Source organism: Acanthaster planci, linkage group LG03, assembly GCF_054643075.1.
Source record: "Acanthaster planci isolate LZ-2023a linkage group LG03, COTS_SCS, whole genome shotgun sequence".
Taxonomy (NCBI): Eukaryota; Metazoa; Echinodermata; class Asteroidea; order Valvatida; family Acanthasteridae; genus Acanthaster; species Acanthaster planci.
Window position 1 is genome coordinate 20,365,009 of NC_141779.1, and position 205,450 is coordinate 20,570,458.

The 205,450-nt window shown below is 41.5% G+C and overlaps 9 protein-coding genes across 36 annotated transcripts; 2 read left to right on the top strand and 7 right to left on the bottom strand.

Annotated features, from left to right (window-relative positions):
- The first annotated feature begins 5,999 nt into the window (after positions 1-5,999).
- LOC110991067 (guanine nucleotide exchange factor for Rab-3A-like) lies at positions 6,000-29,371 on the top strand. The gene is made up of 9 exons (XM_022256178.2): positions 6,000-6,275; positions 13,676-14,342; positions 17,555-17,678; positions 18,118-18,213; positions 18,668-18,745; positions 19,979-20,239; positions 21,027-21,235; positions 23,809-23,975; positions 24,231-29,371. The coding sequence occupies exons 2-9, from the start codon at positions 14,143-14,145 to the stop codon at positions 24,299-24,301; spliced, it is 1,206 nt and encodes a 401-aa protein (XP_022111870.2). The 5' UTR covers positions 6,000-6,275; positions 13,676-14,142; the 3' UTR covers positions 24,302-29,371.
- Positions 29,372-30,287: 916 nt separating this feature from the next.
- LOC110990965 (uncharacterized) lies at positions 30,288-64,171 on the top strand. 6 transcript variants are annotated; one of them, XM_022256049.2, is made up of 12 exons: positions 30,288-30,489; positions 30,653-30,716; positions 33,189-33,397; positions 47,356-47,486; positions 49,312-49,430; positions 50,159-50,204; positions 51,476-51,594; positions 52,246-52,312; positions 54,097-54,216; positions 54,872-54,960; positions 56,311-57,085; positions 57,512-64,171. In XM_022256049.2, exons 3-12 carry the CDS (start codon positions 33,256-33,258, stop codon positions 57,608-57,610), a joined length of 1,707 nt encoding a protein of 568 aa, XP_022111741.1. In that variant the 5' UTR covers positions 30,288-30,489; positions 30,653-30,716; positions 33,189-33,255; the 3' UTR covers positions 57,611-64,171. The 6 variants fall into 6 exon arrangements, with proteins under 6 accessions (XP_022111741.1, XP_022111746.1, XP_022111751.1 ...); XM_022256033.2 differs by having other exon boundaries at positions 30,289-30,489; positions 33,169-33,397; XM_022256054.2 differs by lacking the exon at positions 30,653-30,716 and having other exon boundaries at positions 30,288-30,556.
- On the bottom strand, positions 63,910-73,211 carry LOC110989636 (uncharacterized). 5 transcript variants are annotated; one of them, XM_087134925.1, is made up of 7 exons: positions 73,097-73,211; positions 71,717-71,907; positions 70,154-70,270; positions 68,816-69,050; positions 67,527-67,844; positions 66,451-66,652; positions 63,910-65,854 (listed from the first exon to the last, which is right to left on the bottom strand). In XM_087134925.1, exons 4-7 carry the CDS (start codon positions 68,954-68,956, stop codon positions 65,604-65,606), a joined length of 912 nt encoding a protein of 303 aa, XP_086991051.1. In that variant the 5' UTR covers positions 68,957-69,050; positions 70,154-70,270; positions 71,717-71,907; positions 73,097-73,211; the 3' UTR covers positions 63,910-65,603. The 5 variants fall into 5 exon arrangements, with proteins under 5 accessions (XP_086991051.1, XP_022109866.2, XP_086991055.1 ...); XM_022254174.2 differs by having other exon boundaries at positions 70,120-70,270; XM_087134929.1 differs by having other exon boundaries at positions 68,816-69,091; positions 70,120-70,270.
- Positions 73,212-73,313: 102 nt separating this feature from the next.
- LOC110989640 (bcl-2-like protein 1) lies at positions 73,314-119,768 on the bottom strand. Of its 9 annotated transcripts, XR_002599664.2 has the most exons (6): positions 109,173-109,309; positions 99,688-99,826; positions 87,951-88,094; positions 87,269-87,432; positions 83,710-83,904; positions 81,226-81,365 (listed from the first exon to the last, which is right to left on the bottom strand). XR_002599664.2 is itself a non-coding variant. In XM_022254203.2 (5 exons), exons 1-5 carry the CDS (start codon positions 119,614-119,616, stop codon positions 81,222-81,224), a joined length of 600 nt encoding a protein of 199 aa, XP_022109895.1. In that variant the 5' UTR covers positions 119,617-119,768; the 3' UTR covers positions 73,314-81,221. The 9 variants fall into 9 exon arrangements, 8 of the variants coding, with proteins under 8 accessions (XP_022109895.1, XP_022109888.1, XP_086991056.1 ...); XM_022254203.2 differs by lacking the exons at positions 83,710-83,904; positions 109,173-109,309 and adding an exon at positions 119,608-119,768 and having other exon boundaries at positions 73,314-81,365; XM_022254196.2 differs by lacking the exons at positions 83,710-83,904; positions 109,173-109,309 and adding an exon at positions 111,503-111,664 and having other exon boundaries at positions 73,314-81,365.
- A 2,280-nt stretch (positions 119,769-122,048) lies between these two features.
- Positions 122,049-135,818, bottom strand: LOC110989143 (uncharacterized). Its single transcript, XM_087134536.1, has 7 exons — positions 135,680-135,818; positions 130,851-130,942; positions 129,628-129,981; positions 128,729-129,049; positions 127,541-127,615; positions 126,310-126,511; positions 122,049-126,033 (listed from the first exon to the last, which is right to left on the bottom strand). The coding sequence occupies exons 1-7, from the start codon at positions 135,757-135,759 to the stop codon at positions 125,988-125,990; spliced, it is 1,170 nt and encodes a 389-aa protein (XP_086990662.1). The 5' UTR covers positions 135,760-135,818; the 3' UTR covers positions 122,049-125,987.
- Positions 135,819-137,303: 1,485 nt separating this feature from the next.
- On the bottom strand, positions 137,304-154,060 carry LOC110973079 (uncharacterized). Of its 6 annotated transcripts, none has more exons than XM_087134538.1 (8): positions 151,123-151,391; positions 144,933-145,078; positions 143,561-143,630; positions 142,711-143,049; positions 141,731-142,036; positions 141,258-141,317; positions 140,508-140,688; positions 137,304-139,508 (listed from the first exon to the last, which is right to left on the bottom strand). In XM_087134538.1, exons 3-8 carry the CDS (start codon positions 143,628-143,630, stop codon positions 139,460-139,462), a joined length of 1,005 nt encoding a protein of 334 aa, XP_086990664.1. In that variant the 5' UTR covers positions 144,933-145,078; positions 151,123-151,391; the 3' UTR covers positions 137,304-139,459. The 6 variants fall into 6 exon arrangements, with proteins under 6 accessions (XP_086990664.1, XP_086990663.1, XP_022079244.2 ...); XM_087134537.1 differs by lacking the exon at positions 151,123-151,391 and adding an exon at positions 146,427-146,555; XM_022223552.2 differs by lacking the exons at positions 144,933-145,078; positions 151,123-151,391 and adding an exon at positions 153,881-154,060.
- Positions 154,061-156,718: 2,658 nt separating this feature from the next.
- On the bottom strand, positions 156,719-172,148 carry LOC110991026 (uncharacterized). 5 transcript variants are annotated; one of them, XM_022256101.2, is made up of 7 exons: positions 171,618-172,148; positions 171,064-171,144; positions 168,093-168,452; positions 167,074-167,376; positions 166,137-166,205; positions 160,208-160,385; positions 156,719-158,895 (listed from the first exon to the last, which is right to left on the bottom strand). In XM_022256101.2, the coding sequence occupies exons 1-7, from the start codon at positions 171,694-171,696 to the stop codon at positions 158,850-158,852; spliced, it is 1,116 nt and encodes a 371-aa protein (XP_022111793.2). In that variant the 5' UTR covers positions 171,697-172,148; the 3' UTR covers positions 156,719-158,849. The 5 variants fall into 5 exon arrangements, 4 of the variants coding, with proteins under 4 accessions (XP_022111793.2, XP_022111796.2, XP_022111794.2 ...); XM_022256104.2 differs by lacking the exon at positions 171,064-171,144 and having other exon boundaries at positions 171,618-172,138; XM_022256102.2 differs by lacking the exons at positions 156,719-158,895; positions 160,208-160,385 and adding an exon at positions 162,659-164,099 and having other exon boundaries at positions 171,618-172,132.
- A 5,962-nt stretch (positions 172,149-178,110) lies between these two features.
- Positions 178,111-185,357, bottom strand: LOC110991027 (uncharacterized). The gene is made up of 5 exons (XM_087134935.1): positions 184,965-185,357; positions 183,562-183,933; positions 182,376-182,687; positions 181,379-181,447; positions 178,111-180,634 (listed from the first exon to the last, which is right to left on the bottom strand). Exons 1-5 carry the CDS (start codon positions 185,044-185,046, stop codon positions 180,444-180,446), a joined length of 1,026 nt encoding a protein of 341 aa, XP_086991061.1. The 5' UTR covers positions 185,047-185,357; the 3' UTR covers positions 178,111-180,443.
- A 7,386-nt stretch (positions 185,358-192,743) lies between these two features.
- On the bottom strand, positions 192,744-203,428 carry LOC110991149 (neural cell adhesion molecule 1-like). Of its 2 annotated transcripts, none has more exons than XM_087135065.1 (8): positions 203,171-203,428; positions 200,120-200,257; positions 199,406-199,547; positions 198,619-198,773; positions 197,741-197,880; positions 196,864-197,032; positions 195,761-196,069; positions 192,744-194,958 (listed from the first exon to the last, which is right to left on the bottom strand). In XM_087135065.1, exons 2-8 carry the CDS (start codon positions 200,205-200,207, stop codon positions 194,852-194,854), a joined length of 1,110 nt encoding a protein of 369 aa, XP_086991191.1. In that variant the 5' UTR covers positions 200,208-200,257; positions 203,171-203,428; the 3' UTR covers positions 192,744-194,851. The 2 variants fall into 2 exon arrangements, with proteins under 2 accessions (XP_086991191.1, XP_022112052.1); XM_022256360.2 differs by having other exon boundaries at positions 202,972-203,425.
- Positions 203,429-205,450: the final 2,022 nt, after the last annotated feature.

A 205,450-nucleotide genomic window follows, 5' to 3' on the forward strand; every position in this document is an offset into this window, starting at 1 on the left:
CACGAGGGCGAGTTTCTGTCTTTAAGCAAGATCGAACATGGCCAAATAATGAATATCAAAGTCGTTTATTGACAAATCATGTTCATTTTACAACACATCGTGACTGGTGCCCTTACAAACATGGCATTAACAGGGCAGTTTTCTTCTTTCGATATGAGCTTAAAGGGTAACTGAAATGAAGTTTCTTAAGCCCAGTTTTTCTTTAACTGTATAATCCTTTTCACTATTTGGAAAGTTTTTTAGACTCCCTGTTGGGAAAATGCATTGAAAACTGCACTGTTTAACATTTTTGAAATTACCCATGCTTTCCTGGACTACTGAGGGCGCTGTTGCTATTATGTCATCTTGGGAACACATACTTCAGTGCACAGGTTTTCTGTTCAAATTGTGAACACAAAATTTACTTACTAAAACTTTTCTGAGAAAGGGTTTAATACTTGCTAATTCCTATGCATGTAAACAACAATAAAAAGCGAAGAAGAGAAAAATGTAGTCCAGTAAAATCTGCTAAAAGGCAGTAATTTTTGTGTACAGTACAATGTAAAATGGGATATTTTTTCCTGAGATGACATAAAAGTTTTACTCGTGACCCTTTGAAATTCTGAAACAAACGTTGAAAAAAGGGTTAACTGAAACACAAAGGTGTATTCTAAAGGTTTATATTTAAATAAGTTGATTGTTTGGTTTGTTTGTCATCCAACCCCACAATAAAATGCGATAAGAATGTCAGACAGCTTTATGAAAAGTCCGCTGGCGCATAATATACCCTTTAGATCCGAAACATCGAACGCCTTGGCTATAAATTTCCGTTGCTGTCGGGAACTGAAGGTAAACTAGTAGCCCGTTTCCAGTGGCCCAAGCTGACAAAACCCCGAGACTCAACCTTTCTGACCTTCCGTCTTCGGATGTCGGTCTACAAGTCGAGTGGGCCTCGACGGCAGACGAGGACCGGTGACTGTCCCGCCCCTCGGGCGTCAACAACACGCCTGCTGACGAGAGAAAATTCACGTCCATTCATAAATATTTCGTCCGTTGGATGACGAAAGTGTTATTAGCGCCACACGATTTATGAGCATAAGATGCATGCCGGCTTACGAAGGAAAAGGTTAAGCCTATATAATGTCACACGATAACGAATGGAAATACAGTTTCCAAAAAGAGGAAATCACAGTTTGATTTTATTTTTGGGTTTTTTGTGAATGAATTCCTAATTCACCGTGCATGTTAGAGATGCTGATGTATTTAGGTGACACCATTCCACAGCCGCAGCCCCCTTGACCCATTGTATAAATTTTTATTTTCATTTTAGACAATAGAGTGTGTCACCAACAGTATGCGGGGGTGCCTCTGTAGCTCTGGCACGTTTGATCATATTATGATTCTGTTCAGTTTTGTACATATACAGCTACTGCAGTGAATTTAAACGGGGTGCACGGTTCCTTCCCTAGCAGCTTCGTCAGTGGTTGGGCTCTGTGTTCACGCCTCATGCTTTGTTTAACCGTGGCCCAGAAAGAGCCGGACGCATCCTCCGTCCTATACAGCTCATGGCCCGCCCCGCCCCGCGAGACTACACCGCCACGATTGTTGTTTTCTTACCGAGCCAGTTTGTCGGATGACATTGCTAAGAGCGACCACATTCCCCAAACGCTATAATAAATGTACATGTACATGTAATGACAAACATGTATAGAGATCCCCTGTTTGGATCGTTGCCCATCTTACTGCCGGGGTACGGTCGGAACCCCCCCTCGTAAATTCGGCTGTTATAATATCTGGGGTGTTTTTTACAAACTTGGCACTGTTCAATATTTAAAAACTTGGCAGGCATGTATAGACAATCATTATGGGTACATCTGTGAAGTTTTCCATCCAATATATTGATACCGTCATTTGGAGTTAATGACCTCCGTCATGCGTGTCGGCCCGTGAGCTCATCAAGGCGCAAAGTATCGGACAAATGGGCATTTTACATGAACAGTAGGTCTGATTTTCCCAAAATTGGTGTCAAAATGACCGCACGATACCACTGGGAGAACTCCTTGAGGCTCGGCGCCGAAAAATAAATGCACTTTACGATACTGGAGAGAAAATTGAGAGGGGTGGGGGAATCCGCGTCGGCTCTCAATACTACAAATCGTGAGCCACCATCAGCACTTCATCAGTACGTCAGCATAATCTAATCCGAGGTATGGGAACTCCGTTCTCTCGTCAAGATAATTTCTCCGAAATGTTCCATCCCTGAAGAGGTGTAATACCAAGAATACGCCTCCATGATCGCAATAAGGACACTGGTGACTTGCTTTCGTCATCGAAGGAGAAGTGGCGGGATATTCACTCCGTCTAAAGTGGCAAGTATTGTGAAGTATAAACCCGACAGTGATAATGTATGCGTATATATATATACGTCTATGCTCAAGTATGATAATTTGAAGAAACGTCTCTGGAGAATGTAACGTATAGATGTTAAATTTGACGTCATAGGAAAGGAACGCGGAGCTGCTTGACGTCCAAGGCTCGTTAAATGCTGACGCGACAATCGGCTTGTAATTTAGCAGCACAGACTTGAATGAAAACTTTGATTGAATCTGATATAATGAAATCAGAGATATTGTATATTGATGAGTGGAATAACTGAGCCGGGTCAAACTTTAAACAGTTGAATGGGTCTGCGACTAGGTCTTCATAAATTGTGTAATATTGATTTGTGAGTGTAACAAAATTAAGGCATTCGCGACGGAGGATATTGTCGGTGCAGTAATACAATTCCATGTTCGTTTTTGATAAGGCTGTGGTGTGTGATCTTTATAAAGACACGAGAGCTGGAGAAGATTGAAGACAATGTCTTTTGGGCAGAAATGGACGAACGATAATCTGCCATTCGTCCCCACTCCTTAAATGTGGCGGACAGGCTGAAACTCCAAAGAATTCATCTTCCGTCAGTCCCTTAAATTTCTCAGACGAGAAAATCTAAAAGTTTAAGCTAGACTGGTGCGAAACGCTTCCTTAAAATCCCATTTTGCAAAACAGTAAGGATTTAGAAGTAACTTGAAGCGAATCGAAGTATGGTCACCCCAGGCCTCTATATGGTGCTCCCAGAAATTTGCCGTTTTTATTTCAGCCACTGAGTGTGTGGCCTGCTAGGGTAACATTGAATTTAGGTCGCTTTTTTGTAACGATGGTCACTGACAGTCCAGTAGTCATGTCATGTTGCGGGAGGTGATTAGGCCATGCACAATGGTCTCTAGATTAGCATTGATACTAGCTCTGAAAAAAAATAGACTGAAGAATATCTTTATATTGCAGACCTATAGCTAGCTGCCAAAAGAGCATTCCTGCTCGCAATTTTTTGACTACATAGTAGGGGTAACCAGACTTTAAAGAAAGCTTTAGTCGTGGCCCTGGTGCATGTTTTCCAAGGGGACGCTAAAGTACTACGAAGCTTCCATCCATGATGAGGCGTATAGATCAGTCTCCTCTCAAGAGTGGCAATAAAACCATTTTCTGCTGTACATCCAAAAATGGTTGTACATTGAAAAAAATTTGCTCCCTGCCTGATGTTGGCATTGTTGACACGTGGTTGCAAGAGGGTTCTTATTAATTCCCGCCAGCGATAAATCGTGTATGCCTGGGCGATTAGCAATACCGGAGGGCAAGTTCGAGCTACGAGTATGTTAACTATAGTTCGACTAAACACCACCCGAACGATGGATGGTTTGAACTATCTAGTTGACCATTTTGGACCAGGCCCAGGGGTGTGGTCGCACCCAGCTATCAATCATAGCCAATTTCATTAATCATTACAAAGGGAACCATGAAAATAACTGTTTCATAACTGAGATTTCATTGACCATGTACGCTGCTCGAATCTCAGCCAAAGGTGAAATGTAAGTAACGATGGGACTTCAAGTTTAAAAATTGACCGACTAGGGTCGTTCGAGTGTAACAGAATTGCGCATGCGCATTGTTCTGTCGACCTAGCCCGGAGTTTCTAGTTGTTCAGGGTGCAGACCACTAATTCAAGTGAGAATTTCTGACCAGTTCATTAGCATTAAAAGTGCCCCCCACAGTATCTTTTGAAAAAAGGAGATTGTTTGGCCCCCAAAATGGTGAGATTGTGTAAATCGTTGCCAGGATCAACTCCCTGGGTCTTTGAGCTTTCATATGAGAGCAGAAGGGCTCAAAACTACAGTTGAAAAATGGTCCTAAGTGCCCGAGAAAGTTGAGGGTTGCCACTTGAAAAATGGCTGCAATCAGACTTCGGAAAAATCACCTTTTGGGGGGTGATTTTGTTTTGTGGGAATAATTAAAAATGTAATTGGTTAACCCACAAAAAATTGAAAAGAAATTGAAAGATACGTGACCAGACAAGAATTTCATTTGTGTTTCAGAAATCTCAGGGATGTTGGCGTGCATGCTACTGGGCCCCGAACGGTGCTGATTTTACACTGTTTTCAATGGGGCTTGAATTAGTGGACTGGACCCTATATTTCAAAATGGCCGCGGCGGCGTCCATGCAGTAGTGGCGGCTGGGTTTAAAATTTATCCCTCTTGTTTACGTTGGTCCTGGCAGTGGTGGAGAGACCACAACAAGCCACGAATAACAGTTTTATTATGAGACATCAGAAATACTGGATTGTCGGATACAATAAATATCCAGGTAATCACATGAGAATTATATATGTACATGTGGAACATGTCACTTTGTAATTGTTTGTCGGATTCAAGAAATTCTTTGATTAGGATGGACTGAATGAAACCTAGAAAAGCTGGATTCCAACCCTAACAGAGCGTAACCCTAGCGGATGCCAACCCTAATGAAGGCTAACCCTAACAGAGGCCAACCCTAACTGTGGGGGGGGGTCCAATTCAATTTTAGATGGTCAAGTACAGCCTGGGCACCGACTGACCAAGCCGTGGATATGCACCGTGACAGGTGACTCAAATTTATCGAGACACTCTCCTTGGTGATTTGTTCCACTCTTGTGTTGGAAGTGCCCTATTTTGGGCTCAGGTTTTCAACTCTTTGGCTGGAGCCTGTCAACTGGAGTAATATCTAGGGTGAGCTTTCATGTCAAAGCATGGCCAAAGTTTTACGTCTTTCGTGCACTTGGCCGCTACAGTTGGCAGTGTCTAGCCTGAATAACCCTCCCCATTATCTGTAGCAACAGGTAGTTGAAGTTGCTTATATGAAAAGTGTAATTTTCAGCTGCTTACTGCACATTGTATTTGCACTAGTTAGCAGTAGGCAGTCTGCAGTAGTTTGTGCACATTTGCTATAGGCTGACCTTGAGCATTTTCTCTCCATATGCAGCCATTAGACAATTTTTTTTCATTTTTTCTCTGGAATTGAGGTTTTGGATGCATTCTCAACCATTCAGTGTTTGGTGTGAAAAACTGAAAAATGGGTGTATATAAATGTCGGTTACCCTAGGTTGTGATACGCCCTCTCGCGATGGCGAATTCGTTAACCAATAGCAACGTCTTCAAGTTGGAAACGACTACTGGGAGGAAGAAACTCAACTCACAAGGAACTGTGGCGACGTCCGGGACGTTCTTCAGGAGTTAATGGTTGGATAACTGGGCTGATTTTTTCTCTTAGAAAAGAAACATTCATTTATGTATTATGGAAACTTACTAATGTTAATTTTACAAAAAAAAATTAAAACGTCCCATCGTCTCCGACTATGTAAGCCATCGCACTATTTTTGCAGCTGTACAAAAATCAAAATCATACTAGTTTTTACGTGTGTTCCTATAAACTCATGTATGGAGGTGGTGTGTGATCCTGTACCGAGAACAGTTCCTCCCACTCGAACGTGATCACAAGAAACCAGTGTCAAGAACACTCGCCCGAAGTCGACCAGCCGCAGCTCTAAAAAACAGCTGCGTTGACGTACGTCGCGCGTGCGAAACGAAGAAGTGCGCCCTCGTGTTGAGTTCTGTTAGGTTGAATCCCGGACGTTACTCCAACAAGTACAACACTAACTTCCAAAGAGTATCTGACTAACGAGCTGACCAGCTGGTTTGTTTTGCTACTGGTACTTGATAATACAACCAATGAGCACATGCATAAACGCCCACAGTCTGACACTGACAGTGTGCATGGTAGCTGATACAACGTTTACTGCGTACGTCTTAATTGGTTATGCAAACTACATTTCCTTGTCGCTTGTCGTTTCCGTGATCGTACCACCAGCGCTGACAAGCTCTGCACTCATGACTGTACTGATGGTTCGACTTACCGGTCGGCGTAACGTTACATGGTGGTAAAGGGGGTAAGGCTGATCTACTCGTGTCTGCTGTCAAGTGTCACTGTTAAGCCTATAACGTTTAACCATGTTTATTGTGCTGATATGATCAGGATTGTGCTGTAGTAGAATTATCATTTTCATTATTATTATTAGGCCCTGTAATCAAAAATGTATTTACTTATTTATTTATTATTTACAAAAAAACATGGTAGTGGGCAGGTAGGTGGGGAACCCATTCAGTTTATAAAAACTGTTCTCCCAGCCATAGGTCCTACTCCTAGGCCTAGTTAATAATACTATTTAAAGAGTGTGATAAAATATTTCTTTTTATATTAGGAAAAATAAAATTAAGTAGGGCTAGGGGCCACATATTCAAAAGGACTACCAATAAACAGTGCAAAGAAGTACATGTAGTTAGCAGTTAAGTTGAACATGTTGAAACTCCCTGTTCGTGCCATTCTCAGTGGTGCACCCATGTAACGATCTGATGATCGATCCACCTGTCATGCCTGTCATGGCATAGATAGGAGGTAAGAAAAGTAAACTGCTTTTTGTGTACTCCGTCTGGGCCCTTACTTGGACATGTTGGAATGTTTAAAAACAGGTGACTTTCTAAGTTCTGACATTGATTGATGTCCACAGACTTTCGCTGTGTTTTTTGTGAACTTAAATTTGACTGCCATGGCTGCAGTATGCTCACTGCTCATGCTACATGCACGACATACATAATGTACTTCAGGCTACATGCATGTACCGAGCGGCAGACTGCCTTGGTCAGTTGGTGATTGCCATGATTGTTATTTCACTTTTCAGGGAGCTTACCTTTCCCTAGACATGCCAGAATTTATTGGAAGAAATTTATTGCCACCTTGGCACAAGACTACGAACACTAATTTTCACAACGGACAAATTTTGACTTGCATTTGATCCCAACTCCAAGCACTGGGAGCGCAGAGAAAGCACCTGTCTGGTCGATCCGATCATATGCAAACACGATCACGACCCTAACTCCTTTAATTAGAAGTTAACAAATGCAGTTTTAAACATTTGTTATTTAACGGGTGACATTGTCAAATACCGACAGCTCAGTGTGTGTAACTTTTTTCACACAGTCCATGTACATACCGCTACAGTACAGGAACAGTAAAGGTTTTTTACATGTATAGCTTGAGTTTACAGCTTCAGCCTTCATAATTAGGGCTTGAACCAAGTGGTCAAGTGCAATCCATGCAAGCAAGGTTTGTACGATACAATCCACCCTGATATCAGACCTCAATTTTAGGTCTTGGCTTTTTTCTTTCCGGGATTACAGTGTATTGCAATAGAACTTCACCGAATACAATGCAGCAGGCTGCTTTCTGATGCACAGTCGAAGAAGCAAACCCATGCACCATCTATCATACAAAGAGCAAAATGAAATTTATGTAGAGTGTACTTAGGTTTTACCTTGACCCTTCATTTCCGGTTCACCGGTCTGTGGATGGCATGAGGGCATTGACAGTTGGACCGACGATACTACAAAGTAATGTTGTATGGGCTTCATTTGTAAGGCTCGCATTATCTGTCAGTACATGTATCTGTCATTCAAAGCACTATCCCTCCACATTGGGCTCACAACATCTGAGCATGTATCCTGAAAGTGAAACATGCTCGAGATACAGGTACATGTATCTTACAAAAGTGCCATCGTGTGAAAGGACATACATGCTTGAGAGTGACCAGCCTTCCTGGAGATTTCTGCTCAATCCTTGAGATATCTTGGAGGAGGTCTAGACTAGAGTTTCTAGACCTGCACCGGTACATATACCGGTACAAGAAAATCTTCTACTGTTGAGCTAACAACTCTAAAGTCAGGGGGTTACATGAATATGAATGAGGCACAGCCGAAGGTGGAGGTAACCTGATTGTGGAGCTGAGTCTCGGGAAAACTCTCACATGTGTCTCCATGTGAACCCTTGATCTTGGCTACTGTAAGTCGCTGGTATTACCCCGGGAGCAGAATTTACGTGCACAAATCGTAGTGCACTAGCTACAATGTACGTGTACTTGCACAGGTCTGCGAGATGTTTGTGTCCATGCCAGTGACATGTTACACCCATAGTGTATGAAAGAAAACAAAATTGGCCTGTGGATAGGCCAAGACAATTCCCACTTTGAAGATTTGTTGAAAGGGCTGACTACATGTTAAATGTTGTGGTACACAGAGATGCGTAATCCTGTGCGTACATACATGTAAATGCAATAGAATGCCATAGAAATGCCATAGAAATGCCATAGAATATGGCCAACTTCTCCTCCCACCACTTTTCCACTTTTCAAGGTCAGGTCTCTCCCCTGTCCATATTGTGATATTGTGTACATGGTGCATAGTGCCTGTACTTGTGGCATTCCAGCATTGTAATTTGTACTCAAGGACAAGGCACACATGCATGACATGTTCAGCCTTGGAAGATCGCCCACACAGTACTGAGACCCACTGTCTTTTGATAGGTACAATAGGATTAGGTGTTTCATAACATAAGGGACAAGGTGCTTCTCTGGCCTCAGCAATCTCACTGGGGTTAAGAGTGGGTCAAGAATCACACAACCTCAGCCTAAATGCTGTCATGCAATGTACATGTATGTCCTTAGACTACAGTATACATGTAAACAACAAGCTGTATGTACAATGTACATGTATTCATCCTGACATTCCTGACCCAGCTGATGGGATTTATTTTTTATGGGAAATATGGAACTCTTAGGGGCAAGTTGGATTAAGGACCATATTTAGCCATACTTCGACCATACATGTACATGTAGTTCGACTAACTCTGATCGAATGCACGCAAGTCGATGATGAAGGACCAACCACTAGTTAACTAGTGGTCCTTGATTGAACCTGCCTCTGATTGAGAGTTGACCTTGGTGACTGCACATGTGGTACCTTGACCTTTATGGCCCCATGACCTGCATGTCCATGTGCATGTGTGTGCTTTGGGTATTCTTGTCCAGGTGCTCACTTCTCACAGTTGTTAGGCCCATGCACCTGTATTTGTACAGGTGCATGTACATGAATTTATAACAATTGCCATGGAGACGCTGCATGACAATTCAGCTTGCATTTTCCCCCATAGAAGAAACATTTCCTAGAAAAAGAAAATCGCCTGGCCCTACATCTGTATGTACACTGTACATGCACATGTGCACTGTACATGTTGGTTTCCAGTACCAAAATACATGTATGCACACGTGTACCATTCATGTGTATCCATGGACATCTTCAGGCTTAAAACATACCCAACACGCACTATACATGTACCGGGACCTGTGCTCAAGAACTGAAAAATGATACACTACATGTTCACATTAACTACTGTACTGGTCATGAGCAAGTGTTATTCCTCCATGGTCTAGTACAGCATACTGGTACGTGTACACACCGAGCACATGGCTGTGCATGAATGTGTACATTTACTTGGTATTTGTTGACCTTGACAGAACTAAATTTACTAACGGATGTGGATAACGGCATTTCCCTGCACATTGACCTTTCCACAAAGTTCAGACTGAAATAACAACTGAGTTGTATAACTTCCTTTTTTGGCATTTAATTTCCTCCCTTCGTGCTCAGATGCTGTAGTCTTGGTTCAAGACGCCATTACGATACTACATGTACAATTACCCCATTAATTTACCTGTGCAAGAAATTTGAATTTAATCAACATGTGGGTACAACATGTGTCTTCTTGTTGGTAGTCAAGAAAACCATATAGTTGTCCCAGGTAATCGACACCCTGCAGAGAGTACTCCCATTACACTTTACAGAATTGACCTGCCCGTATCGTCTTTTGAGAATTAGCCCCGCCCCTTAGACAGACTTGGGATTCGTGCACTTATACCAGTATGTGGTATGCGCGATATGTACATGTACAGTACATGTATGAGTGGTTCGGTTGCAGTAGCACACAGTGGCGCATTACACTCTCGCTCTCAAAGTGTTTGCCCCAAGAGCGCACAATCCGAGTTTGTCCTTTGTTGAAGTTGAAGAAGTTGATTTTTGAGAAAATTTTTGTCACTGTGTACAAAATGTATGGATAGTATGGTTGTATGTTGGTTGAATCACACATGTTGGAGTTATGATACTTGGCTGTGATGCATGGAATGCATCTTGTGGATTTGCCTTTTGGGAATTACGGATCACTGAACAAGCTGGACATATGTACATCCTGGTGGATCACATATGTTTGAAATTTTTTTTCTCCAAGGTTTGAAGTTTCACGTAATATTCAACCACAGAGGTGAAATGCTTGGAAGTTGGATACATTAATGCTTGTGAACAGCGATGAGTCCATTAAATGCAGTGTGGAATGAATTCAAATTAATATTTACAAAGATTGTAGACATAACAATTCACCATGAAAAAAAAATGACATCAACATAAAGAGAAACTCTGCAAAAACAACCAACTACCTCCTCCCCCCCCAAAAAAATCATGAAGGTCGTGAGAAGGATGTGTGAAGTTTCTTCTGTTGCAAACTGTATACATGAGGTACCCCTACATGTAATAAGGGGGTACATATGCTTGCATGCCCAGTGATGTGGACTCACTCATAGGATATCCACTTGTTACCCTGGGGGCTGTTTATACACTTCCATTGTGCAGTGAGCTGTCAGGATAACAGCTGTAGCTTTTATTCAAACACAGGTCAACAGATTGGGGTTGTGTGGCAGTTTGCACCATGGACATGCTGGTACATGTATGCACTTATGGTATTGCTTGTGCATACATGTACATGTACAGTAACATCCATGTGCATGTACATGTACAGTGTGGTCATACATGTGCATGTACCATGCATAGTCACACCTTGTTCCTTGCTCTTTGCGTACATGTACATATAAGTCTCATGTATACTGTGATTAACTACATGTACACTGTGCATATTGTGCCTGTTCAAGAATTTGTTTTTCAGAATAACTTTCATCAATTGTTACAATAACAGACAGACACGTACCGGTACATGTACATTTACGGTATGTGGACAGTATATGAACCAAAGATCGTACGGTGCTGCGTACTTGCGCAAGATGTAGAACTTCGCCTTGAATACACATAAAACGTTGTAGTCGCACGGGTGCCGTTTGGGTTAGACTACGCCTGCACAGTGCATGTTAATGCACCGGCACAGGCGCTGCGACAGGCACGCACACCTGGTATGCCAGTGCCAAGCATTAACGTTCACACTCGAAAGGCGCCTATGGTGGTAACACCTTTTTGGCAGAGTTTTCCATCTTACGCTGCATAGGGGGGCTATACTATCTTTGGTGTGAAATGGGAGCTTCGATACATGTACCGGTACATGTTCATCATACATGTAAGTCCGATCCCTTATACGCTTAATCTGCCTTCGGAATAGGATTCAATGTGAGAAAAGTTAGCATCGTTGGAGTTGGTGAAGGATTGAGGACAGTTAGGGTAATGGCTGTAAGACAAACAAGGTGTCAGACTTATGAGATGGCAGACATACAGTTCATGTATCCACGCATGGACAGAAATCAAAGTAAATTTAAGTGTTGGACCTACATGTACATGTACCGGTACATGTATGTATGAGGCATCAAACCTCAATGTAACGTACATGTGTGGGGCCTTTATTTGGTTGAAGATGTGATTTTGTCCAACTTAATGGTACATACATGTACATGTATGTGGTGTTGGACTTACTGTTGGACTTGCACGTAAATGTATGTGCGACCTGACATGTTTTAACATAGGGGGCGCTGTAATTCAGCTGTCAGGTGATCAGTGAACATCTGGTGGCCGGCGCACTGCCGGTGGTGGTTGTGAGCTTTAATACACGGATCTGTTTCAACTCTTTCATCATTCTAAATGAGACTTGTGCTTGGTGATTATGTACCGGTAATGTACAGACATTTTTTTCTTGTTATAGCCCTAATATTCACAGACTCCTCTAATTTTCAATCTCTCTTTTCCTTCACCTTGGACGCTAGAGTCAGTGGCAATACATGTACCGGTACAAGCTGGCGGAAACTTCTGGGTGGGGGGGGAACCCGGGAGTGCACACATGTACCACTTTTTAGCAAGTTTAGTGTCAACATTTCAAAGAAGTGGCAGGGGGTGAGGTGATGTGCGGACATCCCATAGACTTCATGCCCGTGGTTAGAGTTACCGGTAGCATGACTTGACGGCATCCCTCCTTACTTATCAAAGTACATGTACATGGTCATACATATTCTCATACATGTACATGTACAGGAGTATGTACAGTACATGTACACGTATAGCCCACTTTTTGTTCAGATGCAGTGTGTGACTACACATATACGGTACATGTATGAATGCGTCGTCATGACGTCTCTGCCCAATTTCCTTTCTTGCTTAAGTTTTTTTTTTTTCATTCGAGGTGAAACAGCTAGTATTGGTACACACTTTGTGTGACTTTTGGCTTGCCGGACAGCATACATGAAGAGGTTAAAGTACAACCGAGTCACTCAAAAATGGAAAGATTACTCAGCGATTACCAGCGTTTAAACAACTGAACACCGTGGGAACCTGAGCCCAGTTTTGCACCACACCCAGTGTTTCTCACGACAACCGAATTCTGGTACCGGTACATGTACTCTGATACATGTATGTTGCCATTGCTTGCACTGCTGTGGCTGCAAAGCAGTCTTTGCAGTTTGAACTGTAACGGTCATAGTGGTAGAGTGATTCACTGGGTGGTATACCAGTACCTGACTCCACAGGTAGTTCCTCAAAAGCAAACAGACCTTTGCTTTCAGTCTGCATCACTCCCTACCTGCTTATTTCTAGAACAAACACAGTTATCAAGACACCCAGGGAGCTCAAAGTGGAGTAGTGCACAGAGTTGGGTAAATTAACGAGCTGAATTTTGTCCCAAAATAAAAAAAAACTAGTGTAGTATGCAGAATTGCTTGCCCACAGATACATGTACATATGTACGTACAGGTCTCAGGTCAATAGTAGGTCTTCCCATCAGGGGTGAGGTATGTCAGGATTTTTCCAGATTTGAGGATTATTTTTATCATGATCTGACTTTACCTTCCTGGTGTCTTTATGCATACGTTTTTATGGTAGGGATGCCCTTAAGCAAACTTTGACCCAGCACTGCTGGGCAGCCATGATCAAACCCTTTGGTGATTATTTTGTGGCTATTTCATTTCCCCCCAATCTCACCGGTGTCCCATATGTACTGGTATGTGTTTTTAATTGATGAAATGAAATGTCAAGGAGTTATTGCCTCTGAGAGACAGATCCCTATGTACACGTACCGGTATCATAGGTACACACAGTACCTATTTAACCCTAACCCCTCAAGGGTGTATGTAAAACCATATTGAAAGTGGAGGATGGAGGACCGTTAGGTTTAATTTCCTTACAAAATTTTATATTTTTACAGGTCGTATACCGGTACACTGTTGGTCTGCATCGCTGATCGAAAAAATGACGACCCTTCAGTACAGTATTATTGTGATGCTGTGCAAACCCCAAACATGCAGCCAACCTTTTTAGCTGCTCGTGGAACACCCCGGCTAGCCTGAATACCTTCGGACCCACTTCCAGGCCTGTGCACATGCTGGACAGAGACGAGGAGAGTTCTTAGAGTTGAACCTCGAAATTTTCAGCTTGATATGTAATTACTGCCCTTAGTGATCCTACTGTGTGGCCCATCCTTTTTGTGTGATACTCTCAACTTTCTATCACAGTCGCATCTCTTTGTCGTTTGTTTCGCCGCCTTCATCATTTCATCCAGATTGGGATACTTTGTGGTTTACCCTCTTTCATCTCTCTCGTGTGTGAAACTTCCCCCTTGCCTTCTGCACACCGCGCCCACGAATCCCTTCCCCACACACTCACACGCCCACCATGACAACATTTGCCGTGCCCAAAGTGACACTAGACTTGCCCCAGTCTTTTGGGCACATCCGTTCCAGCAGTGACTCCAACCTCCTTGAGAGGCGGAACTGTTTTGAGGACAAAGACTATGGGGACGACTTACCCGATGAACTGTATGGACACCGACCCGATACCGAGGGAGGGGTGCTGGAGCCGGAGAAGACAGAGAGGTAATGGTTGCTTGGAATGAAATGATTTGAACAAAAATTAAAAAGCAAGGCCACATAAAAGTAATTCCCGGCTTCTCATCAGATCTTGTCAATAGGTTCAATGAGACATGTATTTGTTTCACCCTGAAGTAGTTACGGTAACTTTGCCTCCAATACTAAAATTTCAAATTGAATGAAAATTAACCTTCAGTTTCTGCCAGCAAGTATTGGCCTGGGAATGTTTTAGTTTGGACAATCAAGAGAGTTTGAAGAAATCAAATCGCTGGTTTAACGTCTTTGGAGTAAACTTTTGATCAGGCTGCGCGTCATCCTACTACCATCCAGGCTACTGAGTGAGATCCCGTCTGCTTGCAGTACTATTATAATGGAAAAACTTAACGAATAAAATTTTGCTTTGACATTCAGTGGATGGGGGTATTTTATTTGTACCATATTAAATTTTTTGATAAATAAAGAAAAAGAAAATGGATCCTGTACAGATTTTCAAATGTGGGCTGTGATGAAAATCCTAGAATTATTTTTATGTAGCCCATGGCTGAGTGAAAAGGTTTGTTGTTCAGGAGTTCCTTTTAGTCAAGAGGAGGCACATGTATAAAGTGAATTGCATTGCTTACCTGTACCATATGGAGCTATTAAACACAAGGAGTCAGCACATGCAGAGATCAAAAGGGTCAATGATGGCCACCGTGCTGCAAGGACAAAACAAACTCTGCGCCGCTTGCGGGCTACAAGGAATGCTCGGAGTTGCATTTGCAAAGGGTCGTGGGTACCACGCATGTCTGTAACACTTCCGAATGTTCAACATGGCCGCCTTGAGACGGAAACCATCATTATGAGAGACTTAAATTTTGATAATTTTAGTGACTGTTCCGATATTCCAGTGACAATGAAAGTATGGTTATGTCTTTATATCCCAAAAACGTCTCTCTTAACAATAAACAGAATTACTACCTGTCACTAATACAAGCTCTCCAAACAATACACACAAGAAAACTGAGCGAATGTACATGTAGCTGGTCCAGAGGAAAATAAAAAAACACCAAAAACATGGGAAGACTCATTGCCCTTTCTGTCATTGTCCACAACTGTCTCGGCATGAAACCTCACCACGTTGTCAAATGCATTCCTGCGGCATGTTTCCACCCTCTTTTAACTGTAGGAACCACTTGGATTGCGACTTACATTTATGATATAAATATTGCAGTTCATTTTTTGGGTTTTCTCTACCGCCGGAAACGCAAAATGCCATAACTGACTTTAAAATCTCTGACTTTTGCTATATAACCACCGCTGATTTGGATTTTTCGAGCGCATGTGCGGAGATCACTCGCTGACTCCTGAGGACTACTGAAGAGAACTGTGCATCCTCTCCGTGGATCTTTGCCACCATTTATTTACTCCAGTATGCCGCAGCGAAACATGGCGAGTGTGTGGGTTACCAGCTACCTGGCAGTGGCGATCACTGTGTACAAAGAATGTCTAGGGTCTTCAACACTGGGGCCGGTAACCGCACCTTGCCTGTGGAGCTGACCGGAGCAGTTAATCGGATTGTGGTCTGTGGGGACTTCGTTCTTACTCCTTGTGTTTAATAGCTCCATGCCTGTGCAATGTACATGTATACATGTACCATTATTTTCGGAATATAAGTCGCCCCCGTGTATAAGCCACAGCATGTAAAATTTAGCAAATTGAGATTTAAAGCCAGTGTACTGTATAAGCCGCACCGGCGTATAAGCCACGCCGCAGTGCTGACGATCCAACTACGAAGGTCATCGTGCTGCGTGCTGAAGCACCAGTACAGTGTTTACAGTACTTCAACTACATGTGCAATATGAAAGTATAAAGCAAAATAGGAATGAGTGTCACCATAAAAAGTTAATTTTAAGTCCTCAAATGTAATATTTTTTGCTGGCTGGATGGTGGTCCCCCATGGGCCCAGCGTCAGCTCTTGCCTTTTTTTTCCAGTGGCCAGCAAAAGTGATGCGGTCGGGGACGTACAATAAAATCTTTGTAACTCAAAGTCAGTTAGGTCAAAAGATCATTTTTATCTCGTTGGTGGACTATCTCTCACTACAAGAGCAGGCTTTTAGAAAAAAAAAACCTCTGTAATTGTCCACAGCACTACATGTACCTGTACATCTGATTATCTCGAGTTTTTTGTGATGCCAATCAAACAAACACCGCCAAATCGTTTCAAAAATGAAAAATCCATTGTACATGTATATAAGCCACAGAGATATTTTTCAGCATGAGAATCAACGTACAGTATAAGCTGTGGCTTACATTTATGTTCCAAAAATAACAGTATACTCATGTTGAGCTAATTCATGTGCTAAGGCCACATCTGAATCACTCCACTGTGACTTGAAACGACAAATGACTGTAGGAACTGGCTATGGCCACTAACCATGGACTCGGTGCAATTCCTAGCCACAGTCAAGTAATTTGGACATGGCTTTAGCAGAGATCAGCCGAGGGGAATTAGTCACAAGACATACATGTACAGTACATAAACATGTATACATGGGTATGCGCTGCAGGACTTTTGGGTGGTAATCTCATTTGGCTCCATGAGTATTTTCTCTGTGTGGTCTACTCCTGTTCTCAGCACAGTTGTAGATCCAAATAATTGGCCCCCATGGGAGCCAACTTTGTCATGTGCTTTCAATTTTCATTGAATACTGCTGCAGGGAACTGTTTTTATGTTTTTTAATGCGTACAATAAGCACTCACTGTACATGTACATGCACAAACTACTAAGATGTACAGTAACGGAAGTCTGAAAAGTAAAATTTGTATGAAAGTGGAGTCTCGTGTGGTGGCCCAAAAATGTACAGTTAAGGCCAGTGTTTACCGGTATGTAAGGCAAATGTGAAAACGAAGCGAACTTTGAGGTCACAAAATATTTGCAGCAAAGTTTGCGTTGAGTTGGCATGCGAATTCCCTGCGCCAGTGTTTGATCAGCCGTCACAAACTTGTGTTCACATTTGCCGGAGTGGCAACTATGAACCAACCTTTAGATGCAATTTGCAAAATTCTTGTGATATATGTGTAGGTAAAATGAAGATAACCTGTTCTTGGTCAGTGTGTGGTCAGTATTTGGATTAATGCTTTACGCGTGTCTGCAGATGTGCCAACTTTATACAGGAGGCAAAGGATTGCTTCTCCTCATCTGTTTATACCAGATTTTTTTCTCTTAATTACATCTGCAGCGACCAAGACACAGACTCAGATTTGCAAGACCTTGCCGGAGAGTTCCGATCACGGCTTAACAGCAAAGGCCACCATGCATCCATCACTGACAGACTACATGAAGAACTCACTAAGGCAAAAGAGGTACAAACCAATCTCACATGCATGACGTGTAATGACGAGCTAGGAGACTTCATTTATCTTCATTGTTTCTGCAAGTAAAAGACAACGCTTCTCACTCTTCTCCAAAAATGCTAGTTGGTTCCTCTAGGTGGTGACAAAGACTGGTTACGACTGACACAAATGACATTGACACTATCTGAATGATCCTGATCAGTGTAAGTCCCAGCCTGCACCACATTGAGGGGACAGTTTCTTACGGCAGGCAATTTCGGACCAGATTGTGGTATCTTCCGTGCTTCTCCACCAAGATTTGGCTTTATGCCACAACCCAGTGACTCCAATGGGCGCTCGTGTCACTTCTAGCTTGAAAACACAGCTGTTGAATGCAGTTTGTGCTCAGACATCCACGTATGTGTAGCTTTATTTTTGAATGTTGTCATGTGCCCGCATTTGCTTGCAGGCCTTGGAACTGAAGGATGAGCAGGTCTCCCAGCTGACTAGGGTACGAGAGGAGATGGACCAGGAGATCACCGAACTCACTGCCAGACTGTTTGAGGTAAGCGACTATCTCTATTTTTTCAAGCTTTTCACAAACCATACTCTTTCCTTTCCTTCTGATCCCTCTTTCTCCTGCCCAAAGGGTACAGCAGACAGCGATGAGGGCCTAGGGGACATTTCAACAAATTAGCCCTCGTACTAGGTGCCATTTTTGCAAGTCGTATCTGCATTAAGTGTGTGGCTAAGGCTTGCCCTCTGATTCTGAATTTTACATTTTCATTTACAGTACCATGCATTTTTGTTGATAAGGAAATGCAAATTAAGGGTGCTCAAACAAGTTTTCAAAACAAGGATATTCACGCATGAATTCTGTGAAAATAGGAAATTTTGAAGTGCTTTGTTTTGTGTCTCTTGATTGGTTTTGCCTGAAAACACCTGCATGTTGCAGGAACCCACCTGCTTTAAACTTGCGTCTACGTAAAGTACATGTATGTTTATTTTCCTTTTTACAGGAGGCACACATAATGGTAAATGAGTCCAATGTGAAGAGGGCTAAAGCCGAGAAGAAACTGAAAGAGGCAACAGGGAAGGTAGGGGAGTGGTTCCGTTGTGGTAACATTGGCCCCGGTACTTGGCCATGCAAACAACTTCAGAATACACAATGAGAACCAGTGCTTTTCAACCGTACAACGCACAATGTAGGGTCATGGACATATGGTTGTCTGACTTTTGGGGTCTGCCAATATATCAACATTGCCTGATTATTTGATCTTACCTATGTCACTGATACCAAACTTTGAATCATATCAAAATATCAGAAATCAAGATAGTGGGAGTGATGGCAAAAATGTGGAAAGCAAGTCAGATCGTTGACAGAATCTCCAGTCTGAATCAACAGTTGTTACATTAGTTTTGCTTTGCAAAGCGCGTGCAAGTGCTACATATTGTGCTCCTGAGTGGAAATCAAAATATCACAAAATCATAAGCACTGATCTGCCCTGCACAAATGACATCTGGGCCAATGACAGCGATCGGGCCAATTTGAAAGCCAAATCGCCAGTGCAATCACATGGCCTGACTGTCAGTGGGCGGGTAACATCTGGGTGAGTGTTACCGGTCAGGCGGCTTGTGTGCATAACGTAGCCCATTGAGAAAGGAAGAAGTGTGTTGGTGAGTAATGACTCGGTAAAACTTTCACGATCTGTTTGAACACTTGTTTGTGACTTTTGCGGCAGCAGTCTCATTCATATTGGGTGAACAAAACAGAAGTACCAGTATCATGTGGGCATTTTGAATTACGGAAGTTTGCATGTACATAATATACTGTTTTTTTAACAGTATGAAATTGTGACTTTGCATTAAGGGGAGTTCAGAGTTATCTGTTTTGAGTTAACAAGAGTTTACTGGACTGGAGGGATTATTCAATATATTGACTATACTTGGTATTTGATTTCTGATATATCAATTATTGAAAGATCTGGTATTTATGGACCCTGCTGATTTTTCAACGTTTGTTTTAATCTGTCCCAAATCATGCAAAATAGAAAACACAAAGGGTGCTGCAAACCTGTCAGTGACTAAAGTGACCAAGGTGACCTATTATTGGCTTTCAAAAGAGTGTCCCATACACATGTAAAACAATGACCACTTTGGTTGATTACAATATTGAAAATTACCGCTTTGAGACATATGCTTAGAGGTGTGCTAAATGAAATATCTCTGTTATCTTATGACTTTTTTTTGTCACTGTCTGACCGTTTGTGTCATAAAGTTGTGGAAGTGTCAATGATATCTTTTCTTGCCGCGGTTGTGGACTTGCCCAGATCGATGTTCTCCAGGCCGAGGTCCAAGCCCTCAAGATGCTGGTCTTGACGTCCACGCCCAGTAAGCCCAGCCCTCAGACGACCAGTCCCAAGAAGCGGGGCCTTCTTCCCAAGCGCTCCAAGAGCTCCCTCTCACCCAACGTCCTCAGTCACCACCGGAACCACAGCCTTCAAGGACCCATCTCCATGGAGCTCGCAGCTCCGACAACCGGGAGGGGACAAGCCGCATCCCCAGAGCCAGAGAGCCCAAAGAGAGGAGAGGTAGAGTTGTGAAAAGTCCAAGTTTTTCTGGCAAGCCAAGAACACATGTGTTTGAGAAGACTAAAGGGCAACTTTAGGCAAATCTGAAACTTTGTCAGTCTATTTAATACTGAGCTCATATTTGTAATTCTATTTTCCAAAAGTGAATAAGAAATGAAAAACTGTATTTGAAAGCTGAGAGCAGAATTTGCATTATTTGCATTATCTTTTGTGTCTATATTTTTGGAAAACTGCTTCTCATTTCTGAATTATGAGTAATAATGAAGTCAGTTATGGAATGACAAATTTTGACTTCTGCAAGGAAAAGTTTCACTGAATGTTTGAAATGGCCGACAAACTTTTTCTCCCAGAGGGAAGAATATTCCGCAGAGATGATGGAAAACTAAGTCAGTCACAGCTTCGAATGTCCCAGTGTGCAAAACAGAAGTGGCAGACTGTTTCTGCCTTGTTAAACATTTTATTATAAATGTAAAATATTTTAACAACAGTTTTAATTAAAAAGTAAGACCAAGGGGCTTTCATCAATTGAATGAAATACATACAAAGACCAGCAAGTGAGTCTTTGTATCGTATCTCTTGATGACGTCAACTAAAGGGTCAAGTTCATTCAGTCCTTGAAGAGTGGAAAATCACCAACTTGAATTAGCTCCAGCTGGGAAACTTTTAAAACGAAAATGAGAAAATGTTTTTGTTTTTTTTTCAAGAGGGATCCGACAGGGAAGTGCTGTGTCCATTAATGGTTGATTAAAAGTTTTTCCCAAGTATGAATGTTTCCTTGTCTCATCAGGCGGACCCTGTTCTCCTACGTGAGTTCCAGGCCTGGAAGGAGCATCCCACCTTCCAGCGGGAGGATCCGTTCATGGCCCGCATCGTCACCGAGGACGTCTTCCCTTGCCTCAACTTCCCCAACCGGCAGTTGTCCGAGACACTGCAGGCGTGCGTGGAGAGCTTCAGCCTCTGCATAGAGCCCCTGCCGGACAAGGGCTCACTGCCCAGGTAGGATGGGTCTGAGAATATACATTGAAATGTGGCAGCGTTGACCACTTGTGGACAGTATTGTTTTGGTCCAAAATTACAACTTTTGAAACGGCAAGATACAGGAGCAAATTTTTGATACACAGCCAAACACTGCCAATACTGACTTGTTAGAGTCATCTGAACAATATTTATACGACTTACGGCTTCTTACCACAACCTTATGTCTTGCTACACACCAGGGTGCTGACATAGAACAGTAGTTGCTGTACCAGCTGGCCTGTACAGTGACCAAGTTGAATTTCAACACACGATCCGCCTCTACAGACTTAGAGACTTGTGTTCAAAACAAATGGGGGGATTGGCATACATGTGCATGTATACATGTCCACAGGCAGTGACTTGGGGCATGCATCCATCAATGGTGCCGTTGTATGCAGACGGCCAGATTGTGTCGATACGTCCACTGATGCGAACTGTTTAATGCTTGGGGTAGGGAACATTAACCCTAATCCCCTTAGGCTCTTGCACTAGAGAGCATACTGAACCCATCATGTACTTGTCTGTGTACTTGTACATGCAGGTCACCAAATCTGATAAACTCCGACAAAGTGACTCCATTGGAGTTTGACTGATGTGGTATAGATGGGGTCTATGCAGTATAGGATGACTTGAACTTCTGCAGTACCAAACCTGACAAAATCAAGCATAGTCCAACACTTGGTTACAGCAAGCCAGACACTGCACACAATGAACCCTCTGTATCCCAACTCACACAAAATCCAACACCCTCACCCTGGGCCTTTGATACCAAGTCCAACAGAATTCAACAATAAGTTAATTGGGTATTGTACCAAACCTGCCCAAACCTAGCAAAACCTGTTGTAGGAGTTTGATGGATACTGGGCAGTTAGGGTGAAGTTACATGTATTTCAGTGCCAGTTGCCGTGCTTAATGCATTCAGAAGAGATCATCTGTGTATTTCAGTGCCAGTTGCCGTGCTGAATGCATTCAGAAGAGATCAGCTGTGTATTTCAATGCCAGTTGCTACGCTGAATGCATTCAGAGGAGATCAGCTGTGTATTTCAGTGCCAGTTGCTGTGCTGAATGCATTCAGAAGAGATCAGCTATGTATTTCAATGCCAGTTGCTACGCCGAATGCATTCAGAGGAGATCAGCTGTGTATTTCAGTGCCAGTTGCCGTGCTGAATGCATTCAGAAGAGATCAGCTGTGTATTTCAATGCCAGTTGCTACGCTGAATGCATTCAGAAGAGATCAGCTGTGTATTTCAGTGCCAGTTGCCGTGCTGAATGCATTCAGAGGAGATCAGCTGTGTCTTTATGAGGCACACTTGATCTCTGAATGTTTCACTGTGTGAAATATGTCCTCAAATTGTGCAGAAAGAAAGAAAACTGTCAGTGAGGGTGTGTAGTGGTCTGCTTTGATCTTACAGCTGTGCTGAAGCCCAGTCAGTTGCTTTTGTAATGTTGTTCTTTTTTGTATCTCATACGTGCTATTACAAATTAAAAAACACTACAAAATCTTGTAAAAAAGGCTTTTTTTCTGAATTTCTAATTGCTGGCCTGATGATAGATCTTCTCTAAAATTTCATAATATAAACATTTGATGTGTTCAACTTTTGTAAATTTTCAGCGCTAGTGCTGTTGTCACAGATTTCCCTGGAGTGGAAACTAACCTGAACGCCTAGTAATGGCATTATTAAGTACAGTAAACTCCGGTTAAGTCGGCACTCCCAGAATTCAAGAAATTATGACGACTTACGCGAATGCCGGCTTGTATTGTAAGTCGTCATTTTGCTGACTTACACGTACACATGTATTGCCTATGTACATTATAATTCCTTGCACTAATTCAATGGCTTTGATTTACCCTGGCTTATTTCTACCTCCATGGTCGATCCCAGCAAATTTGTTCTCGATTATTATCCTGCAAATTCAATAATTGATCATGTGCCCATACGAACGAAGCAAGGACGGCAAGCCACTTGCGTATCACATCACAACTCGACAGTGCAGTACATGTATGTGATACACTTACAGTACAGAAATTAGTTAAGTTCCTTCCATATAGTCTGGATACCAGACCCGATGATTCTGACTACCAGACGAATCATTATGAAGGGTTGTCCAGGAATCTTTGGGCAGGGAACCAGACTATGTTCAATAAGGCGACCCCCCTCCCCCAAATGGACAGAGCGCATGTGTGTAGCACTAGAGGGGTTACTGGTATTGATGTACTCATGCTGGCCGCGTGCGCACGATACTTGTCACTTGACACTTCTTGGCAACTGCTGCGAAGGAAACCGATACCGAAGCACGTTTTTTTTTCAGTGCCGACTTACACAAAGGAATTTTTGTGGTTTTGTGGAAAAGGGAACATGCTGACGTATACGAAATGATGACTTATAAATGCCAACTTAGCAATGAAATTTTCAATGGAAATGCATTACAGACAATTGGGACTTTTGTCAAACGGCCGACTTGGACAATATGACGGGTTATGCGATATCGACTTAGTCGGAGTTTACTGTATTTCAAGAATGAGAAATGTTGTTGACATTTCCAAACCTCAGGCGATGTGCCTTGACAGACCAGCAGCGTGCCTGTCACTATCGCATCAAGTTGGGCGATACTGATGACTGGACCAACATCTGTACCGCAGCCAGGAACAGGATCACGGCCGTGTGTGATTTCTACACATACCTGGGCTACATCAAGCAGGGACTAGTGAAAAGTGACTGTAAGTAGCATGGTTAGAGCTGTCCACATTTGTAACACGTGGCAGACCCGTTAGCCATTGCTGTATCGCATCCCTCGATTGGAAACAGTTCAACATTCGCTTGCAAATTAATTGGCCTTTTAGACAGAAATGGCCGCAGCAGTTTCATTTGACATGTACTTGCAGCTATCGTTTGTTTCTACTGGGATGGAAGTGCCAAGGTTTCTCTGTATTTCTGCTATGTTGGAATTTCTCGTTTCTTGTTTCTCTTTACAGTGCAAGAGATCTATTGGGAGATGATCAGACTACGCACACAGATGTCTCTGACCAAGTTGGGATTGCAGTAATGCACCAGTTCAACTCGGTAGTGTATTGTGAGTAGGCTGCTAGGATCAGTTGAAAGTAATCCTAAATGCAGCTAATGAGCTGGACAGATAATATGTTCATATGAGCGGGTCCAGCTGAAGCCAGTGTGAAATTCCAATACTACTGCCTTTCAATAAGTGCAGCATTTTTATCCATTCCAGTAACCTCAAAGCTCACTCGTGGGTGAGCGTCTAAACTTCAAGTGAAGCCACTCCTCAGGTCTTCGCCTTGGTTGCCAGTGTTTTTGTAGAGTCTCTAAAGTGAAAGTTACTGTGCTCAAAGTGCAGTGCCCTTAAAAAGCATGATAGAGACGACCAAAAGGTGTGTATAAGCTTGCAAAGTGAATATGTTTGAATTAAACCGTGCTCAGTCCCTCTCTGCAACGTTGACAACTTTTCGGCGTTGTTGCCTCTTGTCAAAATTTTGCCATCAGTACATTCAGATTTACATGTAGTAGATGTCAGGAGTTTCTCGTCAACAAAGCACTTACGTCAGAGTAGTGACTTTCTCAAGCTTTCGAGTTCTGGTCATGTATTTTATACAAAACATTTGCAATAACATTCATGTACAATGAAGGGCTGCTTTGGGAGAAAGGGTTGCCTTATATCCAGTATTTTGTCATGTTTAAGCATCTCAGCATTTATTTTATAAAGAAGATATTACTTGAAATTGCTGGATTTAAAATGTATACGAAAAGATTTATATGCCTCTGTATACCTATTTTGATTTGTGACATACATTGCATTTTTTATGAAATTCTTGTAATATATTTAAACAAGTATTTTGTCTTTATAGTGAGGCAATTGTGCACTGCTAGCTTTGTCATAAACAGCCAGTTTAATCTCTGTAACTTAATTTCAAATCACAATCGTCATCAACTCACAAATGAAAAAAGAGCTCACTTTGCTCAGATTTTGAGTCACCAGATTTCTTCTTTAACCACTCCGTGCCGGGATTCCTGGTACCAGAGACAAAGCAGCTGCACCTTGTAAGACCGTACTTTGAACAAAAGACCAAGCTGCTGGGAATTGCCAAATCTTCAGTACGGATTGCTGGCAGTTTCGGAGGTAATCTGTCATTATTTTGGAATAGTATGCCACTGTTAACGGTATCCCGCACCCGCGGATCATCAGCGGGGACAAAAGTGCTCCAGCACTCCAGCGATGAGCGATACAGTACCGCTCCACACTAATATGGCCACACTGGAAAAGACACGACTTCAATTAAGCAACACAATGGGCCAGTTTCGGGAATAAAGGAAATTACGCAACACTGCGCAATCTGGGCTCTCTATACTGGGCGGCAGGCCTGGCTGCAATACTCGGGTGGCAATGGAGATGGCCAGTTAGATTAGAGTAGCCACCAAACAGTCATTTGTGTGGGTGTAAACGTCCAGTAAATGAAGTAATGAATTTTTGAAGAATTTTGAAAATGGAAAATCTTCAAAATCACCCGGGAACTCATCCTGGGTATGCAAATTCCAACCCCTGCAGGAAGTGGTTAATGTGTTGTCACAGTATCAGGTATCAAACACAATCTAAATGGCTTTATCAAAACTTACCAAACACATTTTGGATAACAGTAACTAAACCTATTTTTCCCTAAGATGTTCTCTAAGCAATGAATTTATATTTATGGTTGGCATAGCTATGATAAAACACAGTACATTTTACTTATGCATGAATTGTTTATACATTGCGTAGACACTAGACAGAAAGTATTTACTATTAAAATATCTTGATATTTAGATACACATGTAGTTCATGTAGATTTTGTATTCTCTTTGAGACAAGAAAGCTGCCAAGTTTCAATCATTTCCTTCTGTGTCATTCAAGGTACCAATGTATTGTTTTTGTTAAGCCTATAAACACAGATTTTCAGAAAATTTTGAAGGGTTAAGGAAGAGCAAGGCACTGCCATGAATGCTTCACTTGAGACTTGACCTGTTTGAAAGTTGAAGGAATGTGTCAACTTGGCATGAATGCAAATTTGTGACGTCAGGTCAAACATTTTCGTGCTGTAAATTTGCAAAGGTTAAACACAATTCAACTCCAGCGAATTCTGGGGCAAATGTTTCATGACAACAAATTGGCTTTGCTTTGGCAGTTGCCTGAAGTATGAAGTGACCTTTACAGTTGAGGATTTTTGAGAATGCAGGACTTTTGAGTGCCGTAGCAGTTATGGTTAACAAGTGACTTGGCCAGCAATGCCATTTGGCTACTGCGTATGCTGTAATGTGTAGGCTTCATTTTCAAGCTGGGGTAGATGGCTCCACTGTGGTGAGTTTGAACTGTACCAAAGTGTAATGATTAATGCTCGAAGGAAAATTTGCCCTGTTTCATTGAAACTGCTGCTGTTGGACACCTCAAAACCTATTTTCCCCACTGCTCCAGGCATGGAATGCTGATTTGTATCAAACCTTTCAGCTTGTCAGTGTCACAGCCCTGAAAATTTCCGAAGCACCCACACCAAGAGGAGGGATAAATACCTGCGTTTTCTTACTGAGTTACCTCAGGGTAAACATATGGGACCATTGAATTCACCTCAACCGTCAGATTCCCTGGGTGTTTCTTGTATGAAATATTTAAGTAGTGTGAGATTTACAGGCATAACTTAGTACAGCACAGTGATTGACAAAATGTGTTCCTGTGTCTGCTGGACACCATAAGAGCTTTGTGGACAGTGTCATTGTTGGGGATCTGTGATTACAGACGGAAAGAAATGTACTAGGGAGTGAAAATGCAGCATGCTTTTGGAGAAGTCTGGCGTCAACAACGGTGCATTCTGTGAAAGTGAATGGGTAGAGTACTGCTTGACAAACTTGCTAGAGACCAAACTTAAATGTCAAGTTGTTAGTGTTTCTTCCTTTCCCTACCCCCGTTTGAGTATTGTTTATTCGCTTCCTTGCTCTGAGACCTTTTTACATGCAGTTAAATGCCTTTGACGGGCACAAAGATGTTGTTTATAAATTTGTTTACAACTGTTGTTCAATAGTTACTGCAATTTTTAAGAATTTAATGCAAGCATTATTTGCCACATTGGCAAGTTTAAGATTGCCTATGCCCAATCAGATGCCAAGCTCTTGTGACTGAGAAGTAATTGATTGTTGATTGTCATGTTGAAAGTCAGCATTAATTTGTATTTTAATTTAGAAATTTTAGTGAATTTTTTCATCGTAAGTGTACAGGAGAGGCTTTGGAAGAAATGTGTACACGTACACGAATTTTTAAGGGAAACTCATCTTCAATTTGCATCAGAGGTCAACTTTGCACCTAGATGATAAAGATAGTGCCTCCCTTTCAGCACTTGAGTTGGTCAACTGCAAATTTCTTGTTCATTCAACCACTATTTGATATTCAATAAATTGAAGTAGCTTTTACAGTATTGCCAGTTTTATAAAATTCACTTTGTACTCAGTAAAGAATGGATATTTTGTAATATTGTTTAAAAGGCGATACAGTTATCTTTTTCTGGTTCTGAACTTGCGTGAGCATGAAAAACCACACCAGGACTTCTGGCTCCCAAGTATTACATGAAAATAGTGTTGTCTTCAGTCTTTATGTTGTAAGTCCAGCACTAGGTTACTTGAGATAGTTGATATTATAATTTTTAGGTGCGTCAGACATTTTACTCTGACACAGTAATGGTTTGTGAGCAGAGGAACAGATTCTGTCTGAAAGTGTCATCTGAAAAAGAGTGTAATGTGAATGAATAGCAAACTGAATAATCTATCCTCATGCTGTAAGTCTACAGTTGCTTTTAATATCTTGGCGAGCAAACTTAGTGTTTAATACACAGCTACTCACACTTCAAAACGCAAAGCCCCATGGCACTCCCAGTACTAATGAAGATGCCAGGGCATCTCCAGATTTAAGACTTGCAAAACTAGTTTTATACAAAATAGTGTTACCAAATTATCTATGTTATTTGCTGATGAAATATATTTTAGAGCTAGAGTACATGTAAAGAACAGAACAGAGTTACTATTATGTGAAGTATTTGGACCTCTTATACAGTACGCTATATTTTGATAGTTTGTAAGTATTTTAATTATGTTTTAACTGAAGAGTTCGGAGTACAAAAAAATGAAATGTGTATCAAATTTATGCAGTGGAGAAGAGAAAGAAGAAAACATTGGCTGGTTGGGACTCTATTTTTAAATCAAAGGTCGCATTGGGTGCGTACAAATGTTATGTTTCCTTACCCAGGTATTGCATGTCACTGTTCTGATAGAAATGAGAGACCTGCTGTAACTTGTTCGTTATAAGTGTCATTCTTTCGGTTGCTACATGGTGGCCCTATCGCCCCTCTTTCCAAAAAAAAAAACCCTGTCTTTACTTTCATTAATGAAATGAAGTTTTAATGGTTTTGCAAACTTAAGCTGAGAGAAAAGATGGGGGAAAAAGCTTTAAATTGATGTGTGTTATCAACGCCTTAGAAACGTGTGAGTATTTTTCCTGTTTTTCTCAAGTGGCATTAGTTATCATTGTAGTCCACATGACAGCTTATTCATTGCCGTCTGCAGCCAAAGGCATCTTCCTCCGTGACCCAACGAGCCTAATAATACATGTAGTGGGTTTGAAAGTTAGGCGCCTGTCAAAAGAGGGCGCTGTTCATGTCTTATTGAAGAGTCTTTTCTGGTGCAGCAATTTACATGTATTTCATACCTCGTGGTTTTGAAAGAGTACTGGTATTTGTATGGAATTAGATGTGAAGCGCTGTTGAGTAAAGCAGCCTTCAAGATTTTAATTGAATATCTTTTCATTGTTTTTAATTCTTAGTCGGTTACTTTTTAATCTGTGATTTGAGTTTTTAGTGTTTTTTCTTTCTACCACCTGTAACGTTAATGCTTCGCTGTTACTTTGAAAATCAGTTTTCAAGAAAGCATTGCAAGAAAAACATGATGTCATGATTGTAACAATTTGATGCACTTCAATCTTAGTTTTATTCCCAGTTATTTCCTCACGCTTTTTATTCAACAACTCCGATGTATTGACAGACGCGGGATTTATTTATGCATTTGTGGATATTAAACCAAACACTAAAAAGGATGGATCTCTCTTGCTATGTCATTATTTTGTGTCATTTTCCATCATTAATACATTAATCTGAACCTGGAGTGTTGGTTAAAGTAACATTGAAAAATACGACAACCCCCCCTTAAAAATTGTTGCTTGATAAATTTATGTTACTCATTTGCGAATGGAATGGACGGCATCCTCCTATTTGCATGGATGGCCCAACTTTGGAGACGTACCACCTTTGGTTTGTGTCCGCAGACCTTACCTCATGGTAGCATTTGGTATTCTGTTGTTTTCAATTTGTAGGTTATACCTGTGTGAGATTTAAAAAAAAATACTGAATTATTCCTTTGAACTGACGGCCAGCCATAGTTCGCATGTCCCCTAGCGTCACTCGTAAACCAAATGACTTTTTTTCACATGGGGGGGGGTTGACTAGAATAAAGATTATAATCTTGGCTCCGGAGGATTTTTTTCTCAAACAGAAATAAAGTCAACTGTTTCAATTCAACGAGAAGCTTCCACACGAGGCGTGCGAAATGAAATCTCCTCTGATGACAGGTGGTGTATCCCCTAGTTGTCGGTTGTTTAATTCTTAAAACAAAACAAAAAACACGCACCCCCGCCAGTAAAAAGTCGGGTAACTACTATACTTGGATCAAAGTGAAACAGGGTTGGTTAAACCCACTCAATTCATTTTTGTGTCTCAAAAATATGCTGTTAGATAAAAAATTATGTTCTTCTGCAGAAGTTACACTTACAGCTGCTTCTCTGCAACCTGCGCCGTACATCCTAAGTAGTGGCACCCCCGATAAAGCGGCGGCCTGAAAGGCAGTGTGTGAGTTAACTGGCATGGCTTTGGTATGCGTACTTGTACGCGTGCTAAAAGCCGCAGCCACAACTTTCCGACGCGGCCGTCTGTGCATCGATGACAACTAGCAATGCTATGCTGGTTCGTACCATAGGGACTATACTTAGGCGCATAAACAGCTGATGATCTGCTGCCCAAGTTTGCTGGACGTTAAACGTTCGTGAAGCGAGGCCCAGTCGCACGGGCCTTTTTATTTCTCTTTATTAGTTAATCATGGGAACTTCAAACGCAGTTTCCCAAATACCAGCTCCAGTGTTCACTGTAAAATAAGCAAGTGGTAAGTTGGCACATGGAGGAAGGAATAGGCACGTACTGGACTTTTTAATTACAAGTTGGAAGAAAACGTACGTACGGAAGTGATGTGTAAAATCTGTAGCTGAGTGCTTATATTTCCGACAGTTATTTGTTCATTATGCTCGACGTTGTTGTTCCACTTTCAGGTTGGCGTAGGCCGCCTAGGCCTGTATATTTCACAAAGCTTCATGTACATGCATAGGCATGTAGGTAAGCACTTCAACACTTGTTCAACCAGTATAACAGAGTGGTAGGCCTCCATCCCACATTGTCCTGGTTTGGATGTCTTCATTTCAACTGACGTCCAGAGTATAAACATGATAAAGTCCTCCTGCCGTAGCGAAATTTTTTTCAACGGTTTTTTCTCACATTTTACTTTGCGGAGGCAGCTCAAATGTCATTCACAAGTGCCTTGTACTTGTAGGCCTATCCCAAATTCCTGTGTTGAAATTACAAAATTTGCACCGGACAACGTTTTGCAGGAATTTTGCAAAACTCCACACTTTCAGTCGCGATTCATGAACGATCTACGTTCGTCTAGTACTAGTCCGCATTTGTGCATGTGCAAAATGACCTCCAAGCTCAGCCCACATTCTGTCAGTTATGTTGTCTAGAGCTACATGTACATGTAGGGCTAGGTCTTTGCTCCATTGGAAATGCTTGGAGACGTGCAGACAACAGACCCAGCCATGCATAGCTTTTGGAAGCCTGTTTCGGACACGGTTTATCTGTGAATTCTTCATGCCCACAGCTCCTCCGCGCATGTATGAGAGGCAGTTGGTTACTATGCATTTCATGCATGTGCAAATCATGGCAAGTACGCATACAGGTACTAGACGAATGTAGATCGTTCATGACGAAAAGCGTCGAGTTACGCTAAATTTCCTGCAAAATACGTTGTCCGTGGGCGTATTCAGTAATTTCAACACAGCATTTATGGAATTCAGGAAACAAGACACTTGTGAACAACATTTGAGCTGTCTTCACCAGGTACACATGTGACAAAAACCATTGTAAAAAATGTTGCATTGTAGGAGAACTTTTATACCCCGGACGTTAGTCGCAATGCAATGTAGTCGACGTCCAACCTGGGCTAGCCTACATGTGTCTGTGTCACGTGTTATGTGATAAGCCTTACTGCATGATGAGTGATTTTGAATGGTAGACAGGCACTGTGGGAAGGAAAAAAGGGCACTGTTAAAGCCTCTCTGGGCCTACATGTTCTACCGTTGTGCAAAACCAGCAATTTGGGATTTGCAATCCGCCCAGAGCTGAAGTGCACCCTCACCAGGCTAGCAATGGCAAAAGATAGACTACTAGGCTATTTTTCCAACTGGGTTCTTGCACGCGTACATGGCATTCGGCATGCACGTGAAAATCATTCATTCCAGGCTAAATTCATGGCCTGTACTCAGCGTGCTCTGTGTCAAACGTGCATAAACGTGCACACCTATGCTGTGAGTTCATACCAAAGGACTGTCAATTTCATTTCAAAACGCGCCCTCTTTTGTTCCTGCTTGGAGCTGATAAGGCTTGTCAGTAAATCTACACAGTTATGAAATACCGGTACTAGTCCATTTACATCACCCAACGGGCGAGAGGTCCTTACTTTTTTACAGTAAGGGTTTCATACACAGACATTGCTCATTTTTCCTGTCGGTGACATATCAGCCATCTTTTGTCCGTTATTCTTACATGTACAAAGCACTGACCCAATCATTCTGAACCTGTCATTTGTTATGGTTGGTTTTATGTGCTGGCATTATGTAAATATTTGATTCATACTTTGAATTCGTGTAAGCCAATAGGCCTAACCCTTTTTCCCCTTTTAACCCTGTATACTTGTGCTCCCTGGTGCATGATATTTATTTGTTTACACAAAGGAAGTCGGCCTAGATGTAGTACCGGTAGATGACTTCCTCAATATTTGTTTCGTCGTTTTCTGACTTGTACATGTATTTGTGCATCTTTGTTTGATTTATGCTGATTCATGAAGCACCTCTGGCAAGACAGGGAAAAGAAGACTTTATAAAATATTATTTTCATCTCTGAGCATTTAGCCTCAATGGTATCAAGTCTGGCGCTGTACTGCAAGTGCTGTTTTTGGGCATGATCAGTGAATCCCCTGTGCATGTGCCTGTACATGTACTCGTATGTGTACATGATGCACACAGTCAATAGCACCTATTGATCAAGCCTGTGGGAAATCCGGAACTTTACATGTACTGTACCACACACTTACCGGTATTTCCCGTTCTGAAAAGATTCTTCCTCAAATTCTGTGAATTACTCTGTGCCTACATGTAAAGAATGGTGTTCAGCTTATATACCGATAGTGCAAGTAATCACACAACAGTACCATTTGCTTTTGTCACAGATGTACATGTATGTGTAAGATGAGAATCAATGTCATTTAGATGACAGTCATATACTGGTACATTACATGTACATGTATACCTGTACATGTATGTGTGAAAGTTGTCAGCTACATGTACAGGGTACCAGTACGTGTACCTGTGCCAGTGACATGCCATTTTGTTTTGAGAACTGAAAAATTACAAAAAGTACAAAAATGCTTTGAAATTCCTGGCAGATGGTCAAGGCTGTGCCCTCAGAAAACTTCTCAAGTCCTTTGTTCTTTTATTTCGACTTAACTTTTCAGATGTTGTGTCTACCTTCTAGACCTCACACACAAGTGACATCACTCCTGGGTATATAGCCTGCTAGCTGAAGGTTGGCAGTCACAGCCATGGGATCGAATAAATGTCCGTCCTCGGATGTTCAGAAGCTGCTGCAGAGCCAGTCCTCAGTCCTGGACCGACTCATCCAGGGAGGCGGACCATTTGACCTGCTGCTCCAGAAGATTCTCCTGAGACGGGATGGCCCCGGAGGTAGGTGCAGTTTACTAACACAACGTAGGGGTGAATTTCGTCTGGAGTTTTTGGAAATTGTACATTCATGTACTGCAAAGATTTTCTATTTGGCGGGGCTTATTTTCTAGTGCAAGTTGAGGTGTGGGATGCATTCTAGTGTTGTTACTCCCGCTGGAATGCAATAAAATGCTGCTGAACTGCAGGGGCTGTAGGGGGATATGGTGATAAACGGTAAGGACCCAACACAGTTCCTAGCAGTGAACATGTGCCATGCACTTACATGTACATGTACCAGCACTGTCGCCGTGTTCAAAAGTGAATGTTTTCATGGCTCAAAAGTAAGGTCGAAAAAGAGGCAGTGTAAGAGGGAAAACATCAATGTTGTGATTTCATTTTTTTAAAATCGGTAAGCGAGGATACTGCAGGTGCTCTTGGTGTGATAAATCAATGAAATGTGCTGACAAAGTATTGGAAATCATTATGAGGCACGTTCTCACAAAGAAACACCTGAGCCACTCCCCCACTCCCCCTCACCCCTGTTTGTCAGTTTCCTTAGATCTCGCCTCAAATAATGTGATTTGAGAGTTCATGTGCATATACCGTAGATAATCAATAATATTGGCTTCCCAATGCATGGGAAGTTGACAAACCGTCTGTGTCGTGCTTCTTTTGATACAGGTGCAGGATCACCTGAACAGTCAGTGTTGACATACTGTACATGTACCGCTCTGCCATCATGAAATTGAGAGCAAAGTGTCAAATAAATAGCGTACATGTATGTAACTTCTAAGAGTCAATATTGGCAGTGTTTAAGAAGTTTGAAAGTTTCATTCTTAAAAATTTGGCCAGTAACATGTTTCTTGTCTCGTTCACAAGTGGTATTTTTCCAGTGAAAATGAAAAAGAATAATGCTGATGGGGTGGGTTGGTCACAGTGTTGTTGACGGAAAATGGATTGTCTCTTCAACAACTACGAATACATGTACAAAATAAACACAAATATACATATAGCACCGTGGAACATGGCAGATACTAGTAGTTTGTTAGTAATATTATGCAGTGCTCAGTAGGGAAAGAGGTAAAATGGTACCAAACATTAGAGACTGTCTGGAGAATAAAGGTAAATCCAGAAATTAGGGGTCCAAAAGTGGGACATTTGTGTGTCCCTGTTACACCTGAACTTTGTTATTTGACAATCACCGGAATTGATTTCAAACTATGTTACTATTTAATTGGCAGGTAATTTGCATTAATTCATTACTTTTGGAAATTAGAAAATGTGCTCTGAACTTACAAAATCTTATGTCAGATGTGACAGGGACACAAAAAATGGACTCCTAATTTCTGGAATACCCATACATGTAAGTTATGTACATGTACACATTTATATGTTCACATACATACATGTATCGCTACCAGTATTACAAAAATGTGCATCATTAATAAGGCTGATTGTATACATGTACATGTGTAGGCGAATGTATGATTATTGACAGTTTGACAAGGCCAAATTAATGGCATATACTCTACATGTACATGTATGTATCCGGTACATGAACATGTTCGCAAACTCGTTCATGTTTTTGTCAGAATCTGAGGCACGTGAAAGACAATTTAATGAATAGGAATGGAATATTACACATGTACAAGTACCGGCGCATGTACATGTACATTTGTATACATGTACATGTACTGTACATGTATGCATGAAATCATTGCAATTGGAGCTTGGTTCAGCCATACACTGTACATGTACGGAAGTGACTAGATACTAACCCGTGAAACCTGGTCTGCTATTTTTCTCAAGACTCTTAGAGGGTTCATGCTTGGACTCTGTTTCTGCATCAATTGAAAAAGGAAATCCCAAACACAATGATAAAATTGGAAAATAAATAGCGCAAATGGGTCGGATTCGAACCAGAGACTATGGATCTGTAGTTCAAATCACTACTAACTAAGCTATCGAAGCGACGTAATGGATTCCGTTTTTGAAATGTCTCAAATGGTGTATTGCATTGTGCCCTCTTCATGAATCATTGGTCACCCCAGCTACTGAAAAAAAGTAGCGCACCAGGTTTCACGGGCTAGTATTAAGTCGCTTCCTACATGTACACTCCCCATGATGTACCTCTTATGGTTCAGCTCATTTCCTCATTGCTCTTCTCCTTGTAACTCAATTCTGTTGAAAACTTTAAAGTGCTGCCCAGTTTCCCATGGGACAGTAAGTGTTTTAAGGGCCAAATATTTCTATCCTTGCAGAATGTACATGTTGTTTCTGTGTCAGGATCAAAACTGCAGGCAAGCCTTGGTTTTTGCGAGGTCATTCCAGTTACGAGTTTGGGGTATTTTTATTACAGCAGTTTTGGGTCTCCCTCACTGGAGCTCCATCATAAACTATGTGTGTCAGGGTGTAAGCTGCCAAAGGTACGGTAATAGTCTAAATGTCCCCCAGTCCAAACTTTCAGTCTGTAAGAAGGTCAGGTTTTTTCCAATATATAAAAAATGGAAATGCCCACCATGTACATGTACCACCAAAATTTTGTTGCACTTTCACTGGGTCCGAGGCCTCCAAGGTCACAAATGGTTTACAGTAATCCGTGATTGTTTATTTGGCCCTGGTTTTTATGACTGGCTCAAAGTTTCCATTGCAAGTCTACATTTTCATGCATGTACCGTACATGTACATACCGGTATGTGTAAATGTACATGCTGGATCATGAAACCAGGATGCATTCTTCATCTGTTTTTCCCATCCGGCTTGGCTCGGTATTCGCATAGAGCCAAGGAAGATATCGCGCACATCACTGACTCTTTCCTTCAGGGTGAGCCGGGGCAGCATTGCAGCAATGTGCACAGTTCAGCAGTCCAAACACCAGGGTTGCCCTATCCAGATTGCTAGCGCACACACCCCCTCCCCTGGTGATTGAAGTGCAGGGGGTTCACTTACAGTGGGAAGTGAAAGAGAAAAATGTGCCAGTGTGCTGCCATTTGCCATCACCTGGCACAGCTTTCACTGCCAACCATTTAATCATTGAAATGAAGACTGAGGACGATAAGGTTATCTGGAAAATAACGTAAATGAGCATGCACTGTACTAGTACTACTGGTACATGTCAGTCAAAAAAGTGATCAATAATACGGGCAATTCACAATAGTGCGCCCCCAAGAGTTTGCAACGTGTTGGCCAAGCACAATCTGTGGACCCCATGGTCGACCCTTGTCAAACGTGCATTGGGTCGACAGATTTCCTGCATCGTGATTGGCCAACACGTTGCAAACTCTTCAAGTCTTGGAGGCACACTTTTGTGAATCCCCCGTGTTCAGGTGTTCAGGTATTGAAAACAGAAAACAGGTACACTGTACATGTACACTGTACATGTACAGTGTACATGTACGGTATGTACCGTACCCAGTACCAGTACAGACTGTGCATTGTAAATGGAAAGCAATATTAAACTACACATATTCATGTACGTGTACCTACGAGTACGTATGTACAGTGTACAGTACTAGTATTGCTGAAAGCTGCAGAGTATATTACTGACACACATCAGTAAGCGCCTTGAAAAAATAAACCAAAACACAATGTGAATACTTGAATAGATCATGTACAAGTACATGTATGGTGTACATGTAGTGTTTGCACAATAAACTGTATGGGTCAGGGGTCACAAAATGTCCGGTACATGTACATCTTGAGTAGCGTACGGTGTGTTGCTCAGAATCATGGGACTCTGCTATAATATCAATACATTTGCAAGTAGTGCAAAATGGTAAACAGGTGCATTGATGTACATGTACAGTTTGCACATCTACCGGTAGTTGATTTTTGGGGGAGGGGGATTAATTTTTCGATGCCTACAACTTCTTGTAATATTTGGCTTAGCCTTCTCCACAGTGGGAGCAACAGCAATGGACTCGTACAACATTTCTACAGTCCAAGTCCATGTTCTGGAGTTTTAAGAAGGTGCATAAATGCATCTGCGTCACTTACTGGCAGTGTTGTAGTCGAGTACTTTTTTCCGAGTACCAAGTACTGTCGAGTACTTTGACTGCCGAGTACAAGTACTGGTTTTCGAGTACAAGTACACTTCCGAGTACCAGTACAAGTACTTCTAATTCAAAAGTAGTTTTGTCTTCATTTACATGTAGAGACTCTAAGACCTGCCACTGTGTAAAAGAAACACTGAATGCAGATGGCATGGCTACAAGAACAAGTGATCTGGCTAGCAATGTCATGGTTACTACACGTGCGTTGCAGCAGTTGACACAACGTGCACGGCGCGGCGAAGTCTATTTTCCAGACTCAATTATTCACATGCCTGTGATTTTCTGTATGCTAGGTGCGTTGTTAGAATTTTCGGGTCCAGGAACTAGACTACCAATGCCCAAGTAAATCGCGGGACCATTCTGGAGTACCACAATATAATTTGCGTACATTGGTTAAGTACACACACAGACGGCGAATGGGTCATATACGTTAATGGTCCCACGTTCGGCCTTCTCTTTGTCAGAACCGTATTGAATATCGGGTCATTGGAGTCGATATTTTTGTACCTTATTTTAACGGCCGTGGTAAGTTAACTTAAAGGATTTTGTTATCGAGTACTGTTAATCGAGTACGAGTACTTTGATGCTCGAGTACAATTTTTGGATGTCGAGTTCTGAGTATTTTGTAGCCCGAGTACAAGAACTGTACATGTGTAGTTCGAGTACAAGTACTTAGATGTCCGAGTTCAAGTACTTGGACGTCCAAGTACAAGTACGAGTACTCTGAAAACGGTACTGGAGTAGTACTCGAGTATGAGTTCTGAGTACGAGTACAACACTGCTTACCGGTACATGATACATGTACTGCTACATGTACATTACTCTCACCAGTACTGTACGTGGTACAATAACATACCAGTATACATGTACATGTACATTTTACATGTGTCTACCATTTATGGAAATGTACACACACTCCACCAAAATGTGATTGTTTAAGTCGGGAAAGGATGATGGTTTGTGGCCTTTCTTGTACTCTTTTGTTAAGCTCATGTTGAGCATCATTTTGATTTTCTTTGCTGGTTTTTACCAGTAAGTGTTGACATCTTTGATGGGATGGCATGATATTCACAGTTGCCGACTTCTGAACTTGATAATCTGAGAGAAGCATGTTGTAAATTTGTGGTTATGTTTCAAAATACATAAACATCTGTTACTGCTTACAAATCTATTCAAAGATTTCATTAGGAATGACTAGAGTATTACTTCCTGTTAATTTTTAGGTGGCTAAGATGTATAGGTTGTTTGTGTCAGTCAAAATGCTGACATTCAAGGCTTAAATTTTTCAGCTCCAATCAAGAAGGATGAGCACCAACATCAGTGTTCCAGAATGAGATATATCAGTCATGACTCCTCTCATTTCATCAGACATTGTCAATTAATTTTGGGAATAAGTACACCCCAATTTCATTATTATCTAATGACTCATATTTCGTAGAACCTGCCATATGAAATTGCCTTCAACGATGGTTGATGGTTTTTAAACTACACTGTACATGTACATACACGTTAACATTTTTTGTAGTAATTTTTCTTTTCCTACTAAAGAACAACCAGTACAGAAATCTTTCTTGGTGTCATTTCTAAAACTGATATCCTTTGCAGGATTTCAGTGTACATGTACATGTATCTTTTAGCAATGTGTTCCATAATCAGTGATGTCATGATTTTGAAATGTTGTAATTCTTTGTCAGTTTTAATTTAATTTACAAGTATCAGTACATCATGTACAGTACATGTAGTGTGAACATTTTCTCCTGGTTTGTGTGTACAACGAACAAATGCACTTTTTCCCCTCAAAGCCTGAAGATGTGGAAAAACCCTACAGTGTGTTCTGCATGTAGCAAATCTGACATCACAAATTACATGTACTTGTACAAGTTTTAAACTTTGAAAAGGCAACTGTAACTTTTGTGCCATTTTGGAATCATTTTGGAATCCATGATTCTTTGAGGGAGGATCAGAATTGTCACTACATGTACATGTACGTACATGATCTGTATAAATTTGTTCTACATACCCACAGCACATTTCCGGTCTCAGTCATTTTCCTTGTACAAGTACGTGTACATGTACACACCGGTACAGTGTACATACATGTATGTACATGTACATAACCCTTTATTTACATGTACCGTACTTCTCCTCTAAAGAGTTCAGCATGATTATTATCAAAATATTTTGCCAGCAACAGAGCAGCATGTAGATGTACATAACACATGTACATAACGCTGTATAACTATCCATGTACATGTACATGTATATGGATGGTTATACAGGGTGCGTACCCCGTGTAATTGTTAGCAAACAAGTATTGCAGGCTATGGCCCCCAAAATAGTTTTTCTTCTGGTTTCCTGATGACTGACCCTCATTTTTCAGCAGGACCCTAAAATACATGTGCATGTATTTATCGGCAAGTGAAAAAAGAAATGAAATGAAAAAAAATCCTTTGTCTTTTTTTCTTCGTGAAACACCTCAACAACTTTGTGAACGTTGGACAGGTATTTTCATGTATGCGTTTGCCTACTGTACTTTCATTCACAACTTTTGAGGAGGAACTTCCGTTGTTTTTACAAGGTCCCTTCACGGTTTGCTAGTACACTGTACATGTATCAGGATGATGAAAACATGCGCAATAATGCTCAACGCAATGCCCACTGGTTCCTGCCGTGCTGCAACATTACTGGTATCTGCATCCCTGTCATGTATCAGTAAGGCATCATTACACCTGTTACACGTGCTGCTCTGTAGTTTTGCATCGATGGAACAAGATAGTACATGTACCAGCACGAAGCAAGATATGAGACAGAGAACCCCCCCCTTTGTGTTGGTCATTATTTCAATGGAATCCCAAGAATTCTTTTCAGACATGTCAGACATCCACATGCAGGGGGATGTGTTACCAGTAGTCGTAGGTAACAGTAGTCTAAAGTGTATACATACATAGGGATTGGACATGTACCGGAGTAGGGGGTACCACTCTGTCTCATTTCTTGCTGGGTTTAGAGCAAGAAGATTTCTGTGAGTTACCGTAATTCACAGAACTTGATCTCTAGTCTACATGTACATGAACATGGTGTTTATGAGTACAGGTACTAGTAGCTATTTTTCATGCTCATGCACACATGCGGTACACGTATCGTACTTGTACCAGTAATTTAAGGTTGTCACCCCTGGAAACAAGCCTGTTTCCACAAAATTTCTCGCTGCAACACAAGGCTTATGTACATGTACATGTACCAGTACCATGTACAGGATGTAGTGCCTGTACTGTACATGTATACAAACATTGTTGGATGTTTCTCGTTGTTTACTAGCAATAAAACATGAATGGTGGCATGCATTGTACATGTACATGCAGTTGTGTGTCCATTACTGTTACTATATAATCGACTAAATAATTTTGTAATTTTATGTTAATTGAGGTAACTTTAGATCAGTTTTTGTGGCAAATGGAGATAGTCCAAGCGGAAATTCACATTTTCCAAAATGCAGCCTACGGACCTCATTTTTGATAGGCATGTACATGTAATAAGATTTATTTTGGGCAGGGTGGGAGCCTGTAATTTATGTACATGTACATACCCGGTACCCTGGATAAATGGAGCATGTACCAGTACATGTACGTGTACATGGACAGGTACCGTACCAGTGTGTACATGTACATGTGCTTGGGCTATTCTCCAAGCAAGCCAAACAACAGCAAGTTTACACAATTTACAAAAGGACCTTTAAATAGTCTTTCTTACAAAAATGCCTTGCAACCCTTTTGAAAAAAAAAATTGTTCATGTTTACAGCATGGTCAAGTACATGTACAATGGTATGGTACATGTACACAGGTAGAAGTACATGTACATATGGCACTATGCATGTTATGCAGGGGTTACATTGTTGGCCAAATACATACAGTGTACATGTACACGTACAGTACATTTCATTTACATAAAGTGCTATATACGTGTAGACATGTACATGTACGGTAGAAGCATGTTTTGATAACGAGGATGAAACATTTACATGTATTTCAGTGTTGTCATTCTTTACTATGTGACCAAACATGTTCACATTAATTACTTAATACACTGAATACACTGGTATCTGGTCATTAAATTGAGTAACGTATTACATAAAATAGGATTATATTAGATGACAACATTTAGGTTTAAGGTGAAGCAGGAATGTTTTTGTACCCAAGCTGACAACCATACAGTATAATCTAACATACATGTAGGACAGACAAATGAGGAACAAGACAGAACAAACACGTGTGAAACAACACCGCATTAATAGAGCACAAATAAATAGGATTTAGGAATATATGAGTCCAGCAGCTAAGTTCTCAGTTTTCTAACAAACACAGATAAAGAAGGTAATGATTTGAGAGAATGTTTAATGTTTACTGGTAACTTGCGTGTAATTTCGTACAAGTTTGCCACTTTAAAAAAATGAAAGATAAAAAAGAAACTTTGGTGCCACTTTTGTGCCACCTCAAAGGTTTTCTCTTTTCTCTTTTGAATTCCCAGTGGCAGTTGCTATTCGTGCATCTAAAGATGTGCAGATACACTGCACAATGCACAGGTCAACTTAACCGGTTGCTCCCAAGTCATCATACTGCTCAACATTCAGCCTGGCCCCGTTGCCCATGTTATTAGTATTACCGGTAAATGTGAGGTGGACTACCTCACTGATTCAAGGTACCCGGTACAACGTCGGTCATTTTTGGCCGTTATTGGCCTTTTAGATGTTTAACCTTTGCATTGATCTATACATGTATAGGTGTATGTATGTATGTACCGGAACTGTTGAAAGAAGACCACAAAATACACAATGTGGCTTGAGATTACACATAAGTGTACACGAGTGTACATGTACATTGATCAGGCCTCATAAGTGGTCGAACTACTGTAGTACAAAAATTTGTTTGGGTTTTTTTTTCAGGGGGGGGAGAACTTGATACAAGTTTCTCCAAATACCTCACCCTTCAAGTACTGATAGCAAACATGCTCGTACATGTACCTTATCGATGTACATGTATGGTATGTAGTGTGAATTAAATCCTGAACAAAGCTACATGTATGTTACCAGTGCCTGGTAGGCCTTTTGGCGCAGTCAGCAATGCTTGTGAACTGTACATGTACGGTACATGTACCACACCTGTATGGTACATTTACATGTAGTTGTGCAATATGAGTTTTCTTCGCTGCTTAATCTTCATCAGCTCCCTGGGGAACCCTTCCTTCAGCAAAATTTTCTTCTGTCCCCACAACCGACCATGCATTCCTGTCTCTTAAAGCTACGGTCTCCCCCCCGGTACATACATGTACAGTATCGACACCATCCCAAAGCGCATTAGGCCATGCTGTATCTCATCATTTCTCATGATTTAGATATCCCCTACAGAACATCTGTCGGTAACGACACGTTGCCATATTCATGAACACATGGCTGTACATGTACAGTACACACATACCTGCACATAAAGTACATGTATATGTACATGTACGTCGCATTTGAAGGTTAAAATCTGTGAAAATATTTTCCCGCCTGTGTGAAAAGGTGTGAAAATATTTTCCCACTTTTGGCACACTTTTTCACAATTTGTGAAATGAAAAGGAATTCCCTGGGAAGAGAAAAAAATGTGAAATTTTTTTTCCCATTTTGGTGTTAACTTTCAATCGCAATGTACATGGACATGTACTGGTATACACGCACATACATTGTACATTGTACAATGAGCCAGTCTGAGTGAGCATGCTCACTTGCCAAAGGAAGACTGCCCCATCAACATGATCAAAAGCCGCTCAGCAATCTTTGTGACCCGAGCAGGACCTCTAGCACCCTGGATTTGAAGAATCACACAAGGACCCGAATACAAGGATAAGAGGAGAGCAGCTGAACTCTTCCCAGGGCTTTGCCCTGGGGATGCCAGCAGATTATTACCGTAGTATTGTACACGTATGGCTGTTGTCAGTGCTCCAACTTCCATTCTGTCCAGTTTCCCTCGCCAGGGGACAAACCAGTGGACACCTGATACCTGCACTGTTGCTCTCTGTGGATGGTTTTCCACCATAATCAGATTTATGCATTCTTTGGTTGTATGAAAAAAATTCCATTTATGTAAAATTTTCTCGTACTGTACAGTACTGTAGTACATGTAGGCCGACATACATGTACGTACATGTACATAATGTACATGTACATTACATGTACTTGTACATGTACCCGTAGTTTGCCTGTTTTGATTGAAATACCAGTACGTGTATGTGATGTGATCTGGGACAACCTTTCACAAGGTGAAATTTGTCAGTTTGTGTTATAATATTAATATACTGTACCTCAGCCTATGCCGCTACCGGTGCTGTAAATAATGGTAGAGTTAATGGAGACCCCCTGCTGTTGTCAAAATTGTTTTATATTCCCGATTCTAGGATGTTTGTAGATTTAGTTACTACTACACAACCATGATCAATGTTTACAATGAAATGTGTATAAAATGTACATGTACCGTATTTCAAGAATGACAATTAAGAAAATTGAAAAAAATGGCAGTAAAACATCAAATTACATGTATCCAAAAAAAAAAATAACCCTCAGACCAGTACCGGCACTACATGTAGTTTTCCATTATCAAATTTATTGAGGAAAAATGACAACACATACATGTACATGTACCGGTACCAACCTTGTTCTACATGTATGAGCATGAACAGATTTTTTCAAGTGACTGCCATTCCGGTACATGTACATGACATGTAGCAGGGTACATGGGCAATTCCAGAAATTAGGGGTGCAACAGTGTGACATTTTCGTGTCCCTGTTACATCTGACCTTTGTTATTTGGCATGGAAATATCACTGGGATTGATTTCAAACAATTACTATTCGTTTGGCAGGTACATGTACAGTACATGTAATTTGCATTCATCCGTCACTCTTAGAAATTAGAAAATGTGTTGTGAACTTACAAAATCATATGTCAGATGTGACGGGGACAAAAAATGGACCCCTAATTTCTGGAATTACCCACATTCTGTACTACCATGACTACTGGTCATCAAAACAGCAAATTAGCAAAACAGGCACAAAACACATTTTGTGCCTTACAAACACACATGTACATATGTTACCGGTACATGTACTGTACATGTAGTTGCAACACTACCGGTGTGTATGGGTACATGTACCGTACCGTTATTTACATGTACTGATACCCAAATCCATCGTTACTATAATTTGTCGTAATTTTCCCACAGGAAAATTCTCAGCGACCTTTGAACATATTGGAACGTGTAGCACCTGAATACAATCATTGTTCCTCAAAAATGGCATCAGCACTTTGACAAAATGCAAGTGCAGTGTACATGTACACCTGTACAACTTCAAAACACTTTGGTCCACACACTGACCAGGTGCTGTACCAGTACATGTAGCTCTATTGTGTAACACATGAACCTGTCCCCACAAGAGACGCCATGCATGTACATGTATACTCATTTCTTGTTCACACTTGGAACTCATTGTTTGTAGTTTTACAATGTACTGCCTGTTGTATGCATGTACCTGTACATTAGAACTACAGTACTTGTGCCGGTAAGCACAGTCTGTGCACTGTTACTGACCTCAATTCTTTGCTCTCTGCTTATTAATATCAGCAACATGTAATGAGATTTCTGCATTTTGTTCTCATTTTTTAATGAGAGACTCACAATGTACTGGTACATGTATGTTCTCACTGTGGAAAAGAATGTGTTTGTGTACATGTGCACATGTACTGGTACATGTACATGTGCACATGTACATCAGGGGTGTGATTTGTCCGGATTGTCAGAATTTCTGTGAGACTTTCCGGATTTCCGTATTTGTCAATGCTTTCAATATGTAACACCAAGACTACAATATTTGGTGTGAAACTAAGCAAAAGACTTGAACAAGTTTACATGTAGGTATATAGCACACGCTTTAGCGTTGTGACTCCCCCTGGAAATGCGCCAGATACATGTACATAGGTAATAGTACATTGAACGGAGGGGTATCATTGTTAAAACATAGGGGCCCGGCCAGCGGTATGATCGTTGTGTGTACAATGTACATGTACATGTATGTACCGGTACATGTACATGTACCGTACTCTGCGTATTGTCCATTCGCGGTGTGTGTATGTACTGTACACATGTTGTCGTTGCTTGAACTGTGTATAACTTGTGTCCGTCTGCCATTGTGCTTCGTTCTCGTGGTGGTCTGATGTCATTGACGTCCATCAAAAATGTCTTACAAGGTACATGTAGTGGGTACATGTAGGGACGGGGAGCGGAATGTGGACAAAGGATTAAAGAATTCTTGGAAATTTTCCTGGCTGGAAACCGAGGTGGACAGAGAATTAACCAAGGGGAAATTGATAGATTATCGTGACTTTCTTGTGAAAATCGACAAACCTGGGTACTGCAAGTGCACATGGTGTCACAAGTAATGCAGTACTCGTCTGTATGAGACAGTTTTCAGTTTTAATAAATTATGATAGAATTTTGTGGATCACTGATAACTGCGTTTGCGTGTGTATTACACTTCTGGGCCTTTGATTGTCACCAATTATAGCTTACATGTACATGTATAATGGCAATTGAAGTGAATGAGGACAAGGGTTTTGTTGCAGTAAATGTTATAAATAATTGCATCCCTCAAAGTAAGAGCAGTTCTTGTGGTGGCTTACATGTAATCTCCTCCTATAATCAAATACCTGTAGATATGCCGCCAATTGTAGGGAAGCTGTGGCCGGCACAACTTGCAAAACCCTCCGACGAATGTTTCGTAGATTTTTCATTTTCCCCAAATCACACCCCTGGTACATGTACATGTGAACATGAACATGTGTACCGGTACATGCACTGGTACATGTACATGTATGGATTGTTGTGTATCAATTCAGGTTTTTTACAAGCTCTCATAAGACCAGCTAGGATGCCAGTCCAATGCAGGTTGCTTCCCCAGATAATGCTAGTACCCATTTATACCCGAGTGGAGAGAGGCAAACAGAGGTGAAGTGGCTTGCCAAGGGCCACAACATACATGTACCGTACTGCCAGCAGTTGGATTCGAACCTCCAACCCTATGATCGGAGGCCACAGACCCTAACCACTTGGTCACATGTCCCCAAATGCATATAGCCACTGCAATACTGTGAAGACAAAATGTACATTGTGTAGAAACTTCTGAGCCAGAACCATACTTCAGGACAAATCCGTGATGTCACTAGTTGATTTCTGATAATTAAAGCACTGTACAGTACATGTACCCGTACAGTAACTTGTCAGGAATTTCTGCTTGGCAGCTGGTAGACTGACAGTTTGCCAAATGCACTTGACTGACTGGCATGTACATGTACATACCGGTACATATACATGTACTAGTGTACATGTACACTAGTACTGTATTTCTACCCACTCTACATGTGCTTGATGTACATGATGTACATGTACCGGTACATGCCGGTATACAAGGATTACTCAACATCTTCATTAATAGAAAACATGCATTGACCTTTTGCTGTAGCAGACACTGACTGCACATGTACAATGTTCATGTACATGTGATTAAATGAAAACTAATCTTCTTAACTAGTTGCTAAAGAAAGGCATTTTCTGAAAGTTTTTCTGGGTAAGCCTATACTAATAATCCGTACGAATGATTTTTCCTGAAACAATCAATCCGACCCTGTTAGGCCAACCTGTTCTCCTTCCCCCCCTCCTTTTTTTGTGAATTTCTTCTCACCCGTACAGGAGACTGTTTAAAGTAAAACCCTTCCTTTTCAACAAGATGTTGTTTGTCCCATTCTTCCACTCCTGCATTAGGTTTCACTCAAAGGGATATCTGATTTCGGTGGAGTTTGTTTTATTTCGTGTTCTTTCTCTTGCTTCTTTCCACCAATGCAGAGCAACACGCAGACGTTGTCAAGGAATCGCTGAAGGCTTCTGATGCCATTGTCTGCGACGTTATCAAGAGGGTGGCAGCGGAGCTGGAAGGGGGCTCGGCGCACTGCTGCCTTCAGGAGACAGAACTTGAGGTATATTTAAGAAGGTTCCCTGTAGAGTGAGACCTTAACGTCAGGACATGCAGCAGAGAAATGTTAGAGCATTTTTGCCCTGTAAACCTCCAATCAGTGGTGCGGGGATTCGAATCCAGCAGGTGGCCATTTATTGTGACCGTGGGTAAGCCACAATAGGGAGTGCTCACTCGCTGACCCACGTGATACCGTACATCAGCCATCGTCCTAAGGCACAGACTGTTGGACACATTTCACATAATGATACTGGTAGTAGGCAAGCCTTCAAAGCTTGAATAATAAATGACAAAAAGTACGAGAAATAGGCAAAGCTGGCATCCCGTACTGAGCTGGCATGATATAAATGACAGTTATAGGAAGCACAGGTGGTAACCATTTTAATATTTGATTAAAAACTTCATTTCAGAAGAAAAGTTAAGCTTCACTGTCTATATAACAGGTTTTGCCCTTACCCAATGTGTCTAGTTAATTGTGGTACATGTATGTACAATGTACGATGTTCGGTTGCTAACCGAATGCTTGCCCACTGCAGTGGTGGCAGATTTCTCAAACATGGTTTAGCCCTATACCTCGGCTGCTTTTCTCTCTTTAATCCTGAGATAGCTAGGAAATGACAGGCAATGAATTACCATCCTATCCATGGGGAAAACAACCTTCTAGGTCATATGGTATCCTGCCCCAGAAATCAGGGATGACTGAGTTCTTGCCTGATTGTTACTGTACATGTACTTGCTCAAGGCCAATGGTACGGTATTTTTACTTTTTACCCGTGAGCCAGCAAAATTCTTTGGAAACTTCCACAAGGCAATGTTGAAGTCTTCACCAGCCAATTTCTGAGTGTCAGTGTTACATGTACGGTAAATTTATATGGGTATTTTTATCTTTTTGCATTGGCGAGCAGAGTCAAAGTTCTGATTTAAATTTATATTACTTCTACTACGCTAAATGTACCAGTAGAATTGGTAGCATTTTTCTAACTTTGAGGCCCCAAAGTGGGCAATATGGTAACCTTGTTGTGTAATTTGTGCAGGATTACAAAGAAGATCTTTCCCATGACACACCTGAATCAGCTACATTTACCAGCAGCTGAATCACGGGGCAGTTTGCCCGACATACATGACATATGTTCTTTCCGTTTGGTTGCATGACTTTAGTTTTCATAAATAAAGATGAATTTCCATTTCCCTGTTGAAGGAAAGCAATATTTTCTTATCATTGCCTATACCACAGAAGAAAAGTATGGAATTTTGTGTACATACATGTACATGTACATTGTATGCATACATGTACCAGTATGTACATTTCTCAAGCGTTCATGGCAAGATAGGAAATACCAGTAGTGCTTAATAAGCCTTTTTGCGAATTAACTTTGACCCCAATCTGGTACACTGAGTGCTTTAAATTGACGTGACCATAACAACTTGAATTCTCCTTACTAAAACCACTGTTGCTATACCTCGTGATTTGGGGCAAGCTTTTGCTTAGTTACATAAGAGACACCTTGCAACAATACACTGTTCTCAACGGATAAGAAGGGCAAAAAGGAACCAGTCCATTCCAGAGATGGTGGTCGCTATGCGAGAGCTTGCTCCGAATCACGAGGTATAGCAACAGTGTCTTTAGTCTGGGGAATTTAAATCGTAATGTTTTGTACAGTCAGATAACTCAGTGCACCAGATTTTATTCAAATTTAACTCGCAAATGGCTTATAGGCCCTCATGACATACATGTACACTATAGCACCTGCATGGAAGCCACATTGATTCTCTCCTTGTTATCTGTCGTTTTTTTTTTTTCTTTTTGTTTCTATTCCATAACCCTATAGGTTTGTCTGATCTCCAGACTGGAACAGATCCTGGAGTTGTGCATTTTGAGGCTAAGAACCAAAGTCTCCTCCCTGGAGGCTCTGACTGCTCTGTCCGTGATCTTCAATCCGAGCACCAGGTAAAAAAAAAAAAAAAATGGCCTGAACGTTCTGAATTGTCTGAAGTCTATGTCGTCAGGCATCTTCTCAGTGGATGAAAAGCTCAGGGCCCAAGTCGGTACATGTACTGCGTCCTGTCATCTGTCCAACAACGTCAATGCTTATCACTGGGGGACAACGAACATCTCACTGCACAGTCCTGGAAGAAGTTGGCTTCCACACACCAGACCTTGCTGTTGGCTTCCACACACCAGACTTTGCTGTCCTGGTCACATGCCTGATTGCAAAAATATTGTGTTTGTTTACAAGCTTTCCAAGTGCTTTTGCAATTGTGTAGTACAGAGTACCACACAAGCAGTGAACAATGGATACTTTATGAAAGTGCAGAGTAGCGTGTATGCTAAATGTCAACTGTAATGTCGCAAAGTAGCCTTTTCAAGTTAATGGCTTTGTGGTTCCCTCGCTCATGTGCTGTACATATTTACAGACTTATCCTGGCTTTTTAAGAAGAAAACAACGCCCATCATTCAACTTGGAACTTTAGGAATGTGCATAGGAAGATGTGGGACCAAACCTATGAGAAGTACTTGTACCTGTAGGGGTCATCAAATCCATTCCACTTGGTGTTATTGCAGGAATGCGATTCAAACCTTGGTCCTCAGACATTGTGATTTATTACAATCTGTTAAGCAAAATTCTGCAATTTTGAAACAAACTCTTGTTCATGTATGTTCCCTTTTTTTTTCAGCTTCAACCAAACAGAAGCATGGTCTTCCCGGTCCGGCTACTCCAAGGTTTGCATAAACAGCTGATTTATGGCAATAAAAAAGTACAATTGTCTAATAGCTTTTCGTCAAGTCCGGGGCTTGGGATAGATGTGTGCTCTGATAGTGGGTTTACTATCCAGAGAAGGCAGAGTGGATAACATGATAGTGGTCAGTGCTGTTCATAACGGCCACTAGTGATGCCATTTTGCCAAATGGAGACTCTGCCGACAAATCCGGCCCTCTGTCTTGCCACAGTCCCCGTATTGACACCCTTAAATCTGAGATTCATTCTGCTAACTTTTTCTTTAAGAATCATCCCGCTGGAGAACTTATAAAATTTGTACAGTTTAACTAGATGCACGTTCTTCGCACCACACCTTGAACAGCATTGAATTGGTACATGTACATGCTGCAAGTCTCGGTTACCAGCAGCTAGAATCTTATTCCTAAGGGCATTCAGCCGTGAGCAGTAACTGTATGCAGTGATAGCAAATACCGGTAGCATCTTGCACTGTGTTTTACATTAACACAGTAGGCGGAAACCACTCAATACCCCAATTAACGACACCCCATGGTAACAGAGGAAGTATCAAAGGCTCAGGAACATTCGTGTTCATATAAATCATCTGATCGTGCCTGCAACAAGTGCTTTTACATACCTCGTGAAATGAGTCATGTACATACAGCGTTGTCCGCATTTGACTACTTGTGAAGGCTGGGGACTCACAAACTTGCTTTACAACTGACTATAAAAGTTGTTTACAAAATTGGTCACAGGCAGCGTGTAAAAGGTTATGTAAAAAAAATGCAATAAACCTTTTCTTAAAAAAGAGATATTTGATACAGTTGAGTTAACCTGAATGGAAATGCATGTACACTCATGTGAAAAGAAATCATTGTTCCTTGCACTGTCATGGCTCCCCTGCCTTGACTGTGCGGCACAGTTAAATGCTACTGCATAAAAGGTAATTCCATTTGACTTTAAACACCACCACCTATTCAATTCTTTCATGGTGTATGATACCGGTAAGTGCCACCTTTGGGAACGTAGGAGAGCTTGTTTGTGTCGGCAACTCATTTGAAGAGTATTTGTTACATGAACCCTAAAACTGAAATGGGGACGCTTCAGGTCAGTCAGTACAGCCATTCCCACATCTAGGGAAACAATTTTTTCAAATTAGATTATCGCAGTCAGTTGTACAAGTTGTGGAGTCGTTCATAATTGTAGGGGAATTGGTGGTTTTCCTGTCAGGAAGTACATACATTACATGTCATTGTTGTTTTTTAAAATTTGATAGACGTCAGTTCTAGCACAGACCATTAACTACTTTGGTAGTTGCGACGGTTTTGAGTTAGTGCGACGGCAGCTCAGGAATGCCAGAGATCTTTCCATTGGCCACATTGCTGCACTGCTCAGGTTGGTAATAAGACTTGGAGAAGGTTTCAACCAAATACTGTACACTGTTAAAACCTGTCCTCTGGTGAAAATTGTTTGATTAATGTCTCTCAGATTTGGCATTTTTATATTCAAGCTGTTTCAAAATCTTCTTTGGAGTTTTTAAATCAGCTTTTAAGTTTTGATACCAAGGTTGTTGAAACATATTGATATCTGTTCTGGAATGAGGACAATCTCATCTAAGCTGCATAAAGCCCTCTAGTGTACTGTAATTTGCTATAATCCAGTAGGAAATCATTCAGTTGCAAGTCAAGTCAAACGGTTTTGTAACAAACAATGACTAGGCTGACTAGTTAATATATATTAAAATTACACTCCACACTTCAAGACTTGTGATCCAACTTGTGATGCAATTTATGACTGACTAGTTTACAACTTTCCAACTATGAATATGTGCACGACTTGAATGGTTTTTTGCAGATTGTAGCACACACAGGCTCTGCCTGAGACTCAATGAAGCTACTGAGTAACCTAAGAAGAATAATCGTGGGCTCCTTGTTGGAACCGGGGCATTGATTTTTTTGGGGGGGGTTGTACTAATGGCAGTCTGGCATAAAGAAACATGAAAACAAATCCTGCTCTGAAATTTGATCTGAATGTTTTGATTTGTAGACCATTTGGTCAGTGTTACCCGCAGCTGTCAGCAGACACGGTGAAGAGTTATTTCCTACCCACAGTGGTGAGTCAATGATGTGCTTGTTGATGATGTGGGTGACCTACCCCTCTGAAGACGTACATGTATTGATCGTAGCAAGCCAATCACTGGTCACTCGCTATAATCATCGAGTTACAAGACAAGTCGCAAGCTGTTTTAATGCAATTAAGGCATTTCTTTCCTTGCTGTTGTTTTTTTCATTGGGAAAAATGACAGTGGTTTCTCTATAAAAAGGGACTGAAGGCAGAATTACATGTCTGATTTTGCTTACATGTTTGCCCGTATGGGATACACGTATGTGCACTACATGGGGTATGTTACATGTATCATTGTTTTTGAGGGGTTTTCATTTAAATGCTAGATAGATAGGGCGATTTTCTTGCCAAAATAACAATATTACAATAAATATAGAGAATGCTGGCCATTGACATGTCAGATTAAAGATTTGATTTGGTCTAAACTAAATATACGCATGGTTTTGCATGCAAATTCAAGGAAGGAATTGGCAGTTTTCTTTGAAATTTGCTCTGGAAAGTGCAAAATGCCAGAAGATTTGACAGAAAAGTGCTTTTACACGGTATGTGCGTCTTGTACAGGTTACTTTGATGGTTCATTCAATTTGTACTACGGCAGCTGTCAGTAGAGTCGGGGGAAAAAATATACGCGCTGGTGGGAATGACCGTTAACATGCCCTGATAGCTCTTGTGAGGCCCTCTTGCCGCATCAAAATTGCTCCTTCAATTAGATTAACCCCCCACACTCTGGAACCCTGTCTATACATTAAGCAGTGCCTCGGGGCATGTCAGGTTGTTTGCCCCTTTTTTTTTTTTTACATCCAAGTTTTGTTTGTGTGATGCCGATCCTGAAACTGTCCACACTGTGGCCTGGAACCTGATGCTCCCCTGCAGCCGAGAGGCTATCGACTTTTGGAAGGAAAACAGTTTTCAATTGGACTGTGAATTGGAGTGTTTATGAATCATAGGGGTTATGAATATTTAGCACAGATTTGTTATTCCTCACACCGGTATACTGACTCGAGCTTATTCTAAAAAGCAAAGGTTAATAAGCTGGTACCATGTACAGGCACAAGCATGTGGTGGTGTAGTGTTTTGTGGTTTTGGGTCATTATTTTTTTTCCCCAGTTTTAAGTTGGTGTTCACATCAGTAAATTTTCTGAATGATATTTTGAAAAACGTTTGTTACACATTAGCTCTGAAAGGGAGCGGCTACTTGGATGAGATCGTTGAGATATTATAAGCGATCCTCGTCTGTGAAAGTGTCACAAAGAAACATACAATTTTTGGCTTTGCACATTTGGTGCTGTAAAGAAACATTCCTCAGATAGTACAGAAACTGTGAATAATGCATTGATGAACGTGCATCAGTACCTGGACATCACACACTGTCTGTGTGGACCTTTCAAAGCGCTTCAACCTGGGTTAATAAATTAGATTTCACATCTGTTTACAAAAACCTCATACATTAACCATCTCATTTTCCTCTGAAGTACCGCTAATTGAATCCAACAGATGGTTGTTAACAGAAATGAAAGTTTACGTGTAATTTCTTTATGCATGACAGTAACATGCCTGGTCTGCATTGTCTGCTCTCGAGGGGTGTCATTGCTGGCTTTGGTTGTTTGTCAACAGGACAATCCAGATGTAGATTCTAAAACTTGGGTAGTTTTCTAAATGTTGTATTAACTCTTAAGCTAGTGCATGGATGCATGCCACTATGGGCCTCAGTGTTTATTATGCCATATGCATGCATGCAGATCTTTATTTATTGAATGCTCTTTTCGATGATAGGATCTGGTGTGTTCCCACCTGCTTTCATGCTCAGACCGTCAACTCTTCCAGCAGGACATACCCACTGGTGAGCTACCGTCTTGCCTGATTGGGCCCCGTGCTGCCTATGTCATAGTCGAGGTAAACATCAGTTCTTTCATTGACAACTTTTGTGAACAAGTTTTATCCTCAAATGTGTCAGAATTCCTTGATTATTGCTCACTTGTACGTCTACCCTTAGAGCAGTCCTGCTCCATTTCAGTTTGAGAAAGGACGTGAACTCTGAAAGTCTTAAACCTTTTTTTTTCTGTATTACCTTGGTTTTACGTTTGCCTTTTCTGAAAAGTCTCAGTTCCATTTGGCAAAATCCTGCAATCTCTTTTAGCCGTGCTAACTGAACCACATCTGTGGAGAGTTTCCTGGTGTGCAAAATTTGCCACCAAACGCAGTCAAAACCACCAAAAGCTGTGCAGGTATTCACAGCATCACATTCGGAACTGAACAGTTTTGCATGCAAGTAGTTCAGTTCTAGTCGCGTTGTCTGAAAAACTGAATTCCCTTTCAAAAGAAAAAGCCCTGAATTCTATTGCCCTGTGCACCACTGTTTATGTCCCCCCACATCACTGTGAGTCTTTTCCACTGAGCATTCTACCCAGTTCCTCTTCCCCCAAATTTTATTCATTTACATTCAGTCTTGTTTACCTCTGCCATTCTCAGGCATTTGACAGATACCTGAAATGATCAGTTTGTTGGGTCTTCATGCATGTTTTTTTGTTTCCTCTTCATTTTGAATTAGTCTGTGATGAATCTGCTGTCTGTGGTCAAATCAGAGGAGGTGGATGCAGAGGTCAAGGTGCAATATTGGCAGGAAACTATCCTCACCAGGTAAAAATTCCTGTGCTTCAAAGTCCCAACATGTCCCACTTATCCAGAAGAAAAGATAACATGCGAAATACTTGAGTTGTGTGGGATGAAGTCACCTTGCTTTGCACGATATTCATGTTCCAAGTCTGATGTGCCAAGTCCAGTGTTGGAGGAAGTTTGGAGAAATTGCTTTTGGCATGTCTGGCTCTGAATACCAGTAGTTGTTCTCGTGTGAAGTGATGCTTGTACTATTGATGAGTTTCAGTCATTTATATGAGTCTTGCAAATTAGTTGTGTGATGAAATTTCAAATGTCGGCCTGTCGGGCCTGGTACCATTTTGTATCATATACACCATGCTGCACCACATTCAGTAATCAGAGCCATGGTGCTTTGTAACACTACATTACATGTGTGTTAAATGTACAATCACATGACTCATTGCATCACTTTCCCTAAGTGGTCCGGTTGTCACTGGACATTTCCTTTGGATGACACCTGCGGTGACTCAACGTTGAATATCCCATGTGGCCCGAAATGTGGATCAGGTTTGACAAACATAAATTCTGTATTTTCTTCCACTCAATGGGACTCCATCTCCATGATTTTCCCTCTTTCTGGAACATTTGACAGTGATAAAATTTCTTTCCAAGAGTCCTTGGGCTGTCACCAACCAAACGTAAAAATGCCAAAAGCCGTTGATTTGTTTTGTTTGCTGAGCAAATTGAATGGCTCAGCATTGTGTTCGCATGTTCACAAATGAAATCACATCCTGCAACGGAAGTTGTTCATGCATTTGGGTTACCACAGGGACCTGCCCAAAGCCTCCCAAAGCCTTTGCTATTTCAGGAATACATTCTTAATGCTTCAGCACCAAACGGGCATAAGCTCTGCATAAAGTTGGCCAGGGGCTATGAAGTCAATGAGTACCTCCCGCAATCCCACAGAATTCTTTAAAGATCTTGGATTGTTAGGGTTAGTGATTGCTATTGAAAGATTAGCAAGCACAATTGTGTCAGAGCCAAAAGTGTATATTGCGGCTGGATGGTGTGGTGTCGTCTCCTGTCTTATTAAACATTTCTTGCTCCAGGGCCTATTTCTTTTACACATCTATGGGCCATACTAAAAAACCTGGCAATTAATTGTGCCAATATCTGTTGCGTATTTTTGGGTCTTTTGTAATACAAGTGTGCCGTGTCATATTCTTGCATGTTTATAAATGTATCAGATCAATAGCTGAGAATGTTCAAGCATGTTTTTGTCTAATTTCACCTCAGCCAGGTACCACCTTGTGTTGAACCCCTAGACAGTTGTGCAGGAAAGTTGTGCTTGCACTGTTCGTCATTTTGTCGTAATTTTAATTCCCGTTGCAGGCTGAAACGTGCTATGGAAGACGACACGAAATCAGCCTCTGCCGCAGCCAAGAAGGATTCTGCAGTGTCTGACTTACAGCAGGACAAATTGCTTCATGCTTGTGTACCAAAGAGTAGCAACAATGGAACGGAAATGGATGAGAAAGACAGTGCCTCACACCCTGAAAACAAAACTGGCAGTAGTGTTGAGGGTAAACCGTCCACGTCAGGACACGGTGGTCCGAGTGAAGTAGCTCAGGAGGCCTTGGAGGTCAACATTTTACCCTATGGCCCATTGGCATATGCCCACAGCGACTCTTCCTCCAGCGATCACGATGCCCAGCCACACACCCCACCCTCTGCTAGTGTCATCCCCCAGGAGGTGATCATCCGTGGGCAGGGACCCTATCGCGAGGTCATCCCGGTTGGGACCATGGCCTACCAGAGCGACACACCGGCAGGCCCCTCAGCAATTGTGGGCATCCCTGGAGCCGGGACCTTGCCTCGGCGCAATGACTCCAGCGACAGCTCCTCCCTGGTGTCCTCCGTGCCCCGCTCGGCCAGCGAGCTAGGCAACACCTGCCGGGTCTGCTTCGAGGCCGAGACCTCGCCCAAGAACCGGCTGATCCGGCCCTGCCGCTGCGCGGGGTCAGCGGCCAGCATTCACCGCCAGTGCTTGGTCAAGTGGATCCACATCTCGGGCAATCGGCGCTGTGAGGTTTGTAATGCACGCTTCAGCTATGTGCCCTTCTCCGAGAGGATGCGTGGGTTCATGGAGAAGTTCCGGCAGAACAGGGTAAGTCACAGAAGTCCGTCTTTCGCAAATATTGTCCAGTACACAGAAATTCTAACCCGAAGTTTGAATACTTTGGACCGCCTCATACCCGGTAGTCTGCATACAAAGGGATGGTAGCAAGCTGAATAGAGTGCCATGTATGCCCCGAGTCACTGACTGCGGATGTGTACACTCGTTAATTCCCATTTGATTTGGACACATATAGTCAGAGAAGTTTTTGAAGAAGGACCACGCAATAGAGTTGACCTTGAACACCTGTTGAAACAAAACTTGCTACCGTACTTGGTGGGCCAGGAGTTTCGCAAACTATGAGGTTGAATTCAAGGAAGGCGTACTGTGATTGCATTCTTATTTTCCCTTTGGTAATCAAATTATCCCTATTTTTAAGATTGTTGTCTTTCTTTTCTGCACTTTTTTTTCTCACAGAGATGGCGCAATGCTGCCTTTGCTGTTTTGGTCGGTCTGGTGGTGATTCTGTACCTCATCATCTTTGCAGTGTTCCCCGGCGGCATCATGAATGTATAATGGCACCACAGTAAGAGTCCAGGAACCATACCTGGGATCAGGCATGCTAACTTTCAGATGCAGTTTACCTGTAGTGGAATTTCATACATGTACATGTAGACAGCAGGGTGCTGGTTGCTTCATGATAGTGTACTGGAACAAGTGGAAAGGAACTCCTTGGGCCGCGTGTTTGCACAAATGCTCACTGTACTTGAACAGGCTTGGTTAAATTTCTCCTCGTCCCAAGAGTCAAGTTTTTACTTCCATGTTTCCCCCTTTCAGTCCCTCTTTCTGGTATGCCTAAAGCTAAGAAATTAAGTTATGGAAAGGCTCCAAATAGTTGCCAGTAATGAAACATTTCTCAGCAAGAGGACTGTTCCTGGCTACAGCCATTACCAGTCGTGAAGCTCAGCTGTTGACAGGCTGTCCTAATAAATTGCTAACAAGGCCATTGATAAAAGTAATTTACCGTAGGGTGAGACGAATCGTTTGTAGATAACGATAACGGGATGTACATAGAACATGCATTTAGCCAGCGTATCGGGACTTTAGCTTCTGCGTAAGAGTTTTCTGAAGTTCAGCCCAGCATACACCGGAAGACGCCGATAGAAATACCTGACTATGTTTCCCGCTTCCTGCTCAAACTACATGTATGAGTACCTACAGGTGATACTGTATAGCGTACAGTAGGAATTACGTGTATTTGTTGAACAGGTTAAAGGGTTTACTTTCCATCTGGGAATTCTGTACATACTGGTAGCTAGCCCGTCACAGAGAACAGAGATTTAAGGTGTGACCAGCTTGCATGTAAATGTACTTGGCTTAGGCTGAAATTGACATCTGCCCCTATGGAAGCCATGGCGCAATTGGTTAGTGGCTATGGCCAGTTCTCATTGGTAAACATTGCCAGTGCATGGCATGTGAATGATACATGCGCGCTTGTAGCATGTCACATGATTAGTTCGCAACCAATAAAAATTGACTACTGTATCTATGACCATGGTATTTAGCAATCAAGATTGTAACATTTTGAAAGAAACTCTGTACATTGACACCCAATTTGTACATGTGACCGAGTCTACCACAAGCTCATCATAAGTGAAATTACTAGCATAATTCAGTCACTAGTAACTGGTGATGAACAATGTTAATTAATAACCACTTCACACTGGATGACCTGTAAATGCACAGGGATTTCCTGTGTCATAACATGAACAATCTTTAAACACGCTCTGGCCAATCCATATTTAGTACTGCCTGACATCTCTCCGATGTCTTAATGGTTTCATCATACTCGTGCATGCCCACTGATTAGAAGCTCCCTTTGCATGAGGGCTCAAGTTGCACATTAAGATTCCAGTTCCATGGTTCCATGTGCAGTGGGCGTGGTTGAAACTGAAGTGCCGTTAGACTTACAATCTTGATACTCATCCCGATGCTTGAATACTTGAACACACACAAAGGCTCACACGAGTCCATGGAGGTTTAACGTGTGGAGTCCTCGAGCAGCCGTGGGCTACAGTTGGGCATTGTACTGAAGTAAATACCGCTTAACAAAGTGATCCTGAAGTTTCAAAAAAGCAACGATGCAGTAAAAGCGTCGCAGAAATCTCAAACGAATGACCTTAGAGAGGCAGGACGTGTAAAGACCAACTTTGTAAAGGACGTTGGTTGGGGTATTTTGTTTTAAAAAGCCGGTATTTTCGGCAGAAAATTACATCCTGTCAGAGACACCAAATTCTTAGTGGAATAAACCCATCAGCAAGTGGTTAAGGGAATGCCTTGACACTTCATTTAGAGAAGCTTAGTACTCTTGTTATGATGGCTTGTGTTGGACTTAAGTGTATACAGGTTGAAAGTGTACATGCTTTTTTAAAAATATTTTTGTACCAAAAGTGAAATACATACATGTATGTACATGTACATTTAGTACAAGGGTTGTATCCGAATGTATGTTCATGCATGTGCTTAGATGTTAATGACAGCCACCTGTATTATACACAATTAACCATGTTTGCAATGTGTTTGCATTGGCCCATAGTACCATGTATATCTCATGTATAATAGTCAGGACACCAGATGATGGCAGCTGCCCGAATGTGGAAGGAATGTGTACATGTACCTGGTGCTTTACAGTTCACTGCTAAATAAGGCTGCGTCTGATATCAACTGGCTGTGGCTATAGGAGTACCGGTAGCACACATGTCTATAAGGAATGGCTAGATTTACTAGCCACTTCCATAGATGAGCATGATATTGCCGGTTGTTATAGCCAGGTAATTTGGGCTTGGCTTCTTATCTGTTGATGAAGAAGGTCATATGGTGCGCATGGACAGGCGTACAGGTACGGTACCCGTACATGTACCTTCTAGATATTCCAACTCTTCTTTGTATGCTTGTCTTTTTAAAGAGTTCATGTACCACATTATTGTAAGTATACCAAAAAAAACGAAGTTGGAATAAGTGTGGTTCACGGGATTGTCACACTTTTTCGCTTGAGGAATTACCGGGGACTGAGGGAACTTAGCTTCTTGTTTTATGTTCCATCGGTGTGCTGTATGTTTCCAATGATACAAGAAGACTGGAGTTGCCATGTCACAAGAGGGCGCTGATGCATGTGTATGGAGACTCACAAATCTAGAGTTAGTGGGAATTGGCCAATTTTTACACTAATTCAGCATGCAATACAGTCTTGTCTGCATGGATGCATGCACTGTCAAAGAGTCCACGATTAGTCCCTTTTAGTGCAGTTAGTTGAGGTGGTTTGGATAAAATTGTGTACACCCTTGTCAACTGTGTATTTCCCTACATGCAGAGTTAATTTGTTGTCGTGCATCTACATGTGTTATGTGAAAATCAGCACTCATGTATACATTGCCTGTTTTACAAACTGTCCACTAAGTTCCATGTAATATTTTCCACTGAAACATGTACACGTGCTTTGCAGAAAAAGGTCGTGGACTGTCTTCCCTAATGCTGCAACTTCTTTCAGTACTGCAGCCAACTGTGGGAGAAACTTGAGTTGGTTTGACCCCCTTAAAGTGACATCTCTTGTCTGTTGAAAGTTACAAAAAGGAAAGTATGAATTTTAACACTGGCACCACCCTCATCCCTCTTTGGTCTTGGATGAACTCTGGTATCACTGACAACAGGAGAAGAAATGAATTTGGTCGCTTTCTCTAATAGCACTGCAGAGATGACACCTGTTGACTGCAGTGTTGTGGCCGTAGACTTTTTTGACTGGCAATCTTGACAGCCGAGTATTGATTGAACTGATCAGGCATGTCAGGGGTGAGAAGTGTTGGAGAACATGGCCATGGGATGGTACATGTGAATGCAGGTGCAGGTAAACGCACAGCAGCAAGAGAGTATCAGCGTCAATTTGGTACATGTCTGGTCTAATATTCCCTTTGACGCCTTGTACAGTATATACACCTGTAATTACTGCCAACACGAATGTACATACACAGGTAGCTGTAACTATTTTCGTAGTTTGGAAATGATGGCTGTAAATAAGGGATCACTAATTGCAATTAATGATGTTTGATTTGAGCTTGCTTTGCCCTGTGTGGCTCCCAAACTGGACATTGAGAGCTTCTCTGTCAAAGGTATAAAGAAGAAATGTGGATTTGGGGTTAGATGTGAATCTGATTTGGATAACGGAGGCGAGTGTTTGCCACCCCTCTTGAAGTGTCATTTCAGATTTGTGTGTACACTACGAGTAGTGAAAGGGTCGAATCAATTTTTTCGTCTTTCTAATGTGTGTAACTTATGAATTCATTTCTTATTCAATATTTATGTGGTACTGATGGCAGTGATTTCTGTAGAACAGGTTTTCCTTTTTTTATAATGAGATGAATTTGTATGAAAGTATGTGTAATTCTTTAGCTTTCTCCATTTAGCTGGAAAATGGTGGGTAGATAAAAGACTGGTAAAATGTGTTTGTTTGGGGGAATCTTCTGTCAAAGTAAACCGACAAAAAAAAATTGGAAGGTAAAGTTTCCATCCTTGCAGTTTCAACTTGGTTGTTTTGTAATGCCTTTTCAGTTGTTCCTCAGTTTGCCCCAACAATACCAGCAAAACCCACACCAATTCAGAATCTGTGGATGGCAGTTGGGTTGGAGTGAGAGTCCCTGCAAAAAGTGTCAAGTTTTCCCCATGATTGACATGTACAATGTGTATACATTTCCAGTGTATTTCTGAACTGACCCAAGCTACACGTAGACACAAGGGAACATTTTATTGTACTAAACTACACATACAGGTTCTTGGGCTGGGTCCCTAATGGAGCCTGGATGCTTGACATCAAAATTCAACTTCAAAATCTGACATTTAACGAGCAGTGACAGGAACTTGTAGGGCAATTTTGTTGCTACATGTAGTGAGGTAAAATGAAAGAGGGTTTGAAAAAGCAATGAAACAGCAAAGAAAATGATGTTATTCAGATTGGTACGACTTTAATATCGCAGTCATGCACAATTTGGATGTACAGTATACATGTGATACATTCATTTACTTTTAATCTGCTGGTGATCTGAGAGGATGTTTCCTGTGTTAAGCAAATCCATGTGCATCTTGAAATGGGTATTGGTATCTTCCTCTCCGACTGCAGCAGGTGGCGAGATTGTATGAACAGCTTAAAACAGTACATGTATGTAATTCAACATGAGTTCAGAGTCTTGTAACGGTAAGTTGACGGTAGTGAATGCTGTCTGATGTAGCCTTACGGTTTTTCAAAACTAGATTTTGTTTCTCTTTTGGGGGCAAAGTCTGTGAGTGGAGATGTCTTGTTTTCCAGTTTGAGATTTCATTTTGGCTGGCATTGACAACATTTTCCAAGATGAAAGTCTTCCCTCATCTTTTAAACATAGCCATGACCAGAAGCAATCCATTTCATATTTCTGTTTGGCTTCTTGCAAGTTCTTATCTTGTCTCAACCTAGTCCATCAATCTACAGGTACATGCCGCCTAATTTACATGGACTTCAAGCTCTGTGTACATGTATAACCAAGCATTCACCTATTTACTGTACACGCACATGTGCGTTCCGTGGATACTATCAAGATCTCTTGGATGATAATACAAAGTCACACTTCCTCTATACCTACGCTTTATCTTTGTGTATCAGCTAAGTTTTGCATGAGAAAAAGTACTTGTTTACACGCAGGGAGGGTTAATTGTATAAGTGTAGTTAGGACAGCTCTGAAATGTGTCTTGTATATCAAGATGGCTGAATTTTTTATTCTGTAAATGGTATGATCATTTGCCCAGTGTGTAAATCATTGGTAAGCTTACATGTAAGCCAGCTGTTTAGGCAGTCACTGTACTGAATTTCATTTTGTGGAATTTGAAGGTCTGCCACAAATTGGCATGAGTGTCTGAGATGGGGCCACCTGTTGCCAGGGCTGAGGTGGTTGTGGGAGTGTTCTGTTAAAATTGGAGAGCTTGGAAAATCAAGGAGCTTTAGTGAAGCTACTCACACCTGATTGGCCGTCATAGTTCATCGTGTGCCTGACAGAAGGGCGTAAGCGCTTAGGCCCTTTTGCTGGGAAGCATGATCACTGCAAAAGAACTTTTCCCGGCAAAAGGACGCAGGTATGCAACTATTGTATTTTAATGAGATATGAAGATTTCTTGGCAAAAAATTTAAAAAATGCCCAAGTCCTTTAATAAGTTGTTCAAAGGTTGCTTTTTGTACAGCCCAGGTTTTGTAGTAAATTATATCCGTTTTTATTAAATAAAGAGGGTGTGTTTCTTATGCCCTTTTGCTGGGAACATTTTTTTCTGCTGTGATCATGCTTCCCGGCGAAAGGGCGTAAGTGCGCTTATGCCCTTCTGCTGGGCACCCGACGAGTTGAGAGTCGTGACTGGGTTCGAGTCGGCCAAATGTAATGTGGAAATTAACCAAACACAAGTAGATGAGTGAGCAAACTCCAAGGAACTGTGATCTGGTGACAAACAGACACACAGTTTTTATGATGCAAGACAGCTGTCCTGGATTTTCTAGAATGTTTTATCCATTAAGCCGACATTGCAGGGTGTTTAGTTCCATGTACATGTCTTTCAGATGAATGTTTTTACACTTGGGATCTAAGACAAGACACACGCAATGCCACCAGTCCAGTGGCCCATCAATTCTTGGTCTTACAGTTCTTGGCAGGTCTCCAGTCTAATTCCAACTTGGGTTGTCTTACAATCTCTGCCAATTAATTGGAAGTTAGCTTTCAGTTTCTCATAACCTGAAGTATGGAATTATGCCACTTGCTGAGTTAATTAAACTTAATTGATCTATTCTACAAATACATAATTTCACAAATACATAAATTTCAGTTTCTTTAATACATGTTCATGTTCAAATTCATGTTTATAATTTCAGTGTTGTCATTTTTGTTTTTTATACATTACAACTTGCTAGTAACACAGTATACCAATAATAGTGTACATGTATTAAAGGTTCTTTTGTATTTATAGGTGAGGCATGTACATTTGAAGTGGCAGGTTACCCCGTCACCATTTTGAGTTGTATTATTCCTTGAGTGTTTCTGTACGCAGAAAATAAAACATCAAGACAGTTCTATGGAATGGAAGTGTACATGGCTGGTTTTTGACTGGTAATCTATATGTACATGCAGATTATCTGATAGAGTAAATCTGACAGGGGACCATTGTGGATTGAACCCTGTCCAGCACCATGTGCTTAAAAATTGGAAGTTAGGTTGGAGCCCTGGAAGAGTATACAGATATAAAATACTTTTGAGGGTGGATTGTCAGGGTTTTATTTTTAGCTCCCTGAGGTATTGGAAGCTGACAAACTTGTCCCCAAGATGAAGCCAAGGAACTATAGTTGGTCAACTTCTAACACCAAGGGTGTACGTTGTAACTCTAAAGAGAGACAAGGGAAGAAGGCTTTGCCAATGAGGAGATTGACTTCAAAGGTCCAAAATGCCACAGTATTTAGATTAAGCCACCATAGTTTTCTTAGCGTTGAATTGTGGGATACTTTCCCAAAATAACCTGACTCTGTGGATTACTTACTCAGGCCAGGCTTGAGTAAGCATAAATATTCAAATCTTCAAATGAGACTCAAATCAAACATAATCACATTTTTATAAGAAATGTGACAAGTTGTTAAGTGTGTTGTAGATAAATGTGCTGTACAACTAGTCGATATTTCATGCATTCAAAAGGAAGTTTTAAAAAGTTTTCAGATTAAATTCCAGAGTAAATAAGCTGTGAAAAGAAGCAGTGTCTTTTCGGTCTTAAGCTACCTGTATGATCAGTAAAGAAAGTGTACATAATACAAGTGAGATACTGACTGTGAAGTCCCAAGTTACCCTATGGAGGCAAGACGCCTAGCGTCATTGACGATACAGTCCACAAATCCCTTTTTTCACCACTTACTGTTAATATCATCAGACTTGACAAAAGGTGGTGAAATCAGGGACCTGGTGACTATACTGTCATCGACGTTAGTCCCCTTCCAGTCGAGAGTTACATGTATTCATGTGTACCTGACAGGTCATGTTGCATTCACTGTCGGAGAAGTTTCAGGCCTGAACCAAACTCTTTAGATTGCGGTATAAATGACAACCAATGAACGCAAGGGCATGAATCAATACAGGGGAAAAAACACAAACAAGGGCGGCAAAGCTGTGGCTTTCCTCTTCAAACAAATTTTGCACATATCAATAAGAAATTGAAAACATTGGTGGTGGCAAATGCACTCTTGAGTTTGAACAAGTCCAGATGTGTATGCACCTGCTCTTAATTTTGGTCCAAGCTCAGAAATATTCTAGGGTAAGTCCTTGCAAAGGTTCTCTTTTGTCCGGTACGTAACGTTTTCCTCGAGAATACCGTTACGTCAAAGGCTAGTCGCATCAAACTGTCTTGTGGATATTCTCCATCCAGATGCCTGATAGCAGAATTAAACAACACCGACACCGTGGATATTTGAAGGTAAGGCTTCCATTGCGTATGGGACACAGCGCATGCCAAATCGCAGACTTGCCCCCCTTTACATCAACAGAGCTGCGTCCATGTAACAAACTTCCCGCTCGCCAAGCCTTCTGTGCCAAATGTAGCGATGATTGCGGCCAGTGAACGGCATCAGCGTGGGATTAATGCTCCGGGTGCGGACCTGACGCCGCCTTCGCTCACTTTGCTGGTCAGAGTTCATCCAGCTGAGGAGACAGGAACGTTTGAAGATGCAGCAGTACAGGAGAGGGATGTACACCCCAATTACAAGAAGAGACAGGAGGACCCGGCCTGCCATCAAGATGGGATTTAAAACAAAAGACAGTCAATCAAGAAGATAATATTGATGTTCAAATAGTTATTATTATTGCCGTTGGAACAACTCATTCATATTGTTAAGAAGTAATTCTCATGAATAAAGTACACCAATCTTGTAAAGAAACTAAAATAAAATGTGCCTGGACAAAAGCTACATCCTAACAGTTGGCTTTTAATAGTTTGAAGAACTTACTTGAAGAACTCCAAGTCTTTACTCTGTAGTAACTCTGAGTTCAAGTACTTTTTCCTTAATTCTCAAGTAGCCAACGAGATGTGACAATTAGGTGAGGGAGAGTATTCAGTTTTGAAAACATTCTCCCATCCTGCTATTTTCTTTGACAAATGCCATTCTTGTCATGTGACCATTGACAAAAGTAGTGCCATTCATTGGCTGTCAGTGCCAAATTCCCTATGCCCCGAACAGTGCTTTCTGATGTCAGATGCTATCCCTATGAGATCACACCAATGATTCCAGGCAAAAGATAAAACCTGAACCCAAGAAAATGATTCAACAAAAACCAAACAAATAAAAGGAACTTCTTGCGACAAAAAGCCAACTGTCAATTTACCCAGCATATTCCAACTGGTTCCCAATCCTGTCTCGTCTCCCTCCCACGCCTCACCCAGGGGGAAGCTCATGATAGCTACCATGACTGACAGCGGAATGAGCAACAACACGGTGTACACTAGCATCACACCCAGCTTCTGTAAGTACCGTATGGTAGAGGCTTGGCGACGGCCGGTGGAAGACTGATCCGTATCCTCAGAGGCCTGTTTTTGGGGGATGTGGAAGAGAGTTAAGTCAGGGGGGGAAAAAAGGACTCTTGCGAGAATGCTGCGACCAACTTCTTTCAGTGCATGTGTACACACCTCCTTTCACCTATATATGTGCCTACTTAATTCTGAGCCACTTAATTCTTCTGGTAGGTAAGATTCTATACACTGCAAAGTTACCAAGTTGAGTCATAAGGTCTGCTGTGTGCTAGCCGTCCTTGGTTGTGGCTCTGCTCAGTATTTGTTTGGAACATCAGGGGATCCCTGGGCTTGTGAGACACTTGGGAAGACATTTCACTTCATAGAATGCTTTCTCCTTTTAGTAAGCAGACTCGTATCAAATTGATAACGGAACAGAGATCCAACATGTATGATTTTCTGTGCCTAAACAATAGACATCCTTTCCTGGACAAAAGTGGCTTGAATCTGATGGTTTGCTAATGGACAAGTGGCCATTTTTTTATTATCTGAATTTGGAAGCAGGCATGGCGTACGAAAGCCAGAGGATAAGAAATTTGGTAAGTCAAGTTGGCATCGTGGATCTTTCCTTGTCTTTCACCACATCGGCCCGGGTCCAAACTTCAGTCCCAATCTCATTCCTTGGGTTTTACCCAAACTATTCTTCTGCGGTTTTCCTCCCACCTCTAAAACTGTAAATGTTTTTCATCGTTTCCTCACTACAGGTTTCTTCAGGCTTACGAGCTATAGTGCCCAGGGTATTTTTGAGCAATCCGTGCATTTCATGACAAGACATGCTTATAATAACAAATTACAAACTGTTATCGCATATTTGTCATTGCATATTTAAGGAAAAGTTTCAGGAGTCAGAATGCTGATCTCTTAAGTTCTTTAAGAGCCATAAAACTCTTACCGCTAGCATTCTCAGCTCATTTGGAATCTCGAACGGTGAGAGGCAGAGCTCACAGACGGCCGACCCAGAACACGCCTGCCACCTTCGCAGGCACATCAGATGCACCCAGGCTGCTGTACCAGAGCATAAGCAGGGTCTGATGAGGGGATCGTGGGGGGCTTCAGGCCCCAAAGAGCAGCAGCGGGAAATTAGGGGTACAGCCGATGGCAGGGATGTGTGCTGCTGCTGTTGGTCGCTCTCGAAGCAAATGCGGCAGAGTGGAAGGGTAGACATCCTTCTTGGAGCCATGCCTTTCTTTGGCATCACAACTGTACATGTCTGTACACAGAGAGAGGGTAAACGTATGGTAAACGAGTATTCATTAAAAACTCCATTGCCACGGGTATTGCCAGGGTTTTTTTTCCATGCGTTTACAGTAGAAGTCAGTTACAAAATATTTTCAAACAAACTGGTGACTTCAATCCCTTTCCCTTTTTCTTTTCATTTTTTGGGTGGTAGAGGAAGGCAATATGCCCCCGGTTCCCCCTCGTGACACCCATGACTATTACTCAACTCGGCCTGACTCATCAATGCTTGCATTAATTAAGGCACTCAATCTCCCCAATTACTGCCAGGAAATGCATGCACAAATTTTGGACAAGTCCAAATGTCAAAAACCCATCACTTGGTGCACTGGGGGATACGTCTTCCTGTGAAGTGGTTAAATCATACATACATATCCTGTGCAGGAATAAATTTATGACCTGTTTCCTCCATGAACGTTAATCAACATGAAAAAAGAACAAAGGACCAAAACCCACAACTGCGTGCCTCTCTACAATTTTGGATTAATGAAGTGGTGTTTCCATGACACAAATCGTTACTTTATCAATCCTGCTAGGGTATGTGATTTCCTCCAGTTTTACAAGGATATTGAGAGCAATATCGATGACTCCTGTCTGGTCATAATTACCATGAAAATATGAGGTAAAAAGTACTCAAAGGCATCAGCAGACTACTATCTAGTGGGGTACATTTGCAAGGTGTGACTTTACCACACTGCCAATATTCCCCACAAAAGCCCTTTTTTACCCCAATGGTTTGTAACAAATACTTTCCCCCTATAAGTGCATGGGGGCATTTAAAAGATGAAAATTACAAGATGCTCTCAAAAACTCCCCCCTTCCAATTTTATAGAGGTCAGCTAGGCGACCAGTGAGAAAACCTTGTCTATACCCGCAAAGTGTGGCCCTTTCTCACCTTCCCACCAACGCAAATCAAAAAGACTTCGCTATGCCATTGCCACCAACCTTTCCAGTGCTAGCATCCATGATCCTGACTTCAGACTCCATCTCCAGGGCAACTCTTTCATCGTTGACCTCTGGCCTAGGCTCCTCGCACACCTGAGCACTAAACTGCTCGCCAATTGGGCTCAACTTAGCAGTCATCATGTTGTAACTGCCCTCCAGTTATTTAACATATGCAATTCCAAAAATATGGATGACTCTCGATGACTGGCTCAGTATACAAGTTGAAATCTGTTGCCTGGATCATTGAAAAAATCAAAGATATGCATTTCTCAGCTCCTGCATTTATTTGAATAAAAAAAAAACAGACAAAATAGAACAATATGCGATCAAATGTTCAAAATGGTATCTCAGAATACCAAACCAATCTAGCAGAAATCTGCACCCTATATGCAATGAAAAATTAGGAGCCAATTCTAAGTGCAAATTAACTTCACAAGGAAATTGAAGGATTCCTGTTCCCTGAGATGACTGTTTTCAAGAATCCATTGTAAGTTGTTGCTTTTAACGACAGTGAGCTAAGTTGGATATCAGGTAACACTTCCCATCACACTCTTATTAAGGTACATGTACATTTCAAAGCCAAGTTGTACTCAACATCTCTCTTTGAATTTCATGTACTGAAACAGTAACAGAATGCTCCCAATATTTCAAATACCTTTTTTTTCTGGCATTTGAGAGTTTTGACAGTAATTGAGACCATCTCTACCCAGGCATGTCGAATGATGAACAGTGCACTCTAGTTTCAACACGGTTGCAGTTACAGCGATCAAGCAAATTAACTTGTTCTGACAAAAAAGGCTAGATAAATAGAGAGACGTGAATTCAGAGGCCCAAGACTCGAGCATTTGCTCTTTATATTCGTCAGTTAAAAGATCATTACGGCAATAATGTCCTTTGGGAAAATACTCAAGGGCCTTACTCTGAGCATGAAAGAAATATTTTATTAACAGACACTATTTGTTTGACGAATATTCATAAAAGTAGTTTTTAGGGGCTAACATAATCAAACTTCAACAAGTTTTTCTCACTCCAATTAATGTTCAAAACAATATTTTTCAATAAACGCCTTTCAGTGCAGTTTTTCGATAAGGGTATTTGAACACCGACACTGTATTGGTATTTTGTCAGAATACGTTGTCCACTGCAATTTTAACTGTAACTGCATGCATGCTGTATAGACAAAATGCCAACAAGCGTATAACATTCACCGTAAGATATGATAAACAGGAAAGTGATCAGCTGCAACAAATGCAAAATAAATGCTAAATACATTCAAACAAAAGCTATCCATGTCATATACTTACATGTATTCTGCATGGCTGCTATGCTTGTACTCACCTCCAATCTAGAAAACCGATGGAAAATTGAGAGCAGTTTGTCGTTGACCAGCTGTCAACTTCCCATCTGGCAGAGTTATTTCTCTCTTTCAGAGATGTTTCCAATTTAAGCACAAACCTGACAATCAACATCAGTGATAACCTTTCAAAGTCAATTGCAGGACTGCAAATGGATACAAGCTAATTATCTACATCCTAGTGACTTTTGCTCAAATGAATGTCTCTTCCAAATGAGTACACATTGACTGCATTTCCTTACTGTGAACTCTAAGCTCAACTGTCTGCTGCATATATGCCTGCCCGAGTGGAACAGATACGCATTTGATAACAAAACACATAAGGTATATTTATGGTCTTCAGTAGTGGTAAAAGAACAACTGACATTTTGTCTTGCAACAGTAAAGAACAAGGAAATGGCAGACATTTTTATCAATCAATCAAAAAATAAACAGACCAGAAGATATCAACTTTGATGGCTCCTATAACATGGAATCATTCTTTTTACCAGCAATGATACTATAATGAAGGAGAGCTCAAAGGAAAAAGTCCAACCCTAAAGCAAATAAATTACCTATCTCACAGTGAGCTGCGACAACGACTCTAAACAGGAATTTTTAATTGGATCTAGGATCAATATTTGTTTGATGTGTGATCCATTTGTTAAAATCAGCCTAAATTTGTCAGGTCATTACCATTTTCTCTGGCTCTGAATAAAACCAAGAAAGATATATGAGGGGTGCAAATTACAAAATAGAAGAGCATAATAGCATTGCATTGTACCCAGTAGTAGGCCAACAGTACTGTGAATAAATGGAATTCAAACAGTTACATAAAATTGAATCAAAATGGTACGGAAACATCCCTGAAACTGACATGATGACACGAAACATATACCATTCAGAACTTTTCGTTTTTTGTCATACTGAAATATTTGCATTAATGCAACCTTTTGGGGGACCTGGAACCATTCGCTACATACCAGCAATCAAAGCTTACCCTTTCATAACCCAAAAATATCCATTGCCAACCCACAAATGCCATCTGTGATGATTGTCACAGCTAGAGCGAACAAGAATAAGTGAAAATGAAGTTGTAATATCAATGGTTGGTTATTCCTTGAATCAGGGGTCCAAAGCGTGACATTTTCATGTCCTTGTTACATCTGCCCTTTATTATTTGACACGGAAATATCACCACAATTGATTTCAAACTATCACTATTTGTTTGGCAGGTAATTTGCATCAATTCATCACCTCTTGGAAATTAGAAAAGGTGTTCTGAACTTACAAAATCATATGTCAGATGTGACAGGGACACAAAAAAGATGGACCCCTGATTTATGGAATTACCCAGTTACGTCTGTGGATCTGTCATCGGAAGTGGAATTGATACTAGTTGCTTAAGTTAACTTTGCCTACAAACATTGTTGCGGTTGACACTGACATGAAATCAACAGTGCAAACACCAACACAAAATCATCTGTATGCTTTGTTCTACAAGTCAATATCCTAACCAAAATATGCAAAAGCACATGAGAAGTTGGCAAGAATCCAAATACACTTACCAATTTCTGAGGCAACTTCAACTTCCAGAGGTATTGTTATTCCCATTCCCCCCTCCAATAGAGTAGAACTTCAGTGGGAAACTTCAAACTATTCAATTTTCCAACTTCCATTTTGTGGATAAGTTTTAAAGCTCCTTCACATGGGAGTTCCTTCACGCACTACCCTGAAGTTGTTTTCCAGGCTCAAAATCCTTTGGGAGAGAACACAATAGGCTTTGCAAACCGTGTCATGTTTCCACAAGTCGTGTTGACATTTCCGAGGTTATCAGTCTCTTTTCTCTTCCAAGTCAAGTAACAAGTAGTTTTCTCCATGCACGTTGTCCCAATTTTTTTTTCAAGTCTATTTGAAATTCTCAACCTTTATTAATGGTGAGACCTATGGACGCTTTGCAAAGTAAGTCCGACCTCAGTGACTTATCTTTCTCAAGTTTGTCCACAATAGGCATGAGTAAACTGAATCCAATTTTGCTTTTTACACTCTGCAAAGAATACAGAATAATTTTCCCTTGTATTTATTTCAATACTTGTACTTGGTAATGTCAACGAGCTAAATTTGTGACCTGTTCTTAGAAAATAAGTCACCAGAGCCCCTTTTGAGTTACAGGAATTTTAAACCCCTAATTGGGTGTATGGTACGTACAGCCATGTTCAAATCAGAGGATTGAGGACAACTGGGGTTCTTAAAGAGTCTTGTACTGTGGAAATCGGTAGGAATCTTCAATATTTTCAACCACGATAATGTCAAATTTCATTGAGATGCCGAAAAGAGTAACACATTCAACCAAAGAGCTTAATTTGCTCCCTCTTTCTAATGCAACTGAAGCAGATTTTCTGGGGAAAAAATGGCTACTTTTCACAGAATGGATCCCATTTGTACAAGTCTCCAGTTATTTTCTTCCAAATACCGTCATTTTGTTTCCAAGCCAAGTCTTCAGTAGGCTTAAGACTGGCTGCTTCTGCCTAATAAATGACAAATTATTTCAACACTTTGTACAATGTAGCCTAGTCCCTCACAAAACTATTGCTCACCCTGTCACTTATGAAAGGTCTTGCGAAAGAATTTGTGAAAGGATTTGTGATGCACTGAACATTCACTCTTAAAACTTTGAATGTATGCAGTGACATCTTTGTTCTGTAGAGAAGCCTGATAATTTATATCTTCTCTGAACTAGCTCCATGATCAGCCATCAATGTTAGCAGAGAAAGACCATGCAAGCCCCATCTCCAGCTGATCGACATACAAATTTGTCAGTTTTTGGCCGGTCAGTCCTTTTTTTTCCATCAGGCAATTTTCCGGCCACCAAATTGACGCTGACCAAAAAAAACCCTTACAAGTCAGACATTTTGCTAGAATTTCTGTTTTTTCCTGCTGTGCCTTACCAGAGCATAGTTACATCTGATGGGCTGTACATTCAGTAGACAAACAACACCGTCAGTATCACAGTCTTTCAACATGAGATTTTCTGTATTTCCGTCTACTGCCAGATGGTGCTCCATGACCAACTATTTAAAGATGTCACCTTACTAGTTTAATTGAAACAAGGAGGTGACAAAGAAAAGACATGCATTTACAAATAATGACAGGTGTACCAGTATGTTCCTGTTTTTCTCTCTCTTGTTGTTTTAATCAGACAGCACACTAATTTATGCTTATCAACCGACATACGAAGTACCGGGGAATCCTTGCTTTTCCACACTACGCCATTGGACAGAGCGTGGCCCAGACAGCGACACTGTAAGCCCAACCACATAAATTTACATATCATTTACATAGAGTGCGGCCTTGCTATTGGACAACACTGAAATAGGGCACATCAGTTTTGGTCGTGTCAGCACGCACCATGGGGTTTAATGGTAAGCTAAGCTATCAAACAGAAAATCTGAAACCAAAAATCACCACTGTTTTCACAGAAACAGCCTTCTAGAAATAAATTAAACTAGATGCATGAAAGTACAGTATCTTTATATACATGTACAAGGCCCTGGTGTAAACGCACTATTAACTACAGAGGTAATTTGACTTTTCAAAACTATTTCATAACGTTTTCTTTATTAGTACACGTAGAAAATATTCCTCTTTTGGCCCAAAACTGGTAACAGTAAAATGAAGTTGTTCCACTGTTTCTGCTGTCTGGGAAGCAATAACTAGCACATATGCAAGATTGTGCAAATTTAAGAGGGCCAACTTATGAGGCAGAACAGCTTTTAACGAGAAACTGCCTTTATCTTAAATTGCTTCATGGTGCTACATAATATTTATAATGGAATAATAGACCATTTAACAAAAACATGCTTGATTGCTTGTACAATGAAAGTTATTAATTAGGCAATTTTACACGTTAACAGGTGTTACATGTACGGTATATGCATATAATACAGTAAAATGACTGTCAATGGATGAATTACAAAGTGCGTTGAAACATAAATCTGGACTCTATATTCACTTGTTCATCACCAACCCTGGAATTATTGCCCGACCCCCCTTCCCTGTCCAGCTTTGCTCCACCCACGCTCAAGTCAAATCAAGGTTTAAATTGTACTGCAAACAGATGACTGGAACTTCCACAACGCTGCAAACAAACACTTAGAACGGGCATAACAACAAAACACAGCAACTCACAAGGACTCATGAATAATGCATGACAGCACGTAATGCAGCTCACAAAATCATAAATGCAAAGACTACACATTTTTATACACTTATAAAACGTAGTATTGTTCACTTAAGAAAACCACAGCGCACCTTGACTCTATCTTACTGTTTGAGATGTCCAACTGCACAGTTGCACTGAAACCACAATTGAAGTTGTGCAGTCGGACTGGATTAAGGTGGGCTGAGCCACGCCCGCCCATTTTTCTGGCAATGCCTATCCGCTTTTCAAGACAGTGAGGTGTGCCCCCAAACATGTCTGTAATGGCATGCCGTAACATGGTAATCAAAATACAAACACAGCATTTCCGATGACAGGCATCGGAAAGTTGGAAATCTCTTTGCCAGTTTCCAAGCCTGAAAGTTCCCCACTGACCAAGACAAATGCAAACCACTCCATTTTTTTTTAAATGTTTCTCTTTACACATTGAAATAACAGATGAACTCACTCCATGAGGACTATTTACACTCTTTTCACTCCTCTTGAGTTGAAGTACGGTACTCACAATGGAATGCCAGCTCATCCACTTCTCCGCTCATCAAAGTAAACTACAACAGAATGGTTTCTTTGACAGAAACCCATTTCAGTGAAATTGGGAACTCATTTTACAGATATAATTTTATTTGAGAAACAAACTGGCAGTGTTGCATTCCATTATGCTTTTTCATGGCTACAAACTAAGTGCAAAGATGCCTATACTTGGTTCAAGCAACAAACGTCTTTATGGCTTTATTCAAAATCACTTTTCTCTTTGCCTGAAACTACGCTGCAAGTTGAGTAAAGCCAGACGTACGGGAAACTACAAGAAAACATTCTCTCCTACCTAAACCTGTGAAAGCATACCTCATATTCAAGCACTGCTCAAGCAGGAAGATTTTCTTTTTTGGGGGGGTGGGAGTACAACAATGACGCATGGAAAGTGAAATGACTTTCTTTTTTTAGACTGGTCACCTATTTTTGCTAGGCTTTTTCCCTCCTGCTTTAACATGCAGCTAAATCCAACCTGGCTCCACGTTCCATATGGGCCAAATGGAAATACACAGCTGCTAATTACTAATTGGGTATTCCAGTCTGGAAGTTACGTTCCCCTCTTGAAGGCTAATGACACTTAGATCTCCATTCAATGCCTCCCAACCTAGGCCAATGTCAAGAGGCTGCTGAGTAGACAATGCTACTTGGGCAAACCAACACGCTGAACCGTAGTCAGCGGAGAACCAGTAACGTGCAATATGCATGGCATTTTGGCGGTCACCCGTCTCGGCCAGGCAAGTATTTTTAGCACTTAGCAACTGTCTGCACCAAGCAGCTCCATGATTTTAATGGGCCAATGCACCGGTGGTGACATCACACTGTTTACACGTACACTTTCCTGCAGAGGCAGTGGGGTCCCATGGTCACGGACCCACAATGGCCGTAATCGGCACACAGTACTCACTGAAGCCACCTGTGGCCATCCCTACCATGCCAAATACAAAGCTTTTACACAAGCTGGCTTGCCATTGTTAACTCCTAATTTGTTCTTCATATCAATAGTAACAGTGGCAAGCGAGGCAACCATCACCTTTGCATTCGGCACAGTAAAATGGCTGCTGGTGGCTTCATTTGGCACAAAAGTATTGTGGGTCCAGATTTTTTTTACATATGTCCATGCCCAAGGTCCTCTGAGCACCATAGGAGAGCATACACATGAACAAAGTGTGACATCATCAGTACAGTAGAGAATAAGACAAAGAAAACCTTGGAATATAAGTTGTCGGGACAAGCTGATGGTTCACGTGGGCTGTTAACCAGTTCAATAATCTCTCAGTGCCAGTGTGCACAAGGGAGCATTCCGTTCGTAAGCTTTTTTTCCTCATTTTACCCAATGGCTTTAGTACATACAATCCACAGCTCATGTATCCCAATGGTACCGTAGAACCACGCATGATGCAATAACTGAGTCTAGGAACTAGACTTTAACTTAAATAACCCTTGGCCACAATAACTACCAGTGATATATTTCCCAGGCCATTTCTGAAAACGTGGCTTTGTCCCTGGTCCTGGCTTCATCTCAAACTCTCTAACAATTCTGAAGCCTATTACAGGCAAGTCAAATAAAGCATATAGGCTGTAACCTTTGAGCTCCTATTGTAAACGCTGAACCTAGATGTGTCTGACATCTCCTGTTGATAATACATTGTGAGGTCAGATCCTGAAGCCAACACAATGCCATGACTTCAAAATGGCCCAAAATCTTGGGTAGATGCATGTACCTGAAAGTGATATAACAAATTGCTTCCATCCATGTTAGTTCAATTTTAAGCGACAAAAACGACTTCATAAATTTCTCAGAAACTACGACTTTTTCATAAGGAAGAGCTTACAAATTATTTCCATTTTTCTGTCAACACATTCCCTTGAAAGTTCTTTGAAAAATCTTCCTGGCAACTTACTGGGGACAAAGTTTTCCAACTAATGATTAAAAACAAACCTGAACAAAGCAAAACATGAATGAATCACAGCTTGGAGTGAATTAATGGTGTAACGCCCCTCAAGTACTTTTGTTTCACAACTAGATTGCCAAAAATTTCAAGCGACAGTTCAAAAACTGAGGTCTGCAAGTCTGACCACAAAAATAGCAAGCGATTTACTAGATCAGAAATAAACAACTTTTTAAAAATACTGAAGGTTCACAGTAAAAAGGGTAACTCATAAAAGCTATATATTATATACTTTTTTTATATATACAAAATAATTGGCTGCTGCTATCGGCAAAATATTTTACACACTGGGCCAACGAGCAAAAGGTAGCATGGCTTGAAAGTCTGCCACAACCTTTCTTTCTACATAAAGTGCATGGTATTGATTCACAGCAAAGTTGTACTGTGCAACAGGTTTTGTTTGTTTGTTTGTTTGTTTGTTTTGTTTTGTCCATGTACCTTATGAGAGAGTATGAGGCAATCTTCTGTCGCAATGCGTAACAAGAAGTGAAGTCAGGGTGCCAGTCACAATGTGCATCTAATTTCAAATATATCCCCAGCAAGAAATGAGACCGAGGGGTACCCCCCCCAACATGTCCAATCCCTATACACATTCAAGACTATTGTTACTTAACACATCCCCCCAAGATGTCTGAAAGGAATTCCCCAGATTCCTGCGAGACAATGACCAGCACAAAGCAGGGGGGTTCTCTCCGTCTCATACCTTGCTGCATATGTTCAAATAAGTGAAGTATAAGGGACTGGAGCTTTGACCATCCTGTCTGTACTGGAATACACTGACAAGACTGGGCACCAGCCGCAACTCCATGATTCACAGGTTTGTGCAAATGTAAACTGCATCCAAACTGAGTATTTATGGCTATGGATTCATACTTAGCCACCGACACACTGTGGTGAATAGCCAGAGCCAAAACCACCAATGTTGGTTTTGGTCACAGCCTGATGGCGACCCTTCCTTGGAATGGATTTACAATATCATAGGCTGCATCCAAATCTGTTGTCTAGAGCTAAGTCTAGGTCTTCACTCCATTGGAAACAAGCATGCGCAGACAGACCTAGCCGTAGCAGTGAAAGCTCATTTCCGAAAGGGCCATAGACTGCAACCAGGTACCACAGTCAGATCCTTTTATGAGCCCAGCAAATACATACTGAAATAAGGGATAAGACAGTAGGAACTAAGACTTTCTACAGACCACTTGCTCCGAGTACTCCAATAACAATTCCAGGTTGTGCATCAACAAATACAAATTTGACTGTAGTTAAATCAGAAACACTACCGACACAGCCTTGGTGCATCTAGTGGTGTCCATAATCAGTCCATGCAAGTCCATCACAAACCAGCCAGTCTCAAAGCCAAGTCCTACATGTACAATGTATTCCAATGAACTGGAGCAGTGTTTTCTTGTTGCTGTTCAAAGAACTTGTGAAAGAACTTGTGATGGACTGACTGAAACACTGCTTAAATTTGCACCAAAATTACTCCTTGAACTCAGAAAAGGACTTGATTCCCACACTGACATGGATTGATTTAACAATCCGCCTTGAGCAGAAGCACCCCCTCATCGGTTGACAACAGCCATGTTGGTGGGGAATGTCATTTGTCAGTAGCAACACGACAGTAATGCATGCATTATATAGTCCTTTGTGAACCAGCGAAGTACAGTTCCTACCAAAGGAGCCTGTGTTTCTAGGAAAATTGCGCCCTCTCTTGGCCCAGCTAAGGGCAGATACCACAGACTGGGTTAACACTAACAAAGACCTGGACAAGAATGTCATGGGTTGGGCCCAGCATCACCACAAAACCGGGACAACAATACCGGTATCATGGGCTGGAACAAGAATGCCATAGCCTTGATAGGTACCACCATAACTTGGAATAACCATACCATAGACAGGATTAACACTACCACAGTCTATACCAATGGGAACAGACTTCAGGCCATGCTCATCAGATCAGATATGGAAACCTTGCTCTGCAAAGTGTAGTAGGCACAGTCTGAGAGGAAAATATGTACATGTAAATGCAATCCTCACAGATAAGAGGGAAAAGAATGCCTTCAGTGGATTCATTCGTCTTTTAAGTTGTTTCTTGTTTCTCTTTCTCTCTCATTAAACTCTGAGAATTAACTTCACCCATGATTGCAACATTGCACGAGTGTTTCCAGCGTGAAGTTGAAGCATATGAGGTAATTTATCTGACTTCAAAAACAACATATTCCTGTAATGTTTGCAAGCCACAACCTGCTAACCACTTACTTTACAAGAAGTAACAGATTCTGCTGAGAAGTTTAATCAATCTTAGAATGATGTTGCTCACTCTTGAAGATGACCAGTGCTTTGTACATTCCTATCAATAACTGTGGCAATGTAGTTTTTGTCGCCTAATTAAGTTAGAGAAAGAAGTTTTTATGAACAATGAACATGCCCCTCATGATGGAAAACATGGCAACACTTTTCTGGAATGCACAGGTGACTAGCTGTGAACAAATGCAACCATACCACTGCACAGATGAGCTGCAAAGGCATTTAGACCTTGCCTGCCAAAAGCCTGTACCCATTTTTAAAATTCGTTTCCCTTGTATCTAAGCAACTGCAATTGTAAGACGCCTGGATACTTTAACCCTAACCATCCTGAATCAAACAAGTACATGCATGATTTCAATGGTCCCCTCCGGGGTTTGATGTAACAGTATCGAGTGACTGATGGCACCATGAAATGAAATAAAACCGACGCTTTGACTAAAATTTAACTTCAATTTTTTTTTTAACTTAAAATTATGAAGTGTTCATAGACAAAGCTCTCACCAGGGCCCAATTCATGGCGCTGCTTACCACAGAATTCGGCACTTACGATCTCCATTCTGTGCTAACAAGGCTAGCAGAAAAATTCTGTGCTATCCCTTTGAGCACAGAATCCTTACTTACGGGATGTGCGCAGGCAAACAAGCTGAAATTCCTCACTAACCCATGAAACATGTTCGCTGTAAGCACAGAAGTTGAGAACTTTCTGCTGCGCTAAGCGCCAATATTTCGCTAGCGGTAAGCAGTGCCATGAAATTGGGCCCAGAATTGATGCTCAGCAGAAAAATGTAACGCTAAACGTCAAGAGGAAAAAAAAACAAACGGGTTCCCCGTTTCTGGCACCTACAATTTAGTTACAATACAGTCCAATGTTGTTTTTATATCAACCTGTTTATATATGAGACTTTCTTTTGAAATGTTGATTTTCTTTCAATGTTTCTTCAGGTTTCAGACTTCCCAAAGCGGCACATTCAAGCAAAAAAAAGCCGGCACAAGGGATATTTGATGTGAGGGGAGGAGCTTTTTGTGCAAAACAATAGCACTGTGTTCATACAACACCTGAAAATTGTAACATAAATATCTAAGTATTAGAAAAAGTGGTTCAATGATAGTAATTCAACACCTATTGGACTTTGCCTAACTCCCACAACATGCAAGAGAAGGTGAAGACAAGGTGATGTCTGAAAGTGAAATACGAAACTTCCCGAACTTCCTGCACAATTATTCTCCCCGACGCAGAAATTGGTCGGACACCAGAAAGAACACTGTCTCTCCAATGAGATGAAAGCGATATCAATCTGTGCAGACATGCACATGATTCTCTGGACAGAGTGTGTGGGTGTGGTGAATTGACAAAAGAACCACTTTTTTTTTTGCCCCGCACAGCTGTAACGAACAGACCTACCATTCAGCCTTCATGGGGGGAACCTGAAATCAGATCCTTGTCAACATGTCATGTTTCCAAAGGAATTGGGAAATGCTATTGAAGGGGAGGCTTGAATAGTGGCCCGGATTTCACAAAAGGCTTGACAGCAGACTGGACATACACGGCATATTTTTACACTCAATTCAGCTGCAGGGTGGCAATAAACAATTTAAACTTTTTTTTCCTACATTGTTGATCTGTCCTCTTGACAGATATTCAAAGTCACTCCATGATACCCCCTGAATGACTGAATGAGAGTCCTATCTTTTCCGCTTGCAATTTTGAAATCTTTTTTTTAATTTCCTTCCTCAACTTTTTGATGAAACTCAATGTTGATGAATGTGATCTTCCCAGCTCTAACAAACCCTACATAATGACATAAAGTACCGTATTTACACTCTTTACAATGTGCTGGGGGAGGGAGAAAGGTATAAGAATACAGCTTTCTTCTGCACTCTGTCCCGTTTGCGGCAAGACGCATTCGGATGACGATTCTTCCAGTTTGGCAACGGAACACTAGGCTGAGGGTATCCCCACCCGGAAGTGGAGGTATCAACAGCCGCCCACGACAACTTTTCTTCAGTTCCTCTTGTCCATCAGCGTGAGGCAATCGGGCAAAGTGTCTTTAAATTTGTGGCCAGCCAGTCTCACCGCCGAAAAAACATGGCAAGTCCTGCCACAAGCCCGACGCCTACAGCACCGTACGTTAACGCTGTGCCGATGACATTGCTCAAGAGTTCGTCTTCCATTGCCCTTACTCGATTCTTGTCAAAGAACTCCAGAAAGCCGTTCTGAAAAAACATGCAGACAAAAATAGCTTTTAGTTTACCAGCACATATTTCTGGCAACCTCTTTCCTCTTCAAGTTCCTCTTAAGTTGATGTCATTATTACACATTAACAGGATTGAAGCAAATTTACCTTCAAGCAAACTTGAATCCTCAATCCTGATTGGTCAATCCATAGCAACAAACAGTGTGGGACATAACTGTTTTGCAGTCCGTACTGCACCCTGTGTGTTGTTCAGACACAGCCTATTGCACTATTTTGCTTAAGCAAAACTCACAGCTACAAAATCTACCGTACTTCAAAAGTGGTGCGTTTACATTGCATACTGCTCATCACAATGACTTATGAGCAGAATTGTGGTGCACGTGGAATCCTTGTCTATGTTACTTTTTTTTATGTGCGCACATTTAGTACATTTGATTTTATTATTTAATATCTTTTTTGTGTACAGCATATATATGCATCAAATTTGCTTGACGATATATTCCTTATCATGCTCGCCCTAACGCGACAACTGAAATAAAAATGTAAATTTATGTAACCTTCAAGAAAAGTCCATGTACTGGTACAAGCTGGATGGAATTCCGTAAGGGTATCAAATTTGAAAATTCATATCTTTTCTGAAGACAATGGCTCCCAGAGCCATGTTTCGAAGACGGAACCCTATTTTTTCTGACGTTGGTTGCAATGATCTGCCAACCTTTCTTTTAAATCTCCATTTGCATGGACCTCCAACAACGTGTTTCCATACAAATTTTGCCTGTAGCAATGACCAGTTTTATCAGAGTGACAGCACTGAGAAAGCAGCTATTGTTGAAGATTCCAACTACAACTTGCCGACTACTGGTATCAAACAGTTGGACACCAACAAAAAACACCAGACAACAGAGGTTACCCATGTATGGCTTTGGAACATGAATCTTCAGCGACATTCTGAAAGGATGTATGCAGTATGAATGCAGACAGCAGCATGCGGACCACCGCATCACACAGCTTAAATTCAAACCAAAAATGTGTCTACTGCTACTTCCAACACTATTAAATAAAATTTGTAAGAGAAAAGACCACTTCACAACTGAAATGTACATGTACCTCCTCTGTTCATGCAGCATCCTCACAAAAGAATGACAGTTCATACAACTTCACTGTCTTCAAACATAATCCCTTGCCAAAACAAGCGAACAACATTAACAAAATATAGCTCAAAGCATAACCAAAGAGGGACCAGCACACCAGCAAGTTGGACATTCAACATGCTGCGGTATTCAGCTTTGAATACTGCTGCGCTTCCGACGATCAGTAGGAGATATGTACCAGTCTACAGGCACATGTGCTCCAGGTACGCTGCCTGCACATACGCTACCTGTGACTACTTGAATGCTACAAGCATTGGTACCAGTATCGTTATTGCTCCACAGCTGGGAGGACCCAAAACATTGTGTGGACGCACCACTGGTCACCACAGTTCAGTTTTCCAAAACAAAAGAAAACTCAAACAATGCGGTGCCAACTACGACAAGTGTGTAGAGTGAGGTGTGTAAAGGGTACAAGTACAGGAGATCAGCTACGTGTAATTTCATTGGCTGAATGCCTGAGCCAATGACGGCAAAGTGAGGCGTCACAAAAACCCAAAGATTGGCTAGTTCCCCGTCTCTTCACTGTATTCGAGACACAAAACCCCAAAATTGATCTCCAGTTCAATAAGATTTTGAACCCTCAAAATAGGAAAGAGCAGGATGCGACTTTACTCTCATTTTGTCGTGACGGATCACATTTGTTCACTGAATCTGTACATGTACACGTTAACAGATACTGCAAACTCAGGCTTCAGTCTTTGGTGACAGCAAGTTTTCACATTTTTGGCTGCTGAATACAGCATTATTAATGGGATATGCCCACATGAATTTCAGCCTCTCTTTCAATTTCATCTTATTCAACACCTGGTTTTAGCAAGAAAGACATGAACAACAATCTGGCACCTGACAGTTTTACCAACGGTGCATCGTTAGTTCCAAGGTTTGCCCACTGCGGTCACAGGCAACTTAAAAGTAAACATCTTCAGTCAATACTGTACGTTCATCACTTGGAATTATTAGAATTTGAAAGAGTGTTGACATTTTAATGCACAGTGAACAGTGTAAACAAAATGAGCTGTGCTGGTCGACAGTTGTTTTGTTGGGCAGTACATCTGATCATGCCACTGGGCAACGCATTTCTAACTGCATTCAAATTCTGCAGACAAACGTTGAAAACTGGTCTCATTCCCACTGCGACACATCAAGCACATCACAAGTCTGTGAAAGCTGCGAGTACAAGACAAGTGCCAAATGTCAAGACTAGTACTATACCCTTGACCTTTGGCCCCCCTCCCTACACGCCAGGGGGCCTGGCCTCGTGCCCTATCTCTTCAGCAAGCAAGCGAGTGCGGCCAGTCCGGCACCAACCACTGCAAATTGGCACACGGACGTCACAATATCGGTGACCGTGTCGCTTAACGCCTTCTCCCTTGCTTTGTCGTCGTCAAAGAATTTGGCAAATCCATCCTGAGGCATCAAGCAGGCAGTAAAAGGAAGAGTGAAGAAGAAAAAAATCATGGAGGAATTGATAAGTTTACTTTCTGGAATTTTTTTTTTAAGAAAGAGACATACACATGAGAGGGTTGGCTTACAAGCAGAAGCAATGACTGGCAACCAAAAACCCATAAACATGTGCACTCAGAGTTCAAGTAAGCCATTTCTCAAGGCCAATGACCAATGATGACATCTATTAAGAGAAATTCAACATGTACATGTACAGGTGCCCGTACATTTCAATTCTTTTAAATTCCCTGGTTATTCACCTAAGTCAACATTACGACGAAACACTATACCGTTACTTTCATTTAAGACAGACATGCAAGGTTTCGGTTATGTTTGTGGATGCTGGTTCACCAATCATGTATGCACCAAACCACTCTGAAACCAGCAAACGTGTCAGCACGTGTCATGCATTTTTTGTTGACAATCCAGGTAAATCAAAAGAAAAAAAAACATCATACTTCAATAATTTTTGTTTTAAGTCAGCAAGTGTTTACATTTTCATGTAGTTTGTCAACACCAATTACAGCGCATATTACTTTCATTTTAGCAGAAGTATTTTGTGCATTGTCATAAAATAGGCTGAAATGTGATGTGAACTCAAAGTAAAGTTTTGCGCTTACTCGGGGTGGAGGGAAAAAGCTGAGGCTAAAGTGCAACCAGGAAAGACGGGGGGGGCAAGTAAGAAAACAAAACCACATAAACATGTAGGTCTTGAGGGCAGCACGTGACAAGGCACTTTCTTAGCACACAAAGCACATACGTGTACATGTAAAGACACGATATCCAGACAACTCTTGAAATGCTTGCTATGCATACCAAACAGAACCGGCTGCATTCAGGGAGCAACTAAATATGCAGGTACACTTCTGTTATAAAAACATGCACTTGAATAAACATTCTCCATGCTACGCAAACGGCACATCATCAGTACATGTAACTATGATAACAGAAGCTTGATTTACCGTTATATAAAATCATGTTCAACAGCCCTAACATATAAACTACTTTGCCAGTCATCCATGCATTCCTGGGCTTAACACGACGATTCCCTCATGGTTTTGATCAGGGAAGGGGGGGAAGTCTAAAATTGTTTGCAGTAACAGTATTTGGAAAGAATTTTGATGAAACATCGTCATTGTTGGCTGCAGTAAGGAGTGGCCTGGTATATCTGGATTTATGCCATGAGTGACATTGGCAGAATGGCCACAGCTTAATCCAAATGATTTATGTGAAGACCCTCTACCTATCCCTGGGCAGTGTAAACATTCAATTCCCCAAACGGATCCAACAAAGCATTCTTGAGCCCAACATTCAAACTACGGAGTAGTGAATCGATCATTTTGCTTGAGGAATTATAGTCTTCTTTCAACCAGACAAGTCCATCTACAAATTTCTGTCATTCCTTGTGGTTTTATTACACTGTACATTTATATACCGATACCAGAGCCAAAGTGAGTGCGGAAGAGACGTGTTGGGAACATTCCCACAGCCACCATTAATGACAATGAATGTTGTAATAATGATCATCCAAAGTGATTTGCTCGCTTGAGGGACATTCAGATCTTGCAAATGATGTCTTTTGACTTGGTAAATGTAAGTGCCTCAATTCTCTTGATGGGAAGGGCTTTTTTTAAAAAGTGACTGGATAGAAGTTAGCGGGAGAAAGTGCATCAACTCATCATCAAACCCTATCAAGCACTTAAGAAAAAAACAAACAAACCAAAGATGTAGCTTTGGACGCTGGGTCACTGGCCGCCAGTATGAAGACATGCATCTTCCAATGAAAGCAGACTAAAAACAGCCAACAGCGACTCAATTTGTTTGCAAAGTTCACATTTCTTCTTTGTCCATCATGTGCCATTCGGTTTGTCTTTGTTTTGGGTTGCAACAAGACTGAACTCTTTTGTCTCCACTGGGCAAAAGTCTTGAACTTGAATCACTTGATCAACTGGAATCAACTTGAATCATCCCTACTGGTATTGCATGCGTAACAGTTCACAAAATCTGCATGTTTCTCTGTCAAAGACAAAACAGACAATGGAAATCAAGCAGCAAAGACTGTGCAGTGTCCTACTTGCGTCTTATGTGAGAATTCCATTACCCACTTTAGGATGGATTAGTGACTTCTGTTTGGCTTAAGAATGCCTGCAGAACTGGCTCAGTGGCTGCAAAGGGATCGTATTTTGTGCAGTCAGTGCCGACCGACCTACAAAGCCCAGCCCTGCTCGGGGATAAATTCTTACAATTTTTGTCTCAAATTGTTCTTCCCCATAGTTTCTCATCAAAAGTGCCTGCTGCTAAAGCTATTGGCTGTGTGCAAATCGCTTGAGGGCGCAACATGCTGGTCAGAGTCAGGGAACTTACAAGTCATGCAGGGGAAAGCTGGGCTGGGCTGGGCTGGGCTGGGCTAAGCCGCAAACAGCAGGAGCAAAAGTGTGCTGGTTCCCAGACTCTCCCATTTAAGATAATCTAGATTTCGAAAGGAAGGGGCTGCAGCACCAGACTACACACGAGGATGCCTTTGCTAGATTGAGTCCTAATTGTCTGCAATTTGAAATTACACAAGAGTCTATGGTTGTGGCTGTAGCCGCTTCCCATAGAGTGGTGCCTAATTCAAGCAGCTGCTAAGTATGTATGTAACTTGGACACAGCCGGCAATGCCACAAGCATCAATGGAAGTGGCTGAATCCCCTTCTCAAGTGACACTGGCAGCTGTAGGCAAGCATTCACAAACCAGTCTCCCCTTACTGCTCTGTGCCAAGGACCGCTCTATGGCTAGTTGCAGAATCCTTCCATTGCACAGAAGAGTCGTACACTAACAGAGATGGCTTAGACCCTCCCTCCCTCCTTCCCCGGATACATGCACTGCATGTGTGAACTATAAGCCTGAAGCAGAAAGAGAGCACTTTCACGAGATGCCTCATCCTGAGTGAAAGTGAAATCTCCTCACTTATCTATGCCACACTGACCACAACGTAACGAGAGAATCACAAACACAGAGCGCCAGATAATAAAAGAGACCAAAATATCCAGCCAGTGAACACAACTTCAAAGCACTGACCGCACAGGTTGATCCATCAAAGGCCTTTCTCCAAACCTAAGTGTCATCTTCATTTCAATCTCTCTGTCTGCAATTCCATTATCAGTTTAACACATTTGATATTTCTGTGGTGGCAAATAATGATGCACTGTGGTCGGCACTCCAGAGACTTAAATGTCTCAAAGCTGAAGCCCGAAGATACGTCTACAGAAAGGGACAAAGCCAGGGTTTGGAGAACCACCAACAGATCAGCAACTCTGATAGAGTCATTCCCTCGGCCATCCTTACCCAGCCTTGGTGGTCGTTTATCCACGCAACCAACTTGGTGTCAATATATCTGGACGTCCAACCGATGACACTAGGGACTAACGTCTCCATGTTATTGGATGCACAGTGCAAGGCCAGTCGGCCACTGAATGTGATAAAGGCTGCTATTCTGCCCCAGGACATACCTGCAGATGAGATGACCAAAGACAAACAAACAAACAAAACAAGATACATGTAAAACGCAGAGTTCATTACAAGTATTCACTTGCAAGTTAATGCTAACTTCCTAAGCATTCTTACCAAAGCGTCCCCTAAAAACCCTCTGGGAAACCTCCAACATCTACCACCGTACAAGGAAACAATTGAGGGAACAATCTGTGTACATTGTAACTTTCCAGAGACTTCAAGCTGAATGTCAAGTACTAGCCCAATACTATAAGGGCAGGGCTTCACCATCCCCACTCTTACAGAAATTCTCCAAAACCTGCTAGTGGATTTCGTTGGAGATTGCAGGATTTATGTACATGTGTAAGGATTACAGAAGGCACTGAAAATTATAACACATCAAAGGATTACCTTACTTCTGCATTACAGTCCACAGTGACTGATGTATTAGCTTGTAAAAGAATAGACACTGCAAAAAAAAATCATCCAGCAAAACGAGGCATTACATCGTTTTTTTTCTCCTCAATTGTTGACTCACATGTCCCCCTCTGCCCATTTTCTTGGTCCTTAAAGAGTTCATCTGCGAGATCCTTGAACTTTGCATACGCTGTTGTTTCGCTGATTTGAAGCTGCTCGCAGCATCCTGCAAAGAATTCGGGATTCTTGCTTTCTATTTCTTCACCTGCCAAAAACAAAAACAAAACCAAAAAACCTTTATCACTGTGCATGCAAATGCACACCTTGGAAATTAAATGTAATGGTAAACATGTTGCAAGGGAAAAAGTTCAACTTTCTGACTGATAAATGGGGACTTTTGGAGACACATTTGAAGAGCATGTACCAAAGTGACTTCTGCAACAAGATCTAACGTATGTAGTCTATACCCCTGTGCAAAAATGCACCCCATCAACAAAATGACAACAAACCTTGAAGGAATCATCATCTACAAAAAAATACCAGCAATCAGACCTTCACTGGTTTTGAAAAAAAAACATTTGTATCCAGATGCTTATTTCAACAGTAACATTTGCCAAGTGACAACGACTTTTTTTCCCTGCAACACACAGCCGATTTTTCATAATGGATGGTTTGCCGTACGATAAACAGTACCTGTCCGTGTACACGAGCACTCTATGAATACTAGTAGGTTCAGTTTGCCAATGTAGAATTTTTCAAATTGTACACTTGTCCCATACATGTACACGTACATTTCCTCTCTTGGTCTCCTTCTTCAAAAGCTTTCTTTTGACTTTGTTTTTGTCTGTTTTGGACTTCTGCCCTGCTTTAAAATCCTTCCCAGAGGCAATACTTTTCCCCCTCACCTCAATTTACCGTAATTTCAAAACTCCCAGCTGGTAAAGACATGTCCATGTACAGGTCCCTCATGCCCAGAAATTTGTTGACAAGTCCTAACTGATGACGGTTCTAGTTTTTCAGCTGTTTACAGACACAAAAACTTTGACCAGTAATCCAGTAGATGAAATGAAAATAATTCCTGGCTGCCATTCAAATCTTCAACACCCCCTCCCGCAAAGAAATGGTCTCCCTCTCTCCTTCCCCCTCAGGAACTTCCTGTGTTGAAAGCACACAGCCATTCAATCTCTTTCAGACAGTGCACCATTAAGAGCCAATCATCCTTCCATTTGGGGATTTTTTTTCCTTTTACCGCGAATGGACTGGGCCTGTGCTCAATTCTCCTATTCTTATTTTCCTTCAAAGCAAGGGTGTCCTGTGACACATATCATGTTTTTCCTGAAACTGAACTCCCTTTTGTATCGAAAATTCACTTCGTTTGGATCCTGTTTGTCCAGAGTCTTCTAGCTGGCCAGTGTCCATTATTGCAATTAGAGCTTCCAAGTTTAGCAAAACATGGTAATAATCAGTTTCCAAAAGTAGTTCTAAATTGAGCACAAATTGATATCAATGACACTGAGCAGACTATAAGGAGACAAGAAATGAGAGAGATAAAATATCGTGAGTTCAGTCAACTTTCCCTTGAAGTCACTCTGAGCATGCCTGTGTTACCATAAATTAATATTCAGCCGTTCAAACAGTACACTTTCCAAAACCCTTTATCCTTTTGGTAGGATAAAAGTGCATGTAAATCCTACCTCTTGTATTTCCCCCATTCAATGCCAAAGACTCACATCTATATATGGTTGTTTTGAATTTCAATTATTTACCCTCGTACAGGTAGCTTCTTAATACTTTTAATGATAAGCACACAATCGGTGGCCACTGTTTTTCTGAGAAAAAGAAAAATGAGACAAGCATGAATATTACCGGTACAAAGTATATGTACCTGTTTGTTGAATCATATTCACACACTGTACATGTACTGACACGTGTCCAAGACCACAGTACACATGTACATGTACATGTGGGCATGTTTACAAGTACAGTGTATTCAAATTACACATTTATATTCATACTTGTATTCAGATCGACTCTGATGTGTTTATGGCTCCTGGGTTTTCTTTTGAAAGTCTGATGCATCATTGGTATTCCCCTTCACTTCTGTTGGCACCCTCTTTCCTAAAATTAGGAATTACCTCATTGTCAGGCACACACAGGATAAACTTCTGACTAATACAATTGGACCCCCAAATGCAACGATAAAAAAAAACCACGGCCCCAGCTTTCCGAGAAAAGAATAAAATGCTTCAGCCAGATTTGCTGAGCTTCAGCTTGTGGTTTTGGCCAATCTCCAAGTGTCCCCTTTTCCCAATCTCTGCTGAGTAGTGGTGGTGCAATACCTGTTTTGGGTGTGCAATACCAGTTTTGGGTGTGCAAGACTGAATGGAAAAAACAAGGGGAAGCACAAACTCTGATTAAATGCATTCATATTACATGTCTGTGAGCAATCATCACATGTCAACTGATTCAAAGTCCGAGGTCAATGAACTAAAGTTTGTTGGGAAAAACAAACTCAACACCACATGGTCATCATTGTTCTTACTAATTGATTTGCACCAAAAAAGCCCTGTATCGCACAGTGTTGCGAACGTGAAGTTGACGAGTCTTCTGTCATTAATTTATTACTCGTACACGTACCGGTACATTGCATTCTGTAAACACAAATGAACAGCAGTGCATGTTTTTGTTTTCTGTGTTCCAAAGGTACATGTAATTTCTTTTAAAAACAAAACTATCAAATTCTTCATTATTGTTATTATTCTGATTCCTGTTATTATTATTTATTTCTGGTAATGACACCAAGGATTCCTCCAAAGCGCCCTAGGCACTGCAGCTCGCAGGCCTGAAGGAACCTGTAAAGAGGACACAATGAGATGCAGTTACAGTTTTAGTGGTGGGCGGAAAACCCAGAGGAATATTCTGGGTAAATCCACGAAATCAGGTACATGTACATGTACATGTGGGGACTGAAAACCCAATTCCCATGTGGACTGAGCCAGGAATTGACCCGGACTGCAGAGGTGGAAGGCAGGAAAGAACCACAAGGCCCACCTGACTCCCCATTAATTTCATTATGTGTTCTAGTACCACATATCAGCCTCTGTGAAAAGAAAAATGAAGGCAGCATAAATGCAGACAACTTAAGGGTCCAAAAACCACTCATCACTGTAGCATTAGGGTCTACATGTACATGTACACATCAAAATTGCTTTTAGCAAGTCCTGGAGTAAAAATTGAAACACTGCCAATATACATGAGCAACACATGTCTAGACAATTTGGACATGACAATGCATCAAATTATAGCAGTGTTTCTAGAATTTCACCTCAGTTCACATCTGTGCACCTTAACAATGTACAATGTACATCCAGGCCGTGTACTGCAATTTGCTTCCAATGGACTGGTCCATGGTGTATTGGTATTTATGCTTGTGTAATTTAACTGTATCCTGTCTGCACAGGGCAAGGTTAAGTTTGTTATTGATCAGTTATGACAAAAAGTACATGTAAGTGATCGTGTACCAAATTTAATTTCTTTTAGGTAAAATGGAAACTGCATACAGGTATACAGAACAAAAGCAAGAATACCACTTGACAAGGCCAAAAAAAGTCTCTGGTGACATAGCTGTTTTTTTTTTTTTTACCCTCACTTTTTTCCCCTGGAAATGAGTGTAAATAACACCAGATGTCCAACGCAACTGCATGTGCAGGTAATGCTGGCAGCTACCAACACTAAAAAAAATAGCCCGGCAGCCCGAACTCCCACCTCCCCTGTATAAAAGCATTTTCAGCGTGTACCAGTACATGTACACAGGATATCAGACCACCTCATTTGTCTTGTTCCCAGGTGTAAATGTACATGTATAATACAGAAATGATGTCATCTGAAAAAGAGGGACCGACTAAATGTCCATGTACCTATACCCAGCAAGAAATGAGACCGAGGGGTACCCCCCCCAACATGTCCAATCCCTATACACATTCCAGACTATTGTTACTTAACACATCCCCCCAAGATGTCAGAAAGGAATTCCTCAGATTCCTGCAAGACAATGACCAACACAAAGCAGGGGGGGTTCTCTCCGTCTCATACCTTGCTGAATATGTATGTACATGTACCAGTACCCGTAGGGGAAACTAGAGGGCCTCCTTTCATATTAATTAACCGTACCCTATCAAAAACATGTTAAATTACACAGTAGCAGAATTCCAGTCGATGAAGCAAGTGTGGCAGCTTTTGGACATCGTTTTACACTAAATCAATTTTGTTTTATTTTGCCAACACGCAGGTCTACAGCGACGCGTGCGCTGACCAGAAACCAGAGAATTTTTCTTTTGGGCCTAACAAAAAGAAGTTAAAGAAGAACGCAAGCCTGTACATGTACATGTATGTGACTGGTCAAATGTTTAAATACCAATATACATGTACCGGTATGTACATGTACTTCAAATAAAAATCAGTTTTTGGGTCAATTGTTCAGCTTTTTGGTACAGAGCACTGTACGTGTGTACTCACTTAACAACTATCCAAAACACTAGGCACTACTGGTATATGTACATGTACCTCAGGCAAGATTTTGCAGAATTGCTCCTGGCGTGGGCCAATGAAATCATATTACCCCTAAAAGCAGGTCAAAATTTTCAGAAAATGTCCTTCACTCCCCCCCCAAAAAAAACACAGATGAAAAAAAGAACCTGTCTTTTAAGGAGAAGTCTTAAACCTGAAAGTGATGGTTATATTTCAGTGTGCCAGAAGCAAGGGTGGACCTCAATCACCTTGCACATGTGAAGTACATTTATGTACATGCACAGGTACGGTTTGTGTCACAATATCCCAAGCATAGCCTGACACGCAAGAAAAAACTCTTGCTTAAAGCACATACTAGTACGAGTGGAGACAGCTCCTTCAATAACAATATCGATTTCACACCTGCAGTCAAATACAGAAAGCCCATAAAATGAAGACCGTAACTTGTGCGTTTAAAATTTGCAGGCAAAACATGTTTTTTCCAGATAGTGACAAACACCATGCCCTCTCTGGAGGGCATGTTTCTGTGTCTCGGTATTCTCTGGATGTCTACTTGTAAAAGTACACGTAGCTCAGAATGCATTTGAAGTCTCCCAGGCACACCACATGCAAGAAAACAATTCCTTTTTTTCACAACCTGCCATCAGCTGTGACTGTGAGGTGGGGATTCCGACAACAGATAATGAATGTACATGTACATGTACGGTGTAGTCTTCTGTCAGCCAGGCATAACTTGCAGGTATATGTACATGTATACTGGTATTGTACGATCATGCGATAAAAATAAGTTCATTTACCTACTGTGAGTGTACATGTACACGTACATGCACATGAACACTTCAGTACATGTACATGCAGTACATGTACATGTACATGTACATGAGCAGCATCATCAATGATATCATAATGCCTGTCTGACCTGCCAATGCTTACATGTAAGTGCACCTAAACAAACTACTCAGTGTCCACATACATACACTGTACATGTACATGTAAGTACATGTACATGTACATGTGCAGGATTGTACATGTACAGGTATGTTTATTTTCTCTAGCGCTATGCAAGGCATGTACATGTACCATACCCGTAAACTGTACATGTACAGGACACATGTAATACATTTATGCAAAAGTCCCGGTATACACAGCAGGTGGGTCTGTCCACACTAAAAGACACATTTGCATGACAGAAGTTTATTCTTGAAGATAATGTTTATCACATGGGCAGCCACTTTATTTCTTAAATGTGAAAATTAAATTCAAAACACAAATCGAAAATTACCTGCAATGTATGATACAAATACTCTTTTTAGTTTACTTTTAGAAACTTTCATTAACTCATAAAAACAATTCCAGTGTAGATGACACTGAAATTTATTTCAAGAAAATTATGTTACATTTGTCACTGGACAGACATCACGTTTGTCACATGGATAAGGTTTGTAACATGGACAGACATTTTTCTGGTGTTTGAACGAGAGCATGAGAGCAGAATTGTTCTTAAACCAAACTTATTTGTTTTCAGTTTTCAAAATCATTTTTGTTAAAAAGACTATTAAACTTCAGTGAGAATGAACACTACGCAAGTTTTTCTCAATGAGTAACGTTTGTCACATGGACAGCAAAAACATAACGTTTGTCACTTCGTACAATGGGGACAGACAGTCTTCTCACTTTCATTTCAGCAAAATGAACCGACTTTTTCTGAAGAATTGTTCATTATTTTATTTTATTTGTTTTTTTAATAAATGTACAAGGTGTTTCAAAAAAAGATAATCCAACTTTATGGGGTTAATATAGCTACATGTACATGTATATGGCATCTCACATAGCATTTTGAGGGCCACAGCAATCAAATTGAAGATACGTGTAAGAGCTTTCAAATGACACCTTTCTTGCCTAATCAAGTTATTGCATAAGTGAATACCAATTGATTGAAATCACGGCACCAAAACTGCACTGATTCACTTATTGAGCCTAGTCCATTTCACTTGACCAATTGCCACACCTTGATTGTGAATAATGTCTTGCCTAGTTATGCAATGGGGTTAATTCAAAAGGCCTGACAATCCCATGTTCATTATGGCCATCAAACAAGCTTGGTATCACGTGTAAGTGAACCAACCACATTTTTGCACCCTAAATTCTGGGTGATGGTGCTCAATCATGCATGGCCCTGGACAAGAAACCTCTGTGTCATTTTAACGCTCATAATCTGATGACATGATCCTTGCTGAAAGGTACATGTAGATAGTACATGTACTGTATGGTCGTATTGACCCCTTGAAGTTGGATTTCCTTTTTTTTTAAACACCCTGTATATGTACTCATACATGTAAGATAAGTCTTCTAGGATTATTAAGAGGGAAAATGTGGTTGTGACAAACGTTACAAAATAGTGGATAGACATTTGCAATTCCTAAAATCAAATCTTAGTTTTGTCATCTGATAGAAAAAACAACAACTAATATGATGTAAAGTATTATTGTAAAAACTTTTCTCAGGAAGAAATATGTTTTTGTTGAAGTTATCTGCTCAAGGAATGGCAAAATCAGCCTGTTTCATGTTTGTCATGGTGGGCAGACACCGTGGCGTACATTATTCCATTAATTACTGGTACATGTGTAGCTCTCCTTAAATTCCAGTTTAAGATAACTTAAAGCAATAACAAGCCATAGATTTTGACATATTTCTCAAAAGTTACACCTGTAGTATCCATGTTTTAACAGATGAATTGCTTTTCTCTATAAGAGTCAGTGGTATTTTAGATTATAACCTGAAAAGCATGAACTGACACATGTCCCACCAGAACCCCTAATAAAAGATGGACATTTTCATCAAGATCCTGATTATTTTAACAAAGAGCAACAACCAAAGCCTATTAAACAGTGTAAACTACCACACATGTATATCTCCATAATTATCCATGTACAAATATCAGTAAAATTGTTTAAGTTAATTACTTGACTTTCAACACTGTTAAAGAAAGAGATGATTTTGGTTAAAAATGTGCAAATGTGTTTTTTAGTGTGGACAGACCCATGTACATGTAAATGCTGCATACATGTTCATACAGTACAGTACGGTAAGGTACATGTACATGTATATACATGTACAGTACACTATGCAGGTGCCGGTACATACATGTACATGTATGCTTTTTTTTTCTTTTCTTTTCTTTTGAATCTTCAACTGGCAATGAAGGGTAAAGTCAGTCAGTCAATTAGGCAGATGGCAAAGACTTCAAGCTACCAAATAGCATAGCTTTCCTTCAGAAGGGAAGGATCTGTGTGTTCAGTGCGGTCCGAAATGAATGCTCCAACTTTGGAACTGAAGCGCCGTTTCCATTGTGCATTGCTTAAAAAACAAACATGGGAAGGGATCGAGGTTCATAAGCGGTACATGTACCTGAACCAGTATGTAACTTTATTAAAGAGAACCATGACCCCCAGCCCATCCTGAACATAATGCAATGCAGCCTATTGGCAATTGGTCTTTTCACACTACAGCCCTGGGTGAACCCAAGACTGCCCTTGGTTGAATATTGACTTTTTAACCAAACGTTCAAACCAGCATTGTTTCTACATTTGTTTCGTGTGAACTGAGCTTATCGGGGTAAGATCAATCTAGAAATGAGCATAAACAATTTTTAACCCTGGTTGACAAAGCTCAACCCCGGTCTGGAACAGGGTTGAGTTCAACCTGGGGTTCAACTCAATCTCAGGGTTGATGCAGGGTTGGCGTGGGGTTGAAACAGTTTCAAGTAGGAATCGTTGCCACTTTTCAACCCTGCATCAACCCCAAGATTTCTCCAGTGTGAAAAGGTCTGAATGTGATCAAGTACTGAACAATTCAGAGAGCCTCCTGACACAGAGCAAGAGCACTGACATCTTTATTTGTATCATTTGGCTAAAAGTCTGGCTGATTAGAGTTTGGGTAACACAGTTTAAACCAGTTCATGGTCTTCATACACGTAGGAAAGGTCTTAAAAAAAAAAATCATGAAGTACCAGTACAGCCATCACACGATCTCTCATAGGACCCTGAATTTAATATTTGGAATCCAAAAGAAAATTATCAAGTCGGATGCTGAACCAGTTTTTCCTTCTGCACATTTTGACGTCTCACTGAATAACAACAGCAGCACCACTAATAAAGCAGCGGTCATCTGAATGCAAAAGGACGCGGATCCCACACAGAACTTAGTCCTTAGTTGCGTAATGTAAAAAGTAGACATGAATACCAATGCAGGCATGTGTAATGAAATTTGGCTTTCATATGATTAAACTAAAAACTGCTGCATGGACATGTTTAGCCAGCCTACACGTTCGTGTACGAGTACAGTGTACATATACATGTACACCACTGTACATGTACCAGTACATGTACAGTACCTCTGGTGGGCTGTGATTAAAAAACCAGACTTTACATGTACCGTATCTATGCATGTTACACGTGTTATGTACATATTCCTTGACTTACTGGTTCAAACACCATGAACAGCATTACAGACCATTATATGAATATTACTGGTCAACTGATGCAGATGTTGGAAACAATAAACAGCATGAGATGCAGAGACTTTGACTGTCTTTCACAGAGAGAGAAATACTTGAAACACCCATAGTGGATGCTTTCTGTTTTTTGATGTGTTTAGCCGTGTTCCCATTGGACTTTTTTGGTTAAGTTACCGCGACTTTCCCATAGAATTAAAAAATTAACTCCAATGGAAATACACAGTAAACTAACGTGCCTGTCAACTTACCGTGATGCGATATACATGTACATGTAAAAACTAACGGGCCGAAAAGGGTCGCGGAAGATTACCGTGCCGTCACGGTAATTGTAAGTTAACAGGGGTGCAAAAAGTCCAATGGGAATAGTTCCCATACAATGTAGATTGACCGTGACCACCTACATGTACGAGCCACAGACTACTGTCTACACAGAGATCAATAGTGAGCACACAAAAATGGTTGTATGGTTCCCAGTCTCCAGCTCTGTGTGTATAGTACAGCAGCATGCCGCGCACACACAGTGAAGTGTGACGGATAAAGCTACCGGTGCATGTACATGTATACACACATTGTTTACAGGGCTTTTCCTGTATGGGTTCATCTTATTTGAGGCACATTTAGCCAAATTTGTCTGATTTTGTAGTTTTAAGGTCAGATGTTGCCAGTTTCGTCATGATTTGTACAGTGCAGGCAATGTAACCAGCTGGTCTTACTACTAAGCCTGCATGTAACACAGCGAATAAACATTCTGTTATGGTTAAAAAAAAAAAGTCCACCTGAGAATATGCGGTAGATTGACACGAAGGAATGTCGCGGTAAGTTTCCAAGTGCCCACAGAAGAAAAAGCCCAATGGAAACATTTCTTTTAACAAATGAGTACTGGTAGTGAAGTGCAAGAATGTGCCGTACGGTACAGTACAGTATAATTACACACTGAACAATGTACATTGTACACATGTACATGTATGATGAAACTCACATACATGTACATGTACATGTATTTACCCTGAAAATGTAAAACTACCATTCAACAAACTGTAAGCTACCTGTACCAGAACGTGTATTGCTGATTGGCACCACAAAAAAAATGTGGGTTGTTATAATTCAGGAAAAGATAAAATTTCATTAATGTCTGGACCTGCAATAAAGTACCAGTACTGTACTAATGTGCAGAAACTTGAGTGGGACCCAAAAAAAAAAAACAGAAAGTGAACACATCCCACACATGACATTTAAAGTGAAAACTCCAGAGGACTCCTAGCTTGTAATAACACGGTCAAAAACAAGCCATCACGTCTAGCCGTCTGCCAAACACAATAGTCTGCAATAGAAGACTGGATAAACTGCGACGGCTAAAATTTCCTTTGCCCGGATGTTCAACTCCATGCATTTGTTCCACCCCAGCAAAAGAAAGAAGACTCATCGGATTATCTCCAACAAGAAATCTCAGTGTTCTCGCCAACATTCAAGGATTCCCCGAAGCTCCCTTGATTAAAAAAAAAAAAGCTTTTCAAGATTTGCCTCATGGGCTGAGATGGCAACTCCCTCACTTCATGAGAGTACAAAGTTGTACAATGTACACATGTGCAGGTAAAGTACATGCACCGGTCCACTATGGCAGGTTCTTTGCTCCTCATATGAAAACAGAAACCCTGGGACTGAAGCTGAGGGCAGACTATTAGATCTTCCACAGATCTACAATGCAAATTCACAACTTGACAAACTTTGGCGACATCTCCCTCCCCCCCTCCCCGTTTGTTTGCTTTCTTCCCAGGCACTGTATGTGTGGAGCATAACAAGAAACTTTTCACCGAACTAAAAGCATGTACAGAGATGTGCAAAAGTCAGTTCAGAGGTGAGCTTGCGCAGAAGAAATTGAAATTACCGGTAAACGGCCAGAAGAGCTACCGATATGCACATATTTTACAAATTAAATACATGTACAGTACCAAGTGCCCATGCTCTACTGTCTTCACAATTTATCTAAGCACCGGTACATGTACAAAGAAGTTAAGTGCACTCTATGGTATGAGCATAAACAGTCTGCAGCATTAATATTTAGCAGTATCGCAGTAATTTTTATAATCCAACTGATCTGAATGCATCATATACACCTTGAAATAAATGCATTCACATAATAAAACATTGTACCGGTACAGGTGTGTATGTACAAACTACATGTAAATTCTGGACTGGCTCCAATCTCCCTGATACAGGGTAATACTGTTTTCATTTTGTCGCATTAATTACTACAAGTAGTTTGTCTACATGTAATTTACAATAATCCCGTTGAGGGCAACATTTTGTCTCGGAAAATACATGTATCTCATCCACGCACGAGTTCTGCTGAGTAAAAGACAATTGCAGCCAAAAAAAAAACAACTTTGGATGACCAAACCCCCTCTCCTCGAAATGTTGCCTTCATTTACAAGAAGTAAACACAAGCAAATTTGATTCCAAGAGTTGGAAGCTAGCAGCCTGGTATCCCCAGGCAGCATCCCAAATCCACACCATTATCTATGTCGTAGGGGGTTCACTCTCTGCACGTGAATTGCGTCTGCCACCCTGCTAAAATCTAAGGCCATGGGAAACACTGTTTTTTACCTACATTGTATGTTCAACCCAAAAAGACACGACCCTGGGATTTCCCAGGTTCGGGCCAGGAAAGCGCAGCGCAGCTCCCAGGGATGAGATCTGAGAAGTGAGGCAAGTACATGTACCACTAGGTAAGTAATGCACAATACATGTACATGAGCAGGGAAAGCAAGAACAATACGACAGAGTAATAGGGCAAGTTAAAATGTACTCAACAAACCTATTTCCCGCATTCTTCTGGCCACCATGTTGAAGGGCTCCCGGCTCACATGTCGGTAGCTCTCCAGATCGATATCGCCACGTCGTATTCTGTTGATGCAGTAATCCTCTATGTACTGCTTGGTGACACTGTCGCTCATCTGTTGGCAAAACAACAAACAAAGTTGTTCAGACTGAGAGCTGCCTAATATCATGCTCTGAAAGCTCCGATCTGCTCTCTGGAAGTCAGCTGCAAGGGAACGCACAAACAGGGTACATTATAGGTGTACAATGCACGTACAGTTAATTTTCCGAAGTTAAACATCTGTGATCGGGGACATTTGTGGATGCGTGGGAACAAAGCATGATTTCCCATAAATATCATTCCCAAGACTGAATGCACATCCGGACTCCGAAAGAACACGTACCGTACCTAATCTTTTTGTGTAATATTTTACATGTACAATGTATGCACTGCACTGCATACCAGTAACACTCGTACATAATATTCGTACATGTACGTGTGCACATGTGTTTCATTTACCGTAAGTTAAGGTACCTTTGCATGGTCTCAAGATGAACCTCTTGAAAATGACACCTGTTGGTCTAAATGTACATGTTGTAGGCCCTACATGTACATGTGGTACATACCTTTTCTCCTTGGTGTAAGAAAAAACGTGAACAAGGAGTAAAGTTCAACGCAGATGTTCGTGCACCGCTTTATTTATAGTGCGGTGTTTATACATGTACATGTACAGTACAACGGTACATGGTACAGTACCTTATGTCAGGCACGTTATGTTTGTGTTACTGGTACATTAACACACAGTATAAAGTCTCAGTTGATCACTTAATACATGTAAGTGCTATATTTTCCCTGAAATAAAATTGATCAGACTTTTAAAAACTGTTTCAGTAATCTTAGAGATTTGGCACCACATCAGCTGTCTGAGTCACTGTTTCCATGTACACGTGTATAAATGTGCATACCCCGGGTACCAGGGGTACGTGTGCGGTACGTGTAAGTATATAACTACTGGTACCATAGTCACGTGCAGTAAGCTTACCGTCATTAACCTTGACTTTTTCTGACCCCAAAATAAGAGGCTGTACTTTACTGCAAGGCCAAAAAAAACACTGATCCAGAAAGCATTGATTCTGAAAATGGCATTGCTCATTTCACAGAAAAGAATTTAGAAAAACCCTTGACATCAGTTTTCTACCAGCATTTTGCATCCATTTCACTAGAATGGCTTGCAGTAATTGATGAAAGCTTATAAAGTTTGATGGGCCCATCGGCACTTTGCGAGCCCATCACAGAGCCAACAGCATGCTTTCTGATTGACATGTAGGGCCAGGCTCTATGTAATATGTTGCATTCTCTGTCAGCTGACAACACACCACCAGTATCCATGAAGCTTAAGAATGCGGTCTGATGCCTGGGTTAACTTTATACAATTTTGCATACAATGTTCATGCCTCCTGGTTTAAATTGAATTTGTACACGGATTGGTAAGGTACGGTACAGACATTTGAAGCAAGATATGGGACGGAGAGACCCCCCCTCCTGCCCTTGTGTTGGTCATTGTTTGATCGGAAACTCAGGAATTCTTTACAGACTTCTAGGGATTGGACAGGTAAGGGGGGTACCCCTCCGTCCCATATCTTGCCTGGTATAGGTACAGTTGGGACATTTCCGGTAGCATTTTCAAACCAGGGCGCCTTATAGAGGGATTTCACATTAGCTCCATCTGTGCATATCCGTATTGAAAGCGAGGCTCTCTGTTTGAACTTCATCGAGCGCGCCCGCGGAGTCGACACAGTACACTGTACATGCAGTATCCGGTTCGTAAGTGTGGCGCCACTTCAGTTTAAACCACGCCCACTGCACAAGATACATGACCATCGCAGGTGCATTAGCTTGCGGTAAATTGCCGTTAGTTTTTCTTTTGATTTTACGTGTTGAGACTTTTCCATTAAAAGTTGAAGCCTGGAAAGTCTTAATTTAACATACCTTTATGTATTTTGTGTCTTGACTCCTCACTTCCCATCGTCTGATCGTATTAAGAATTGAAGCTGACACATACAGCCTCATTTTCAAGTGCGGAAATGCGCAGATCGATGCTAAAAGCGTCGTATTGGGATCCCTCTATTTATCCAAACCAATGTGTGTGACACTGCCCTTTGCATACCGTATACAATGCACTGGTACATGTACTGTACATGTATGACAGCTCATCTGACCATGATAATGGTCTAAATCTCAGGGCATTGACCTCCAAGAAGTTCCTGTACCTTACATGTATTTCACCTCTGTATCTGTAGTGAGAAATGCATTTACTGTACTTTCCGCAATGTTCATGCACATGTGCATGCAGCCTAACGGGCCAGGTACATGTACATGTAGTTCTGGAGCCACAGTGGTGCATTTATGTACATGTACCAATAGGGCTACGTTATGTAACAGTTTGTGTTACTTGTATACGTGCGTGTACATGTTCATGGATGTACAGATGTACATGTATGTACCGGTTACAACTGTACAAGTACACATACTTATTGGTACACTGTAAATGTACAGGTACATAAAAATAAAGCAAATATGGTTTGTGCAAAATTCACTGAAATTGGAGGATGGAGGATCATTGAGATTAATAAGATGAAACTTTTGCCTCAAATATTCAAACAGACATTTCTACACCTGTCCATAGTTTACATGTACATGTTGGACAGTTATTGCATGTAAAGGCAAAACAAAGTCGCACACATCGATTTCAAGCATGTGCATCAATTGTTTTTTTTCTCTGCAAGAGTTGCAACATTGCTCTCTATTACCACACTGTCTCAACAGTTTTGTGGGCAGCTAGATCGTTTACTAGGGGCGATAGATCCCAATGTGACAGTGTTGAACAATGATAGCAGACTATGGACATAAAGTTGTTGGTTCTCAGCTTATAATCACAATGAAGCTGGTCTAGTCCCATGATTAGACAAGGTGTATCTGCAGTTGTCTAGTCATGGGACTAGACCATCTTGGCGGAGGGAGGGAAAAAAAAGTCGCACCGCCACACCAATTCTGGAACAAATCAGTCTGACCAGAGGCAAACTAATATTTGGGGGGGGGGCATAATATTACCGTTAGACCAACATGTACCGGTACGTACACATACATGTACATGTACAGTGTATACTGGACCCGGACATAATAAATTTTAGTACATACATGTACATGTGCTTCTTACTAGTAGTTCAACAAAATTGGGGATTCATTTCAAGGAACCATTCAACTACCATTATGGTTCTCCTTAAAAGAAATAGCTCAGAAAATTGCACGTTTTGGTCCTAACACTCTCTATGTGTACATGTACATGTATGTTTGAAAATGTGTTGTCCCCCAAAACTACTGGGTACATGTACCACATGTGTACGCTATGGCATGCATACCGGTAGCACATCAGCCTAACTGCAGCATCTCAGCACATTAGTAAGTTGTGCAGTGCACTGTTTACATTGTGTACGGTAGCTGGTTGCTGGCCAGGGCATGTCAAAAGTTGTCTACACATGATAAGTACATGTACGGTACCCTGCTAATGAAATAAACAAGGTGCATACCCGGTACGTGTATGGTGAATGAAGGGTACCGGTACATGGAATGGCCACAGTCTCTTCACAAAAATCCTGAGTAACTTAAAGTGTTATTCTTTGCCGCTTCCTAAAAACATTACGAGTGTGTCCACAGTACTGTAGAGAGGTAATACTGCTTACCACGAAGTGGATGTCTGCACGCTGCCTCTGGATGTCAACATGTGATTTGAATTCCTCAACGAACTGCTGGCTAGTTAAAAAAAGAAATCTTGGAGAAAGCAGGATCCATCCATTTAAGGACGGGGTATTAATTTCCTGCTCCCGGTGCTTCCGACACCGTCCAGTTTGATGTCCGTTTTGGAACAGCCCAAAGAAGTGGGACGATTCTGGAGGGGGGATACAATTCGTCACCGCGTCCAGCCATCATTTTGTCTCGCCAGCATTGAGCAAGAGCACCGACCGCCTGGTAAACATGCGAGTGTTGCAGGCTGTTGGGAATCCTATCCGCGACGATGACGTTATTGGACAGAATGTTGCACTCTATGCCGTACGGTAGAAATGATTCACGCTGAAGCCCCAAGTGCAAGACTGACAAGTAGTAGGCATGTAGGAGACTCACGAGGGACTTGTCATGGGCAAACTGAACCATTGGGAGACAGGAGAAATACCTGTTCTCTTATCCATTTTCCTATCCTCTTTTTCATTGTTTCTGAGGCCGTTTCATTGCTTACTGGAGTGAAATGAAATTAGATATCATCAAGAATAGTGTCGGACACCAGTAGATGTACATAGACATGTACTGTGCAATGTGCGTACATGTATTAATCCACTTTTCGTCCAGAGTAGTTACATGTGTACATTACATATACACTGTATATCGTACATGTATATCATACAGCTTCTAGGGAACAAGTACTGCATGCCAAAATGTACTGTACATGTACTGGTACATGTACATGTAGGCCTACATGTACGGTACATGGACAGTAGGCCTACCGGTATATGGATGTAAATTTATATGTGAATTTAGTGCATAATGTATACATAGCATGTACCTGTACAAAGTACATGTACATCTACAGTGCCCTACATGTACACACGTTCATGTGCGCACGCGGTTGACAATGTGCATGGGTATCACTGTCCATCTGATTGCAATACGGCGCATAATGACTATGGCTTGGTTCATGCATGGTCCATGGTCTGTGGCTAGTGCATGGCCCACGGTTTGTGGCTGGTGCATTTCATTAGGGAAATCCTGCTTCTGGCGGAACAGTGTACTGCAAAATAATATCCGTCTACAGATCAAGCTCCTTGTCAAATGTCCACGCATGAAAGGAACTTTTTGAAGTCCAAAGGGTCTGTGAACAAATACCCGGTACTCAACGCACTACCGGTACACATAACGGTACATGTACATGTAGCATATTGTTTCTGTATTTTAAAGTTATTTTTTCAGTTTTATTTTTTCAGTTTTATTTTTTCCTCTTTGTTAAAGGAACATGAACATGTACCAGTGGGTGACACGATTGGTAAAATCCCCAAAATGGGACTGTTGTATAATCCAGGAATAGATATATCTTATTTGAAAGTACATGAACTAGTACCGGTCCAAGTACACATATACGTACCGGTAAATAACAAGATCTTTGATTTAACCATTTAAAAATGCTGCTCTGTTTTTTTTCGATTTTTTACAAAGCAGTTGACTCAAAGATGAAAGCTGTGCAGTAAATCTTACACACGTACATGTACATGTACCTCACAATTAGCCAATATTGCGACATTACGGAAAAAAACCAAACGTGTCACCTCCCTTTAAAATCTAAACATTTAAAATTTAAACATTTAGGAAAATTTGAAAATACTGACTGAAGATTGAGAGGCAAACACTGTTTTTACTCTTTAAAAAAAAGACATTACAAATGGGTGCATTATAATGAGTACACACATGTACATGTAGGTACATGTACCAGAGATAATAGCAAATAACATGCAGAAAGAAAAGGTGATTGGCTGATAACGGAATTATAACTATGAGATGATAAGATCAAGAGATCATGTGAAGATTGAGCAATCAAGCAGATTGACCAATCACACTCACACCATTAGACATGAGCATGTACACACACATAATACACGTACATGAACATTTATACATGTACACGTATACATGCACATACATGTATATTTACAAATGTATATTTACAAATCCTGGAAACTGGTTGTACATGTAGGTACAGGTGTACATTAACTGGCTCATTCCACACAATGTAAATGTACCATACACCATAAACAACTATGGACTGACTACTCATTGACCCACATATGACAGTGTGTACACAGAGTGAGGTCAATGATCACTTCCACCATCACAGCTCTCACAGCAAGCTCCCTTTATGAATGGGTGACCTCTTGGATAGCAGCAAAACCACAGGAATGCCTGGCATTCATCTGGCATTTTGGGATGATGATAGCCTGCCCTACAGCTCATGTTGGGACCTGTTTGGCAAGCTGAAGATAAAGATTGGGCTCATGCAGAGAGATCTATTATGCATTGAGATGTTGCAATACAAGCTGATACCCTACTGGTACACTTACACATACCCATTACATGTACCCCTACATGTACATGTACATGTAGGTACAGGAAGTACTGGTAAGGTACATGTACATGCACTGCAGCTGTAGGTGACAGTTAAATTGCGTAATTGTGAAATGACCACATATGCACATGTACCTGAACAGAGTCATGTTCATATTTTGGACATGAATGTGGCTTTTAACCTTCATTAAGTACAGTACACAGCCGGTACATAAAGGCCTACATGTACATGTGCAGTGCGTGTACAGCAGCATACCGGTACTACATGTACATGTACTTCTGAAAGTGAAACTGTCCCAGAACAAGTGGATCTAAAATACATGTACTCATACATGTACATGTATTTGTTGCATTCAAAATGACAAGTAGTTTCTGAAATGAAAACGGTGGCATTTACAAGCAAGTTGTCCAAACACATCATATACATGTATATGTATGTACATAACCAGTGCTAGCATCAGCAAACAGGCAAATCCATAATTTGACTTCCATCCATGTACAATTTTTAGGTCAATTGTTGCATTTTCATTCAAGGGCAGATCCTGGAGGGGGGACAATAGGGGGTATATGCCCCCTCCCAAAAAGGTGCACATTTATTATTTTTGTGTGTGTAAATAATGTGACATGTATGTTCAGAAATACATGTACATGTACAGTGGACAAGTTTGTACATGTACATACCAGTATGTACAGCACACCCAGTATGTGTCCTAGTACATCACACGCTTCCTTCTTTGCCTGGAGTCCTTCTTTGCCTGGAGTCCGTCTAGAGTGCCTGCTGCATGTCTGGTGAGCTTTAGCCTTCATGAGCGGCCTTTCACCCTGTTTAAATGATTAACCTACATGTACATGTATATGCAGTATACATGATGCAAAGGAATTTGATTTTGCTACCACTGAATGGGTCACACACAGTTCGGACTTTTTCTTTGCCTAGCGTACATATACATGTACATGTACCAGTACGGTATGTGCTAATAAAAACATGTCTCCGAATACATGCACTAGTTACCACTGTGTACATGTACATACATGTACATATACAATGAACAAGCATACCAGTCACAGGCCTTTGGGATGATTAACATTCCCCAATGTTTTTCGGGGGTTTTCAATGTAAACTAAACATGCAGTCATGCAGACCACACACAAACTTATGCAGAATCATCTGAGATTCATCTTGGGAAAGAGGAGAAATGGCCCTCTTCCACTGCTCTTCCTTGTATGGTTTCTTCTGCAACGACGCCACGTCTCAGCTTTTGGAAAGAGTGCTACCGGTAACTGGACATGCGTACATTACATGTACGGTACAATATGTGTACGGTACATGTACTTGTAAAAGAAATTTATGCAGCTCAAACATCCATGCGGGATATATCATAAACTACATAAAAAAGGGACAGTCTTTTCCAGGCCGGAGAGGGAAAACATGATATGATTAGAACACTGTATATTTACTGTACACATGTACCATACAGTGTATCATTCAATTCACAACTGTGAAGATTTCAGCAGATACATGTATGTGGATGCGAATCATCTCGAGCAATAGCAGCCAAATGTTCGTGCCTTAGTACATGTACGTGTATGCGCATGAAGTTGCGGTGTACATGTACATGCACATTATGCACATGTACTGGCAGTTCCATGGTACAACATGTACTGGTATTTTTGTGACACATGTGGACCAGCAGTTACAGTAAATGTAAGAACTCCCCAAAGAAGTTACGGTATCTAAACTGTCCACCATGCACAGGAATGTTTGGCATTAAATTCATCGTGAACAGGGAATCCAAAAGATGTCAAGTACATGTAAGGAACTGTGCATGTACATACATGGTACACAAATCCAACGAGGAAATGCCTCCATGCTACATGCACACACTGGTATACATGTACATGTATATGTACATATACATGTTATGGTCATTTACACTTAGAAAACTGTCCAGCTCTGGATGAACTGTGTCCCAACATAATGAAGATACATGTACATGTACTTCATGTACGTACACTGTACGTGTACAACATGTGCACGTACTGGTACGCGAAAACAATGATGCGATGTACATGTAACACGGTGCTATGTGACCTTTGCAAAATGGCACGTACATGTACATGAACACTGAAAACTGTTACGATAATTAAGCTGAATACTTGTGATTTTTGACCGCCCACAAGCGACAACCCTGCCTGACCTTTATGCCAAATTCAACTGGAGTAATACATGTACATGTATGTATCTTATCTAATCACTGTATTGCACCCTTGTCATCCACTCAAGACACTGCTTGTCGGCTCGTGAGACACCAGCACATGCATACTTTGAAAGTATGGAAGGCAAGATCCGATGCCGTTGGCTGGACGACAGCTTTCAGAAGTGCCAGAGTTTTCAGTTAGCAAAGAATATGAGTCTTACTTGTCAATTTAGAAAGGGGGATTTTTGACTGAATAAGTGAATTCACTTATCTGAGGAGGTACTGCAAATGTTAACATCAAAAGGAATGTTTCGAAATCTAGAAACAAAGTTGGGAGGCAACGTCAACATCGGCCCGTCTGATGTCAACAGAAATACATAATCATGAAACTTCACTGCCATTGATTCCTCTTACAAAAAAAGTAACAATGACATTTAACATCCAGCAAACAATGTTGAAGACATTCTTTCAATTTGCTTTGTTATGTCATGGCAATAGCTGCCCATAAATATAATGTTGCTGTGGTCATGTAGGCCTAGATCGAGAACGATTACGGAGCTCACACAATATACTCGTGGCTAACATCTGCAGCACTGGTGCGTGCTCTTTTTTCAAAGCCGTTTTTCTTGAAAAGTACCTGTAGTTTTGACCACAGCGATGTTTCCTGTAGTCTTTTGTGCGTCGTATTTTTGGAGCACAGTTGCCTAAGAGTATAAATATGGTATCACTGGAAAGCCCATTCATTTTTCTTTATTCTTGCATGTACATGTATATCTCAAAAAGTCATAAATGGGGATCTTTCCTCATTATGCCATGGCAGGTCACATTTGTGGAAAAAGCTGTGAAAATCTTTCCTACTGGTAACTGTGAAAATTCTTCCCACTTGCGTAAAAAGATGTGCACATTTTCCCAACTGGTGAAAAAAGGTATGGAAAATTTTCCAACTTGTGAAAAACGTTATGAATTTCTTTTTTAAAGAGGAGAAGAAAGTGTGAAAAATTTTCCCACTGAGGGGGAAATTTGTCACAATTTGTGAGATGAATATTCATTTTACCAAATGGGAAAATGAGTGAACCCCCCCCCATTTTGAGGTTAACTTTCAATTGCAATGTACTGTACCTTATGTACCGGGCCTAACTTGTACATGCATGCAAGTTACTGGTAGACTTGTTGCACAAAAGCTCAACATTCTTGTCGGCCATCCAGTCCCAGTGAAATGCACTTCCACAGTATACAACATATGTACATGTGTGTACCATATTCATGTAAATGAAGTACATGTACATGTAGGCCTACTTTGCTCAGTTGCTGCTTCAGGCGCCTGGCCGTACATGTAGGTTGCAAGCAAAATCCTTCAACAGATCCCCTTTGAGTTTCACAAGAGTTACTCTGCACAACTTTACAGGAGACCAATCTCTCTCTCTCCCTCTCTCTCTGACATTTTGACCAGACTGTCTTATTTACCCCTACAGTACATGTACATTTAATCTAGTGTTGTATTAATATACATGTACATGTATGATTGTTGAGGCAAAAATGAAAGTTATGTACGTACATGTAACAACATACTCACAACTCTGGTGATCACTTGTTCAAGTACAGTGTAAACAGCATTCTTTGGTTAAGACCTAACCATCATGTGACCAAGTGGGTGGGTTCCAGATTATTTTGGGGCATTCCAAGTTCTACTACACTCAGGGTCTCCTAATTTACTGCAGGGGCACTCCATCCACTACAAAGTACATACCATACATGTACATGTACTGGTATGGTAAAGTAGTTTCGTTTTTGAAATTTGCATGGTTTTTCAATTGAACAATTAAGGATTGTACATGTACAAATGCCATTTATGTACCTTGTGTACAACTACGGTATACCACATGTGTGTATCCATAAGCAGGTTTCATACGTATGTACGCTGCTACCCGGGTTATCGTAGGGTTTTAAAAAAATTTAACTCCAAGATTTCCCTGGTAATTTGGAGTGTTCACACTGCACTTGTCGGGGTTAGAAATTCTCCGGGTTAACTGCCTCAAAAGGCCACTTACATGTACATGTAACCCGGGTAATTTCTAACCCTACTCACGGGGTGGGTGCCTGATTCCCCAGGTTACCTTAAAAGAGGAGGGTGTACATGGACATGTATATATCTAATTAAAGACACCAACCTCTTTTATAAGAAGTCTCTCCCAGAATATTCTCCTGGCGCTGAGCACGGCTTCTTAATCGTCAGTCTTACCCGAGCAGGAGTGTTCAGGTGGGTGGCTGTGTACTACGGCCAACTCCGACAGCAAAACACGCCCACTGACGACACTAACCGGTACAAGGTTTTACCGTATCTAAGGTTAAAGCCTAAACTGCTACAAGATTAACTAACATTACAGTACACTGATAACTCCATAAGAATGTCACCTAAGCAATAGTCAGCAGTAAGAGCTACAGCACAACCACACACCACAAGATGCACTGCTTCTTAGCCCAAAACTATATGAACGGGCTGTAGCTAGCCAACATGACCAACTAGGGTTTTTTCATCATACAGACAGGACAGGGAACCCGCAACTAGTGCTGCCTTGCATGGCCGGGCAGGCCCTGCCGATACGCGATGTCTACCATGACTGGCTCCGGTATCTTGCCGTAATAACATCATTTTTACAATTACTTCATAACTATGGAAGACACCAGTCTATTTGACCAGTAACTTATCCTTCCAAGTTTGTTTTACACATAATTTGCAAAGCACCAGTCTTGACCTCATGCTGCATGTGTGAACATTCTTGTACATGCACATGTACGTGTACGTGAAGCATGACTTGAGAATTTTATTTACATACATGTACATGTACCGGTATATAAACATTTGTTTTATTCGCTGACTTTGAAGAAAATTCAGAGGTACAATCAATGCTAGGGTTTCTCAATTCCATGACAGGTGCTACATGTACTTTGCTATGATACTGTAGTCAGCACAGTGCATTATGGTACCGGTATGTCGCAGGTCGAGCAATGCATGCCCGCACCCAATTCTCAGGGTTGCCATTCTAGCAGTGTGAACATGGGTACGAATTACCTGGGTTGGCACAAAAGCAGGTGCATGTACAGAATGTAAGCTAAATTGCGATGGTGAAGTTCTGTAGTGCGAAACCGATTCTCCGGATTACATGTACTTGAAGTTTCCATCCGAGTATGGACAACTACATTGTACAGGTACATGTACATGTACCGGGGCAATTAATTACTGGCACATGTACATGTATGACAAAGCACATCAACAAGTGCACCTCGATCAGCAAAGAGTCAAGACTTCTCTTGACATGTTACTGTACAACACATTCCAGATTCTTCAAAATCTACCACATGCTGTCATAATCAATGGTGGAAGAGATAGGAAAATCTGGGAAAAGTTCTCATTGGTATCAGGTTCAGGTATCGTACATGTAACAACATACCGTGCCAAGACTGCCCATGGATGTGATTTGAATGGGACACCGTACCACTACATGTAGGTGATGAGAAACCCAATGGTGGGGCAAAGCAAATCCTTGGTCTCCTATAAACACTGATGACAGTCAAGCAATGCCTACAAGTAATACATACATGTACAGGTAGCACACGCCAGACACTCAAACAAATTTCACTTCAAATCACTCGTCTATTCAACTTCTAACTGAATGACATGATATCCGTTCTTTATGTAGGGAACATCTGCAGTACAGTGCATACAGCAAGGGTGGGTCACATGATGTCAGAAACAGTGCGGTTGTTTCCACAGGAAACATCAACATTTTGCAATTGGGCAATGGGGATAATGGAGTATTGAAAACAAGTGCATTTTCCATGATGACATAGAGCTGATGACATTTACAGACAAAAACCTGCAATACACATGTACAGTATGTACATTTTACTAGATAAACAATGATTCATGAATGAACGATTCCTGCTCACGAAGACGCATCAATGTACATGCATGTACTGGTGAGGTACCAATCTGTAGTTAGCGTGTGTATACGGTACATGTACGTGTACATCATACATTTGTAATTTTACAGTGTACATGTACATTGTACCCCGTACATACATTGTGTACATGTCTATGTACCTGTTTATTTACACATGAACCTGTACAATGTACATATGCTAGTACCGGCACATACCGTACACCACATCATGATTTAGAAACTTGCATCATGTCTGTCAAAGACCCTGCCTGTCAGAAAGGGTTTTCTCTGCATTCTCTCTAAGCAATGCTCCATGCTGTACGTTCCTATCGGTACATGTACATGTACCCCGTAGCTCTCCAAGTTACATGTACATGTACCCCGTAGCTCTCCAAGTTACATGTACATCTACATGTAGGTACTGTACATGTACAGTTCCGATGTGGCAAGAAATGGCTCTCATGCTACCGGTACTTGTCAACCTCCAATCAAATTCCAAGCATTTTGATAAGACAAAACACTGCAATTGAAAAATTAACCTGGGAAATTCTCTTAACACACTGCAATTCTCTGCCCAGGCAACTCACTTTCATTTCACAAACTGTGAAAAACTTTTCCCAGAGTGGGAAAAGATTTTCCCGTAAGTGGAACAAGATTTTCAAAGACTTTTCCACAAGTGGTGAAAACATTGTCATAGATTTTCACTCAAGCAGAAAAAGTTTTTCACACAAGTGGGAAAAAAATTTTGCAGATTTTCCCACAAGATAGAAAGCATTTTCACACTTTTTCACTCAAGTGGAAAATTCATTTCATGCCTTGTGACATGTGGGTATGAATGTGAAACGTGAAATCTTTTCACATAATTTCCCACTCCAATTCACTGTGTTGACTTTGATATGCAGTGTACTACACCCCTCTTAGGATGGACATGCCCTGTACATGTACATGTACCGACAGGTTTTCTTTTTTATTTGGATTTTGTACTGGGCTCATAAATAAAGCTGCTGATTTGGATGTACACACGTAATTAGTATTCTATACTTGCTACATGTACATGTATGCACATCATGTACATGTACCAGTAGGGAGGTACTTAAAGAGGCCTTCATATTTAATAATAACACTACAGTGCCGAACATGTATAGCTTTAAGAAGTTGATATCACAGAACAGCCACCTCCACCTGGACACTGAATATGTAAATTATGTTACATATTTCTCCCCTTCCCTGTCACAACTTTCTAGACATTCTTTTTTTTTTGCGGGTTGGGGGGAGGGAGGCAAATTGGTGCTAATACACGGCAGTGTTGGGAAATTCCCAAAATTTTCAAGGGAGTAAACTTGGAGTGAGTAAGAAAATTAACAGAAATCAGGGAATGCCCTGACTACTGAGAGAAAATGTGGTAACAATTACATGTAACATACGGTAGCACTGCATGTATGCACCATGATGAAAAATACTGGAAATCCATCCTTTTGCTGGAAACAGTCACAGTCAAAAATTCCGTCCACTTCTCCTTGTATAGTACATACATGTAGATACATACATGTATATCATACATGTACCGGTATGTCGCTTGACTGATTTTGACTGATAGGACAACTGTGTTGAGAACGCATCTTTGCATTAATTACAATTACTGTACGGTACTGGTAATGTTCATGTGTATGTATTACAATTTGTTTGTACTCTTCAACAGCTACTTAATCTTTGAAAACTGAAGCATCTAATTTATTACATATAGGCCTATACCGTACCATATCTCACACTTTAACACCATTACAAATTACAGAAATTACGAATTCAACACACTTAAATGAATGTGTACACTGATTTTTAACAGTCTACAAATTCTCTCCAGACTTACATGTACCGTATTCCATTCAAAAATACAAAATCCAACTAATACAGTCTCTGGAAAAATCCCTCTCCCAAAGTCTGATTTCGCAACCCACTGGTATGCTCTCAATTGCTTTTAAACACAAGACAGCAACAAGCCATTGTTCCAAAACCGAAAGTTGACAAGTATTCCACCTCTCTTTGATCACATGTACTCTCCCAAGCCTGTGCGTTCCCAGGAGTCCTTGGGTGCCACTACAGCCATTGAAAGAGCACAAAGCCCATAACTGATCAAGGGTTAATATTTCAGCAATGGAATTCCAAATCCTAGGGTTGTGTAGCGAGATTGTACAAATTGATTTCCATTTGGGTTACAAATGTACAGTAAATTGAATGATCAAATCCCTTTTGGGTGGACTCATACCCCTAGTTTTGTATGGGTGCATGTGAATGGGCTGTACCCAAATGGAAATGTACTGATCAAAACAGAAAAAGGTCATTCTTACACTGTCCGGTAATTTTAAGGAACTACACTGTACCGTACTAATACATCCGTTAGTAGTTAAAAGTACCGTTAGTAGTTAATCAACTGAGGCAAAAAGGTACTGATGGAAATTAATTAATTTGAGGGTACCAATTCAATATTTCAAAGGAGGAAATGCACTGTATGCCCTATATGAGTACACGTACATGTATTAGTGCATGTACAGTACTCATGAAGCCCTGAAGTGTAGAATTTTCTGGAAGTCTCAATTTTAAAGGCTCTCCACATACATGTATCAGCACAGGCTAAATTACACACAAATGTACAATACACATACGATATGGTACCGGTACATGTAAATGTACACATGTATGTATGTACCAGTACATGATGTACATGTACATTGTACCCTATACACCTGTACATGTAAGGTGTGCATCACCTGCACATTATTCACTAGCTTTTCAGTGTTTGTCTACTGATACTTCTAAAAATAAACTGATGAAATGTACAAGGTACGGTACCACACATACATGTACATGTACTAGTACATGTGTGTCAATTCTGGTCAGTGAACAACACTGACAGACAAATTGAAAGTGCTGTATGGATGATAGGTTAATGCGATACGGTGCCCAAGCTTGAAACTGAAAGGTTGTTTTAGGTCAAGAAGACTGAGAAGAAGAATTGCATGTCCAAGTCAATACCATGAGGAAGGCATGAGTTGGTTTTTACTGGTACAACAGTGATGAAAATTGCATAAATTGTACACTTCCAACATGTCCATGTACAATGTACATACTGTACATGTACGCATTTTATGGTACAATGTGTTTGTGGCCTGCTTTTCCTACAGTGTACATGTAGTGTGCTGGTAATGTACATGTACATGTACGCTTTTACATGTACTGTACGTCCTAGAACCGGGGTACCTGTGCATGTGCACTGGTTAACATGAAAGACCCGAATTACATCGTACTATGAATATTGTACATTATGAATACTGTGGAGACAATGGTTATTCCACAATGGTAGATTTATGATTGGAATTAGTAAAATTACACAAAGGTACTTATAAATTCAAAAACTAATTTGATGAAACACTCATAGATGCTCACATGTTCAGCATGACTCAGTTCCTGTGTTTGACTACCGGTATACATGTACCGGTACATTGTACATTGTAAATTATAAAATTTCCAAAATCGGCAATACAAATGTACATGAACTTCCTTTCACTGAGCATTCATTTGGACAAACCATAACGTACCATAAATAAGGTGTATTCGAATTAAGAAAGATGAATTCTTAGAAAGCATTTTTTCGCCCATATGGCATGATTACATATGTAAGTGCAGCATAAATTACTGTATATTGGTCCACGGATGTAAATTACATGTATGCATAATGAACAGTGTATAAATACATATGACCGATCTAACAGCAAATCCTCTTTCTACCGGTACTTAGTGTGGGTGGCAGAAGACGTTTAATCATGCCCCACGTATTTTGCCTGTCAGATGCAAACCAGTAGCCAATGAAATAAAAGTGCTATTGGTATGGTACACAATGGAATACCAGTAACATGTACTACATGTACATACTAGGCTAGGGAGGGCACCATGTTCATGACTCTTCAATACCAGCAGCAGCACAACCGTGGGTGTGCACTCTATTGCGTACATCGACCGCAACCAGTCTGTGTATTTACTAGTTTTTAGCATTAGACAAAATTCTCTGCCTTGAGGCTTTCTTTAAATGCCATGCACTGAGAAACTGGTCGCAGAGACCCAGACCAAATGGTCGAGCAGTATGATGTGATAAATTAAATCTATACAAAGACAGGAGCAACACACAATATATCACATGCTGAACAGTTGGCCAATGTCATTTTGTTTCAAATTTAATAAGCTGGTAATTACTCACCGTTACATGCACAAGCTACTGGCATCTTTAGTTTATACTTGGGCAACACTGCAACGCCTACACAGCATGGTTGTGAGAGGAGTGAGTGGGTGTGAATATGCCTTTTATAGGATTTAATTACTGCCTTTTAAATCAATACAGTGTTCAGTAGAAGGCTACACCCTTATGCACCAGGGCATGGGACAACTTGTGCTCAATATGTACATGTACATGTATAGTGTTCAGGCCTACATGTATGTACAAGTACAAGTTTACGCATTACGGTAAGTTTGTACCGGTATGCACATGTACAAACTGGTACTACTCAATTGCTGGATGTTGTTCAGTATATATTTGAGAACATTTTTCGAAATGCAAACATTCATTGGAAAAACAAACGTGCACATGTAGCGACAGACCCTTTACAAGGTACCGGTAACATCAGGTCAGGATAGATGACACACAGGATGATCAGGACATACATGTAAAAGTCTGAAACTTCAAAACGATAACTTCGATAGCTTCCATTTTGTAATGACCAATCTGTCACAAAACTACACTACAGAGGTGTGGGATATGCGTACAATACACAATTATACCCCCCTCCCCTGGTATGCGGACCTATGCACTGGTACCAACATTACTGGTACTATCAAGACTCATTCAAAAATCAAAATTGATGGCAGCATACTCATACATATTCCGGTGAACGTACTAGTACATGTGTACTTGTATATATGTGATGTACATGTACCACACGCATTGGTACTAGTGTGTACAGTGTGGGTACATGTACATGTACACGTACCGTAGATTGTACATGTACATACGTCCAGTACAACACTTCGTGAGTATACCACAGGTCTACACACAGTACATGTATTGTACACACCGGTTAGTATACATGTACATGTCTTCGTACATGTTAGCATGGTGCCAACCATAATATAATGTGGATAATCTTCTGTTGGTGGAAGACACAGTATCACATGATGAATTTTAACAAGCTAACTGGGGCCCAGAGAACATGTTACGTTGACATGTACCGGTATACAAGTATATTGGCCTATCGGTAACTTACAGTATGGAAAATTTTCTGACAGACACTAAAAGTTACATGCTGTAAATTTGTAAATTTATGAACCGTAAACTTTATGTAAGGTTGCTTTTGAATTCCTGAACACTAAAACTATACATGTACATGCACATGTAGGTGGCTGCAGCAGCGCTGCTGGCAGTATCACACATCCTTTTGAAGCACACATGCCTTGTTCATGTATCTGTGCTCAAACATTGGGGATACATGTACAACCTCACATCCTGGAGCCATTCTAACTTTTGTGGTCTATGCCAAGTCTGGTAAGGAATTTGTGGTTAACCACAAATACATGTACATGTAACCTCATGACCCTAGAACAGTTTATGTGCATTTTACGTGTACATAATGTACCGTGGTGCTAGAACTGGTAGGGCCTACATATACCGTATGTAACCAGCAGTGGTGATCAATTTTGTATTTGAATAAAAAGTATTTAATTCTTCTGGCCAACCAAAACTGAGTGCATGCTTGGTGATGGAAGTTACGTGGCTTAACTAACTTCTTTCAAGTGTTACTGACAATATTCTGGTACATGTTATACATGTACACGGCACATTGTACCTAGAGAACAGTGTAAGCATTGAGATTGAGGTTACTTAACCCAAACCCCCAAGGGTATATGTAAAACTGTATTGAAATTGGAAGATTTGGGACTGTTAGGGTGTACCTTTCACCCAAAATCTACAATGCAACACTCCATGTGACAAGAGCATGGCTTTAATTGGCGTATGATAAAGGCGAGGGTATTCACCTGCATAAGAAAAGCGGGAAATTTGACAACCAGTGCAGTGAGTGATTTCCCCTCTATCGCATCGCAAAATGTGACATGTTTTGGACAATCTGTGATCCACTGTTAAAAATGGATTGAAGAGTTTTGCGATACAGTATGCAATGGATTTTTTCTTTTGGAAATTTTGTAAGCCTGCTGTTTTATCAGTGGAATAAAGGAAAATGTTGAGAAAACCATCGACTTCAAAAAACCAAGGTCCTGTTATTAGAATCCCCGTGCATGTACATGTATTTATAACGATACCTACATGGTAATCCTGAAACCATGAGGCATACATGTATGAGGTAGCCAAAGAACGGACAACTTGCAACAAAATGTACGCACACAGCAATATCTTTCCAAGAGAATTTCCCAACGAACATTTATCAAAATATTTGTTTCTATTACGGACACGAAAATAAACCTAAAGATTAAATTATAAACATCTATGTAACATTTGTGGTTGGTGCCATGACTCAGGAATCTGAACTGTTTACTGGTACGTTTGTCATGTTAGGAAAGATCGTCGATCAGCAAAGCAAGAACTGTGCCGTGATACATGTGCGTGCTGCTTTCTGCATGTAGCGCATGCAACCGAGCGAGGCGCAGCGCGCACATGCTCTAGAAAAGTTCCCGGATATTCAATCGAGACGGTACCGCAAAAAAAGTATGCATTTCGAAATGATGGCCAGGGGGACGCAATAGGTCATGTACACATTGGTACCGCAGTATGACGTAATTATGAAGTTACTTGCCGTTGTACCTGTTTCAGGGCCAGTGATGATGCAATTCTTCTGTGGATGATTCTGAAACGTTTTTTGCATGCGTGATGGCCAAAATGGCGAAGAATAATCAACATATAAAACCCAAGCTTAGTGTTTTAACATGATTTAAATTACAATAGCAACTGCTAAACAAAAATTGATAAGTTGCTATACAAAGTCAGTTTTTTGCTATGCATAGCGAATTTGCTATACAAAATTTTCACATGAAATCGCTCACTGCTGTGTAGTTTTGTATAGAGCTGGTTATAATCTTCTCTCAGTCGAAAACACCCCCCCTTATCCTATCATACAACTCAGATGTAATTGACATCACTATGTTTTGCAAACTTACGTTAACAATTTTTTCCATAGGGCTGTGCATAAATTACCTTCCTTGTTACACTTCAATCATCCAAACCCAATGCATTGTAAACGTTGAAAAACAATAAATAAAATGTGCATTGAAAATAAAGTTGTTTTGAAACAGTGAAAACCGCTAACCGGGGGGGCAATAATTCATCACGAAATACACGTCACTTGAGCAAATGTACGTACGCGTGGAGTGAGTGACCTGTGCTGTGTTATTATGAATGGACAAGTACATGTACCATTTGCGCGTGATTGTAGCATATACACACGAACAACGGCTTCAGCAGCGCTGCAGCGCCGAGAACATCAAACCAACCAATCTCGAAATTTTACAGTTTCACTCACAACCAATCTTAATATCCCACACAGAACTGTGGTACATACCTTACTCATGTCCTCTGCGATCTTCTAGGCATTTCCAGCGGCCCTTTCCACCTAAAACACCAAAACATGTTGAAAAATACCAGTCGCCATTAAACCGCAGTCACCCGGCTATCGCCCATCAATCAGGACATTGACGCTAAAACGAGTAGTTGGTGTTAACATTATACATGAGATGCATGACACGTCTGTACCCGTATGCGTGCATAGACTTAATTAATTTTCGGATAAATATGAAAATTACAGTTTGGAAAAAAAGAGAGGAATGTTCGATGCACGGAATACCTGTTTTAGTGCTTTCTTTTGTTGGGGTGAGTCTATGTGTTCTTTTGGACAAGGTTGAAAAATGATTGAAGTGCTTCCGAAGCATATCAGATTGCGATTGTAACCATACTGTTAATTGCGCCCTCAGTCGGTAGCACACCGTCACTTTACACGGCAGTTCTGTCGATTTCTTCGAATAGTGCTTCATCACCGATGAGTCAAATTTTCCGGTTAAATCAGAGTATCATAACGCTCACTTTTATGATTTACAGTGACCATGGAAAGCCTTACTGATATGCTAACTGGTCACGCCAACACGAATAATATTCAAATTTCTAAAACTGTATAAAGTGCCCTCCCTCCTCCGAGCAACGTGTAGCTCATAGCGCGCGATCAACCGCAATCGTCCCTATTTTAGGGTCGCTGATGAAGACTAACCTGGACCACTTGCTTTTCTTGAAGTGGTTTGAACCTTCCAATAGCAGAGATGGATTTTAAACTTTTTTAAGGAAGAGATTTTATTTTCCTCACCCTTTTTCGTTTGTTTTCAAATTCAATTTTGAAACTACATAAGCCCCAATTTTAAAAATAATTTTGTTTGGGTTTACCTCCATTGGGGGGGGGGGCATCCCCCGGAAAGGTTCTGAATGTGACCTTGGTATTTGAGAACGATGGTGTAGAGGACAACTCTTTTCGAGGGGTTTCATCACTCTTTCTAGGCGGCGATTCAATCTTTTCCGGAGTATTTGGTAAATTGTGTAAAACTGCCACGGGGAGAAAGCTTTGAGAAATTCTAAACTCTTTTACATCACTACACGTGTTTAATGGAAAGAGGCATATCACCAACGGTGTATTGTGTGGGTGTGTGGTTGCGTGTGTGTGTGTGGGGGGGACCCAACGTTAACAAGCTCACCCACACATGTTCGCAGAAATTAAAATGAAAATCAGGATAGCCTAACGTTTGGCAGAGCCATAAAGTATGGGGGAAATGATTTTCGAAAGTGACTGTAGAATTACGGTGTGACCGATTGCATTGATTACAGTGGTGCAGCTATGAGAAATGATTTATATTATTGTTTATCCTTTGACGGTATGAAAAAGCGGGGGCGGTGACATGTGTGCCCCCCCCTCCACACACACACCCACCCAAGTGTGTATTTGCCTGCAACTGAGGACCCCCTATTGTTCCTCTTTTGTTTGTACTTTAACTTTTTTAGAAGACCACCCATATGTTTTGTACACAGTTGTCAATTGGGGACCCTCTGTCAATCGGGGACCTTATTGTCCTCTATTGTTCAGGGTCCCCAATTGAATGCAGAAACAAACTTGCAACCACACGGACTGTCAGTCAGTCTTCATCTCAAACTGCACCAGCGAGATTTCAGGCCTCCCTTGGACGGTATCGTCGAAACGTCATAAAAGGATACTTGCGGAATATGTAGTAATGGGAAAGTTGCATGAGGGCGCACTAAATGTTTCATGACCAGCAAATGCTGAGCTTATGGTCCCTAAATGTGTACTAATCTTAATACAGCATACCCTAAAATAGCCGGGGAGTGTGCAATCTGACATTTTCCCGGGTATTACTGCAATGCATTTTTTTCAAGAGTTGAGCTCTTAAGAATTTGTAAAGTAACTCTTTGCGGTCATTTTGACTCCAATTTTGCGAAAATCGAACTTACCCTTTTTGCGCAGCGCGCAATTTTTTTTCGAGACTGGTCAGTCAAACTGTATTCTTTTTCCACTGCGGTGCTCAATGCAAGCGGGCTCAAGCACATGTAGCCTTAACTTCAAAATGACCGTATAAAACCATTTGTCTGATTGAATTCAAACTCTTCCATTTGTTAATTTAATTTTAATGATAAGGAGTTTCTTTACTTGAATGCCAATTTTTTCCAGCTATGACAGTGGGCCAAAATAACCCGGCTCCACAATCATATGAAGATTGTGGATGAGCCAAGTAAGTGCATCGACATGTGAACATAAAAAAGGATCAGCTAACGTCTTTAACTTCCCTAATTATGACGTCGACGGTCGATGACTGATTGTCTTGGGGCTGGCATTGATCGTGTCTTGGTATAATGGTATCATTCCAGATCCTGTAAGGATGAACATTTTCCAGTTTTTCCTGAGAAACACAGTTCTATTTCCCATGCACAGTCATTTTCCACATCAGGCGATTCCCTTTGGGAGACGTTATGAACAAACTGATGTTAATGACTGAGAGTTCCGTATGTAAATTCCAAATTCAGAGGAAATACATATCTTAAAAAAAACAAACAATCAAATGCTAAACTAACACACACAAAACCAAATCTTAAATTACATTAATGTAACGTTAATATTACTGTCCGTGTAAAACAAAAAATCATAAAACGGTATCCAGGTAAATATGATGCATAACACTCAATGATACAAAATTATTGACTTGAGAAGATGTTTGTATCCTTATTGCATTTTTTCATTAAACCAATTTCTGTAAAAAAAAAAACTCAACATAGGGATCTAAATTTGTTCACTAAAAGGACGACCGTCAAATCTTTAGGTCTGATTAATTCACTAGAATAATAACTTCCTGGAAAGACGGCTATAAGGATAATCAACAAATTCTAGAGAGTTTCTCAGACATTAAGACTGACCGCAATATAATTTTAAATTAATATATACAAATATCATGTATGTACCAACTCGTGCACGCTGGAACACTTTGTTGCAGATGATAATGTTCACTAGCAAGCTTTGGCCAAGGGTGAAGCCAAAACTGGGTTTTTGGAGAGCGGGGGGGGGAATATGAAAATGTTTATGTAAGCTTTTATGACTTTTCTGAGGGGTGAGGCTTCCGATTCTGGAACATTTTCAAGCTATTGAAAGGAAGGGTTATTATGTGCTACACAAGTACACTCCGGGAACCAGTCAGAGAGGCACGTTGTATGCAACACACATCGTGTGACATTTTGGTCACCGACCATGCGTGACCTGGTTTTGCTCTGCAATCATTTTACGGGCTTAACGATTTTCCACGCCAATCAATCCCGTGGAATGTGTCCCAATCGCATGAAGCGTGGAGTTATTTGGTTGAACCATGGAGGAATTTTTATTCGTCCACAGTTGAACATTGGATAACATTTCGCAGCGGCGATGTTAGGCCATTTTGATTCGAGACAGAATAGTATAAAAGTTGTCCAAAACCATGCATTTATGAACGATGTGCGAGTATCATTCGGGATAAATCTTTTTATGACGCATTGGAGGATTGGGAAGCAAATGGGACAAGCCCCCTTTCCTAGGAAGATTTTTCTTTAACCTTTTTTTTATATTAAGAAAACGATCACCTCATTCCTCCACTCCCTCAAGACTTGTAAAACAAGCCTCAGAATGTAGCCCCAGTCCCTGACAAGCCCGGGCAGATTGCACTACCGATGACATCTCCACTGTTCAGCCCTCTCCCCAACATGAATACCTCTTCCGGAACATTTCTGGTACTCCGTGTGCTTACCGCGCGCGTCCCGGCCCAATGCGCAAGATGAATCCACAAAATAGCTTTCAATAGCGCCATCAATAGTTTATGGTCCTGCATCATGCGTTGTGTGGGAATAAATATTAAAAAATGGTTTCAGTCTTGAACCGAGAATAAACCCTTTCGACGTTCGCAATACAATATTTGGATGACAAACATGCAATGCATTTTATGCACAACCCTATGGGAGAAGTGTATACCATGCAAAACGTTAATCTGTTTCCATTTTATTTCATGCTCCAATTCAAGCCATCCTCTTCTGACACAGTGTTCATTATTGATTTGGGACGAAGACATTTACAAACTTCGAAGTGTAAAGCTTGAAAAGGAACATTCGGAGAATCCCTCCCGAGAACACCACTTTTTGTCATGGACCGAGCTTTGACTAGGATTGTGGATATTAATGTACTTAATATTGTCCAATCAAAATCACGATTTGCAGCTCATTCATCCTGCTTTGACCAATCACGTTCATTTTCAGTCTGTAGAGTGACCTGTGCCCTTAAAAAGACTATTAAGGGTGATTTCTTTTTCTTACAAACAATTGAAAACTTTGTTTGAAAATGTTTCTGGTATAATGTGATAATACGCACGCATCTTTGAGTTGATGGGCAGATACATAAATACATAAAAATATTTAGTACAAAACTGTAAATTGATTTCTGAATCATAGGGTTGTGCATAAAATGCATGCATTGCTTGTTAGTCATCCAAACCCGTAATGCATTGCGAACGTCGAAAAGGTTTATTAAAGAAGGGCGAATAGTATGTGAGATGGTGAAGCCGTGTTTGACTTTGCACCGCTCTGTCACACACATTTATTTCCTCCCATGGCAGAAATAATAATAATAAGACAAGTCTAAAAGACATGTATATGCCAGAAGAGGTGGCAACACCTTAAACGCAAAACTTGTGTTAGGCATGCCCTTAAACAAAACATACATACATATTACTATGAGAAACCACAAATAATTGTAGCTCTAAGCAATCATAGAGTAATTATTGAAGATGGACTCAAACTCAAGGCCAAAATAAATATGAACACATATATACATAATACGCCCAATCACAAATTCCATTAAAACAGAAACAATAGAGTGCTTCACAATAGTGCGCCTCCAAGAGTTTGCAACTCGTTGACCAATCAAAGGCTGAGTTCAGGCGGCTTGTTCTTGTATGCTCAGGAACAGCTCGATTGGTTGTTCGTGGGTCGGCCGCTCGAACACCGGGAACAAACAACCGGTTATTGCTGTTAGTTAGTGGCAAGCAACATGCAACATGGCGGCGTCCATGTACGTTATTCAAGAGTTAATGTTTGGATGGGCTGAATTCTTTCTATTTAAGCAGGACCATTCATTCCCGTGTTATGGAAAATAATTAATGTTAATTTTGCAAAACTTCCCATTGTCTCTAGCTTTGGAGGCCATCTCTCTACTTTTTGCAGCTGTTCAAAAATCAAAATTTCACGCGTTTTTCCGTGTGTTCCTGTAAAACCCTGACGAGGAGGTGGTGTGTGATCATGTTCCAAGAACAGTGTTCTTGGGTCGTGTCCCGCCATTTGAGCGCGAGAACAAGAAACCCGTGCCAAGAACAGGCCGCCCGAACTCGACCACAGTGCGCTAAATCTGTCGACCCAATGCGCGTTTGGAAAGGGTCGACCATGAGGTCGACCGATGTCACGCACTGTGCTTGGTCAACGCGTTCCAAACTCTTGGAGGCGCACTTTTGTGAATTGCCCGTGTTATGTAACTGCAACGTTCTAAGCAATACATAAAAACAAAAGATTTTACTCGACAAAAACACAATTTCGAATTCATTCTGCCCACACGTTAGCTGATACATGTAGGGGGGCAATGGACCATTAAAAACATTATGAGAGAAAGGCGAGTTTGGGGGACTTTTTCACTTCCCTTCTTCCCACAGTTAAAGCGTGCAAAATCACCCACAATTTAGCCTCACCCCTTAGAAAGGCCAGAAAAGGTCAAAAAGGAATCCCAAAACATTGGCCCCCCAAAAGAGCCTCCCCAAAAGTAGTTCTTGACCCACCTTTGCACACTTGTGTGCTCGTCAATATGCTGTACAGAAATCTTTGGGTATACCGTATCTGTTGACATGCACAATCTACAAGGATATTATAATATTTAGGCTCAGTTCTTTCCACACGGGGTTTAGATGAGTGTATCTAAGAAGGATTTGTGTTTTATTTTTATTTTCATGATAAATAATTACGTAAACAGCATGACGTGTACCATCTGGGAGTCAAAACTTGTACCGAATAAATTTCAGCCGACACCTTGTGAGCACTACCGCTTAATTTCAACAACGTAAAATGTATTCTACTAAACCATAGCAATGTCTTAAATGTTACATCCTCCGCAAACTGCTGCTCCTCGATTCGTCTCTATAGGCAATCGGTGAAGTGCGAAAGTTGGACCCTGAAAAAATGGGCTCGTTGGCCGTTACACGCTTGACTTCCATCGCACCTCTTGTGTGACACTTATGTGAGCCTGGGAAGTCACCAAGGAAGGATGAGAGTTTGCAAGAGTCCGAATTTTGCAGAACACCGAAAGTGACCATATCACTGTCAATCCCGGCCACCCGCTCATTGGACGTTAAGAGGCTCCATGACAGTCTCGTCATTTGTGTCACTAGAGAGGACGAGAGGGAAGTGGTCTAAATGACGACGCGAGTACATTTCGGTCTGATTTTTTAATCAGATTGCATTCCAAAATGCAAACAGAGAAGGACTCAATGCCAGTTTAAGAGACGGGAAATTTACTGCCATGCAAGCAAATGGGTTTTCTCTGTTCCGTGAAACTTGCTCCAAAATTGATGCTACGTACAGCATATTCGGGGGAAAAGGCCTAAGTTTGGAACTTTTCAGATGAACAACAGAGTAGAAAAGATGTGACACTTTTGCCTACCTCTGACCCATTCCAACTGCCTTGAGTCGACGATTTTGGTAAAAGAGATACCCACAAGCGAGTAACAACAGTACCAAGAGGAGAGCCGCTATTCCCAAACCAAAGATGTACCCCTTGGTTTCACTGTTGTCGCGTTGGCTCGCATCACATCTTGTAGCCGAATTGTTGGCTGGACTGTATCGTTCATTTTGGCTAACAGCATCTAGATCAGATTGGAAATGTATATATCAGTGTACAGTTATAATTATTGACCCACCTTGTGAAATATCCAAAGTAGAAGCGTTTGGGCACTCGGAGTTGATCTCCAATAAAATACATTTTGACGAAATAAACTGGTGCCGTGCGCGTTGCTTGATTAAGGCTGCATCTGAACCTGTTGTCTAGAGCTAGGTCTAAGTCTTCACTCCTTTGGAAATAAGCGGAGACGCGCAGACAATGAGCCACAAGCTTGACAAAGAGAGAGCGCAATTTTCCCAGCAACCGTGCTCCTTCGGTAGGAACTGCACTTCGTTGGTTCACAAACGGCAGTGAACTGACTTGAAGCTTTGCACGGTGGAGATAGACTGAAGAGAGGGCTTGCGGTAACAAAATGTGGGTAGCTCTCTTTTTAAAAGAGGTATGGTTCTGATAACCGTCGAGTGTGTACTCAACGGTTAGATCCGTGTGCTCTAGTCATCCTCAAACGTCGAGTTCACACTCAACGGTTCTTACCAGAACCATACCTCTTCCAAAAAAAGATCTATCCACATGACATGTTGCCGCAAACCCTCTCTTCAGACAATGAAATGCATGCGTTGCAGCCGCATCGCTACCAACCGATGAGGGGGTGATTCTGCTCGAGGCGGGTAGACCTATAGCTGTTGCTCCGGAAGCCTGTTTGGGACGCTGCCACAGGCTTGACATAATGGACAAATCAATGTCTGATCACTGCCACAATGTGTAAAGCTCGAAGGCAACTCAGATTACAATGCGAGCTTAGATTAAATACCTGTAGTTACCCCCAAAAAGCACACTCTTGTATGGTTACATGATCGGGGAAAAATGTGGAAAAGGCTGCCAAAGGAAGCTTCGGCCACTTCAACGGACCGAAGTCGGTTGGTTTTGGTCTTCAAATTTGTATTAGGAAACACTAATTCATGACAGCGTGAATAGTGAATTCTTGATAATCTTGGTGAAAACAGGACACTTTCCGACCCCCATGACAACCATGATGTGGCCATCAGAAACTTACCATTGGTTGTTATCTTGGAACTTGTGGTTGGGGATGTCTTTATCTTCTTGTCTAATTCCGAGCAAGTATCATTGACTAAGCAAGAAAAATTAAAATACTAATTTATATTTACACTGTTTAATTGGAGTTTTCAGGAAGGAGGTCGGAAATGAATCCAGATCTTACATCTGTCAGTGATGACCATGGCAACTCACTTTCACACAATTATTATCATAATTTAATTGCGATTGAAGACAGAATTGTACATCACATTTTGGGACGCGGTTATGATTTTTTCTTTACACGGTCTCTGGACCGGCCTCGCCAGGTGAGTCCGTATCATTTCTCAGGGTTGCAGGGCCCTTAGTCCGTCCTAAAGGTAAATAAATGCTTCAGTGGTTGTCCCCTAGCCTCTACAGCTCTGAAAAACCACGAAAAGTACATCACAGTACCGGGGGGGGGTAATCCCAGACTATCCCGATTTGAGGGGGGGCCTCGCCACGCACCAGCCAAGCCACACCACCACAACAACACCCCCACCCAAAATAACACTTCAAAGACAGCCGAAAGAGGCCTCTGACAAGTTCCAGACAGCTGTCACTGATAAGAAACATTCCACTGTCTGCCCCCAGGCACCGTTTTGTAAACGATCCATTAGATTGTACACAAGGGGGCCACTTAGCACACAGCCTTATGGGAGTTGGCTGGAGGCTGGAAACCGGCTGGATTTTTAAATATTTTTTCTGGCTAGGGGAGGCCCTGGCTGTAAAGTGACTAAACCAGGTTTTCCAGCTTGTACAGGGGTAGGATATGATAAACAGTCGTTGCATTTGGACGAAAACAAAAATTACACATTAATTAGCTCTAATGGACTCGCCAAAAGAGGCCGCTCACTCTTCCCAGGGTGAGATAAGCTAGTTTATGGCAGGAAATGTAACTGGTCGTAAAGATTTTGCTGAGGAAAATGAACAAACAACGAAATCAACTTTGCAATACCAATGGCTCCGTAGTGACTTTTGTAAATCTGGAAAAAGGAAAGCCAGAAAAGCCCTACGTAGTTTACTAAGTTTATGATCTAAAACCTTCTCTGGGGAACGTTTAGATGTAACAACCTCTACGTTGAAATAATACAGCCCAACAAGTTGAAACTTATTTCCATCATGATGACGCAATGATTTGTTTTTACACCGATTTGACTTATTGTCTCACCAGTTATTCGCAGATACCGTACAGTTTTGACGGGCTTGTAGAACCTACTAGCCCGGTAGGTGATGCGATACAGCCCTTGATCCCGACAGAGCGGGGAGGGGAACACAAGTACCGGACGCTGACCGGCTTTCCCCTGGATAAAAGGTGCCCCGTCTGAACTACGATCCTCCCATTCCCAGATGTGTTCTAGCTGTCTGCTTTCACCGTTTTCAAGGTCTGCCCAGACCTCGAAAAATCCACTGAAGTCACACTTTAGTTCGAAGGTTATACTCTCGCTCAGGCCCGGTGTGATCAGTTTGTTGTGCTCTGACAGGGAAAACACTGTCGAAATTGTACAAAATCAAACAGTCATGAGATGGGTCAGACAAAGATAGCCCCTCTCGTCTCCAAAAATGAGCTCTTAATCTGAAAGAAACAATCACCAAACCATGCAGCTTAAATTGAAACACAAATAACTATAACATTGATGTGAATTCCCCCCCCCCCAAAATAAAACAACTCAACGGTAAGGGCAACAATCTACAGTGATAGAAGCCCCGGCACCGCGGAGGGGGGGTGCTTATCCCTCCTCAAAAATGATAGAAAAAGAAAGAAAACGCGATAAAAACAAAAAAGGAGGAAAGCGGAAGAAAATCACCAGTTTGCTTGAAAATACCTCAGAAGAGGTCTCTCTTCAACCCGTAATGATTTATCAGTTTGCTGCTAATGACTGCTTTACCCCCCCCCCCCAGGAAAGTCCTGGCAGTGGCAGTGGGGGAGGGGGTGATCCTTCCTCCCCCCGAAAAAAGGGGGATATCCCTCATGATTCCCCATCCCTCACCGTCATGGTCATTTTCAACTGATGAGGGGGTGCTCACAGCGGATAGCATTATGTAAATAAAACAGAGACCGTCACTAACCTGTGACGTTGCTCACCCAAATGTATGCCTTGGGTACGTTGCTTGCACTGTTTAGGGTGGCTTCGCCATCCGTGCTTGCCACGCACCAATAAAAGCCAGAATCGCCGGAAGCTACCCCTGTCAGTGTGGTTTCCAGCACGCATGCCGTTTCAGCGTCGCAGCATCTGGTGCTGGCCGTGGTGAAGTTACTTGAGGGACCGTCGATAGTGATCCTCTCTCCATTCTGTCTCTCGCAGTGGACTTGGAGTGAATCCGTCGGGTGCGCCCTCTTGGCTGTCCACTTCAGTTGGAAATATTCCCCGGGCGAGACACAGACCCCTGGCGGAGTAACGATGATAGCCGCTGCAGATGCTTCTGAATGAATACAAAACGGTGGGGAATGTGAAGGACGATCTAGAAGGAGTTTTGTCAGGGGAGAATGTCCATACGTGACCTTCTTTATGACCGTTCTGAGGGACGGGTAAAAGTTAGGGGCTTTTAACACACACTGGGAATGAAAGGAAATCAAAATAGTGCCCCAAAACACCTGTCTGTCTGAACAATCCCTTCTTTTAGGTGGGGGGGGGGCACTTTGGCTCCCGTCATTCAATATCGGATCTTCCCTTGGGAGATAAAACGTCAATGCAGTCTGCCATCGTACTATGCTTCTATACTACAAAAACACACACACATGAAAAAAAAAAGGAAAAGAAAGAAAATACATAACAAAACACCGGGAAAGTAGAGAGTCGAGCGGAGCGAATTGTCATTGGTTTCATGAACAGACACTTTGGCCCAATATCATAACTTTTTTTCAAATTTCTGTTTTGGGACAAAATCAACTAGGTTATGCAATGCCTACAACTCAGGCCCGTAGGCAGGGGGGTCGGGGGTTCGAACGAACCCCCCCCCCCGCTTACGAGTTTCGTTCGTTGGTGGTGTTTTGTGTTGTTTTTATATTTTTCAAATATATCTCAATTTCCGTAATACAAGCCGCCGCTTATACGTTGATTCTCACGTTGAAAATGTCCCTGCGATTTATACTCCGGACAGCTTACACAGCAACATTTGAAGAATGAAATCAGTCACTAAACGCCGCGCCGTGCCTCAGCGGCGTCAGCGCAGCCTAGCCCGGGCTGCCGCCGCGTCTAGCCACGCGTATAAGGATGAAAATGTCTGTGTAAAGCCTGAATGCTGACAATCCCAGGGGACCTTTAGATCCATTTCTACAATTTATACCATACCTGTGCCAAATTGTCCTGTGAGGCATACCAGGGACAGGCCTACGGTCACGGCGACGACCACTGGATTCATCGTTGCGCAAACCCAGGTGTAGCTACGAGTAAAACAAGGATACGGCAATGTCATTTAATACGCGGATGGCCTCAGTCACACAGTCACGAATTGTGATATACCGCACACAATGCCAAAAACGCAAGCACTGAATTCGGTTCTGTTATTTACAAAAGCGTCTTTTGAACCATGGGCTCAGTCTGTATCGGTATCGCGAACAATAGTTGCGCTGTTGTGCATAATTTGTGAGGCACAAAAATAGGATGGGTGGAATTCCCAGAGAAAAATACCCCTGTCTGTCGATTAAAAGCATCAATAACTAATGCAAGCAACAGGAAACTGTGAATTTCCAATGTCTTGTTTTTTAGGAAAACACCGAGAAATAAAGGGGTTTTTTGGAGGGGGATTAACACCGAGAATTTTTTGTCAATTATTATTTACTTTGGCATTAATTGGTACGTCACATGAGCAATGAAAATCTCCTATGAATGTAAATGATACCCAATTAAATACCAGTATTTTACACTTCCAATTTGATATCATTATCCATCGCATGCTGACTGGAATTTCCCCGCGGCTGTTTCAACATCTCCGGATTTCCCATCCCTCATGATTCACTTCAAATGAGGACGGGCGTGTGAAATGGTCTTACCTCGATCAGACATTTTGTATTCTACTTTTCGTTTTCTTTTCTTTTCATTCTTTTCATTTAATTGACTGAGGATTTTTTCTCCTTCGCAAGGGACACGTTTGAGCTCAGTTTGCGTGTGGAGGATCAATAGCACAATAGTCAGGCAAAGTCAAAGCCTATGGTTGTTAACATGTCCTACACTTCACGTGACAGCACAGCGCACAGTGTAAGCAGACATACACCCTGTACGTGTACATTTTACACACACGAGAACACCCACTCAGCAACGGGGAACCCAGGGTATCATAATTAAGTGTCAATGGCGAGTGGCCAAGGCGGCGGAAGAGGGACAGGATGCAACAAGATGCAGAAGTTACAGCAAAATTGAGTTGCTGATAAAGACATATTTGGGATAGTGAAATAGATTGTAAAGTGATTCAAAAATGTATAAAGATGAAAATCGCTTATGAAAACACTGAGCTGTCACAATATACTTTTCCTAAATTGAGTAGTTTCTGGCTAATCTCCTCAGAGTCAGTTTTGTAATGTGACCTAGATGCGACAAATGTATCATTTTACAATGCATGGGAAACCATACACGACCGTCGCCAGAGACGTTTCTGTGGAAGGAATATCCTAACACTCTTAATCAGCAAACTGACAATTTTTGATGAAAGCGATCACTTACGCTCGCTGTTTTAAAGCAAACTGGTGATTTGTATCCTTTACCTCCCTTTCTATCGTTTCTTTTGCCTTCTCTCTCCCCTTTTCCGTTTTTATTTAATTTTTCTATAGTTTTTTTCTCCGAAGCATGGGCGGGTCAAGTGCCCCCTCGCCCCCACGACATGCACACATGAAACCATACCCTGTCTACGTGCTTAGCTTTTGCCCCAGAGACAGGCATTTCCCTTACTATACCCTTCGACGTGGGCTTGCCCTGCTACGCACAGTTTCGAAGGACCCGGAGGGTCCCCTCAATCATGGAGAAGGGAAGAAGATAAAACTTGACATCGTGCATAATACTGGCATGATCGTCCCTGAATAACACCAACAGAGAGATCCCTCACAGGCTGAGGAGACATTGTGTACCTTTTTTAAAGCTATAGATTTACATTATGTTCCCAGCACGGCAATCGCGTTTCTGGCCACCGCCGAACGGTATGGGCGTGAGACAACGCGAGGAGACGGAATGGGCAAACGTGACAGTCCGTGATTGTCATGGGTGCCGGGCGAGATTTTTAAACTGTCAAAAAATGTTGCTCCGGCAGTCACGGTGCGGATGAGAAACCCCGTAGTAAAATGGGGTGAACGCAACAAAACGTGGCAGTACGTGATAGGCTGTAACAAAACTTGGAGACGGTTCGTCGTGGGACGGGAAACATGTGCATTCCCTGGCATCTCACGGTCCTTTCAAGTTTTGTCCCGTCTTGCACGCGTTTTGTCACGGTTCTTAAGGCAAGCTAGGATGTAAGGTAGCCGCTTCGTCGAGTTCAATCAAAGAACGTGTGACGGTTTACAGGCCCGGTGAGATGCGGCGCATTGCGTTCAGCTAGGGTTCGATACGGGCCAGGCAAGGCAACTTCATGCAACATGATATAAATTACTCTCGAAAAGTCAACTGAAGGCGACTTCAATAGCCCTGTCTATCCTTTAGAAATGTGTGGACTATACAATGGTTTATCCCGGGCAGTACAATAGACCGTGAGAAAACTTAGCAGGACCCAACAAAACATGACTATGGAGGAAAAAAAATCTGCGTTTCGGGCAAACGTGATTGCCTTGGCCGCCGGGGAACATAATGTAAACGTAGCTAAAAAGGGCTGTTTAGCCTCCTGGATCATCTCTAAGTTCACAATAAGGCTCATAGCAAATCTATGCTTACTGCATTATTGGCCTCCATGTAATTACAACATCGGCCGGTCTGAGGTTATTACATTATCGGCCGACTTTTATTACATTTTGGGTCGCTTGGGTTACTTGGTCGATTGTCATTACAGTATCGGCCGGTATTACATTATCGGCCGATTTAGCCTATATCACATTATCGACCGGTATTACATTATTGACCGATTGTTACATTATTGGCCGTAACTTATGTGTATGCTCTCGTTGGCTTTGGAGTCACATTATACTGAACGAATGGGATACAAGCCATCGAGCTCTGCAATTGACCGTCCTCCGTTGTGTTCACATTGCACCTAGCAAAATCGGAACCTCCCTTACGGAGCTTACACATTCGCCGCCTGGGTCACCGCTCGTCTCGGTAGGCCCAGGGCAGTTTCATTGGTAGCCAACCAGCTGGGACCGAGAACTATCCTGCGCGTTGAGCTTCTGCATGAAACTACAGTATTTTCCTACTGTGGTATATTCTCGTATCGTGGTGCATATAAAACACGCTTTTGGGCGCTGTTCAGTGAACTCCAGTCGGATAATTATGGAAGCTAAAGCAATTCTTAGCACTCCAAGTCAAATTCAAAAGAAAAGAAAAGCAGAACAGAAGAGGAAAACCGCACCAGTCGTCAGCTGGAAAGCAGAAATCACTGAATGAAATATTAAGGAGAGGAAGAAGCCTTTGAAGACGAAGAAACAAATTACAACCGGCCCCTGTCATTGGCGATGGTAACACACTCCAAGTTTGACGGCTTGTATTCACTGCAAGAAATACACACGCAAGCTTCAAAAAAGCTGCCGCGTCAGATGTAAACAAACTCATCATTTCGTCGATACTGTAAAACATTAAGTTGGTTCCCTTTCACCCAAACCTTTAAAATATTCCGAATGAACAACCTATGGCATTGACTTTTAGGCGATTCCAGAGGTGTGCACCTTTAAGCATTACCCGGTTTCTTTTTCCCTGTCAGTCTTTTGCAGACCAATCAAATAAATTTATACCATTGATGAGCGCATTTACATGAAAATAAATTTGCTTCTGTTCCCTCGCTTCCATCGCCCCTGCTGTTACGCTAACAGGCCTCAAAATAAATCTGTAAGAGTGCTTAGTTTCTCTTCTAATTAGCGGACAAACCAAGATTCCCAACGGCACAAATTTAAGACACCCTGGAGACATTTCCAGGGGATGACCAACCTGAACAAAGATGAAAACGATCACCTGTGTCTAATGGCATCACAACATATGGCTTTCCCTGTGAAAAGAATGACTCTGCGATAAATGTTGAGGAATTGTAGTTTTCTTTGTCGGGAAAGCGGGAATTCCCAACTGATGGAGTCTGGGAGTGGGCGAACGGGAAACTGAGTCTGTTTATTTATTCTGCTTTCCAAAGTCAGTCGGAATCCGGGTATTGGTGTTACGCGTTTTCCTGCAAGCTTTCATTTTCACAATTCTTTACAATTCCATTCGCCTAGGTTGATGGTAAAGTGCGTGCGGATTCTCTGGATTGTTATAGAAACCTTTTCAAGTGTTCGAGAAAAATCTTCATTTATGACCATTACACAGATTCTCCAGTACAATCCAATGCATGCAAAATGTTCTCTTCAATTATTTCATTCTGCACTTTGCAAGTCTTAATAGATGCATACTTCGCATTTCACCTGTTTTATGCACACATGCGCAGAAAGGTCCGCTGATCTTAGATTTTAACCTATAGGTAATGCGAACACTGATTCACAATCAAATCTGGAATTCACTCTTTTGCTGATGTGATTATTTTCATATTATAAATTCCCCCAAACTTCAACCATGGTTACCTGGACTTTGACAATGCATCCGACACTGACACATATAATATTTTCATATTTACAAAACACATTAGATAATATATTTTGTAAATTTCAAAACCAAGGATCGTCGTTGGAGAAAGTCTCAAAATTTCTCTCACTGCAGGACATCTGCGAGAATGAAACGTTCACCTACCAAGCCTAGAAACGAAATGACCTCAACCCCCCCTCTTGCCGAACTCAGGCACCCTGGTATATAGTCACCCGTTGACACGCCCTCTCCCAGCCTTAACGTGATCTGCGATATGAAGACCAAAAACCCAGTGCCGTCAAGATCTCGTTACTGGCCCATTTGATTCAAGTATGCATAAGATAAGTATGACACATCACATATCCAACCACTCCAACAACATTCTGTTAAATGATCGATGCTACCATTTCTAAACGCTATCCCAGGAAAATCAAGCTGCTTACCTTATAAACAGAGTTGTCGAAGACCTAATGACTGGAAGCACCAGCGCAGCGCACTCACCGGCAACGTGGTGTAACCACATTCAATGGCAGGCTTCTAAATTTTGAACTTTAACCCCTATACATCTATTCCTTTTGGCGACACAAACAAGTATTGTAAATTCGAAGTATGAATACACGCGGGATAAACATTGGGGTGGTATTTTTTTTTCGGCAACTGAGTGACGCCTCCATAACTGCTGCTTTGTTCTTGTTGTTGTCACTGTTCTTGTTGTTTCTGTTGTTGCGGTAACATTTCAAAAACAAACAGCCGCAAAATATGTCCCTTTGATGGCAAGCAAGTAGTACTTTTGAAGATTTTATTTTGAACTCCGACGAGGGAAAATGAACACGAGGGGTGACTGAGTAAACAGGTAAAAAAAAATTTCATAAGTCGAAAAGTAAAAAAGGACGGGAAGTAATAGGATTACCTTTAGGAAGTCACTAAAATTATGAACGGGTCAATGACTTTTGAACAACTTGAGGGTGCAGACCACTAATTCAAGTGAGAATTTCTGACCAGCTCATTAGCATTAAAAGTGCCCCCCACAGTATCTTTTGAAAAAAGAGATTGTTTGGCCCCCAAAATGGTGAGATTGTGTAAATCGTCGCCAGGATCAACTCCCTGGGTCTTTGAGCTTTCATATGAGGGCAGAAGGGCTGAAAACTACGGTTGAAAAATGGTCCCAAGTGCCCGAGAAAGTTGAGGGTTGCCACTTGAAAAATGGCTGCAATCAGACTTCGGGAAAATCACTTTTTGGGGGGTGATTTTGTTTTGTGGGAATAATTAAAAATGTAATTGGTTAACCCACAAAAAATTGAAAAGAAATTGAAAGATAAGTGACCAGACAAGAATTTCATTTGTGTTTCAGAAATCTCAGGGATGTTGGCGTGCATGCTATTGGGCCCTGAACGGTGCTGATTTTACACTGTTTTCAATGGGGCTTGAATTAGTGGACTGGACCCTATAAAGGGTGCAGACCACTAATTCAAGTGAGAATTTCTGACCAGCTCATTAGCATTAAAAGTGCCCCCCACAGTATCTTTTGAAAAAAGAGATTGTTTGGCCCCCAAAATGGTGAGATTGTGTAAATCGTCGCCAGGATCAACTCCCTGGGTCTTTGAGCTTTCATATGAGGGCAGAAGGGCTGAAAACTACGGTTGAAAAATGGTCCTAAGTGCCCGAGAAAGTTGAGGGTTGCCACTTGAAAAATGGCTGCAATCAGACTTCGGGAAAATCACTTTTTGGGGGGTGATTTTGTTTTGTGGGAATAATTAAAAATGTAATTGGCTAACCCACAAAAAATTGAAAAGAAATTGAAAGATAAGTGACCAGACAAGAATTTCATTTGTGTTTCAGAAATCTCAGGGATGTTGGCGTGCATGCTATTGGGCCCTGAACGGTGCTGATTTTACACTGTTTTCAATGGGGCTTGAATTAGTGGACTGGACCCTTGAAGGAAGAAGATGTAAAGACAACCGCTATGCTTTTGGTTCAGTCTGGGCAGTGACTCCAAATAAATAAATTTCTCAGATACCAAAAACACACGTTCGTTTACATATAGAGCAACTCAAATAGAACAAGATATTCAAATAACTGAGATTCTTTCTCTTTAGCCACCACGTGGGCGAAGCACACTCGACTTAACCAATTTTTATCAAATAATATTAGGAAAATATTAGCACAATCAGAAAAAGGAACAAATTGAGTATTTACAGACATTTTTCATCACGTTTGTAAATATAAAATGTGGCCCTAACTATAACAAATACCTTCAACATTAAATCTAATTAACTTGTCGAGGTATCGATTTGAGGAATAAAGCCAAATCTGACCTTTGACTATTGTTTTACCTAAATCTAAGTCTAAATCGCAATCTAAATTTGCTCGTAACATAAAATTCGCACAATTAATCGGTGTAAGTTAGTTTTTTCTGTTTGGACCATGAACATTAAACTGATACAAAGATTTTACTCAAACCACGCCACCTAAACGCAGACGTGAAACTTTGTTAATTCTATGTGAGGTCTTATTGGGGCTAACATTGGAATAACATTTTGAAACCCAACACCAATCAGCTCAACTAATTTTGAAATGTCCAATCATCTCTGTAACTGCTACAGGACTATTTTAAACCATCCCCGTGACTTCAAGGTTTTCTTCTCTGTCGAGTTTTTTTACACAGAAAGTGACAAAAAATACAGTGATACATGACTCTGCATGTCAACGTAGCGGCCCACAGGGCTTTACCTTTGCATTACGCAACACTTGTACACACCAGCTCTCATCAAATTCAGCCCAATGAAACCATTCTTCAAAAATAAAATCCCATTTGTGGAGCAGGACATCGTGTTCAAGAATTGCAATCGGAAATCACGTATACACCTATAATACGGTTTGGAACGAAACGCGGATTACAGTCCCAGCCCCCGGCCTTGCTCTTCTGATTTTATTTCTGAAAGAGAGATGAGCACAAGTGAAGCATAGCCGTAATAAATATCTCACGTAAGGATTTGATATTTCCTGAGGAATCAACCACCCATGTCTGTCTGCTCATTTGCGACATGAATCGTTTGCATGTTGATCACAAACATTTTAATGTCATATTTACCACAAAGTACTTCCTTGTCAAATTGCCTTTCAAACACTGTTTGTCAGAGCCCAATAAGGCAGATTAATCCAAGCTGAGGTCTTTCCATTCTGACACTAAACCTTTACTCAAAAGACAGCATTTGATGCGCAATTAGTGGTAAAGGGGGTCCCCTCTCTTTTGTGTCTTTTTGTGTTGATGGAGTTTCTTTCAGATTTTTTTTTGGGGGGCGGGGGTGAAGTAGGCAAAAATGGCCTTAAGGTGTATAGCCTATGCGTCACATTGGGGCGTCCCTGTTTTGCCACATATTGTGCTGGGTATAAAAGACGGACTTGGAGGTTGATTCCTCCTGAAAATACTTCAAGTACGATGGCACTTTAATATAAAGTGCACAAACAGAAAAAAACCATTGGTTCGAAATTATGCAGAGATGCCAAAAACAGTTTTGTCAGAGGTTTCCGTATGTAAACCTTCCCAAAGTTTGCCAGATTGTCGAAACCACAGGGTCCTTATTTTCAAGTTTCTCTCAAAAAAAATACTTCGGGAGTCAGAACCTAATGTGACTTCAGCTAGCTTGTTTGCGTAAAATCGTACTTGATCTGATCTGCAAAAATGGTCCAATCGTATATACGTGTCAAGTTCGGTTATAATACCGTTACCTTTCATGAGTCTCAATTCTTTGAAACCTTTGACATTTATTCTCTAGAGTGTTCCAATCGTCGTGATACTTTATACTGTGTTTGAATTAATTTTTTACAACGTCCATTTCAAGTCTGTACAATATGATTACACTAAAGCATTTAATACAGTATATACAAAATTACTGCTTAATAAACTTCTGAGACAACCTTGGAGTTGCATTACACCTCAATGACGCGTCTATTGTTCAACCGTTGCGGGAGATTGGTTATTTTGTTGATGTATTACATTTGTATCTTGATGTAAAAACAATACTTTGTTGTTCTACAATGGAAACCTTTTTTTTATTTCTTTTTGTCACTTTGAATCACATGTTATTTGCAAAATCAATTGCAATTTCAGACTCAACCATTTCACCGACCACTGAGGACAACCGGTCATCAGCAAAATACTGGCCTCATGAGATGTACCATACATCCCTTCCAATACCATGGAAGATGGAATTCTAGACCTTTTAGTCTTCCATGCCAAGCTGGGAGCTTCCATGAGTTTGACTCAGCTGTCTGCAGAAAAAAAGCAAAATTCAGTGTCTTTAGATTAATGAATGAATCCAGACATCCGTTTTAAGGGGCTTCTTGCGAAGAAAACAACTCGAGTCCTCTCTAAATGTAATTTCTTCCAACTAAGAGCATAATCCCTGTGAGCGTCAAGCCAGGGGTCTATCCCGCTGCCAAACGGTACTGTTGTCTTGTTCAACCTTAATGAAAATTTTTTAATGGAGAGATCACTGCTTCCTCCATGGTAAGATAAATAGATTCGAAAATAATTTTGTTGCGTTATGTTCATTCCTAGTTTTCATCTATTCTCAATGTCCCGGTTTTTGTTTCAAAGTCCGCCTTGAGCAGAAGCACCCCTCATCGATTGAAAAGAGTCATCTTGGTGGGGAGTGACCTCTAATAACACATGCATTTTATAGTCATTTGTGAACCAGCGACGTGCAGTTCTTACCAAATGAGCCTGCGTTTCTAGGATAACTGTGCGCCCTCCATTGGTCCCGCCCGCTCTGGATTCCAAGCCGGGTACATGACAGTATGCTTTGGTTCCCAGACCAAACTTTTTAAAGGAATTTTTAAGCTGCCACGAACACAATATATCCGGACACAGAAATTCCTCCCACTTCCGAGAATTCCCCATGGTGCAAAATTCCCGAACCCATTAATTTATTTTGTTTATTATCGGATATCGTCGCTTCCAGCGGAATGTCCACGAGTACAATTCCCCTTTTTTTCCTAATTCTCTTTTATGCCACATAAATCTGAAAAACTTTTTAATGTTTGATTATTATCAGGTTTACACAACTTTTGACATAACAGACTTGTAAACAGTCACGGGCACGCGCGGGCAACCTGAGCTAATGTTGGCAGGCAATCTGACATTATGTCAAACATTACTTTTGCCCGTGATGGTTACCTTACCATCGGACGGAATTGTGAGGGCAGCAAAACCCCAGCTACTGGTCACTTCCCAGTGAGCAAAGATATGACGTGACGCAAAACATTTACCTCTTCAAGCTTTGAATTTTGCGACGGTGCCAAAAATGCACCACAAGAGGGACAGCGATCATCAAGACACCCAGAATCACAATGAAGGCAATGAACAGACTGTTATCAACCTCGTTCTCGCTGGACATCGGATGAGGGTTTTGGTGCGGACTCGCAGTAGATCTGCGAGTAGAGCCTTCCTCTGTAGAAAGATAAGTTAGAAGTTTTATTTCATTTCAGGTGAGGAGCCGGACATTTTGAAGTTTAAAATCAATTAAAAATTAATTCTAAGAAAGGGCAAAAAGTTACAAAGGCTAGAAAGTCACATGCAGGAATGATAACGTTGCATCCCAAGACATCAAAGCTTCTGATGAGATAGTCTTGTTATGAAATGCGGGTAACTTACAAATGCAGTAACAAAAAATTAAGCAGTGTATACTAAAACAAAAATCGCCGGTGAATTGAAATTTTTGCAATTATAACTCCACCTCAATGACTGGTTCTGTATTTTGTCTTTAGTCATCAGTGTCTTTGGAATTTCCTGTCAAGAGGCCTTGCTCTACTTGTGGCAACCCGCTTTGTAAAACAGCGGTAGATCAGAAAAGAAAAAGGAAAACCATGCACGATGGTTCATAAACGAAAGTGTTGATATCAAGTTGGTAATGGATTTTGACAGCAAAATCCACCCCGACTTATTTCTCGCACAAGAATGACTATGGGCCTAGTTTATGTGTCTCCCTTACTATAAAACTAAAAACCAGCTTCACTTACTCTCAGGGGGTTCTGAAGAGGCGTCTTCTTCTTGAGGGCAGCATGTTGCTGCACACCATGCTGTAATACAAATAATGAACACGTTTTCGAAGTCCGTTTTTCATGCAAAGTTTTTACATGCATTTGGTGGGACAGGCACAGTGGGTTATGATAAAAAGGACCCTTGGTTCCATGTACAAGCACTCAGAGTGTGCCAGTTTTTATACAAATGGAGGCCCCTCCACAACAGAGGACGAATTGGGCAGGCCCCAAACCCGACTAACGACCCAACAAAAATGACAAAAACAACAACACGAACAACAACGACAGCGAGAAGAGCAAGCACACGATTTCAGGTCGATCGGTGCAATCACTGGTCTTTGTTGATGTCAGTTAGATATTTCCCTCAACCAGCCAATCACATTTCCTGTTATGTTACCAGTTGTGAAGATTGATCGATCGCGCCCGACACTGGATTAATTTGTGGAGCTTACCGTCCATGAATACAAATTTCGATGTTGGTATCCCTTCGAAGACTCTGACAGCTTGGACAGTGAAGGTATAGTTGCCCAAATACTCGCATCTGAAGTGGGGTATGATGAGCCAGCCGTCGGACTTCCGAACGTAGGGTTTGTCATCATTTGCCTCGTGTTGATATCGGTGCGGGATCACTGTCACCACTCCATGTGCGTCTGTCCTTGTAACCTCGATCGAGGCAGTTTGATCGCACTTCCGCCTGACTTCCACCGAAACTTGCTGCCCTAGATTTGGCCTAATCGTACTGACGACGAGGTCGAACTCTACACGGAGTAAACATTATGGAAAATGGGGTGTTAATATTACATTCTCTCCAAATCCAACATTATTTTCATCGAGTGAAGTTTTCTCAGCTGGTACAACTTCACCTCGCTTTTCGGGGTATGACAAAGACAAGATGGTTTTAGACTGATGAGCGTTGAAAGTTTTTACATTACAAAAATTAGAGTGGCTACCTGATGTACAGGCCAAAAACCAAACTTGCACCTACTTATGCGTACATGTAATACGTAGAGGTGGCAGAAAGTCATTTTCTGCAAGTCCAAGTCAAGTCACAAGTCATATGAAAGTCCAAATCAAGTCATTAGGTCCGGTCACAAGTCAAGTCATTTGGTCACAGGGCAAGTTAACTCAAGTCACAAGTCATTTGGTCTAAACCCAAGTCAAGCCACAAGTCTCTGTGTCCAAGTACAAGTCAAGCTGCACATTATTTTGTCCAGCTGTAATCAGCAAAAAGTTGTAAAAATATATGGGGCCGGTCGAGTAGCGTCAGACTTGGGTTGGTAACAAGTCATTTTTTGCAAGTCCAAGTCAGGTCACAAGTCAAGGCTGGTATTTACAAGTCAAGTCATAAGTCACAGAAATAGCGACTCGAGTCCAAGTCACATGACTCGAGTCAGCAACTCTGGTAACACGAATGATATTTATTCATGGTTACCTGATTGGCGTTGTACCAGAACGGTTGCATTATTAGTTCTAAGGTCTCGCGGTGACAAACTACAGGAGTACTCGCCAGCATCAGCTTGTGTGGCTGTAGGAACAGTCAGTGTAGCTTCAATGTCCCACCTGAGCTTAGAACCGCGGAGGCGGCAAAGCGGTGTATAATGATGCACCGTAGCGGTGGGGTGGGATTCGTTCGTGACGAGAACGGACCCATGGAAGAAGGCTATCGTGCTATTTTCGTTCCGAGCCGCCCGGACTTTGCAGTTCAACACGATAGGGTCCCCAGGCCCAACACACCCACTTATTGGCAGTATGTTGATGATCTCTGCCATCCCTGTGTTCAAAAAACATGTATCAGAAAGATGCACACTTGATTATGAAATTCCTGTGATAAAGTTAGTTCGTTTCTCTGCTTGTATTTTCAGACAGGCAAATATTCATTTTCTTTTGCCGAATAATCTAAAAACATGCACGTGTACACAGTTTACCAAATTTTATATTGAATATCGAAACAGACACGTGCAAGTAGTGACGCTCGTACAATTTCGGAACAGTGGTGATAACGCTCTGTTTCTAGAATGCTGGGGGCTTTCGATTCCTTAACTAAAAAAAACAAACGGGGGGTGGTAACTAGGTGCCCTTTCTCCCTGGAAACGCCATTCCTTTGGAAGCCTCTTCATTTTCTTTTTCCTAAATGCCTTACACTTGGTCAGAACACTGAGAGGATATGAGATCCGAACACAAAATTTGCAAACTACGTGGTATAATTAACCGTCGTGCATTGCTTGAAATCGTCAGTCATCAAGAAATCAAGTTCTTTGATCCAACATTTTTGTTTTCCTTACCTGCAACTGTCCCCCGCAGAAGCATGGCCAGCATCGCTACCAGGAGTGTGTTCAAGTTGCCCATATTCATCTGTTTACAACGAAAATGAACGAGAGAGGAGTTTATTTTCATGTCGGCGACAAATGAAATCCCAAGTACACCAAAATCATACATGCATAGCGAAATTTGTTACAGCAATAATGGAAACTGGTGTATTAAGTTTGATAACTGTACATAGTCTAAATTATTACCATCATGTCGGGAAAAAAGAAGCACTGTGCTTTTGGCTTTCCCTATTTATACGAACAATGGTTCAGACTGGACAAGAAACATAAGACAGGAGACAAGAGACAACACAGTAGGATACACTGCCAGGATAGAAAACAGTTAAAGACAGACGTGCCAGCGGCTAAGAGCAGACTTTTAAAGAATGGAAGTAGACTGGCATGATTATATGATCTGCTTTTCATTATACAAACTAATGAGGTACGGTTTGGCTTTCCTGATAAAGGAATTTAGCATTGAGAGTCTTGTCAATTTGTATCAAGGTTGTTCCGAAAGGACATACAACGTGAGGTAAGACTATTTTTGGAAACAGAAGTACGGTTGTAATTAACATAATAGTTGCCTCTATAGATGCACTTCTAGTTACATGAGAATGTACTGAAGAGTTATTAAAACAGTCATTGAAATAGCATGGTGAAAGACCATTTTGTATTTAAACATAAATTTACCCGAGTTCAAATTGTTTATTTTGAGTATTCCATGTTCCTCACATAATGGGCCTGTGTGAGTTAGATAACCTGTTTTTGATATTATTCGAACAACTTTCTTCTGCACAAGAAATAGCTTGTTGCATTGAGCGGTCGAGCTGCCCCAGGAAAGAATGGCATAATTTAAGTAGGAAAGAATAAAGGTATAATATTAAGTAAAAAGTATAGTTTTCGGTAGAAATTTTTTTAATCTATTCATAACGAGAATATTTTTAGAGATTTTTGTACACAAGACGTCGATATGTCTACTCCAAGTGAGATTCTCATCAATATGAACACCAAGGAATTTAGTGCTTTTGACCTGCTTCAGAAAATCACCTCGTAAACAGAGAAATTTATCTCATGTATACTTATTTTGTCAAGAATTAAAAATCACGTAATTTGTCTTGAGTAAATTGGGAAAAAACAGTCAATATGGTTATGGGTCTATAATCACTTATATCGTGTTTATCGCCGTTTCAAAAATGGATACTCAATTTTCAATCCTTCGAGAAGAGCGCCAAGAGTTTGACACGACCAACAATACCGACCAAAGTTCACAAACATGGACCATAGCATTACAATTCCATAACCGGTGTTCAGCCACACACACACACACACACACACACAAATAATTCACCTCGGGAAATCAACGGTTTTATTTCACAGCCCAGCGTCAAAATGCTGTTCTAGACAGCGTTTGCGTCAGTCTTCAGGAGGACCAAGGGTCAATCGATCGATACAGGCCCACAGAAGATGAAAATGGCAGATGGAGAGGCTGTAATTCTACATACAAGATCAAAATTATCCTTGTTAAGTTGTTTTGGAGACTAAACCAAGGACTTTCTCAAAAACACAACGGAGAACGTGTTCTCGCAAGCCGAGGAACCTTTGGAGGGGAGAGAGAGATGAGAAACACCTACAGTTTTAGGATTTGGTAGGAAAATCCCACAGGAGAAAACCCTGAATCAAACCCAATGGAGTCTGGTTGTGGAAGAAAGCCCTAATCTACTTGTCGACAGGGCCGGGAGTATAGAACCAGTATACGGCAGAGGAGAATAAGCGAGCAAAGACCACTATACTCCAAACTGACTCGGCAGACTGCAGGAGGAATCAGGCATAGCTAATGCTACATCCTCTCAATGACAAGGCAAAGTCCATTGAAACGCAACCTTTTCACCGCATCCTCACAGGGTCACCCAATCGACTCGCCCTGCGCATGACCTCATCTATGTTTTTAAAACCCGGTCCGTGTTGAACCCGGAAGTGTGTGTATTTGCGCAATAACATTCCACTCAAAAAGTGAAAGCGTGCATAATATTCAGTGGCAAAACATGAAAACGGCATTTTTCCGGCTTGAAAATTTAATACAGGTAAATGACGACAGAGCACACTCTCGCTTGCAACAAAAAAAAAAACTATTTAAAATACATCCAAGTTTGTTTGGGCTGTTAAACAGCAGTGTTGTATAGGGGAGGGGAGCACACAGGGATTATGTTCCCCCAATGGAAGTCCATACCCTCCCTTGAAATTTTGTACCTTTGTACAAGCCACAATTAATTTGGTTTCAGTAGGCTACTCCTTGAAAAAATAGTGTGATTAGGCCTATTATCATAAAATATTTCTTGGAATACATGTATTAATCTCGAAAGCGCTCGGGGCACTGTACTTCGGTAGCCTTAAGAAACATGAGGAGACGACGGAGTAAGCAGTTGCCAATTTAGGATGCAGGATGGCAATCCCAAGTGAATATTCTGGGTAAAACCCTCGGTATCAGATAGGAACTAGTCACCCCTCCAGCCCCCCCAGTGATCCCTCATAATGTTCACCCGTCTCAGTTGCTGTAATGGCGTCGCGGAGCAACGTCGACACGGATAACATTATTCAGATTTCTGAGTTTTTTTCTGAATGAACGTGATCACTCAACCCACCTGTCTGAGCATTTGCCGCTTCATACCATCAAACAATCACAACACGACCAAGTACAGTTCGGCCTACACGGACTGACCAAACCTATACCTCAAATTTACATTTGTGATTAAAATCGGCTGACAGCTAAATCTGTACAACCATTTAATATTTACATCTGGTCTGCGACAAAAAATTACGGCAACGAAAGCTACAATAACCCTACCGTATAAGATGATTTCTCGAAGTTCGGAGCACAAAGGATAGAGCGCACAGGTCTCAGTCTGGCTGAAATTGCATCAGCCGAGCAGTTTATATTGCGGAGAATTCGCAATAGAGTTGCAAAAACCGGGAATTCCCTTCCAGTCCCGCAGTTTCACGCAGGCGCTATGCTAGGCACCCAGCCTCGTGATTATGCAGTGACTACACCGAGCAATGCGCGGTGATGAATAAAATATTGCGCTCTTCAAGGGGAGTCTGTGGTAAATCCAGGTTTTTCTCCCAAGAAAGATACATCTGGAGATTTTAATCTTAAACGACTGTTTTTTTTTACATGACCCTCAAGGAGCTGACGACTCTAACGAGTTGGCGCTTTAATTCTTTAAAAAGGGAAAATTGCTACAGGGAGGGGGAGGGTTTCTTCAAATTTCATTAGCAATATCGTCAATGAACATGAACTATAAGTAAATCCAGAATATCGATGGATTAAAGCAGAGAGAGTCATTATAAAAGGAATCGGATGTGGACTGTGATAAAATCATAAGAAGCTGAAGGCCAAGGCATAATACCATAAACGCATGTACATTAAGGGCATGCGCGCCCAAAGACACTGCACTTGACCTTAGATGATATTTTGGAAAGTCCCGATCAGAACCCTGGACGGCACGATGTTTGTCGCCAAGAGTAATGTCGAGTCATATTAATTTTCTGGCAGCTTATTTGGATATAAACCAGGAGCATCTCTCCACCAGAAGAAGCGAAAGAAGTGACTGTTTTCTGCTCCAAAAATGAGTATAAATGTACTTATTGCGCTATTCACATTTTGACTACATGTGCTATATTTCTGGGAAATGGTTAAGTTCACGTTTAGGCCTATAGATTCGTAGCATTAAGTTCTTCCAACCCAACTGTTCCAACCTTAATTTGCATCGTGAAAATGCACATGACAATATTAAGATACCTCTAATGAAAACAAGATTTTTAAAACATTAAAAAGAGGGATAGTGCATACAGGAAAAATCATTAGCCTACCAACATTCTTCTACAAGGACAATACAATGGACCAACTGATTAGGCCTACAAGTCAGGCAGAGTGCTGTTTGGTAAGGAGACACTGAAACAGTTTAAATAAGCCCCTTACTAACGCTAAAGTCAATCAGCGTTTATAGCACCGAGACGTAAAAGGTGAAAATTAATTGGCTCGGCTAACCGTCATTCCTAGATACGTTTACTAAGGATTATAACTTCCTCCCGGCAAACTGTGATCCCTATTAAACAAACATCAAGATCTAAGATACTCGTCAGGTGAAACATTAATTTCGTTAACGAAAATACACAAATAATGTGCACTGAGGGCTGACGGAGGCTTTTTCTCGGAAGTTACGTTCACTAGATATCAGTGAGTCCATTTGCATTTATTTTATCACAGTGTTCTTCATTTCTCACTTTTACTCCATATTATGCATGGTGTAATGACTGAACAGTAGACACAAGTCAGTAACCGTGAGAAAAACTTAAAAACACAAGAGTCTCTGAAGGAAAAATCCATGGTTTCGAAATAATGCAGCCGAATAACGGGGAAACCCCCCTCCGACTACAGGAAACTACAGATCATTAGGCCCTACCTGGGATTCAACTCATCCTTCCATTACAGCATTACAAATATTCCAAATGTGGGTGACTCAATCCTTCCTCAACCCACACAAGCCAGTTCAGAATTTCCTTGTCTTTAGCTGGTGCTACATATTTTTGGAATGCCAATGTTTAAAGATAATTTCAGTCAACATGTCTTCAATTAGACTTTCTTTCTACTCAACAATCTTTTCTCATCCACTACATTTTCGACCATATTGCCGTTTTTAATTCTGAATTGTCTTTTCCAATACATGCTTTTCTTCGTGTTGTTAAGTTATTTACGAATGTTTAATGTGCACATTGGGAAGATGAGGTTCACCTTTAAGTCTTTTTAATTAATTGTGGTGACTTGATTTCAGTCCAGAGCAGAATCCAGTTAGGTTGAAAAGAAGTAAAAACGTAGTTAGCCTGTAAACTAAGTATTAAGGATTTTAGTGAAAACATCGACATTTTGTGGGTCACTTAATAAATTGTCTTTGAACTTCCGTAACATCAATGTCAATGTTTATATAATAAGGGATACTTGACCCCATCCATGTTGACGGAAGTTAACAGCTAATCCTGGGAATTCCACGAATTTCATGCACGATGCCAAATCTCTTTGTGCAGGGACCACAGCCAATTTGTCTTTTTTTCTTAGTTCAGTATGATGTCCATTTTGTGAGTGCACTCTTTTCTGTAGAGTTTTATCTATTAAATTTCGTGTCAATTTTCCATTCAACTGATTCCGTTTTAATGGTCCATAGGAAAGTACGTTTCTCCCTCAAGCTCATTCCAGTTTGTGGAAGTTCTGAAAACGTATGCATGGAGTTTTTTTTTTAAATCTCCGTAAAGTGAATGATATGACGTCATTTGACAATGGCCTTTGTAAACTGTGGGTGCTGCATGTTCTACATAATTGATTTCAGAAATAGTTTAAAAGTATGCAGCTTTAAGCAACCCCCAAGAGGGAACATGGAAGAAACTTATTGAAATTTAATTCATGCAAACTTTGTTACACTGGCTGTAAAGTTTCTATACAAATTGGCAAGTGTATTGAAATAGGTAATTCAGATTTGCGTTTAGCTACCCACTTTAGCATCATGGACTATAATAGCAGGATTCCATACATAACTTCTTCTGCATTAAAACATTATTTTCAAAAATCCCCTCAATACGATCTCTTTGCAGTGTCGATTTCTCTGCTGTCAAAAAGCCAAAAAACAACACTTTCATTCTTCTGTCATTGTTAACAACAAGTGTACACTAAATGTTGACGTAGCTTTATATTGTAGTTTCACGTCTTGATCAGTGTCAGCTTGTTTTGCAAATAAGTCCCGAGGTAGGCATAAATCTTTACACTCATTCGAGAAAGTTGCACAACCAAAGTATGTAAGAGGTAGCAATGAGTTAGTAGTAGAGAAATTTCGCTTCCACAGTGCTGCTGAAATTTAAGAGTATAATGTTCTATATACGAAGCGTGTACAAGTCACAAAATTATGTTACTACATGTATAACGTAAGTTCAACACATACCTCTCATGGGGGAAGCAGTATAAATGTTGGTATTGGGTACAGCACACCTTCATGTTGTGGTGCACTGTGTACAATGTGAAATAGTAACACTTTACCCAAAGGTTGACTTTTTGGCTGTGTTTTTTTAAAAAATGAATGCGGTGGACCCCATTCAACATTTAGCACAGTGTCACACACCAAAATGTCTGTAGTTGGGTCTTTGTTCTATGGCCATGCTGTGCTGCAACTGCAGTAGAATCAACCCGTCTGATGCAATGACATGAAAATATGACAAGGTTCCAAAACGGCAGGTGCACAGTCTGACACCACTAGCCACTAGTCCCCTTACAAAAGGATTTCTAACGTTGCATTAGCCTTTAGATGGCTCCAAAAGTTTCACATCGGACAATTTCTTAATTGATAAGAAAATAAGGCCTGAGTTAGGTTTCTCTTGAAAATGGAATGTCATTTTTTTTATTCTGTCAGGAGATACAATCTATCAGTTAAAATCAGAAATGAAGAGTACTTTCATTAAAGTCATTTATATGACAGTTTTCTCCTGCCAACGTTTGGGACTAATCCTCTTTTCTTTGTTTCTGAATAAGATCGACTTGCTTGTATCGTTGCACTAACGTTTGTCAAAATTTCTACTCGACTTAACGTAGGCCTACTAGACCACGGGGCATGGCAGCAAAATGTGCTCAGAAATCAATTTCCTTGGCGCACCTCTTGGATCTTAGTGGAATCACTGCCAATTGTTAGTTTAGATCATATGGATCACAAAAGATCAAAATCCACAATCCTCTGTACCAATGATGAGGTCGAGTACCCAAACTTGATACCGAGTTTTCCGAGTACACACAGTGCCTAGTAAAAGTACAAAGACAATGGAGTACATCCGGGTACAGTGTAAAACTAAAACATTGTGGAAATTTGCATTGGTAGTTTAAAAATGTACACCAGCGTGCGCGTGCGAGCGCTGCCAAGTGCCAACACCCATTCCCGAATACATGGAATCGATATTTTTGGCCAAAAAATCGGTCGAAAATTTGGTTGAAAAAATTCCCAATTTCTTTTCCAGTACTGCACGACTGGGATCGGTTAACCGAGTACAATTTGTCGAGGTTAGGGACGAGTTCGAGTACAAAATTACGAGTAAGTGCCAAGTACTTTTCTTTTTTTCGAGTACTTACGATTGAGCACGGGCCAAGTACTTACTGGTATTCGAGTTTGAGTACGAGAACTCAAACACTGCTCTGTACATGTACAGTGTACTTCAAAAACGCAACGTGTACATACGTGGATACCGGTAGTCAAACGCGGAAGTTTGTTGACAATGACCTCTCATATAATCGCTGTACAATGAGCAAAGGGTGCCCTTTGTATATAAACAATAAGCTAGTAAAATGTACATCACCACGGATGTGATCGTGAATATAGCCGTATGTCTGCAAACCTACCACATCATCTCCAAAGGCTGGTTAAGCTTCTGTCCGCGGTATCACTTTAAATATACATGCCTTAGACATTAAATGCAGAAAATATTGCTTTCAGTCTCTTAACAAAGACACTTACATGCACACAGACGGATTGCCTAGATCTTCGCCCCGCGTGACCCTAGATCTATAGTACCGCTTACTTCGCCTAAGCAATGTGCCTTTGAACTTCGTTGTAAAAAAGTCGAAACACGCTCAGCTTAATCGATGAAAGCTGTTGAAACTTCAACTATCGTCAATAGCGAAACGCATGTGTGATGTTGTTCCATTGTATTGGGCTGTTATATAGGTTTGTATGGGCACTTTCCAACTGCCCTTGCCTGCATGACCGACAATAAAAATTGGGAAATACCAAACATAATTCTTAAAAATAGTACACGGGCACAAACGCATGCGCCAAGAGGGTAGACTTGACTTCAAGTCGATGCTTAGTCGAATCGTTTGATGGCATAATATTTTATTGGTCAGCTGAAATAATCCGGCCGTCTGATTGGTGGATTGTGTGTCTTGAATGACTTGCCCCATGGCACAGCCAAGCAAGGCCAGGCGCAAATCCGGAGGGGGATATGACACCCCCCCCCGTTAAAAAATGTGGAAATAACTAAAGTAAGTGCACCAACACCATTATACACAGTGTGTGTCGTGTTAGGTTTCAGCATCATTTCTGCTTGTTCGTAAAACAGGAGACATTCAAAAAAAATTTCCAGCCTCGCCCCATAAAAATTCCTGGTTCCGTCGCTGACGGCTGCGCGTCAAAAGATACCTTTCATTATAATAATACCGGCAAATGGAAGTTCAATGTTTGACTCCCAGGAAAAGGTTAGCTTCGAATATGATGCAGGAATTCGTTTAAACAGTAGAGGGATTTCTTCACTCAGACGTTGATTTTTACTACCGGTATATATTCAATGTGTCACATTCGTGTATTGAAGAGAATGAGCCCATTGACCCTTAAATGTTTTTCTGTACAGCGTCTTAGTTCCTCCACTGCAATGCGGATGGCGCGTAATCGGACGGCAGCGACTGTGCACAGAGCCGAAGGGCAAAACACTTTTCTGAATGACTTACAATCAAGTCTACTTGAAGAACGGTTCCACTTCCTGTGCCCTGCAGCCATTGATGGTGTAGATTTTAACCTCTAGTAGTATGGGAATCCCAGTGAGTTACAAAGTTCACAGTTACGCAAACTCGCCTGTTGGAATTCCCAGACTTAGTAGTGTGGCTAAAACAGTTAAACTGTCTAATCCCATATAAGGATCTCTGTTGAGTGATCGCGTTCGGCCAAATTTCATGAAAACACACGCAGTAATACTAATAATGTACAAAACCATTAGCTGCATGTGCACGTGGGCCAACATGACTATGCACTTGTTAAGTCCATAGTTACAATTCTACACAAATGAGCGAAAGAATATCCTTCTTACTTCTTATTGTTGACAAATTACTTTCTTGCACGTGCAGGACTCCAGGTTGAATTTATTCATTTCTTCGACCCCTTTTAAATGATGATGATGTTAATTTATTTTGTTTAGTTATGCTTCAAAGAGGAACATAACAGTTCGCAAAACAAAGATCCAAACCAGCAAGTCATGATGCAAAAAACACGATTCCCTGCACCCTCTTCAGTGTTCCAAGTCGGATTATGTTTCACACAAGAAAGGTTCAACAACATGCTAATTTGGCGGCTAGAATTAGAAATCACTACCGTGGGATCACCTAGCTCACAGACAGCCTGGTATACGCACTCGTTATACCGGGCGGTGCCTCTTAAAGCAAGCCACTTTAGGCTCAACGCAATTGAAGTGAAACAAGTAACGAAACATCAAAGTTTAAAGAAAAATCTGGAAGATTACATGAAAAACTCTTTCCTTTGGTCACTAAGTTCTTCTCAAACGACCTTCAGACAAGCGTGAAATTTGTTGTATTCTAAAAGAGCCTGCTTATCTCCGTAAAGTTTATTTACAAAATCCTTCTTTAATTTGAATTTTAAACATATGATTATGGGCCCTTGATTCTTGTACCACAAGAGAATCTACCGCATGCATGAAAGTAACCAAGCAACGACGGCTGTTGTTTAGCTTTTGCTCCCAGAAGGGAGTGAAACAGGGTCGTGAAAACTATAATTTTTAACATATTTCTGCGCATTTTGAAATTATGCAGATGTGTTTTCTTGTTATATGTGTTTGCTTTATTTGCTGATGCATGTTTCACAAGAAATCTTTCCAGCACAGCCCATCCCCTTTAATAAAGGGTATGTCAATTCCAAACGTCTATTTTATTGTGAACAGGAACTACATACAACATACTTAAGCTATTTTACCGTACATTGCACGAATTGCTTACAGGGAAGAGAAGGCTAATCCCAGTTTTGTTAGTCTCCGGTTGCCACAGGGAGGAAATCTTTTGTGGCAGAGGACACATACAATGGCACTTTGCCAGAGGATTTCTCGCTACAGTTTTTTCAAGCCCCAACAAGCCTAAACAAGCCTAAAAATGTTTTGGGGTTTCTCTTTGCGTGGGAAAGTTGAGCAAAGACAACCACACTTCAAACTTATTTGAAATACATGTTACGGTTTACTTGGTAAACACGATTACCTTTACTCTGTTCTCGATGTGAACCGCGGAAAGTGCCCAGTTAACAAAGCCCTAGCTCTGCACTTCACCTTAAAACACAACGGAATTCTTAACAAGAGCAGATTAACCACCACAGTATACCCCAACCCTTTATCTACGCGGAAATTGTCAAAATTCTGCACACCTGCACAAATACCTGCCGCAGCTTTTTTTTCCAATGCGGGCAGATACGATTGAAAAAAAAAATGAAATAGAGTCTGTACCTTTGAAACGTCCGTGAAAGCTACATTATTGCAAGGAGGTGCAGTTGCATACTGCGCCAAGCTAGGCCTCGACCAGCCCATGAAAACATCTGTGCCGCTTACCGCCATGTTGTCATGAGGGAAACCAGAGTGCCAGTGGGTTAACAACACGGAACTTATCTAGCACATATTACCAGTGAACTCATTTTACCACAGAAGGAACATAGCTCCTAAATGATTGTACCCCTTCTTTGAAATTGAAATGGCTAACTACACACGGTAACAAAAAGTAACTTTCTAACATACCAACGCGTACTGAGGTGAAGAACACCAGAATATTTTACCCCGCAATAAAAACTAAAAGGTCATAATTTCGGTCAAGGGTTTGGAGTATCGCTATTCTCTGTTGGGACCTGGCCAATCTTTAAAGAAAATTTGCGACTTCCATTTTATTACAGAGTAAGAAGAAACTCAGCACTTACTCTACCCGACATTTTCAACACCAAGTATTGGGGTAAAAGTTAAACAAAATTTGATCGTGTGTGTAGAAGACATGCAATTGTAACAGATGATAAATACTCTGATTGTTTTGGACATTAATACTCACTCATTTTATGAGAACTCCTGCATATTACGTCGTAAAAAATGTGTTCACAGTCTAAACACATTTCCAAGCGATTTTTTACACCCAGTGCACTATTTAAACTTGTTTAAAAAGCTAAACATGTAGCACAGAACAGCGTTTTAGCATTCAAACACATTTCAGTAAACATATCATAGGTTAAACGTGTGGGTAGCCTACAGAAAGTATTCAAACTCTAAATGTTGTTTTTACAGTGTACTGTTATGTCCATTTTTATGAAATCAAAGTAAGGTTTTGATTTCTACTTTTAAACTTCAGTCTTGAGTACATTTCCTTTGAAATCTGATGGTACCGTACGTTTGAGTAACTTACCCGGGTCGACACGGTTAAACACCGAGCACTCTGGTTATCACCAAGCTGTTCTTTAGCTCTGTCTCTGACGTCATACGCGGGTCTACCACGGGCCAGTCGCTACGAGAAACTTGTTCCACGTGTTACTGTTACAGTTTCAGAGGAAATTTTTCCGTCATCGATGTGTTAAGGGAGAGTAATCTCGACCAAACTTTATATCCCTTGTCGTCACATTGTAGCAGTTAAACCCAGTGAGTACTCAATTGGCAGTGCTGTTTTCATTGATTGTTGGTATGCAAGTTGTTATAGCTTAATAGCTTAAATATGATCACATTTCTCAAATTCTTCCTCATTAGAATTTGGTATGAATCAACACTTGGGGGGTTGGCTCTTGGAGGCTAAAATGCTGGGCCGTCCGTCGCCTGTGGTCATGTTGTCTCTGCCTCCCCGTCACTGCAAAGTTTAACGAACTTGTAGATTTGATTCTCTGCATTGCTGGTGAAAATTCAAATTTAATAATTCAAACCCTGCAGGATTTTGGTCAGGGTTAATGTCGGGCGTGGCCGAGCCCCCCCCCGGCATTGAGAAACATCCTCAATAAGCAAACCAAGTGTTGACCAGAACAGCTGGATCGTTGGCCAGCTCATCATTAACCATGGCGAACATAACAGAAAGGAGCTGTTTGAAGTGGGGATTTTGAAGTAAGCACAAAAGCGTTTATCGAAACCAAATAGCGCCCTCCTATTATGTTCGCCACACCTCAAAAATAATAGGCTGATGGAAGGAAACGCCATGGACGCCACGCTTTGTTCACCTATGATCTCCAAATTTGTTGTTAAAATTGAGAAGTGATTTGTCCGTCTTTCATTTTATCAGGCTTGTCAATGTAGTGTCTGATCTAAATAAAAAATGGGGGGGGGGTTCTACACGAGTAGGCCTAACCCTGTGCCAATGGCAAGAGGGCTTGTCCGAGAGCCTGTGTCACCACAAAGATTTTGTTTTATCAGTTAAGAGGGATGATCTGCAAGGTAATTATGATACTTCACACACCTACGTGACTGCAGTTTCCATTATGGAACATTTTGAGAATTTCTTGAAAGTTGAAAAGGAGCTCTCTTCCTTGAGCAGAAGCACCCCCTCATCGGTTGAACAGAGCCATGCTGGTAGGTGGTGCTCATTTTTCTTGGAAGCGATGCGACCGTGACACGTGCATTTTGATGTATCGTTTATCCACCAGCAAAACCAAACGAGCATGTGTTGTTAGGGAAATTGCGCTCTCTCACCCTCCAGTCAAGGGTCAGAGGGCCAAGGCCTGATTAAGTCCGCTCAATTTACGCGAGGACAAATTACACAAGATGATAGAAGACATTGCACTGCGTGCAGGACGGCGGAGAGAAAGCCTGCATGCTGGAAAAGTAAAAAAAACAAACCCAAAAACAAAAAAAGGGGGAGGGGAATAAAAGAATGTCATGCAGTGTCATGTGTCACATCCAAATTTCTTCATCATTATTTCTTTCTTTTCCATTTTTACTGGGTTAATTGATATATGTCGAAGATATTTCCATCCTAAGATCATCACTCTTAATGAAACTGATGTATACACTCTTGCAAAAAGTCGCTGTTTTGCTCACATTTCTCAGAAATACAAACTGGGAGTCATTTCGGTGGATTCCACCCTTATTTGAGTTTACGAACCCGAACCTTTATGAACCACAAACTACTGCAACAGCAGACCATTTTAGGTCCAGGAAATAGTGATTTGGCTAGCAAAGGTATAAATGTGAGGTCTACTTACTCAGGCTGGCCTGCAACCGTAGTCTTGAAAAGGAGGCTTTCAACCTTATTCTTTCCAGATCTTTAAAGTATAGATTTCTAAACAAGCATTAGGTGTAAGACTTGAATTTGAGTGTTTAACTTAAGCTTGATTGGAGGACCTGACAGCTTTATTACAAAATCTTGCAAAGTAAATACACCAAGTTTGAATAAGAGGATCTGAAAGACAGTAAGTTCTACAATCACACTGAAATAAGACGAAGCAACAAGAAAATTAGGAATTACTGGCATTGTGCAAAGTTTTTTGACTAGTGGTCCTGATGTACAAGCATCGACATTAACTAAAACGTTTCTTCACCTTTACCGGGTATTGTGTTTTGGAGCCATGAACGTGGCGAAATTGTTAACTCTGCCCTTCAACCTTCTGTGATAGTTTTATCTCACAGCCCATTGTATTGCATCTCATGGCTGGTTCAAAAGAAGCGCTCGCACTTGGACTTATTTACACTGGCATCCAGCTATGGTGAAGAGAAAGTCTTGCCCTATATCGGACTTTAAGCTCACACCGTGACCATGGTGACTAGTTGCCATGTGCCCTGCCAATGTCCGTGTATACTGCACGGAGCCATGGCTGTTCGTAAGAGTTACTCCGTAAAAAGCCCAAACAGTGCTTTCTACTATTTAAGGGGGTCATCGGGAGAGTTCGGTGGAACGTCGCTGGATTCATCAATATCAAACATTAAAACTAAGTACATGCTATGACGTCACTGCTACCTTACAATAACTTAATACACATCTTATCAATTTGCACATTCCCATGAAATGTCTAAAGGATCTACTAACATAAAATACATAAGAAAGAAGTACATGTACTTATAAATTACATGACCTCTCCGGGTTTTTTTCTACATCAGGTGAATGGCGTGTTGGTGCTGTATTTCACATTTTTGACATGCTGATCACCCAATCAGAAATATTCAAGCTAGTCACAAACAAGACAAGAAAGCGAACCCCATAGACATCCTAAATTCTGAGGGTTCCACATAGTACACAAAATCCATCCGACACTCACTGCCTGTAGTCTGGAAACCGATCCCCTTATAGCAGTTATTCATATTAAGTTACCATAAGAGAATCGCTGGCACAAGAATCAGTGATATATGAATTTCTGGCTTATTGTTCCGACTTAGGGAACTAAATCTTAACCTATAAATTATGGGCAGAAAAAGTAAAAGGGCACAATGAATTCAGTGGGAACTTGTGGCGAATGGTGGAAGGTGACCCCTGGACCTCAGTGGCCACTAGCCCCGGTCTATGATTAATCCTCCCCTTAAAGGTTCCATTGGAACCCATGATAAATGGAAAATTCTTAGTAACGACACCTATAGTCCCCTGGCACTTAAGGTGAAACTTTTTGACAGGCCATTTATAAGACTTGTCATCCTAAGCCCAAAGGTGGCTAATTTGTGGGAAGTAAAGTATGAAATGATTCTCGGCGGGACCTATCTTGTCCCCAAAGGAGCCGGTTTGTGGACCATCTCACAGCCTGAGGGGGTGGAGGGTCCCCCGCCCGAATGAGAGAACTCCGCGGTCTAATGTTCGATTGGAAACCTTGGCATGTGGAGACACTCCAAATCAGTGATGTGAAGTTTAAACTTAATCTACAGTCTTTCGAAATTCAAGGCCACACGCGTGCATGAGTGCGGCAGTGGAAAAGCTTTTGTCTGATCTGTCTCGGAAAAAATGGCGCTGCGCGAGAATAGTCCATTCGATTCCCACAAAATTGGTGTCAAAATGATCGCAAAGAGTTAAGGGATCAGCACCTAAAAATAAAGCACTACAACGATATGAGCAAAAATGTGGAGCAGACGGTCCGCCTCTGGCTCTTCTAGGGTGAAGAGCAACACTTGTCACCGGCACTCCGACCTTTTTTCCCCTTCAGTATGGGGGAAATGGAAAGTAGTGAAGTTAAACTACCCTTTCTGGGAAGGTGCCATTTTAGGCCACTGTCGGTTAAGCATCCAAAAACCACACTGTTGTACCAGACTAGTGAGAAAGTTATTGCGGACTGGGTAAGACCTTGGTGAGCTATTTCCCAAGTTGATCCCTCAATGCATCCAAGGCCATCCCTGAAAACGGTGGCGACAGACGATGTGAAGTTCCAGCGCTTTGTAATGTTCTCATCCACGACGCAACGTCTGTGAAATATGCAAATTGACGATGCCTTCCCAATTTGAGAGGCCTGAATGAGTTCCCGGGCTCAGACCGACGGTAGAGTACCCTTTATACCGCTGTAACGGGGTCTGCATCGGCTACACGTGATGGAGACCTGTGGATGAACGATCCAAACCCTTAGCAAAACCGACACATTTTGTTTTATAGTCCAGTTAACCCTCAACATGATGGCGCTATTTTGTCTTATGATGTCAGCAATCCTTGTGTAATTCTTAGCATATGCACTTTAACACATTTGGTGGGTATTAAAATATCTTTTAGTTTATGAGTTATAATTCCGTAACATAACACATCTGGTTAGACGCACGTGACTTATTGCCCAAGATATGTTGTACCTGGTTTCAAAATATGAACGTGTTACCTCATTCTAATTAAATTTTATATATAAAACATTCTTTTAATTTTGACCCCCACGGCATAGTGACGTCGCGATAGAATGCAGGATTCCACATCAAGGTTTACGTAAATGCCCTATAACCGAACAACACCTTGATTTTGACAACATGAAATAGTCTTTTAAATGAGCCGGGTTATTTTGGCCCCTCTCAAAGCCAGTTGGGGCAGATTCTACCCCTATAAAAACTCGACTGTGCCGCGTCTCATGTTTTTTTTTTAACTTGGCAGGCATGTATAGCATTTCTTTATCATTACAAGGGTGAAGTTTGAAGTCAGTCACCCAAAAGTTTTGTTGTCATGGTCATTTGATGTTCGAGGCCAAACGCGTGCCAGCCCGCACGCATTGAGCACCACCATACACGGTAGAAAAATTACACAGTTTTGCTGATTTATCTCAGAAAAATTGGTGCTCCATGCACAAGAATGGTCCAGTCAGTTTTCACAAAATTAGTGTTAAAATGATTGCAAAGATTTACTCTAAAAACTCCTAAAGGCTCAGCTAATGACAACAGGGCAGTGCGGAGATATTGGAAAAATATCAGAGGGGTGGTTTCCACCTCCCGGCCCTTTTAGGGTTAAGGCAGATAGCATATTAGATAGAATATGATATCACACTGCATTTCACCAGGGAGAATCAAGGAATCTTCACCCCGATTTTCGCGGTACACACGCAAAAAATGAAGAGAGTGGGAAGGGAGAAAAGTGAAAACCACCACCCAAGGCGAAAGCAAACGGGCAAGGATGTATACTGCATGACCGCTGCATGGTGTCTGATGATGATGTCCGGTGCCACACTCCTGGAATTTCCTGCGGCCCGAAAACTTTCAGATTTTCTATGCCCATTACCCCAATCTTGTACCCTACTCTAATGGCGCGTACTGCAGGTCTCAGCGTCTTGCTGGCTTATCGCTTCACTCAATGTCCCTTATCAATTTTTATACCACCGGGGCAAACTAACGAGTACTTTTACGTCACCAGTGCTTGTCAAAAGCCCAAAGTGTCCACCTTACCCTCGAGTATGCTTCCATTTCCCACGGTAGTAGCATGCTGCCAGACCCAGCACGATAGTGGACACGCCCAGCACAGCCGCACTGACCTCAGCCACCACCACAGGCGAATCACCCTTTGATGAAGACGGGGATGGCTTTATTTTTGACTTCGCTGTTGGGGTGAACACGCTCGTAAGCTCTGTCGTGCCCAAAACCAAAAAGTTAAGATTATTATACGGACCCAGAAACACTGTTGTTGTCATAATCAGTGGGAGAAAGGGGGCAAGAGGGGGATTTCTGCCTCGTTTGAGCCCCCGCCATACTTTTGGATCCTCCAATATATATAAAATAAACAAACTGCTCCCGATCTCTTTCTTGCGTGGCCACATCACGCCCGTGCATTAGTCTTTACTGTATGACAGAATTAAAATGGCACTGTAAGGAGTTCTACTTCGCACAAACCTGCCGCAGTGGCGTAACTAAGGCTAAATATATTCGGGGGGCAACCGGGGGTGCACTAGCTGTTTTTTTTTCTAAGGGGGGACCACAAGAAAGTAAGGGGGCGGCACGGGCTTCGCTGGCGGGGAGGAGGGGGGAAGAGCTGGCCTTTTGGGGGTACGGCTTCCCACTCCGTACAAGAACTTTACAAGAGACAGTGCACGTGTACGACAACCATTTTTGGGGGAACTTTACATGCGCGCAATAAGCACGCGCGACCAAATTATTTTTTCCCCGAAATGTCTTTTGAGTGCGCGCCGTGTGTTGAGAATTTTCCCATGCACCGTCCTGTCTCTTTTTTGCCGTTGAGGGGGTGTTTCTAGTCACAGTGGATAGAACAAGGGCATCTTAATGTGACAGAATGTAATGAATAGACCTGACATGTCCCATTCGGTGCGTACAAGCAAACGCGAGGCCCGTTTTGCAAGTTGGAAATTAGAGCATTAGAGACAAACGCAAGACGATAGCCATGGGAACGAGGCTGAGCAGAAAACTGTAGTTAGTGAACCGCAACGTATTAATGTGTAGAGAGTTTCAGTGGAGTACATTGTAGGGCTGAGGCCAAACCATTAAAGAGACATTGAGGCCAGCCATTTCACAAAAAACGGACGAATTCTAACAATGAATATTAATTCTAAAGCGGTATAAACAGCGCCCCCTAAGATTGCCGCTGCGCGAACACTGATAAAAAACAGACACCCGAAAGTTGAAACGATTTTGGACAGTTCGTTGCTAATAAGCGCTCCCCCTGAGAAATTCTCCCCTGGAAAATAGTACTGTATTCCCCTTCCCATGGAAAACATCCCGGCGACACCCTCGGCTGCAGAGCTAGGGGTGCATACTTGAAGGAAAGCATCTTGCACGAGGACACGATCACTTTGATGGACAACTCATCTCACCCAGTGATCGTGATTGTTCGATTCCAAGATTCAGACTCCATTTCAACTTGCATCGCCTGCGCGATACACAGACGGCCTGAATCTAACAAAAGCCGCGTGAGTCTTGTGAGAAGTGTCCAATACACTCGACGATTTTCCCGTGAAGGGAAGGAGGTTCGATCTCGTACTGGTGAAGGACCCACCTGGTCATCACTTCGACTCGTATCAATGAGCCATACCCCCCCCAAACATTGACGTTATAGTAGATTCTCGTACCTCTCCAAGTCTCCTCTCAAGGCGTCATGTAATCGATCGTAGTCCTGTTAAGCAGAAACCGCTGCTTTTAACTTGGTCATGACTTGTGTCATGACTTGGGTCAGCGAATTAACCTGTGTAAAACATGGCCCTTAATGTCTAATCCCCCAAAAGAAAGTTTATGATAATGTGGAAAAAAATGACCTGAACTCGAGTGGTAGGTTTGGTCCGGTCTGTAACATGGCATTCCTTTCCTGACTTTGGCGAGAACAACAACTCTTAGCTAGCCCACGGAAGGAATCGCCGCTTCGTCATATTAACCGACTAGCACGACCTATCATCTCACAGGCAGGTTGTCCCGAACTGACACAATACCCAATCGGCCACTCCCGTCTCCAGTTCCATCACCTCAGAACATCATCGGAACTATCCTCAGCTGAGTTGGTTGCGTCATCCTTTCTTTTCGGAACTGTTCTTGAATCAGCGGTTGGCGGGACTGTTTTCAGTGTATTTCTGTTTGCGCAAGATCGTCCACGTGGGATCTGGATCTGTGTTCGGAAGGAGCGCCCTGATCATCAGTCTTGTATAATGAGTAGCTTACTATTGTGTCATTTCTGTTGTATCATAGTAATTGCCAATAGTTGTTGTTGAATTTTGACATCTTTGGATTATTAGTGTGTGTCAACCGAATTAAATTCCTGTAAATCCTACCTAAACTAGCTGTCTAACATTCTTTTGTTATTATTTTGTCGAACAAGTTTGGTGGACTCGGGGATTTCCATGAATGGTAAACCCCGCGATATGTACAAAGAAGAAACAAAGCTATTCTAAGAAGAATATATTAGACTTTACAGCACCTTGATGCACATTTATTTTGGCCTCGCAATTTTATTATAAATGTCATGTTTAAAGCAGATACAGAAAAAACTCGCTTTAAAAATATGAAAGGATACAAAAATAGATTTATGCAGCGCATTCGTTTACACATTAATTACATAATTGGAGCCTGTTGCCCGTACGTTATTTTCAATGAAAATAGCAATTTTTTTAAATATACAGACTGATCTAAATACAATTTCATTTTCTTAACCCTTCTGTACCATTTTTCCCTAAATAATTTTGCGATTTAAACATTAATGAACATATAACTATCGCTACTGTATACGCATTAAGACGAAACCTCGATTGGGTCTCCGTACTTATCCTCTTAAAAAATACATTGCACAACTCGCTTTTTCTCTCAGTATTTTCTACATATTGCATTAAAATGTTTCGATGTTTGTAACCAACCGCTGTATTAAATCACCTTATACATGTAATAATATAAGTACATAGTGTTGATAATAGATGAAATGACTATATTTACAAAGCTTTATTCAGATATAAGTGCACCAATCACACGTTGTCTTTCTTTAATAATGCACCATTACAATAGATTCTTAGGACTTTATGACCCGATAAATCAGCACTTAACGACACTCCGCCAAATTTACCCCACAAACGGGCAGCACCACACTCAACAGTGTACTGAAACAGTCAGCATGCATGCAAATTCACCGAAAGTTAAAACACGTCATTTAAAAAAAAGATGGTTTCCCGTTAATTGAGAAAAAAATACTTAATGTTGCAAATAAAATATTGTATTGTACAATATACCCAAATGGTTTGACAGCCAATACATCTATCATTCGACATTTCACATACATATACCATACACATTCCATAAACAGTGAACTGTTCAGAAAGCCTATACCATAATATGATTGCTTTTTTAAACATCAAAACGGGTTTAATTTAAGAAGGGGGCAGTTTCAGTTTTGTTTTTCGATTTTTACCGATATATTTTGTATACTGACTTGCAACAGTCATTCTATGGATGATGAACATCATCCATAGAACTTGTTCTACGATCTTCTCTCTGTTTCTATGGTAATTGCAAAAATCTTTGTCAAAATTAAGAAAATATCTTTACACATTTACGGTTCGATGGTAGAAGAGCACAGACACCATGATAGAAACGAGTGTCTTCTCTAATGCTTGCGGACAAATCAAGACAGGCATAGACAAAATTCCAAATGCGTGGTCCTCGTCTTAAATGTCTTCCAAAGCCCCATCCTCTATAACATCTCTAATCTTGTTAGGGTTAACTTTACTCCAGTTCCTGAAGAATCTTATTTGAAGCGGGAGAACCTTCTTCTTCAGCTCCAGGACTTCTTTCTTCAACGCCCATTTCTCTTTCCTGCTGGGTTCCTCTTCAATCGGTCCCTGAGTGACGGGATATCCTGTATGTTTGTCAAAATAAGAGGTGAAGATGAAGTCAAAGACCGAGTGGGAAGTAAGTTGAAGTCAATTAGTGAAGAATTTAAGTTAGATCAAAACTATAATTTCAAAGGACAGAGCTTGGAAAGGACATGCTAATGGTTTCCTTTTGGCGCTTAGAAATACAAAGAAAAGGAAACATTCAGTCCTACTAATTAAACACAAAAACTCGCAAAAGGAGGAAAAGACGAAGCTAGGCTTTACATTTTTCTGCCTGCGTGTAAGCGTTATAAGACGTTGTGACATGCATTTACCGTCCACACATGCAAACTGATTGTTTTACTTTTTAGTCTTTCCAGTAAACATTCAAAGCCTGTACATACAACTTATGTTCTGACCCGATTCATTCTGGTCCAGTGTCCACACTTCTGTTCCCGTGTACCTTCTTTTGGACCTGTAAACATCAGAAGTTTCTCTTGTGGCAAGCTCTGCTACTGTCCAGGAGATGACTGCGTTCTCGATTCGATTATAGTGGCGGAGATCATTCCAAAGCTTTCCAGCACCGACCCCTCAACATCCATCTCAAATCCGTAAACATAATCGGCTGTAAACGCCCTGCGTCATTTTGTCGACGTGAAGTCCGTTTTATCTTCCTTTGTGTTTTAGTTCAATTCACATTGCTCACAACAAAATAACAGACTTGCGCTCGCAAACTAGGAATTTTTTATGTAAATGAAAATAAGTTGTTTTAGTGAAGGAAACAGAATATACATAGTACGCAATTAGATTCAAGCATTGCCTCGTTATGCACGAGACGCGGCTCAGACCTTGGAAGAGGAGCATAGAAATGGCATAGGAAAAAAAAACCACTGCACCACAGGGAAGAGAAGGCACTGCGAAACGGGGAAGTCATCCGCCGCCAAGAAATTAAAAATAATTTTTTTGTGCAAATAAAGCAGAATTTGTTGATATGAGCTAGCATGGTGCAATTCGGTCAATTTGTCCGTACTCATATGAATCCAACCTTTCAATTACACCAGCTCTGATTGAATAAAACAACTCTCCTTGACTTGTTTTCCAACACTTGAATACCTAATTAAAAGAGAAGCCCAACTCCATCATTTTGGCCTAGGATAGTTAATTGATTTCCTTTGCAACTCAAAGAAAGTTTTTGTTTGAGTTGGGCCCTTCTTTCCACTAGGTATTCAATTGTAACCATGCAACGCAGAGTTCGCATTATTAAAACTGTATATGGTTTTGTTACTCTTGTCATTTGACAAAACGTAGCAATTCAATTATTCCATCCCGTAATCTCCATGAATTGAATCCTGGAAAGCTCAAATTGGCCATTCCTATCTGTGCAAAGTGAGCAAAGCCACCGCGGACTTACATAAAAACATCTGGATTCGTAATGCCTTTAATCAGCAGTCAGCACAGGGGTCACTGAAGCCGCCGGCGGCCATCTTTCCGCGCCAAATACAAAGGTTATACAAACGTTTGCTCGCCATTGTTAACCTCATTCATAGCATCGATTGTTGCAAAGCCAAGCCAGGGAACCATTGCATTAATATTCGTGGCATGGTAAAATGGCTGCCAGTGGCTTCAGTAAGTACATAGGCACTGCGAGTCCAGATTTTTTTATATTCGTCCCGTTCGAGTTAATGCGCGGAAGGAGCTAGTCCCAACCATGTCAGCCACTGAAAAAACATTTACACATCGTTTGCTTGTTGAAGATATTTCCTTCTTGTCTAATAGTCAAACACCTTGTCCTCGTTTCGTTTCATGGAGATCTGTAATTCCATCACTTACACCATGAACGGTGAACGGATATCTGTGAAGTACAATAGATCTGTTTCCGGGGACAGTGCCACATTTTCTCCAGGGGCGCCTCCCTTTGTTTTCAGAGTACTAAACAATGCACTGTTCACCAAAACACATAGGTTCTTATACTGTTGCCTCTTGTCTCCGCCTACATTGGTGTGCAGTCGGTGAACAGTTCATGGTGTCAGTGATGAGGATTCATTTTGAAAGAACTTCTTCGAAGATCAATAGTAACTTACCCGTGAGATCCTGTGTCGTAACGGGGTCGGTGAACGCGGCTTCGGTCGATGGGATCTCAAGGCAGCAATCTGTATTGGAGAAATACACGTGAAATGTGGCTGAAGTTCATAAACAAAATCCTGCATCGTCTTCAGTTACGTTACGTCAAAGGGTACCTGCAATGGAATTGTTCCAACACGGACGTCAAACTGCACCTTCATGTCTCAGTTATCCTCGTTTTTTTATTAGCATTTTACTATTCCAAGGGTCTTTTGCCATCTTTTTTGTGTTTTTTTTTATTTGTTTTTTTCTTTGGTTTGATGCTAAAGAATAATTATTTCCATAATGACGAAAAAAATGTGTCTTAATGTTACATTGGTTTGTGTACAAAAACCTCCTGTATTTTTCCGATTGTGCTGGCCGAAATTGTCTCTTCTTGGTGCATGGTGATTCACTGTTGTGTAAGCACATAGCAGTAAGCAGGCAATCAGCCCTTTCTCAGAAATATTTTCACAGTTCTCAGTTTGAGCAGAATTACCCACGAGCTGAATCACGTCTTCCGTAGATGACATCACAGCAATAGCACCATAAGTTGTCTGGGAAATCGTGAATAGTTTTAACTGTTTCAAAATTACAGTTTTCAATGAATTTAAGTTCATATCAGATCATTTTTACACACTGTTCACCTACGTTTAAAGAAATATTTTCTTCAGAACTGAAACTCACTATCTGCATGGTTGCATTTAAGACAAAAGACACCGAGAAAACATTTGTTTATTGTTTGCAAAGATCTTTTCATCTCTGTCAATATATCAAACCCCACTTTTTAAATCTCAGACGTTCTGGTTCCAGGCAGCGTGTTGCAAATGTCTGATCAACTTCACTCATCAGAGGCCTAAAGTCTGGCGACCGCAATGCGCCTGTTTTTTAAAAACATTTCCGAGCCAAGATGCTTACCGGATACGTTCAGCGTTCCTGTGGCAACCTCCAGACGACGTGAATTTGTTATGTACTTGAATTCTGCCTTGACAGTGCACCAGCTGTTCTTGGGGTTTCCCTGATCACATTGTATCAAAAGCGTGTCATCGTCTCGTTGGAAGGCAGGCAGCGAAGGATCGGCCACCGAGGACTCTGTCGACCTGCGGCCAACCCTGTGGCCGTTGATGATCCAGCTCACCTCGCCCAGGAACTTACATTTTTCTTCGACCCTGATGATGAGGTCACTGTCTTGGGTATTGCTCAGGAGCGCCAAATCTGGTTCTTTTTGAAAAGGGGAGAAAAGACATAAACTGAAGCCTTCATTATCTGTTGACTAGATCAGGAACAATAATAAGACATGTAAGAACTGCAATGTCCATGTTGTTTGACCTCCTACGGGGCCAGTGGCGTATCCAGGGGGGGAGGGAGAAACTTGACCTTCGACAGATTTTTTTTTCACAAATAAGGCTTCGTAGGTGAGTAGGAAAGAAAGTAATCGGTATATTTGTTTATTAAATATTAGCACTAAAACCCTCAGAAAACAACACCACAAAATAAAAGCAAGGATGTCGAGTCCTTGAGTATTAAAAGCTTTTGATTTTTCTCCCCACCATGTTACACGAGCCCGAAGCCGCATTTGCGTTTAGATTTAACCCCCCCCCACTACAAAAGCTGGATTCGCCGCTATACCAGGCATCCATACAGCGAAATCCATTAGTTCTATACCGGTTTTGTTCTCCATTTTAAGTATACTATAGAATAGCACATTTTGAGTGTTGAAAAATAACTTCCAATTCCGAATGCTTCTGTTTGGCATTCGGAAAAAGCACAGGGTATCAATTTGACGCCGCAGCAAGAGCCTGTAACTTGCCACGGCGGGAGAGGCCGTCACAGGAAAACTCATTTGTAGTGCAAACAAAAGATAGGAATAACTACGTTGTGCTGAATATTTTTAAGGAGTGTGAACCTCATTTCAGGATCAAAATTTGCGGATTTACCTGAGCAAACGGTGACATTAGCCTCATGGGGCTGATTACCCATTCCAAAACCCCTGGCAACCGTTGTCTCGGTAGGCGGACCGTCTCGCAGCATCACGCACCCGTACGTACCGGCGGCCTCCACAGTAGCAGCCGTCATGACGAAAGTGGTGTTCAGGAGACACCTCCCACCACAGCTACAAGTGTGGTATCTCTGAACTTGAACTGGCTGAAAAACACCCGTTTCGTGGTCCACCACCTTGTACAGCCAGCCTTCGTAACCCCCGCAGTCTGGTTCCGTCGAACCCATACAATGGAACTGAAACTGACCCCCCAACGGTACATCCGTGCTTGACGGGATAAGTAAAACACCTGTTACGGCTGTAGAAAGAAAGAAAAAAACGCAACTTCATATTGTTAAGCTCAAAAGACGCGGATAAAGAGCGCTGCATTTAAAACTGAGAAACGGTCGGCCTTCTTAAAATTCTTGGTATTACATATAGCTGTGTAACAAAACATTAATCAAAAGGATGAGGGTTAGGCCTTGTTTTTTAACTCTAATTTTTTTTTTACATGAAAAGAAAAGCCAGCATTTGAGATCGTTTAGAAAATTGAGTAGTCGATACGGTTAACCTTTCCTCCTAGAATTTGGTAACAAGAACAATAGATATACAAATACGGAAGACAAATTCGAGCACAGGGAAAGACAAAAAACCTTATCCAGTGGTGCACTTCTCATGGAAACACCTCAATGCTCCGTGCAAACTAAATGTCAACAATACGACTTATGCGTCGTGATACAATACTAACTTCCTTTACTGCCAGTGTTTTAGACTATTAACTGTCAGGTGAAAATGTGGCAACCAAAATAAATCAGTGATTGTCTATAGCTTCGCTGCAGTTGCGATGATCGAACTCTTGGTCATGGTCTCCTTTGGGAGGACAACCAGTGGCGTAAATTTGTGCCTGAAATGGGGGTTGGGTATTGGGAATTATGGGGGAAGACTTGCCGGCCATGGAAAGTTGAAAAGCGGCCGGGTGCGGGGAGGGGGGGTTGACACCAAATGACACTATATCGGGGGCGATGTTGTTGATGCAGATGTATACATCAGTGGTGTGTATTACATAAATGCAGAATTTTACACAGCGGCGTATCCAGCCATTGATGTTGGGGGAGGGATTCAAAAGTCAATGCAGGTTCGGACTCATTCAACAGATGACGGGCGAGAAAAATATCACAAACCTTACTCGCGTCCCAACATCCTTGCTTTTATTTCATGGTGTTGTTTTCTTAGGGTTTTGATACTAATATTTGATAAATAAATTACCGATCACTTTCTTATACTTATGAAGTATTATTCCTTTCAAAAAGCCGTTGGGGATCAAGTTGCCAACCCCCCATGGATATGCCACTGATCTTACATTTGAATGGCATATTTATGGCTTTTTATTGTTCTCACTTAAAAAACATTTGTAGGAATTCCGAGAAATTCTACAAAAATCCGCTTTAACGTTTTTTTTTTAAAAAATGGGAGGGGGAATGATTCAATAGCCCACCCCAGGTTCAAAAAGTGGGGAATATATACCTCCATCCCTGGCATTTATGCCTACGAGGAAAACGATCGAGTATCAATCGATGACATTTATTGCAACAAAAATGCTACAGGGGATTGACACTGTTGCTCAACTCAGAGCTTGACATTATAAAAGACATTCCAATGCAGAAAGCATGCAGCCTCACTCCACGAGCAAGACAACCTGTACCGATGGGCATCGTCAGGATTTCTCCAGGGGATGAGCAAACTCTTTTCACGGGGGTGGCTTCCGGGGGTAAAGAAATCATCAGCTACGAACTGATAAACTACTGAGAGGGGGTAAGTCTGGGGTTTTTCTGTTTTGTTTTGCTTTGCTTAACAAACATATTTGCGTTGTTCCTTAATACCTTTTAGTATTTTCTTTCTTGAAATTTCCTCGTTTTTTTCCCCATTTTTTCTTTTTATTCCGGGGCAGGACACGCGCCCCCTTGCCTCTTCGCCATGCGAAGCCTATGCCTACTAAACAATCACTCAAACGAAGGCCGTGGCTGACAAGCTTGGGCATGCGTGATCAGTTCCAACGAAACATGGCAATTAAAAACTGACCAGGTGAGAGAGCTGCCGTTAATGCAATATGCACACGGTGAATTATTTCACTGATCCGTGAATTCTCCCAACCCATCCAGGGAAAACCAGCAAGCCTAATGTTAAAGAGCCAATAGCGAACGCCATCAGACAAAAATATAACGTCTGGTCAAGCAAAAGAAAAACAGACCTTTTTGAACGATCCTTTTCCCAGATTGATTTCAATCGCTACAGCAATAAATGATGAAAGGAGCCCCTTAACATTACACGAATCCAAATGTAAGCCAGTAGTTTGCTGAAATGAACGTACTCTACCTTCAACACATGCCTCTAAATATCAAACATGCAATCAAACTGAACTGGTCTGTTTTGTAAATGGCGACATAAATATTTAGTATTGGCAGTAAGTGCTCTGTGGGGGTTCGGTTTTATTTTGTTTATTTTGATTTTTGTGCCACGAAGGTGGGAAATTAGGAAAGAAACTTCAACGAAAACAGCAAGTACGATTAGCTACAGAAGATAATCATGAATCAGCTGCCTGGATTACTGTCATAAATCAATACGGCAAGCCGGATTTCTTAGTTCACAGCAAAAAAAGGAAAGTCTTTTAACACTACATAATGTTAAACATTGTGGTATCTATTAAAAGTACAACGCAATGGGCTATACTAAATCCTTGGTATTAATTCAACACTATAGATCTGTAAAATTTAGTATGAAGGCAATATAGTTCATTTCATGTTACATGTTTACGATTATTCAAAACTCATCCAGTCTTTCCCTATAAGCACATTTCAGCATGCATACAGCTATACAGAGAGAAACCATGATGGCCACATGCATCATGCATACTCTGGACCACATGAACTTACTATTATTCAACTGTTCTGTTGAGCGTGGACGGCGAGACCGCTCACGTGCGGGTGGCCAGTCCTCGCCACTACCTTCAATCTCTGAACACAACCATAAACACACAAGCCAAAAATGCATGACTTTGCAGCGCACTTGATGGAAATATTCTTATGGTCCTCGACTTTAGTCAAATTGTACTCGAATTATCCGACCAACTATATTTATGCGCACCGCCCATTGCCCGGAAACACTGGCGAACATTTCAACCAGATCTTTTCAGATGTACAATCACTCCGCTTCTTTGAACTACGCGCTTGGTTTTGGCTTGCTCTCCAAAAGCTATGGCGATACACGTAGCTGTTCATTACACACGACCAGAGAAAGCTTCGTAAGCACATTACAATGGCAACGCAGACAGAGCAACGCGGTTTTCACATCTCCGTAAAGTGCGCAATTGCAAAGCGAGGCCTACAAGTTTGATTATCATGTACTCATTATCGGCATAAGGCCCACTTGGTATGAAATAAATCCACAGATTCTCTGCTAGTAAATACATTTCAAACCCAGAACCTACCTGACAGATTGACCGACTGAACCATCCATCCCAGCAACGCAAAACTCAACAGCAGTGTATGAGGTGCGAATGTCTCCATTGTCTTGTTCAGTGTATGACGTGTTTCGAACTGGTAGAACACAGCGAGTCGAGCCTTAGGAGGTAGAGCCTATTGCGTGGTTAATTCGATATGCAAATATATCTAGGAACACAGCTGCCTCGTCTGGTTCACTGCGCTTCTCTAGCTGCCGTGTGTCTGGAACATCTGATCTCCTGACCTGGACTTTCGCCTATTTATCGACAGAAATGCGAAGAAGGGACGGTCCCTTTTGCGAACGGAAGAGTCTATTTCAGGAAAACCCACACAGCGTTGGCAATGATGTCATCGATGTCAACAAGGCGCTCGCCGGCGTGGAAAAAATAGAAAGTGGTTACCCTTCATTTCCATTTCTCATCAGGAAATAAACTGATGTTTTGGCTCGCGTATGTGTTGATTTTTGAAAAGATCTTCCTCCTTGCTGTGATGTGTATCCTCATCGCCACTGCCAAGAGAATGGAGAGAAAATGTTGGAGGAATTAAAAGACAAACGGGGTTTATAATCCAGTCGTGACTACACGTAATGCGTGCAGTTGAAACACTGCCAAGGGGAAACCTCATGCGTGACGTATTGTTTGGCTACATTCCCATTTATTACAACTGACTTTAAAATTGGGTGAGACCAACACATTTTGGAAAATTTTCCCCGCTATTAGGCCTACTAGTTTAATAGGGAAATTAGTAAAGTGGGAAATGAATATTGGTGACGTTTCCTTCAAAAGTCCTTTGCTGTTTCTCTATCTGTGAAATCAATGAATGATCTGCGGGATCTGTTTGTTTTCCCAGTCATCCCACTTTCGATCAGTGTCTTCAACCCCCTTGCTATACCACGAAATGAAGCTGTGCCCCCTTTCACCCACTGTCAAACGCTGACAGTGCACCTAATGGGGGCCGTCCATAAGGTACGTATGCACGAAGGTGGGGGAATTGGTGCCGTTGCGTACACCATGCGAATAGCCATTGCGCACCGTACGCAAACCGAAAATTTGCCTTTAATGAACCTTCCTCATATCAATACACTTTCCTCATACAAATAAATAACAGAACCAGCGTTTTCTCGTCGAAAAAGCAGTAAAACACTCTATCCCTCACCATCCACCCCGCCATTATCCTCCTGTGCCAACCCCCATGATAATTAGTAAATCGCAACAGTATGACACAACGACCAGCAGCGTCTTCCAGAAACGTGCAGGTGCCCTCTACGCACCTAAGAGAAAAAAAGCACCGGGATTATTATTAATTTTTATTCAACATCTTTTTTATGCTGCCAGGTAAATGTTTACCAGAGCCATAAATACCGATATAAAAACCTGTTATTACCTTGCTCATCTTTTCAAGAATTTGGAAGCGACGTGCGAACAGCAGTACTACAGGTGATGTACAATGTACTGTGACATTAATGCTAAAGCAAAGTACCCTGAGAAGTCAAAAGATATGTGGAATGCGTATGCATATGGGGGGGGGTTGGAGCCATTGCGTACGCGATGTGTACAGGGGGGTGGAGGTCTTAAAAGTCGGAATTTCGTCAGTACGTACTTTGTGGACGGACCCATGAACGGACCCCTGACCCGTTGGCTGCGCCCCGACAGGAACGTGACGATTGCCAGATTATGCCGCAGGGCAGTATGTTTCCTTTGGCTCACAACACCATCCCACGATCATAAAAAAAGTGTGTAGATGCGGACCTTCATCAAAAATATCTCACTGAGACGGCCTTTTTTCATCTGTTTTGCGGAATTTGGGAGATATTTTGCCTTTTTGTCATCCTTTTGAATCATTTTCCGTCATTTGCCATGCAACGGTACTTTAAAAAAACCTCCATGGATAATGAAAAATCATAGGTACCATTTCGGAAAAAAATTGGGAAAGTACTTGGGATGTGCAGCCCCCCAAAAAACTTTTCCGTTTGCTTTTCAAATCGGAAGAGGGGAAGGGGAAGACGCAAAAGGGAACAGCACTGAGATTAAACTTCGATTAAAATATACACAATTCAGCTGTCATCAATTTTCACTTCCGTGTGGAACTGTCCAGGCCATTTTGAACCAGGCTGCACTGATGGTGGTATCATCAAGGATCCCCTTCATTGTTATTTCCTTGAGAGATTTCCAGCATGTTCCGGCCAGGGAACTAGAATGTCTCCTGTCATGATGTTTGTTTAAGGGTATCTAGGTACGCTGATCTCTCGTAGAGTACAGGTGACAGTGTTAGAGATGCGAGCAATGACCTCCAGGTAACGTAAACATCGAGCACGACTCTTATACCTTTACCGACAGAGCAACATTTTTGATTAAAGGGTAAATGTTTCACAAAATATCCATATCCATGTCTGACGTAGGTCATTCGAGGCTGTCACAAAGCCTTTTAAAGAGTTAGATGACTTTCAAGAGCAAAGATTTTTTTGGATCAGGACAATGGGCCTTATATTATCCCCTAATTTTTAATAACCAACAAAACCCCGTTGGAAAGGAGAAAGAAAAGGTGACGTGGAAGAAACATTCCTTGGTACTGATCAATAATGAAATGTAAATTGCACATTCTGGTCTGAGTGGAATTGTCGGAAAGAGAGCTGAAAATGTGATCCGTAATTAACATAGCCTGTATCCATCCCTGGCACTGGTGCCTTGAATGCTTCATGCTCGCCTGGGTCTCGAGGGGAAAAAATCGGGTATCTCACCCACGAAAAACCCCTGAATGTTGTTGCCTCTGCTGCCCGATTTGCATCAATCTCACGTTGACTCACATGACCTCCTCGACGTTTCTCAGGTTTCATACCGAATAAAACAGTGATGTTGGCACTAGGCCTATCTTATCATGATATTTCAAGCAATATCAACTTGAGCAACTTCTGTTCTTGGACTAATGCCAAGATTAAAAAGACTGCAGCTCGCACAATTTCTGCGAAAACACCAAATGTTCAGGTTAAGGGGCCGTCCATAAAGTGCGTACGCACGAAATGCTGACATTTCAGACCCCCCCTCCCCTGTACGCATGGCGTACGCAGTGGCTCCAATCCCCACCCCCTGTATGCGTACGCATTCCACGATTCGGGATAGACGCTGCCGATCTTTGTGTCATGAGTAGACTTAATGTTGCGGTTTACTAATAGTGGGCGCTGGCACGGCAGGATAAATGGTGGGGTGGATGGTGGAGAATGCTGTGTTTGAATTTCGACGCACAAAAGCTGATTCTGATAGTTATTTGTATGAAGACGCGTGAAGATTCATTAAAGGCAAATTTTCGGTTTGCGTACAGTACGCACTGGCTTGAACCCCTCCCCCTCCCCTTTGTGCGTACGGACTTCGTGGAAGGCCCCCAACACCCAGTACCCTGACATCAGGGCTTAACTCTGTGATACTAAGACTGAACTGAAATACTCGTGCGTTGCCAAAAGGGCTGACTTTCAAATCAGATAGACCCATTTGCCTGGTTACCAGGACATTTCATTTTGTATTGAGGGCTTTTTGGATCTAGAAATTATTGCAGGTGTTGTTTCAGACCTGCAATTCTTAAAGGGAACCTAAGATGTGCGTTTTTCAAACAAACATTTTTATAACCCCTTAAAAAGCTCTACAAATTTTCTTCTACCGTCCCTCAGCAAGGAATTTATTTATCGACCGTGAAGCTGGGAATGAGAAGCAAGATGTACCCTAAGTCGTGTTGCTCACGAGGGAAAGTACCTTGCGTTTCCTCAGCTTGGCAATATGAATAAATTCATCAATCGTCGTTTGACTTGAAGGCGAAGGAGTCACTCGATCTTTTTGCATTCTTGCAAAATCTAAACAGTATTTGTTGAACATGCTGGACATGACCTACTCTGTCAATTAAGTGTCGACAGTTAATTTTAATATCTTCCTTCACAATGAATTTCAAAACAAATAGAGCCTTGACATGAAGGGGGAATATAAGTCTTTAACAAAAACTCACAAACAGGACTTTCAAAGGGATTTGGGGTGTCAATATTGGCTACACACATATAGGGGAGAGAACATGCAATGGGCTAAAAGACCATTCCGAATATAAGTTTTCACGGAAAGAGAACTTGTGTCTCTAATTATCTTATTCTTGTCGTATATATCTTATTCATTTCTACACACAAATCCTTTCAGTGATTTTGAGCTAGTAACTGCATTGATACAAACAAATGCAATTTTTTAAAATTAGTACACCGCCTTTATATTGTGTCTCATGTTGCTAGATTTAGGTTGGTTGACGGTTAATCTGGGCATTTTGGAAACCCCCATCTATCCGATAAGAAATCTAGCGGTGGATGCGGAGATGAAGCAACTGCAATTATAATTTTCCGTCACAGCCCGGTGCGTTGAGTCGTTGATTGAGGGAAAGTCCCTTAGCATCCCACGGAGAGCCGTCAAGAAACCTAAACGACGCCAAGAAATAAAGGGTCCTCGGACATGGGCTTTAGATTTTATGAAAGGCAAATTTATCATTACCTTCAAGCATAAGAATCTTTATATTTGCGGCCAGAGGATAAGATAACTTGGCCTCTTTCTGTTTCTTAATTTCTTATTCATTAGCGGCACTTCGTTTGTAGTTAGGAATTTTCAGTGAAACCTCCTGTGAACGTATATGCACGTTTTATCGGAGCAAGCATTTTGCAGTGTTAGCCCTGTGTGTCATCAAAATCTAAAGAGAACATTTTGGAGAAATGAAAAATTGGTGTCTCCCCTTGAGCTCGCCGTACCTTAAACTCACAAAGGCTAGCTGGCACAAGATAACTGTTTAAATCTGGAAAAATGGGAATCTAGCCTATTCAGGGATACGTAGGGCCAAACTGAAGTAGGGGCACCTTCCACCCTATTTGATAGACATTGTGATTTTCACCCTTCCGTCTGCCCCCCCCGGTGGTATGTTTCTCTTGGCGTCAAATGGTCAAATCACCTTGGATTGGCAATGAAAACAAGTCAAGGGACAATTGTTTGCCCTCTGGTTATCGGTTTGTTTGTTCTAGAGGAATTTCTATTTAATACAATCTGGCAGGCTCCAGGACTATAACACGGAAGTGCACCAGAAATGGTACGGTTTATATTCTGTTGGTGTCCTGTCTGGTCCTTTTTTCTCATTCTTTCTCAATTTTGCATACTATACAAAAGTTTCTTCTGGTCGATATACCAGAGCAAGTCTGAGGGCTATTATGGTCAAACTATATAGACAGTCCTCAAATTTGTCTCATTTATTCCAACTTAGTCCCGTTCATTGAAGGCCAGCCACAATACTTAACCTCATGTTTGACCTTCAGAGAATTCATGATAAGCAAATTCGAGAAATTTGATTTATCAGTAAAATGGTGAATGGTGAATGAACCTTCGTATATTTCGGTTAACACACTTAGTCTAAAGTGTAGACTTCCTGTTTAGACTTTAAATAGGAAGAAACATACAGGAAAGCAATCTCTACTGATGGCTCACCGTGACCTGTAATTATGTAGGCTTACAGATCGGAGACCACACAATGAGCAATGACTAACCTTGAACATTCTGGGTTACTTCAACAATGAAACTCCACAAGGTCATGACTATGCAGAGAGCTGTATACAGAAAGTGGAGCGCCGGCTTCAGATTTTGGAAACAAAACGGCCGTTCACTATATAGTAGAGTGTGTAGCCGTGATTGTATATCAACTATCTGAATGCCGGCAGTGGTGCTGCACCTACCAGTTATGTTTCCAACAATGGTGACATTCATGTCACAACTCTCTCCGCACACGGGTCTGGGGCTACACACGCTGAAACGTCTCCAGATTCAATTAAACTTAACAGTTAGTCATCAGAGTATCCTGTTTAAAAATTCGGATGGAAACATAATGGGGCAAGTTCGATTAAGGACCATGGTTCCCCTAGTAGTCCGACTAACTCTGATCGAACGCACGCCAGTTGGCGGTGGTTGGGCTAGTCTAGTCAACTATTTGCGACCAGCCTATCGAGGTTGGTCGCATCGTTGGTTGCCATAAACTAGTTTTAATAGCACAGAGTACCAGTTTATGAGAAAAATGTCAGAAAACAGTATGTCACTAGCTAGTGAACTACCATTTTCACATTTATTTTGGCTATTTTGCCCTTCCTGTGGCCCCCTTTTCTCCCCTTCGGCCTAATGACCTGAAAACGGTTGACTAGGGTGGCTCGCACTTCAACTTCCTTGCATGCGCATGGTACGTCACGAACTGACCACTAGTTAACTAGTGGTGCTTGATCGAACTTGGCTATGTTTGAGCACATTTGTGGCTCACAAAAACAGCACGACGGTCCCCTTCCTGAGAACTTCAATCTGCTTGTATGTCAGTTTTGGTTTCTGGTCAATCATGGCTTGGATACAACAAAGAAAAGTGTCATATTTTGTTGTGCCAATTTGCTAGCTATAAACAGGGTGTAATTTGTGCTTTAAATTGAGTAAAACAAACATACTATTTAGTTTTTCTTTTGTATTTATTTTTTGCCTCTGGCATGCTTCATATTTGGTATGCAAAGGGTAAAACAATACCCAGTATACTGCAGTACTGACACAAGTTCCAGCTCATGTACAGGCAAAACACAACCTAAACACAATTAGCTAAGATGTGGATTGAAGAATCATTTACCCCACACCTGTGTCATAATTATGACACCCTACACATCAACAACTTTTATTTTTACACGAAATGCGCGATGTAAACGGGTTCACGTGTCAATTTTTTACGAAACAATGTACACTGCATGCGCCGCAGAAAAGTGCCATGTTTATTATTTAGAGACACATTTCAATACATGAACATCACGTTTTTTGTTCTTCAGCGACTATGCAAAGATACCGTATGCACATAAAATCCTTACCTCCTATAGCTATAAACTGTAGGCACAGCAATGTATTACTTCTTACTTTGTTGTTTTTCGTATCGAGAGTTATAAAGTCTAATCATGGAGATTTGTAATCTGTATGAACAGAACTAATATCACTTCTGCCCAAACCCAATGGTATATGTATAATGTACTAGCATTAGGGCATTTTCAGCCGAAGTTCTAAGGCCTAAGCCACGTGCCACAACACTTCTCTTATTCTACTGACTTTTCAAACTCATCGACGAACCCTGTTTCATTTTATCCCTAACTTGTCATGGTCTCTTGATTGTTGAGAAATATTATCTCCAGCACTTTAGACTGAAAGAAGAAAGCTGACTAAGACCGAAAGGATCAAAATGTAAAGAGCTCGTTGCAATGAATAAAATCACACAAAAGGAATGGTAATATTTGATTGGTTAAAGCCAATTTCTGAAATATTACAAAAGTATTAGGAAAATGCGGTCAAGATGATAATTTTATACAGAAATACTTTGTAAATTTCGACTGATTGTTTCAAGTGTAATTTAGTGTTGTACACGAATTGTGTGACTACGATCAAACGTTTACACTGACCATTTTGCAAAAGTTGTTATAGGTTAGAATTACCGACATGATGGGCACTAGTCACCAAGTGCTTCGATTCATGACGGACAGTTATAACATTAACACTGACCAAATAACCAGTCTTTCCTTCCTTCATTTCTGAAAGGGGGGGGGGTTACACGGGGGTGAGGGCACAAGCGTCGAGTTGGGGGGGTGCCTCCGTGCTCCCTCCATGCCCTACTGCATAACTAGTCTGAGAGTCTATATATTTCAACAGATACTCTATATTAGTATTTTTGATCACCTCTAAAAGTGGACCAGTCTGTATAGTTTTAAAAGGCATGATGTACGTACGTCATTAGCTTCTGAACTATAAGGCTATTTTGGAGGACTTCGAGTTTTGTTGCTAGGTACGTAGCCCGGTTTCACTGTAGAAACTGTCTTCTTGCTATGAGTCGTCATGTTGCTGAGACGTTGCTGACATTTTGTCACAGTTTGGACAGTGTTGGTGAATAATTTCTCACACGGCACTATTATTATACAGTACAGGAACATTATACAGATGCTGTTGGTAAGTCTCTGCGGACATGTGATATTATCTTACAGAGTAATTTGGGGTTAGTTTCTTGCTTTGTTTCACTGTTGGATTTCATATAACACTCGCGTGCAACTCGCGTGTGTGTTTTAAAGTGACTCAATTTTGTTTGTATGCCGTGCAGAGAGGAAAAGTGACAGGATCCGCCTCCTTATGTCCTGACCGCTCAGGGAAAAATTAGGACGATTGAAATAGAATTAGAAATCTGTATTTTGGAAATATGACGAGAAAGATTTGGTTGGGGAGTTGTACCTTTAATTGGGAGGAGCCTAATCCATGGCTTATTTGTACAGCCTCTCAAGTTTTGATTTGTAGAAAAGAATATTAAATTGATTCATGTGAGACCCTCAGTACTGGCTTCTGTCTTCATTTTAATGAGAAGTGTTTGGCCAGGTGCAAGTGGACCTACCAGATCACCCATGGCAACACTATCCACGATACAAAGTCGGACTCCAGAAAACATGTACCCTAATACGACCGGTAATTCCAATGTCCTTAGTAACTTTCATTAATAAATTTTCATTTTATTTTTGCATTCTTAATCTTCTTGCGGTGCTAAAGATGGTAATAGTTTTGACGAGTTCTCAATGTTGGAAGGGCTTAATAACTTTTGATTTCCTCTGTCGTGATTGTAAAATTTCTTTACTCATTATACGGTTAGATAATGGCCAAAAGTGTAGATACATGTACTAAGAATTAATCGCCATGCACGCGTTAGTAAAACACTGCTCATGCAGACACACAGTGAAAAAAACGAAGAAGAAAAGACATCTGCCCTAGTACGTCTCAGATGTCGTCTAATGCCCCACTCTCCATAGCATCCCTAATCTTCTTGGGGTTGACACGACCCCAGTTCTTGAAGAATCTGATTTGGAGTGGAAGAAGTTCCTTCCTCAGCTCAAGGACTTCCTTCTCCAGCGCCCATTTCTCCATCTCGCTGGGTGTCTCTTCAATCGTTCCCTGGGTGGTGGGATGTCCTGCAAAGTTTGTCAATTAAGGGGTAAAGATGACGTCAAAGATCAAGCGGGACGATGTTTAATGAAGCCCATTAGTGAAGTTTAATTTTGATTCGACAGGCATCAAGTGGAAAACTCCTGCTTATGATTTTTGTTTGTCACTTAAATATAAAAGGGAAAACATGGTCCTTAGTTTTCATCTTGGAGATGGCAAGTATCCTGACGACGGACAGATCATACGGTACCCTCCAGCTCTTGTCAGATCCACGTTTACTCATAAAGGAGAAACTTTAGCATGGTGATACCACAGACCTATTAAGTTTAATCCCTAAAAAGCTCTGCGTTAAAAACTTGCTGTCTGACTGTATAAACGTTAAGACGTTAATGTCACTGCCGCACAGTTAGAATGCGCAGAAGGAACTAGTCGGAAACACACTGACCAAATATGTTTACACATCTAGTGCCAATAGTCCATCCAGATTTTTATCAAACCAACATATGTAATTACATCACTGGTATTACGAACGGTGAACGACAGAAATAGCGTATCTGAGTTATATTTCCGGGGATGGTGCAACGTGGAGCCACATTTTCTGTAGGGCATACCCCCCATGCATGGTTCTTTTAAATGATTCGGTTCTCGGCTGTGGCACCGCCTTTGCATCTCCGTCAACACTTGAGGTGCAAACCTTGCGAGTCCGTAGTGTCAGCGAGGATTCATTTTACAAAGTTCTAAGTACTTGTGTGGAGAATATGATAACTTACCTTCAGGACGCTGTGCCTGGAAGAGCTCGATGGGCGGGGCTTCGGTCGATGAGAACGAAAGGCAACAGTCTATATTGCAGTAATGTACAGGAAATGTGGTTAAAATTTGTAAACTACACAATGTGAAAAACATGATGCCATTGGTTATATATGTTTAAGAACTGAATTATATGGCTTCTATATATCACGCACCCACGCGGTCTTGGTGAAAATCATCAGTAAAAGACTTGACAGCTTGTATCAAACTTCTTGCGTGATGGGAGGGGAAGCTTCTTTTTTTCGGAAATTTTTCAGGGAATTTTTTCAAAAACTGAATTTTGCCATCTACTGTACCCTAAATTGAAGACAAAACTTTAGTTGAAGTTATGTAGACACAGATTTCAATACGGTCATCTGTCATCGCAATGGTCGCATGCATTTCGGACAGAAAAGGACACTTAGTCTTGGCGTGCACTCCCCTTACTGTTTGTCCTGGGATATTGACCTATCAGTAATAAAACCTTTTTGTTTCAGTTATAAACATTCTGGATATACACTGGCAAGATTATATATAACGGGTTTGCCCTTACACAACGTATATTTATAAGCACTGTATGCTCAGTGCTTGTCCGAGAGCTTGCAAAAAAACCTCACAAGCTTACTCGGGTGGGACTCGAACCCACGACCTCCTGCTTACTAGTGCAAATGTCTTAACCCCTCGACCACCGACCTTGCCGGGGTCGGCTGGCCGGTCCAAGTCAAATGAAGCAGCGGGTACCGCGAACTATTATCAAGATGTATTTTTTTTTTGCGTTGGGGAGACGTTAATTATATATAACGAGTTTGCCCTTACCCAACGTATATTTATAAGCACTGTATGCTCAGCATACACTGACAACTGGCAAGATGTTGTAAATGTCTGTTGACCTGCACTGGGAAGGAGTTTAAAAGTTGATACCTGTAATCAAACTATCACAATACGCGTGTCTTTTCAAAGCATTTTCGAGCCAACTCTTACCAGATAAGTTTAACGACTGCGTAGCAACCTCCAAACGACTTGAGCTCGTAATGCACTTGAATTCTGCCTTGACGTTGCACCAGTGGTTGGCACGGTCGCTCCACTCGCAATGGCGGATCACGAGCGAATCATCGTCTCGCTGGAAGGCAGGCAGCGAAGGATCGTCCACTGGGGATCCGAACGAGTTGCGAGGAACCCTGTTACCGTTGACGATCCAACTCACTTCACCTAAGAACCCGCATTTCTCTTCCACCTGGATGAGGTGGTCAGTGTCGGGATGCGTCTCTTCAGCTTTCAAGATCAAATCTGGTTCTGTTGGGAGGGGGGAGATGTGCAGGCTATACCCTCTCAGAATTGCAAGAAAACTCGGCGCTGCTCACCGCATGGGCACTTCAAAATAATAGCTCCGTCATCACAAAAAAAACGCGAGGCTCAGAAAAAGCTGTATTGGGAGATTCCATTCAGCTTTGTGTTTTGCCATCTGCTCTCAAATCCATGCTTGGAATCTTTTATTTTTTGTTCTTTTTAAAAGTGAAACTGTCAGTCCGTGTGACGCAACTAATGAACGACACAAACTTTGTCCTGGAGCAGTATGCAGCAAGTATACCCAGCAAGAAATGAGACCGAGGGGTACCCCCCAAACATGTCCAATCCCTAGACACATTCCAGACTATTGTTACCCACTTACCTTACTGCATTTGGCAGCGAGGTATGAGACGGAGAGAACCCCCCCCCTGCTTTGTGTTGGTCATTGTCTCGCAGGAATCTGGGGAATTCCTTTCAGACATCTTGGGGGGGGGATGTGTTAAGTAACAATAGTCTGGAATGTGTATAGGGATTGGACATGTTGGGGGGGGTACCCCTCCGTCTCATTTCTTGCTGGGTATACCTGGTGTAGTATCACTAAACAAGAAGCCCAATTGATATGGGAATCGCATGCATTATACCGCACGCTGAAACTTCGTGTCCCGCTAGTAAACAGTTATCGTTTCCAGTTATAGATAGTCGTTTTCTTTTGTTTAGAGTCTCGTTATAAAATGAACATCCCATGGAAATTATTTCTAAAAGAAAATGCGATTCACATTTAAGAAAAATGCATCTGCTGTGAAGATAAATAAACCGTTTGTGGTGCTAAAAATCCTATTTTCTGAAGTAACATTAAATTTAGCAAAGTTTGTGAATTTACCTGAGCAAACGGTGACATTAGCCTCCCGGGGCTGTCTACCCACTCCCAAACCCCTGGCAACCGTTGTCTCGGTAGGCGGACCGTCTCGCAGCATCACGCACCCGTACGTACCGGTGGCCTCCACAGTATCAGCCGTTATGACGAAGGTGGTTCTAGGGAAGCACCTTGCCCTGCTGCAGATGCAATCGTAGTATCTCCGGGAACGGAAGGCTTGCACGGGCGTAAAATCACCAGTTCCATCGTCCATTACCTTGTACAGCCAGCCTTGGTAAACCCCGCAGTCTGATTCCGTCATACCCGTACAATGCATCTGAAACTGACCCCCCAATGGCACAGTTGTGCTCATAGGGACAAGTGACAGGCCAGTTATGGCTGCAGACAGGGAGAAAACAACGCGACCATTGGTATTAAACCCTACGAAGAGGATATAAAGAAAATTGAAGGGTTGAGCTTTATAGGTATAAAGAATTTGACATATAGCTATGTGAGGGTTAGTCACCAGTTTCTAATTTGTTGCCCCCCGCAAAGCACATATTACTCACGAATATTATTCACGAAAGCCATGGCTGGCAAGCTTTGACATGCATAATTAGGTCCAGTGAGAAATGGCATTTAAGAAACAGCCTTTAGTTATTAAGTTGAAATGGTGCAATATGAAATCGACAAATTATTTTATTCATCCGACCACGGAAAGCTTGCGGGCTTAAAGGTCAGTTTACACTTTGCGCAAAAGCAAAATAAACTTTATTTTGTTACATAAGATCAAATATATGTATTCGCGCTGCAAATTCGCAAAAGTTTAACACATTTCAACTCAAGCGAAATTTCGCTGCAGATTTTCGTTAAGTCAAATTCGCTTCGCTTTCGTAGGTCTATTCGTCAGAAGTATGAACCGGTCTTAATACGCAAGAGCTCGTAAGGTGAACGCAATCTGACACCAAAAAATTGTAACGCCGGACTATGAGCAAAACAAAAAAAAGTACATGTATACGACTCTTTCAGTAAGTCATTATGCTGTCGCAAAAAAAAAAAACTATGGAAAAAGTCAGTGAACATGAAATGTAAGTGAGTAAAAATTTTCGTTGAAATGAACGTAAACTGCATGTATCTTCCCCGCACGCCTCTAAAAAATGATTCATATTGCAACTACTCGGGACGTGTTTGTGTTAACAAACATGAGGTGATCGCTTGTGCTTTGATGACGTCACAGAACTTGTTGCATATCATATCATATCTCCTACATGTATATTAAACGATGAAGTCATGGAAGCAGCTCCGTGTAAACATACGCCACTGCGAAGCAAAAAGTCAATCACCATGTACATGTACTATTTATCAGCTGTAGCCCGCCAGGTTCAAAATACATACGTTCTCTGTTGGTAAACACATAAACCCGTACCAACCTGACGATTCGATCGACTGCACCACGCAGCCCAGCAACGCACAACTCAGCAGCAGCAGCATGCGCAGAGAGAACGTCTCCATATCAGGCTGAGTATCGCAGTTTCGTGTTGCTACAGTGAGCTGGGCCTTGGAAGGTTGGTTACCTCGACTTGCAAGTGCGAAGCAACAAACTTTAATACTTAGACGCCTCCTCTCAGGTTCTCTTTATTTCTAATTCTCTCGCCACCGTATGTCTGGGAATTAGACTTCATAACTAGTCGTTGAAAAGTCCTGTTTTAACCGTCCGTGAACTTTAGTCGAAATCTATTCGCGCGGCTCCAGTGAAAGATAAATGGAATTCGACTGCATTTCAATAGTCGATCACCAGCAAGCTTGGAACGAGGCAAAGTCCTCGTGCAAAGGTAGAAACACGTGTATCCCGGTGGATCACAGCGATGCTGCGAGTTGGCAACAAGTTTACTGTGACCTCTGATCTTCTGACCTGCCCCACCCTCCATGTCGATAGAAACAGGGACAGTCTCTTCCGCAGAAGGACCGCCACAGAGCGTTCGGTGATGATGTCACTGATGTTAACAAGGCTCAGAATTGAAAGTGGCTACTCTCCCTTTCCAATTCTCGCCAGGAAATAAATTAATCTGTTTTAGTATCGTCAGTTGATTTTCAAAACAATCCTCGTCTTTGCTGTAATGTGTTGCCTAAAAAGACAATATATTAAAACGTAAGAGGAATTAACAATGAACTGGGCCGATCTGTTTGTGTGTCCGCGTAACTTGCAGTTCAAACACTGCCAAGGGAAACTTCATGACGTCTTGTTTGACCACATTGCCATTTATTACAACTGATAACTTATTTTTATGAGACTTAGGGATTTGGGGGAAGGTTTCCCTGCTCTTTAGATTAACAGGGGAAATTGGTAAGATAAATAAGTGGGGGAAATAGACACATTAGACCATTATGGCTTTCCTTCAAAATAATATTATTAGAGTCATTTGCGGTCTCTTCATTTGTTAAATAACTTAATGATAAAAAATCCGGGTTTTTTTCACTTTTGATTAGTGTCAGCCACCCCTTTGCGTTACCGCGAAAAAAAGAACAGTTGCGCCCCCTTCCACCTGCCAAGCACTGACATGATGGCACACCCAACTCGTTGGCTGCAAACCAACTGGAACGTAACGGTTCTTGAGATGGGTTATATGTAAGTAACCCGGCCCATGCGGGATGGAATAAAGATTCCTGACTTGATTTGACTTGATAGTATTCAGCGTTGGCTAATCAGCTTGATGTTAATTAGGCGCAACATGGTGCATCTACGTGTGTGTTTGAAGATCGTTTCCAATATAAAAAGATCTCACTGAAAGGACATTAAATAGGCCTATTTTGTTTTGCTGAATTTGGGGAAATATTTTTGCCTGTTTGTAGTCCTGGCAATCACTGTCTATCATTAGCTATACATGCATGCTGCATGCACTGGCTCTGTTGTTTTGGATTCTGGTGAGATCGACAGTTGGAGAAAGAGGACTACTTTAAACAAATCTCCATGGATAATGGAGTAACATGAGGAACCATTTCGGGAAAAAAGTTTGAACAAGTGTTTGGGATTACAATCAAAAACCCCTTATCCGTTTGCTTTTCCTGACTATTCGATTTTATTCATTCTTTTAATGTTCCGAGGGGGAAGATGCAAAGGGAACAACACCGAGACTAAACTTTTAGTAATATCTAGACGCAATTCAGCTGTCAGGCCATTTTGAACCAGGCTGCACTGATGGTGGTATCATCAAGGTTCCCCTTCATTGTTATTTCCGTGAGACGTTCCGACATGTTCCTGCCAGTGAACCTGACTGTCCGGCCCCTGTCGTGTTTGTTTGGGGACATCTAGGTAAATCAATCTGTCGTAGATTACAGGGCACTGTGTCAGGGACCCGAGCGATAATTTCCAGGTGTACACCCATGCAGCAGCAGCCTTTCTAGTTCTACATACTCTGCTGGTTGACATGTGGGGTAAAACTTAGCCTCATTAACTTTATGGCAGAACCGTTTGTAAGTTGAAATAAAAAAAGGTTCAAGTATTTTCATTTTTGATTGGGACGATGTGTTGTACATGATGGACGATTATTCACTTCATTTTATAGCAAACAAAAACCGATTGGAAAGGGGACAGAAAAAACTGGCATGTGAAACAAACATCCACTGGTACTAATCGATCCTGAAATGTCAATAACAAATGTATTTCTGTGAGGAACTATCGGAGATTGCGCCCAAAATGCTCATCAGTAGGAGTCTCCGTGATTCTGAACAGTCATTAATATACGACCCTATGTATTATTTCTTTTGAATTCGCCACCTCTCACACCGGCACCTTTGAATGCCCTATTTAGAGAAAAAAGTCTGGTATCTCCGACAAGGCGGTGCCGGGTAGTTTCTTTTTAGTTTTCATGCGAAACAAAACAGTTATCTTTGGTGCTGGCTACCCCTTATGAATTTGGGACATCAGTATCACGGAACAAATTCAGTCGGCCTGGAGTCAACCAAATGCGCGCAGATTGCACACATGACGATTCTGCAAAAACGCCAGTGTCAAGGTAAACTCCCATGGTTGACTTCAAGATACCATGTACTGTGAATTACATGCCAAGTTTAGAAAGTGTTCTGTGACGGTCAAGATATGCATTTTGGTCGTAACACACAGAAATTGCCTGCGTTATCATGCGGCCAATTTCGATTGGTGACCACTGGTCAACCCCTGGTCGAATTCGCCTGGTTGAACAAGGACAGTATATTTCAAAAAAGTACCTGTTTGAAACAGGTGCTTTTTTGATATATACAAACTACCAGGAACCAGAACAATGACACAGAATTGCATCGGAAATGTCTGGTATATTCTGTTTATATCCCGTCTGGTCCTTTTTGTTCATTCTTCGGACTCAACCACGATGCCACGCTTTTCTATGTTTGATCTTCTGGGAAGTCCGTGATAAGCAGTTGAGCAATTTGATGTAAAACATTAATTTTATTTACAACGAAAAAGGCAAATTTACAACAGTAAATTGTAAATGATGGAAAGACCCTTTTAATCAATACCATTCTCTTACAATCAACACAGAAAAAACAATGGGCGTCGCAACAGAATGACAATAAGAGGGAAAGGAAAAAAAAGAATGAAAAACGGATAAAAAGGATGAAAATCACAAATTGCCTCTACAAATGCACTGAAATTGACCCCCTTCCATTGTTAACGGTTGATCATTTCTTTGCCGATGCATGGGTACCCTGCCCCCATCCTGAAAAGGTGCCCCTTCCCCCGAAAAGGCTTGTATTGTTACTCAAATAGGAAGGAAACATGCGTTTTCATTACGTTTTCAAGCGCACAGCAACCGCACAATGAATAGCCCCAAGTATTGTGGGTTTATTTTAACAATCAAACTTGTACAAGACAAGGCCACACCTGCTAAAGTGCCCCCGAATTCACTTTTAAAAAAAAAAACAGTTAGTCATAGGTAACCTGTCTGAAATTAGGGGGGCATAATGGCTTTTAGCATGTTTGTATGCTTCCAAAAACAACACCATGGTCCCTTCCTCCGGCATTCGGGAACTTACTTGGACATACATTTTCAGATATATAGGGCTATGTTCATTCAGACCACATCCTACATTATTAGAACCTAGCGTCGATCTTATCAGCCTTAAGTTCCTTTATACAGATTTACTGTGAATCCAACCAAAGCAGGTCGTACGTGCCCGTGCTTTGCTTCCCCTCTTTGCACTGTACAAGTCAACAGACCTTTTTCACCGGGAAGTCATTTTCAATGGTTTTCTCTGAATTTATATTATTCACTGTAATCTGTTAAATGGAGTGGTGCACAGTGGATTCCATGCAATTGCAAGCCTCACTTTTCTCTAAATATTTAGAAAGCATTAATTAAAAAAATCTAAATTGTTTCGCAGCGTAAACTGGTATTATTTTGTAATGAACTTTTTTCTCATTTTTTACCCTTAGGTTCCAAAATAAAAAGTCAAACCCACTTTCATTTTAATGGGCCCTAAGCGGGACCAAAGGGGGGCGCGGTTTTCCTATCAACGAAGGCTCCCTTCCTAGCAATGAATTCCACTTCGCAGGTTCACGAACAACTATGACACGCACGCGTTGGAACTAGGGCACCTGGAGGGGCACGTACGCCCCCCCCCATTTCCGGTGCCCCCCAGGTGCCCCCACTGAAAAAAAGATGAATGGATACTGAACAAGGCTAGCAAAAACTTGCCCCCAAAAACCACACCACCAAAAGCCGGTGCCCCCCCCAAGATGGCGGTGATGGTTTGTGAGCCCCCCCCCGTAAAATCCTAGCCACGCCACTGGATGCAGATTGCACACATGACGATTCTGCGAAAACGCCAGTGTCAAGGTAAACTCCCATGGTTGACTTCAAGATACCATGTACTGTGAATTACATGCCAAGTTTAGAAAGTGTTCTGTGACGGTCAAGATATGCATTGTGGTCGTAACACACAGAAATTGCCTGCGTCATCATGCGGCCAATTTCGATCGGTGACCACTGGTCAACCCCTGGTCGAATTCGCCTGGTTGAACAAGGACAACATATTTCAAAAAAGTACCTGTTTGAAACAGGTGCTTTTTTGATATATACAAACTACCAGGAACCAGAACAATGACACAGAATTGCATCGGAAATGGTCCGGTCCTTTTTGTTCTTTCTTCGGACTCAACCACGATTGTATACATTCAATATAGGCATTCCGGCTTAACATATTTTATCTGACAAGTTTCAGTCTTCGGGTCTAGAGCCCAGAGCCCAGTCTTGAGGGCTTTTATGGTTCAAGTATACATTCCGCAGGTATTCCTCTAGTTATAAGTAGTCCTGTTCCTTGACGATCGGCCACGATATTTAATCTTTTGCACTGCCGGAATCGGGAGTCTCAGCCAGAAGATTCAATGCCACGCTTTTCTATGTTTGATATTCTGGGAAGTCCGTGATAAGCAGTTGAGCAATTTGATGTAAAACATTAATTTTATCTACAACGAAAAAGGCAAATTTACAACAGTAAATTGTAAATGATGGAAAGACCCTTTTAGTCAATACCATTCTCTTACAAGCAACACAGAAAAAACAATGGGCGTCGCAAAAGAATGAAAATAAAAACAGGGAAAGAAAAATGCAAAAGAATGAAAAACGGGTAAAAAGGATGAAAATCACAAATTTCCTCTACAGATGCACTGAAATTGATCCCCTTCCATTGTTAACCGTTGATCATTTTTTGCCAATGCATGGGTACCCTGCCCCTATCCTGAAAAGGTTAGTTAGTCATAAGTAACCTGTCTGAAATTCGGGGGGGGGGAGCATAATGGTTTTTACCATGTTTGTATGCTTCCAAAAAGAACACCATGGTCCCTTCCTCCGGCATTCGGGAACTTACTTTGACATACATTTTCAGACATGTAGGGCTATGTTCATTCAGACCACATCCTACATTATTAGAACCTAGCGTCGATCTTATCAGCCTTAGGTTCCTTTATATAGATTTACTGTGAATCCAACCAAAGCAGGTCGTACGTGCCCGTGCTTTGCTTCCCCTCTTTGCACTGTACAAGTCAACAGACCTGTTTCACCGGGGAGCCATTTTCAATGGTTTTCTCTGAATTTATATTATACACTGTAATCTGTTAAATGGAGTGGTGCACAGTGGATTCCATGCAATTGCAAGCCTCACTTTTCTCTAAATATTTAGAAAGCATTAAAAAAAATTTCTAAATTGTTTCGCAGCTTGAACTGGTGTTAATTTGTAATGAACTTTTCTCTCATTTTTTACCCTTAGGTTCCAAAATAAAAAGTCAAACCCACTTTCATTTTAATGGGCCCTAAGCGGGACCAAAGGGGGGCGCGATTTTCCTATCAACGAAGGCTCCCTTCCTAGCAATGAATTCCACTTCGCAGGTTCACGAACAACTATGACACGCACGCGTTGGAACTAGGGCACCTGGAGGGGCACGTACGCCCCCCCCCCCCATTTCCGGTGCCCCCCAGGTGCCACCACTGAAAAAAAGATGAATGGATACTGAACAAGGCTAGCAAAAACTTGCCCCCAAAAACCACACCACCGAAAGCCGGTGCCCCCCCAAGATGGCGGTGATGGTTTGTGAGCCCCCCCCGTAAAATCCTAGCCACGCCACTGGATGCAGATTGCACTCATGACGATTCTGCAAAAACGCCAGTGTCAAGGTAAACTCCCATGGTTGACTTCAAGATACCATGTACTGTGAATTACATGCCAAGTTTAGAAAGTGTTGTGTGACGGTCAAGATATGTATTGTGGTCGTAACACACAGAAATTGCCTGCGTCATCATGCGGCCAATTTCGATCGGTGACTACTGGTCAACCCCTGGTCGAATTCGCCTGGTTGAACAAGGACAATATATTTTGTCAACAGGCCTCTCTGGTGAAGAGGAAGTTTTGAAATCAATAAATTATTACAGGTGAAGTTTTTGACCTGCTTTTAAAAGGTAAACCAAGCTATAAGTTTTTGAACAAGAATTTTACAACTTTGTAACCCTTTTATATTGAGCTCACTCCAATTTGCTTTTGTCTATCGCCAACACCTAACGAGTAATGTGTTTTGCTGTGAACTGTCAAGTACAATGTGTAAACACGACCATAATTATACGACTCGCCCGGCTCTGCTCACGAGGGAAAACACAGAACCTCGCTTTCCCTCGGCGTGGCAATGAAGAAAGTCATCAATCACCAATAAACTTAAAGGCGAAGGAGTCACTCGATCCTCGGGCATCCAAGGCATTCTGACAAAGATCGCTTTATATCATTTGTTGACATTCTCGGGCATGACTTATATTGTTAATTGAAGTGTTGAAAGTCCTTCGAACGCAAATCATCGGACATATTTTGAAAATAAGAGTGGTTATTGTAATGCGCCAGTAACGGCAAAGTTTCTGAAAATGGGCAGAGCTACGGACTTGACTACAAAGTCCAACTGTGTCAGGCATATACATGTACATATACGCCCAAGCACATTCACAAGTGAATTTCACAAATAATATTTTTTCCATGAAGAAACGGCTTTAATTTATAAAAATGAAACGAAATACAGCCTTAGAACAAACAGAGAATATATATTCTTTAAAAAAGGGATGGGTAGGACTCTTTTTAAACGGACGTGGGATCTCAGAAAGCACAGAAGACTAAAAGATGCTACCGCGTGCCAGGCTCTCACACAAACAGGAATTCCTGTCTCTGTCTTCAACATTATCGTGTTGTTCTCTTGTACATATTATTTCTTTGCTATATACCCTATTCCTTTCTATGAATAATGAGCTAACGACTGCACAAATGAAAACAGATGGAGTCTCGTATACGGACAGCACATGTTTTTTTCGGTCATGGTGCAGAATTGAATTCATTTACCGATGATAGCTGTTTGAAAACTCCCAAATGGAATCTTGCAGAGGATTTGGAGATGAAGCAACGGCAGTCATTATTTTCCGCCACGGCCCGTTGCGCTGAGTCGTCGACGGAGGGAAAGTCCCTTCGCATCCCACGGAGAGCAATCAACAAGCCCAAGGCGCCGGGAATTAAAGGGTCGTCAGACGTGTGCTTTTGCAGTTAAAGGTTATTTTTGGCACAGAAATTAAATCCCATGTACTATTAAGTACGCTTAGTCACTATTGTCTTTAATTTTTATATCAGGATTTTGAACAATAAAAAGAAATGTTAATATTTAACTTTTGAAAACAAAAGTCCGATGGTTGATTGGAAAGAAGCCCCTGTATGTACCGGTATGACATCTAGGAGTCCCCCCAAATACATGTATGTAACTTAACGCTGATAATTATGGACTATTGATGAATTATCGACGTTTAAGCATTAAAATCATTGAAAAAAAATCCCAACTCCATGTTTAAAGCAAGTTATTAACTTTGCAGCCAAACTGAAGTCTTCCAATACATTCCATACGTGGTTACCCAAGCCGAGACACAGTCAAGTGCAATATCAACTCAGAAATGCTATAAACCTGTCCACATTAGCATGTAGGCCTAAGACCAAACGTTACAAGAATGGTCCCATCCCATATTTTGTAAGTCTGCTGAATCATTAATCTGTTAAGGGTTGGTTTTTATTGATTTGTGATTTTTTTAGCATATAAGAGATATATTTTACCTTTTATGTTTTTCAGGAGGTCTGTTTTTAGAAATGCTGTTTCTATTTTTACGTCCACAGGCCAAGTCACACTTGGACCAGCATTAACAACAAGTGTAACGGAAATGTTTTTCGCCTTCCCCTTTTCAGTCTGTTTTATTCTCAGAACATCTTAGGACTCAATTAAAGAACTGTATCTGAATACAAAGAATAACTTCACAAACTGTACAAACAGGTGCTTGTTTGATATATACAAACTACCAGGAACCAGAACAATGACACAGAATTGCATCGGAAATAGTCTGGTATATTCTGTTTATATCACGTCTGGTCCTTTTTGTTCATTCTTCGGACTCAACCACGATTGTATACATTCAATATAGGCATTCCGACTTAACATATTTTATCTGACAAGTCTCAGTCTTCGGGTCTGGAGCCCAGAGCCTAGTTTTGAGGGCTTTTATGGTTCAAGTATACATTCCTCAGTTATTCCTCTAGTTATAAGTAGTCCTGTTCCTCGACGATCGGCCAAGATATTTAATCTTTTGCACTGTTGGAAACGGGAGTCTCATGCAGAAGATTCGATGGGTACCCTGCCCCCACCCTGGAAAGGTGCCCCCCCGAAAAGCTTGTATTGCTACTCAAATAGGAAGGAAACATGCGTTTTTATTACGTTTGTAGGCGTAGAGCAACCACACAATGAATAGCCCCAAGTATTGTGGGTTTATTTCAACAATGAAACTTTTACAAGACAAGGCCACACCTGCTAAAATGCCCCCGAATTCACTTTAAAACAACAGTTAGTCATAGGTATCCTGTCTGAAATTCGGGGGGAGGGACATAATGGTTTTTAGCATGTTTGTATGCTTCCGAAAACAACACCATGGTCCCTTCCTTCGGCATTCGGGAACTTACTTGGACATTCACCGGGGAGTCATTTTCAATGGTTTTTCCTGAATTTATCTTATTCAATGTAATTTGTTAAATGGAGTGGTGCACAGTGGGTTCCAAGCCTCACTTTTCTCCAAATATTTAAAAAGCATTAATAAAAAATTTCTAAATTGTTTCGCAGCTTGAACTGGTGTTAATTTGTAATGAACTTTTCTCTCATTTTTACCCTTAGGTTCCAAAATAAAAAGTCAAACCCACTTTCATTTTAATGGGCCCTAAGCGGGACCAAAGGAGGGCGCTGTTTTCCTAGCAACGAAGGCTCCCTTCCTCGCAATGAATTCCAGTCCGCCGGTTCACGAACAACTAGGGCACGCACGCGTTGGAAGGGTACCTGAAGGGGCACGTACGCCCCCCCCCCTCAATTCCAAGTGCCCCCAGGTGCTCCCCACTGGAAAAAAAAGATGAATAGATATTGAACAAGGCTAACAAAAACTTGCCCCAAAAAAACACACCACCGAAAGCTGGTGCCCCCCCAAGATGCCGGTGCCCCCTTTGTGAGCCCCCCCCGTAAAATCCTAGCTACGCCACTGGATGTATGGCGTTTGTGGGAGCATTCCAACCCAATAGAGCCAATTCGCTTCTCATCCTCAAACATTACTGTTGTCCTCGTAGGAAGTTCTCCACCTGAGGTTACGAGAAACAATCATTACACCCTACTGCCCACGACAAGTTTTATAAGGGTTACGTACTTTAAACTTTATTGCAAACCTCTGAACCATATACACACAGAAGTAATGCATGTTACAAGTTGCAAGTGGCAACTAATTTGTGTTCAGTTCATTATAAGTAGAACACAGAGAATTAATGTAATAACGCAGACGGTTGCAGATTGCATCACTGCTGATGAGGCGCCAATCCCGTACGGGCTGAAGACACGCTCTGTACGTAAGAAACAAAATTAACACACGATATTAGAGGGAGAAAAAAGATGTGGCGAAGTGATTGAAGACGGATGCACGTGGAATTAACATCGCAGTATCCAAAGCACACGATGTTGTGATAGAAATATTTCTAAACTGGGCCCACAGCGGTAAACACAATCTGCGAGGTAAAACAAAACAATACAGTGATATCCTGTGGGACTATAGATGGTCTCGTAAGGGATGACGTCACCGGTCACTCACTGACTGGCACGGTTTAGCGCTTATATACCCAGCAAGATATGGGACGGAGGTGTGTACATGGGTGTGTGTGTGTGGGGGGGTTGCTCTCCGTCCTATATCTTGCTTCATAATCATCCTTGTTTCTTCATGTGGGACCCTATTGTGGACGATATGCACAGCGGATTTCTGCCTCATGTGTAAATGAACAATATTGAGCGGTTTACCGCTTGCCTTTAACGCTTTCTGTTATCGTTTGTCTTTGTAAATAGTATTCGGAACCTGCATAACTATTCGCATGACAGTATCGTCTGTCGGCTGTTTGCAGTCAAATTGCACCGTAACAATACAGCCTGGCCCACACACCCCACATCAACCAAAGGTAGCGTGGTCGGTCAACATGTCGTTTGCTAAACTTTCTGTAGGCCCTTTTGAATCTGACTTTGAACAGATTATTTCATTGCAGATAGGCACCTATACAAACTAAATCAATTTCCACACCAAAAGAGGGAAATTGATGAAAATACAGGGACTGCACTTCATTGCGAGGGGTTCCAGGGCAAATAAACAGGAATTTTTACCCGTGTTAACCACCGATGCCACCTTCTGGTCCACGCCGAACTGATTACTGCCCGTACACATGAAATGTGTGACGTTAAAATTGCCCGGAAGACGCCGGATGGACAGCGTGGACAGCATGGTCACGTGGTCCAGTGGTCTTGTCATCAATGTGACGTTATTAACCATGTCACTGCCCCAAATTCGGTTGCCCTGGTAACTCCAGAAGACTTCGGCGTACGGAAATCCCTCAACGATGCACTGAAGCTGCAGAGGGCGCCGTGAGTTCGCGTTGTACCAATTGTAAGGCTCAGTTTGGACTGAGATATTGACTAAAATAATGCAGAGTACATACATATACATGAAACTATATACATGTTTCAGGAAAACAAGTCGTAGAACATTACTACGGAATCGTAGAAGGGCCACAATGAAACAGTTTTTTTCAAAATTGCTTCCTCGCTGTGGGGAGCTATTATCTCGCCATCTTGTTTGTACGTCATCGCCTGTGGGTTAATTGTTGGAATGTCAAGTAAAACTTTAGTGGATTTGTCCGTAAATTCTGAATCCAACTCAAACCTATCGCAGCTAGACAGATTTGAAAATTAATTTTCGTTGTGGCCTTTCTATGCTCCCATATTTCACGGTCCTTTGAGACAAATGTTTCAGCAGGGGTTGTGGCCTGATGCTCATATTTTGGACGGAATAAATCGGCATTGACTGAGTCTTCTTTCATTTATAGATGCTGTTGAAGCGAGAAACATTGAAAGTTACCGGTCTCATTTCAGTCAAGAAGCTTTTTTATGACCGCTCGTTCTGAATCTACTTTCAAATTAATTGGTCTTAAGATAAATACTCTACTCCTCAAACAGTGTAACGTAGAGGGCGCTTGCCAAGATATCCAGCCACGATGTAATACTTCACGGTTTATGTGTTGATGGTTGGTCTTGAGTTTTCATTTAAGTCATAGAAAACGTGGAAATGACTGAACAGTTGGGTGAAACACATATGGAGATCGAGCTTGGAACCTATCAAATAAACCTTAAAATTAAAAGGGTATGGAGTTGAGGGCACGTGGGTTTGAAAAAGGATGAAAACTAAGAATCCACAGGAAGATGAAATTTACCGTAGACTTTGATGTCATTAGACAAGTAGTTGATTCTACCATACACAGTGTACCTCACACGACAGGTGTATGTCCCACCAAAGACAGGCTGTGGATTGATGATCGTGAGGGATCCGTTGGGTGATATAAAAACATCCGGAGAACCGTTGGCATCGACGTCTATAAATCCCTATCAAAGGACAGAGTGTTAATTTTAAGATACTCGGGTACAATGATGACGATTGATCTAATTAATTGTGAGGATGATTTGCTGATGCTGGGGCCTGCCAGTGACGGCGATTGGGAGTATTGATGGGATGGTAGGTAAGGAATGCTTGTGTTAATTGAGAGAGACGTTGGTCACCAGGGGAGTAACCGCGGGGGGAAGTCGGGAACTTTTGAGCTGGGTAGAATCCTGCACACTTTCACGGCATGGTAAAAAAGTGCGTATTTTGAGGATAATTTTCGAACTTCCCAAGTGACAAAATGTATTTGCTATTTAAACTGGTTTCAAAACTGTACGCCTTCGGTCATGATGGCGAGTACGACAATGACGGTTGCTTTCGTTGGTGGGCGTCGCTCAGGTGGTTGATGGGTGGTGCTCGCGATGATGTTACTGCTCAACATGGCAGTTGAGAGAGTTAGTCTTCATTGCGATGCCTAACACGGCCATCATGAGTGCTCAAAGGGATGGTAATTGAGACAACTCCCCAGAAAATGGAAAAAAAATTCAAAAGAATCTATTGGGTAGAAATGTGTGCAGCCAGGGGGCTCAACAATACAGCTAGATCTATAGGGGTCGAGGATCCAGTTTTGAGCAGCGCCCTCAGCTTGATTTCTAGCGGCCCGTCAGTGAATTGCTGTTCCCTCAGAATCCAGATATAACTGTGACACTTACCCTTGTACCCACAAAGCGACCCTCTTTGTGCCAGAAAATTTTGGCCCCGTACTCGACGAGGTCCGGCGTCATCTGGCACATCAGTGTCATGTTTTTGTCCGGAGACAACAGCTGAGCTGGACTCCCACTGACCTGTGGGCCTGTGGAAATGATCGTGGGAAAACAGCGTGACTGCTCGTGTTTTGGAAAGGGAGGGTACAGTTTTCACTTGTCACATTGTCGACTTACTTTTGTGACGTCATTCTTGAAAGGAATGCGGTTTTGCGACCCTACGTGCGTTTCTCTGAAGCTCACTTAGTTGCTACCGACACGCTCTCATGGAAGATTTGCTTTTCCTTCCCATAACTCTCGAAAATGCACCTTTGTGGTTGTTTGGTTGACAATACTTTCAATTTTGATTTCGCTGTGTTTAATTAAAAGGGCATTTTGGTGCCAATCGAGTTTTCATACAAATCTGGTTTTCAATATTGGAAAAAATCTCGATGTTGCCTTGAATTGTGCACAAAAGGTGGTGGAATTATAAGATTAAAAGCTTCCCTAAATTTGCGTTTCTTGGGGGATTCATTGTTGATCGTTTCCTGGAAATTTTTTCCGATGAGCAAATTTAGGTTCACAATGTAAACAGAAAAAAAACCTACGACCCGATCAATGCTTTCCCTCCTTTTCATTACAGCCAGAACTCCTTAATAGTTGCCGGGAAAGTAATGAAAATGCGCTTACATCCCTAAAACAAAGTCAATAGTTTCATACACTGAAAAAGGAATCATTGAATGAACTCTTTACAACAGCGGTAAGAGAGACAGAGAGACAGACAAAGAGAGAGAGAGGACCAGTCTTCCAAGACATTGTAATGTGAGTGCACACTTCGGACAACCTACGTTCATATATGGTGACGATCACGGTAGATATGCCTCTGCCGGGGGGCATCACACGACAGCTGTAGCGCCCGCTGTCGCTGACCCTCGTGTTCAGAATGGTTAAAATTGAGAAGGAAGCTGTGTCCATCCGGTTGACATTCTCGTCGATAGTTATTCTTGATCAAATCGAAGAAAGTATAGAAAAAAGTATCCTTTAAATAACGATAGGCCTGTCAGTGTCAGTGTTGTAACAAGGGGATAAGTGTGTGTTTGGCGGGTCTGAAAACAGAGTTTTGATTTGTTTTTTCAAATTGTTTCTTGGTTGTTGACTAAAGTAGGTTTTTGGTTATTCTTTTTTCTGCAGTCAAACGCTTTTCCATGTTGCGTCTCTTTTTAAGACCTCGCAACACGTCCTTACTTGACCCCTCGTTATTTTAGAGTGAGATTCTTTCTGTTTGTTGCAAGCGAACCTCCCCTTCCCATGTTTCATTTTTCCAGGATACAAAGTGTCCTCTAGTCGCATATGCACCGTGAGCGTGGTTAAAAAACTTCGCACTAGCTTGTCTAATCAGCTTTGTCTATCTCAAGGGTACATTTCAACTCAGGGCACTTGTGGAGAGTTACAGACATACGGTAATGATATGCAAATATTATTTACAAAGTTCCGTCTCATGTGCATATCGCGTGGCGGCAAACCGCTTGTCGTCGACGTTTTGCGTTTCCGCTCATTTGCGTAAATAGAACGCTATGCAAATTGTTGACAGTCAGGCTAATAAACGTAAAGGGAACCTCCTAAAGGTCTACCCACCTAGGATTTGTGTCTGGTATTTCTTGGTCGTTTTTTGACCACACAATGTCCACTGGTTCCCCCATGTAACTGGCATCACAACGAAGCTTCTGGTGAAGTCCCTGCAAGCTCTGAATTCCCTCCGGTGGAGATATACGGACGTCTGTGGTACAGATTGAAAGAAAGCAGTCGGAAATTCAACAAGCGACAGTAACGTTGACCTCATTAGAAGAAGACGTGTCCAAGCGTTTAGGGCTTAGAAGTTTTGAAAATAATCAAACAAACTTGCCTGATTTCACCGAATAATTGACCACATCAGCCTGGGACGAGACTTAAGGATGGACATATTCAAGTGCTTCGTAATCTGGTATTATGTTCGCTGATAGTACCACTGCGACATTCTCTTTGAATAAAATAATTATGTTCACACGGCCAGGGATTACCACGAAAATGTCAGCACGCACGACACCTTCGCGCAGAACCGCTAGGCCTACGTGTATATAGATAACTGATCGCAGCAGTAAAATATCCTTTGCAGCGTACGCATGGGATTCACAAAGCTGAAATAGAGGGAGGCTTAGTTGGATGGGACTGATGGGATACAAGTACGGCACGGCACGAGCGAAGCTGGGTCTCTATACTTCCAAGGTTGACCTTGAGGCTTGAAAGTTACTTTTTCCATGTATGAGCGCATAATTATTATTAATTGTTAGAAAAACGGAAGTCATTACTTACAAGATGTACGTGGTTCAAACTGTGCCAGGGTAGATGATAGGAACTGCAGTGTCACAACGAGAAGGAGGTGATGCATCCGACACTTCATTGTTACTCAAAGTAAAAGCAGTCCGGAGAAAACTTCATAGGCATCTGAGGCTGAAATTTACGAATTTAGATCTCAGTAAGAAGTACAGTCAAACTTATGGGATGTCACCTATCAATTACAATTTCTGTTGGCACGTATGTTCGGTTCAAGAACCCTTTCCTGCCTTTCTGTTGCCCGACCTAGACCGGGGGGGGGTCGTCAAACCCCAAAAAAGTGGAACTTTTGGCACTGTGAACATATATTTTTATACAAAGGCCTATCATAATGCGCTTTGGAACACAACATTGAACAAGTTCCATGTTTGTCGCGAACCGAAGGATGCATTGTAAGACTTGTATAGGCTCCCTACTTCAGTTTTCAAGATTCACGGCGTATTTTAAATTGGCCTGGTAATGAATTTGCTCTTTACCCTACACCTTGAATCGGGCGCTGGGTGACGGCGAGCGAATGATATGAACATTGTAATGTATTTTAGGGCGCATGTCATTTTGCACTTCGGAAAAAAACCTGGAAAATCGGACCAAATTAACATGTCATCGGAACTTTGTAGCGGGTATATGAAATCGACATTTATGAATCAAAATATTTTGAGTTTGATTAAATTTCACCATTTGTGAAATTGGAGATAAAATGTTGCTCCATACACAAACGTGAGAAGTGAAATTTCGAAGTGCCCATTGGGTCTGCGCCAGTTTCTAGTGCGCATTCTTCAATTGTAACGTGAACCAGCGCACGAACGAGTGTTTTCAATACGCCTAAACTTTTTCAAGTCCTCGATAATACGAATTTTAGTGGGCTGGATTAGTGTCCTGAGTCTTCGCTTGGTAGGCCATGCAGCTGTTCTTTTTAAGACCAGTAAATTGATAAACAGCATGGATTACACAACCATAAAAGACAAAAACAAACAGACGTACCACACAATATGTGAGGTGCGAACGGTACTTATAGGGCATTAACAAGTATATTCAGTCTTTCTGGACTGGTTTCCTTCATTTCCAACACGTGGGTAGAGCCATTGTAAACGGCAACCAATGAAAACATGACTTGCCCCCGCGCGCAGAAGGCTGCGCCGCGCCGCTGGTACGCGTGGCTGATCGGCTGCGGCGGCCCGCCCCGGGTTAGGCTGCGCTGAGGCATGTTTAGTGACTGATTTCGTTCTTTAAACGTTGCTGTATAAACCGCCTGCAGTTCATTATAAACCGCAGAGATATTTTCCGCGTGAGCATCAATGTATAAACTGCGGCTTACATTCCGAAAATTGTAGCATATTAAAATTATATATTTATTACCAAAAGATAAATAAAAAACACACCATCGAGCGGAACTTGGAAGCGGGGGGGGTTCGTTCGAAACCCCCGAACCCCCCCCCCAGCCTACGGGCCTGTATAAAGTTGCCGAAAATTGTTGCGTTTTGCCCTGATTTATGCACGGCAAATAAATAACGTGACTGACCATGCCCGTTTCAAGGTATGTGAGGATCAGTTATAAAAGCCGGTACAAGCATGGAGTTTTGCAGCGCTCTATTAAAAGGCAAAAGAGTAAAAAAAAAATCACTCTAAAAGAGAGTGAGTCCTCAATAAAACCGATCCAAAAGAGTGAAATTCCCATCCTCACAAGGAGTTACGTAAAGGACAACTTAAAATAATTTTCCTTGTAGGCCTATGGTTCCTCTTTTTGAGTGATTTCAGTCTTTTCGGGAGTGGAGTGGTTTGCACTGTCCTTAGAGTGGTGTGATTTAAAAGAGACTCGCTCTTTTTGAGGGTGAGGTTTCACTTCTTTGTTTTTAGAGGTGTGACATAATGGCTGTCAAAATACTAAAGTCAACAGAGAGCAGTTTCCGTGGATTCGTTTCAGACCAACGGCTTGTACGCGGGTCGTTGACATATATGTACATGTATAATGTCTACTGTTCAACACAGCTATAATCCCCTGCCCTATGTCATGTACTTTGGTCTAGCGAGTTGACAAACAGAGACATTGACAGCCTGATATCCATAAGTTCATGACTAAGTTTCTTCCCTACCCGATGTCTCAAAGGACGTTGAACGTAAACGTGAATCACACCCTGTACCTGCGTACCTAGTACCCAGTATCTACAGTGCATGACAATGGAAACTTCCCCCCGTCCCATCGAAGTACCGTGCGACTAGAAGTTCACTCAATTTCTATTTATGTCCACTGTTTAATCTCTTCCCTGATTGATCTCTTCCCTGATCTCACGAGAAACGCCGCCATTTCGGGAGATGGTTTGTTGTGATGATAGCTGTAACGCAACAGAAATGCCTCCTATAAATTCAGTGCTTGTTTGTTTATTTTCTCAACAACAAAGACATCGTAATTCCTCACTGTTTGTGACAGAATCTCTAGTCCCACTCGACCAAAGCCCAGCAAAAAACTTCCGGTTACGATAAAGAACGGATCCACGAACCAAATTTTCGGGGGGGATCCAAACTTGTTTTCTTTTTTATTGGGGGGCAAACTTGTTTGGTCGTTTGCTTTCATGCAACCTTTTATGGCCTTTCTGAGGGGTAACGCTACATTTAAGGACTTTATACACGCTTTCCAAAGAAAGGGAAATAAAGTATACCAAAACATTTGCGTTTCTATTATTATTAAAAGTGATATGGCTCCTTTGAGAAAAGCTTGTCCCCGTCAGCCCCCTCTCACCGAACCGCATTTGCCTGCGATTTGCTTCAGTCTTGCTACCATGGCGTCTGAATTGAAACGGACGGTGATTTGCAAGAATACTAGCTTAGACACTTACCACACTATAGTCAGGGTAGATGTTCGTCACATAGATGACTCAGTTGGCACAAAGAATAAGTGTCCTCGCAGTTGACATGAAGGTATCACATCTAGACCATAGATGACCACTGTTTCGCAGAGCTCCAACTTCTGTCGGCTAATTTATTGAATGTGTCACCAAATGATAACTAGCTGACAAAAACTCAAAGGAGGTTTACCTATATCTCAACTTCATTCCTTGTCCTTGACAGCAGAAGTTTCCCTCTACCAGCTACATATCACATACAAACAAATATCAATCCTCAAGAACTAAACTATTTCGGGACTTTTTATTTCCGAGGCTGTTTGATGGATACAGGGCTTGGGGAAAACAGACCGGTTAAACGCACTTATTCGTAGAGTACTTCCATTTTCCATGAGGTTTACCGACTCTTTCAATCTGTGGGTGGCGACCCCTGACAGATGCGTCATATCCTTGAGCCCCTTCCCTTTTGTGTATGTCGCGATACCATCGACGTGGGGCTTAAAACGTTCCCGTTGAATATACTTAATTTATTTTCTTCTTTCATTCTGATAGAATATAAGTTAAAGATATGCATTTGTGAGCGTGTCCGTCTGTATTTAGGTGAGTGTTCCCGTGGGGGTGTCGGGCTCTCAGTGGGGGGTATAGGCCGCCCTAAACATGTAGATTACGTACCCGTTCCCCAAACATTCTGATTATGTCCTCCAAAAACGCAATAAAAACAAACTAATTATTGTAGGCTATACAGCTTTGTAAGATCCAAATGGTATCAACTGGAAAAAGTGATGAGCAACGAAGGAAAGGCGGCGGGCCACTAAAGGCGAAAGAGTGAAAAACTCTCTCTCAAAAAGAGTGAGTCCCTTATAAACCCACTCGTGTTTAATTGTAGCGATGCTGGTGTGAACCACCCTCTACATGCATAAAATACAGTCGAGTTATAAATAGCCCCGATTTTATTACTCATCAATCTTTTAAGTGGCGGATGGAGTCTTGATATAGGGGAAATATGACCTTGCAATCCATGGGGAGGGAAGACTTGGCATCACTTGCTAGCGTCTCTTTGTACGGTACTGAAACAGTCGGAGTGCTAGCAGTGACCCTCTTGATTAAGTCAGAGAGCATCAACTCTTTCAAAGTCGCGCAAGTTCTTATGCCAGGCTGTGTCCCTCGTTTATTCTTTGACAGACCCTACTAGTATGCACACGCAGCTAATGTTTATATAAATTTGGCCAATCAGAGTAAGGGAAAGGAGTGTCATCACTGTGTAGCAGCCACCGACCAATGAAATCCAAGACACTTTCGGACCTCCAAATGCACCGTAAGAGTGAAATACCGGCACTCTCAAAAAGAGTGAGTCCCTAATAAAAGCACTAGAAAGGAGTGAAAACCAGTATAAAAAATAAGTAAAACCACTTTTAAAAAGTGAAAAACACTCAAATAGACTTCCGAGGCCGAGGAGACATATAAAGGACAACCTCGAAAAAGCAACAGACAGGGCAAGGATGATAGCTGTAGACCTCTGAAATGCGGGGGAGGAGGTAATTCGGCATGGTCGTTGCCAGGAAGGGGCAAGCATTCACCAATATGGCAGAGTGAAAAACCACTATGCGAGTACTGTGGAGGGCGGTAAATGCGGAGGCATTTTCGTTTGTTACTTCTGCACCTTTTCTTGTGTATTCTTCTGTCTATATTTCAAGGGAGGTATGTCGTTTCCTGTTGCCACTCAACGGGTGTCATAATTATTGATCATAGCTTATACATGAAACTGCAAACATGAGGCTTTGCTGTCGGAACAGTTGGCATTTTGGTGAATCAGTTAGATACGTATGCCATATTCATCCTCACGTGTCACCCTGCTTGCGTGTTCGGTGCAACTATACTACATACATTCCAGTTATGATTTTCCTCAGGACAAAAAGGAGACGCATTGTTTCCAAGGTGACCCATGGGGTTTGAAATCATTCGCAACGTATCCATGCACGAGGCTACAATTTCATTTGAATTAGGAATCAGCCAACTTCAGATCGGAGCATCGGGAGAAACCATTTTTTTTCTCTCGAACTTATGATTAGCCTTGCAGTAGCAGTGTCCGGACAAAATGACATTTACAACATCAGCTATTGTCAAGAATGGATTTTTATTCTGGAGGCTTTTCCCGGGTACTGTAACGTGTTGCTGTGGCACAGCTGCACCAAATTCTGCCGTCCAAAAACGACAGGCTGCGGCAGCGACTGTATAATACACTTCTATAGGGGAATGGTTGTAGTCACAACGCACAAGAGCCTGGCTTCCCTGAACATGTACTATAATAGGCCACGTCCAGCAGCAGCGGTAACAATCGGACAGTTTGAAACAGAATGCTTAATCTGCATCTACCGTTATTTATAAACGGTTACTTTCCCTTTATTTTCCCTAATTTGTAGCTGGAAATAAATATTTTAAAAGGAGGTAAATGAAATGATATTTATGTTTATAT

Excerpts from the sequence above, each read along its gene's own strand:
- LOC110991067 (XM_022256178.2), top strand. The coding sequence starts at position 14,143 with ATGACAACATTTGCCGTGCCCAAAGTGACACTAGACTTGCCCCAGTCT. Across the intron at positions 14,343-17,554 it reads GAGCCGGAGAAGACAGAGAG|CGACCAAGACACAGACTCAG; the intron begins GTAATGGTTGCT and ends TTACATCTGCAG. Across the intron at positions 18,214-18,667 it reads TCACTGCCAGACTGTTTGAG|GAGGCACACATAATGGTAAA; the intron begins GTAAGCGACTAT and ends TCCTTTTTACAG.
- LOC110990965 (XM_022256054.2), top strand. The coding sequence starts at position 33,256 with ATGGGATCGAATAAATGTCCGTCCTCGGATGTTCAGAAGCTGCTGCAG. Across the intron at positions 49,431-50,158 it reads ATCTTCAATCCGAGCACCAG|CTTCAACCAAACAGAAGCAT; the intron begins GTAAAAAAAAAA and ends TTTTTTTTTCAG. Across the intron at positions 51,595-52,245 it reads CACATTGCTGCACTGCTCAG|ACCATTTGGTCAGTGTTACC; the intron begins GTTGGTAATAAG and ends TTTGATTTGTAG.
- LOC110989636 (XM_087134925.1), bottom strand. The coding sequence starts at position 68,956 with ATGATGACTGCTAAGTTGAGCCCAATTGGCGAGCAGTTTAGTGCTCAG. Across the intron at positions 66,653-67,526 it reads ATGAGCTGAGAATGCTAGCG|GCCTCTGAGGATACGGATCA; the intron begins GTAAGAGTTTTA and ends CCCCAAAAACAG. Across the intron at positions 65,855-66,450 it reads AACCAGTTGGAATATGCTGG|GCCGGGTCCTCCTGTCTCTT; the intron begins GTAAATTGACAG and ends TCTTGATGGCAG.
- LOC110989640 (XM_022254186.2), bottom strand. The coding sequence starts at position 109,199 with ATGTACAAGTTAGGCCCGGTACATAAG. Across the intron at positions 88,095-99,687 it reads CAGAAGAATGCGGGAAATAG|GTGAAGAAATAGAAAGCAAG; the intron begins GTTTGTTGAGTA and ends TGTTTTTGGCAG. Across the intron at positions 87,433-87,950 it reads AAATGGGCAGAGGGGGACAT|GTATGTCCTGGGGCAGAATA; the intron begins GTGAGTCAACAA and ends TCTCATCTGCAG.
- LOC110989143 (XM_087134536.1), bottom strand. The coding sequence starts at position 135,759 with ATGTGGTTACACCACGTTGCCGGTGAGTGCGCTGCGCTGGTGCTTCCA. Across the intron at positions 129,050-129,627 it reads TTGGGTGAGCAACGTCACAG|TGTTTTCCCTGTCAGAGCAC; the intron begins GTTAGTGACGGT and ends CAATTTCGACAG. Across the intron at positions 126,034-126,309 it reads GCAGTTGGAATGGGTCAGAG|TGACACAAATGACGAGACTG; the intron begins GTAGGCAAAAGT and ends CGTCCTCTCTAG.
- LOC110973079 (XM_022223552.2), bottom strand. The coding sequence starts at position 153,988 with ATGGCGGTAAGCGGCACAGATGTTTTCATGGGCTGGTCGAGGCCTAGC. Across the intron at positions 143,631-153,880 it reads CTTTCACGGACGTTTCAAAG|ATGAATATGGGCAACTTGAA; the intron begins GTACAGACTCTA and ends CGTTGTAAACAG. Across the intron at positions 143,050-143,560 it reads TCTGCGGGGGACAGTTGCAG|GGATGGCAGAGATCATCAAC; the intron begins GTAAGGAAAACA and ends TTTTGAACACAG.
- LOC110991026 (XM_022256101.2), bottom strand. The coding sequence starts at position 171,696 with ATGGAGACATTCGCACCTCATACACTGCTGTTGAGTTTTGCGTTGCTG. Across the intron at positions 166,206-167,073 it reads AGGAACGCTGAACGTATCCG|ATTGCTGCCTTGAGATCCCA; the intron begins GTAAGCATCTTG and ends TCTCCAATACAG. Across the intron at positions 160,386-166,136 it reads TACGACACAGGATCTCACGG|AGCTTACGAGCGTGTTCACC; the intron begins GTAAGTTACTAT and ends TGGGCACGACAG.
- LOC110991027 (XM_087134935.1), bottom strand. The coding sequence starts at position 185,046 with ATGGAGACGTTCTCTCTGCGCATGCTGCTGCTGCTGAGTTGTGCGTTG. Across the intron at positions 182,688-183,561 it reads TAATGTCACCGTTTGCTCAG|AACCAGATTTGATCTTGAAA; the intron begins GTAAATTCACAA and ends CCCTCCCAACAG. Across the intron at positions 181,448-182,375 it reads GCAGTCGTTAAACTTATCTG|ACTGTTGCCTTTCGTTCTCA; the intron begins GTAAGAGTTGGC and ends ACTGCAATATAG.
- LOC110991149 (XM_087135065.1), bottom strand. The coding sequence starts at position 200,207 with ATGAAGTGTCGGATGCATCACCTCCTTCTCGTTGTGACACTGCAGTTC. Across the intron at positions 199,548-200,119 it reads GTTTGAACCACGTACATCTT|ACGTCCGTATATCTCCACCG; the intron begins GTAAGTAATGAC and ends TCTGTACCACAG. Across the intron at positions 194,959-195,760 it reads GGCATCGGTGGTTAACACGG|AGCGTGTCTTCAGCCCGTAC; the intron begins GTAAAAATTCCT and ends TCTTACGTACAG.